The 288,358-nt window shown below is 43.7% G+C and overlaps 1 protein-coding gene across 5 annotated transcripts; it reads left to right on the top strand.

Moving 5' to 3' along the window:
- The first annotated feature begins 76,366 nt into the window (after positions 1 to 76,366).
- TPD52L1 (TPD52 like 1) lies at positions 76,367 to 280,964 on the top strand. Of its 5 annotated transcripts, XM_063443181.1 has the most exons (9): positions 76,368 to 76,486; positions 173,837 to 173,952; positions 177,691 to 177,839; positions 178,271 to 178,405; positions 231,793 to 231,894; positions 250,099 to 250,113; positions 261,610 to 261,648; positions 269,169 to 269,229; positions 278,255 to 280,964. In XM_063443181.1, the coding sequence occupies exons 1-9, from the start codon at positions 76,465 to 76,467 to the stop codon at positions 278,384 to 278,386; spliced, it is 771 nt and encodes a 256-aa protein (XP_063299251.1). In that variant the 5' UTR covers positions 76,368 to 76,464; the 3' UTR covers positions 278,387 to 280,964. The 5 variants fall into 5 exon arrangements, with proteins under 5 accessions (XP_063299253.1, XP_063299251.1, XP_063299252.1 ...); XM_063443183.1 differs by lacking the exons at positions 269,169 to 269,229; positions 278,255 to 280,964 and adding an exon at positions 268,278 to 268,651 and having other exon boundaries at positions 76,367 to 76,486; XM_063443184.1 differs by lacking the exon at positions 178,271 to 178,405 and having other exon boundaries at positions 76,369 to 76,486.
- The last annotated feature ends 7,394 nt before the right edge of the window (positions 280,965 to 288,358 follow it).

Genomic DNA, 288,358 nt, shown 5'->3' with positions numbered 1-288,358 from the left:
AAACCCACACGAGGTGGAGGGAGGCGGATCAGATATCCCAGCAGCATTGTGACCGCTGTGACTGGCTGTCACAGCGATCACATGGGCTGGGATATCGGGATTTGCTGCTGCTGCTCTGCCCCTGACTCAGAGGCACCCAGCAACAGTGTTAACCCCACGATCGCCGGCACTGCGGCGATCAGGGGTTAATTTTAACGCGTGATGGACGAGGTCCGTCACTCGTCATTAACGCTTTCCCCTGAGTGACGGACCTCATCCGTCACTCGTCGTTAAGGAGTTAAATATGGCAATCTCACAATAAGATACCTATCTACTATTAGGGACATATCTACTAAACAGTTCACTGATTTGGTATTATTAAATATTTGTAATTCCACATTAAGGTGCCAAATAAGGGAGCTATCTACTAAGCAGCTCCTTAATTTAGTTTTCCTAAATATTGGCAATTCCTCTTCAGAGTGCCAAATTAGGGAGCTATCTACTAAACAGCTGAAAGGCAAAAATTTGGAAAATGGCTTTTCTTAATTTTGATCTTACAGCTGCTTAGTAGATAGTTCCTTAATTTGGTATCCAATATTTGCTAGTGCTATTTAAGGATGTCAAATAAGGGAGCTATTTAGTAAGGCGGTCCCTAATTTGGTATCTTAAAATATGGCAATTCCAAATAATTGTATTTATTTTATTTCGGGTGTTATCTACTAAACAGCAGAAAGATTTGATACCGGAGAAACTGACGGAAGCGAAGCACAGAGAGATGGACACAGGTTTCTTCAGGAAGGAAGAGATTCTTTATTGGATCACCGATCGGGACTCAGAGGGACTAGCGTCACCAAAATACCACAAGTTCTGAGCCCCGGACAATAGTGCAGGCTCCTTATATAGGCACATAACTCCTCCCATATTAAGCTCCACCCGCACATTCTCTTAACCAATCAATACAAATAAGAATTAACTTCCTGCTTGACCGCATGGCTTGTCCAGCACAATGGAGGAGGGGGAATACTACATCCTGTATTCTTGCACATGCTCCGTACACTACTGATCGTATCTTGCCTCGTGCAACCAACTGATCGATACTGATACCGGAGAAACTGACGGAAGCCAAGCACAGAGAGATGGACACAGGTTTCTTCAGGAAGGAAGAGATTCTTTATTGGATCACCGATCGGGACTCAGAGGGACTAGCGTCACCAAAATACAGCAAATTCTGAGCCCCGGACAATAGTGCAGGCTCCTTATATAGGCATATAACTCCTCCCATATTAAGCTCCACCCGCACATTCCCTTGACCAATCAACACAAATAAGAATTAACTTCCTGTTTGACCGCATGGCTTGTCCAGCACAATGGAGGAGGGGGAATACTATATCCTGTATTCTTGCACATGCTCCGTACACTACTGATCGTATCTTGCCACGTGCAACCAACTGATCGATACGTCAGCATATGCACGTACACATGCCACGTGGTAATCTCGGCCTACTAAATTTATTTTTACCGAGATTCCACCACATTCCCCCCTTTGATGCCTCTTGATATTTTACAATTACTTGAGGCATCACATAACCTTGGTTTTGCTTACACCGCAAGTTACCTTGAACCAGACCAGACTTATCTTATGATGTGAATCTTCAACATTCATCTTCCTGCAGTGGTTCTCCCTGATCTAGAGCCCTATACTTATATATCGCCATTATCTGTGCAGCAGCCTCCCTCTCTGCTATACTTCCTATCAGGCTTTGCACAGACCTAACTACTAGGGGTATAAGACACGGTAGGAGTAGACACAACAGTAAAATCAGTAGGACTCCACCTACCACTGCCTTAAGCCCTCCAAACCACTCATACCAGCTACCAAACCAACTACTTGGATTGTACCCTTTCCATACCTGAGTAGGCACATGCGCTAGTTTAACCATATGGCTAGTAAGCTCAGCTATTGCTTGCCCTTCGTCATCTATTTGAAGACAGCAATTGCTTAGGTTAAACTTCCCACATACACCTCCCTCTACTGCCAAAAGGTAATCCAAGGCTAATCTATTCTGGTATACTGCTGTCCTCATCCTGGTATTATGTTTCACTAGGAGATTGAGCGCTTGTGATGTTTCATTAGTGATAATCTCAACCACCGCCTGTAATCTTATAATACGGTTGAGCATATAAATAGGGGTTCTATAACCAAAGGTACCATCCTCAGCCCACGTGGCTGGCCCATAATAATCTATGATACGCTGGGGAGGCAATTCATTATCTTCCCAGGTACCTATCTCTAAGGGTCCCCTTTTCTTCCTATGATTCACATCATACACTTTAACACCTAAAGTCTCACCTGTTTCAATCGGTAACAAGAAGAAGGATGGTTTGAGCATACCCAACACACATGCCCCTTCCCAGTCCTGTGGCAGCTCCGAATAGGCTTTCTTACCACAGATCCAGTACAAATTTGCTGGGGCTCTCCAGGTAGATGTGATGGATAGATCAAACCACACGTCCTTTAAATTGGCGTATCTAGCAAACGGGTTTGATGGTTCTGAGACATTTGAAGCCGACCACCAAGTTGTATTCTTTGTATCATCATCATAAGCTTTTTGCCCTAGACAAGTTAATTCTCCTACAGAAGTATTATACATTATTCCTTTCCTTGCTATGCAAACATAACCTATGATGGAGGTCTTTAATCTCCACTCAGATTTACCTCTAACACTCAAATGATAATCGGCTGGTGCAGATATTAGTTGGTCAACTGCCTCAGAACCGGACATTACCTCCTTTGCTTCCCAAGGCCATTGGTCTCCCATGTTAGTACCTCCACACACATAGCAGTTGGTAACATTAAGACTACCGGCAATACTTTCAGCTAGGTCAATGAACAGGTTCTTAGCGCTATGGGGGATCTTATTATCTATACTCATCTCTTCATAAAAGGAATGATATACTTGATGAGTCTGGGAGGATACCGTATCAGTCTCTATCCCTATAAACAATAATGTCCCAGGATCTAAACCCGTCCCGTATATCTGAAACCCAAATAAATTGCCATACTTATCTAGGAACTTGTCGGGATTATTAATAAGTATATGGACTGGGTTGCATTCCATAGACTTACAATATGGGCTAGTCGGCAACTTAGTCACTATCATGTCTTTATCTACTGTCTGTCCCCAAGTCGCCCACCCCACACAAGACCAATATGGGCAAAAGTTATAGTCTTTATTTGGGCATCTAGGACTCACATATTTATTTTTACTACTGGGACAAATATATTTATCGTTAGATCCATACGTCCTCTCCCATCTAAGATCCCCACATACATTCCACGGCTTTCTACCACTTGATATCGCCTTACATGCATCAAATAGCAGAACACCCGAAGAATATACGGATTCTAACACCGTCTTATTAATTAGGGTCCCCTGAGGATCTCCATTCCTGAGAGTCAACCAAATTGTACGAGGCTGATACTCCGGACTGAAGCACTTAGGTTCTCCTACTCCTAAATGGCATACACTATAGTCTATATTTAAGTATCTACATCTTGATACATCTCCTTTACATTCGTATTGTGAATGCCAAATTAGGGTTTGGGAAATATGGTTACCTGTTCTCGTAGTCTTAATGCATACCTCACAGCTAGGAGTGTCGGTACCTCTACCTTCCTGAATATAAAAACACATGTAAATAAACACAATCAAAAGCACATCTTTCGCCGTCATCCTCAGTCTTCGTCCGTGCGATGGAACCTCAGCTTCCAGGATGTGAGGGCTGCAGGGAATGGAGTTCTGCTCGTCTTCACAGGTGTCCCTTCGGGACTTTCCTGGCTTATACACTATGTGATGGTAAGAGGACAGGCTTTATTATGGCCTTCTCACTTACACCTGTAACAATAAAATTTGTAATCCACAATAATTCCTCGTTACTCCGACTGAGTAGTGCGTTTCAACCGGATCTTGCAGGGATTCTCTGGATCTGCTGTAACTTGCCAAGAATCGACTGCTGCTGGTTTAACCCTGGAGTGATGTATCCACGGAGTCACTTCTGCTACTTTTATCGCTGTAGGGGTAGACAAAAGAACAACATAAGGACCTCTCCACTTGGGCCCTAACGGTACATTATTCCACTCTTTAATCCACACTTGGTCTCCTGGATGATAATTATGAACAGGGGGATAAATATTCACAGGTAATCTATCTTGTACCCATTTCTGTACCTCCTCCATAGTCTTACCCAACTCTACAACCTGCTGCCGGGTAATTCCTTCTCCCAACTGACTCAAATCCCCCCTTAAGTTACCAAGTACGGGAGGTGGTCGCCCATACATAATTTCAAAAGGAGAGAGGCCCATCCTTCTGGTAGGGGTACTGCGGATTCGCAATAGAGCTATAGGTAAGAGAACGTTCCACTTAAGTTGGGTTTCCTGACACATTTTAGCCAACTGGTTCTTTATAGTTCTATTCATTCTCTCTACCTTACCAGAACTCTGGGGTCTATATGCAGTATGAAGCCTCCACTTTATACCAAGCATATGAGTCAGTTGTTGTAGGCACTGGTGAACAAAAGCTGGACCATTGTCCGATCCTATAGAACAGGGTAGTCCATATCGGGGTATTATTTCTCGTAGCAGGAATCTCACAACTTCTCCTGCTTTCTCTGTACGAGTAGGACATGCTTCTACCCAGCCTGAATAGGTGCACACAATTACCAGCAGGTAACGATGTCCACCCGATTTAGGCATCACTGTAAAGTCTATTTGTAGATCGGACATGGGGAGTCCCCCCATAAACTGGACTCCTGGTGGCTTTACTGGTCCTTGTCTTGCATTATTCTTAGCACACGTTACACATCTACGTACAATGGCCTGAGTCAAGTTGGACAATCTTGGTATGTAGAAATGTTTTCTAAGAGATTCTTCAGTACTGTCTCTCCCAGAATGTGTCCCGTTGTGATAATTTTGGACAATTTCTACCGCTAGCGATGCTGGTATAACTATTCTTCCATCTTCTAGCTGATACCACTTGTTCTCCAGATACTTTCCCGGTTCAGTCTTTAACCACTCCTCTTCTTGAGCTGTATAAACTGGAGTCCATTGAGACAGTGGGGTTGGTATTAGAGCAGCTATATGCCCCACATACTCCTGTCTTCCTGATTCAGCAGCACGCTTAGCTGCACTATCTGCCATCCGATTTCCCTTGGTTACATCACCATCTCCTCTCAGATGCGCTCGACAATGTATGATACCGACTTCTTTCGGCTCCCACACTGCTTCCAATAGTTGTAGGATTTCAGCTGCGTACTTGATTTCTTTGCCTTCTGAATTCAGTAGTCCTCTTTCTTTATACAGAGCTCCGTGGGCATGAGTGGTTAAAAACGCATACTTAGAGTCCGTATAGATATTTACTCTTAAACCTTCAGCCAATTGTAACGCTCGTGTTAGTGCTATTAATTCTGCCTTTTGTGCTGATGTTCCTTTTGCCAATGGCCGAGCTTCTATCACCTTGTCTATTGTTGTTACTGCATATCCTGCATAGCGGATCCCTTCTTTTACATAACTACTGCCGTCGGTATAATATTGAACATCGGGGTTCTGGATGGGAAAATCACGAAGATCTGGTCTACTTGAGAATACTTCATCCATTACTTCCAAACAATCATGTTGACTTTCAGTAGGTTGTGGCAAAAGGGTAGCTGGATTTAAGGTGTTTACAGTCTCTAAATGCACTCTTGGGTTTTCACACAACATTGCTTGATACTTGGTCATACGGCTGTTACTAAACCAATGATTTCCTTTGTAATCCAACAACGTCTGTACTGCATGTGGGACTCGTACATAAAGTTCTTGACCCAGAGTGAGTTTATCGGCTTCAGCTACTAGCAGGGCGGCTGCAGCTACGGCTCTTAGACAAGGTGGAAGTCCGCTGGCCACTGCATCCAGTTGCTTAGACATGTAGGCAACAGGTCTTTGCCATGATCCCAAGTACTGTGTCAATACTCCCACAGCCATTCTTCTTTGCTCGTGTACATATAAGTAGAATGGTCGTGTGTGATCAGGTAGACCTAATGCTGGGGCACTCATCAAAGCCTTCTTTACATCTTCAAATGCCGTTTGCTGTTCTTGGGTCCATAAGAAGGGGTCGTGCTCTGTACCTTTGATGGCTGCGTACAGAGGTTTTGCTAGTATCGCATAGCTGGGAATCCATATCCTACAGAAGCCTGCTGCCCCCAAGAATTCTCGCACTTGTCTTCTATTCTTGGGTATTGGTATTTGGCAGACAGCTTCTTTTCTCTCTGGCCCCATAATCCTTTGACCTTCAGAGATATGGAATCCCAGATACTTGACAGTTGGCAAACACAACTGAGCCTTCTTTCTAGACACCTTGTATCCTGCCTTCCAGAGAATGTGTAGTAGATCGTGCGTTGCTTGCTGACATTTTTCTTTTGTAACTGCTGCTATCAACAAGTCATCTACATATTGTAACAAGACACACTCTCCTGGGATGGACTCGAAATCCAATAGATCTTGACTTAGGGCTGAACCAAATAGGGTAGGTGAATTTTTAAACCCTTGGGGCAGTCTTGTCCAAGTCATTTGGCGTTTTGAGCCCGTTACAGCGTTCTCCCATTGGAAAGCGAAAATACATTGACTTTCTGCGGCAATTCGGAGGCAAAAGAAGGCATCTTTGAGATCTAAGACTGTGAAGTAAGTAGCCCCGCCCGGAATTAAAGCAAGCAGGTTATATGGATTGGGTACAACTGGATGTATACTAACAACCGCATCATTGACTGCTCTTAAGTCCTGTACAGGTCGATACTCATCTGTACCGGGCTTTTGAACAGGCAGCAATGGGGTGTTCCAGGGGGAAGTACAGAATTTTAGGATACCATACCGTATGAACTTATCCAGATAGGATTGGATGTTCTTCTTAGCCTTCTGCGGAATGTGATATTGTCTTAGGCTCACTGGATAAACCCCATGTTTCAGTTCAATTTTTATAGGTGGAATATTGCGGGCCAGTCCTGGTGGGTTGTTCTCTGCCCAAACTCCTGGTATGTTAAACAATGTCTCATCACTCCTAGGGTTTTGGCTAGTCAACACTGTATAAAGTCGCCACTCTTCTTCCTTTGGTACGGATAAAGTCATAATACCTGAAGGTCCATTAAACTTTAAAGATGTTGTTCCATTTGGTAGGAACGTAATCTGCGCTTGTAATTTTGATAGCATATCACGTCCCAGCAATTGGACTGGACATTCAGGCATATAAAGGAATTGGTGTTTTACTACGTGGCCTCCCAATGTACAGAGTCGACTTTTAAGAACCGGTCTTTCAGCACTTCTTCCAGTTGCTCCTATCACAGTAATAGTCCTTCCAGATGGAGGAGCAACTAGATTAGTCACCACTGAATGTTCGGCACCAGTGTCGATCATGAACGCACTCCTTTTCCCCCCTATTGATACATCGACCATAGGCTCCGCTCGACCAAGGGGGATGGAGCCCGGTCGGTATCAATAGTCCTCCATGACCGTGTCAGCCAATCCTACGAAGTCCCTACCTTCTCTATCGCGGGACCTTTGCGCTGCTGGAATATACCTGTCTTCCCTAACACTTCCTCTGTTCCCATTACTCCCTCTATAACCATTACTCCCTCCGGGGCCTCCTCTACCTCTCGCTCTGCCTCTAAAGTTTCCGTAACCTGACCTAGGTCTGTCTCTCTCAGACTGTTCTCTTCGCGGACACTCATTTCTCCAATGCCCTTCTTCCCTACAGTAAGCGCACTGATTTTTACCTAGAGGTTCCTCATTCCATCTACTATCGCCTCTATCTGGGCCCCGTCTATCTACGCCTGCGATCGCTACCGCTAGCATATCAGCCTTTTTACGCATCTTGCGCTCTTCCTCTTTCTTACTTTCTGTATCCCTGTTCATATAGACCTTATTTGCTACCTCCATTAGTTGGGTGATGGACATACCTGCAAACCCTTCTAACTTTTGTAGCTTGCGCTTAATATCTCCGTATGCTTGGCTGACAAAGGCGGAGTTAACCATTCGGGAATTGTCTGCGTCTTCCGGATTAAAGGGGGTGTACAAGCGGTACGCCTCCAATAATCGGTCATAAAAGACACTGGGTGCTTCATCGCTTTTCTGAATCACCTCAACTGTCTTCGACATGTTAATGGCTTTCTTTCCTCCTGCTTTCATGCCAGCAATTATAGCGTCTCTATAGGCTCTGAGTTGAACCATATCAGCACCATTTACGTTCCAATCGGGATCGGTATTGGGATAGTGTGTTGCGGCCCATGCTGCTGGATTAGCTTGGTTCAAAGCACGGGCTCTATCTTCTAATGCTTTAATGGCTGCTTGATTTATTCTTGTCCTTTCCTCATTGTTAAATAAAGTCATTAGTAACTGCTGGCAATCAGCCCATGTCGGATTATGCGTCTGTACTATTGAGGTGAACAGATCAGTCATAGCTTGTGGTTTCTCAGTATACGAGGAATTATGGGTCTTCCAGTTTAAAAGGTCGGTAGTGGTAAATGGGACATATACGAAGACTGGGTCAGCGTGTGCCATTTGTCCTGCGGCATCGATATAAGCTGACCCGGGATTTAGGCGAAGAGGCATCTGATAGTGCTTTAATTGTTGGGCACCAGTCAACTGTCGGGTTTGGATGGGGCTACGTAGGGAAGCGTCAGTCATGGGTTCCGGTCGGGGAGAGATAGGGTATGGGGATGTGGGAGGTTGGTTTTGGGAAAAGGTAGTGAATAGAACACTTCGGGCCGAGCTAGATGAAGCTTGACCGGAAGTCTGAAGTGGCGCCAAATCAGGATATTCGTTTCTAATGGGGGTGGGTTCTGGTTCCGGAAGGGGAGATTTAGTACGAGGGGGGGTGGATCCTGTACTGGAGGAGGAAGCGGAAGTGGATGAGGGTAATGAGGGGAGGGGTGCAGGACTTCCTGCGTTTGCGTCACTTCCTCTTAACGGAAAGTAAGGGGGCGGCAAAGGGATCTCGGACTCAGGGGGCGTGTCCAAAATGGGCCTAACACCAGTCCTAGTGGACGAACAAGTCCTAGCTACCATGAGGCGACACTGCTCCTCGTGGCATGTCTGGAGCCATTTTGGCGAGTCATTTACGGCCTGTCTCCAACAGTCAATATAAGGAAACTGGCCGTAAAGTTCAGGCCTACCTGATACAGCCACGTGTAAGCGCTGTACCAGAGTTAGATCCAAACTGCCACGTGGCGGCCATGCCGCAACCAAAGTAGGCCACTCCCTAGTGCACAAAGTAACTAAACGCACAGAAGACATCTTAACCCCAAAATCACAGGTTTTGAATCCCTTTTTAAAATTCTTAACCATACATCCTAAGGGATCCGGAATCGTTGACTGCGACGCACCCATTTTTAACAATGGAACGTCGTTGACAACGATTACTATACACGCGTACTATTCAACAGTCACACCCGTTTCCTTTGGCAACAGCACCACGTGGTACGGTTACCAAGTGAAACGTACACAATAACACAATAAACACTCAGGGAATTCCCGTACACACACAGCTGCTACACCAGTCACTATATAATCAATATTATGCCCTTTGGCGTAACTATACAGTCACCCACGCTATAATTCTCTATATATGAATTACCCGTCTATAACACACCCCAGTAACATCGTCTTTTACAAATAGCGGTTACAGTACGGTTAGCATAGGTCAAAGCACAAGTTAAGGTCACAATACAATTATTAGTGGTTATGGTGTTAAAACATGCAATTGACGACAATGATTAGTACTTATATACAGTGTCAGTAAATATACAGGGTTATGGTACCGTGCACTATAATACAGCAACACACTATTAACACTCTCGCTAGACGGCTGAGCTCGCGCTATCTAACAAGATATACACTTTACTAAAACAATCGTTAACACATTTACAATTCCCAACTAAACTATTGGCCAGTACCTTGAATGGACTACCTAAAAACAATCTACATACGTTTTGGTTAGCCACACTGCCCAATCACCACATATATAGCGAGCTAGAGAACCGAATTTACACAGACGCCTCTTAGTCGCACTATACAACGAGCTAGAGGACCGAATTTACACAGACGCCTCTTAGTCGTACTATCAAAAGTCTAGTGGGTTCCAAATTTACACGCCTTCCCACTTAGCCCAGATAGGATGAGAACTAGCGAACCGAATTTACACAGACGCCGCTTAGTCTCCCGGTCCCTCCGACCTAGCGAACAAAATATACACCCTAGAACGCTAGTCTAGACAAGACACCGGTGTCCGGCTAGGGCTTATTTTACACCAGAGCGCCCTGCCTGACTAACAGAATCAAACGGTCTGACTAAAGAGCGTTCGATCGAGCGGTGCGCCTTCGCTCCTTCCCTCCGACAGAGGGGGCAGATACAGATTCAAAAACCCCTTTGGGCCTACCGCACACCCCTAGCGGGTCCTGCCGTCTAAAACAGCAGTTGTCTTACCTCCTCGTTCCTGAACCTGAGTTCACACTCATCGACGGGGACACCCCAGCACTTCTCACGTAGAGGCCGATGATCTCCTGGACAACAGACCAGTGGCGCCGAGACGAAGGGAGGTCCACGCAGAAGTTCAGGGGTGCAGCCGTAGAGAACGTGGGCAAAGATAGACCGTCTCACGCCTCTGCCTCTCAGCTACCGTTGAACGATGAGCTTCCCGGCCAATGCACCAAATGATACCGGAGAAACTGACGGAAGCCAAGCACAGAGAGATGGACACAGGTTTCTTCAGGAAGGAAGAGATTCTTTATTGGATCACCGATCGGGACTCAGAGGGACTAGCGTCACCAAAATACAGCAAATTCTGAGCCCCGGACAATAGTGCAGGCTCCTTATATAGGCATATAACTCCTCCCATATTAAGCTCCACCCGCACATTCCCTTGACCAATCAACACAAATAAGAATTAACTTCCTGTTTGACCGCATGGCTTGTCCAGCACAATGGAGGAGGGGGAATACTATATCCTGTATTCTTGCACATGCTCCGTACACTACTGATCGTATCTTGCCACGTGCAACCAACTGATCGATACGTCAGCATATGCACGTACACATGCCACGTGGTAATCTCGGCCTACTAAATTTATTTTTACCGAGATTCCACCACAATACGTCAGCATATGCACGTACACATGCCACGTGGTAATCTCGGCCTACTAAATTTATTTTTACCGAGATTCCACCACATTCCCCCCCTTTGATGCCTCTTGATATTTCACAATTACTTGAGGCATCACTTAACCTTGGTTTGCATACACCGCAAGTTACCTTGAACCAGACCAGACTTATCTTATGATGTGAATCTTCAACACTCATCTTCCTGCATTGGTTCTCCCTGATCTAGAGCCTTATACTTATAAATCGCCATTATCTGTGCAGCAGCCTTCCTCTCTGCTATATTTTCTATTAGGATTTGCACAGACCTAACTACTAGGGGTATAAGACACGGCAGGAGTAGACACAACATTAAAATCAGTAGGACTCCACCTACCACTGCCTTAAGCCCTCCAAACCACTCATACCAGCTACCAAACCAACTACTTGGATTATACCCTTTCCATACCTGAGTAGGCACATGCGCTAGTTTAACCATATGGCTAGTAAGCTCAGCTATTGCTTGCCCTTCGTCATCTATTTGAAGACAGCAATTGCTCAGGTTAAACTTCCCACATACACCTCCCTCTACTGCCAAAAGGTAATCCAAGGCTAATCTATTTTGGTAGACTGCTGTCCTCATCCTGGTGTTATGCTTCGCTAGAAGATTGAGCGCTTGTGATGTCTCGTTGGTGATAATCTCAACCACCGCCTGTAATCTTATAATTCGGTTGAGCATATAAATAGGGGTTCTATAACCAAAGGTACCATCTTCTGCCCACGTGGCTGGCCCATAATAATCTATGATACGCTGGGGAGGCCATTCATCATCTTCCCAGGCGCCTATCTCTATGGGCCCCCTTTTCTTCCTATGATTCACATCATACACTTTAACATCTAAAGTCTCACCTGTTTCAATCGGTAACAAGAAGAAGGATGGTTTGAGCATACCCAACACACATGCCCCTTCCCAGTCCTGTGGCAACTCCGAATAGGCTTTCTTACCACAGATCCAGTACAAATTTGCTGGGGCTCTCCAGGTAGATGTGATGGATAGGTCAAACCACACATCCTTTAAATTGGCGTATCTAGCAAACGGGTTAGATGGTTCTGAGACATTTGAAGCCGACCACCAAGTTGTATTCTTTGTATCATCATCATAAGCTTTTTGCCCTAGACAAGTTAATTCTCCTACAGAAGTATTATACATTATTCCTTTCCTTGCTATGCAAACATAACCTATGATGGAGGTCTTTAATCTCCACTCAGATTTACCTCTAACACTCATATGATAATCGGCTTGTCTAGATATTAGTTGGTCAACTGCCTCAGAACCGGACATTACCTCCTTTGCTTCCCAAGGCCATTGGTCTCCCATGTTAGTACCTCCACACACATAGCAGTTGGTAACATTAAGACTACTGGCAATACTTTCGGCTAAATCAATAAACAGGTTTTTAGCATTATGGGGGATCTTATTATCTATACTCATCTCTTCATAAAAGGAATGGTATACTTGATGAGTTTGGGAGGATACCGTATCAGTCTCTATCCCTATAAACAATACTGTCCCAGGATCTAAACCCGTCCCGTATATCTGAAACCCAAATAAATTGCCATATTTGTCTAAGAACTTATCGGGGTTATTTATAAGTATATGGATGGGATTACATTCCATAGACTTACAATATGGGCTGGTAGGCAACTTAGTCACTATCATGTCTTTGTCTACTGTCTGTCCCCAAGTCGCCCACCCCACACAAGACCAATATGGGCAAAAGTTATAGTCTTTATTTGGGCATCTAGGACTCACATATTTATTTTTACTACTGGGACAAATATATTTATCATTAGACCCATACGTCCTCTCCCATCTAAGATCCCCACATACATTCCACGGCTTTCTACCACTTGATATCGCCTTACACGCATCAAATAGCAGAACACCCGAAGAATGTACGGATTCTAACACCGTCTTATTAATTAGGGTCCCCTGAGGATCTCCATTCCTGAGAGTCAACCAAATTGTACGAGGTTGATACTCCGGACTGAAGCACCTAGGTTCTCCTACTCCCAAATGGCACACACTATAGTCTATATTTAGGTATCTACATCTCGATACATCTCCTTTACACTCGTATTGTGAGTGCCAAATTAGGGTTTGGGAAATATGGTTACCTGTTCTCGTAGTCTTAATGCATACCTCACAGCTAGGAGTGTCGGTACCTCTACCTTCCTGAATATAAAAACACACATAAATAAACACTATCAAAAACACATCTTTCGCCGTCATCCTCAGTCTTCGTCCGTGCGAAGGCACCTCAGCTTCCAGGATGTAAGGGCTGCAGGGAATGGAGTTCTGCTCGTCTTCACAGGAGTCCCTTCGAGACTTTCCCTGGCTTATACACTATGTGCTGGTGAGCGGACAGGCTTTATTATGGCCGTCTAAAAACACTCACTTCACCAAATCCCTGTAACAATAAAATTTGTAATCCACAATAGTTCCTCGTTACTCCGACTGAGTAGTGCGTTTTAACCGGATCTTGCAGGGATTCTCTGGATCTGCTGTAACTTGCCAAGAATCGACTGCTGCTGGTTTAACCCTGGAGTGATGTATCCACGGAGTCACTTCGGCTACTTTTATTGCTGTAGGGGTAGACAAAAGAACAACATAAGGACCTCTCCACTTGGGCCCTAACGGTACATTATTCCACTCTTTAATCCACACTTGATCTCCTGGATGATAACTATGAACAGGGGGATAAATATTCACAGGTAATCTATCTTGTACCCATTTCTGTACCTCCTCCATAGTCTTACCCAACTCTACAACCTGCTGCCGGGTAATTCCTTCTCCCAACTGACTCAAATCCCCCTTAAGTTACCAAGTACGGGAGGTGGTCGCCCATACATGATTTCAAAAGGAGAGAGGCCCATCCTTCTGGTAGGGGTACTGCGGATTCGCAATAGAGCTATGGGTAAGAGAACGTTCCACTTAAGTTGGGTTTCCTGACACATTTTAGCCAACTGGTTCTTAATAGTTCTATTCATTCTCTCTACCTTACCAGAACTCTGGGGTCTATATGCTGTATGAAGCCTCCACTTTATACCAAGCATATGAGTCAGTTGTTGTAGGCACTGATGAACAAAAGCTGGACCATTGTCCGATCCTATAGAACAGGGTAGTCCATATCGGGGTATTATTTCTCGTAGCAGGAATCTCACAACTTCTCCTGCTTTCTCTGTACGAGTAGGACATGCTTCTACCCAGCCTGAATAGGTGCACACAATTACCAGCAGGTAACGATGTCCACCCGATTTAGGCATCACTGTAAAGTCAATTTGTAAATCGGACATGGGGAGTCCCCCCATAAACTGGACTCCTGGTGGCTTTACTGGTCCTTGTCTTGCATTATTTTTAGCACACGTTACACATCTTCGTACAATGGCCTGAGTCAAGTTGGACAATCTTGGTATGTAGAAATGTTTTCTGAGAGATTCTTCTGTGCTGTCTCTCCCAGAATGTGTCCCGTTATGATAATTTTGGACAATTTCTACCGCTAGTGATGCTGGTATGACTATTCTTCCATCTTCTAGCTGATACCACTTGTTCTCCAAATACTTTCCCGGTTCAGTCTTTAACCACTCCTCTTCTTGAGCTGTATAAACTGGAGTCCATTGGGACAGTGGAGTTGGTATAAGAGCAGCTATATGCCCCACATACTCCTGTCTTCCTGATTCAGCAGCACGCTTAGCTGCACTATCTGCCATCCGATTTCCCTTAGTTACATCACCATCTCCTCTCAGATGCGCTCGACAATGTATGATACCGACTTCTTTCGGCTCCCACACTGCTTCCAATAGTTGTAGGATTTCAGCTGCGTATTTGATTTCTTTGCCTTCTGAATTCAGTAGTCCTCTTTCTTTATACAAAGCTCCGTGGGCATGAGTGGTTAGAAACGCATATTTGGAGTCCGTGTAGATGTTCACTCTTAAACCTTCAGCCAATTGTAACGCTCGTGTCAGTGCTATCAATTCTGCCTTTTGTGCTGATGTTCCTTTCGCCAGTGGCCGAGCTTCTATCACCTTGTCTATTGTTGTTACTGCATATCCTGCATAGCGGATCCCTTCTTTCACATAACTACTGCCGTCGGTATAATATTGAACATCGGGGTTCTGGATGGGAAAATCACGAAGATCTGGTCTACTTGAGAATACTTCATCCATTACTTCCAAACAATCATGTTGACTTTCAGTAGGTTGTGGCAAAAGGGTAGCTGGATTTAAGGTGTTTACAGTCTCTAAATGCACTCTGGGGTTTTCACACAACATTGCTTGATACTTGGTCATACGGCTGTTACTAAACCAATGATTTCCTTTGTAATCCAACAACGTCTGTACTGCATGTGGGACTCGTACATAAAGTTCTTGACCCAGAGTGAGTTTATCGGCTTCAGCTACTAGCAGGGCGGCTGCAGCTACGGCTCTTAGACAAGGTGGAAGTCCGCTGGCCACTGCATCCAATTGCTTAGACATGTAGGCAACAGGTCTTTGCCATGATCCCAAGTACTGTGTCAATACTCCCACAGCCATTCTTCTTTGCTCATGTACATACAGGTAGAATGGTCGTGTGTGATCAGGTAGACCTAATGCTGGGGCACTCATCAAAGCCTTCTTCACATCTTCAAATGCCGTTTGCTGTTCTTGGGTCCATAAGAAGGGGTCGTGCTCTGTACCTTTGATAGCTGCGTACAGAGGTTTTGCCAGTATCGCAGTATCGCGTAGCTGGGAATCCATATCCTACAGAAGCCTGCTGCCCCCAAGAATTCTCGCACTTGTCTTCTATTCTTGGGTATTGGTATTTGGCAGACAGCTTCTTTTCTCTCTGGCCCCATAATTCTTTGACCTTCAGAGATATGGAATCCCAGATATTTGACAGTTGGCAAACACAACTGAGCCTTCTTTCTAGACACCTTGTATCCTGCCTTCCATAGAATGTGTAGTAGATCGTGCGTTGCTTGCTGACAGATTTCTTTTGTAACTGCTGCTATCAACAAGTCATCTACATATTGTAACAATACACACTCTCCTGGGATGGACTCGAAATCCAGTAGATCTTGACTTAGGGCTGAACCAAATAGGGTAGGTGAATTTTTAAACCCTTGGGGCAATCTTGTCCAAGTCATTTGGCGTTTTGAGCCCGTTACAGCGTTCTCCCATTGGAAAGCGAAAATACATTGACTTTCTGCGGCAATTCGGAGGCAAAAGAAGGCATCTTTGAGGTCTAAGACTGTAAAGTAAGTAGCCCCGCCCGGAATTAAAGCAAGCAGGTTATATGGATTGGGTACAACTGGATGTATACTAACAACCGCATCATTGACTGCTCTCAAGTCCTGCACAGGTCGATACTCATCTGTACCGGGCTTTTGAACAGGCAGCAATGGGGTGTTCCAGGGGGAAGTACAGAATTTTAGGATACCATACCGTATGAACTTATCCAGGTAGGATTGGATGTTCTTCTTAGCCTTCTGCGGGATGTGGTATTGTCTTAGGCTCACTGGATAAACCCCAAGTTTTAGTTCAATTTTTATAGGTGGAATATTGCGGGCCAGTCCTGGTGGGTTGTTCTCTGCCCAAACTCCTGGTATGTTAAATAATGTCTCATCACTCCTAGGGTTTTGGCTAGTCAACGCTGTATAAAGTCGCCACTCTTCTTCCTTTGGTACGGATAATGTCATGATACCTGAAGGTCCATTAAACTTTAAAGATGTTGTTCCATTTGGTAGGAACGTAATCTGCGCTTGTAACTTAGATAGCATATCACGTCCCAGCAATTGGACTGGACATTCAGGCATATAAAGGAATTGATGTTTTACTACGTGGCCTCCCAATGTACAGAGTCGACTTTTAAGAACCGGTTTTTCAGCACTTCTTCCAGTTGCTCCTATCACAGTAATAGTCCTTACAGATGGAGGAGCAACTAGATTAGTCACCACTGAATGTTCGGCACCAGTGTCGATCATGAACGCACTCCTTTTTCCCCCTATTGATACCTCGACCATAGGCTCCGCTCGACCAAGGGGGATGGAGCCCGGTCGGTATCAATAGTCCTCCATGACCGTGTCAGCCAATCCTACAAAGTCCCTACCTTCTCTATCGCGGGACCTTTGCGCTGCTGGAATATACCTGTCTTCCCTAACACTTCCTCTGTTCCCATTACTCCCTCTATTACCATTACTCCCTCCGGGGCCTCCTCTACCTCTCGCTCTGCCTCTAAAGTTTCCGTAACCTGCCCTGGGTTGGTCTCTCTCGTACTGCTCTCTTTGTGGACATTCGTTCCTCCAGTGCCCTTCTTCCTTGCAATACGCGCACTGATTCCTACTCAAAGGCTCCCTATTCCATCTACTATCGCCTCTATCTGGGCCCCGTCTATCTACGCCTGCGATCGCTACCGCTAGCATATCAGCCTTTCTACGCATCTTGCGCTCCTCCTCTTTCTTACTTTCTGTTTCCCTATTCATATAAACCTTATTCGCTACCTCCATTAGTTGGGTGATAGACATACCTGCAAACCCTTCTAACTTTTGTAGCTTGCGCTTAATATCTCCGTAAGCTTGGCTGACAAAGGCGGAGTTCACCATTCGGGAATTGTCTGCGTCTTCCGGATTAAAGGGGGTATACAAGCGGTATGCCTCCAATAATCGGTCATAAAATACACTGGGCGCTTCATCACTTTTCTGAATCACGTCAACTGTCTTCGACATGTTAATGGCTTTCTTTCCTCCGGCTTTCATGCCAGCAATTATAGCGTCTCTATAGGCTCTGAGTTGAACCATATCAGCACCGTTTACATTCCAGTCGGGATCGGTATTGGGATAATGTGTTGCGGCCCATGCTGCTGGATTAGCTTGGTTCAAAGTACGGGCTTTATCCTCTAGCGCTTTAATAGCCGCTTGATTTATTCTTGTCCTTTCCTCATTGTTGAATAAAGTCATTAATAACTGCTGGCAATCAGCCCATGTCGGGTTATGTGTCTGTACTATTGAGGTGAACAGATCAGTCATAGCTTGTGGTTTCTCAGTATACGAGGAATTGTGGGTCTTCCAATTTAAGAGATCGGTTGTCGTGAATGGGACATATACAAAGACTGGGTCAGCATGTGCCATTTGGCCTGCGGCATCGATATAGGCTGGCCCAGGATTCAGACGAAGAGGCATCTGATAGTGTTTTAATTGTTGGGCACCGGTCAGCTGTCGGGTCTGTATGGGGCTACGTGGAGGGGCGTCAGTCATAGGTTCCAGTCGGGGAGAAATAGGGTATGGGGATGTGGGAGCTTGGTTTTGGGAAAAGGTTGTAAATAAAACACTTCGAGCCGAGCTAGATGAAGCTTGACCGGAAGTCTGAAGTGGCGCCAAATCAGGATATTCGTTTTTAATGGGGGTTGGTTCTGATTCCGGAAGGGGAGATTTAGTACGAGGGGGGGTGGATCCTGTACTGGAGGAGGAAGCGGAAGTGGATGAGGGTAATGAGGGGAGGGTTGCAGGACTTCCTGCATTTGCGTCACTTCCTCTTAACGGAAAGTAAGGGGGCGGCAAAGGGATCTCGGACTCAGGGGGCGTGTCCAAAATGGGCCTAACACCAGTCCTAGTGGACAAACAAGCCCTAGCTACCATGAGGCGACACTGCTCCTCGTGGCATGTCTGGAGCCATTTTGGCGAGTCATTTACGGCCTGTCTCCAACAATCAATATAAGGAAACTGGCCGTAAAGTTCAGGCCTACCTGATACAGCCACGTGTAAGCGCTGTACCAGAGTTGGATCCAAACTGCCACGTGGCGGCCATGCCGCAACCAAAGTAGGCCACTCCCTAGTACACAAAGTGACCAAACGTACAGGAGACATTTTAACCCCAAAATCACAAGTTTTGAATCCCTTTTTAAAATTCTTCACCATACAACCTAAGGGATCCGGAATCGTTGACTGCGACGCACCCATACTTAACAATGGAACGTCGTCGACAACGAATACTATACACGCGTACTATTCAACAGTCACACCCGTTTCCTCTGGCAACAGCACCACGTGGTACAGTTACCAAGTGAAACGTACACAATAACACAATCAGGGAATTCCCGTACACACACAGCTGTTACACCAGTCACTAAGTAATCAATATTATGCCCTTTGGCGAAACTATACAGTCACCCACGCTATAATTCTCTATATACGAATTACCCGTCTATAACACACCCCAGTAACATCGTCTTTTACAAATAGCGGTTACAGTACGGTTAGCATAGGTCAAAGCACAAGTTAAGGTCTCAATACAATTATTAGTGGTTATGGTGTTAAACATGCAATGGACGACAATGATTAGTACTTATATACAGTGTCAGTAAATATACAGGGTTATGGTACCGTGCACTATAATACAGCAACACACTATTAACACTCTCGCTAGACGGCTGAGCTTGCGCTATCTAACAAGATATACACTTTACTAAACAATCTTTATCACATTTACAATTCCCAACTAAACTATTGGCCAGTACCTTGAATGGACGACCTAAAACTATATACACCCGTTTTGGTTAGCCACACTGCCCAATCACCACATATAGCGAGCTAGAGAACCGAATTTACACAGGCGCCTCTTAGTCGCACTATCAAAAGTCTAGTGGGTTCCAAATTTACACGCCTTCCCACTTAGCCCAGATAGGTTGAGAGCTAGCGAACCGAATTTACACAGGCGCCGCTTAGTCTCCCGGTCCCTCCGACCTAGCGAACGTAATATACACCCTAGAACGCTAGTCTAGACAAGACACCGGTGTCCGGCTAGGGCTATTTACACCAGGACCCCGCCTGACTAACAAAATCAAACGGTCTGACTAAAGAGCGTTCGATCGAGCGGTGCGCCTTCGCTCCTTCCCTCCGACAGAGGGGGCAGATACACAGATTCAAACCCCTTTGGGCCTACCGCACAATCGGTATACCCCTAGTGGGTCCTGCCGTCTAAAACAGCAGTTGTCTTACCTCCTCGTTCCTGAACCTGAGTTCACACTCATCGACGGGGACACTCCAGCACTTCTCACGTAGAGGCCGATGATCTCCTGGACAACAGACCAGTGGCGCCGAGACGAAGGGAGGTCCACGCAGAAGTTCAGGGGTGCAGCCGTAGAGAACGTGGGCAAAGATAGACCGTCTCACGCCTCTGCCTCTCAGCTACCGTTGAACGATGAGCTTCCCGGCCAATGCACCAAATGATACCGGAGAAACTGACGGAAGCGAAGCACAGAGAGATGGACACAGGTTTCTTCAGGAAGGAAGAGATTCTTTATTGGATCACCGATCGGGACTCAGAGGGACTAGCGTCACCAAAATACCACAAGTTCTGAGCCCCGGACAATAGTGCAGGCTCCTTATATAGGCACATAACTCCTCCCATATTAAGCTCCACCCGCACATTCTCTTAACCAATCAATACAAATAAGAATTAACTTCCTGCTTGACCGCATGGCTTGTCCAGCACAATGGAGGAGGGGGAATACTACATCCTGTATTCTTGCACATGCTCCGTACACTACTGATCGTATCTTGCCTCGTGCAACCAACTGATCGATACGTCAGCATATGCACGTACACATGCCACGTGGTAATCTCGGCCTACTAAATTTATTTTTACCGAGATTCCACCACAGATTAGCCTAACAGCTAAGATGGCCAGACATGCTTTCTAACGGGTCCTACACGTTTGAGCACCAAATAAGATAATTTTGCCTCAATCTGCTTTGGATGAAACTATCTATGACCAGCAACCATGCACAATCACGAGGATACCTGAATTGTGTCGTTGCACAATGAGACCACTCAGCCCAACCATGCGGCCTAGCTTGACCTGCGGCCTCGTGTCCGGGGGTTGTGGCTTATCCCCCGGCACAGGACACACTCTATATGGAGACATCTCTGAAGCCCTGCGGCCCCCCCTATGGACCTGTGGGGGATATCCCGGTCTCCACTGTGGACACTCCCCTCTCCACCACAGCGGAATCTCTTGCTGAAATGACAACTGCAAGGTGCGCCTAGAATGGCTGCCACATTGCTGCCTTCACAATCCCAGGAGGGCTAGTCTGCCCAAACATGGAGAGAGCATTTTGACGCTACATTTGATAAGATCTGCCAGGACTTCTAGGAGCGCATTCATAATCAATATTACCCGGCCATCCTGATTGACCCGTGATATCTGCAAGTAGCAGTGTCAAACTACTACCGACCCTTGTCCGAATTGGAGGTCAGAATGGAGCTACCTCCAACCAACACTTCCCCTGATTTCAGAGCACTCTCAGGCCCGAGATCTTGTGCAAAGGAGGGGAGAGGTCCCAGTGAGTGAGGTACCAGCTCCCTTAAAGGACTGGGCTCCTGGGAGTGAAGAGCCAAAGTATAGCAGTCTCAAGCTGCAAGCATGACACACGGCTAATTTCCCAAAGTCCTATGGAAACGATAGGCAAGAAGAAGGCAGATATAGTGACTAGCTGTCTATTGTGGCCCGCGTGCGGTGTCGGTTGACCTCCAATGGTGGAGATCTTGCCCATATGCAGTTACGATCTTGTCAATAAACCAGAGATGTTCGTTATGTCTCATTTGCATGTTTTATACATATATGCTACTAATGCTACTAAAATGTCTAGTTAATCCTCTCCCATAACATTGGCATTCAAGACATGTATACATAGCCTGTCCCACGTTCTGTCCTGTATATCTTTAACAATTTGTGCAGATTATGCGACTGTCACCCATCTGTTTTGCTTGTACACGACTGTGCTTATTGTTGCTGTTGTGGCACGATGAGCTTATATGTATTTTGATGCACAACAAAAATAAAGAATTATAAAAAGAACCCTTTTCTTAATTTTGGTATTTTCATGTTTAGTAGATAGCTCCCTAATTTAGTATTCTTATATGGGATGGCCATATTGAAAGAAACCAAAATTGGGTACTATCTATCTATCTATCTATCTAAATACAGCTTACCATAAATATGGCATCCCAGATAAGGGTACCAAAATAGGGACTATTACTCTAAACCACTGAAAGATTTACGAATGGAAATCTGGAACAGAAAATATTGGATGAATTTCATTCAAAAAGAATTGACTAATGGCCAAAAGTTGTTTCGGACAAAACTACAATTATTTTTGTCCACATTCATCTGGACAAACCAAAACGTTCCACCATGCATAGGTTTGATGTAGATATGGATAATGCAAAGTAAAATATTAGATTTCTTTAAAGGAACAATATAGTGTCAGGAATACAAAAATGTAATCCTGAAACTATAGTTCTGAGATCACTGTGTAGGCCCCATGCCCCCTTTTTCCCCCGTTAAAAAGGTTTTTACTCAAGTTTTTTCCCACTCCGCCTCCTTGACTAAGATCATCAACCAAGATGATCTCAGCCAATCTAACGCTTTACCATAGGAAATGCATCAGATGCCAATCAGCCAATCAGCATCTCTGAATTAATGCATCTCTATGAACGTTCAGCACCCACATGGAGGGTGTAGAGATGATGATTGTCTGTGCAGCACATTGTGCAGCACTAACACAGGAAGCACCTCCAGTGGCCATCTGAGTGACTGCCACTAGAGGTATTACTAAGTAGTAATGTAAACACTGCCTTTTCTCTAAAAAGCCTGCAGGTACAGGAAGTAGACACCAGGACAAGTCAACCACCTTAGTTAGTAGTTGATCTGGTGACTATTGTATCCCTTTATGGCTAACATTTGCTGTGGTAGGCTGTGTTACTATAATCAATAGGACTTTTTATCAAATGACTTTCAAATGCTACTTAGTGGCATGTAGCACTTCTTGGTTAAAAAGTATGCTCAAATAGGTTCTGCTAAGACAAAGAGAGTCACCATTGACTTTAATTCTGACTCACTTCTTCAGCTGACATAAGCAATCTAGGCTCCATAACTACATATTGAAAAGGGTATTGACAAAGACCCATGAGACAGCCTATTGACACTGCAACCACTTTCTCAGCATCTAATGGTTATGGTGCCTATATTCAGGCCTGGATTTGCCATGGCAAATCATAGCCAGCCAGCCCATTCTTCTGCCTAGTTTGTGGTATGTCAGAGGCAGATATGGGAGATCTCTTCGGCTAGCCCTGTTTGATCCTCATCCCTGGCCAGGATGTGTCAGAGCATTGATCCCCTGAACCGGTTGAAACGTACTGTCTGCACCTAATAGCAGTAGCAGACTACACTACAGCCCCTAGACCCTCATTATAGCCACTACCCTGCTATTATTGACCCTATTTCCCAGTGGACCCATTTTCAACCACTATCTTACCACTGCAACCCCTAAAACAACTGTCTCCTGCCCCCATCTCCTCACTATGCCCACTATCCCCCGGTGTAGCCTTTATACCTATACCTACTATGGGCACTATTCTCCTCTTATGCACACAATTTTTACCCTTATTCCTCCAACAACAGCCCCTTTCTCCCCCTTAACAAACACAACAACCCATGTCTCCCACAAACCACACAACAGTCCCTATCTCCCCCAAATACACACTAAAGATCCTATCCTCTGAACAAATATATATCCAAGTACATCCCTTATTACCCCCTCCCCTCCCCCAAAACACAAACATTATAGGCTCAATTCTCCACACACACTCTACAACCCTTATTTTTTTTCCAAATACACCCTACTGCCCCATTCACACACAAAATTCCACAACAGCCACCCTCCCACACATGCAATCATACAAGTATCCTTCCTCCCACAGCTCTACAAGCAGCCTTCCCCACATACACAACCTGTTACATCCTGTTTCTGGCTGTGAATAATTTCTGGCAATGGCTTCTGGTATCCAGTACTCTTTTTACATTTCTTGTTACATTTCTGGTGTTTCTGGTTCTCTATTCCATGTCTTGTTTTCTTCATGCTGGGTTTTCTGGGTTCATTCCTTTATTCCATTCCTTGAATTCCCAGTCTCTTGGATTCCTTTAAATGTTTGTTTTGTGTTGCCACACCCGTTCCTTTGCCATTAATCCTTTTGTTTCAGTTGGTTCCTGCAGGCAGTGGTTTCATTTCATTACCTCTGCTCCTTTCTTTGCAGGTAAACACACTTTGCTGTGTGTGTGTTATTATTGTTTATTTAGTCATGCATATCTAGGCAGTTAGGACCCATCGTAATTGGAGTACTTTGGCGCAGTGGTGGGCTGCATACACCTTAGCCATTTATGTATGTCTAAATCTCCAATGTTTATTGCACATTTTAGTACTTAGTTATGGCTCCTCTTGTTTTGCCTTGTATCTCTTGTCTTGTTTTATTTTGTCTTGTATTCCCAGTTCATGTACAGTCCTGCCCTGTCCATGTCATGTTCATGTTTTCATTATGTATTGTGTACATATTCTGCTTTCTGTCCTTCTCTGGTTCTTGGTTCTTCTAGTCTTGTCTTGCTATCTTCTTTGGTGCTGTACTAGTCTTGCCTTTTTTCTAGTACTGGATACATATCTGCTGCAGAGCATCCCTATTCAGATCCTGTGAGGTCTGCTTATTATCATCTGGCACCTGGGATCCACAGAAGCTGTATCAGGGCCCTGGTATGTGGCCGCACATACGCTGGTGCTCAACATCAGGGGGCATGTGGTTACCCAGCACCAGGCTCTGATAATCCATTTCCACACAGTGACTCCTACTATCAAGATCAGGTATACTGGGTCCCGGTCACAAGACCGCCACCCAGGACCCAGGACACAATCCCACAAGCAACATCTCCAGAAAGAAACAACACCACAAGCAGTTTACCATCAAAATGCAACACAAGCAGCTACACCACACATGCAACCCCACGAGCAGCATCCCCACAAACCTATAAGACCACAATCAGCCTATATTATCATCCGACCAGCTATCAATCATACCACAAACTAGTCGCATTAACATATCCATTTGAATACCCCAACTTTGTGTGTGTGTGTGTGTGTGTGTGTGTTTGTGTGGAGAGGAGAGGAGAGGGGTGAGCATTGAGGAAACTGGCCCTTGGCACAACAAGTATGGTAAATCTGATACTTTTTGCAACTAAACCAGACCATTGCACCTGTTTTATTTATTTTATTGTCATTACAGATATCATACCAACTAGTAGGATAAATAAGTTAATAAGGAATGTTGTGATAGTTGCCAACATGTATTGCACATGAACCCTCTATTGAAGATTTTGTTTTTATAGTGCAGTTGGTTGGCCTACAATTCATTAAAAGGATGCTCTAAGCACCCAGACAACTTTAGCTTAATGGTTTCATTTTGGTGGGCAGATTATGCGCCTACACTCATAACCAAAAAATTTTCATTTTCAATCAGATCTAATAGCACAGTGTGTTTAATTTAGGCGTTTTTAACTCCTGCTTCATGGAACTTGAACACATTATACTCCTGCAGACTCTAGCAAGCAATTAACAGAGGAAGAGGTAATACATTCTAAATTATACACACTGTGCATTAAAGGACATTTAAAAATTAGATGTCTCTTTCCAAGAAGTGTGTAGGTTGGGTGTCTAAGTCACGAACAGATAAGGCGTGGCTAAGGCTGCATAAGGGATTTAACTCCTAAATGGCAGAGGGGGAGGGGGGGTAAGAAGAGGGGGAGGGGAGAGTAAGAAGAGGGGGAGAGTAAGAAGGGGGGTACGAAGAGAGTGAGGGGGGAGTAAGAAGAGGGGGGAGTAAGAAGGGGGTAAGAAGAGGGGGAGGGGGGGTAAGAAGAGGGGGAGGGGGGGGTAAGAAGAGGGGGAGGGGGGAGTAAGAGGAGGGCAATTGCCCCCTCCCCTGTCCGCAGGCACCGTGCGGGCAGCCAGCAGGGGAGGGAGGAAGAGAGGACCCAGGAGCTCAGCCTTCAGCTCCTCTGGGTCCTTCTTGCGTGAGCACAGATCGTTGCCGTGGTTACCACGGCAACGTTACGGCTCTTGCGAGAGTAAACTCTAGCCCTGGAGCTACGGGCTAGAGTTCACTCTCAACACTGTGACCACCAGGGATTCCTGGTGGTCGCAGTGGTGAGAGTGAACTCTAGCCCATAAACACACTGCCCCCACACACCATACACATTCACACACTGCCCCCCATACACCCACACACACCATACACATTTACACACATTGCCTCACACACACACACATACACTGCCCACCCATACACACACAGCCCCCCATACTAACATTGCCACACACATACACAGCCCCCTCATACACACATTGCCCCACACACCCTACACATTCACACACTACACCCCTCACACACACTGAACCTTTAACACACACTGCACCACTGCTCCTATACCCTACTACAGCCTCATATCCCAGCAGACCACAGGTAGTTGTCAAACTGTTCTTAAATGGTTTGACTACTTACTCTGAAAGGGGGGCCCGGCCCTCCTGGCACCAAAGCGACTACACAGAGCAGTAGTGGTTATTGTGCATGGATTATTTCTTTAAATAATCTACAAGTGCCCCAGTAGCCAGCAAGCCAGCCAGCCCACAGGCCGGCCAGCCAGCCAGCCAGCCCACAGGCCGGCCAACCAGCCCACAGGCTGGCCAGTAGCCAGCCAGCCCACAGGCCACCAGTTAGGCTTACAGCCAGCAAGCCCACAGCCTGCCAACCGCAGCCAGCAAGCCACAGCCTGCCAGCCAGCAAGCCACAGCCAGCAAACCAGCCAACAGCCTGCCAGCCGCAGCCAGCAAGCCCACAGCCTGCCGGCAGTAGCCAGCAAGCCCACAGCCTGCCAGCAAGCCCACAGCCTGCCAGCCGCAGCCAGTAAGCCCACAGCCTTCCAGCAAGCCCACAGCCTTCCAGCAAGCCCACAGCCTTCCAGCAAGCCCACAGCCTGCCAGCCAGCAAGCCACAGCCAGCAAACCACAGCCTGCCAGCCAACAGCCTGCCAGCCGCAGCCAGCAAGCCCACAGCCTGCCGGCAGTAGCCAGCAAGCCCACAGCCTGCCAGCAAGCCCACAGCCTGCCAGCCGCAGCCAGTAAGCCCACAGCCTTCCAGCAAGCCCACAGCCTTCCAGCAAGCCCACAGACTGCCAGCCAGCAACAGTAATTAAGGTAAGAGGAGCCAACTTGGCCTAGGTATCAGCGAGCTATGTTGTATTGCTATATTGTGAATAGGAACCAGAGTGTTGGCGAGACCCCCCTCCAGGCCCCATTAGACTCCATTGTAGTCTCTAATGGGACTTGGAGGAAATTCTTTCTAACACTCTCTCTAAAGGACACTGAGATAGCCTCTGCTAGAATGCTCCCCCCATCCATGGCCCATTAGCCCTCAATTGTAGTCTCTACTGGGGCCTGGAGGTGACTGTTTCCAGCAGGGACACTGAGATGGCCCCTGTTAGAAAGACCCCCTTCCAAGCCTATTAGACTCCATTGTAGTCTCTAATAGGGCCTGGAGGGGATTCTTTCTAACACACTATCTAAAGGGCACTGAGATATCCTCTGCTAGAAAGACCATGGCCCATTAGCCCTCAATTGTAGTCTCTACTGGGGCCTCGAAGGGATTATTGCACTTTTGTTCCTTGTGTCTAAAGATTGTGTAGGGTGTGGCTGGAGGCGGTGCATGGAGGCGGGACATGGGTGGCGCTTGCTGCGGAGTATGGGTGGGGCCTGTAAGGGGGCCCTTGATTTATTTTGCCCGGGGGCCCTGAGGGTTCTCAGTCCGCCCCTGCACACAGCCTGACCTTGTTTTTGGATTGATTTGCAGTTTTGGCATTTAGAGGTGAATTGGTTTTGAGTTGCATTTTGTAGACTCAGACTTAAAAAGTTTTCCTTTATAGTCTAGTGGTTTGGAACTTTGGTTTTCACTCTGACAGATATGGTTCAAATCTTGTATGGTTATGAAGTATTTTTTTCTTTAGAATTTCTGCTAAATCAGGCAAACGCAAACTTCATCACACGTAGTGAATATATTATTTTATATAGACCAATACATGTTTTATATGGACCAAACTCGGTAAGTGAAATTAATGTGGTTTGTACAAATTTCAATAGGGTCATTTATTAAAAATATAATATAAATTTGATAACTACATTAGAAATGTGGAAAAATAAAGAATGAGAAGAAAATCATCACAATGAATCATAGCCCCCTGAATCTGATGTGCACAGAAGGAGCATACAAAAAAATAATAGTAAACTCATCCCAAATCTTTGCACTACAGACACAGTTCTCTACCTCTAGGATACTTTCTAAAGAAAGACCCAAGTTGTTTGACTTTGTAAGCCTTTTGAACTATTATATACTGGGCAGAGAATTCAGACATCCTAATGGAAACTAAATGGCCCATTTTAAAAAGCACCTCTAGGGGCATAGCACACATGTCAGAGGTGCTCTTAGACTGGACAGATTTCACAGACAACCCAACTGTCAAAAACTTATAAAGGCTGCCGTCATTCAATATCAGTGACTAAGCTTATGCTGTAGTAAAATAATTTGAGGGTAAATTATAGCACTGCATTACTGTGTGGTGTATGTTTACCATTTATTATGGAAATTTGTAATTTAACTTTACCCTTTCCCAAAGGGAAACCATGTCAGCGATCAATCTATTGCCACTGGAAATATATATTTTCTATGACAACAATTATCTGGCGGGTAACTGCATGCAAAGTATTCCTATATATTTGGACTTGTCTGAAAAATATCTAAAAATACCTAAATGCTGCCTGCTATTTCTGTGTATGTACATAATGGTATTATACAAATGTGTGGAAAATTCTTGCAAAGCATTCCCACTCCTCCCTCAAGCCACGACAGCGTTGCAGTGGGGACCATGGCAATACTCTGCCATGGCAACCCAGCAGCCGGGCTCTTTTGGCTTGTGAGAGGAGAGGACAGTACCTGCTGCTCCTGTAGTTGAGATTAGGGTTCTGGGACCCCTATTCACTATCTTACAACTTCACTGAGCCATCCGACCACCAGGGGATCAAATATCCCTGCCCACAAATAAGAGGTAGAGAGTGGGGAATAAACATAACTAAAAAAAAAAAAAATAATGCACACTACATGCACTACACACACATTACACTACATGCACTACACATGCACTTCACACAAACTATATGCACAACAAACACTGCATGCAATACACACCGCATGCAACACACACACACACACTGCATGCACTACACATAACACATTCCCTACACACACTGCATCTACTATACACACACACACACACACACAATACATCCACTATACACCCAAAGCATTCACTACAAACTGCATACAATACACACACTACAGGCAAAAACAGACACTGCATCCACTACACACACTGTATACACTATACACACGGTATACTCTACACACACACACGCACACAATGCGTTTACTATACACACTGCATACAATACACACAGACACTTCATCCATTACACTGCACTACACAGTCACACACTCTGTATCTACTGTATACACAATCCGTTCACTACACACACTACATACCTGAAAGGTGTTTTGGTAGATATGATTTAGGTTTTGGTGAGGTGGGCAGCATTTTACCCATGGACCCAGGCAGCAGAAAATCTTGGGCTGGCTCTGGGGACGCTGCACCCAGACCAGATGAAGTGGTCTGGGTGTCTATAGTATCCTTTTAAGTTGTCTCTATATTTAATATCTATATTTAACTTCAATTATGATATTGCTCTAGTTAGAGAATTTACTCTATCCAGTTTTGCTACTTCAAGCATTTTATTCCTTCTTCTCTGACTGCTTATTGTCTACTTTTAAAAGATTTTCAATAACATATAAGACAAAAAATATATAAATACTTTTAATTGCCAACCTCATATATGTGATTTTGCCTAAACTACTTTTGACAGTGCGCACTACACACATAATTCAAGGGCAATTTAGAAAAAAGAGCATGACATGTCTTTTAACCCCTTAAGGACCAAACTTCTGGAATAAAAGGGAATCATGACATGTCACACACGTCATGTGTCCTTAAGGGGTTAAACATGAGCATACACAATGACTATTCCTAAGGGAAATGGTTCTATTAAAACTGATTTTGATGAATTTCTGACAGAACTGAAATAAAATCTCCATTTTGTGATTTAGCAAATAGGCTTTGAAAGTATACACTACAAAAGATATGTGAAGTTTTTTTTTACAGTTAAATTTTGCTTACAGTTAAGTGTCTGCACAAATGTAAAACATAATTAGTCAGGGTGTTATGAAGTGCCTATTAGTGCCAGGTGGGCGGCCTCTCATTTTACCCGTTTATCTGTAGCACCTTCATTTAATAAACCAGATTTCAACCTACGGATTTTTTTTTTTCATTTCCTGCCATTTATTATTGTCGTGTCTCAGACATCTGCAGTCTCCATCCTTCATAAATTAATATCTATGTATTAAAAAGTACATTACTTTATAACTTGCCAAAAAAAACACAAGGAATCATGCAAATGTGTGCATGACATTTCTTTTAAACACAGGATGCCGAGCAAGCACATGAAGAAAACATTTTTATTTTTTTATATTAATTTAACATTCTTTAATAAATAAGATAAATATTGGTCGTTATTGCTTGTACAGTATCCTTTGTTTGCAATCATTCTAAAGAGTTTACAATAATTTTACCACATAAAACATATACAAAATCTCAAATTAGCTCCTATGTTAGAAAACGCAATTTCTCCAACTGTCTACATAGAGTTCACCCACTAAGCAGGTAGTTTAAAACTGCATTGCAAACTGTGTGTCACAAAAATTGATTTGGGAAGATTATTTTAGCCTGAATTTTGTAGACCTGTTTTCATTTTACTACTATTTAGTGGAAAAAAAAAGTAAAAAGCAAACAAACAACATGTAATGAGTCTGTATTTGATTACATTGCCACACAAAGTATATTCAGCATCTGTACATTACAAATCAAAAGCAATGTCAATGAAATAACCTGAAAATATATAGATAAAAGATACACATACTGGAATATCGCATACCCCGTCCAAGATGGAGTCCAGACATTTTGCAAATGCATACAGCTATTAGTGCAGCCACCCATCTCCAGATGAATTTGCACAGTAATAGTGCATGGTGCATGCATCATTTAGGGCTGAATGGTAATTCTGTTGTTGCCACCTTTACAATGGAAAAGTAGCCATAAGTACACAAGCTAAAAGGCCATCTTCAGTCAGGACCTGCATTGCATCAAGCCATTTGCCTTCCAATCCAACGAGTTGACCAAGGCAACATTTTATCTGTGAATACACAGAAGAGCAAAAAAAGCAAACAAATAAATATTTGAAGAGTAGTATTCTAGACCTTATCAAGACCAGAACAAGGTAAGGATTTTCATAAATTCTTCCAATGGTTCTGGATCTGATCATATTCAGAGAACCGAGTCTGTTCACATTTAACACAACCTTTCACCAGATATGTAATAATTTCTGATTTACCGTATATACTCGAGTATAAGCCGACCCGAATATAAGCCGAGGCCCCTAATTTTACCCCATAAAACTGAAGCCCATGGAACAGCGCAGTCAGGGGAGTGGGCCTTGACAGAGCCAGGAGTAGGCAGGGGAGTAACCAGTTAAAGGGGTGTGGTTATTGGTAAATGGGGGTTGGATAATAGGAGTATATTAAGCAGCCATTTTATGAGTAAGGGACATTTTAACTAAACTGACACTTACCTGGTAATTGTTTTTGGCAGGTCTGTGTTGGTTTTTTCTTTTGTCTTCCAGATCATGGCATCAATGGAAGAAATCCTGGAGGGAGTGAGAGCTGCTGTGCGGGATAGAGGACTGGCCTGGCTTCATGAGCAACTGGGGGCTCAGGGTCCCCCCCCTACAACCCCTGCGGCGGCTGCACGGCGTTCCATGAGGAGGGCGAGACCGCCCCAGCGGCTGAGCCCAGGCATGGAGCCCGAAGTCGGCAGACGGAGGAGCCCGTCAGCGGAGTCTGTTGGGGCCCTGGATGAGGTAGCGGGCCCCAGCGGAGTGGAGGTACCGCGGCCGGCACCGCCTGTTCGACGCGGTGCTGGCCGGGCGCGGGCAGCAGCTAGGCCGAGGCCTACCACGCGGTGTGCGCCCCGCCGGGAGGCGGCAGGCGGGACGGTTGTGGCTGGAGCCAGGACACAGAGCGGATCGGATGGAGGAAGCAGCGAGCAGATGCGGCCCGGTGAGTCAGGGAATGGCGCTGGGGCCGGGCAGCGGGCGGGGGGCAGAGCGGAGGCCTCTAGAGATCAGGCGGTCCCCCTGATGGCAGGGGGAGCCCCTGTGCAAGGGGACACAACGGGGGCGGCCTCTAGTGGGGCCAGGTGCAGCACAAGGGACACAGACGGCGGGTCCGCCCAGCCAGGTACCTTGGGGCCGGCATGGCCCGCGGCCTTAGCGGACCGGAGGCGCCAGGACAGACAAGGGGAATCCCCAGTTCACAAGGCGGCCCAAAAGGGGCCAGGTTCAGCGGGTCGGGATAGCTCCCAGGAATCAGCCCAGGGCATGGAGACAGGACGGGCTGGGAGAGAGCGGGAGGGCCACAGGGGCGGCTCCCGGGGACGGCGGGGTCTCTCGCGTAGCCCTAGGCCGCATCGCAGCAGGGAGCAGCGCGGCGTCAGTGCCAGGCATGACAGGAGGCAGGCTGACGGGTGGAGGGGCAGAGAGAGGAGCAGGTCAACAAGCAGGCTTAGCAGGAGGAGATCGGTTTCAGGGGAACGGAGGTGGAGGCAGCGGCGCAGTGCATCTGGGTCATCAGGCAGGAGCTCGCCAGGTCAGCGGCGCAGCGCTTACGGCCGGGAGGGCCAGGCAGGGAGGCGGGACATGGTGCGGAACTACAGGCAGGAGCATAAGGAGGTTGGGCGGGTATGTGATCATGTGGACACACTACCCAGGTGTCGTTCTCCTTGCAGGTCTCGCAGCACTACACCCGCGGTCCTGAGGCAGGGCCAGGCTGACAGGAGTCGGCGCCAATTGGATGCTCCAGAGCCAAGCATGGCGGACGGAAGGGAAACAAACCCACGGCCTTCTGCGGCTTCGGGCTCAGGCGGTGAGTCAACTGTTGCACCACACGCAGGAACACTATTGACTTGTTTAAAATCTTTCTTAGACTCATGGGCGGGTGGGGAAATGGCTTCACCTCAGTTTGGGAGAGTGTGGACGTGTGAGAAGGGCCAAGGGTCACCGGGTAGGGCCGTGGGTCTAGCACAGGATAGCGAGGTGGGGTTATCTGTGTCCGAAACTATTAAGGAGTCAGGGGAGAAGGTTGGTATTGGGGGCGAAATTACCGACGATGCGCGGCAAAACGTGCACGTGTCTTTCTCGGGCCCATTAGGCTGTCATCTAAAAATGGACATAAAGGAGAAAATTTGGAAGGGTGAGTTTGTGGAGGTTTTTTCCTTACTCCCGCTGGAGGAGTTCTTAGACATGAAGGAGGAGGACAAGAAGGACGCGAAGAAGGAAGAGGAGGAGAAAAAGCGTAGGTATCGGAAGATTCCCAAAACATTTGGGAACTGGCTAAGGGCTTTTTGTATCCTGGCCAGCGTGATAGGGGAAAAGTCGCCGGATAAATGCTCCCAACTGTTTTGCTACCTAGACGGGATTGGGGAAGCGTACCGGACTTATGGCGGGGTCGCCTGGTGGCGGTACGACGAACAATTTCGCCAGAGGTTAGCGGCGAATCCCAGCATGCGGTGGGATCAAATGGACCTTCCCCTCTGGATGCGGCTCATGATGGCGCAGAAGGCTGCACCCTTTCACGGGACGGCCGGTGCGGCCCCTGGGGGACCTGCATCGGCCGGGCAAAAGAAAGGCTTCTGTTGGCTCTTTAACGAGGGCCAATGCAAGTGGGGAACGTCGTGCCGGTTTAAGCACGAGTGCTCCGGTTGTGGGGGGGCCCATGGAGCCAGTCGGTGTTTTAAGCGAGGTAAGTCTGCACCAGGAGTGGGAGCCAATGGAGCGTCGGCCCCCTCCGCTGCCGCGGGGGGCAACCCCGGTGAAAGTAGGCGAGATGCTGCCGTGGCTAAAACAGTACGGTAACCATCAGGACGCCGAATTCTTGTGGCAAGGCTTTACGGAGGGTTTTCCAATACCGTTTCAGAGTAGGGATGTGGGGAGGTTATGCAGTAACCTCAAGTCGGTGGGGGAGCACCCGGGAGTTGTGCGGGACAAGTTGCTGAAGGAGGTGCAACTGGGTAGGATGGCAGGGCCGTTCGAGGCTCCGCCGTTGCCTGACTTGAGGGTGTCCCCGCTAGGGGTAGTCCCCAAGAAGGAGGCGGGTAAGTTTAGGTTGATTCATCATTTATCGTTCCCGAAAGGGGCGTCAGTAAATGATGACATCGATGAGGCCCTGTGCTCCGTATCGTATGCATCATTCGACCATGCTGTCGAGTTGGTTCGGAGAGCAGGACGAGGGGCCTTGATGGCGAAGGTGGATGTGGAGGCAGCATTCCGGCTCCTTCCTATCCACCCAGACTGTCACCATTTGTTGGGGTGCCTTTTTGAGGGTAAGTTTTTCGTGGACCTGTGCCTACCCATGGGTTGCTCCATCTCATGTGCGTATTTCGAAAAGTTTAGCACATTCTTGGAGTGGGTAGTGCGTAAGGAAACGGGCGGGGGTACGGTGGTCCATTACCTGGACGACTTTCTGTGTGTGGGCCCGGCTGGGTCCGACAGATGTGCCCAAATACTGCGGGTTTTTCAGAGGATAGCGCAACAGTTTGGGATTCCTCTGGCGGAGGACAAGACAGTGGGCCCGACCGAGTGCCTGAGTTTTCTAGGGCTGGAAATCGACTCGGTCGTGGGGGAATGTAGGCTGCCGGAGGAGAAGTTGAGGGTGCTCCGCCAGCAGGTGAACGCGATAAAGGGCGCTAGGAAAGTTACGCTTCGGGGACTGCAGTCCTTGCTCGGCAGCCTTAACTTCGCCTGTAAGGTGATCCCTATGGGTAGGGTTTTTTGTAGATTGCTGGCTAGGGCTACCTGTGGTGTTCGACTGCCAAGTCATTACATCAGGGTGTCTGTAGGCATGAGAGAGGACTTGGACATATGGGACCGCTTCCTCACTAAATTTAACGGGCGGGTGTTTTTCAGGGATGCGATGAAGGCATCTGGCGACGCCGGGCTGTTTACGGACGCCTCGGGGAGCGTTGGCTTTGGGGCTTACCTTGGGGGCAAGTGGTGTGCCGAGGTTTGGCCTAAGGCTTGGTCCGAGAGCCCCTTGATTCGGAACCTCGCCTTTTTGGAGCTTTTTCCAGTTGTGGTAGCGGTATCGCTATGGGGCAAGGAGCTCAAGGACAAGAAAGTTATCTTCCACTCTGATAATATGGCAGTGGTACAGGTAATTAATAGTCTATCGGCTTCGTCCCTTCCAGTGGTTAGGTTGTTGCGGCAGCTAGTGCTCTTGTGTATGTCTTGGAACATTGTCTTCAGGGCACGGCACGTGCCGGGTCTGCTGAATGTGGTCGCTGACGCTCTGTCTCGTTCGCAGTGGGAGCGGTTCCGGGAAGCAGCACCGGACGCGCAAGCGACAGGGCAGGCGTGCCCGGAGGAGATGTGGCGGCTCGGGACGTTTTGCTTGGGCGATATATAAGGATCTCGCTGGCACCGGGGACTTGGGCCGCTTATACAAAGGTTTGGAGTGAATGGGAGGAAATGATGTCCCAGGCGGGAGCAGGCGATTCCGCAGCCGGTAGGTTGGATATGCTGTTGTGGCTTCTTTGCAGGTTGGTGGCAGGTGGGTCGTCCCCTTCTAGGGTGGAGCGCTACATGTCTGCGTTAGCTTTCCTGTTCAAGTTTAACGGGTGGGAAGACTTGACAAAACATTTTTTGGTGAAGCAAACTTTGAAGGGTTTCAAGAAGGGCAGGAGGTCCGTGGATACGAGGAGGCCGGTGTCCTTTGCCACCCTTCAAGGGTTGGTGGGGTTGTTGAGCGAAGTGTGCAGTTCGGCATTTGAGGTAACTTTGTTCTCTGTGGCTTTCGTATGGGCTTTCTTTGGGGCCTTTCGTATTGGCGAATTGGTGAGCGCCAATAGGTCGGGGGCATCGGGCCTCCGGTATGAGGATGTGGTTATCGAACAGGACAAGGTCGTGATTTGGCTCCGGCGCTCGAAGACGGACGTCTTCGGAAAGGGTAAGAAAATTGTCCTGTCCTCGCTACCAGGGTCCCCGGTGTGCCCGGTAGTGTGTGGGGACGTGTTTTTGCAGATTCGCCCGAGGGTTGGTGGTTGCTTCCTGATTCACGAGGATGGGAAAGCGCTGTCGCGCTTTCAGTTCTTGCGAGTCTTCCGCATGGGGTTGACGAGATTGGGCTTGCAGCCCGGACAATTTGGTACGCACTCCTTCCGTATCGGGGCTGCGACGGAGGCGGCGCGTCTCGGGCTAGGGGAGGAGCGGATAAAGCAGATTGGGAGATGGGAATCCATCAGGTTCCGTGCATATGTAAGGCCGGAAAGGTTGGTGTGAATGGAATGTTGTGGATGTGGGTAAAGGGTGCTCTGCCGGTTAACTGAATTTGTTTCCTTTCAGGCTTGGTCGCTTGGCTGGTGGGTCACTCGTTTGTCTACTGGGCGGAGAAGAGGGCCGCAGTTCGGAGACAAGGCACACAACTGGGTTTTCTTCTGGACACAGTGGACCTTCGGTGGTTTGGTTTTCGGGGTTTCAGCTGGCAGAGCATAAGTGGGGAGATTTTGGGGATGTTGTCAAGGGGGTTTGCCCCGGATATACTTTTGATTCACGGTGGGGGCAATGACTTAGGTTTGGTCCCCCAGAAGGTGTTGGTCAGGAGAATGAAGAGGGACCTGGATAGGGTGAGGGCACTGGTCCCTGGAGTTACAATAGTGTGGTCTGAGATGGTGCCGCGGTTGAACTGGAGGCATGCCAGGGACCCGGCGGCTGTGGCACGTTGCCGAGGTAAAGTAAACAAGGCCATGTCTGTCTTTATTAGGAGGATAGGGGGGGTCCCAGTGAGGCACTTTGAATTGGAGGGCGGGTTGCCCGGTTATTTTAGGCGGGATGGTGTGCACCTGTCTGAGGTGGGGTGTGATCTATTAAATTTAGGTTTCCAGGAAGGTATTTCCAAAGCCCTATTTATGTGTGGTGGGGGTCGCTCAAGACATTAAGGGTTCAAGTCTCTTGCTATGGCGGGATAGGGCTTGGGTAATTGGAAGGTAGGAGGAGTATAAATTGGTTAGGCTGGATTAGACTGGAGTGTGAAATGGTTTGTGGGTTCGAGCTCATCGGTGGCTCCGAACCAGGTGGTGTAGGGGGGTCTCGGTACACCCCTACAGTTAAAAAAGTTATGGATATGGGGCCTCTTTGGTAGGCCATGTGTTATGTGTTATTTGTTATTTATAATGTTATTTATTGTTATTGGGCGGGGTCATTGCCGGGGGTAATTTATGTACGGTGGGGGGTGGAGGTAAATTTACATTTGTGGCAATGACCCCAATTTGTTACCTTGTTTATAATAATAAATAAAGCTGTGGACTTTTATATTCCAACAGAAATACGGTGTCTGTAAGTTATTGGGGGGTTGGGGTAAACAGCGCACCTGCCGAATAATCGACTGTGCGCATGTCATGAAGCCCATGGAACAGCGCAGTCAGGGGAGTGGGCCTTGACAGAGCCAGGAGTAGGCAGGGGAGTAACCAGTTAAAGGGGTGTGGTTATTGGTAAATGGGGGTTGGATAATAGGAGTATATTAAGCAGCCATTTTATGAGTAAGGGACATTTTAACTAAACTGACACTTACCTGGTAATTGTCCCTCCCACCCTCCCTGTTGTTTTGGAGTTCCCGTTTGGTCACAGCGGCGGGATAGGGCTTGGGTAATTGGAAGGTAGGAGGAGTATAAATTGGTTAGGCTGGATTAGACTGGAGTGTGAAATGGTTTGTGGGTTCGAGCTCATCGGTGGCTCCGAACCAGGTGGTGTAGGGGGGTCTCGGTACACCCCTACAGTTAAAAAAGTTATGGATATGGGGCCTCTTTGGTAGGCCATGTGTTATGTGTTATTTGTTATTTATATTGTTATTTATTGTTATTGGGCGGGGTCATTGCCGGGGGTAATTTATGTACGGGGGTGGTGGAGGTAAATTTACATTTGTGGCAATGACCCCAATTTGTTACCTTGTTTATAATAATAAATAAAGCTGTGGACTTTTATATTCCAACAGAAATACGGTGTCTGTAAGTTATTGGGGGGTTGGGGTAAACAGCGCACCTGCCGAATAATCGACTGTGCGCATGTCATGGGAAAACTTATTGACTCGAGTATAAGCCTAGGGTGGGAAATGCAGCAGCTACTGGTAAATTTCTAAATAAAATTAGATCCCAATAAAATTACATTAATTGAATATTTATTTACAGTGTGTGTATATAATGAATGCAGTGTGTGTGTGTGTGTTTGTGTGTAGTGTGTGTTTGCATTCATTATATACACACTGCATTCATACAAACACTGCATTCATTATATACACACACTGCATTCATACAAACACTGCATTCATTATATACACACACTGCATTCATACAAACACTGCATTCATTATATACACACACTGCATTCATACAAACACTGCATTCATTATATACACACACTGCATTCATACTATACACACTGCATCCATTATATACACACACTGCATCCATTATATACACACACTGCATTCATTATATACACACACTGCATTCATACTATACACACTGCATCCATTATATACACACACTGCATCCATTATATACACACACTGCATTCATACAAACACTGCATTCATTATATACACACACTGCATTCATACAAACACTGCATTCATTATATACACACACTGCATTCATTATATACACACACTGCATTCATACTATACACACTGCATCCATTATATACACACACTGCATCCATTATACACACACACTGCATTCATTATATACACACTCTGCATTCATACTATACACACTACATCCATACAGTGTGTGTTTGTGTGAATGCAATGTGTGTATATAATGCAGTGTGTGTTTGTGTGAATGCAGTGTGTGTGTTTGTGTGAATGCAGTGTGTGTATATAATGCAGTGTGTGTATATAATGCAGTGTGTGTATATAATGCAGTGTGTGTTTGTGTGAATGCAGTGTGTGTATATAATGCAGTGTGTGTATATAATGCAGTGTGTGTTTGTGTAAATGAAGTGTGTATATAATGCAGTGTGTGTTTGTGTGAATACAGTGTGTATATAATGCATAATGTGTGTTTGTGTAGTGTGTGTAAACTGGGTGAGGGGAGGGCATTTTTATTATTTTAATTGTTTAATTGTAATATAATTTTAATATTATTATATTTTAATATTATTATTATATTTTAATATTATTATTTAAATATTATTATATTATTTTAATAATATTATTTTATTTTAATTTTTGTATTTTTTTTTTAATTGTTTTTTGGCCCCCCTCCCTGCTTGTTGCCTGGCCAGGGAGGGGGGCTCTGTTAATCTCTGGTGGTCCAGTGGCATTGGCTGTTCAGTGGGGGGGCTGGCAGCGAGCTGTTACTTACCTCCCAGCAGCTCCTGTCAGCTCCTCCGTGCAGCTCCCCTGTCAGCTCCGTTCTGCTCACAGAGTAAGTCTCGCGGTCTGCGTGCCGCGCGGAGCGTTGCCACGGTAACCCGTGGCAACGTTCTGACAGCCGCGGGTGTCGCGAGACTTACTCTGTGAGCAGAACGGAGCTGACAGGGGAGCTGCACAGAGGAGCTGACAGGAGCTGCTGGGAGGTAAGTAACAGCTCGCTGCCAGCCCCCAACAGGACCGCCAGGCTTGTAATGAGCCTGGCGGTCCTGGTCTGTATTATGGCAATGTAAATTGCCATAATACAGACATTAACTCGAGTATAAGCCGAGTGGGGGTTTTTCAGCACAAAAAAAACTCGGCTTATACTCGAGTATATACGGTAAATATCCACTGTGCATGCATACTAATGATAAATCTGGATAACCATAGGAAATTCATGACCCTGAATGCAATTCAAACATGACCATGAAATAATCTAAACAGATAAGATGTTAGAGATTCAGCTGCTCGATACCACGGATGGTTTTTTTAATGGACTTAAAGGGATGCTCCAAAGATCAAAACAACTGCAGGCTAGTGTAGCGGCCCTGGTTCCTAGATGGTGCCTTGATGTCTAAATTATTCCTTTAGCTGTTTTAAGTTATTATTTTTTGTGCTCTTGAATAAACCCAAACATACTTTCTCTCACTTCTCCACTCTTAAACATGTCACTTCCCCAAACTGCCTTTTTTGTCTGTTGCTCTGCATGCCGCCATTCCAAGCCAGTCTTAGAGAAGGGGGGGGAAGTGCATGTGTTGCAAAACCGTACCAGTCTTTATCTCCTCATAGAGATGCAGCAGATCAATGCATCTAAATGGGGAGCAAATATCATCTTTAAGCAGAACATACAAGACTCCACATAGGAAGTGCCTCTAGTGGCTGTCTGATTTATAGCCACTATAGGTGTACCATAGTTATTTCAATTGTCCCAGGTACAATAACATCAACGAAATTCTGAACCAGTCTCTATGGTTTTCCATAGCGTATGGAAGTAATAGTTTACCAGAACATTCCTACATAAATTACAATGGAAACATTTCATACTAATGTACACCTTTCTGGCAGCCCTGAACACTTTAAGGCACATTTATATGACAATGTTGGTTATATATCTATTTTCAGAAATTAATTCCTTCCCTCAAGGCCTGTAGTCCCCATCCAGAAGTAGTGTAAAATGTCTGACGTTGGTTATGGCAGTTACTCTTGTATGAGTATTGTTGTTCCAAAAGCAGACTTTCAAAAACTTCTTATTGTATTTGTGGCCCACGTTGGCACCTGATGATGGACTCTTGGGGATTAAAGTCTGCTCTATAGAAACAAAGAGAATTTCAAATTTAAGACAAAAATGACAAACCTGGAATAAATTCACCAAGTCAGCTATGCTTTCAGTTTAGTTTATTTGATAATTTGAAATGCACTTTGAAATCTTGACAATTCTCATTTTAGTAAGTAACCCTGCATATGTCGACTATTGGTTGTGCTCTTCATTTAAAAAAGAAAAAAATCATTCTAACAGATACAATTTTATGGATCAGCGCTATATGATCAATTAGGAGCTAAATTAAGTGTGAGACTGCAACCTATGAATATGAGGTTCCCTCACAAACCCTCAAATCAAGAAAAGATAGTGAAAAATGAAAAATAGGTCGCGCCACAATGAACCGTGAAAAATAATAATGTAAACTGCAGTAAAAAAAACTAATATGCCACAAATGCTGTAATATAGTATAGACTGTGATACTATATTACAGTTATGTAAATACAAGAAAAGAGTCTACTTTTCTTGTATTTACATATCAAAATTTGCACCGAGAAAACTCTACTACTCCAAGACCAAAAACACACTGAGACCCACAGTGAAATCCAGTGCCTGCAAACCTACTTGATCTCCTTCCTGTCCATATTATATCAGGACTTTTTGAACTATATATTTACTTTCTCTGTCTGATATATGTAAGTACATTATCACAGTCTATACCATATTACAGTTATTTGTGGCATATTATTTTTTTTTACTGCAGTTTACATTGTTATTTTTCACGGTTCATTGTGGCGCGACCTATTTTTCATTTTTCAAAAAAAGATACATACCTGCACCTATTTCTATTGCTGCATGATTTCTCAGACAGAGAGCAGGCGGTAAGATCCAGCTTAGAGCACAAATACATACTTACGCGGGCACTTAAATTGTTTTGGGGTCGAATTGTTAAGGTTTTAGAAAAGTAGCACGTATACACATTCCCTAAAGAGCCAAGTTGAACTCCTGACAGTGTGAGCACCCTATTTGTCAAATGCCAGAGCTGAAAAAACACTTGCGCTGTGCTCCTGGACAGCAACAGCATTTCAGCCAGTTAGGTAATCAGAGCCGTGCTGAGCGCGGGAATCCTAATTACCCCAGATTTTTAAAATGGCATAATTAATGGAGGACTCCATATTTGTGTCTGCCACAGATTTAGTGGATGCCTCTCTTAGAGGTAGCCCCATCAATGTTAGAAAGCTCCAGAAGAGAGTTTTCTATGCCAGGGATCTATCCTCTTCATCTTTTGAGGAGGATATGGTCCCAGTTTTATGTAAAAAGAATAAAGAGAGGTGGCTGGTCTCTTCTGCCAGTTCTTCAAGGAACATTTTTCTGCTCCTCCTTCCCCTCATACTCATTTGAGTAAGCGAAAAATTAAAGGGACAGGATCTCAAAAGAGGAATAGTGTGTTTCCCTCGTTTGAGCACCAGAAACACCTTCCAGAGAAAAAGGACAACTATCGTTGGAGGTTAGATAGTCCTTCTCCTTCCTCTTCTAGAGTGTTTGCTCATTCTTACTCCCAAAGCCGTTTCAGTTCTAGACACGGCCCTCCAGAAATAGACTGGGAATCTGCGGAAGTGGTACATTCAGCAGCTTCCACTGAGCGAGGGGAACTTAGCAACGTTCAGATGGCTAGAGTGAGTCTCCTTGGAAAGACTCTCCCATCAAAATCATTTCACTCCAGATGGGCTATGGAGCACGATTCTGAGGTTAGAATTTTGCCACACTAGCCTTTAGATCCCCCTTGGTTAAGAAGGATGACCTTCTCCTCAGGAACCACATTGGTATCCCGAACATCCAGGCTTTAATGGTCCATAAGGTAGATCTTGCTCTTTTCGTAATATACAGTTTAAAATTGCTCATGCTGTAGGCCCACTATTACTGATGCTGGATAAAGCAGAAAAAGAAGGCAATGCTCAGAAATCTTAAGCTTCATCTCTGCTGGTGTCTAAGATGGCTTTATTGAAAGTGTCCGTCAGGGCAGTGCTAATTATTTGCCAATCCTTTAATTACATCTCAAACATTTGCAGAACACGCTGGCTCCACGCAGCATGAATGTATGACCTAGCCCCTAAATCACATGAGTTCCCAAATGTGGAGGATTCTTACCTTTTCGGTCCCTCGTTCATTCAGGAGGTTAAACACCGTTATAAGGCAAGGCGATCCTTTTCAGAGCTCAAAAAGTAATTTCCTGGCTACAAGAAGCACTTTCGGACAGAGGGTCGCCCTTATCCAGCTGCAGGAGCATCCCGAGAAGAATCTCACCAGGCCCAGTACCGCCACTAACGGGGAAAACACAAGCTCTCAGGTGATGGCAGAGGAGTTCATTCCAGAGGTGGTCCAGCTTCCAAGAGAAAACCCATGCATTCAATTAAGTGTGCCTCCTCACACGCCATTACATTGGAAGGATATTTCTTCAGACAAATGGGTGGTAAAGATTTTCTAAAGGGGTTTACAACTCCCCCTTTGAAGGTTCCTAGTTCAGAGGTTTGCACCCGGCAGAGAGGTCAACCCAGTGCTAGATGCCTCCCTTTCCCTAGCTTTAAATCAAGGTAAGATAGAGTTGGCAGACATGTCTATTACAGGATGGGTCAGCCTGTTGTTCCCAATCCCAAAATCAGACAGTTCCTGGAGACCGGTTCTAAATGTGAGGTCTCTGAGTGCTTTCATCAGAAGAAAAAGGTTCAGGATGGAGAGTTTATCAGATCTTCCAGGCTTAGTATACTACAGAAAACATTTTTCTGCATAAAGATTGACCTAAATGATGGCTTCCATTCCCTATAGCCAAGAAATACAGGTATTTCCTAAAGGAGGAGACTATATTTAAAAGAAGAAAAACTACCACAACAAGAGGACATAGTCTTAAATTAGAGGGACAAAGGTTTAAAAATAATATCAGGAAGTATTACTTTACTGAGAGGGTAGTGGATGCATGGAATAGCCTTCCAGCTGAAGTGGTAGAGGTTAACACAGTAAAGGAGTTTAAGCATGCATGGGATAGACATACGGCTATCCTAACTATAAGGCCAGGGACTAATGAAAGTATTTAGAAAATTGGGCAGACTAGATGGGCCGAATGGTTCTTATCTGCCGTCACATTCTATGTTTCTATGTTTCCTCAGGTTTCGGTGGAAAGGAAATGTGTGGCAGTGTACTGTTATGGTGTTTGGCCTATCCAATGCACCATACACATTCTCCAGAATAATTAAATCAGTGATAACCCATGTCAGACTAAAAGGTTACATGTGTCTGTACGATCTAGAAGACATCCTGCACATGCACCCAGATGGGGAAGTCCTTGCTTCTCAGAGGGATTATCTTGCTTCCCTTTTACAAGACCTAGGTTTTGTAGTGAATTTACAGAAATCAGTCCTAATTCCCACTCAAAGCATTCTCTTTCTGGGTTTTGTACTAAACACCAGGACTATGTCACTAGGAATCCCTCAGGACAAATTGGACACATTATTGGTACACCTGACTTCATCTCTAAGGCACCAGAGTTGGTCCTTGAGAGATCTGGCAAAGATTATCAGGAAATTAATAGCTTTAAAATCAGCCTATGACGATTCCCCTCTACTTTGCAGAAGAAGTCAGCTGTTTTTTTTTTTTTTTAAATTCTTTATTTTTCATGTGCACAGATTTACAACAGGCATGCAGAGCCACGACAGCTTCTGCACGCTTTTTATACCATTTTGCATTGTAGCCAGCACATTCTTTATATATATAACATGCAGATTACAGGTGTAGTAACAAAGGTAGTATATGGGTTAGCCTGAACATTCAAATACAAATAACGATTCCGTGCTTCCGTCATACTCATCGCTTATATGCATATATCAAACACAATGCTGTTATTAAACGCTATGTATATATCAATCGCTTTGTCTATATCAAACGTTACGCTTATATCAAACGCAGTGCTTATATCTAAAAGATGATTGTTACATAAGTACTGTACATTTCGTTGAGAATAGGGAGTAGGTAAACTTTAAACAGTGTGGCATAAGAAAGATAGTCAGATAAGTGACATAACAGTGGGATACATGCCGTGGACTCCATGCATATGAGAAGAGGAAACAGAAAATAAGAAGGCAAATAATATATCACGCCAACTAGGAAAAACAGGCTGAGAGTGAAAACCACTGGGGGCCGAGCGGACCGTGATGTTACATGTGTCCATGGAAGACCTAGCGGAGAGAAGTGGTTAGGGACAAGTGGCTGCAGTTTGTGTCCCAGAGTATCAGTTCTTAGGTGGCATGTGTTGAGCTGGGAGCTGCTATCTCTTGTAGAGCCCGGCTCGTGTAGGGCTGTGTATGTCTCTATGCTTGTATAAAGTGTGTAGATGATGTTGCTTGGAACTTACAGGCTGTGGCTGGGTAATACAGTAGTTTGGCATAGTGCAAGACGATGAGGAACCACAGGTTCTTCCAGGTGTCACTGGTGCCCCATTTGGTAGAGACAGAGCATCCTTTTCTTTGCTTGGTGTTCATCCGAGTTAAGCGCTTGGCAGGTATGTTACATATTTTGTACTCCCACTTGGTGGTTCTGCGTTGCGGGCAGAGAGTCCGGTGGATCTTACAAGGTGGGCCTTGGGTGTTCAGCGCCTTGTAGCCTCTCCACAGCTCGAGCTTACCCCAGAGGGGACCGGGATGAATGAGGACTCCAATTCTGGGGCTAAGGGGCTAGTCTTGACCAATAAAACTGGACAGGTCTGCTGATGGCGTGCAGAGAGCTCAGTCTGAGCCGCGGCCAGCCCATGCCGGCCTGGGGAACAGCTCAGTCCCATCCCAAGCAGTCACACTGCGTGACAGCGCCATTGATTACTCCAGCTGTGCCCTTGTGTGCACTCTCCTGAGTGACCTCCGTGGTGCCGCTGTGGGTCTGGGTGAGGGACAGTGCTGGAATCGCTGGGCGGCTTCGTTGAGCCCTCCTCGGGGCCGCCGTGTCGCAAGGCGGGTGTGGGGTGAGAACCTTGCTCTGCTGCGAAGTTGGTGGACGCTGGACGCTGGCTGAGGTGGGCTTGTGGTGGTCTATCAGCGTGGCAGTCAGTTTGGGTCCTGCCGGGCCTCCGCCGCTGCTTGCCTGAGTTTTGCCTTGTGGAGTGATCAGGTAATCGTTCGCTTGTGGGGTTGCTGTGCAGAGGGAGTTAGGCTTGGGCTTTTCGTGCCCCGTCGGTTGCTTGGTTGTTGCGTCTGGGCAATCCCTTCTGCTGGTTCCAGCGCACGTGGTCCCCGCCATCTTGGGTGGCGCGCTTCGCCTTCTAGCGGGATGCTAGTGTCCCTGGGCTCTGGTCGCTTGGCAGCTTTAGGGTGAGGACCGGGATCACCCCCCCGGTCCAGAGGGGGGGGGGGAACCGGGCCACTCGAGTTTGTCCTTCTGTCTGGCGCCTTCTGTCACTCACCGCCAGGAAAAGGTCCCGCTTGATGCTGCAGAGATCTCCCCACCGGGGGACTAAAACTCAGTGAGCAAGCCTCTCCCCGGTTCCGGTGGCCCATTTTTATAGAGGGTCGCAGTTATAATTGAGGTCGGTGAGGAAAATCGTGCTTTATAGGCATTATGGGGTCGTTGTTTGCAGGAGCTGAGCTCTCCTGCGACCGCTCTGCTCGGCGGCCCGGCCCCGCCCCCGAAGTCAGCTGTTTTTAGGGAAACGATTACGACAGGGTGGCCATTGGAAATCTAAATTTTTTTGGCTAGAGACAAGCAGATCTGTTTGCATCCCAAACGTCTGCATAAACTAACAGGTTTGTCTCCAGGATTTGGAGAAAGAGAGCTTGGAAAATGGATACACTGTCTTTCCAATGGACAGATACTCAAGACAAGGTGCTGCAGCAACTAAAGAAAGTTAATATAAACAAAGCTCCAGGGCCTGACGGTATCCATCCACGTGAACTTAAGGAACTAAGTGTAGAAATAAGTGAACCTCTGTTTTTAATCTTTCAAGATTCTTTTCTTTCAGGAAGTGTTCCGGAGGATTGGAGGAAGGCAGATGTGGTTCCTATATTCAAAAAGGGTTCAAAATCCTTGCCTGGAAATTATAGACCTGTGAGCTTAACTTCTGTGGCTGGTAAAATATTTGAAAGATTATTAAGGGATTATATTCAAGAATTCCTTGAGAAGAACATGGTTATCAGCAAAAATCAGCACGGTTTTATGAAGCACAGGTCGTGTCAAACTAACTTGATTGTATTCTACGAAGAAGTAAGTAGAAGTATAGATCAGGGTGTTGCAGTGGATGTGATCTATTTGGACTTTGCCAAGGCATTTGATACAGTTCCACATAGAAGATTAGTGTTCAAACTCAAGGAAATCGGTCTAGATGAAAATGCTTGTTCTTGGGTAGAACATTGGCTTAAAAACAGAGTACAAAGAGTTGTCGTTAATGGTAAATTTTCAAGCTGGACAGAGGTGGCAAGTGGTGTCCCTCAGGGGTCTGTTCTGGGACCCCTTCTATTTAACATGTTTATAAATGATCTTGAAGACAGCATTGAAAGTCATGTTTCAGTGTTTGCAGATGACACAAAACTTTGTAAAATAATACAATGTGAGCAAGATATCACTTTGCTGCAGAGGGATTTAGATAGACTGGAGGATTGGGCACTCAAATGGCAGATGAAATTTAATGTTGAAAAATGCAAAGTTCCGAGATTACTAACGGTTGCTTCACACACTTGCATTCACTCATCAGATTAGAGACACACACCTCAGCCACGGTTTCACAAAACACGAACATGGAACAACCCCACACAGCAAATGACCACTAAATATGACCTGACTATCACAACCGCCTTATTGGAAAAGCGAACCATAGGCGGATTGACCGAACCCGAAATACCCTACAGGCTGATATAACATTCAAACTATCAGACTACCTAATACCTACGCCACACCTTGGTCACCCATGTGCCTACTCTGACGGGTTAAACATACTCTCGCACCATTCCTTTATAATGCACATCGCGTCCCAATTGTTATCCGTACAATATTCGCTGGGAACTGCATGTCTCCAATACTATGATTACCTGTTAAATTTAAAGTTACTTGTTATTATACACAGTTCAGGACACGTTCCGAAATGTCTGTGCTGAATGAAGTCGTTTTAAACTTAAAAGCAGACGAAACTCAAGCCAGTTAAGCCACATGACGACATTTCATGCTTGTCTTGACAAAAGCTTTATATCGGACTTCATGTCAATGTCACTTGTTTATCCTAAGCTTTATGTTACTGTTATATGTGTTTCCATGAGACCTGCGTGTCTATTACGTTATATCTTGACCACCCTGCTGTAATTTGAACTGAAGACACTAATAAAGCTTGTTGAACCTTAAAAGAAAAATGCAAAGTTATGCACTTCGGCGTAAAGAATACACAAGCAACGTATACCCTTAATGGAAGCGAATTAGGGATAACAACACACGAAAAGGACTTCGGAATTGTTATAGACAACAAACTATGCAACAATGTGCAATGTCAATCAGCAGTGGCCAAGGCCAGTAGGGTATTGTCATGCATGAAAAAGGGCATTCATTCTCGGGACGAGAATATCATTTTGCCTCTTTATAAATCACTGGTAAGACCACACATTGAATATGCTGTGCAATTTTGGGCACCTGTTCTAAAGAAGGATATTATGGCACTAGAAAAAGTGCAGAGGCAGGCTACAAAATTAACAAAAGGAATGGAACAGATCAGCTATGAAGAAAGGTTAACACATTTAAACCTATTTAGTTTAGAAAAACGTCGCCTGAGAGGGGATATGATAACACTATACAAATATATTCGAGGCCAATACAAACCATTGTGTGGAAATCTATTCACAAACCGGACTTTACATAGGACACGAGGTCATGCGTTTAGACTAGAAGAGAGAAGATTTCGTCTAAGGCAAAGGAAAGGTTTTTTTACTGTAAGAACAATCAGGATGTGGAATTCTCTGCCTGAAGAAGTGGTTCTATCAGAGTCCATACAGATGTTCAGCTACTAGATGCAGCTACTAGATGCATACTTGCAAAAACAGAATATTCAAGGATATAATCTTTCAATGTAGGGTAATAACTGCTTGATCCAAGGATAAATCTGACTGCCATTCTGGGGTCAAGAAGGAATTTTTTTCCTAGCTTGTTGCAAAATTGGAAGTGCTTCAAACTGGGTTTTTGCCTTCTTTTGGATCAACAGCAAAAAACATATGTGAGGAAGGCTGAACTTGATGGACGCAAGTCTCTTTTCAGCTATGTAACTATGTAACTATGTTCCAGCCCCTTATGCCTTTCCCCTCCATCTTTACTGATGAAAGTGCTGGAGAAGATCCGCAGGGACGGGGTACAGAGTTTAGTTCTCGTTTCCCCAGTATAGAACTCCAGATACTGGTACCCCTTGATCCATCAGTTGGTCAAGGGAACCAAGATCCCATTGGGCATGACTGTGGACTGCTTTCAGGGAACTAGCGATCTTTTGCTCAAGCTTCCGGAGCTGATGTGGAATGCAGACCTGGTAGGCTGTTAATGCGTCCTCTTTTATCGGATTAGGTCCTGGACATTATTAATTCATCGTTAAGATGCAGAACTAGGGTAAGATATAGAAAAATGATTGAGGAATTCAAAGAATGGGAGGTTTATTTTCTATCTACTTCTCATGGATCTGATACCATTCCATTGGCTTTAGAATTTCTTACCCTTAGGTTCCATTCTGGTTTAGCGGTCAGTACCATCAAGACCTATGGATCTGCTTTAAATTTCCTTATCCCTAACCTTACTCAGGATGCCCTGTATTTGAGATTACTAAAAGGGTTATCAGTCTGCTGCCCATATACTCCACATTACACATCTACTTGGGATGTAGACCATAAATGTCTTTAAATCAATGCTAAAATTGATTTAAGATGAACTGCTATTAAGTTGGCTTCTCTGTTGCCTTTGGCCTTGGCAGCTAGAGGAGCTGAGTTAACTCAAATCCATATTTCAGAACCATGGTTGTCCCAGACCCCGGGAGGGTTCCATATTATACTAAAAAGGAGACAAAAAACATCCCACATTTCTCCAGGTCCGGTGGAATTAGATTTGGTTGAAGATCTTTCTGAACCAGGCTTATGTTTAGTCAGTTTGTTACAATCGTACCTTGACTTTTCTGCTACGTTTAGAAATGATATCAGTTAATTATTTATTACATCAAGGAATCTCTTTTGTCCAGCCAAGGTTAATACAATTAGAGGTTGGATGCTTTCCGCCATGTCTTCGGCTGGTTGATGACGTCACAGTCCGACAAAACTTTCGAATTAAGACCTTTTGGGGGTGTGGTCATCACTTAATGAGCCAAACTATGAAAAGTACTCACTTGCAATGAATCATGGCCCTGTCATGGTTCTAGCTTGTCTGCTCCCATAGTGCTTACTCTGGTTTGGTTTATTGGTATTTGACTTGGCTCTGATTTTGACTATTCTGTGTTCTCCTTCCCTTTGACTCGGCTTGTTTATTCGCTTACCTGTTTTCTGGCTCCCTCGACCTTGGCTTGTCCCTGACTATTCTCTGTCCTTTCAGAACAGTCTGGCCATTTTAAGGCAAGGTATACGTTCTTCTATTTTTGCATTCTGCGTATTGGATCCCTATGTCGATCCTGACAGTTGTCCAGTAAAACCTTTGTTAGATTTTACTGGAGGCCATCAGAAGTTGAACCCCTTCAGTTTCTTAGGACCACCACCAGGTGTGTGCTATTGTACCCACTAGCTTTGCTATGTGGTTATGCCTCCCGGAGGACAAATCAGAGTTTGCAGGAGTCTATGATCTGCAAACTTTCTTTGAGCGCCTAGCAATAGCGCCGGTCCCACACTCCCCTAGTGTAAGGGTTTTGCCTGCTGGTGGTAGTTTGGTTTTCTTTACATAAGGTTATATTTGTAGTTATTCAGCCTATTTCAAACTGTTTTTTTTTTTACATACTATAATCGTACTCCAAGACAAGACCAACAAACCAAGGATACACCTAAGTAGGAAGATTGAATGCTAGTAGTATCTGCAATAGGAAATCCTCATGGGCTCCCTGCATAAAGAATCTGTTTTCAGAGGCTTGTTAAGTTTCATTTTTCTTCACAGAACTTATTTTATTGCAATTTAGGATGTTCCAGCTTCAGTGTCTATTTGATACGTTCTTAAGCTTATACATTGTTGCCTTGTTATCTGTTTAGCTGTGTGCATTATACAAAAGTTTTCAAGTCCATCTCATATGTCCCCCTTTACTATTGGGTCCTTGAATTCTTTTTCGTTTAGATGTTTAAGTTTCTCTACCATTTGGGTACTATATATTCTCAGTCCTTCGTGGGATGAGCTAATCATCCACAGTTTCCCAATTTAAAAAATCTGCGGTAATCAGATTACCTGATTGGCTGAAACGCTGTTGCTGTGAGGGAGCACAGCACAAGCGTTCTTTCAGCTCTGGCATTTGACTCCGGGAGGCTTCCGCATACCTACTAGCTTTGCTGGGTGGTTATGCTCATCCCTAAGACAAAGAAAGTTTGCAGATCATAGATTCCTGCAAACTCTGATGTTTTTACTGTATACTGCATGTTTGTGGATTGTTAATGTGTTTCTACTTTTAACATCCATTGAGGAGTTCCAACAATCAAAGAAATTATTTCCAGCCGGCATCTTGTCGATTACCCCTGCACTCATGCAACTTGCTTTGTGTTATTCCTTTTATTACATTGTGTTATCTGTAGCCAGAGTTCTAGCTGATATGCTGCTGCTGACATTCTTATTGTATTATTCACTTTTATCTATTCATACTCCCATTTTCAATGCCAAATCGAATGTTTCCAATTACAATAGCTAAAGTGATAGACTTCAGGATGTTGTTTAGTTATTCTATTCCTTTATGTGACCATTTTCATTCTAATATTACAAATAGCATTATTTAGCTACAGGAATAGGCAGCCTTCGATACTACAGAGTTCTAAACTACATCTCCCATGATGCTTTGCCTGCTTTATGGTGAAAAGAGCATTATGGGAAATGTAGTCCACGATATCTAGAGAGCCGAAGGCTGTCTACTCTTGAGTTAGGACATCAGGGATCAAAATGTATTTCTGCTGACAGAGAAGGTCTCAATATCAATCAGAGTCTGTGCCCTGGTACAGAAGCACCTTGTCTCCCCATCAGGATACATTGCAGTCTGGAAGAACATATTCAAAAGATATCTAGAACTGTACATGAATAGAATAAAATATTGCTGTAGTAAAACATGTGCATATAATTACTGCTCTATATGTATTATATGCACAACGTACAGGAACAGCTTAAACAAACAAAACTTTGAAACTACGGTATAGAAAATACATTTGTGGGCGCAGCCAGCACCAGCTCCACTTAGTATTGCCATTCAGAGCAGTATTGTTGCAGGTTCCACTCAATTTAAACACTGCCTTTTCTCCGAAAAGTGTCAGAGTGCCAACATACTTATAAATATAGTTTTATCTGAAAAGGCAGTATTAATACTAAAAGCCTGCAGAGACAGGCTATAGACAACAGGACAACTACATTAAAGGATCACTATAGGGTCAGGAACACAAACATGTATTCCTGACCCTATTGTGTTAAAACCACCTGACATGCGCACAGTCGATTATTCGGCAGGTGCGCTGTGTACCCCAACCCCCCAATAACTTACAGACACCGTATTTCTGTTGGAATAAAAAAGTCCACAGCTTTATTTATTATTATAAACAAGGTAACAAATTGGGGTCATTGCCACAAATATAAATTTACCTCCACCCCCCACCGTACATAAATTACCCCCGGCAATGACCCCGCCCAATAACAATAAATAACATTATAAATAACAAATAACACATAACACATGGCCTACCAAAGAGGCCCCATATCCATAACTTTTTTAACTGTAGGGGTGTACCGAGACCCCCCTACACCACCTGGTTCGGAGCCACCGACGAGCTCGAACCCACAAACCATTTCACATTCCAGTCTAATCCAGCCTAACCAATTTATACTCCTCCTACCTTCCAATTACCCAAGCCCTATCCCGCCGCTGTGACCAAACGGGAACTACAAAACAACAGGGAGGGTGGGAGGGACAATTACCAGGTAAGTGTCAGTTTAGTTAAAATGTCCCTTACTCATAAAATGGCCGCTTAATATACTCCTATTATCCAGCCCCCATTTTCCAATAACCATGCCCCTTTAACTGGTTACTCCCCTGCCTACTCCTGGCTCTGTCAAGGCCCACTCCCCTGACTGCGCTGTTCCATGGGCTTCATGACATGCGCACAGTCGATTATTCGGCAGGTGCGCTGTGTACCCCAACCCCCCAATAACTTACAGACACCGTATTTCTGTTGGAATAAAAAAGTCCACAGCTTTATTTATTATTATAAACAAGGTAACAAATTGGGGTCATTGCCACAAATATAAATTTACCTCCACCCCCCACCGTACATAAATTACCCCCGGCAATGACCCCGCCCAATAACAATAAATAACATTATAAATAACAAATAACACATAACACATGGCCTACCAAAGAGGCCCCATATCCATAACTTTTTTAACTGTAGGGGTGTACCGAGACCCCCCTACACCACCTGGTTCGGAGCCACTGACGAGCTCGAACCCACAAACCATTTCACACTCTAGTCTAATCCAGCCTAACCAATTTATACTCCTCCTACCTTCCAATTACTCAAGCCCTATCCCGCCATAGCAAGAGACTTGAACCCTTAATGTCTTGAGCGACCCCCACCACACATAAATAGGGCTTTGGAAATACCTTCCTGGAAACCTAAATTTAATAGATCACACCCCACCTCAGACAGGTGCACACCATCCCGCCTATAATAACCGGGCAACCCGCCCTCCAATTCAAAGTGCCTCACTGGGACCCCCCCTATCCTCCTAATAAAGACAGACATGGCCTTGTTTACTTTACCCCGGCAACGTGCCACAGCCGCTGGATCCCTGGCATGCCTCCAGTTCAACCGCGGCACCATCTCAGACCACACTATTGTAACTCCAGGGACCAGTGCCCTCACCCTATCCATGTCCCTCTTCATTCTCCTGACCAACACCTTCTGGGGGACCAAACCTAAATCGTTGCCCCCACCGTGAATCAAAAGTATATCTGGGGCAAACCCCCTTGACAACATTCCAAAAATCTCCCCACTTATGCTCTGCCAGCTGAAACCCCGAAAACCAAACCACCGAAGGTCCACTGTGTCCAGAAGAAAACCCAGTTGTGTGCCTTGTCTCCGAACTGCGGCCCTCTTCTCCGCCCAGTAGACAAACGAGTGACCCACCAGCCAAGCGACCAAGCCTGAAAGGAAACAAATTCAGTTAACCGGCAGAGCACCCTTTTCCCACATCCACAACATTCCATTCACACCAACCTTTCCGGCCTTACATATGCACGGAACCTGATGGATTCCCATCTCCCAATCTGCTTTATCCGCTCCTCCCCTAGCCCGAGACGCGCCGCCTCAGTCGCAGCCCCGATACGGAAGGAGTGCGTACCAAATTGTCCGGGCTGTAAGCCCAATCTCGTCAACCCCATGCGGAAGACTCGCAAGAACTGAAAGCGCAACAGCGCTTTCCCATCCTCGTGAATCAGGAAGCAACCACCAACCTTCGGGCGAATCTGTGAAAACACGTCCCCACACGCTACCGGGCACACCGGGGACCCTGGTAGCGAGGACAGAACAATTTTCTTACCCTTTCCGAAGACGTCCGTCTTCGAGCGCCGGAGCCAAATCACGACCTTGTCCTGTTCGATAACCACATCCTCATACCGGAGGCCCGATGTCCCCGACCTATTGGCGCTTACCAATTCGCCAATACGAAAGGCCCCAAAGAAAGCCCATACGAAAGCCACAGAGAACAAATTTACCTCAAATGCCGAGCTGCACACTTCGCTCAACAACCCCACCAAGCCTTGAAGGGTGGCAAAGGACACCGGCCTCCTCGTATCCACGGACCTCCTGCCCTTCTTGAAACCCTTCAAAGTTTGCTTCACCAAAAAATGTTTTGTCAAGTCTTCCCACCCGTTAAACTTGAACAGGAAAGCTAACGCAGACATGTAGCGCTCCACCCTAGAAGGGGACGACCCACCTGCCACCAACCTGCAAAGAAGCCACAACAGCGTATCCAACCTACCGGCTGCTGAACCGCCTGCTCCCGTCTGGGACATCATTTCCTCCCATTCACTCCAAACCTTTGTATAAGCGGCCCAAGTCCCCGGTGCCAGCGAGCTCCTTATGTATCGCCCAAGCACAACGTCCCGAGCCGCCACATCTCCTCCGGGCACGCCTGCCCCGTCGCTTGCGCGTCCGGTGCTGCTTCCCGGAACCGCTCCGACTGCGAACGAGACAGAGCGTCAGCGACCACATTCAGCAGACCCGGCACGTGCCGTGCCCTGAAGACAATGTTCCACGACATACACAAGAGCACTAGCTGACGCAACAACCTAACCACTGGCAGGGACGAAGCCGACAGACTATTAATTACCTGTACCACTGCCATATTATCAGAGTGGAAGATAACTTTCTTGTCCTTGAGCTCCCTGCCCCATAGTGATACCGCCACCACAACTGGAAAAAGCTCCAAAAAGGCGAGGTTCCGAATCAAGGGGCTCTCGGACCAAGCCGTAGGCCAAACCTCGGCACACCACTTGCCCCCAAGGTAAGCCCCAAAGCCAACGCTCCCCGAGGCGTCCGTAAACAGCCCGGCGTCGCCAGATGCCTTCATCGCATCCCTGAAAAACACCCGCCCATTAAACTTAGTGAGGAAGCGGTCCCATATGTCCAAGTCCTCTCTCATGCCTACAGACACCCTGATGTAATGACTCGGCAGTCGAACACCACAGGTAGCCCTAGCCAGTAACCTACAAAAACCCTACCCATAGGGATCACCTTACAGGCGAAGTTAAGGCTGCCGAGCAAGGACTGCAGACCCCGAAGGGTAACCTTTCTAGCGCCCTTTATCGCGTTCACCTGCTGTCGGAGCACCCTCAACTTCTCCTCCGGCAGCCTACATTCCCCCACGACCGAGTCGATTTCCAGCCCTAGAAAACTCAGGCACTCGGTCGGGCCCACTGTCTTGTCCTCAGCCAGAGGAATCCCAAACTGTTGCGCTATCCCCTGAAAAACCCGTAGTATTTGGGCACATCTGTCGGACCCAGCCGGGCCCACACACAGAAAGTCGTCCAGGTAATGGACCACCGTACCCCCGCCCGTTTCCTTACGCACTACCCACTCCAAGAACGTGCTAAACTTTTCGAAATACGCACATGAAATGGAGCAACCCATGGGTAGGCACAGGTCCACGAAAAACTTACCCTCAAACAGGCACCCCAACAAATGGTGACAGTCTGGGTGGATAGGAAGGAGCCGAAATGCTGCCTCCACATCCACCTTCGCCATCAAGGCCCCTCGCCCTGCTCTCCGAACCAACTCGACAGCATGGTCGAATGATGCATACGATACGGAGCACAGGGCCTCATCGATATCATCATTTACCGACGCTCCTTTCGGGAATGATAAATGATGAATCAACCTAAACTTTACCTGCCTCCTTCTTGGGGACTACCCCTAGCGGGGACACCCTCAAGTCAGGCAACGGCGGAGCCTCGAACGGCCCTGCCATCCTACCCAGTTGCACCTCCTTCAGCAACTTGTCCCGCACAACTCCCGGGTGTTCCCCCACCGACTTGAGGTTACCGCATAACCTCCCCACATCCCTACTCTGAAACGGTATTGAAAAACCTTCCGTAAAGCCTTGCCATAAGAATTCGGCGTCCTGATGGTTACCGTACTGTTTTAGCCACGGTAGCATCTTGCCTTCTTTCACTGGGGTTGCCCCCCGCGGCAGCGGAGGGGGCCGCCGCACCATTGGCTCCCCCTCCTGGTGCAGACTTACCTCGCTTAAAACACCTACTGGCTCCATGGGCCCCCCCACAACCGGAGCACTCGTGCTTAAACCGGCACGCCGTTCCCCACTTGCATTGGCCCTCGTTAAAGAGCCAACAGAAGCCTTTCTTTTGCCCGGCCGATGCAGGTCCCCCAGGGGCCGCACCGGCCGTCCCTTGAAAGGGCGCAGCCTTCTGCGCCATCATGAGCCGCATCCAGAGGGGGAGGTCCATTTGATCCCACCGCATGCTCGGATTCGCCGCTAACCTCTGGCGAAACTGTTCGTCGTACCGCCACCAGGCGACCCCGCCATAAGTACGGTACGCTTCCCCAATCCCGTCTAAGTAGCAGAACAGTTGGGAGCATTTATCCGGCGACTTTTCCCCTATCACACTGGCCAGGATACAAAAGGCCCGTAGCCAGTTCCCAAATGTTTTAGGAATCTTCCGATACCTACGCTTTTTCTCCTCCTCCTCCTTCTTCGCGTCTTTCTTGTCCTCCTCCTTCATGTCTAAAAACTCCTCCAGCGGGAGTAAGGAAAAAACCTCCACAAACTCACCTTTCCAAATTTTCTCCTTGATGTCCATCTTTAGATGACAACCTAATGGGCCTGAAAAAGACACGTGCACGTTTTGCCGCGCAGCGTCGGTAATTTCTCCCCCAATACCAACCGTCTCCCCCGACTCCTTAATAGATTCAGACACAGATAACCCCACCTCGCTATCCTGTGTGGGACCCACGGCCCTACCCGGCAACCCTTGGCCCTTCTCACACGTCCACACTCTCCCAAACTGAGGTGAAGCCATTTCCCCACCCGCCCATGAATCTAAGAAAGATTTTAAACAAGTCAATAGTGTTCCTGCGTGTGGTGCAACAGTTGACTCACCGCCTGAGCCCGAAGCCGCAGAAGGCCGTGGGTTCGTTCCCCTTCCGTCCGCCATGCTTGGCTCTGGAGCATCCGATTGGCGCCGACTCCTGTCAGCCTGGCCCTGCCTCAGGACCGCGGGTGTAGTGCTGCGAGACCTGCAAGGAGAACGACACCTGGGTAGTGTGTCCACATGATCACATACCCGCCCAACCTCCTTATGCTCCTGCCTGTAGTTCCGCACCATGTCCCGCTTCCCTGCCTGGCCCTCCCGGCCGTAAGCGCTGCGCCGCTGACCTGGCGAGCTCCTGCCTGATGACCCAGACGCACTGCGCCTCTGCCTCCACCTCCGTTCCCTTGAAACCGATCTCCTCCTGCTAAGCCTGCTTGATGACCTGCTCCTCTCTCTACCCCTCCACCCGTCAGCCCGCCTCCTGTCATGCCTGGCACTGACGCCGCGCTGCTCCCTGCTGCGATGCGGCCTAGGGCTCCGCGAGAGACCCCGCCGTCCCTGGGAGCCGTCCCTGTGGCCCTCCCGCTCTCTCCCAGCCCGTCCTGTCACTATGCCCTGGGCTGATTCCTGGGAGCTATTCCGACCCGCTGAACCTGGCCCCTGTTGGGCCGCCTTGCGAACTGGGGATTCCACCTGTCTGTCCTGGCGCCTCCGGTCCACCAAAGCCGCGGGCCCTGCCGGCCCCAAGGTACCTGGCTGGGCGGACCCGCCGTCTGCGTCCCTCGTGCTGCACCTGGCCCCACTAGAGGCCGCCCCCGTTGTGTCCCCTTGCACAGGGGCTCCCCCTGCCATCAGGGGGACCGCCTGTCCTCTAGAGGCCTCCGCTCTGCCCCCCGCCCGCTGCCCGGCCCCAGCGCCATTCCCTGACTCACCGGGCCGCTCACTGCTTCCTCCATCCGATCCGCTCTGCTCCCTGGCTCCAGCCGCAACCGTCCCGCCTGCCGCCTCCCGGCGGGGCGCACACCGCGTGGTAGGCCGCGGCCTAGCTGCTGCCCGCGCCCGGCCAGCACGGCGTCGAACAGACGGTGCCGGCCGCGGTCTCTCCACTCCGCTGGGACCCGCTACCTCATCCAGGGCCCTAACAGACTGCCGACTTCAGGCTCCATGCCTGGGCTCAGCCGCTGGGGCGGTCTCGCCCTCCTCATGGAACGCCGTGCAGCCGCCGCAGGGGCTGCAGGGGGGGACCCTGAGCCCCCAGTTGCTCATGAAGCCAGGTCAGTCCTCTATCCCGCACAGCAGCTCTCACTCCCTCCAGGATTTCTTCCATTGATGCCATAATCTGAAAGACAAAGAAAAAACCAACCCAGACCTGCCAAAACAATTACCAGGTAAGTGTCAGTTTAGTTAAAATGTCCCTTACTCATAAAATGGCCGCTTAATATACTCCTATTATCCAGCCCCCATTTTCCAATAACCACGCCCCTTTAACTGGTTACTCCCCTGCCTACTCCTGGCTCTGTCAAGGCCCACTCCCCTGACTGCGCTGTTCCATGGGCTTCAATCTAGTCCCCCCTGGGCCCCTCATGCCTCCATAAATATAGTCAATCTTACTTGTATTCAAGCCTGAAGCTAAGGATCTGCATGCTGTTTGCCTAAAAAAAAAAAAAACAAGCTGTCTGCTGACATCATCAGAAGTGGTAGCCTGATCCAATCACAGTGCTTCCCCATAGGATTGGCTGAGAGTGACAAGGAGGCAGATCAGGGGCAGAGCCAGCATGATTCAAACACAGCCCTGGCCAATCAGCATCTCCTCATAGAGATGAATTGAATCAATGAATCTCTATGAGGAAAGTTCAGTGTCTGCATGCAGAGGGTGGAGATACTGAATGTTTGGATGCATTTTAGTCAGCCATGACCCAGGAAGGATCTCTAACAGCCATCTGAGGAGTGGCCAGTGAAGTTATCACTAAGCTGTAAGGTAAACACTGCATTTTCTCTGAAAAGACAGTGTTCACAGCAAAAAGCCTGAAGGTAATGATTCTACTCAGAACCCAGAACAAATTCAATAAGCTGTAGTTGTTCTGGTGACTATAGTGTCCCTTTAAAGGATCACTATAGTGTCAGGAAAACAAACCCGTTTTCCTGATACTATGGCATCCCTGGTGAACCCTCACCCTCAGGGTTCCCCTCCCATGGCGCCGAAGGGGTTAAAACCCTTTCAGCCACTTACCTTAATCCAGCACTGGGCTTCCTCTCCTCCCCCGCCGACGTCAGCTCTCGAGTGGAGCGGAATGCGTATGCGTGGCTGCGCGCGCATTCTAACAGTCCATAGGAAAGCATTTCTCAATGCTTTCCTATGGATGTTCTGCACGCTGGATGCTAATTTTGCATCCAGCGTTGCAGAAGCGCCTCTAGCGGCTGTCAGGAAGACAGCCACTAGAGGTTGGATTAACCCTGCAATGTAAACATAGCAGTTTCTCTGAAACTGCTATTTTTACATGTGAAGGGTTAAAACCTGAGGGACCTGGCACTATAGTGACTATAGTGTCCCTTTAAGTATATGTTATTCTTCTCATTTCCCTCCATCCTTTCTACATGTGCCTTAATTTATCTCGGGATTGTTCCCAGCACACGCTCATAGCAGATTGCCTCTTCCATTTGGATTTTGTACTTTTGTGGGAATATAGTTGGTGGCTTGTTTAGTTCGTATTGTGGTGGAATCTCGGTAAAAATAAATTTAGTAGGCCGAGATTACCACGTGGCATGTGTACGTGCATATGCTGACGTATCGATCAGTTGGTTGCACGAGGCAAGATACGATCAGTAGTGTACGGAGCATGTGCAAGAATACAGGATGTAGTATTCCCCTCCTCCATTGTGCTGGACAGGCCATGCGGTCAAGCAGGAAGTTAATTCTTATTTGTATTGATTGGTCAAGAGAATGTGCGGGTGGAGCTTAATATGGGAGGAGTTATGTGCCTATATAAGGAGCCTGCACTATTGTCCGGGGCTCAGAACTTGCTGTATTTTGGTGACATTAGTCCCTCTGAGTCCCGATCGGTGATCCAATAAAGAATCTCTTCCTTCCTGAAGAAACCTGTGTCCATCTCTCTGTGCTTGGCTTCCGTCAGTTTCTCCGGTATCATTTGGTGCATTGGCCGGGAAGCTCATCGTTCAACTGTAGCTGAGAGGCAGAGGCGTGAGACGGTCTATCTTTGCCCACGTTCTCTACGGCTGCACCCCTGAACTTCTGCGTGGACCTCCCTTCGTCTCGGCGCCACTGGTCTGTTGTCCAGGAGATCATCGGCCTCTACGTAAGAAGTGCTGGGGTGTCCCCGTTGATGAGTGTGAACTCAGGTTCAGGAATGAGGAGGTAAGACAACTGCTGTTTTAGACGGCAGACCCACTAGGGGTATACCGATTGTGCGGTAGGCCCAAAAGGGGTTTAAATCTGTGTATGGAATCTGCCCCCTCTGTTGGAGGGAAGGAGCGAAGGCGCACCGCTCAATCGAACGCTCTTTAGTAAGACCGTTTGATTTGGTTTGGAGTCAGGCGGGGTTCTGTGTAAATAGCCCGAGCCGGACACCGGTGTCTTGTCTAGACTAGCGTTCTAGGGTGTATATTTTGTTCGCTAGGTCGGAGGGACCGGGAGACTAAGCGGCGTCTGTGTAAATTCGGTTCGCTAGATCTCAACCTATCTTGGCTAAGTGGGAAGGCGTGTAAATTTGGAACCCACTAGATTTTTGATAGAGTAAATAGACTAAAAGGGTGCTGTTGTAAATTCCGCCCTCTAGTTCGCTATATGTGGTGCTTGGGCAGTGTGGCTAACCAAAACGGATGTAGATTGTTTTAGGTAGTCCATTCAAGGTACTGGCCAATAGTTTAGTTGGGATTGTAAATGTGTTAAAGATTGTTAGTAAAGTGTATATCTTGTTAGATAGCGCGAGCTCAGCCGTCTAGCGAGAGTGTTAATAGTGTGTTGCTGTATCATAGTGCACGGTACCATAACCCTGTATATTTACTGACACTGTATATAAGTACTAATCATTGTCGTCTATTGCATGTTTAACACCATAACCACTAATAATTGTATTGTGACCTTAAATTGTGCTTTGACCTATGCTAACCGTACTGTAACCGCTATTTGTAAAAGACGATGTTACTGGGGTGTGTTATAGACGGGTAATTCGTATATAGAGAATTATAGCGTGGGTGACTGTATAGTTTCGCCAAAGGGCATAATATTGATTATTTAGTGACTGGTGTAACAGCTGTGTGTGTACGGGAATTCCCTGAGTGTTTATTGTGTTATTGTGTACGTTTCACTTGGTAACCGTACCACGTGGTGCTGTTGCCAGAGGAAACGGGTGTGACTGTTGAATAGAACGCGTGCATAGTATTCGTTGTCAACGACGTTCCATTGATAATTTTGGGCGCGTCGGAGTCAACGATTTTGGATCCCTTAGGTTGTATGGTAAAGCATTTTAAAAAGGGATTTAAAACATGTGATTTTGGGGTTAAAATGTCTCCTGTACGTTTGGTCACTTTGTGCACTAGGGAGTGGCCTATTTTGGTTGCGGCATGGCCACCACGTGGTAGTTTGGATCCAACCCTGATACAGCGTGTACACGTGGCTGTGTCAGGTAGGCCTGAACTTTACGGACAGTTTCCATATATTGATTGTTGGAGACAGGCCGTAAACGACTCGCCAAAATGGATTCAGATATGCCACGAGGAGCAATGTCGCCTCATGGTGGCCAGGACTTGTTTGTCCACTAGGACTGTGGTTAGGCCCATTTTGGACACGCCCCCTGAGTCCGAGATCCCTTTGCCGCCCCCCTTACTTCCCTACAGGAAGAGGTGACGCGAGTGCAGGAAGTTCTATACCCCTCCCCTCATTGCCCTCATCCACTTCCGCTTCCTCCTCCAGTACAGAATCCACCCCCCCTCGTATTAAACCTCCCCTTCCGGAACCAGAACCAACCCCCGTTAGATCTGAATATCCTGATTTGGCGCCACTTCAAACTTCCGGTCAAGCTTCTTCTAGCTCGGCTGGGAGTATTCTATTTACTAGCTTTTCCCAAAATCAAGCTCCCACATCCTCATGCCTTATTTCCCCCTGACTGGAACCCATAACTGACGCCCCTTCACGTAGCCCTATACTAACCAGACAACTGACCGGTACCCAACAACTTAAGCATTATCAGATGCCTCTTCGTCTGAATCCTGGGTCAGCCTATCTCGATGCCGCAGGTCAAATGGCACATGCTGACCCAGTCTTCGTATATGTCCCGTTCACGACTACCGATCTCTTGAATTGGAAGACCCACAATTCCTCGTACACTGAGAAACCACAAGCTATGACCGATCTGTTCACCTCGATAGTTCAGACACATAATCCGACATGGGCTGATTGCCAGCAGTTATTAATGACATTGTTTAATAATGAGGAAAGGACAAGGATTAACCAAGCGGCCATTAAAGCGCTAGAGGATAGAGCCCGTGCTTTAAATCAAGCCAATCCGGCAGCATGGGCCGCAACACATTATCCTAACACCGATCCCGACTGGAATGTTAATGGCGCAGATATGGTCCAACTCAAAGCCTATAGAGACGCTATAATTGCTGGCATGAAAGCCGGAGGGAAGAAAGCTATTAATATGTCGAAGACAGTTGAGGTGATTCAGAAAAGTGATGAAGCGCCCAGTGTCTTTTATGACCGATTATTGGAGGCATACCGCTTGTATACCCCCTTTAATCCGGAAGACGCAGATAATTCCCGAATGGTAAACTCCGCCTTTGTCAGCCAAGCTTACGGAGATATTAAGCGCAAGCTACAAAAGTTAGAAGGGTTTGCAGGAATGTCTATCACCCAACTAATGGAGGTAGCAAATAAAGTATATATGAACAGGGAAACAGAGACAAAGAAAGAGGAAGAGCGCAAGATGCGTAGAAAGGCAGATATGCTAGCGGTAGCGATCGCAGGCGTAGATAGACGGGGCCCAGATAGAGGCGATAGTAAGTGGAATGAGGAACCTCTGAGTAGAAATCAGTGCGCATACTGTAGGGAAGAAGGGCATTGGAGAAGTGAGTGTCCACGAAGGGAACAGTATGAGAGAGACAGACCTAGGACAGGTTATGGAAACTTTAGAGGCAGAGCGAGAGGTAGAGGAGGCCCCGGAGGGAGCAATGGTAATAGAGGGAGTAATGGGAACAGAGGAAGTGTAAGGGAAGATAGGTACTATCCAGCAGCGCAAAGGTCCCGCGATAGAGAAGGTAGGGACTTTGTGGGATTGGCTGACACGGTCATGGAGGACTATTGATACCGACCGGGCTCCATCCCCCTTGGTCGAGCGGAGCCTATGGTCGATGTATCAATAGGGGGAAAAAGGAGTGCGTTCATGATCGACACTGGTGCTGAACATTCGGTGGTGACTGACCTAGTTGCTCCTCCATCTGGAAGAACTATTACTGTAATAGGAGCAACTGGAAGAAGTGCTGCAAAACCGGTTCTTAAAAGTCGACTCTGTACATTGGGAGGCCACGTAGTAAAACATCAATTCCTTTATATGCCTGAATGTCCAGTCCAATTGCTGGGACGTGATATGCTATCTAAGTTACAAGCGCAGATTACGTTCCTACCAAACGGAACAACATCCTTAAAGTTTAATGGACCTTCAGGTATTATGACATTATCCGTACCAAAGGAAGAAGAGTGGCGACTTTATACAGCGTTGACTATCCAAAACCCTAGGAGTGATGAATCCTTATTCAATATACCAGGAGTTTGGGCAGAGAACAACCCACCAGGACTGGCCCGCAATATTCCACCTATTAAAATCGAACTAAAACTTGGGGTTTATCCAGTGAGCCTAAGACAATATCACATCCCGCAGAAGGCTAAGAAGAACATCCAATCTTATCTGGATAAGTTCATACGGTATGGTATCCTAAAATTCTGTACTTCCCCCTGGAACACCCCATTGCTGCCTGTTCAAAAGCCCGGTACAGATGAGTATCGACCTGTGCAGGACTTGAGAGCAGTCAATGATGCGGTTGTTAGTATACATCCAGTTGTACCCAATCCATATAACCTGCTTGCTTTAATTCCGGGCGGGGCTACTTATTTTACAGTCTTAGACCTCAAAGATGCCTTCTTTTGCCTCCGAATTGCCGCAGAAAGTCAATGTATCTTTGCTTTCCAATGGGAAAACGCTGTAACGGGCTCAAAACGCCAAATGACCTGGACAAGACTGCCCCAAGGGTTTAAAAATTCACCTACCCTATTTGGTTCAGCTCTAAGTCAAGATCTACTGGATTTCGAGTCCATCCCAGGAGAGTGTGTATTGTTACAATATGTAGATGACTTGTTGATAGCAGCAGTTACAAAGGAAATATGTCAGCAAGCAACGCACGATCTACTACACATTCTCTGGAAGGCAGGATACAAGGTGTCTAGAAAGAAGGCTCAGTTGTGTTTGCCAACTGTCAAATATCTGGGATTCCATATCTCTGAAGGTCAAAGAATCATGGGGCCAGAGAGAAAAGAAGCTGTATGCCAAATACCGATACCCAAGAATAGAAGACAAGTGCGAGAATTCTTGGGGGCAGCAGGCTTCTGTAGGATATGGATTCCCAGCTACGCGATACTGGCAAAACCTCTGTATGCAGCTATAAAGGGTACAGAGCACGACCCCTTCTTATGGACTCAAGAACAGCAAACGGCATTTGAAGATGTGAAGAAGGCTTTGATGAGTGCCCCAGCATTAGGTCTACCTGATCACACACAACCATTCTACCTGTATGTACATGAGCAAAGAAGAATGGCTGTGGGAGTATTGACACAGTACTTGGGATCATGGCAAAGACCTGTTGCCTACATGTCTAAGCAACTGGATGCAGTGGCCAGCGGACTTCCACCTTGTCTAAGAGCCGTGGCTGCAGCCGCCCTGCTAGTAGCTGAAGCCGATAAACTCACTCTGGGTCAAGAACTTTATGTACGAGTCCCACATGCAGTACAGACGTTGTTGGATTACAAAGGAAATCATTGGTTTAGTAACAGCCGTATGACCAAGTATCAAGCAATGTTGTGTGAAAACCCAAGAGTGCATTTAGAGACTGTAAACACCTTAAATCCAGCTACCCTTTTGCCACAACCTACTGAAAGTCAACATGATTGTTTGGAAGTAATGGATGAAGTATTTTCAAGTAGACCAGATCTTCGTGATTTTCCCATCCAGAACCCCGATGTTCAATATTACACCGACGGCAGTAGTTATGTGAAAGAAGGGATTCGCTATGCAGGATATGCAGTAACAACGATAGACAAGGTGATAGAAGCTCGGCCACTGGCAAAAGGAACATCAGCACAAAAGGCAGAATTGATAGCACTGACACGAGCGTTACAATTGGCTGAAGGTTTAAGAGTGAACATCTACACGGACTCCAAGTATGCGTTTTTAACCACTCATGCCCACGGAGCTTTGTATAAAGAAAGAGGACTATTGAATTCAGAAGGCAAGGAAATCAAGTACGCAGCTGAAATCCTACAACTATTGGAAGCAGTGTGGGAGCCGAAAGAAGTCGGTATTATACATTGTCGAGCGCATCTGAGAGGAGATGGTGATGTAACCAAAGGAAATCGGATGGCAGACAGTACAGCTAAGCGTGCCGCTGAATCGGGAAGACAAGAGTATGTGGGGCATATAGCTGCTCTTATACCAACTCCTCTGTCTCAATGGACTCCAGTTTATACAGCTCAAGAAGAGGAGTGGTTAAAGACTGAACCTGGAAAGTATTTAGAGAACAAATGGTATCAGTTAGAAGATGGAAGAATAGTCATTCCAGCATCACTAGCGGTAGAAATTGTCCAAAACTATCACAACGGGACACATTCTGGGAGAGACAGCACAGAAGAATCTCTCAGAAAACATTTTTACGGGGGGGCGGGGCCTGACAGCCGAGCTGACTGGTCGCACCAAACCAGAGCTCCATGCGAGAACCGGCAAACAAACGACGTATCCATAAAACTACCACACCGAACTTACCAAGACGACATAGCGGAGTAGCGGTGTGACCCCCGAGGCTCAATTAGCCAGATCGCCGGACTCGGAGAGGCGACCTGAAGCAGACACAGGGTTGTGGCCTACCAACGGGTGCAGGCGCGGGAGAGGCGGCCGACCTCCCCGACGGCAGCTCACCGGGAAAACGCTGCAATCCTCAAGACCCCATTCACCCCCCCGGCCGGTGAGGGATATCCCGGCACAAACAAGCGACTGATGCAATCAACACCTATCTGATCCAAGCACACTAAAACTGTGAGCGACCTGTCCGGACCACACAACTCGCAATCACACGAAGCACTTGAGGCCCAGCCAAGATGGCTGCCCAGCAAGGACCAAGGAAAATGACAGAGGTCAGCCATACCCCATCCCATCCCCTGAAGGCCCTAGACCAGCTGTGCCTGAACTTCTGCACAACACTGTTGGACAGGGGGGTGACTTACCAGCGAGCAACACAACTAGTGGCCTCGTGGATTAGGCCAACCACCCGCCGACGCCACTATGAGCACCCATCTCTGGCCTTCCAGGCAGCCACGCAGACATCAAATGCCGGCAGGGCAGGCTACGAGGCTACGCGAACTGGGCGCACACACCCGCCTCCGCCCACACTGGAGCGAGACAACCAGGGAGGCCGCCCTAAGACCCAGCATAAATCCCCACACCAGCAAGAACCCAAGCGCCACTCCAAGGTCACAACGAAAAGCTACATCGATACCCAGAAAATTTTCCCACAGAACTGGGCCGGAGCTGGATCGGGGCCCAGAAAGCCACGCCACTCGGGCATAAGTGAAGGCCCACACACACACACGAGAGCGCTTGCCAAACCAAGGCCACACGCAAACAACCCACCTGAACCGTACATCCGAGCCCAACGCAGCCCAGAGCCACACCATCGAGTAGCAGCGGTCAGCCAGGGGGCCACACAGGTGCAAGCACCGGAAAAAGTCTGCAGAACAGAACCCCGGCCCACAAGCCCAGCATACAGAGCCGGCATCGGCTGATTAAAATGAAATGCACCAAAGACCTGCCACTCTCCTGAACACCCATGGGCAGACAGGACATTACTCTAACCTGGCTAAATATAAGTAATTTGCGTGTTACCTTTACTATTATGGTTTCTCTTATTGTTTCTTTTCACATACTGCTGCTTGGAATATAATGTGTACTTAATACCCCACAATATACGCAACCTTTAGCGATGTTTTCTACTACCCAACGTAATCTAACCTTTACACACGCAGTATGACCCGTTTATGCACCACATATTAACTAGTTACTACTGTAAAGCTAAACACGTCACTACATAAGTACACACCAGTCACTCTACTACTATTACCGACACTTTGCTCCAACATGTGTACCTCTTTTTATAGTTGATTTAACTACCGTTAGCCTGTTATATCTCATAATTATAAAATGTAAAACTGTTTAAGCAGAGCACAATTTGTTAACACAGTGTTTAGACCTATCAGCGTATTATATCGTCTAACATATATATAGGCTTGCTTTTACTTATTTAACTCTTTGTGTACTTAGACATGTAATTTTCTAAAAGATTGGTGTTATCTGTTTATATATTCTCTCATGTGGGATATGTTTTTTAGCTTACCAGGGGGCCCCCTGGGGGCTCTATCACACTTACAGTTACTGTATGAGCCAGCGACTTCTCATTTACAGTATACACCCTGCCTGACAACCTATAGTGATTAACCTTAAGCATTGCTAGCGAAGGCTCTGCGTCTTTCATGGGCACATAGGATAGATGTCAACTTGATAGTTAAAATAAAACGTGGACCACCCAAAACTAGGTTGCCCTCTATAACAATAAGTTATAACTTGTTTTAAAAAAACAGAGGCCCCAGGGTAATTCAGACGCACATGACCACGGTTCAATGGCGTGACCTACCACAGATGCGCGTGCGACCATCACTAGACATCCCACCCGGGGGAAGCCTGTCTATCCCTCTCTCCCTCACTGACTTAAACATGAGTCCCCCCTCAGCTAAGGTCCTTATACTAAGATTTATGAAGCTATATACATCTGTGGTCATATTAACATATACAATGCTGGACGGGCATTACTTTAGCATCTTAAGTTAATTATACATACGCTAGTTGCACCCATTCACTTTCACATTCACCTAAAGCAAGTCTATTAACATAATCTACCATTTTGAGAAAAAGTCTTACTCTCCTGACGTACACCCACGCGATTATATTGCTTTAATCTCTTACCAAACAGGTATACATTCAGTACATATGCAACGAATTGCACACCGTCTGACAGCCTGAATATAAAATTAATGCTTGTGTTAATGCTTACCAACGTTACCTTTTACCTATATATTTAAAATGTGCAGTAATATCTAATGCCACTGTTATACTAAATGTGTTTATGCTCTTGCTCCTGCTGTTGTGGCAGCGTAAGACTGATTGTTATTTAAGCACAACAAAAATAAAGAATTAAAAAAAAACAAAAAAAAAACAAAACATTTTTACATACCAAGATTGTCCAACTTGACTCAGGCCATTGTACGAAGATGTGTAACGTGTGCTAAAAATAATGCAAGGCAAGGACCAGTAAAGCCACCAGGAGTCCAGTTTATGGGGGGACTCCCCATGTCCGATTTACAAATTGACTATACAGTAATGCCTAAATCTGGTGGACATCGCTACCTGCTGGTAGTTGTGTGTACCTATTCAGGCTGGGTAGAAGCATGTCCTACTCGTACGGAGAAAGCAGGGGAAGTTGTGAGATTCCTGCTACGAGAAATAATACCCCGATATGGACTACCCTGCTCTATAGGATCGGACAATGGTCCAGCTTTTGTTCATCAGTGCCTACAACAACTGACTCATATGCTTGGTATAAAGTGGAGGCTTCATACGGCATATAGACCCCAGAGTTCTGGTAAGGTAGAGAGAATGAATAGAACTATTAAGAATCAGTTGGCTAAAATGTGTCAGGAAACCCAACTTAAGTGGAACGTTCTCTTGCCCATAGCTCTATTGCGAATCCGCAGTACACCTACCAGAAGGATGGGCCTCTCCCCTTTTGAAATCATGTATGGGCGACCACCTCCCGTACTTGGTAACTTAAGGGGGGATTTGAGTCAGTTGGGAGAAGGAATTACCCGGCAGCAGGTTGTAGAGTTGGGTAAGACTATGGAGGAGGTACAGAAATGGGTACAAGATAGATTACCTGTGAATATTTATCCCCCAGTTCATAGTTACCACCCAGGAGACCAAGTGTGGATTAAAGAGTGGAATAATGTACCGTTAGGGCCCAAGTGGAGAGGTCCTTATGTTGTTCTTTTGTCTACCCCTACAGCGATAAAAGTAGCCAAAGTGACTCCGTGGATACATCACTCCAGGGTTAAACCAGCAGCAGTCGATTCTTGGCAAGCTACAGCAGATCCAGAGAATCCCTGCAAGATCCGGTTAAAGCGCACTACTCAGTCGGAGTGACGAGGAACCTTGTGGATTACAAATTTTATTGTTTCAGAGATTTGGTGAGAAGGCCATAATAAAGCCTGTCCGCTCACCAACGAGTGTATAAGCCAGGAAAAGTCCCGAAGGGACCCCTGTGAAGACGAGCAGAACTCCATTCCCTGCAGCCCTTACATCCTGGAAGCTGAGGTGCCTTCGCACGGACGAAGACTGAGGATGACGACGAAAGATGTATTCTTAATAATGTTTTTATATGTGTATTTTTTTTTTTTTTAAATTCTTTATTTTAGTTGTGCATAGGTTAGATTTAGACATACACATTCGCAAAGCCACAACAGCTATTGCAATCTTAATCAAGAGACATAGTATAACAATTGTTTGGCATTTGATGACAATGCACATTTTTTTTTGTTTGTTAAAGTATATATCTCAAGAAAGTACAGAGTCGTCGGGAATATCTTGCAATACACATATATATTAAAATTCAACGTAAAGTATGGCTAAGCCTAGGAGCCCTGAGCGGCCACATATGTGGATCTGACACATGCTATATGCACTCTAATCTCTACTCCATGAGCCTGTAGGATATAGATAAGAGTCAAGAGTTCACATAACTAAACAGGGAGCTAAGCTTAGGCGTATGTAATCTGGACATGTATAGATATGGTTATGTATAGAACAAAAAAATTAGGAACACAATAAGCTACATCAACTGAAAAGTTGCTAGATAATAAAAAGTGGAAACCACTGGGAGTTAGAGTGCGTCTTAGAAGAACAGTTAGCCCATACCTCTATACGGGGGGAGCTGCTGTTGACTGTCAACAAGCTCATCCTGTGCCTGTCATATAATGCACAGAGCCTTGGTGGTTATGGTCGCCTGGGCCTGGTCTAACTACGAACCCCCTACCCGGGGCCAAAAGACAGTCCAAGGACCCTTTATAAATCTATTGAACTTTTTTCCGATATACAAAGATGACTATTGTTATTATAGTATTAGAGTTACACACATGAAATATATCTGTGTCAATTATATATGAGGAATAAACAGTTGAATATAAATGTAAGGCTCGGTATGATTCAACAGAGCAAAACGAAACAAAACAAAAAAAAAAAGAAAAAAAAAAGATATATAATAATATAAAATATTTAAAACATGACAATGTTGAGGGAAGCAGTGCACCGACAGTTCCTTGGGAACATTTATGGCATTCCGGAGCAGCCTCTGGCATTAGGCAGGTGTCGCTTGGTCGGACAGTTCTGTTGTTTCCCCACGGCCCTTTTCTCTTGTGAGGTATCCTCCCTGTTAGTTTCTTCTGGCTTGTTGGCGGCTGGATGGCCCAGCGTGTTAAAGAGGGTCTCAGGATCATCTGAGGAGGTTAGGGCGAATGTTTCTGTGCCTTGCGTGATGGCCAGAGAGCCATCCGCATTCCAGCGGTATTTGATAGAGCAGTCCCGCAGCCTCCTAGCCACTGGGGCTAGCCGTCTCCTTTCCGCTAGGACAATAAATGGAAGGTCACTGTAGATGGAGAGGTTATGGCCCTCAAAATTCACTTGGCCCATAGTTCTGGATTTAGTCATAACAGCAGTCCTCACCGCAATGTCTCTAGTTGTCACAATGATGTCTCTCGGTGCGTCTATTGGTGCTGTTGCCGATTTGCGTACGCGGAAGGCAGCCAGGACGCAAGGGGTGCCTGCAGGGCTCTGAACGCCCAGTGAGGTAAACAGCTTTTGGACATAACGTAGTGTGTCCCCCCCTCAACCTGTTCAGGTAGACCTCTCAGGCGTACATTCCGGCGCCTGTGTCTGGACTCCATTGTGAGCACCATGTTACGCAGTTGTTGGACTTGTGAGGTGAGACCCTCCACATTTTGCGTAGTGGCTTTGAGCTGAGTGTCTCTGGCTTGTTCCCTGCTTTCCATTGTTGACATCTCAGTCTGCAGGGTTTTAATGTCAGCTTGTGTCTCCTGGAGGTCTGACTTCCACATCGCTCTCAGATCCAGCAGTAGCTTTTTAATATCTCCCTTTGTGGAGGGGGATGAGTCCTCATCGGAGTCATTCCGCTGGTATACTCCAGCCGGGTGAGGTGAGATGAGAGATTCCTCCTCTTCGGGGGAGTCATCAGAGGCATCTTGTTCACTATTTTGCTCAGCTGCCGTCCATGAAGGTGTTGGCTGGGATGCCCTCCCAAAGGACCGCCTGATATCCTGTATGGCAGGCCTCTCTGTCTGGGTCTGCCTTTTATGCTTACGCCCCATATTTTCTGTGATATACGCGTGGAACCGGGATCTCCCTCTCCGGCAGGGGGGGGGGGGGGGGTGGTAAGTCTCTAGTGGGGTCTGCTGTGGGCGATGGGTCACCTTGTACCTTAGCAGAGGGAATGGCCACTTCCCGTCCGCCCGCGTGTGGTAGGCCGCGACTCGTGCTGCAGTCACAAGTAGGAGCCAGCGTTGCTGTTGCTTCTCCAGGTAAACTCCGGGTGACTCCCCAGCTGTGTGTGGTTTACCCCGGTTTTCGTCTCGGTTTAGCAGGAGCTCCGGTGAGGTGCGTCCGCTCTGCTCTGCTGTTAGGCTCCGCCCCCCTATATGTGTATTTTTATATTCAGGAAGGTAGAGGTACCGACACTCCTAGCTGTGAGGTATGCATTAAGACTACAAGAACAGGTAACCATATTTCCCAAACCCTAATTTGGCATTCGCAATACGAGTGTAAAGGAGATGTATCAAGATGTAGATACCTAAATATAGAATATAGTGTGTGCCATTTAGGAGTAGGAGAACCTAAGTGCTTCAATCCAGAGTATCAACCTCGTACAATTTGGTTGACTCTCAGGAATGGAGATCCTCAGGGGACCCTAATTAATACGACGGTATTAGAATCCGTACATTCTTCGGGTGTTCTGCTATTTGATGCGTGTAAGGCGATATCAAGTGGTAGAAAGCCGTGGAATGTATGTGGGGATCTTAGATGGGAGAGGACGTATGGGTCTAACGATAAATATATTTGTCCCAGTAGTAAAAATAAGTATGTGAGCCCTAGATGCCCAAAAAGAGATTATAACTTTTGCCCATATTGGTCTTGTGTGGGGTGGGCAACTTGGGGACAGACAGTAGACAAGGACATGATTGTGACTAAGTTGCCTACTAGTCCATATTGTAAGTCTATGGAATGCAATCCAGTCCATATACTTATAAATAACCCCGACAAGTTCTTAGATAAATATGGTAATTTATTTGGGTTTCAAATATATGGGACGGGTTTAGATCCTGGGACAGTATTGTTTATAGGGATAGAGACTGATACGGTATCCTCCCAGACTCATCAAGTATACCATTCCTTTTATGAAGAGATGAGCATAGATAATAAGATCCCCCATAATGCTAAAAACCTGTTCATTGATTTAGCTGAAAGTATTGCCGGTAGTCTTAATGTTACCAACTGCTATGTGTGTGGAGGTACTAACATGGGAGACCAATGGCCTTGGGAAGCAAAGGAGGTAATGTCCGGTTCTGAGGCAGTTGACCAATTAATATCTACACAAGCCGATTATCATATGAGTGTTAGAGGTAAATCTGAGTGGAGATTAAAGACCTCCATCATAGGTTATGTTTGCATAGCGAGGAAAGGAATGATGTATAATACTTCTGTAGGAGAATTAACTTGTCTAGGGCAAAAAGCTTATGATGATGATACGAAGAATACAACTTGGTGGTCGGCTTCAAATGTCTCAGAACCATCTAACCCGTTTGCTAGATACGCCAATTTAAAGGATGTGTGGTTTGATTTATCCATCACATCTAACTGGAGAGCCCCAGCAAATTTGTACTGGATCTGTGGTAAGAAAGCCTATTCGGAGTTGCCACAGGACTGGGAAGGGGCATGTGTGTTGGGTATGCTCAAACCATCCTTCTTCTTGTTACCTATTGAAACAGGTGAGACTTTAGGTGTTAAAGTGTATGATGTGAATCATAGGAAGAAAAGAGGACCCATAGAGATAGGCGCCTGGGAAGATAATGAATGGCCTCCCCAGCGTATTATAGATTACTATGGGCCAGCCACGTGGGCAGAGGACGGTACCTTTGGTTATAGAACCCCAATTTATATGCTCAACCGTATTATAAGATTACAGGCAGTGGTTGAGATCATTACTAACGAGACATCACAAGCGCTCAATCTTCTAGCGAAGCACAATACCAGGATGAGGACAGCAGTATACCAAAATAGATTAGCCTTGGATTACCTTTTGGCAGTAGAGGGAGGTGTATGTGGGAAGTTTAACCTGAGCAATTGCTGTCTTCAAATAGATGACGAAGGGCAAGCAATAGCTGAGCTTACTAGCCATATGGTTAAACTAGCGCATGTGCCTACTCAGGTATGGAAAGGGTATAATCCAAGTAGTTGGTTTGGTAGCTGGTATGAGTGGTTTGGAGGGCTTAAGGCAGTGGTAGGTGGAGTCTTACTAATTTTAATGTTGTGTCTACTCCTGTCGTGTCTTATACCCTTAGTAGTTAGGTCTGTGCAAAGCCTGATAGAAAATATAGCAGAGAGGAAGGCTGCTGCACAGATAATGGCAATTTATAAATATAAGGCTCTAGATCAGGGAGAACCAATGCAGGAAGATGAGTGTTGAAGATTCACATCATAGATAAGTCTGGTCTGGTTCAAGGTAACTTGCGGTGTATGCAAACCAAGGTTAAGTGATGCCTCAAGTAATTGTGAAATAACAAGAGGCATCAAAGGGGGGAATGTGGTGGAATCTCGGTAAAAAGAAAGTTAGTAGGCCGAGATTACCACGTGGCATGTGTACGTGCATATGCTGACGTATCGATCAGTTGGTTGCACGAGGCAAGATACGATCAGTAGTGTACGGAGCATGTGCAAGAATACAGGATGTAGTATTCCCCTCCTCCATTGTGCTGGACAGGCCATGCGGTCAAGCAGGAAGTTAATTCTTATTTGTATTGATTGGTCAAGAGAATGTGCGGGTGGAGCTTAATATGGGAGGAGTTATGGGCCTATATAAGGAGCCTGCACTATTGTCCGGGGCTCAGAACTTGCTGTATTTTGGTGACATTAGTCCCTCTGAGTCCCGATCGGTGATCCAATAAAGAATCTCTTCCTTCCTGAAGAAACCTGTGTCCATCTCTCTGTGCTTGGCTTCCGTCAGTTTCTCCGGTATCAGTATCATATATTGTCTTTACATACGACAAAGGAGGTAGTGATCAATTTTGTGCCTCTGTACCTTGAATTTGCTTTGGTCCCAATTCTCCAGTGCTTTTGCTGTAAACCTGCTACTTCCCTCAATAAAAATCTAATTAAAAAAAATAAATACATTTATAAACAGGGACACATTGGCCTTTGTCTGCTTATGTAAGGAAATAATGGGGGTTTTGTTTCCTGTGCTTAGCAAAGTGCAACAGGTGACAGTGGCTCACACAGACAACCATTGCTGCGATTGGGTGGAAATCTTCTAGCATTGCATCTTGATATAAGAGTGGTTACATGAAGTCATTTTCATAAACCGCTGAAATTTAGAAAAAAGATTTTAGCTTCCCTCCCTACCTGTTCATCTTGATATTTGACAGTTACATTCACATGCCTAGCAGAATGGGAGTAAATATATAAATTGATACATACAGGTGGGGGAGGAGGGGCAGAGAGAAAGAGATTGATTTTTACAGTTATTATATTTTTAAAAACAGAGGAAATTAGAAACATAAAATATGCAATAAGTCTATTTTTAAAGATCACATCCTCGCGCCAATATTTTTTGTACATCTATTTTCTATTTAACACTTTTTTTTACATGACACATACAGAATTCCATCAGGTGTGGTGACTAGCAACTGTCCTACACATTCTGTTCAGTTGGCATGTAGTATAGGTTAATGCCTTTGCCCCCCCCCCCCCCCCCCCCTCCTCTTATTAAAACACAACCCTGTTTCATTAATCTTTATGGCTAGAGGATTAAAACATAACCATAAGCCTTCTAGATTTCTATGAAATAATGTTCCAGGAGTGTTAGCACAGTCAGTAACACTATCATGCAGGAGGAGTGTGCAAATGATGTCAGGGCAGAGAGGTGGAGTGTGCACGCACAGGAGTAGGAGGTTTCAGTACTCAGATCCACAGATTAGAATTGAGCACTGTGATACTGTAACAAGTGACAGACTCTGATAGCACTGCTACAGCCTGAGACACACACATATACACAGCATGGAAAACAAGGAACAGCCAGGTCAGTGTATGTGTGTATGTGAAATCTTTGCCACACAGTACATGTGTCACATTCACACGGTGTGCCATTTGTCACTGGAAGTAGTACTTGTGAAATAATCTGTATCTACTGTTACTATATATTCTAGGTTTTAGGTTTGCATGTGTGAGTTAAATAGGTACACATCATTAACACCACGAGTCAGGAAATAACTTGTGTGATCTTTTAACACCCCTTTTAAAACCCCTTAACCCCTTAAGGACACATGACATGTGTGACATGTCATGATTCCCTTTTATTCCAGAAGTTTGGTCCTTAAGGGGTTAAATATATTTTTTGCACAAATTGCTACATTGCTTCCAAAGTGTGCTCCAGGGTCATGTTTGCACTGCACTGGAAAAACTAGAATAACGTAACTAGGACAGTAATACAATACACAGTCTTTTTACATGATTTACCCCCTGGAAGATTTGCTGGAGACAAGTGGTGGCTAGGCTACCCTCAACATCCCAGAACATCTATTCTACATTGTCTTGAGCACCAAGCATATGGTTCTGACACATTTGGGGTGTACAGGGTAGCCATCACTGATGAAGGGTCTGCTGGTTCATACATACTTTGAATGAGATTTATGAATATTTATGTCATAGCACGATAAGGATTTTCATGGCTGAATGATTCAAGCTGCCACAGCTAAATGTTTTGAGGGAGAAATATTTCAAATTCAAAAACATAAGTGACCTATTTTCTAGCTGATATGATATATATATATCTTGTGCTTTTTAATATTTTTTAATGAGCATAAGCAGTAATTGCAATCTAATTTATTGGCTATAAATAGTTTGGAGGAAGAGAGAGGGGGTGAATGAGTTAACTTCAGCCTTCACCATCATTCATAAACATTGTTAGTAGTGTGAGTGCTACATTTTAATTGTTTCTCCTGCATATAACTACTGCTTGTTTATTAGGTCACTGTATTGCTGCTGCATACATATGTAAAATAAATAGACTCTCAGCATGCTACTGATTGGAACAAGTCAAATATATACTTACATGTGTGTAAAAAATGTATTTTACCTAGTGATTCCATGCTTGGCACATTTGGATTAAGTCATCATTATCCTAGTCTCCCAGCTGCAACAAATGTCATTCAGACTGTCAAACACCTGTGATGAATACATGGGAAGCTATCCATTCCATGCTTTTAGATCATTTCTAGTTCATGTGTAGAATTGAATTTTCATTCTGCTCTTCAGAAATTAAAGTGATACTTACACCGTTTTTCTTTTTAGTGACATGTGTAACACGAAAGCAATGATTCGCACTGTCCTTTAGTGATGAATCATATTAGGATTTATTTACTAAACAGTGAATTTTAGTAAACTGAATATACAATTTACAAAATGTAGGATTATATAGCCATAAGAACATGAGCTGAAATTATTATTATTATTTTTTTTTTGCGACTTGACTATTCTGGGCTACATGTTGCAACGCAGTTTTCAATTAATTGGTTAGTGAATAAATGTCACTGTCTTTGTAAAAGCATTAAGTGTAATTCCCCTGGACCTAGTGAGTTGTGTTTTGCTTTTTGATAAGTGACTAGCAATATTTAGTTTGATCTGGTTTAGCTGGAATACATAATATATGTATATATATAATTTTTTATAAATTTTTAAAAATCTTTCTTTTATTGAAGCATGTGAGGAAAACATAACATAGTAAAGGTATTGGAGTTATGCAGATGATCACAAATAGACATTGTCTTATATACATTTGGTACAAGCTCCTGGTTAAACAGACCCTTTTTTCCCCTTTAAAACATAATGTAACATAAAGAGAAGAAATTAACAGGCTACGTAGGCATGTCTAGATCTTAAGCAAAGTAGTGACTTGCAAATGAAGAATATTTCCAGACGTGTAGATAGCAATAACGTAACATGTTATGCATGCTTGTCTAGATAATAAACAATGGTAAAGCAGCTAGACTGAGTCAAATGGTGCCTTGACCCGGTAAGTAATATAACGTGAGTACCACTGGGTGTGTAGTGTTAACTGAGATTGATAACCAATTTTGGCATGGTTATAAATAGGGCAATAGAAGAGTAAAATAGGGAAATCTAGTGGAAAGCTTTAGGCCCATTTGGTCATTTGAGCTGTTGTCTGTTCTCAGTATTCTTTTGCTCCTTGTTTTTTGCTCTTCTTACCATATATACTCGAGTATAAGTCTAGTTTTTCCGCACATTTTTTGTGCTGAAAAAACCCCACTCGACTTATACTTGAGTCAATGTCTGTATTATGGCAACTTACATTGCCATAATACAGACCAGGACCGCCGGGCTCATTACAAGCCCGGCGGTCCTGTTGGGGGCTGGCAGGAAGCGTTTACTTACCTTTCTTGCAGCTCCCTTCTCCTGCGTTCTGGTCAGCTCCCTTGTAAATCTCGCAAGAGCCGCGGCGTCAGAGCGTTGCCACGGGTTACCGTGGCAACGCGGCACGCAGACCGCGAGACTTACAGGGGAGCTGACCAGAACGCAGGAGAAGGGAGCTGACAGGAGCTGCAGGAAAGATAAGTAAACGCTTCCTGCCAGCCCCCCTCCTGCACAGTACACACCACTGGACAACCAGGGACAAAAAAAAATGTGAATAATAAAAAAAAAAAAATGTAATAAAAAAATATTACAATTAAAAATAATTAGAATATTAAAATAAAAAATTAGAATATTTAAATAAAAAAAATTAAAAATAATAAAAATGCCCTCCCCACACACTCTGCATTATATACACACACACACACTCATACAAACACACAGAGTATTTATATAATGCGTGTGTGTGTTTGTGTGTGTATATAATGCAGAGTGTGTGTGTATATAATTATAAAAATCACAGAATTTCATAGCCCCAAGTTTTACCCTCGACTTATCCACGAGGCATAGCATATTTCACAATTGTTGGTCACAAAACTGCACTCGACTTATACATGAGATCGACTTATACACGAGTATATACGGTAAGTTGTTATTAGTAGTATCGGTTTCTGCTTCTCCCCCTCATTGTTTAGTAGAAGCATATCTCCCAATATTGGGAGGTATGCTTTGAGAAAGGGATTGGGCAGGTAAATAGAAGGCTTGAACATGGCACAGGAGGTAGAGCGGTAGACTATCTCATGCCTGCCAGGTTCATCTGCAACCATGTTGATCAGCTGCCAATGATGAACAGGGTGCTTCTGAAGTGTTCTGTACAGGCAGAAAACAACCAGCCTCATTTTGTGAAGTGTGATTGCATATTAAAGATGAATTAAGAAGTCTTATACCATAGTTGGCAATAGTCCCATTTATGACTGGACAGTCCCATGCTTTGGGCTTCTGTTCTGACAAAAGCAGGTCAGGACATGTCCTACAGGACCTCTGCCAGGGATTTAGAGAAACAGAGAGCAGGAGGGCAGACAGGGCCTGGACCAACTGCATCCCACTCCCACCAGCTGTAGTAAGCCCCCAATATATTGTCACCTGCCCCCACTGGACACCAGGAAAGCCACTCTGCTGCACCCAAAACATTTGGAAAAATTGTGTATGTGTGTTTCTGTGGTGTGTTGTGCATCATTTTGTGTGTATCTCTTTAAATGTATCTGTGTGTGGTATGTTCATATGTAGATACATACCTGCATTTACATTCCAACACTACTTAGAAATACACTCCTGCATTCACACACACACATGTCCTATACAAAAACAATCATATACAAAAACACACATCTACACAAAATTACAGACCTCCATGCAAGAGTGGGAAAATGGTAGAGCCCCAGCTGTCAAGGCATTGGTTTTTTAGGGATGTGAGTGTGGGTGTGGCCAGAATCAGTGCTGTTCTGAGAAAATTTAAATGACTTAAATTTAAATGGTTAAATTTCTGATTCAGAATCTTGTTCTTATCAAGGCATGTGACATTGTGTAGGCCTCTTTCAGAGATTGGAATGGAATATATTGTTTTGGATCTTTTTGCTTATCTGTATAAGCATGTAAGTCCAAAAAAAACCTGTTTATGTGAAGACACACCCTCAGTATATTTGTCCACTATGTGTTAGATGCATGAAAAAAGAGAGAAGGGATTATGGAGTGGAATAAACCACCACCACTACCCCAAAGAAGGTTACAGGAGGTATAAGGGGCTTAATCCCAGAAATTACAATAATAAGAACAGAAAAAATGGGGTAGAGAATCCACTCACAAAAAGTAGGTGGAACATCCAACCCATTCAGTAATACCTCCTAACATAAAGAGACACATAAATAGGGTAAACAACCTTTATTAGAAAAATGCTAAAAAAAATAGTAATACTAATTGTACTATACACACCCAAAAATGTGTATAAACAGTGGTAGAGTGAACACCAACACCTATAAAAACCTGGTCAGGCTAGTCCTAAAAAGTCACATTACTGAATGTAAAGTTCAGGTGAGTAGAATATAAGCCTCTAAAAGATCAGAATAAAATCACCTAAATACCTTAGTATATGTGTGACAACACGGTCTAGTGTAGTCCCACTGTGGAAAAAATAGCACTAATGGGATAGTAGGTGTCAAGTAGTGGTTATGGTGTCGACAACAATCAAAGTAAATAAAGGCAGAGCTGTAGTCACCGGTATAGGCGCCCGGACTGAGTCCTGAGGTGTCTGAGTATTATCAGTACCTCCCTATAAAGGAAAAACAAACCTCCCAGTATAAAGGAAAAAAGAGACACCCTAGGACGCCCTAAACTAACTGTCTAGAAACATAGAAACATAGAAACATAGAAACATAGAATGTGACGGCAGATAAGAACCATTCGGCCCATCTAGTCTGCCCAGTTTTCGAAATACTTTCATTAGTCCCTGGCCTTATCTTATAGTTAGGATAGCCTTATGCCTATCCCACGCATGCTTAAACTCCTTTACTGTGTTAACCTCTACCACTTCAGCTGGAAGGCTATTCCATGCATCCACTACCCTCTCAGTAAAGTAATACTTCCTGATATTATTTTTAAACCTTTGTCCCTCTAATTTAAGACTATGTCCTCTTGTTGTGGTAGTTTTTCTTCTTTTAAATATAGTCTCCTCCTTTACTGTGTTGATTCCCTTTATGTATTTAAATGTTTCTATCATATCCCCCCTGTCTCGTCTTTCCTCCATGCTATACATGTTAAGATCCTTTAACCTTTCCTGGTAAGTTTTATCCTGCAATCCATGAACCAGTTTAGTAGCCCTTCTTTGAACTCTCTCTAAGGTATCAATATCCTTCTGAAGATAGGGTCTCCAGTACTGTGTACAGTACTCCAAGTGAGGTCTCACCAGTGTTCTGTACAATGGCATGAGCACTTCCCTCTTTCTACTGCTAATACCTCTCCCTATACAACCAAGCATTCTGCTAGCATTTCCTGCTGCTCTATTACATTGTCTGCCTACCTTTAAGTCCTCAGAAATAATCACCCCTAAATCCCTTTCCTCAGATGTTGAGGTTAGGACTCTATCAAATATTCTGTACTCTGCCCTTGGGTTTTTACGTCCAAGATGCATTATCTTGCACTTATCCACATTAAATGTCAGTTGCCACAACTCTGACCATTTTTCTAGTTTACCTAAATCATTTTCCATTTGGCTTATCCCTCCTGGAACATCAACCCTGTTACATATCTTAGTATCGTCCGCAAAAAGACACACCTTACCATCAAGACCTTCTGCAATATCACTAATAAAAATATTAAAGAGAATGGGTCCAAGTACAGATCCCTGAGGTACCCCACTGGTGACAAGCCCAAGCTTCGAATATACTCCATTGACTACAACCCTCTGTTGCCTGTCACTCAGCCACTGCCTTACCCATTCAACAATATTGGAATCCAAACTCAAAGATTGTAGTTTGTTGATAAGCCTTCTATGTGCAACAGTGTCAAAAGCCTTACTGAAATCGAGGTAAGCAATGTCTACTGCACCACCCTGATCTATAATTTTAGTTACCCAATCAAAAAAATCAATAAGATTAGTTTGGCATGATCTCCCTGAAGTAAACCCATGTTGTCTCTGATCTTGAAATCCATGTGTTTTTAGATGTTCAACAATCCTATCCTTTAACATGGTTTCCATCACTTTCCCCACTACTGAAGTTAGGCTTACTGGCCTATAGTTGCCCGACTCCTCCCTATTACCTTTCTTGTGAATGGGCACAACATTTGCTAACTTCCAATCTTCTGGGACTACTCCTGTTATCAATGATTGGTTAAATAAATCTGTTAATGGTTTTGCTAGTACACCACTAAGCCCAAAACGAACGGCAAAACTCACTGCTGCTTCATGGCAGCCTAACGGAATCCCTAGAAAGCTATAAAAAGTACTTCAGCGCATAACAAATGCTGTGGGAGCCCAGGTAAAATTAAAAAAGAAAAAGTGGAAACTCAATTCAGAGTAATAGCATCGGCTAATATTAGCTTGACGCGCGTTTTGGCGTTTAAGTATGCCTTTGTCAAGAGATACCTCTCTTTGATACACTACTAACCTCAACATCTGAGGAAAGGAATTTAGGAGTAATTATTTCAGATGACTTAAAGGTAGGCAGACAATGCAATATAGCAGCAGGAAATGCTAGCAGAATGCTTAGTTGTATAGGGAGAGTTATTAGCAGTAGAACAAGGGAAGTGCTCATGCCTTTGTACAGAACACTGGTGAGACCTCAGTTGGAATATTGTACGCAGTACTGGAGACCGTATCTTCAAAAGGATATTGATACCTTAGAGCAGTGATGGCGAACCTTTTTGAGCCCGAGTGCCCAAACCGCAATACATGCCAACTTTTTTTCCTTAAAGTGCCAACACGGTAATTGCGTGTGTGTGGGGGGGTGTATGAAGGGTGCTGTGTAAGTGTGTGGGGGGGTGCTGTGTAAGTGTGTGGGGTGGGTGTGTGTGTGTGTGTGTGTGTGTATGAGGGGTAATGTGTGTGTGAGAGGGGTGCTGGGCGGGGGTAAGGGTGCTGGGCGGGCGTAGGGGTACTGCTGGGGGGGTAGGGGTACTGTTGTGGGGGGGTAGGGGTACTGCTGGGGGGGAGGGGTACTGTGTGGGGGGGTAGGGGTACTGTGTGGGGGGTAGGGGTACTGCTGTGGGGGGTAGGGGTACTGTGTGTGGGGGGTAGGGGTACTACTGGGGGTAGGGGTAGGGGTACTGCTGTGGGGGGTAGGGGTACTGCTGTGGGGGTAGGTGTACTGTGTGTGGGAGGTAGGGGTACTGTGGGGGTAGGGGTACTGTGTGTGTGGGGGTAGGGGTACTGTGTGTGGGGGGTAGGGGTACTGTGTGTGGGGGGGTAGGGGTACTGCTTGGGGTGGTAGGGGTACTGCTGGGGGATAGGGGTACTGCTGGGGGGATAGGGGTACTGCTGGGGGGATGGGGTACTGCTGGGGGCATAGGGGTACTGCTGGGGGGATAGGGGTACTGCTGTGGGGGAGTAGGGGTACTGCTGTGGGGGAAGGGGTACTGCTGGGGGGGTAGGGGTACTGCTGGGGGGGATAGGGGTACTTCTGGGGGGGGCAGGGGTACTGCTGGGGGGTAGGGGTACTGCTGGGGGGATAGAGGTGCTTGGGGGGGTAGGGGTGATGTGTGTCAGTATCCCCCCCCCCCTTACCTTTAATGAAGTGGGGAGGGGGGAAGGCGGCACAGCCATCCCTGGTGGTCCGGTGGTGGTAAGCACCGCAGGGGGAGGGATCTGTGAATCAGCTCCCCTGTCGTCCCACGCGAGGCTGTGTAACGCTCGGCAACGCTCCACACAGCATCGCGCGGGAGGACAGGGGAGCTGCATCACAGATCCCTCCCCCTGCCTCTCGACCCGGAAGCAGAGTAGGTGCCTGCCGTTTCGGGCAGGCAGGTGCCTACTCTGCATTGATGGCGAACCTGTGGCCGCGTGCCCACAGAGAGGGCCCGGCGTGCCACCTGTGGCACGCGTGCCATAGGTTCGCCATCACTGCCTTAGAGAGAGTTCAGAGAAGGGTGACTAAACTGGTTCGTGGATTACAGGATAGAACTTACAAGGAAAGGTTAAATGATCTTAACATGTATAGCTTGGAGGAAAGACGAGACGGGGGATATGATAGAAACATTTAAATACATAAAGGGAATCAACACAGTAAAGGAGGAGACTATATTTAAAAGAAGAAAAGCTACCACAACAAGAGGACATAGTCTTAAATTAGAGGGGCAAAGGCTTAAAAATCATTTCAGGAAGTATTACTTTACTGAGAGGGTAGTGGATGCATGGAATAGCCTTCCAGCTGAAGTGGTAGAGGTCAACACAATGAGGGAGTTTACGCATGCGTGGGATAGGCATAAGGCTATCCTAACTATAAGATAAGGCCAGGGACTAATGAATGTATTTAGAAATTGGGCACACTAGATGGGCCAAACGGTTCTTATCTGCCGTCATGTTCTAAGTTTCTATGTAGTGATTTTGGTGCTTGAAAATCTTCCTTTAATATAGCCCTGTTGTAATCTTTAATGATGAAAATGTAAAGGGGTTTTTATAATGATTCATAGCATGGTAGAAGTAAATAAATCTTGTTAAAAAAACATGTGTATGAAAGTTTTTTTTTCCCCAAATGAAATGTAAGTGATGTGCCAAAACAAAATTGCCCCTTTATAGAAGACGTGATTAAGTCATTCTTATTGTATTGTAGCATGTTTTTATTATTATTGTATGTTGTTTTTCTGAAATTTTGATAATTTTTCCAGTACCGCACAGTAGGTGTCATTCAGTAGAGCAATATATACATGGTGCTCGAGGTTACTAAGTGGTGATTTACTATACATATTACACCTACTCTTGAACCTTTGCAAACAGCAAATTAGGTTTCAGTGTTCTCATTAATGTCTTTGCATGAATGCTGTGCACAATTTTCATATAAAAAGAATGCAACATCGTGCATTGAAACAAATAAAGGAAGGGAATTACATTTCAGAATTTCACTATAGAATTTTTACAGAAAACAACAAATAATGTACAATCGTTAACCATCCCCTAGTGATATTCGATATATGATGGCAATTTGTTATCTCACATACACAAGCTAAATATCATGGGTAATGCCCGGTTAGACACCCTGATACAATGATCTTACTATTTTTTACATATACCTTTATTTGTCCTCAGACTAGTGGAGAGTGTAACGGATCCCCTATACTCCAACTGATTATATCTGCTGTAGTTCTCCCAAATCCCAAGTGAAGCAGTGATTATAACTCAGAGCTACCCAAACATCAGCCAACGCTTGATGACGGGTACAAGAAGACTGGTTTATTATGGCTCAGTGGCCAGCTTTAATACACAGACCCCTCAGCAGCGGGTCTCCAGCAGTAATATAGGAAACCATTACAACAACATGCCCAGGACACTCCCACAACACACCCAGGAGTCTCTGTGTCTGGGGGATAATTTAGTGTACTTTGCTTAAACTAATTATCTCCCAGGCACTAGAGTTACAAAATATATAACATAAAATATTAAAAATACATACAACACATATAGGAACGCCCACAAATATTATATCCCCGGATAGCCTGGATCTGAGCGACCAAGTTGTCCAAATAGCGCTCAGATCCCACAAACACAGCCGAATCGCCTCCGGGGTAAAGATTTGACCGACCGCACATGTGGCATCTGCCCAAATTAGTTCCAGAGAAATAGTAGTTTCGGTCGGTCACTTTCGGGAGTTCCATACGAACAAACTATGGAACGGTTCCCCTGGTTCATAGGTAGTGATTGTTCGCGCAAACAATCCTACCAAACAGTGCTCTCCTGGCTTGTCGTGGAAAGAAGCAGGCTTTCGTGTGATTTTACTGGTGTTTGCGAGGTCGAGTGTCCAACTTATGGTTCCAGACACGCAACAAGATGGCTGCTGTTTTCCAGCGCACGTGTTGTTCGGTTATAAGAACATATTCAACATATTTGATGTTTAATGAGCCAGGGGGTGTCCCGAACGGGCAAAAACGTAAATGGGGTTTCAGGGAACATAATATACGAAAACTTAGCAGGGAAATGTCTTAAACACAGGGAGAATAGTGAGTTTGGAATAATGTATATGGCCCATAGTCAGAGGGCAGGAGGCCAGCTTCTACACTCCTCCAGGTGTTTGTGGCAAACATCCAGAGTAAGGAGCATTTGTCACAGAGAGTACATGTGAAATCAGACATTTGCACATATCATACCTCCCAAGTGTCCCTATTTAGGAGGGACAGCGCCTATTTTGAGTCCAAATCACTCTCCCCCCCCCCCCCCCCAATATCCCTCTTTTCAGCTCAGTATTGTTGTTGTGCCTGAGTTCCATAGTAATAATAATCACAATAATGTGTCTTCAAACTATAATTGTGTTTAGAAATCAGTCTGTGTAGATAAGATACATCACTCTTGTTCTATATTGCATTTTTGCTGCATAAATTGTTATTAGTAAGTCACCTAAAATTTATTAGACCAGCCCTGCCCCTGGCCAGACCACAACTAAATCCCCTAAAATGAAAGTGTCCCTGTTTGATATTTGAAATGTTGGCAGGTAATAATTATGTATTGCATGTGAGGATTGGACTGCATGTTGTATTTAATTTAATTAATTTAGTTGCCAGATTGACTGTAATCTACCAGACTGTCCCTTTACATTTTGTGTGTTGTATTCAAGAAGTGTATTTTCACACTCCTCACTTATGGCTAATAGTTCTATGGGGGGAAAAAAAGTTATAGCATGCCATTATGGATCTCAAGGAGGTGAACATTTTATTTGATACATTCCTGCCTGTATAGATTCATGAACTTAGAGAAAGACAAAAAGATATAGAAACTGGCTTAGTTGGATGGAGAGTAATACATTTATCAATTGGCTAGAACTTTCCAGATACTCTCCTACAATATTTACACATTTCTTATTTCTCATTGATATTCTCAGTATTGATTTTCTGTAAAGATTGTAATAAAAAAATAGGAAACCTGGGTTGAATCCTTGAGTTGCAAGTATTTGAACTAAATGATGAAGGTTGTATAGTATGATCTCGAAATCCAAAAAAAACCCAAAACTGGGAGTTTATCAGGTATTTGGATAGATAGAGAGGTGACTAATTTACAAACCGTGCCGGCGCTTCCTATAGGCGACTTAGGCAGTCGCCTAGGGCGCCCCTTAGGAAGGGGCGTGGGCCCCCTCATGCTGCAGTCGCCTGAGCTCTCAATAGAGAGCCTCATGCAGCTGCAGCAATGCCTGGGACGGCACGTTCATGAGGGTGCACCGGACAGTGCTCCCTCATGCCAGTCCCTCAGTGTAGCGTGGCCGAGCTCCGGTCTGGTCCGCGGTACAGGAGCATCTGTTTCCTGTACCCAGCCGGACTGACAGGAAGTGCTCACTGAATGAGCACTTCCGGTCAGTCCGGCTGTGTACAGGAAACAAACTTCTGTACTGCGGACCGGACTGGAGCTCGGACACGCTACACAGGGTAGGAGAATGGGGGGACCGCTATGAGGGGGGAGGGGGTAAGGAGAGACCACTATGAGAGGGAGGGGGGTGAGGAGAGACCACTATGGGGGGGTGAGGAGAGACCACTAAGGGAGGGAGGGGGGTGGAGGAGAGACCACTAGGGAAGGGTGGGGGGGGGTTTGAGGAGAGACCACTAAGGGTGAGGGGAGAGGAGAGACCACTAAGGGGAGGGGAGGAGAGGGGAGAGGAGAGACCACTAAGGGACAGGGCAGGAGAGGAAAGACCACTAAGGGACAGGGGAGAGCTCTATGGGGGGAGCGGGGAAAGGAGAGAGCACTAAGGGATGGAAGGAGCACCAAGGGATGGGGGGGGGGTAGGAGAGAGCACTAGGAGACAGGAGGGGGGAGAGCTAAGGGAAAGGGGGAGGAAGATCACTAAGGGACAGGGGAGATCACTAAGGGACAGTGGGGCAGGGGAGTGCTCTAAGGGACAGGAGGCGAGAGCAGTAAAGGAAGACAGGCTGAGGAAGGGGGGGGGAGAAGCACAAAGGGGCTAGTAGGACTCTGCTCCTATCCTACCCCACAGACTCTCTCTTTCACACTACACACACAATGCTTCCCTATACATACACAGAAACACACAATGCATCCCTACACACACAGAAACACACCATGCTTCCCTTACACACAGAGAAACATACAATGCATCCATTACACACAAAGGCAATGCATCCCTTGCACACATACACAGAAACACACAATGCATCCCTTAAACACACGAACACACACTGCTTCTCTTACACACACACAGAAACCCAATGCATCTCTTACACACACACTCAATGCACCCCTTACAGACACACACACTGCATCTCACTGCACACAGAAACATCCCTTACACACAAACACACACTGCATCACCTACACAAACTGGTATCCCTACACACTACATTCCATAAGCACACACTTTGGATCCTCTACACTAACACATCCCCTACACACTCCATGTGGAACATGTAGGTGGACTTATGGGCATACTCACCATCAGGCCCTGGGGGCCCAGACCTTAAATGGACTCTCCAGTGCCAGAAAAACAAACTGTTTTCCTGGCACTGCAGGTCCCCTCTCCCTCACACTTAAAACTCCTTCAGTGACTTACCTGTGTCCAGCGTCGATGTCCCTCGGCGCTGGGTCAGGCTCCGCCTACGCTCCTCCCCCCACCGTCAGCTGGCGTGGGAGACCTATTGCGCATGCACGGCCGGCAGCGGGGGAGACCTAATGCGCACGCGTGGCAATGCCGCGCACGCGCCTTAAACCTCCCCATAGGAAAGCACTGAATAATGCTTTCAATGCTTTCCTATGGGGATTTCGGCAACGCTGGAGGTCTTCACATAGCGTGTAGACAGCCACTAAATGAGGACTTAACCCTGCAAGGTAAATATTGCAGTTTATAAAAACTGCAATAATTACACTTGCAGGGTTAAGGGTAGTGGGAGTTGGCACCCAGATCACTCCAATAGGCAGAAGTGGTCTGGGTGCCTAGAGTGTCCCTTTAAGCTGTGCTAGTGTCAGGATCGGGACAGGGATCCAACACGCAGAGTACAAACAGGTGGTAGGTACGTATACCGGACCTTAGAATGGCCGGACTTAACGTAAGGAGTAAGTAGAGAATGGTCTAAGAACAAGCCGAGGTCGAGGGAACGAGAGGACAGGTAAGCGAGAGACAAGCCGAGTCAAAGGGTAACAGAGGTAAGCAGGGTAGTACAAACAAGCCGGGTCAGAACCAAAGAGACAACTAGAATACAAGAGCACTGAGTGACTAGACAGGCTAGAACCACGACAGGGCAATGAGCAGATGCCGAAAGCCTTACTTTATACCTTGATTCTAAAGGGTAATCACGCCCCCGACGAGTCCTGATTAGTGCTCGGGACTTGACTGACAGGTCGACCCGGGTTGGCGTCATGACGTCGACTACTGGGCGTCGCGTCATATAAGGAAGTGGATCCCTCGCGGTCGGCTTGTAAATGGCCGAGAGGACCGCGAGGAACGGAAGAAACAACCCCTCTGGAAGGATAAACGTCCAAGTCTCTCACCTCCTCTGAGGCAGAGACTACAGGTACCCTGACAGTACCCCCCCTCTCAGAAACGCCCACCGGGCGGAAGGAACCGGGACGAGATGGAAAACGGGAGTGAAAAGCCCTGCGGAGGCGGGGAGCATGTACATCCTCCTGAGGTACCCAAGTCCTCTCCTCAGGACCATATCCCTTCCAGTCAATAAGATATTGTAACTTCCCCCGGGAGATTCGAGAATCGATGATGGAGTTGATTTCATACTCCTCCTGACCCTCAACCTGAACAGAGCGAGGAGAGGATATAGTGGAGGAAAATCTGTTACAGACTAACGGTTTCAGTAAGGAAACATGAAAGGAGTTAGGAATGCGTAAGGCAGCTGGAAGAGCTAGGCGATACGCAACTGGGTTAATTCGAGTTAGAACCCTGTAAGGGCCAATGTAACGAGGAGCGAATTTCATAGAAGGAACCTTTAAACGAATGTTTCTTGTACTCAACCATACCCTATCACCTGGAACAAAAACCGGAGCCGCCCTTCTGTGCTTATCAGCGTGTTTCTTGAACAACATGGAATTATGTAGGAGAATTTGTCGAGTCTGATCCCACAACTTCCTCAAATTGGCAACATGAACATCAACCGACGGTACCCCTTGGGAAGGAGAAACCGAGGGAAGAATGGAAGGATGAAAGCCATAATTCATGAAGAAGGGGCTGGAACGAGTAGAATCACAAACGAGATTATTGTGTGCAAACTCCGCCCAAGGAATCAAACCGACCCAATCGTCCTGGTGTTCAGAAACAAAACAACGCAAATATTGTTCAATCTTTTGATTAGTACGTTCAGCAGCTCCGTTAGACTGAGGGTGATAGGCAGAAGAAAAATTCAATTTGATGCCTAGTTGAGAACAGAAGGATCTCCAAAAACGTGAAACAAATTGGGAACCTCTATCGGAAACAATTTCGGAAGGTATCCCATGTAAGCGAAAAATGTCTCTCGCGAATATCTCCGCCAATTCAGGAGAAGTCGGGAGTTTAGTTAAGGGCACGAAATGAGCCATCTTGGTAAACCTATCAACCACCGTGAGGATCACAGTCTGCTTTTTAGAAACTGGCAAATCTACAATGAAGTCCACAGCCAAACAGGACCATGGTCTCTCTGGAATGTTCAGGGGCTGTAACAAACCACATGGAAGCGTATGAGGTTGCTTAGTCTTCATACAGACCTCACATGCTCCGATGAAATCCCTAATATCCTTCCGTAAAGAAGGCCACCAGAAATCTTTAGAGATCAAGGAACATGTCTTGCGAATACCCGGATGCCCAGCCGCCTTACTGTTGTGAAAACACTGTAAGAGTTCCAGTTGGAGTTCAGGAGGAACGAAATGCCTTGCCCCAGGAGTCTGTCTAGGCGCCAGATGCTGCAACTTCATGATCTGACCAAGCAACGGAGAGTGAATCTTAAGACTCGTGTTGGCGATAATATTGCACCTGGGTACTATAGAAGACAAAACCGGCTCCGATATCGCAGAAGGTTCATATTGTCGAGACAAAGCATCGGCTTTAGAATTCTTAGAACCAGGTCTATAAGTGAGCACGTAATTGAAATGCGTGAGGAATAAAGACCAACGAGCTTGCCTGGAGGACAAGCGCTTGTAGTCCAAAACATCTGGGAGTGCCAAAGGTTGCCTGTCCTTGCTATGGGCATTGTATCAGCCTGCCCAGTTTAATTTTCTTGTCATTTTCCTCTCTCTAGTTGTAGGACAGGTTCTTGTGGTCAGGTATAGGACAGGTTCTTGTGGTCTGTCAAAATAGTAACAGGATGTAAGGTGCCCTCCAATAAATGTCTCCACTCCTTTAAAGCCATGATAACTGCTAGTAGTTCCCTGTCACCAATGTCATATCTGCTCTCAGGGCCTGATAGTTTCTTGGAAAAAAAACCACATGGATGTAAGGGCTTATCCACACCTAACCTTTGGGACAGGATAGCACCTATACCTGTCTCTGAGGCGTCTACCTCGAGTAGGAAAGGCAGAGTCGTATCAGGGTGAACTAAAATTGGTGCAGAAGCAAACAGTTCCTTGAGTGTTTTGAAGGCAAGAAGGGCTTCAGTAGACCAGTTCTTAGTGTCAGCCCCCTGTCTGGTCATATTGGTAATAGGAGCTATAATTGAAGAGTAACCCTTAATGAAGCGCCTATAATAGTTGGAGAATCCAATAAACCTCTGAATGGCCTTGAGACCCCTGGGTAAAGGCCAATCCAAAATGGACTGGAGCTTATCCGGGTCCATCTTAAACCCTTCCCCAGAAATCACATAACCAAGAAAGTTTATCTGGGATTGATCAAAGCTGCATTTCTCCAATTTGCAGTACAAGCCATGTTGAAGAAGCTTGCGCAATACCCTTCTGACTTGTCTGTGGTGAGTCTCAATCTCTCTAGAGTGTATAAGTATATCATCCAGATATACAATAACGCAGTCATGTTGAAATTCCCTAAGAACTTCATTGATCAGGTCCTGAAATACTGCCGGTGCATTACAGAGACCAAAAGGCATTACTGTGTATTCATAGTGCCCATAACGGGTATTGAACGCCGTCATCCACTCGTGTCCCTGCTGAATTCTCACCAAGTTATACGCCCCTCTGAGATCTAACTTGGTGAAAATCTTGGAGCCTTTTAGACGATCAAAGAGCTCGGTAATCAAAGGAATTGGGTAGGCATTTCTAATGGTTATTTTGTTCAAACCTCGATAATCAATGCAAGGTCTTAATGTACCATCCTTCTTTTTAACAAAAAAAAACCCAGCCCCGGCAGGAGAGGAGGATCTCCTAATGAATCCTTTTTCAAGGTTCTCACGAATATACTCCTCTAAGACTAAGTTCTCTTTAGTGGACAAAGGATATACATTACCCCTGGGGGGCATAGTACCAGGTAGTAGATTAATCTTACAATCAAAAGACCTGTGTGGAGGTAAAGTATCAGCATTCTTTTTGTCAAATACTGCCTTTAAATCCAGGTACAGGGTCGGTATTTGTGCCTCTGTAGAGTAGGTAGAATTAATCGGTGTGTTAACTGCGCAAAGCGGTGACACTGTCCGTAAGCACCTGTCCTGACAACCCTGACCCCATGAGATTATCTCCCCTAATTCCCAATCAATAATAGGGTTATGTTTTTTTAACCAAGGATACCCCAGGACTATGGGAACAGAAGGAGAAGAAATAAGCAATAAAGATATGTCTTCCTCGTGTAAGATACCAACAGTTAATTTAACGGGTATGGTTTCACGGAAAATAACAGGCTCAACTAAAGGTCTACCATCTATGGCCTCAACGGCCAAGGGTGTCTCCCTTAACTGGGATGGGATAGCGTGTTTGGTAACAAAAACTTGGTCGATAAAGCTCTCAGCAGCTCCGGAATCAATCAATGCCATAGTTTCTAGTACTCCCTTCTCCCAAGTTAAAGAAATGGGTAGCAGAAGCCTGTGATCTTTATAATTAAGATTAGAGGACAAAATAGAAACACCCAAGGCCTGTCCTCTAGAGAAACTTAGGTGCGAGCGTTTCCCGAGCGATTAGGACAATTTAGGCGTAAATGACCTCTGACTCCACAGTACATACACAACCCCTCCCTTCTCCTATACTGTCTCTCCTCTTCTGAGAGGCGAGTATTGCCTATCTGCATAGGTTCTGGAAAAAGTGAGGTTGTGGATTCAGAACTTTGAAATGAAGGAGCTAGTTTAACCCCTTAAGGACACATGACATGTGTGGCATGTCATAATTCCCTTTTATTCCAGAAGTTTGGTCCTTAAGGGGTTAAGGGAAGGTCTACGGTTTCTCTCTCGAGTGTTCTGCCTCTCTCTTAAACGTTCGTCAATGCGAGAAATAAAAGAAATTAAATCCTCCAAATTTTCAGGAAGCTCTCTAGTAGCAACCTCGTCAAGGATTAAGTCTGATAGCCCGTTTAAAAATACATCTATATAAGCCTGTTCATTCCACTTAACCTCTGCCGACAAGGACCTGAACTCTAGTGCATAATCCACAAGTGTTCGGTTATCTTGTCTAAGGCGCAACAGTAATCTAGCTGCATTGACCTTTCTACCTGGAGGGTCAAAAGTTCTTCTGAAAGCAGCTACAAAGGCATTATAATTATATACTAACGGATTATCATTTTCCCACAATGGATTGGCCCATCTCAAAGCTTTCTCAACAAGTAATGTGATAATAAATCCAACCTTCGCCCTATCTGTAGGATAGGAGCGGGGTTGTAATTCGAAATGGATACCTATTTGGTTTAAGAAACCACGACACTTCTCTGGAGAACCACCATAACGTACAGGTGGAGTGATACGGGCAGAAGCACCTACAGTGGCTACCTCTAGACCTGAACTCACAGGAGAGATAGAAGTATTACGCATCTCCTCTGGTTGATTACTAGAACGAGATAGTAACGCCTGTAGTGCTAGAGCCATCTGGTCCATTCTGTGATCCATGGCGTCGAACCTAGAGTCAGAAGGACCAACCTGAGTGTTTGTACCTGCAGGATCCATTGGCCCTGTCGTAATGTCAGGATCGGGACAGGGATCCAACATGCAGAGTACAAACAGGTGGTAGGTACGTATACCGGACCTTAGAATGGCCAGACTTAACGTAAGGAGTAAGTAGAGAATGGTCTAAGAACAAGCCGAGGTCGAGGGAACGAGAGGACAGGTAAGCGAGAGACAAGCCGAGTCAAAGGGTAACAGAGGTAAGCAGGGTAGTACAAACAAGCCGGGTCAGAACCAAAGAGACAACTAGAATACAAGAGCACTGAGTGACTAGACAGGCTAGAACCACGACAGGGCAATGAGCAGATGCCGAAAGCCTTACTTTATACCTTGATTCTAAAGGGTAATCACGCCCCCGACGAGTCCTGATTAGTGCTCGGGACTTGACTGACAGGTCGACCCGGGTTGGCGTCATGACGTCGACTACTGGGCGTCGCGTCATATAAGGAAGTGGATCCCTCGCGGTCGGCTTGTAAATGGCCGAGAGGACCGCGAGGAACGGAAGAAACAACCCCTCTGGAAGGATAAACGTCCAAGTCTCTCACCTCCTCTGAGGCAGAGACTACAGGTACCCTGACAGCTAGGGGCCTAAAAAAATTAAGCAGCTTCATGTTCCCCCAGAACATTGATTTTTGTGACCATAGTTACACACAGCCTGCAGATAGAGCCTGTTCTACACCAGACCAGTGGAGTCAAACCGCCACCAGAGTCCATAATCATCCTCATCTGGTTGTAAATAGGCAATCTAGTATATTATTTGTGGCACTAATCTCTAATTTACCTCACATTAAAGGGACACTATAGTCTCCAGAACCACTGCAGTTTAATGTAGTGGTTCCGGTGTCTATAGCCTGTCTCTGCAACGTAACCACACAATGTGTGCAGCACAGATCATATGGGTGGGGCATTGTGATGTCACATGAGGGGGACATATTTTTATTTTGACTAGGGCGGCAATAGAATGATCATAAGTTACCATATTCCAACATTGTGTTAAATTGTATTATACTGATGGTCTGAATCCTGTACTGTTGGTTTTCTGCTATGTTGTTTTGCTTAAGTAACACCTACCTACTTAGTGTGAGTAGGAGGCAAAGCTGCAGTCAGAAATTTCTGATGTACTTGTGTGTTTCCTACTGATGCGGGGCATTGGGGGGAAAAAAAGTACAAATGTCAAAGGATTATTTTTTGTAGAATAAAGTGTCGGAATGTTAAGTATAAAATTTAGTAACTAAGCAAGCACTATAATTTTCACTATGTGCAGTGGAAAAAAGTATGTAAAGAAAGATCTTGGAAAGACAATAATTAATTAGGAATATTATATTTGAAACAGACAGAAATGGGAAGATCGTGTTTTCAAACTTTATAGAAAGCGTGCCATGAATGGTATGCGAGGCTGCCAGACATAAATGAGTCAGGTAGGGAGATCAGAGGATCTTCATAGCCGACCCTCGTATGATAGTGTAAGGGAGCCTGTTATCAGCACCTCCAGCAGATGCAGACACCACAGGTAAATATTCCTTGCTTTCCAAAGCGTCTCGGTGATTCACCATGTGACTCACTGGAAATGCGCCAGATAGAGAGGGAGAGACAAGTTTTCTTCACTGACCCAAGGTGCAGAATGCAAGAGTCGTACACCAGACCACCAGGCATCAACGTGGATTAATGCCACCTACCCAGGCCACAGATGGGGAATGGCTGGTGGGGTGTATAACATACTTTAGAAACGTTTTAAAAGTTTGCTTATTAAATATATTAAAAATATTTTGTTAATGAGTTTGAAAAGAGCCCCTCACAACACTACAGATAATTCACACATAACAGCCATATCCACACAATAACCCAAACAGCTCACATTCACACACACACACACACACAAACACACACTACTGACATCGGGGGAGGGGGGAGGGGTCGTTTTGTTTGACAATCATCTAGAATTTGCCTTGGGGAGGGGGAGAAAGTACTACACATGACATGGCCAGTAAGATAACTTCAGTGATGAGCTAAAGGGAATCAGTCTTCAATCCATGGAGAAAGAATGGGATACCATTGAGGTTGCACAACTATGGCCCATTTATGTATTTAGGTTTAGGAGTGGCCTTACAGGGTTGTCTTACATTAACCCCTTAAGGACCAAACTTCTGGAATAAAAGGGGATCATGACGTGTCACACATGTCATGTGTCCTTAAGGGGTTAAAGGACCACTCTAGGCACACAGACCACTTCAGCTTAATGAAGTGGTCTGGGTGCCAGGTCCAGCTAGCTTTTACCCTTTTTTTTATAAACATAGCAGTTTCAGAGAAACTGCTATGTTTATACTGAGGGTTAAGCCAGCCTCCAGAGCCTCTAGTGGCTGTCTCATTGACAGCCGCTAGAGGCGCTTGCGTGCTTCTCACTGTGAAAATCACAGTGAGAGCACGCAAGCGTCCCTAGGAAAGCATTATGAATGCTTTCCTATGCGACCAGCTGAATGCAGCGCGGCTCCTGACGCTCATGCGCATTCAGCCGATGACGTCGCGAGGAAGAAGAGGAGGAGGAGGAAAGCTCCCCGCCCGGCGCTGGAGAAAGTGTAAGTTTAACCCCTTCCTCCCCTCAGAGCCCGGCGAGTATGTTTTCCTGGCACTAGAGTGGTCCTTTAAGCATTTTTTGGCAATTTGATTTACTCTGGTGGAGATTCTCTCAAGTCTGATTTATATACAAGTCTATACTATGCTACACACATTACAGGATACTTTAGTTAATTCCAGGCTGTACACAATGTATACTGCACATGCCAATGTATGTTTTTAGATAATACCTGTCTTAAATAAAGAATACAAATAAAAATAGGGCAGGTACCTCAAGGGACTTCAATATTTAACATTGGCACTACACATCCACAAAATGGTCCAAGCCCCTGCCATATTTTAAAGTGGGTGACTGCATCTCACATTATTCTCCTTAATGCATGTTTTGGAAAGTATCTGCTCTTTGCTGCAACATGTATGTCCTGAGCGTCCTTAAAGTGACACTCTAAGCACATACGACTTCATCTTCATGAAGTTCTTTGGTTAGTTTTTGGTCCCCTTTTCTTTCACGGTAAATAATTTATCTTAAATGGCAATGTTTACATTTGGCCACAATAACACCTGTCAGATTGACAGCTATCACAGACACAGCTTCTTGAAAACCAATGTTTGCCAAGTGCTTTTGAATTTAGTGCTTCTGTATAAGAAGTGTACCAATTGCTGAACATGTGATGTAAGCCCTCATTGCTCCTCCATGAGAAGCATTGGATAGGACCAGACCTCATTCGCCAGGCTGCAGAGAGGAGTCTGCAGGGCTGGGTTACTGGTGAGATTAACACTGTGTTTTGTTTCACAAGGGATGTTTGTATCTAAAAGTACTAAAAAACACTCTAAAACTAAATACAAATATGAAACAGAAAAAAAAAAATAATAATAATAAAAAAAAAAATATATATATATATATATATATATATATACACACACACATGCACTCAACCATCCACTAGACAGCAACTTCATAGCTCACGGATTTTATTAGTTATTATATATATATATATATATATATATATATATATATATATATATATATTTATTTATAAAACACCTTACTAAGCAAAAATAATAAGGGTTTAGTTACAGTATATGATCATACATTGCATAAGCCTGCCAAAATGTCAATGTACCCAATCTTTGGCAGGTCCTACAGCCTACAGGAATTAGGACTAGTGGAGAATTGAAGGAATAACAGCAATAGACTCTCAAATCCACGACAGGAGGCTATGCATGCATGGCAAAACGCAGCACTGCACCAATCAGCATCTCCTCATAGAGATGGATTGAATCAATACATCTCTATGTTGAATGTTTAGCGCCTCCATACAGAGCATAGAGACATTGAACACCAGTGCTGCATACTGTGCAGCATTGTACTAGGAAGCACCTCTAGTGGCCGTGTGAGTGACTGTCACTAGAGATCTTCCTAGACACCAATGTAAATTGTTTACATTAAAAAGCCTGCAGGGACATGCTATAGAAACCAGAACCACTACATTAAGATGTAGTGCTTGCGGTGACTATAGTGTCCCTTTAAGATCGGGGCAAATGGTAAGAAACTAAATGTGAAGGCAGTTAAAGAAATAGTTCTGACAGCTGTAGTACAGCTTTTCAGTTAAGCCTTGAAAAACAAGGACATCCGTGGAAAAAGATAATAACAACTTGAACAGCAGTTACTGGTACGAAGATATCATACAGTATAATACAGTTTATGCTTTAATCACTGCATTATGTTATTACTTTTTTGTTTTCAGTCGTCGATACATTGAAATTTGTCTTAATTATCGCCCACATGATATAAAAGCAGCTCTAGGGTGACTTGTTTACAAACAAACATAAAACTCTCACATAAACATGAATACATTATTTGAATCACTTCCTTTGTAAAGGGGACAACTTCCTAGAAATATGGCGTCTCTGCATTCAGTAGCAGGAGGAAAGATAAGCAAGGCAAGATGTCTTCAAAAATGGGCCTCGATTTTATCAGCAAAATAAATTATTCCAATCTGTTAGATAAAACGTTAAGTAATTTATACAAAAAATGCCATGGAGTTTAATAATGACTTAAGTAGATACATAACTTGAATCACAAAACTTTTCTTTGGAATCATATCTGATGCTGATTCAAACAAATTAAATTAAGGACATGATTGTGTACAGTTAATAAAATGGTGCCTGAGTTTCCTGGCTATTGTTGCCAGCTATCTCTTTTTCTGAGAGGACAGAGAAGGGAATATCGCCATATATTCCCAAGGACCTGGATCAATTCAAGATGTCTCTGGTAGTAGCAATAATGTCTCTGGGTACTGCAGCTGATTTGAAGGCCCATGGAGGCAATCAGTCTCTGAACAAATGGAAGTAATTATTCTCTGCCTACCTTCTCAGGTGTGCGTCGTAGGGGTATGTTCCAATGCATGTGAAGCGATTCTAGCGAGACCACCATCTTATGTAGCTGGTCTAGCGAGACCCTGCACTTGATGTCTAGTGTTTTGAAGTTGACTCTTGCGCCTTCCTCCTCTCCTCTATAGCATTCAAATTCTACCGTATTATGCCTATTTCAGCCTAAGTCTCCTGTATGTCGGTTTGCCAGGCCTGCCTCAAGTCTATCAATAATCTCTTGATGTCAGCCTTCGTTGAGGGAGATGAGTACTCATCTGAGTCGGATTTATGATACAATCCACCAGTGTACACAATTCCCTCTCCTCATGTGAGTCATCTGAGGCCTCCAGCTCACTTTGTAGTTTAGAACAAAAAATGGGTCGCAAGAGAATACTGCTCTCCACAATTTGAAAGGGTAATCCAGACGTGGACCCCTTGCTCATGGTGCCTAGAGAGATATCAGCTATGCCTCACTGATGATTCCTAACAAGGTTGAAACGATCGTCTGGGGTTGCTGTATCTCTCGTGCAGAGAGAACTTGCTGGCATTTCGGATCTGGACTGCCTGTATGGGTGGGACCAGTCTGATATGCTTCAGAGATGTTCTCTCTGTAATGGCACAAGATGAGCTAAAACCAGCTTGAGTTCTGAGCGGGGACCCACCGAAGGGCAGGCTATTTCAGCTGCTGTCCGTACTCAGTGCACTCTTGCGACTTATTTTTGCTCTCCACAATTTGAAAGGGTAATCCAGACGTGGACCCCTTGCTCACGGTGCCTAGAGAGATATCAGCTATGCCTCACTGATGATGCCTACCAAGGTTGAAACGATCGTCTGGGGTTGCTGTATCTCTCGTGCAGAGAGAACTTGCTGGCATTTCGGATCTGGACTGCCCGTATGGGTGGGACCAGTCTGATATGCTTCAGAGATGTTCTCTCTGTAATGGCAAAAGATGAGCTAAAACCAGCTTGAGTTCTGAGCGGGGACCCACCGAAGGGCAGGCTATTTCAGCTGCTGTCCGTCCTCAGTGCACTCTTGCGACTTATTTTTGCTCTCCACAATTTGAAAGGGTAATCCAGACGTGGACCCCTTGCTCACGGTGCCTAGAGAGATATCAGCTATGCCTCACTGATGATGCCTAACAAGGTTGAAACGATCGTCTGGGGTTGCTGTATCTCTCGTGCAGAGAGAACTTGCTGGCATTTTGGATCTGGACTGCCCGTATGGGTGGGACCAGTCTGATATGCTTCAGAGATGTTCTCTCTGTAATGGCACAAAATGAGCTAAAACCAGCTTGAGTTCTGAGCGGGGACCCACCGAAGGGCAGGCTACTTCAGCTGCTGTCCGTCCTCAGTGCACTCTTGCGACTTATTTTTGCTCTCCACAATTTGAAAGGGTAATCCAGACGTGGACCCCTTGCTCACGGTGCCTAGAGAGATATCAGCTTTGCCTCACTGATGATGCCTAACAAGGTTGAAACGATCGTCTGGGGTTGCTGTATCTCTCGTGCAGAGAGAACTTGCTGGCATTTCGGATCTGGACTGCCCGTATGGGTGGGACCAGTCTGATATGCTTCAGAGATGTTCTCTCTGTAATGGCACAAGATGAGCTAAAACCAGCTTGAGTTCTGAGCGGGGACCCACCGAAGGGCAGGCTATTTCAGCTGCTGCCCGTCCTCAGTGCACTCTTGCGACTTACTTTTGCTCTCCACAATTTGAAAGGGTAATCCAGACGTGGACCCCTTGCTCACGGTGCCTAGAGAGATATCAGCTATGCCTCACTGATGATGCCTAACAAGGTTGAAACGATCGTCTGGGGTTGCTGTATCTCTCGTGCAGAGAGAACTTGCTGGCATTTCGGATCTGGACTGCCCTTATGGGTGGGACCAGTCTGATATGCTTCATAGATGTTCTCTCTGTAATGGCACAAGATGAGCTAAAACCAGCTTGGGTTCCTTAACGGGGGCCCACCAAAGGGCAGGCTATTTCAGCTGCTGCCCGTCCTCAGTGCACTCTTGCGACTTATTTTTGCTCTACAGAATTTGAAAGGGTAATCCAGACGTGGACCCCTTGCTCACGGTGCCTAGAGAGATATCAGCTATGCCTCCCTGATGATGCCTAACAAGGTTGAAACGATCGTCTGGGGTTGCTGTATCTCTCGTGCAGAGAGAACTTGCTGGTATTTTGGATCTGGACTGCCCGTATGGGTGGGACCAGTCTGATATGCTTCAGAGATGTTCTCTCTGTAATGGCACAAGATGAGCTAAAACCAGCTTGAGTTCTGAGCGGGACCCACCGAAGGGCAGGCTACTTCAGCTGCTGTCCGTCCTCAGTGCACTCTTGCGACTTATTTTTGCTCTCCACAATTTGAAAGGGTAATCCAGACGTGGACCCCTTGCTCACGGTGCCTAGAGAGATATCAGCTATGCCTCACTGATGATGCCTAACAAGGTTGAAACGATCGTCTGGGGTTGCTGTATCTCTCGTGCAGAGAGAACTTGCTGGCATTTCGGATCAGGACTGCCCGTATGGGTGGGACCAGTCTGATATGCTTCAGAGATGTTCTGTCTGTAATGGCACAGGAGAAGGATAAATGCTGCTCCAAAAGCCTATAACAGAAATCTTCTAAGTAGCATCACTCTGTGCTATCTGGACAAAATTAGGTGAACCAAAACAAAATTAAATTAACCACCTAGTGTTCCCATAGTGTTAAGTGAATAAAAGGATTTAACCCGACGCGCGTTTCGGTGCTTTCTAAGGCACCTTCGTCAGGGGCTAACAATACCTTGTCCAGGGATGGCTTTTAAACCCTCTTGTTGCCGCCAAAATACCGAAGTGACCCCACAATTACCAGGTCCACCGGCAGGTGAGTCTAGGGGCGTGACGTAGGCGGAGGAGACAGGGCGGACGTCCACCAATCCCCTCTAGGTAGACGTATGACGTCTAATGCCAATGTCCAGCCCCACGTGGGTATAAAGGGGCGGGATCCGAAGGCGGAAAGGAGGAGGGTCAGAAAGAGGAGAAAAAAACCTCCTCCATTCTGATTCTCCGTCTATACGGAGTGTGTGGGGGCGTGTTATGGGCGGGGACATGAGCCGAGAGTGACGGCTAGGATGTCTCCTCGCGGCTAACTCACACACTATATCACAATGAATTAATTATTAATGGATAAATAATAAATGATGCTGTTTGGTGCAATGTGGATATTAAATATATATCTCAAGAAGAGTATGTATTGTACTAATGCCTTCCAAAACAGACATCGATTATTGAATGATTGCATGTATTAAATATTAGTTTTATAAAGAGACACTTTTAAGTTATTAAAGACCCTAGCTGTGTATCTATTCTATTCTACCTCTATATAGGGGTGTTGCATGATATTGGGGATAGCCCAATTGGCAACATGAGGCTGTATATCTGTCTTATGTATCTCAACATTTATACAGATACTTAAATGCTTAAATATTCATTCGTTGTGCCTAAGAGCTACTGCTTTGAAGTTGCATATTATTAGTAGGATGGGAATGTCCCAGTGGAATGAATAAAGCTATATACATGTCTAATATGTTTTAATACTTATAGAATCATTCATTAGTAGCAGAGATTTCTCCAACTGCTGAATATCAAAGTGAAGAGTGGCTGGAGTTAGCCTAAAAATAGAGGTGTCAATCCATCCTGGAAAAAGGTCTGTAGAGAAGCTAAATGTGAAAAATGTGAACATATAAAGAAAACACAAAAAGAGTCATTATCATAGAGTTGTAAAAAAATTTTTCAGTGTAAATCATATATATTGTATAGATGGTATTATTAGTCGTCAGAGATCACTAATAAAAGGGGAGTAGGAAAATCCTTCGTTTAGCCCACTCGGTGATAGAGTGTTCAGGCGATAAATCCAAAAGCACTCTCTTCTCCTGAGGAGCTTATCGAGGTTTCCCCTCCTTTGGTCAAGTTTGACCAATTCAATCCCTAGAAATTGGAGTACTTTATAGTCACCTTGATGAAAATTATTCACATGTCTAGAGACTGAGGTTTCAATATGTCTCTTAGTTTTAATGGAATTGATATGTTCCAAAATCCTTCTTTTGAAGGGCCTGAAGGTCTTTCCAACATAAAGTTTATTGCATTGGCATGTTATCAGATATACTAGGCCTTTAGAATTGCAATTAAAGAAGGAGTTAGGGTAAAAAGTTTCCAACTGAGTACTATTTTGGAAACTTTTGGAGTCTTTACAAATGAAATTACAGGCCTTACAGCGGCCACATTTGTAGGTCCCCAGGAGTTTGTTGGAGAGCCAATGGGTAGTGGTCTTCTTGGTCTGTTTAAAATGACTATGTACAAGGGTATCTCTAATATTCTTACCCCTACGTGCTATCAGGGAAGCATTTGGGGGGAGGATTTCTTTGAGATGATCATCTTGTTTGAGCAAAGGCCAATATCTGTTTAGAATGGTTTTCACTTGTTCCCAACCCGCATCGTAGGTGGCAATAACTCTTAGATGTTTGGGGTTTGTATTTTTATATTTGTTTTTGTTTTGAGGAGGTAAAGCATCTTTTATCAGGTCTTCTCGATCCGTTAAGAGGGCCCTGTGATATGCCCTTTTAAGGCACTTATTGGGGTATCCCTTGGCTCTAAACATTGATCGTAATTCTCTGGCCCTTATCTTGTAGTCTTGTACATCAGAACAATTTCGCCTTAAGCGTAGATATTGTCCTGTGGGGATCCCTCGTTTAAGGGGGGTTGGGTGGAAACTACCCCAGTTCAACAGACTGTTTGTTGCCGTACTCTTTCTGAATAAATCGGTTTTAATGCCGCCCTTTGCATTAGGAATAATTGTTAGATCTAAGAAGTTGAGACTGGGAGTACCCATTTCTGATGTAAATTTCAAATTTAAAGTGTTATCATTAAGTGTCTGTACAAAGAGATTGAAATTTTCTGTGGTACCTCTCCACACAATCATTATATCGTCGATATATCGCTTCCAAGAAAGGATATATCTAGTAAATGTGCTCTGGTTGGTTGAAAATACCACATTCTCTTCCCACCATCCCAGGTGCAGGTTGGCGTACGAGGGCGCGCAAGACGTCCCCATCGCCGTACCCTGCACCTGGTGGTAATAGATGTCATTAAATAGAAAAAAATTATGAGTAAGTACAAATCGTAATAATTCAATGACAAATTCGCTATGATGATACAAATGTTGCCCTCTCTGCAATAGAAAGTACTGTACATTTTTAAGCCCTATCTCGTGGGGGATGGAACTATAGAGTGCCTCCACGTCCAGGCTGCAAAGTATTGAATCCGGAGGCACATTTAGGGTATTCAAATGTGCTAATGTCTGTTTCGTATCCCTTAGATACGAAGGGAGTTTTGCTACTATGGGCCTTAGAATATGATCCAGATATACACTCACATTCTGTGTCAGGTTATTGTTTCCTGACACTATAGGTCTACCCGTCAAATCCTGATGTTTTTTATGTATTTTGGGTAGACTATAGAATGTGGGTGTACGTGGGTTAGTGTTTAACATGAAATCATATTCTTTTTTAGAGAGCAGGTTCTCTTCCATGCCTCTTTGCAAAATCTTTTTTAATTTGCACAGAAAAGGTTTTGTTGGGTCTGTACTTAGAACTTTATATGTTGATTCGTCAGAGAGGATTTTTTTAGTAATGGCAACATAGTGAGGTGTGTCTAAAACAACTATATTTCCCCCTTTATCAGAGGGTTTAATAGTTATTTCCTCCTTAGCTTGGAGATTTTTTAACGCTTTTAATTCCTCCTGAGAGAGGTTTGAGTTTGGTTTAAAAGGAAATTTTGAAGGGGACAGAGAGTCAATTTCTTTACAGACTAGTTCCAAGAATGTCTCTATATATTTTGAATCTCCTAGCCTAGGGCAAAATTCACTTTTACGGCAAAGATCCGTAAAGGGAACTGGGTTCCTTTCACAGGGATCACTCTCTTCTAGAAGTTCTGCTAAAAGTAGAGTGAGTTGGTAATCTTTAACATTAAGGCCTAATGCATTTGCCTTTTTTTCCTCATTTACGGCAAAAGTTTTGTGAAGTAACAGTTTTCTGACAAATAGGTGAATATCTTTCACCCAGACGAATTTGTCAAATCTGGGGACTGGAACAAAGGATAAACCTCTTTCCAGAACCCCAAATTCTGTCTGGGTTAAAGTATACTTAGATAAATTCACCACTTGGTCTCTTTCTAGAATCGGTTTCTCCGATACGATTGTCTCCTTGGTCTGGGTCTCAGGAAGGGACGTTCTTCGCCCATAGACTTTTCTAAAAAAGTAACTCCTTTTTTAAGGATACTTTTATTCTGATCGTCTGAAGTAGAGGGGGTGGATTGTGAATCGGTATCTGATCCACTTGTCTCATACTCTGAGGTGGAGACTTGATCTCTATCTACCTTCCTTCTTCGTTGGAATTTTTTATAAACATTACCAGTTTTAAAGTCCTTATGGTCTCTGAGGAATTTTTGATGTTTCCTCTGTTTTATAGTTTGCTGGTATCTCTCCAAGTTAGACTGCAATTTAGTTTCATTAGGTGCAAAGGTGGGATCTGTTTTAAACTGATCAATTTTATCAATCTCATTATCCACCTTTGTCCCTATATCTTGGAGTTTTTTCTTTTCGTATTTGCAAATGATTTCCATAAAACGGGTTGAGCATTGACCTGCTGCTTCCTCCCACTCCTTAATAAAATCTTCTTCTTCAATGTGGTTAGAGGGAGTTGTTGGGACCCTCAGGCCTCTAGGTATGAGACCCTGTTTGAGATAATTCTCAAGTGAGGCGATTTCCCAGCTAGTTCTTATCTGCTGTTTATAGAGATTAGAGAGGGTATTAAAACCGGCAGTTAAGGTATAGTTAGATTGTGTGGTATCTAGATGGGATTCGGAGAACACCTGATCTGCATCGAGACACCAAGTGGAGAAATCCCTTTTGTTTGATAGAAAACCAGTCATGACTAAGGGAGGAATTATAGTTAGTGATCTCTGAAATAACGCTGACCTGTGAATATTGGGTCTTGAACCCTTTTAAAATTGAATGAAATAGAGGAAGTGTGTCAGACACCTCATATAGTTATGAGAGCGTGTGACAAACTGAGGTCAGTTTGGTGGTTCCAGTTCCACCATATAGGGCTTGTACCCAAAATAAAGTATTGAACAAAAATTAAATATATTGGAGACTCACCGAGGTGAGGCTCATAAGCTGGGTTTAGTACAATACATAGTGAATAACTTAATACATATAATAATGACTGAACCAGACGCACTGTAAATAGATGCAGTATCTATATGATCTTAATTGGTAACTCCAGGTATACGGTATTGGGTTCTAATCAAAAATACTTTATAATGTTCTTAGCAGAACAGAAATCCAAGAGAACACACAAATACCAAAGGAGTACCAAAAAGATAAGATACAAACAAAGGAAGATAGAGTATTAAGGCTGGAGTGATAGTGGTGGATTCTCTAAACAGTGGAAAATCAGAGAGTCCACCAGAGTATAAATGGTACACTTACCGAAATGGTACCATATAGGGTATAAATCCTGAATCTTAAAACTCCTAAATAAGTCACCTCCAAGGGTGTGCTGGGCTATCAATGTAAATAAAGGATCTATATACAGATACAGCCTCCAAAAGCACAAAGTATAAAGAAACAAATATGTATCCCTGCAGCTCCTAAGGAAAACACCTTCAGGGGTGTTCTATACTGTCCCTAGGAGTGAAAAGCAGAAGAGGTACCATATAGAGTATACATCCTGAGTCTTAGATCTCCTAAATAAGGCACCCCCAAGGGTGTACTGGGCTATCAATGTTGAATCAAAGGATCAATCAATAAGATACATATGCGGCCACAGAGAGGACAAAGTAGGGAGAAACAACTATATGTCCCTACAACTCCTAGAAAAACACCTTCGAGGGTGTTCTATACTGTCCCTAGGAGTAGAGAGGAGAGAAGGATAAATGCTGCTCCAAAAGCCTATAACAGAAATCTTCTAAGTAGCATCACTCTGTGCTATCTGGACAAAATTAGGTGAACCAAAACAAAATTAAATTAACCACCTAGTGTTCCCATAGTGTTAAGTGAATAAAAGGATTTAACCCGACGCGCGTTTCGGTGCTTTCTAAGGCACCTTCGTCAGGGGCTAACAATACCTTGTCCAGGGATGGCTTTTAAACCCTCTTGTTGCCGCCAAAATACCGAAGTGACCCCACAATTACCAGGTCCACCGGCAGGTGAGTCTAGGGGCGTGACGTAGGCGGAGGAGACAGGGCGGACGTCCACCAATCCCCTCTAGGTAGACGTATGACGTCTAATGCCAATGTCCAGCCCCACGTGGGTATAAAGGGGCGGGATCCGAAGGCGGAAAGGAGGAGGGTCAGAAAGAGGAGAAAAAAACCTCCTCCATTCTGATTCTCCGTCTATACGGAGTGTGTGGGGGCGTGTTATGGGCGGGGACATGAGCCGAGGGTGACGGCTAGGATGTCTCCTCGCGGCTAACTCACACACTATATCACAATGAATTAATTATTAATGGATAAATAATAAATGATGCTGTTTGGTGCAATGTGGATATTAAATATATATCTCAAGAAGAGTATGTATTGTACTAATGCCTTCCAAAACAGACATCGATTATTGAATGATTGCATGTATTAAATATTAGTTTTATAAAGAGACACTTTTAAGTTATTAAAGACCCTAGCTGTGTATCTATTCTATTCTACCTCTATATAGGGGTGTTGCATGATATTGGGGATAGCCCAATTGGCAACATGAGGCTGTATATCTGTCTTATGTATCTCAACATTTATACAGATACTTAAATGCTTAAATATTCATTCGTTGTGCCTAAGAGCTACTGCTTTGAAGTTGCATATTATTAGTAGGATGGGAATGTCCCAGTGGAATGAATAAAGCTATATACATGTCTAATATGTTTTAATACTTATAGAATCATTCATTAGTAGCAGAGATTTCTCCAACTGCTGAATATCAAAGTGAAGAGTGGCTGGAGTTAGCCTAAAAATAGAGGTGTCAATCCATCCTGGAAAAAGGTCTGTAGAGAAGCTAAATGTGAAAAATGTGAACATATAAAGAAAACACAAAAAGAGTCATTATCATAGAGTTGTAAAAAATTTTTTCAGTGTAAATCATATATATTGTATAGATGGTATTATTAGTCGTCAGAGATCACTAATAAAAGGGGAGTAGGAAAATCCTTCGTTTAGCCCACTCGGTGATAGAGTGTTCAGGCGATAAATCCAAAAGCACTCTCTTCTCCTGAGGAGCTTATCGAGGTTTCCCCTCCTTTGGTCAAGTTTGACCAATTCAATCCCTAGAAATTGGAGTACTTTATAGTCACCTTGATGAAAATTCTTCACATGTCTAGAGACTGAGGTTTCAATATGTCTCTTAGTTTTAATGGAATTGATATGTTCCAAAATCCTTCTTTTGAAGGGCCTGAAGGTCTTTCCAACATAAAGTTTATTGCATTGGCATGTTATCAGATATACTAGGCCTTTAGAATTGCAATTAAAGAAGGAGTTAGGGTAAAAAGTTTCCAACTGAGTACTATTTTGGAAACTTTTGGAGTCTTTACAAATGAAATTACAGGCCTTACAGCGGCCACATTTGTAGGTCCCCAGGAGTTTGTTGGAGAGCCAATGGGTAGTGGTCTTCTTGGTCTGTTTAAAATGACTATGTACAAGGGTATCTCTAATATTCTTACCCCTACGTGCTATCAGGGAAGCATTTGGGGGGAGGATTTCTTTGAGATGATCATCTTGTTTGAGCAAAGGCCAATATCTGTTTAGAATGGTTTTCACTTGTTCCCAACCCGCATCGTAGGTGGCAATAACTCTTAGATGTTTGGGGTTTGTATTTTTATATTTGTTTTTGTTTTGAGGAGGTAAAGCATCTTTTATCAGGTCTTCTCGATCCGTTAAGAGGGCCCTGTGATATGCCCTTTTAAGGCACTTATTGGGGTATCCCTTGGCTCTAAACATTGATCGTAATTCTCTGGCCCTCTGTTATAGGCTTTTGGAGCAGCATTTATCCTTCTCTCCTCTCTACTCCTAGGGACAGTATAGAACACCCTCGAAGGTGTTTTTCTAGGAGTTGTAGGGACATATAGTTGTTTCTCCCTACTTTGTCCTCTCTGTGGCCGCATATGTATCTTATTGATTGATCCTTTGATTCAACATTGATAGCCCAGTACACCCTTGGGGGTGCCTTATTTAGGAGATCTAAGACTCAGGATGTATACTCTATATGGTACCTCTTCTGCTTTTCACTCCTAGGGACAGTATAGAACACCCCTGAAGGTGTTTTCCTTAGGAGCTGCAGGGATACATATTTGTTTCTTTATACTTTGTGCTTTTGGAGGCTGTATCTGTATATAGATCCTTTATTTACATTGATAGCCCAGCACACCCTTGGAGGTGACTTATTTAGGAGTTTTAAGATTCAGGATTTATACCCTATATGGTACCATTTCGGTAAGTGTACCATTTATACTCTGGTGGACTCTCTGATTTTCCACTGTTTAGAGAATCCACCACTATCACTCCAGCCTTAATACTCTATCTTCCTTTGTTTGTATCTTATCTTTTTGGTACTCCTTTGGTATTTGTGTGTTCTCTTGGATTTCTGTTCTGCTAAGAACATTATAAAGTATTTTTGATTAGAACCCAATACCGTATACCTGGAGTTACCAATTAAGATCATATAGATACTGCATCTATTTACAGTGCGTCTGGTTCAGTCATTATTATATGTATTAAGTTATTCACTATGTATTGTACTAAACCCAGCTTATGAGCCTCACCTCGGTGAGTCTCCAATATATTTAATTTTTGTTCAATACTTTATTTTGGGTACAAGCCCTATATGGTGGAACTGGAACCACCAAACTGACCTCAGTTTGTCACACGCTCTCATAACTATATGAGGTGTCTGACACACTTCCTCTATTTCATTCAATTTTAAAAGGGTTCAAGACCCAATATTCACAGGTCAGCGTTATTTCAGAGATCACTAACTATAATTCCTCCCTTAGTCATGACTGGTTTTCTATCAAACAAAAGGGATTTCTCCACTTGGTGTCTCGATGCAGATCAGGTGTTCTCCGAATCCCATCTAGATACCACACAATCTAACTATACCTTAACTGCCGGTTTTAATACCCTCTCTAATCTCTATAAACAGCAGATAAGAACTAGCTGGGAAATCGCCTCACTTGAGAATTATCTCAAACAGGGTCTCATACCTAGAGGCCTGAGGGTCCCAACAACTCCCTCTAACCACATTGAAGAAGAAGATTTTATTAAGGAGTGGGAGGAAGCAGCAGGTCAATGCTCAACCCGTTTTATGGAAATCATTTGCAAATACGAAAAGAAAAAACTCCAAGATATAGGGACAAAGGTGGATAATGAGATTGATAAAATTGATCAGTTTAAAACAGATCCCACCTTTGCACCTAATGAAACTAAATTGCAGTCTAACTTGGAGAGATACCAGCAAACTATAAAACAGAGGAAACATCAAAAATTCCTCAGAGACCATAAGGACTTTAAAACTGGTAATGTTTATAAAAAATTCCAACGAAGAAGGAAGGTAGATAGAGATCAAGTCTCCACCTCAGAGTATGAGACAAGTGGATCAGATACCGATTCACAATCCACCCCCTCTACTTCAGACGATCAGAATAAAAGTATCCTTAAAAAAGGAGTTACTTTTTTAGAAAAGTCTATGGGCGAAGAACGTCCCTTCCTGAGACCCAGACCAAGGAGACAATCGTATCGGAGAAACCGATTCTAGAAAGAGACCAAGTGGTGAATTTATCTAAGTATACTTTAACCCAGACAGAATTTGGGGTTCTGGAAAGAGGTTTATCCTTTGTTCCAGTCCCCAGATTTGACAAATTCGTCTGGGTGAAAGATATTCACCTATTTGTCAGAAAACTGTTACTTCACAAAACTTTTGCCGTAAATGAGGAAAAAAAGGCAAATGCATTAGGCCTTAATGTTAAAGATTACCAACTCACTCTACTTTTAGCAGAACTTCTAGAAGAGAGTGATCCCTGTGAAAGGAACCCAGTTCCCTTTACGGATCTTTGCCGTAAAAGTGAATTTTGCCCTAGGCTAGGAGATTCAAAATATATAGAGACATTCTTGGAACTAGTCTGTAAAGAAATTGACTCTCTGTCCCCTTCAAAATTTCCTTTTAAACCAAACTCAAACCTCTCTCAGGAGGAATTAAAAGCGTTAAAAAATCTCCAAGCTAAGGAGGAAATAACTATTAAACCCTCTGATAAAGGGGGAAATATAGTTGTTTTAGACACACCTCACTATGTTGCCATTACTAAAAAAATCCTCTCTGACGAATCAACATATAAAGTTCTAAGTACAGACCCAACAAAACCTTTTCTGTGCAAATTAAAAAAGATTTTGCAAAGAGGCATGGAAGAGAACCTGCTCTCTAAAAAAGAATATGATTTCATGTTAAACACTAACCCACGTACACCCACATTCTATAGTCTACCCAAAATACATAAAAAACATCAGGATTTGACGGGTAGACCTATAGTGTCAGGAAACAATAACCTGACACAGAATGTGAGTGTATATCTGGATCATATTCTAAGGCCCATAGTAGCAAAACTCCCTTCGTATCTAAGGGATACGAAACAGACATTAGCACATTTGAATACCCTAAATGTGCCTCCGGATTCAATACTTTGCAGCCTGGACGTGGAGGCACTCTATAGTTCCATCCCCCACGAGATAGGGCTTAAAAATGTACAGTACTTTCTATTGCAGAGAGGGCAACATTTGTATCATCATAGCGAATTTGTCATTGAATTATTACGATTTGTACTTACTCATAATTTTTTTCTATTTAATGACATCTATTACCACCAGGTGCAGGGTACGGCGATGGGGACGTCTTGCGCGCCCTCGTACGCCAACCTGCACCTGGGATGGTGGGAAGAGAATGTGGTATTTTCAACCAACCAGAGCACATTTACTAGATATATCCTTTCTTGGAAGCGATATATCGACGATATAATGATTGTGTGGAGAGGTACCACAGAAAATTTCAATCTCTTTGTACAGACACTTAATGATAACACTTTAAATTTGAAATTTACATCAGAAATGGGTACTCCCAGTCTCAACTTCTTAGATCTAACAATTATTCCTAATGCAAAGGGCGGCATTAAAACCGATTTATTCAGAAAGAGTACGGCAACAAACAGTCTGTTGAACTGGGGTAGTTTCCACCCAACCCCCCTTAAACGAGGGATCCCCACAGGACAATATCTACGCTTAAGGCGAAATTGTTCTGATGTACAAGACTACAAGATAAGGGCCAGAGAATTACGATCAATGTTTAGAGCCAAGGGATACCCCAATAAGTGCCTTAAAAGGGCATATCACAGGGCCCTCTTAACGGATCGAGAAGACCTGATAAAAGATGCTTTACCTCCTCAAAACAAAAACAAATATAAAAATACAAACCCCAAACATCTAAGAGTTATTGCCACCTACGATGCGGGTTGGGAACAAGTGAAAACCATTCTAAACAGATATTGGCCTTTGCTCAAACAAGATGATCATCTCAAAGAAATCCTCCCCCCAAATGCTTCCCTGATAGCACGTAGGGGTAAGAATATTAGAGATACCCTTGTACATAGTCATTTTAAACAGACCAAGAAGACCACTACCCATTGGCTCTCCAACAAACTCCTGGGGACCTACAAATGTGGCCGCTGTAAGGCCTGTAATTTCATTTGTAAAGACTCCAAAAGTTTCCAAAATAGTACTCAGTTGGAAACTTTTTACCCTAACTCCTTCTTTAATTGCAATTCTAAAGGCCTAGTATATCTGATAACATGCCAATGCAATAAACTTTATGTTGGAAAGACCTTCAGGCCCTTCAAAAGAAGGATTTTGGAACATATCAATTCCATTAAAACTAAGAGACATATTGAAACCTCAGTCTCTAGACATGTGAAGAATTTTCATCAAGGTGACTATAAAGTACTCCAATTTCTAGGGATTGAATTGGTCAAACTTGACCAAAGGAGGGGAAACCTCGATAAGCTCCTCAGGAGAAGAGAGTGCTTTTGGATTTATCGCCTGAACACTCTATCACCGAGTGGGCTAAACGAAGGATTTTCCTACTCCCCTTTTATTAGTGATCTCTGACGACTAATAATACCATCTATACAATATATATGATTTACACTGAAAAATTTTTTTACAACTCTATGATAATGACTCTTTTTGTGTTTTCTTTATATGTTCACATTTTTCACATTTAGCTTCTCTACAGACCTTTTTCCAGGATGGATTGACACCTCTATTTTTAGGCTAACTCCAGCCACTCTTCACTTTGATATTCAGCAGTTGGAGAAATCTCTGCTACTAATGAATGATTCTATAAGTATTAAAACATATTAGACATGTATATAGCTTTATTCATTCCACTGGGACATTCCCATCCTACTAATAATATGCAACTTCAAAGCAGTAGCTCTTAGGCACAACGAATGAATATTTAAGCATTTAAGTATCTGTATAAATGTTGAGATACATAAGACAGATATACAGCCTCATGTTGCCAATTGGGCTATCCCCAATATCATGCAACACCCCTATATAGAGGTAGAATAGAATAGATACACAGCTAGGGTCTTTAATAACTTAAAAGTGTCTCTTTATAAAACTAATATTTAATACATGCAATCATTCAATAATCGATGTCTGTTTTGGAAGGCATTAGTACAATACATACTCTTCTTGAGATATATATTTAATATCCACATTGCACCAAACAGCATCATTTATTATTTATCCATTAATAATTAATTCATTGTGATATAGTGTGTGAGTTAGCCGCGAGGAGACATCCTAGCCGTCACTCTCGGCTCATGTCCCCGCCCATAACACGCCCCCACACACTCCGTATAGACGGAGAATCAGAATGGAGGAGGTTTTTTTCTCCTCTTTCTGACCCTCCTCCTTTCCGCCTTCGGATCCCGCCCCTTTATACCCACGTGGGGCTGGACATTGGCATTAGACGTCATACGTCTACCTAGAGGGGATTGGTGGACGTCCGCCCTGTCTCCTCCGCCTACGTCACGCCCCTAGACTCACCTGCCGGTGGACCTGGTAATTGTGGGGTCACTTCGGTATTTTGGCGGCAACAAGAGGGTTTAAAAGCCATCCCTGGACAAGGTATTGTTAGCCCCTGACGAAGGTGCCTTAGAAAGCACCGAAACGCGCGTCGGGTTAAATCCTTTTATTCACTTAACACTATGGGAACACTAGGTGGTTAATTTAATTTTGTTTTGGTTCACCTAATTTTGTCCAGATAGCACAGAGTGATGCTACTTAGAAGATTTCTGTTATAGGCTTTTGGAGCAGCATTTATCCTTCTCTCCTCTCTACTCCTAGGGACAGTATAGAACACCCTCGAAGGTGTTTTTCTAGGAGTTGTAGGGACATATAGTTGTTTCTCCCTACTTTGTCCTCTCTGTGGCCGCATATGTATCTTATTGATTGATCCTTTGATTCAACATTGATAGCCCAGTACACCCTTGGGGGTGCCTTATTTAGGAGATCTAAGACTCAGGATGTATACTCTATATGGTACCTCTTCTGCTTTTCACTCCTAGGGACAGTATAGAACACCCCTGAAGGTGTTTTCCTTAGGAGCTGCAGGGATACATATTTGTTTCTTTATACTTTGTGCTTTTGGAGGCTGTATCTGTATATAGATCCTTTATTTACATTGATAGCCCAGCACACCCTTGGAGGTGACTTATTTAGGAGTTTTAAGATTCAGGATTTATACCCTATATGGTACCATTTCGGTAAGTGTACCATTTATACTCTGGTGGACTCTCTGATTTTCCACTGTTTAGAGAATCCACCACTATCACTCCAGCCTTAATACTCTATCTTCCTTTGTTTGTATCTTATCTTTTTGGTACTCCTTTGGTATTTGTGTGTTCTCTTGGATTTCTGTTCTGCTAAGAACATTATAAAGTATTTTTGATTAGAACCCAATACCGTATACCTGGAGTTACCAATTAAGATCATATAGATACTGCATCTATTTACAGTGCGTCTGGTTCAGTCATTATTATATGTATTAAGTTATTCACTATGTATTGTACTAAACCCAGCTTATGAGCCTCACCTCGGTGAGTCTCCAATATATTTAATTTTTATTTCAGCTGCTGTCTGTACTCAGTGCACTCTTGCGACTTACTTTTGCTCTCCACAATTTGAAAGGGTAATCCAGACGTGGACCCCTTGCTCACGGTGCCTAGAGAGATATCAGCTATGCCTCACTGATGATGCCTAACAAGGTTGAAACGATTGTCTGGGGTTGCTGTATCTCTCATGCAGAGAGAACTTGCTGGCATTTCGGATCTGGACTGCCCGTATGGGTGGGACCAGTCTGATATGCTTCAGAGATGTTCTCTCTGTAATGGCACAAGATGAGCTAAAACCAGCTTGAGTTCAGAGCGGGGATCCACCGAAGGGCAGGCTATTTCAGCTGCTGTCCGTCCTCAGTGCACTCTTGCGACTTATTTTTGCTCTCCACAATTTGAAAGGGTAATCCAGACGTGGACCCCTTGCTCACGGTGCCTAGAGAGATATCAGCTATGCCTCACTGATGATGCCTAACAAGGTTGAAACGATCGTCTGGGGTTGCTGTATCTCTCGTGCAGAGAGAACTTGCTGGCATTTCGGATCTGGACTGCCTGTATGGGTGGGACCAGTCTGATATGCTTCAGAGATGTTCTCTCTGTAATGGCACAAGATGAGCTAAAACCAGCTTGAGTTCTGAGCGGGGACCCACCGAAGGGCAGGCTACTTCAGCTGCTGTCCGTCCTCAGTGCACTCTTGCGACTTATTTTTGCTCTCCACAATTTGAAAGGGTAATCCAGACGTGGACCCCTTGCTCACGGTGCCTAGAGAGATATCAGCTTTGCCTCACTGATGATGCCTAACAAGGTTGAAACGATCGTCTGGGGTTGCTGTATCTCTCGTGCAGAGAGAACTTGCTGGCATTTCGTATCTGGACTGCCCGTATGGGTGGGACCAGTCTGATATGCTTCAGAGATGTTCTCTCTGTAATGGCACAAGATGAGCTAAAACCAGCTTGGGTTCCTTAACGGGGACCCACCAAAGGGCAGGCTATTTCAGCTGCTGCCTGTCCTCAGTGCACTCTTGCGACTTATTTTTGCTCTACAGAATTTGAAAGGGTAATCCAGACGTGGACCCCTTGCTCACGGTGCCTAGAGAGATATCAGCTATGCCTCCCTGATGATGCCTAACAAGGTTGAAACGATCGTCTGGGGTTGCTGTATCTCTCGTGCAGAGAGAACTTGCTGGTATTTTGGATCTGGACTGCCCGTATGGGTGGGACCAGTCTGATATGCTTCAGAGATGTTCTCTCTGTAATGGCACAAGATGAGCTAAAACCAGCTTGGGTTCCTTAACGGGGACCCACCAAAGGGCAGGCTATTTCAGCTGCTGCCCGTCCTCAGTGCACTCTTGCGACTTATTTTTGCTCTACAGAATTTGAAAGGGTAATCCAGACGTGGACCCCTTGCTCACAGTGCCTAGAGAGATATCAGCTTTGCCTCACTGATGATGCCTAACAAGGTTGAAACGATCATCTGGGGTTGCTGTATCTCTCGTGCAGAGAGAACTTGCTGGCATTTCGGATCTGGACTGCCCGTATGGGTGGGACCAGTCTGATATGCTTCAGAGATGTTCTCTCTGTAATGGCACAAGATGAGCTAAAACCAGCTTGGGTTCCTTAACGGGGACCCACCAAAGGGCAGGCTATTTCAGCTGCTGCCCGTCCTCAGTGCACTCTTGCGACTTATTTTTGCTCTACAGAATTTGAAAGGGTAATCCAGACGTGGACCCCTTGCTCACGGTGCCTAGAGAGATATCAGCTATGCCTCCCTGACGATGCCTAACAAGGTTGAAACGATCGTCTGGGGTTGCTGTATCTCTCGTGCAGAGAGAACTTGCTGGTATTTTGGATCTGGACTGCCCGTATGGGTGGGACCAGTCTGATATGCTTCAGAGATGTTCTCTCTGTAATGGCACAAGATGAGCTAAAACCAGCTTGAGTTCTGAGCGGGACCCACCGAAGGGCAGGCTACTTCAGCTGCTGTCCGTCCTCAGTGCACTCTTGCGACTTATTTTTGCTCTCCACAATTTGAAAGGGTAATCCAGACGTGGACCCCTTGCTCACAGTGCCTAGAGAGATATCAGCTTTGCCTCACTGATGATGCCTAACAAGGTTGAAACGATCATCTGGGGTTGCTGTATCTCTCGTGCAGAGAGAACTTGCTGGCATTTCAGATCTGGACTGCCCGTATGGGTGGGACCAGTCTGATATGCTTCAGAGATGTTCTCTCTGTAATGGCACAAGATGAGCTAAAACCAGCTTGGGTTCCTTAACGGGGACCCACCAAAGGGCAGGCTATTTCAGCTGCTGCCCGTCCTCAGTGCACTCTTGCGACTTATTTTGCTCTACAGAATTTGAAAGGGTAATCCAGACGTGGACCCCTTGCTCACGGTGCCTAGAGAGATATCAGCTATGCCTCCCTGATGATGCCTAACAAGGTTGAAACGATCGTCTGGGGTTGCTGTATCTCTCGTGCAGAGAGAACTTGCTGGTATTTTGGATCTGGACTGCCCGTATGGGTGGGACCAGTCTGATATGCTTCAGAGATGTTCTCTCTGTAATGGCACAAGATGAGCTAAAACCAGCTTGAGTTCTGAGCGGGACCCACCGAAGGGCAGGCTACTTCAGCTGCTGTCCGTCCTCAGTGCACTCTTGCGACTTATTTTTGCTCTCCACAATTTGAAAGGGTAATCCAGACGTGGACCCCTTGCTCACAGTGCCTAGAGAGATATCAGCTTTGCCTCACTGATGATGCCTAACAAGGTTGAAACGATCATCTGGGGTTGCTGTATCTCTCGTGCAGAGAGAACTTGCTGGCATTTCGGATCTGGACTGCCCGTATGGGTGGGACCAGTCTGATATGCTTCAGAGATGTTCTCTCTGTAATGGCACAAGATGAGCTAAAACCAGCTTGGGTTCTAAACGGGGACCCACCGAAGGGCAGGCTATTTCAGCTGCTGTCCGTACTCAGTGCACTATTGCGACTTATTTTTGCTCTCCACAATTTGAAAGGGTAATCCAGACGTGGACCCCTTGCTCACGGTGCCTAGAGAGATATCAGCTATGCCTCACTGATGATGCCCAACAAGGTTGAAACGATCGTCTGGGTTTGCTGTATCTCTCGTGCAGAGAGAACTTGCTGGCATTTCAGATCTGGACTGCCCGTATGGGTGGGACCAGTCTGATATGCTTCAGAGATGTTCTCTCTGTAATGGCACAAGATGAGCTAAAACCAGCTTGAGTTCTGAGCGGGGACCCACCGAAGGGCAGGAAATTTCAGCTGCTGTCCATCCTCAGTGCACTCTTGCGACTTATTTTTGCTCTTCACTTTGTAGTTTAGGCTCCATCTAAGTGGTTATCTGCAGTGGCATTCATTCAAATGCAAGCCTAATATCAGGTAGTGTAGGTCTCACTGCGTAATATATTGCTTTTTGTGTTTATGCACCATAATGTCATCTGGGGGGAGCAGTGGTGCAGGGATTAATATCATGGCAAGGGGACGGGGGAATGCTCCTAAAGGAGAGTCCTAGGGCACAGCCGCCTCCTTCCTATTCACATGTAGTATGAAACAACTCTTTCTGTGTCTGGAATGCCTAACACCAGCAAATGTGCATAAAGCTGAGGTAATCTTTAATAGCCTTGAGCTCTCAAAAGTGTTATAAGTAGTGCAATTAGTGAAAGGTTGAATTTAGTCAATAAAATCATTATTGAAATTAACTCTGCTCTTCCTGAGCTCTTCCGAGGTGCGTCTGGCCAGCCCCCTGACAAGCCCCACCCCCACCCCCCGGCTTAAAAATATTTTTTATGAAAACTTTTCCTTGCACTGTAACCACTACAAATGGCTGCTTATAAATGATGTTTTAAACAAGTACAATGTGTTTTTCTTTTATGTACTGAACAATTTAGGACATTACATCAGATCCTGGAAAATTTTCAATATATATGTTATAGATATGTTTCCACTAAACTATATTTGACACTACTTGAAAATGTGTTTGTTTGACACCCATTGAAACTTAGGTTAAACTAAAGGGGCACTCTAAGTTGAAATTAACCAATACAGCTTTTCTTTTTTTTCTGTGTAGATAGTGCATTAAATATTTCCAAAATAATAAAAATTAAAATGGTTGGGATTGTTAAACCAAGCCATTGTAGGGCAGAGGGCACCCTCAGCAGCTAGAACTTTCTACAGACTATGCATACACTTTACAGCACTGCTTGGATTCTGGGGGGAAAAAAAGATCAATAGTACATTTAACTGTAGAGGTGAGTGGGTCAGTGACACAATTGGGATCACTGGAACCTAAAGGATGCAAGCTCGCCCAAAAAGGGTCAGGTCCACCCAAAGGATTGGCAGGTCAGGCTGCCTCTCAATAATTCAGGCTGGCCCAATCAGGGCAGACAATGGAGTGAACGTTGTTTCAGTGTCCTAGTACCCTGAGCATAGCAAAATCCTACAAATACTGCATTCTCGTGGGTGCATTTGGGTGCAGGCCCTGGGGGCCCAGGCCTTGAGCTATGTAAGGGGCCCCTGATGGCAGCCCTGCATGTAGCCATGAAAGACATCCTGAAAAAAAATGCAGAAAGAAAGCTTCTGGAATAAATACAAATCTATCAAAGATAGCTGTTCGCTGGCAATTTGTGAGTCAGAGCTACTATGACTCCTGTTTAATGCAATCTGTGAGTATGGGGATCACACAGCAATATTACAAAATGCCTTATGCAGGGAAGCATCACATCCCATTCAGCCCTGTGTTCTACAATGCCCAAAAGCTTTCCTATAAAAAAAAAAAATAAACCATATCAAATACTATAGATAGACCTGGTACAGAAAACATCTTTATTTAATGCCATACATCCCACATGACAATATTGATTGACATTTATTGTATCTAGCTAATATTTTAATACCATTGCAGAAGCATGTTGTGACATCCAATTTAGTATGAATTGCTCTAAATATGTTTCTGGTATTGATTTAATTATGATCTAAGTAGATAAGTTTCGTTTTAGTTTTAGTTATCATGATGTAACATAATGGATATATGGATGTGGTCATGTTTTGCTGGCATGATTTTGGTGGGGTTCGGTGAGCAGCATTTCATCCTTGGACCCAGGCAGCACAATATTTTGGGAGAAATCTTGTGATTTTTATCCAATTGTGTAAATTCCAGAAATGTGAAATTTTTTCTTTCAATAGACTACACAGTGTGAATTTTCTCTCACTTCATGTCTTACTCAAATCTCTCTCTCTCCATTCCACCTCTCCAGAATTATATGAAGTGGAAATCAATCAATAAATCGATTATTTTGTGTATCTGCCCCTGGCCAAATTAAAGAAACAGTGCGTGCACGCTCCCTGAAGTAATTCACACCAGACACAAGTTTCAGGTTAATGAAGAACTTGAGGAATGTTTATTAGAGGGGGTGGCATGCCCCTTATAAAGCAAAATTACATCATAAGCATTGTCAGAGATAACATGAAATAATACATTAATAATTGGTTAAGTGTTAAGTGTTTTATTCAAAGCTCGTCCTATTGGGTGTGCCATCTTATGTCATTACTGTCGTCATGAAGTTCTCCCCCGGATTCCAGCACCATCTTGAAAATGAAAGTGTTTAGTCGATGGGTGGGGTACTCCTGAGTGACATCTAGTGGTCATTTTAGTAATTTATTGAATAATACTGATTATAACTAAATGGAGTAAATAGGCATTTTACTTTAGCTAATATTCTGTCCACAACAGTCCCCCCTTAAAATGACTATTTACGACTTAAAGCAACTACAGTAAGCATTCACAAATCTAAAACAAATCATAAAACAGATAAGGAGAGCAAGGAAAATGAACAATTAGAAGACAGCCACGCCTATCTGGGTCAGAGCCTTTTGCTAGCCATTCATCCATCAATCCATCTACCCCATGAATTAATGGTTCATGAAATCCTTTTAATTCTTCAGAGGGACACCCTAGCTTCTCTATTGTCAAGGTTACGTTACCATATGAACCTGTGGTATCTGGAATGTAGGTACAACATGTCATGTCATAGTATCTGGGAGTATGTTACATACTCCTCCTTTCTTCGCCAAAATCGTGTCTAGGGCCATCTGGGATGTGTCTTGTAAGAGTTAAGCCAGTTCTTGTAAGGCATCTCTAGTATAATTAACAAAGTGCTGTTGGCTATAATAGATATAATAAATGCAAATCAAAATATCATTAGCAGTGATGGTTGGGGAAATGGACTCAAACTTCGTCTTTTACTGTGAAATCATCTGGTACCCCCCTTGGCATACCTATGGCATCAATATATATATATATGTGTGGGTCAAACTTCCCTTTACAGGGGTGCTCCTTTTTGTCCTGAAGCATGAATGTGGTGTGTCAAGAGTACCCTGTCATGTATTATGTGTATGGACATAATAACCTTGGCTAGGGCACGTTTACATATTCATCATAGCATGAAACTTGTCCCATGCTACGTCAGTGTAGGTGGACTCAGATCATTTAGTCAATATTAATATCACCACAAACTCAAGATGAGCAGATAATCCTGAAGAAGCTTGGCATCTGAATCTCTTTAGCTTCACAAGGTCTCCTTTTGGGGTCCTCGGCTTTCCATTGATGGCAGGTGGTCAGGCGTTATTATGGCCATCAAAACACCTACTTGTTGAAATTTATTTTCTAACAAGTAACCTTTCCTTTAGAGTCAGAGGTTTGTCAAGATCAACAAACGTTACTTCCCATGTAGCAGAGATAGGCTTGAATCTGGAATAGTGAATCCACTGAGTGATCTCTACAACTTTCACGATGCGCTACTGGGTATATGGTCTTGGTTGTCACATTGATGACCGGCTAAGCCTCTGGCCATCCTGACAAAATGTATATTATAACTAGTGCATATTTGAACCGGCAACTCTTTGGCACCTGGATATAGTCACTTGGATTCTTGAAAGGGATAGTGAAGTTTAGCTAGATGCTTAGGACCTGAGTTGTCCTTGGCACAAATGGCACAGGATCGGCAGTAACTGTTGATCATAGGGGTAATTCTAGGTGCTTCAGAGTATTTATTGATCAAAGAGTTCATAAGGGTTTTGGATAGGTATAAAGCTCCATGGGCCCACTGGACCACTGCCCAGTACATGTTTTTGGGTAAACAGAACTTGAGAGTGTTGGAGTACAGCCCGTCTTTAAGGGTTGCCCCTTTCTGTTTCCAGCTTTGTATTTCTTCAGGGTCAGCAGCTGCTTGTTATTCCTTCAGGAGCTTGAGATCTGTGGATAGGATCTACATGGTGAATATAGAAGTTTCTTCAGCGGACATTCTTCTGTCCACTTCCCTTGGTGCACTTGCGGCTTGTTTGGCAGCTTGGTCGGCTGAGTAGTGCTTCTTCTAAATTCAGTTTTCCGTGGGCCTTCAGTATGGCCACTTATTCAGGAGGAGTAGGGCATCCGCCAACTTCTTAATAGCTGTGCTATGCTTAACTGGCGTGTCAGTCGCTGTGTGAAATCTTCTTGTCTTCCAGATTGATCCAAAATCATGTGCCACACCCAGGGCATATTTGAGTCAGTGTAGATATTAGCACATTTTCCTTCAGACATTTTGCATGCCACTGGGAAGGCTGTAAATTCAGCTTCTTGAGCAGATGTGGGTGAGGAAAGTGAAGATGCTTGACATACCTGATTCTTCTGTAGCAACAGCAAATCCAGTATGGTACCTTCCCTTTTCATCCGCAAATCTAGAGCCATCCACAAACAGAGTGGAGTCAGGATCTGGCAAAGCTACTGCATGCACTGTTGAGGTGTCTTGTTTCCTCTTTCATCTGTTCAAAGCAACCATGAGGAGCAGTACAGTCTGAATAGTTCTTTTTCGTAGTGTGGATCTGGTCCTGGACATCAGGGTTTATGTCAAGACTGTACCAATAGTGTGGTATTCCCCTCCCCGGGAAGTGGCAGAAGAGTGGCCGGAGTAACATTTCTTCGCAATATGATGTTGCCAGGTAGAGGCAGAGTAGTCTGTGGGCGGAAATGTCTTAGAGAGGTAAGGTGCTTTGGCTGGATACAATAAAGAATAGAATTAATATCATGAGGTGCAAGAATCATAAGCTTGTGTCCAAAAATAAAGTGGTATTATTCAGGAGTTTGCATGCTGTAAAGATTGCTCATAGGCAGCAGGGGCCTCCTTGTGCCACAGAGTGCAGCTGACAGGAGTAGAGTTAATAGGACGCTGGCAGGAACCAAGAGATAGTGTGAGTACCCCAGAGGCATGATTCAGTCTGTCAGGGGCAAACAGTTTAAAAGGTGTCTGGTAATTGAGGAGGCCCAGAGTAGGGGCTGAGGAGTTAACAACTTGCAAAGCACAGAAGCCGTAATAGGCTTCATGGGACAAGGAAAAAGTTCAGTCTTTTGAATAAAGGTACAGTCTTTGAGGTATTATACAGATAAAGGCCTTAGGTAACCAGGCAATTCAGTAGGAGATGAGGAGCACAAAGGCATGGAGGGCTTGTATAAATGATTGTGAATTCCCTCGCTCAGCTCTAGGTGAGGTGAGGGTGCCATGGGAAAAACAATGTCCTAAGAAGACCACTAAGGGCCGGCACCATGATAGTATCTTATTTAACAAGGTTGCTGCAAATGGCATTTTAGCAAATAAAAAAAAAAAAAAAAAAAATTTGTCACAGACACATTTCTGATACAGGGAAACAAATAGCATGATTGTTTTAGTAATTATAACTTTTGAGGGTGCCATGGGAAAAACAACATCCTAAAAAGACCACTAAGGGCCGGCACCATGGTTGTATCCTTATTTAACAAGGTTGTAGAGTGAGACAGGAGCATGTGGGCTTAAGTACAATAGAAATGTCCAGGACAGTAGCTTTATTAACAGTCTCGAAATTTTATGAGTCATCTTTGCAGAATTCCGACAGGGAACAGCTAGGTATAGCAGGGAGAAACACAGGGGCCCAGGGCACCATTTGAAACCAGAACAGGGCTTGTAGATCTCAAAGCAATGCATATGCCTTTCCATGTGGAGCAGAGGGCTGAAGTATCAGCAGCAGAGAGCGGTGCAGACTTTTCAATCTGGCCATTTGGCGTAACGGTGATAGAGGCATGCAACCGGTTGGAAGACATCTGCACCTAGTAAATTGGTTAAACAGGGAGAGGGGACCACAAAGCAAGGCTTAGTTAGCAGGCCACTCCAAAGAGTGTCATCTACAGGAGATAACGATATTAGGTAGAAATGAGGAGTCAGGTAGGATTCTCTTCCGCTATGGAAACACAGAAACATAGAATGTGACGGCAGATAAGAACCATTCGGCCCATCTAGTCTGCCCAATTTTCGAAATACTTTCATTAGTCCCTGGCCTTATCTTATAGTTAGGATAGCCTTATGCCTATCCCACGCATGCTTAAACTCCTTTACGGTGTTAACCTCTACCACTTCAGCAGGAAGGCTATTCCATGCATCCACTACCCTCTCAGTAAAGTAATACTTCCGGATATTATTTTTAAACCTTTGTCCCTTTAATTTAAGACTATGTCCTCTTGTTGTGGTAGTTTTTCTTCTTTTAAATATAGTCTCCTCCTTTACTGTGTTGATTCCCTTTATGTATTTAAATGTTTCTATCATATCCCCCCTGTCTCCTCCAAGCTATACATGTTAAGATCCTTTAACCTTTCCTGGTAAGTTTTATCCTGCAATCCATGAACCAGTTTAGTAGCCCTTCTCTGAACTCTCTCTAAGGTATCAATATCCTTCTGAAGATACGGTCTCCAGTACTGCGTACAATACTCTAAGTGAGGTCTCACCAGTGTTCTGTACAATGGCATGAGCACTTCCCTCTTTCTACTGCTAATACCTTTCCCTATACAGCCAAGCATTCTGCTAGCATTTCCTGCTGCTCTATTACATTGTCTGCCTACCTTTAAGTTATAAGAAATAATCACCCCTAAATCCCATTGCTCAGATGTTGAGGCTAGGATTCTATCAAATATTCTGTACTCTGCCCTTGGGTTTTTACGTCCAAGATGCATTATCTTGCACTTATCCACATTAAATGTCAGTTGCCACGACTCTGACCATTTTTCTAGTTTACCTAAATCATTAGCCATTTGGCTTATCCCTCTAGGAACATCAACCCTGTTACATATCTTAGTATCATCAGCAAAAAGACATACCATACCATCAAGACCTTCTGCAATATCACTAATAAAAATATTAAAGAGAATGGGTCCAAGTACAGATCCCTGAGGTACCCCACTGGTGACAAGCCCAAGATCATTTACGACAACTACTAACTGACCCTATGCTTTCCCTATAGAAAAATAATAAAAGGCTAACAAGCACATCTGTCTGAACAGGCCTCAAACGCTTCACTCGGTGGGTATCCCGCAGTGGCTAACCCACTACATCTCCCACAACAGACTTTTGCCCGTAAAGACAGACGCTATCCCTGACTCTCTCCCTTTCTATCTTGCTGACCTTAGCTTTTTGCAGTCTGAACATGTCTATCATTATAAATAATGTTTAATAGTAAGTGAAGTAAAACTCCTGTATGTCTTTGAATAAATCATTAACTAGTGAGGTACTATCACTTATATGAATTAGACCATAACAATTATACCACCCTGTAACTTAAATTAATAACCAGTAGTGTCTGGGTTAATAAAACATGTCACATATCCTTCTAATGCTAAAACATTATTTAACATTAAGGATGTTACTGTAAACATACGATCTTTAACTAGCAAATGAAGATACAATGTTAAAATAAGATAAACTGGCCACCGCATAGATATAATCTTACAGAAAATGTTGTGGTGGGAGTAAAAGAACTTGCATTAATTTCCCTTGTTGCAATACACAGGCCTTAATGCATATTCATCTGGATAATCAGCTGTTATACTCTTATATTCATGTCCAACAGATATCATTTGTAGGTCACACCGCAGCTGCAAATGACATTTTAGCAAATTAAAAAAAAAAAAGAAAACATTTTGTCACAGACACATTTCTGATACAGGGAAACAAATAGCATGATTGTTTTAGTAATTATAACTTTTCTGTTCATAATATGTAGAGTTTAAGGAAAACAGCATGTCTCAAAATAGGACGAGCAAGATAGGGGTAGGCCTCATGATGGAGGCAGCCATGACAGGGGCGGGGAAGGAAATAATGGCAAGGGAGGAAGTGAGGGGGTGACGACCATGATATGTGTGGGAAAGGAAGAGACAGGAGGTGGGGGGCATGGTAAGGGCGGAAGTGACGTTACTTTAGGAGCGAACGTGACTGTAGATAATGGTAATTGGGTGGAGGTCACGGGACTGGCAGGGCCAACCTCCTTCTGTACTAGGCGCCATCTTTAAGGGAGGTGGCTAACGTACTTTCAACATTACACTATATTATGGAGAAATTGAGACAGAGTGCAAAAAGGGGAGAGAGAGAAACGAGAGAAGCTGCAGGCATGAAGGTTAACCATGTGAGCGCCGTAAAGTAACAAGACAGAAGGACAGAGACAAACGTTACAATTATTGCAAGCAAAGAGGCACATAAACAGGTGAAGACACAATATATAGACTGCACTACACACGCACAGATGCAAATACACCACACACAATATAACTACAATTAAGCAATCATCACAATACAATATAAATAAGGTCACTGGGTGACATTTGAAAACCAGAAATCTTTGCTAACTTCTTCATTTTAAGCATAGCTTATTCTCCTGCCCTCTCTTTAACAATATCACAAGCCAAATAACCTTTGAAGGTCTAGCATGTTCTTGTCCCATTTTAACCAAACAAAGAGCCCCACGTGATAGGGACAGAGGGAGAGAGAAGAAGAAGAGTCTACAGTGCTCGACTGCCACGAGGACCTGAGTCCCGTGCGTCTTCCCTAAACGTAGACTAAACGGAGCGGCTGAGCGTGGGTGACTAACACAGCTCTGGGCAGCAAGTACAGGAGAGGTAGAGAACAAGTGAAAAGATGAACGTGGAGAGGCTAAGCAAGAGGCACTTGCAGAAATCACATACATAGAGATGAGTGTAAACTCCAGAATCTAGGGCGAACCACACAACACACACACACACACACACCTAAAGGATAGCATAAAATCTAGCCTAATAAAGGTTAGTGAGGCGAACATAGAGTCCGTTTGGGTTACGTTAGAATTTGGTAATCACACAGTAACTTGTGTAGGTGTGATTTATAGGCCCCCAGGACAAATTGAAGAGTTAGATAATCTACTAGTTGAAGAAATAGCTAAAATGACAATGAAGGGAGAAGTTATCATCATGGGTGACTTTAATCTTCCTGATGTGAATTGGAAAACAAAAATAGCTACTTGTGCCAGGAGCACACATATTCTAAACTCCCTACTGGGATTGTCTCTAAAACAAGTCGTTGAGGAGCCAACTCGTAAAGAGGCCATACTAGATTTAGTGTTAACAAATGGAGATTTGGTATCAGATATTACTGTAGGTGAAAGTTTAGGATCCAGTGATCATCAGTCAGTGTGGTTTAATAAAAGAACAGTGACTGAGTCACACCACACAAAAACAAAAGTTTTAGACTTTAGAAAAACAGACTTTTCTAAAATTAGAATATGTGTAAAGGAGTCATTAAAGGAGCAATTTAAATGGAGTCCAAAAGAAATGGGATTATTTAAAAGTTGCACTACTGAAGGCAACAGAAAATTGCATTAGGCTTGTCAGTAAAAGCAAAAAATTCAAGAAACCACTGTGGTACTCCACAGATGTGGCCAAAATAGTAAAAAACTAAAAGTTAGCATTTAGTAATTATAAAAAAACCCAGAGTGAGGAAGACAGAATGACCTATAAGATTAGGCAGAAAGAGGCTAAGCAAGTTATAAGAGCTTCCAAATCACACACAGAAGAGAAAATAGCACAGTCAGTAAAAAAGGGGGACAAAACTTTTTTTAGATACATAAATGAGAAAAGAAAAGTAAAACAAGGATTAGTTAGATTAAAAACAAAAGAAGGAAGGTATGTAGATGAGGATAAAGGTCTAGCTGACTGCCTCAATGAATATTTTTGTTCGGTATTTACAGATGAAAATGAAGGAAAGGGACGTCAGTTAAGAAAAAGGATAAATGAGTCATTTATTACACGTGAGTTTACAGAGGAAGAGGTTCTATTTCAACTGTCAAAAGTAAAGACAAATAAGTCAATGGGACCTGATGGAATACACCCAAAGCTATTAAAAGAGCTTAGTGGTGTACTAGCAAAACCATTAACAGATTTATTTAACCAATCATTGATAACAGGAGTAGTCCCAGAAGATTGGAAGTTAGCGAATGTTGTGCCCATTCACAAGAAAGGTAATAGGGGGGCGGAGCCTGACCGGGGAGCTGAGCAGACACGCTTTCTGCGAGCTCCTGAGCCTGGACCCGATTTTCGGCGACAAACAGGGGTATTCTTGCCTGAATTGGTCCTGCCAACACAGCAACCGGCACTATGCGAACTGGGGCACAGAATGACACCATGCAAGCCTACACATTCGCTGAGAAACCGGGCCGGGAACTCTGGGCCTACGACGCATGGGGTAAGGGAGAGACGGCCGCTTTCCTGACCCGCCAAGACGAGCAGCACCCGCAGCATCGGGCCTCCCAACCCCCCCCCCCAGGACCAGAGGGGGTTATCCTGGTCCACACAAGCGTACACCCGAAGCCTGAATTAATTGTCATGGGTGAGAACAGCCGAGAGCGCGAAACACGAGACCAAGCGACCGCACCTAAAATGGCGGCGACAGGCCCAATTATGGACCAAACCTCAATCCGACCTCTGCACGAGCGGCTTGACGCCCTGCTGAACCGGTTCTGGAAGATGCTGGAGGAGCGGACGACGCACCAAACCTCTGATTGCATGGAGGAGCCGAAACAGCCCCAAACTGCGAGGCAGAGTGGGCAGACCCCAGGAACGACCGCCACGCACCGACGGGCGGTACACACACCCGGGCAGGGGTACGTTTGGAGAATCCCTCCTATACACCGACCACATCGCCGGAGAGCCGCCCGCCGCTGGCGGCGGAAGACCACCAGGACCCTCCTCAGCGCCCGATATGGGAAAGACCCGGCCCCAAGAGGCAACCGAGTCTGTGGACAAAAGGTGCCAACCCCACACTTTGCCCGGGGGAAGGGAGGAGCCCCCTGCAGCAGCAATCACTTCCACTCCTCGCTGACCCACCTGCAGTCACTGCCGGCAACACTACCCAGAGGGAGCTGGCGCGACCCACGCCTACCCGGCCACGCAAGCGGAGCCACCAGAACGGGCATCGGGTGAAGCAATCCATGAACCTGCAGGTTGCGGCCCCATCCATCAATCCAGCCCGCGACGCTGAAACTGCTATTTGACCAACCGAACTATAGACTTTTAAGCATCTACTACCACACATTAACATGACGCAGTGTGTAACTTAGCTATATCTTAGCAAACATTGTGGCCATATACCCTGGCAAAGAGCGGGGAGCTTTGATCGTTTTTAATTGTGATAATAAGTGCAGTGGTATTAACAAGACGCACTAAAAGTTTACCTGAACCAACTGCATAATTATAACGTTAGGTCACGGTTATTGTGTTTCTTATTACAAGTCTATAACTGAACTGCACCGCATCATTTTAGTTTTACACTGTATCCTGCTACCCAGTAGGCGCAGCTCTAACTTAGCGACAGCTCAGAGAGTAAATTTACTGCCATATCTCTGCCCAGCCAATGCTGAGGTTGACAAGCTTGATTAGCCTATTATCCTGTACCACTCTTGGGCCCGAATAAGTCCCCTCTGGATGACCTTTAAGATCTTCCTGGTATTAAGCCTGGCGCAACTTCCCAGCGTGATTATACCCATGTTTTAGTAGACCATTTATCAGCCTGTCTCAGCCAAGAACCTGCGTTATTAAGCCGTTTATATCATCTGTACTGTTTCTCACCTTGGCATATTTTCTTTAAATTGTACATTTTACGTTAAGCTGGATCTGTTATTCTTAAATTTTGAGTTTACTTGTTAACCGACACAAAATAAGCCTGAAATTTCTATGTATTTACGTGACGAAATTTGGCAAAACACCTGTGCGCACATGTTTTCAAAATGTCGTAGCTTGTGCATAGCTTACCTTACCTGACCAGTGTCACTAATGCTGAACTAGCCAGACCTGCTTGCATATTGCAGTTAGCATGTACCTAGCATAAGTAACTAATGGTTTTTTGTTGTTTTTTTTTTTTATCTATGTGTAATCTGTCGCCTGACTAGCATGACCTAGCGAGATATTAATCCGGATCCTACGATCCTTAGCTTGTAATTTCAAATTGGAGTTTAACTACGTTACTTTAAAAAAAAAAAAAATTAGGCATTGAAAATCTGGAAATGTACTTTAACTTTGTGTATTGTTGTACCGACCCTATAATGTAACTCGCTTTAACGTTTCCTCCGTCTTCTCTTCTGTACCCCATACTATATGCCTTAATAAAAATCAGATTGACAAAAAAAAAGAAAGGTAATAGGGAGGAGTCGGGCAACTATAGGCCAGTAAGCCTTACTTCAGTAGTGGGAAAAGTGATGGAAACCATGTTAAAGGATAGGATTGTTGAACATCTAAAAACACATGGATTTCAAGATCAGAGACAACATGGGTTTACTTCAGGGAGATCATGCCAAACTAATCTTATTGATTTTTTTGATTGGGTAACTAAAATTATAGATCAGGGTGGTGCAGTAGACATTGAGGATGTAGATTTCAGTAAGGCTTTTGACACTGTTGCACATAGAAGGCTTATCAATAAACTACAATCTTTGAGTTTGGATTCCAATATTGTTGAATGGGTAAGGCAGTGGCTGAGTGACAGGCAACAGAGGGTTGTAGTCAATGGAGTATATTCGAAGCTTGGGCTTGTCACCAGTGGGGTACCTCAGGGATCTGTACTTGGACCCATTCTCTTTAATATTTTTATTAGTGATATTGCAGAAGGTCTTGATGGTAAGGTGTGTCTTTTTGCGGATGATACTAAGATATGTAACAGGGTTGATGTTCCAGGAGAGATAAGCCAAATGGAAAATGATTTAGGTAATCTAGAAAAATGGTCAGAGTTGTGGCAACTGACATTTAATGTGGATAAGTGCAAGATAATGCATCTTGGACGTAAAAACCCAAGGGCAGAGTACAGAATATTTGATAGAGTCCTAACCTCAACATCTGAGGAAAGGGATTTAGGGGTGATTATTTCTGATGACTTAAAGGTAGGCAGAGAATGTAATAGAGCAGCAGGAAATGCTAGCAGAATGCTTGGTTGTATAGGGAGAGGCATTAGCAGTAGAAAGAGGGAAGTGCTCATGCCATTGTACAGAACACTGGTGAGACCTCACTTGGAGTACTGTACACAGTACTGGAGACCCTATCTTCAGAAGGATATTGATACCTTAGAGAGAGTTCAAAGAAGGGCTACTAAACTGGTTCATGGATTGCAGGATAAAACTTACCAGGAAAGGTTAAAGGATCTTAACATGTATAGCTTGGAGGAAAGACGAGACAGGGGGGATATGATAGAAACATTTAAATACATAAAGGGAATCAACACAGTAAAGGAGGAGACTATATTTAAAAGAAGAAAAACTACCAAAACAAGAGGACATAGTCTTAAATTAGAGGGACAAAGGTTTAAAAATAATAACAGGAAGTATTACTTTACTGAGAGGGTAGTGGATGCATGGAATAGCCTTCCAGCTGAAGTAGTAGAGGTTAACACAGTAAAGGAGTTTAAGCATGCGTGGGATAGGCATAAGGCTATCCTAACTATAAGATAAAAGGCCAGGGACTAATGAAAGTATTTAGAAAACTGGGCAGACTAGATGGGCCGAATGGTTCTTATCTGCCGTCACATTCTATGTTTCTATGTACACACACTGTAACAGCAGTTGAACAGGATCCACAAAATAGCAGAAAGTAATATGGCAATGTACATATTAGAACAATGTGAATAAAACAGTGAAACACAGCAAATAACCCCTGATCCAGTCAGGTCAATACATGAATAATCCCAGCCTTTCTCTAGGCTGTCACCCAACCCTTCACCGGGTCGTCAACAATAACACAATAATAATACAATAACCCCACCCTTTACCAGGTGGTCCCCAGCCTTTACTGGCTGTCACAAAATAAAAAACTCCATCCCTCTCACTAGGGTGGTCCCCAGCCTTTACCGGCTGTCACAAAATAAAAAAAACCCAACTCTCTCACTAGGGTGGTCCCCAGCCTTTACCAGCTGTCACAAAATAAAAAAACCCAACCCTCTCACTAGGGTGGTCCCAAGCCTTTACCGGCTGTCACAAAATAAAAAATCCCCACCCTCTCACTAGGGTGGTCCCCAGCCTTTACCGGCTGTCACAAAATAAAAAAACCCAACCCTCTCACTAGGGTGGTCCCAGCCTTTACCGGCTGTCGCGTTCCCTGCCCACTAGGCAGTCAAGCTAATTTTTTTTAAAAAAGGACAAACCACATACACCGGCCGTCACACACTCACATACGAACACTCAAGAGGCAGATAGACAATCGACAGGTTGGTTTAAAGAGACACCGGATAAGAATTTACCTGTCTTGTAGCCTTCTGGAAGCCGTAAGTGGACGCGGAGACACACCGGCCCAAAACAGGAGAATACAGGCAACGTATTTTGGAGGTGATCAGGCTCCGGTTGTCCCACTTTCTGGGGGTCCGCTCCGGTCCTTGGTTTCCGGCCGTCCAAACCGGCAAATCCGGTGCCCCACGTTGGGCGCCAAATGAAGTGGAAATCAATCAATAAATTGATTATTTTGTGTATCTGCCCCTGGCCAAATTAAAGAAACAGTGCGTGCACGCTCCCTGAAGTAATTCACACTAGACACAAGTTTCAGGTTAATGAAGAACTTGAGGAATGTTTATTAGAGGGGGTGGCATGCCCCTTATAAAGCAAAATTACATCATAAGCATTGTCAGAGATAACATGAAATAATACATTAATAATTGGTTAAGTGGTAAGTGTTTTATTCAAAGCACGTGCTACTGGGTGTGCCATCTTATGTCATTACTGTCATCATGAAGTTCTCCCCCGGATTCCAGCGCTATCTTGAAAATGAGAGTGTTTAGTCGATGGGTGGGGTACTCCTGAGTGACATCTAGTGGTTATTTTAGTAATTTATTGAATAATACTGATTATAACTAAATGGAGTAAATAGGCATTTTACTTTAGCTAATATTCTGTCCACAACATTATATCTCTCATACACATAACACACTCATATATCTCCCCTTATCTCGTCCCCAACTTGTCTTCCCCTTTACTACCCTACTTGTGCTCCTTCCCTATGCCTCCCACTTATCTCTCCTCCAACCTATCTCCTTCCCTCTGCCTCCAATATTCTCCTTTCATCTGATTCCCCCACATCCTTTCTTTCATTCCATACCCTGCACATGGTCCTCTGCCTTTTCATGTTAAGCTCATGCCTCCCCTTTCACCCATGTTAACTAACTGATCTTCCTTCTCTCCTATGCCCTCACATTTCCATAATTCCATCCAATTACTTCTATTTGTTCCTTCACCCTGAAGCCCATGATGTCCACATGTCCCTCTCTTACCCATGGCACCCACATGTACTTATTTCCACATCTTGCACCTAATTCACACAATCTCTCCAATAATCTTATAGTTGTTTGCAGGTTTCTGCATGGATCCTATACGAGTGGGTGGCAATAGAATGTAAGTTCCTATCCCCTCTTCCAACCACACACAGCAATGCACCCCAGACCTCCTTACATATCCTCCTGTGTTGAAATATAATCCAAAAGTGCTCTCAATATTGATCATGTCCATTACAATAAAGTTGTTGCCCTGTCTCTTCCCCTTGAGTGTGGAGCTATGAAGTGCTAAACATGTGTATGGTGTTGTTCCTCCATTGTTGTGTGCACTTTCCTGTTTAGCCTACCCTCATTATGCAGATTCCAACAACTTGCCTAATAAATTATTACAGGTATGGGATCCTGTCATCTCAGGGCTGGTGCAAGGAATTCTGCCGCCCTAGGCAAAGATCCAGTTGGCACCCCTTTTTAGATTTTCATTGTGTCACAAGTAGATTCACTAAATGCTAAAAGAAATAATTTTACTGATTTAGTTTTCTTCACATTTTAGTAGATATACCCACAAAGAAAATATGCTTTTTTCCTGCATGCTGTCCAATCAGAGGCTTTTCATTGAGAAGCCCTAGTGCCCGGATCCATAATTATGCGCATGCACACTTGATCAGAGCTTTGCTTTGTTTCCCATTGACCTCTTGTTCAGCTCATTGAGAAACAAGAGGCCAATGGGAACAGCACATCTGTTTCTTCTGTTAGCTCTGTGGAGCTAAAGAATTGGAAAGAAAATCTTCCTAGCTTTGTGACAGACAGGGAGGTGTTTTTGCCCCAATTACAAACTCCAGACATAAAAAGCACTTCAGCAAGCTGCAATACTTAATGTGTGTGGAGTATTCCTGTCTCTCTTGGCAAACTGCCTTATACACATAAACACACATACATACACACTCAGAAAGTGCCTTATACATACATGCACCCGAACTGCCAAACACATACATACACCAACACATACAAACTGCCTCGTACTCACACACACTTTCTAATACATACACTCACACACTGGCAAATACATACACACAAACTGCCTCGCCCACACACGCACACAAGCTTTATAGATACAAACTGGGGTATGGAGTTTTTTGTTTTTGTTTTTTAAATCTACGTGTGCAATGGACTAAAGTGGACCCATACACAAACACACTGACCTATACAAAAACACTGCACACTGACTGATACACAAACACATGGACACGGACACTCCCACACAGCACAGATTACCATCAGCAGCCTGTCCCATGCTCACTTTGCTCTTTACAGCATGTTGGCTGCGGAGTATGATGTCACACTAAATCCCGGTGGCCATGAGTCCTGAGCATTGTAAGGAGCGGTTGGATGCTGTCAGGTCCATTTAGATGGACTGCAGCCAGGTCTATTTACAGCATCCATGTATGCCTGCGGGTGATACACTCCCTGCCTGGATATACAGCAACTCCCCCCAAGGCAGCCCTAAAAAAATAAAAACATCTTTCTGTCCTTCCCGAATACTCACTAATTGCCTAATACATACTTTGACATATATGAAGATTACATACCTGTAATACACACACATACCAACAGAAACACACACTGCCTGCCTAATACACACACACACACACACACACAATGTCTAACGGACACACACACTGCCTAATATATGCACACAATGTCTAACAGCCACACACACACAATGTCTAACAGACACATACATTACCTAATACACACACACAATGTCTACGGACACACACACACACTGCCTAATACACACACACAATGTCTAACAGCCACACACACACAATGTCTAACAGACACATACATTACCTAATACACACACACAATGTCTACGGACACACACACACATTGCCTAATACACACACACACACTGCCTAATACACACACACAATGTCTAACAGACACACACACTGCCTAATACACACACACACAGTGTCCAACAGACATACACCACACTGCCTAATACATACACACAATGTCTAACAGACACAAACACACACTGCGTAACAGATACACACACACAGCAAGCTGCCCTCCTCAATCCCTCACATACGCTGTTTGGTGCTGGGGGCACTGGAATCAGCCCAGTAACTCAGTGTAGTACCTGTGCTTCCATGCTTCTAGTCTGTGTATGCTTCCTCCCACAGGCTGTGCAGGATCAGGACAGGGGGCATCAAGTTCCTATCAGGACCGTAGGTAGGGTCTTGGGAGGAGGGGGCAGAGGCGGAGCGGAGTGGAGTTAACACATTTTGGGTGGGGTTAAATACGGTAGGGGGGTTCAAGTTTTCTGGGAGAGATGATGTGTTTAAAGCCTGTTATAGATTCGAGCTAGCAGGAGGCAGGAGGGCCGAGGGAGCCAGAGGCGGGTGCTGCTAGCAACTCTGTCCCAGGGAAGTGAGTATTACATTTGAGCATCACACCCCCTCTTGGAGAGCGCCCTAGGCCACTGCCTAAATGGCCTTATGAAAGCGCCGGCCCTGTGTCGTCTGCAACCATAGATACATTGGGCTGGTTGGGGATTTGTGACAATCTCTCCAAGTTAGCCCATGTCTATACAGTCTCGCTGGGCCCCTGACTTTTCAGAGCCTTCTGTACATAAGAAAAGCTCCTGACTGGTCAGTACACCCATGGTCCTAAAAAGTATGTGCAAGCACACAGGTATATAAAATAGACCAAATATGTGCTGTCATGTGCCTTTCTAAAAACAAAGACAAAAAACAAATTAAGTCATATGTGCCTGTTAAATTTTTCTAACATTTCATCATGGACTGACTAATGATTTGCCAATTATGTATGTAAAAAAAAAAAACCTAAAGGTATAGCTATTGATCTCGTTATCCTTTCCTGCAGGTGAGTATTATTCTCTACAGCCTGCTGGTGCCCATTTATTGAGATGCATGTAATGTGAAGAGGCAAAGCAGTTGGAGAGAATGTGTAGGAGGGAACACTTTAGAATTTGGGGATTTATTGCATTGCAAGAAAATTGACTATTTTAAACATCTATAGAGCAAAACACTTCTATTCTTTGATTTAGCTCAAAGTTACAGGATTACAGAAGCTATGCCGGCAGGTACTACTTTCAGCTAAAGAATGAGGAATAAATTCTGTAAAAGGCTACATAAATGCTTTCAATCAAACCTCAAACATGATTTTTTTTTAACAACTGAAATAAAGGCTGTACAATTAATTACTGTATAATTCCCTTCTATTGTTTCAGAACAGCATGTGTAACATCAATGCTCTTCCAACAATTTATTTGCTGTACTTTTCAGCATTATATAACTGCCGCTGCAATTACATTAGCAGTGGCGAGCTTCTAAATTCCTGCTTTTTTTTAATAATTGACAATTTTTTTTTCTTGTTTGCATATAAGTAAACATAAAGGTTAACGTTTGAATAATCGTTTGAGGGGTACAGAAAAAAAGAAGGGGGCGGGGGTCACATAGCATTCATTATACACGACAACTTGTCAGATTTGCTTAGATTCTATACATCATATGTACTAGGAATTTTGCTGGTGACGTTGCGTGTCTGTGTTTATTTACCTGGTCTTATTAAAGCAATCCCGTCTCTGAGTGTTGCTGGGGGTACCAGGGCTGCTGTGAAGTGACCTAAAACACATATACAAGAACTATGTACAAGAATCTATTTACACCTATTTACAACCTATGTCCGCTTCTCATTGTGTCAAGGTTCTCTGTTGGATCAAGTTCAATCCAGGCTTATCAGTTGGGTCTATTGCGCTGAAACTACGTGTCCCTTTTTCAGGGTTCCTATTTGTGTATGCGTATGTCATTTTTCCCTCTCCGCCTTCGGCTAGTGTCGATTGTTATCTTTGTCATGGTGGGTCATTAGATGCGTGTCTATTTGTTGTGTGGGTTTTTGCTTCATATTGGAGCCACATGTTGTATGCCTCTGTGGTAGTGCGGTCTGTCTGCCCTTGTGTTCCCGCAAACCTTTCATATTTCACATTAGTAGATGTTAGGTCGAGTATCTCTGTGTTGGTGGGGATCGCTGACGACTTCCAGTTTCTGGCTATTAAGGTCATTACTGCAATCGTTATGAGATAGACTAGCTTTCGTATGGGTTTTGTGAGATTCTGTGGTAAAATGTGGAGTAGGTACAATTCTATAGAAGGCTGGATCTTTATGCCTGTACTTCTTTTAATTATATCTTCTACCCCTTCCCATACCGGGCGTATATGTGGACAGGACCACTAGATATGTAGTGTGTCTCCTTGTGATTCCAGGCATCTCCAACACTTGGCATCGGTATTGTTGTACATTTTGTTCAATTTGCTAGAGGTGAGGTGCCACACCGTGTTGTATCTTTGTGGGCCGAGAAGGCCTTTCCCCACTCTTGGGGTGTCAATTCCCTCCCTATGTCTCTATGCCATTCTTTTTGAAATCCCCACAGCTGTGTTTCGGGTCCCCCCCATGAGTATATTATAGCAGAGTGATAGGGATTTGACTTGTTGTCTCCGATTGAGGCATTTATTTTCAAAATGAGTCATTTGTGCTTCCCCGTTCTCTGCTTTTTTGTGTGTGCCTTCTTTTTGTAATGTATGGTGTAGTTGCATATAGGAGAATTGGGCTCTGTTTGGTACTCTATGTTGAGTTTGTAGTTCTTTGAAGCTCCTTAGGGAACCTTCCCGTGTCAGTTGATGTAGGTGGGTTCTGCCGTGTTCTGCCCATATTTTGTAGTTGAACAAAGGGTTTAGAATGTGTAGTGTTTTTAGGGGGGTTGCGGGGGACCACTCGTGTCCCGAGCATACCCTGTGCCTGTTTTTATCCCATAGAGATATAATTAGTTTGGTGGTTGGCAACATCTTGGGGGTGCGGGGTCTTATTTCTTTTGGGGCCCACAGAAGGTGTGGTAAATGTTTCCCTCCTAGTCTACTGGTTTCAAGTTCTATCCATTGTGGGGGTTGTGAGTTAGAGTGACATCGTAGCACATTAGCTAGTTGTGTAGCTCTGTGGTATTCTCTTATATCAGGGAATCCGAGCCCTCCCTCTTTTACTGTTCGTGACAGGAGCCGCCACGTCACCCTGGGCTTTTTGTTCAGCCATCCAAATCTCTGAAGTGTTGACTGGAGTGCTTTAAGGTATTTAGAGCGGACGTTTTTTTGTAGTGTTCGAAATAGGTATAGAATTTTTGGCAGGATCATCATTTTGATAGCTGCACATCTGCCCACCCAGGATAGGTATTTACCTCCCAAGTTTTTAGTGTGTTTTCTATTTCTGTGTGGAGTTTTTGATAAATCATTGTGAATAGCGAGTTATATGTTTTTGTGATTTTGATACCCAGAAACGTGAGGTAATCCTCTCTCCAGTCGTAGTTAAATGCTGACTTTAGTCTGGTCAAGGTGCTGCCCTCTATGCCTATTCCCATCGCTTGAGTTTTGGTAATGTTTAATTTGTAGTATGAGTGTGTGCTGTAGTTTTGGAGTTCTTTTTGGAGATTTGGAAGTGAGATTAGTGGTTGGGATAACGTTATAAGGACATCATCTGCGAACAAATTTAGCTTGTACTCTTTTTCCCCCTACGTTTATGCCGTGTATATTTGGGTTGCGTTTGATGGCTTCTGCAAGGGGTTCCAGGGCTAAAACATAGAGAAGTGGTGACAGGGGGCATCACTGTCTAGTCCCATTTGTGATGGCGAATGGGTCCAATTGGAACCCTGAGGAGGATACCGCAGCGTTTGAAAGGCTGTATAGGGCTTTAACCCCTTAAGGACACATGACGTGTGTGACATGTCATGATTCCCTTTTATTCCAGAAGTTTGGTCCTTAAGGGGTTAATAGCCGTCAGGTATGTAGGGGGAAAGTCAAATGTTTTAAGGGTCGCCTCTAGAAATTGCCAATTCAGTCTGTCAAAGGCTTTTTCTGCGTCTAGAGAGATTAGAAGTCCTTGTATTCGGTCCATGTGTATCGTCTGTATGATGTCTATCACTTTTCGTGTATTGTCTGAGCCTTGCCTTCCGTGCACATAGCCCACTTGGTCATTTGAGATGAGAGACGGGAGAATGTTTTTGAGTCGGTTTGCTAGTATTTTTGCGTATATTTTAGTATCCGAGTTCAGTAATGATTTGGGGCGGAAGTTTTGACACTGTGTAGGTGGTTTTCCCGGTTTCGGTAGTGTAATTTTTCTAGCTGCAAGGTATTCCGCTGGGAAGACACCTGCCTGGAGGGCGTGGTTGAATGCCCTTTTTAGATGCGGGGTGAGATGGGGTGTAAATGTCTTATAATATTCATTTGTGAAGCCATCTGGGCCTGGTGCCTTCCCTTGGGGTAAGGATGTTATGCATTCTGAGATTTCGTGTTCTGTGATAGGGGCTTCCAGGAGTTGTTTCTGGGTTTCAGATAGGGTTGGCAGTGGAATGTCTGTTAGATAAGACTGTCTCTGTTACTGTTTGTTGTGGGGTATTCGGGTCTTTTGAGAGATTGTATAATTGGCTGTAATATTGGGCAAATTCTTTACATATGTCTGAGGGTAGATGGACTTTTTGGCCTTTCTTGTTTACTATGTGATCTATCCGTGTGTGTTGTTGTCTTTCTCGTAGGCGTTGCGCTACCAGTTTGCTGGCTTTATTGCCTTGGACGTATGTGCGAGTATTTAGTCTATTTAGCATGAGGCTGAACTTATGGAGTCTGATCTCATTAAGTTTGTTTTGGAGTGCATTGATTCGTGTTTTGTGGTCAACTGATGGATGTTTTTGGTTATCTTTATGTAGATCTTCCAATTGATGTTTGTATTGTGTTGTCTTTTTCTGTTTGTTTTTTTAGGTATGTGGCTCTGCTTATCATTGTGCCCCTTATTACTGCTTTGTGTGCAAGCCAAATCATGTGAGGGTTCAGGGCATCTGAAGCGTTGGTGGAAAAATAGTGTTTGAGTTCATTCTCTAGGGTTGTGCAGTATTTTATGTCTTTGAGAAGATACTCATTGAGACGCCATGGGTTTCTGTGTTTGTATTCATATGAGCTTGCTAATTTTAGTGTCGTTGGTGCATGGTCTGACCAATCAACAGTTAGAATGTCGCACTCTAGTATGTTGGCCATTGTGGATTCATGCATAACCATCGATTCTAGAGTACGTGTTATGTTCTTTGGAGTGGTGTGTGTAAGCCCTTTCTGATGGGTGAAGGGCTCTCCATACGTCTTTTAGTCCAAACGCGGCAAATTTCTGAGGCTTCTGCTTTATTTTTTCAGGGTTGTGGGTCTAATACGTGGTTTATGTCCCCGCCCATGACTAGGATGCCTTTCCTCACTTTTTCAATTTTGGTGAGGACCCCGTGTAGGAAGTTTCTTTGGTTTGTATTGGGTGCGTAGATATTCACTAGCGTGTAGTCTATACCATTGATTGTGCATTGCCATATAATGTATCTCCCTCCTGGGTCTATTAATTGGGCATGTGATGTTACCGTGAGGTCTTTGCTGAGGAGTATGGACACTCCTCAAGATTTTCTCGGAGTGGTGGCATGTACCTGGTGAGGGTATATGTTTGGGTTTATGTGGGGGTGAGCTTTGGTTCTAAAGTGCGTTTCTTGAAGATATACCATGTCCGCTTGTGCTTTTTTGAGTTCCCTTGCTAAGGTGTGGCATTTATATGGGATGTTTAGTCCCTGTACATTGTTAGAGTACAATTTTTGGCTGAATGTGTATGGTTTTGGGGTGAGCTGTCTCGTTCATTGTTGTCTTGGGTGGTACCTCGTGGCGGGTCGTCGCTCCTGTTTATAAAGGATTGTTTGGGGGGTTCTTGCTATGTGAAGGTGTAAAGGCATTATCTTTCTTGCTGCCATAAAGCGATTATGTTGTAGGTGTGGAGTGTTAACCCAGCCTTTTTGTGCATTGTATACAGAGATATATGCCATGTTTTGCTTCTGACCATAGGTAGATCTAAAACATTCAACATATTTACAAAAACATAAACAAAACAGTTGTTGAAACCTGAACATTGTGCCCTAAGCTTCCTTTAGGGCGCAGTTTATCACACTAGTTTCTCCCACTAGCTCGTCCTATCTGGGGGCTTGGGAAATCTGGTTCCAGTTTACAGGCCACTTCAGTGGTCGCAGCCCTAGGCCAACGGCTCTAATCTATTCTTCCTTGACGATAGTACTTTGGGGCTATAAATCTTAGTAAGTCTGTTGTGTTTGGAGAGGCAGGGATGTCGTACCTTCAGCCTTGTATTTCTAGCTTGGTGGTGGTTACATGAACCTCTGTACGTAAAAATAGAAGTCTTCTCCCCTCAAGGAGATCTAAGGATGCTTTTATATTGAACTTCTGTACTTGTCTATTTTTATGGTTTGGTTAATTTACTTGGTAAGTTGTTGGGTATGTTTCCAAGGGAGTTATCGGGGGTGAGGGTTTTTTCCTAAGGCATCACCTACAGTCCAGGCATGGACCTAGTTTCAATGTGGACTATCTCCCCTCGCCTGATGCGCATTTACGCAAAGGGTCTTTCTACGCCCCTACGCCCCTGGCCCTTTGGAATAATTGAGTAATTGTCTATAGTATTTACATAAATACATGTTCAAAAGGCATATTACCCTCTCTCGTTCTGTTTCCCTCGAGTGGAGGCAATCAGTGTCCAAAAAGTCTGTAAAAAGTTAACGTTATCTGTGGTGTATTTTTGGTTGGCCCTGCGTGTGAGTCATTATATGGATAATGCCGTCATCTCTTGGTGTCTGTCATTTAACGTTGGTATTCTTAGATGTTTTGGAGTTTCTCGCTGTCTGCCATTCTTGGTGTAGCGCCGTCCGTTTTCTGCGGCTAAGCTGTTGCCCCAGGAATGCAGCAATCGGGCTCCGTCCTCTGGAACGATTGTCTGGGGTTGCTCTGTTTCTCGTGCAGAGGGAACTTGATGGCATTTCAGATCTGGACTGCCCTTATGGGTGGGACCAGTCTTATATGTTTCAGAGATGTTCTCTCTCTTTAATGGCACAAGATGAGCTAAAACCAGCTTGAGTTCTGAGCGGGGACTATTTCAGTTGCTGTCCGTTCTCTGAATACTCTTGCGACCTGTTTTTTTGCTCTCCATTAGTTTAAAGGGTAATCCAGTCATGGACCCCTTGCTCACGGTGCCTCACTGATGATGCTTAACAAGGCTGAAATGATCGACTGGGGTTGCTCTGTCTCTCGTGCAGAGGGAACTTGATGGCATTTCAGATCTAGACTGTCCGTATGGGTGGGACCAGTCTGATATGTTTAAGAGATGTTCTTTCTGCAATGGCACAAGATGAGCTAAAACCAGCTTGAGATCTGAGCGGGGACCCACTCAAGGGCAGGCTATTTCAGTTGCTGTCCGTTCCCAGAATACTCTTGCAACCTGTTTTTTTGCTCTCCATTAGTTTAAAGGGTTATCCAGACGTGGACCCCTTGCTCACAGTTCCTAGAGAGATATCAGCTATGCCTCACTGATGATGCTTAACAAGGCTGAAACGATCGTCTGGTGTTGCTCTGTCTCTCATGCAGAGGGAACTTGATGGCATTTTGGATCTGGACTGCCCGTATGGGTGGGATCAGTCTGATATGTTTCAGAGATGTTCTCTCTGTAATGGCACAAGATGAGCTAAAACCAGCTTGAGTTCTGAGCGGGGACCCACCAAAGGGCAGGCTATTTTGTGATGTAATTCCAGTAAAATACAAGTTTAGCAGGCTAAGATTGCCACAAGGCATATGTATGTATATGTGTTTGTAGTATCAGTTGGTTAATTACACGTAGCTAAGATACTGTCATCACTGTACTGACCAGGTGCAGGAATGTAAGAACTGGAATTACGCGTCCCTCTCCTTTGTATCAGATGAGCCACGTGGTTAGACCGGATGGATGAGTTTAGACTCTATTCATTAAATAGGTTAAGGGTATGTGTGGGTGTAGTTAATTGTGGGAGGAGCTACAGTGCTATATAAGGAATGTACTCTATGTATTCAGTACTCAGACTTTGCTGTATTTTGGTGACGCTAGTCCCTCTGAGTCCCGATCGGTGATCCAATAAAGAATCTCTTCCTTCCTGAAGAAACCTGTGTCCATCTCTCTGTGCTTGGCTTCCGTCAGTTTCTCCGGTATCATTTGGTGCATTGGCCGGGAAGCTCATCGTTCAACGGTAGCTGAGAGGCAGAGGCGTGAGACGGTCTATCTTTGCCCACGTTCTCTACGGCTGCACCCCTGAACTTCTGCGTGGACCTCCCTTCGTCTCGGCGCCACTGGTCTGTTGTCCAGGAGATCATCGGCCTCTACGTGAGAAGTGCTGGGGTGTCCCCGTCGATGAGTGTGAACTCAGGTTCAGGAACGAGGAGGTAAGATAACTGCTGTTTTAGACGGCAGGACCCGCTAGGGGTATACCGATTGTGCGGTAGGCCCAAAGGGGTTTTTGAATCTGTATCTGCCCCCTCTGTCGGAGGGAAGGAGCGAAGGCGCACCGCTCGATCGAACGCTCTTTAGTCAGACCGTTTGATTTGGTTAGTCAGGCGGGGTCCTGGTGTAAGATAGCCCTAGCCGGACACCGGTGTCTTGTCTAGACTAGCGTTCTAGGGTGTATATTACGTTCGCTAGGTCGGAGGGACCGGGAGACTAAGCGGCGCCTGTGTAAATTCGGTTCGCTAGTTCTCATCCTATCTGGGCTAAGTGGGAAGGCGTGTAAATTTGGAACCCACTAGACTTTTGATAGTACGACTAAGAGGCGCCTGTGTAAATTCGGATCTCTAGCTCGTTGTATAGTGCGACTAAGAGGCGCCTGTGTAAATTCGGATCTCTAGCTCGCTATGTATATGTGGTGATTGGGCAGTGTGGCTAACCAAAACGGGTGTATATAGTTTTAGGTAGTCCATTCAAGGTACTGGCCAATAGTTTAGTTGGGAATTGTAAATGTGTTAACGATTGTTTTAGTAAAGTGTATATCTTGTTAGATAGCGCGAGCTCAGCCGTCTAGCGAGAGTGTTAATAGTGTGTTGCTGTATTATAGTGCACGGTACCATAACCCTGTATATTTACTGACATTGTATAATAAGTACTAATCATTGTCGTCCATTGCATGTTTTAACACCATAACCACTAATAATTGTATTGTGACCTTAACTTGTGCTTTGACCTATGCTAACCGTACTGTAACCGCTATTTGTAAAAGACGATGTTACTGGGTGTGTTATAGACGGGTAATTCGTATATAGAGAATTATAGCGTGGGTGACTGTGTAGTTACGCCAAAGGGCATAATATTGATTATATAGTGACTGGTGTAGCAGCTGTGTGTGTACGGGAATTCCCTGAGTGTTTATTGTTATGGTGTACGTTTCACTTGGTAACCATACCACGTGGTGCTGTTGCCAGAGGAAACGGGTGTGACTGTTGAATAGTACGCGTGTATAGTAATCGTTGTCGACGACGTTCCACTGTTAAATATGGGCGCGTCGCAGTCAACGATTCCGGATCCCTTAGGATGTATGGTTAAGAATTTTAAAAAGGGATTCAAAGTTTGTGATTTTGGGGTTAAGATGTCCCCTGTACGTTTGGTCACTTTGTGCACTAGGGAGTGGCCTACTTTGGTTGCGGCATGGCCGCCACGTGGCAGTTTGGATCCAACTCTGGTACAGCGCTTACACGTGGCTGTATCAGGTAGGCCTGAACTTTACGGCCAGTTTCCTTATATTGATTGTTGGAGACAGGCCGTAAATGACTCGCCAAAATGGCTCCGGACATGCCACGAGGAACAGTGTCGCCTCATGGTAGCTAGGACTTGTTCGTCCACTAGGGCTGGTGTTAGGCCCATTTTGGACACGCCCCCTGAGTCCGAGATCCCTTTGCCGCCCCCTTACTTTCCGGTAAGAGGAAGTGACGCAAATACAGGAAGTCCTGTAACCCTTCCCTCATTACCCTCATCCACTTCCGCTTCCTCCTCCAGTACAGGATCCACCCCCCCTCGTACTAAATCTCCCCTTCCGGAACCAGAACCCACCCCCATTAGAAACGAATATCCTGATTTGGCGCCACTTCAGACTTCCGGTCAAGCTTCATCTAGCTCGGCCCGAAGTGTTCTATTCACTACCTTTTCCCAAAACCAACCTCCCACATCCCCATACCCTATATCTCCCCGACCGGAACCCATGACTGACGCTTCCCTACGTAGCCCCATCCAAACCCGACAGTTGACTGGTGCCCAACAATTAAAGCACTATCAGATGCCTCTTCGCTTAAATCCCGGGTCAGCTTATATCGATGCCGCAGGTCAAATGGCACACGCTGACCCTGTCTTCGTATATGTCCCTTTCACCACTACCGACCTTTTAAACTGGAAGACCCATAATTCCTCGTATACTGAGAAACCACAAGCCATGACTGATCTGTTCACCTCAATAGTACAGACACATAATCCGACATGGGCTGATTGCCAGCAGTTATTAATGACTTTATTTAACAATGAGGAAAGGACAAGAATAAATCAAGCAGCCATTAAAGCATTAGAGGATAGAGCCCGTGCTTTGAACCAAGCTAATCCAGCAGCATGGGCCGCAACACATTATCCCAACACTGATCCCGATTGGAACGTAAATGGTGCTGATATGGTTCAACTCAGAGCCTATAGAGACGCTATAATTGCTGGCATGAAAGCCGGAGGAAAGAAAGCCATTAACATGTCGAAGACAGTTGAGGTGATCCAGAAAAGCGATGAAGCGCCCAGTGTCTTTTATGACCGATTATTGGAGGCGTACCGCTTGTACACCCCCTTTAATCCGGAAGACGCAGACAATTCCCGAATGGTTAACTCCGCCTTTGTCAGCCAAGCTTACGGAGATATTAAGCGCAAGCTACAAAAGTTAGAAGGGTTTGCAGGTATGTCAATCTCCCAACTAATGGAGGTAGCTAATAAGGTCTATATGAATAGGGAAACAGAAAGCAAGAAAGAGGAGGAGCGCAAGATGCGTAAAAAGGCTGATATGCTAGCGGTAGCGATCGCAGGCGTAGATAAACGGGGCCCAGATAGAGGCAATAATAGATGGAGTAGGGAGCCTTTGAGTAGGGATCAGTGTGCGTATTGCAAGGAAGAAGGGCATTGGAGGAACGAATGTCCGCAAAGAGAGCAGTACGAGAGAGACCAACCCAGGGCAGGCTACGGAAACTTTAGAGGCAGAGCGAGAGGTAGAGGAGGTCCCGGAGGGAATAATGGTTATAGAGGGAGTAATGGGAACAGAGGAAGTGTTAGGGAAGACAGGTATATTCCAGCAGCGCAAAGGTCTCGCGATAGAGAAGGTAGGGACTTTGTAGGATTGGCTGACACGGTCATGGAGGACTATTGATACCGACCGGGCTCCATCCCCCTTGGTCGAGCGGAGCCTATGGTCGATGTATCAATAGGGGGGAAAAGGAGTGCGTTCATGATCGACACTGGTGCTGAACATTCAGTGGTGACTAATCTAGTTGCTCCTCCATCTGGAAGGACTATTACTGTGATAGGAGCAACTGGAAGAAGTGCTGAAAGACCGGTTCTTAAAAGTCGACTCTGTACATTGGGAGGCCACGTAGTAAAACACCAATTCCTTTATATGCCTGAATGTCCAGTCCAATTGCTGGGACGTGATATGCTATCCAAATTACAAGCGCAGATTACGTTCCTACCAGATGGAACAACATCTTTAAAGTTTAATGGACCTTCAGGTATTATGACTTTATCCGTACCAAAGGAAGAAGAGTGGCGACTTTATACAGTGTTGACTAGCCAAAACCCTAGGAGTGATGAGACATTGTTTAACATACCAGGAGTTTGGGCAGAGAACAACCCACCAGGACTGGCCCGCAATATTCCACCAATAAAAATTGAACTGAAACATGGGGTTTATCCAGTGAGCCTAAGACAATATCACATTCCGCAGAAGGCTAAGAAGAACATCCAATCCTATCTGGATAAGTTCATACGGTATGGTATCCTAAAATTCTGTACTTCCCCCTGGAACACCCCATTGCTGCCTGTTCAAAAGCCCGGCACAGATGAGTATCGACCTGTGCAGGACTTAAGAGCAGTCAATGATGCGGTTGTTAGCATACATCCAGTTGTACCCAATCCATATAACCTGCTTGCTTTAATTCCGGGCGGGGCTACTTACTTCACAGTCTTAGATCTCAAAGATGCCTTCTTTTGCCTCCGAATTGCCGCAGAAAGTCAATGTATTTTCGCTTTCCAATGGGAGAACGCTGTAACGGGCTCAAAACGCCAAATGACTTGGACAAGACTGCCCCAAGGGTTTAAAAATTCACCTACCCTATTTGGTTCAGCCCTAAGTCAAGATCTATTGGATTTCGAGTCCATCCCAGGAGAGTGTGTATTGTTACAATATGTAGATGACTTGTTGATAGCAGCAGTTACAAAAGAAATCTGTCAGCAAGCAACGCACGATCTACTACACATTCTCTGGAAGGCAGGATACAAGGTGTCTAGAAAGAAGGCTCAGTTGTGTTTGCCAACTGTCAAGTATCTAGGATTCCATATCTCTGAAGGTCAAAGAATTATGGGGCCAGAGAGAAAAGAAGCTGTCTGCCAAATACCAATACCCAAGAATAGAAGACAAGTGCGAGAATTCTTGGGGGCAGCAGGCTTCTGTAGGATATGGATTCCCAGTTATGCGATACTAGCAAAACCTCTGTACGCAGCTATCAAAGGTACAGAGCACGACCCCTTCCTATGGACCCAAGAACAGCAAACGGCATTTGAAGATGTGAAGAAGGCTTTGATGAGTGCCCCAGCATTAGGTCTACCTGATCACACACGACCATTCTACCTGTATGTACACGAGCAAAGAAGAATGGCTGTGGGAGTATTGACACAGTACTTGGGATCATGGCAAAGACCTGTTGCCTACATGTCTAAACAATTGGATGCAGTGGCCAGCGGACTTCCACCTTGTCTAAGAGCCGTAGCTGCAGCCGCCCTGCTAGTAGCTGAAGCCGATAAACTCACTCTGGGTCAAGAACTTTATGTACGAGTCCCACATGCAGTACAGACGTTGTTGGATTACAAAGGAAATCATTGGTTTAGTAATAGCCGTATGACCAAGTATCAAGCAATGTTGTGTGAAAACCCAAGAGTGCATTTAGAGACTGTAAACACCTTAAATCCAGCTACCCTTTTGCCACAACCTACTGAAAGTCAACATGATTGTTTGGAAGTAATGGATGAAGTATTCTCAAGTAGACCAGATCTTCGTGATTTTCCCATCCAGAACCCCGATGTTCAATATTACACCGACGGCAGTAGTTATGTGAAAGAAGGGATCCGCTATGCAGGATATGCAGTGACAACAATAGACAAGGTGATAGAAGCTCGGCCACTGGCGAAAGGAACATCAGCACAAAAGGCAGAATTAATAGCACTAACACGAGCGTTACAATTGGCTGAAGGTTTAAGAGTAAATATCTATACGGACTCTAAGTATGCGTTTTTAACCACTCATGCCCACGGAGCTTTGTATAAAGAAAGAGGACTACTGAATTCAGAAGGCAAAGAAATCAAGTACGCAGCTGAAATCCTACAACTATTGGAAGCAGTGTGGGAGCCAAAAGAAGTCGGTATCATACATTGTCGAGCGCATCTGAGAGGAGATGGTGATGTAACCAAGGGAAATCGGATGGCAGATAGTGCAGCTAAGCGTGCTGCTGAATCAGGAAGACAGGAGTATGTAGGGCATATAGCTGCTCTTATACCAACTCCACTGTCCCAATGGACTCCAGTTTATACAGCTCAAGAAGAGGAGTGGTTAAAGACTGAACCGGGAAAGTATCTGGAGAACAAGTGGTATCAGCTAGAAGATGGAAGAATAGTTATACCAGCATCGCTAGCGGTAGAAATTGTCCAAAATTATCACAACGGGACACATTCTGGGAGAGACAGTACTGAAGAATCTCTTAGAAAACATTTCTACATACCAAGATTGTCCAACTTGACTCAGGCCATTGTACGCAGATGTGTAACGTGTGCTAAGAATAATGCAAGACAAGGACCAGTAAAGCCACCAGGAGTTCAGTTTATGGGGGGACTCCCCATGTCCGATCTACAAATAGACTTTACAGTGATGCCTAAATCGGGTGGACATCGTTACCTGCTGGTAATTGTGTGCACCTATTCAGGCTGGGTAGAAGCATGTCCTACTCGTACAGAGAAAGCAGGAGAAGTTGTGAGATTCCTGCTACGAGAAATAATACCCCGATATGGACTACCCTGTTCTATAGGATCGGACAATGGTCCAGCTTTTGTTCACCAGTGCCTACAACAACTGACTCATATGCTTGGTATAAAGTGGAGGCTTCATACTGCATATAGACCCCAGAGTTCTGGTAAGGTAGAGAGAATGAATAGAACTATAAAGAACCAGTTGGCTAAAATGTGTCAGGAAACCCAACTTAAGTGGAACGTTCTCTTACCCATAGCTTTATTGCGAATCCGCAGTACCCCTACCAGAAGGATGGGCCTCTCTCCTTTTGAAATCATGTATGGGCGACCACCTCCCGTACTTGGTAACTTAAGGGGGGACTTGAGTCAGTTGGGAGAAGGAATTACCCGGCAGCAGGTTGTAGAGTTGGGTAAGACTATGGAGGAGGTACAGAAATGGGTACAAGATAGATTACCTGTGAATATTTATCCCCCTGTTCATAGTTATCATCCAGGAGACCAAGTGTGGATTAAAGAGTGGAATACTGTACCGTTAGGGCCCAAGTGGAGAGGTCCTTATGTTGTTCTCTTGTCTACCCCTACAGCAATAAAAGTAGCAGAAGTGACTCCGTGGATACATCACTCCAGGGTTAAACCAGCAGCAGTCGATTCTTGGCAAGTTACAGCAGATCCAGAGAATCCCTGCAAGATCCGGTTAAAACGCACTACTCAGTCGGAGTAACGAGGAATTATTGTGGATTACAAATTTTATTGTTACAGGTGTGAGTGAGAAGGCCATAATAAAGCCTGTCCGCTTACCATCACATAGTGTATAAGCCAGGAAAGTCTCGAAGGGACACCTGTGAAGATGAGCAGAACTCCATTCCCTGCAGCCCCTCACATCCTGGAAGCTGAGGCGCCATCGCACGGACGAAGACTGAGGATGACGGCGAAAGATGTGCTTTTGATAGTGTTTATTTATATGTGTTTTTATATTCAGGAAGGTAGAGGTACCGACACTCCTAGCTGTGAGGTATGCATTAAGACTACGAGAACAGGTAACCATATTTCCCAAACCCTAATTTGGCATTCACAATACGAGTGTAAAGGAGATGTATCGAGATGTAGATACTTAAATATAGATTATAGTGTGTGCCATTTAGGAGTAGGAGAACCTAAGTGCTTCAGTCCGGAGTATCAACCTCGTACAATTTGGTTGACTCTCAGGAATGGAGATCCTCAGGGGACCCTAATTAATAAAACGGTGTTAGAATCCGTACATTCTTCGGGTGTTCTGCTATTTGATGCGTGTAAAGCGATATCGAGTGGTAGAAAGCCGTGGAATGTATGTGGGGATCTTAGATGGGAGAGGACGTATGGGTCTAACGATAAATATATTTGTCCCAGTAGCAAAAATAAATATGTAAGTCCTAGATGCCCAAATAGAGATTATAACTTTTGCCCATATTGGTCTTGTGTGGGGTGGGCAACTTGGGGACAGACAGTAGACAAAGACATGATAGTGACTAAGTTGCCGACTAGCCCTTATTGTAAGTCTATGGAATGCAACCCAGTCCATATACTCATTAATAACCCCGACAAGTTCTTAGATAAGTATGGAAATTTATTTGGGTTTCAAATATACGGGACGGGTTTAGATCCTGGGACATTATTGTTTATAGGAATAGAGACTGATACGGTATCCTCCCAGACTCATCAAGTATACCATTCCTTTTACGAAGAGATGAGTATAGATAATAAGATCCCCCATAATGCTAAAAACCTGTTCATTGATCTAGCTGAAAGTATTGCCGGTAGTCTTAATGTTACCAACTGCTATGTGTGTGGAGGTACTAACATGGGAGACCAATGGCCTTGGGAAGCAAAGGAGGTAATGTCCGGTTCTGAGGCAGTTGACCAATTAATATCTTCACAAGCCGATTATCAGATGAGTGTTAGAGGTAAATCTGAGTGGAGATTAAAGACCTCCATCATAGGTTATGTTTGCATAGCAAGGAAAGGAATGATGTATAATACTTCTGTAGGAGAATTAACTTGTCTAGGGCAAAAAGCTTATGATGATGATACAAAGAATACAACTTGGTGGTCGGCTTCAAATGTCTCAGAACCATCTAACCCGTTTGCTAGATATGCCAATTTAAAGGATGTGTGGTTTGATCTATCCATCACATCTACTTGGAGAGCCCCAGCAAATTTGTACTGGATCTGTGGTAAGAAAGCCTATTCGGAGCTGCCACAGGACTGGGAAGGGGCATGTGTGTTGGGTATGCTCAAACCATCCTTCTTCTTGTTACCGATTGAAACAGGTGAGACTTTAGGTGTTAAAGTGTATGATGTGAATCATAGGAAGAAAAGGGGACCCATAGAGATAGGCGCCTGGGAAGATGATGAATGGCCTCCCCAGCGTATCATAGATTATTATGGGCCAGCCACGTGGGCTGAGGATGGTACCTTTGGTTATAGAACCCCTATTTATATGCTCAACCGTATTATAAGATTACAGGCGGTGGTTGAGATTATCACAAATGAGACATCACAAGCGCTCAATCTTCTAGCGAAGCATAACACCAGGATGAGGACAGCAGTCTACCAAAATAGATTAGCCTTGGATTACCTTTTGGCAGTAGAGGGAGGTGTATGTGGGAAGTTTAACCTAAGTAATTGCTGTCTTCAAATAGATGACGAAGGGCAAGCAATAGCTGAGCTTACTAGCCATATGGTTAAACTAGCGCATGTGCCTACTCAGGTATGGAAAGGGTACAATCCAAGTAGTTGGTTTGGTAGCTGGTATGAGTGGTTTGGAGGGCTTAAGGCAGTGGTAGGTGGAGTCCTACTAATTTTAATGTTGTGTCTACTCCTGCCGTGTCTTATACCCTTAGTAGTTAGGTCTGTGCAAAGCCTGATAGGAACTATAGCAGAGAGGAAGGCTGCTGCACAGATAATGGCCATATATAAGTATAAGGCTTTAGATCAGGGAGAAACTATGCAGGAAGATGAGTGTTGAAAAGATTCACATCATAAGAAAAGTCTGGTCTGGTTCATGGTAACCTGAGGTATATGCAAACCAAGGTTAAGTGATGCCTCAAGTAATTGTGAAATATCAGAGGCATCAAAGGGGGGAATGTGATGTAATTCCAGTAAAATACAAGTTTAGCAGGCTAAGATTGCCACAAGGCATATGTATGTATATGTGTTTGTAGTATCAGTTGGTTAATTACACGTAGCTAAGATACTGTCATCACTGTACTGACCAGGTGCAGGAATGTAAGAACTGGAATTACGCGTCCCTCTCCTTTGTATCAGATGAGCCACGTGGTTAGACCGGATGGATGAGTTTAGACTCTATTCATTAAATAGGTTAAGGGTATGTGTGGGTGTAGTTAATTGTGGGAGGAGCTACAGTGCTATATAAGGAATGTACTCTATGTATTCAGTACTCAGACTTTGCTGTATTTTGGTGACGCTAGTCCCTCTGAGTCCCGATCGGTGATCCAATAAAGAATCTCTTCCTTCCTGAAGAAACCTGTGTCCATCTCTCTGTGCTTGGCTTCCGTCAGTTTCTCCGGTATCAATTTCAGTTGCTGTCTGTTCTCAGAATACTCTTGCGACCATTTTTTTGCTCTCCATACAGGAATGTGATATTTAAAAAAAAAATATATATAAAATGCAAACCATGTGATTCTAGCACACACATTCCTATCAACATGATAGCTTTTGGCATGTGTGGCTTAAGAATATATATTAAATATCTATCTAGAGATAGTTGGTTCAGCCTGTTGGGTATCTTTGGTGTGACTGGCTTTGTCTATGTAATCCCTCTTGAATACCTCACTGACTACTTGCAGTTTTGTGTAATGGCCAGCAGATTCCGGTTGGATGCAAAAATTAAAAAAAAAACTGCTGCTGGGGATTGAGGCCTGTTTGATCTAAGGAGGAGTGCTGGAGCAACCTGGATGAGCATTCCAGCAGACAGCTGTAACCAGCAGAAGGTACAGGGCTGTTTGTAGCAGAGATTGTTGTGAACAGGGTAGGAATCTTAGCAGCAGTTAAAGAAGGAGGTGCTCGCCTTCCTAAACCGATCCGATTGCAGACTGTGGAGTGGTAAGCTCAAAACCTCTCCCCCGTTTCACAATAGGGTACCGTGAAACAGCTTACACCAAGCATGTCACACTCAAAAGCTAAGACGGGCCAAATAAACCAGGTTTACGTTTATGTGGGCCGCAAAAAAAAACAAACTTCAGTTTTCATAGAAACGTAGGGCTCTGTGCTTGTAGGGCTTCAAAATAAACAAAATAGCAAATGTATTTTAAGGAGACGTGCATTTTCATATAACCAACCTTTCAGTCCAACTACCTTGACATATTAAGAAATGTTTGGTAATGGGACTGAAATGGTGAATGTATGCTGTTGCACAGCTGTAAAAAACAAATTACGTTATCTTGTTTATTTTGAAGTTCTATGAGTGTGTTCTTCACTTTGGCTGAGATCATCAAACTTGATGATCTCAGCCAATCCAAAGCTTTCCAATAGGAAAGCATTGGGAGGCTATTGTGCATGTGTGGCAAAACGCTGCACAGCCAATCAGCATCTCCATTGGGAGCTCACAGCTCCTCCATGCAGACCCAATCTAATACACTGCCCCCTTCCCTCCACTCTTATACACTGCCCCCTTCACCCAATCTAATACATTGCCCCTTAATCAAATACACTGCCCCTCCTCCCTCCACTCTAAATGAATAGACTGCCCCCATTCCACTTTAATACACTGCCCTACCTACCCCTAATTTAACACAATGCCCTCCCCGCCCTCCTCCAATAAATAAATACACACTGCCCCCACCCTTCAAATACATTGCCCCCTCCTCCCTCAAATACACTGCCCCTCCTTCCTTCAAATACACTGGCCCCCTGACTTCTCCAAATGAATACAGTGCCCTTCCTTCCCCCCCATTAATACACTGCCACCCCTCCCCAATGTAATACACTGGCCCCTCCCTCCCCCAAGTTAATACACTGTCTGTTCCCTCCCCCATGTCAATACACTGACCCTCCCCTCCCTCAAATTAATATACTGGCCCCCTCCCTCCCCAAATTAATATACTGGACCCCTCCCTCCCTCAAATAAATGTACTGGCCACCTCCCTCTCCAAATTAATACAGTGCCCCCTTCCTCAAATGAATACACTGCTCCCCTCCCCCAAGCCCCTCTTCTCCTACCTTACAATTTGCTGTCCATTCTCCAGTTCCAGCTCAGCTCTGCTGAAGCAGGCCAGACGCTCCTCTGGCACTGCAAGCAGGAGGGAAGGAGTGGCCGCTCTGGTCTGCTCTGCAGGCACACAGCCACACTGCTCTCTTGTGGCTGAAAGAGCAAGAATCAGGAAATATTTGTCTTGTCTTGCGGCTGGTCGCAGCCACAGCTGAAAGCGGCCCCAGGGCAGGGGGGCCGCAAAAATATTGATTGTGGGACGCATGTTTGACATGCTTGACTTACACGATTAAAAGACTTTTATCTCCAGTTTTACTGACGAAGCAGGGAGATTTCAATATAATGCAAGTTCGTATTCTATATTGCATTCTTACAATTTCACTGCATTAGATTTATTTATATGTTATTTCCTTGCATAGTGTTTTACTGTGCAATACAAAATTATATTTAAGTTAGAACTGTGCCAGTTTTTATTGCTCACCTAAATATGTACTCAGTGAGACTGGAAAGAAGATCAGCGAGGACATATGAGGAGAGCCTAGCTCCTAAACACCAGATTGGATTGGTACCGAATCTAATTAACCCATAGAGGAGTCTCCAATCAACATCAAAGACTGGTACTATTTAAATGGAACTGGGGGGATTGGGATTATACACGCTATATTTTACTCATTGCTGCTTATTTATATCTCTGAGGAAGTCCATTGAATGGACGAAATGCGTTAGATATTTTTACCTATATGATTTTTGGTTTTATCATTTCTACATATCAGGCTCTTATTGCCTAATAAAGGATTACATTTTTAATTAGATTCCTGGCTCCTTCCTTTAAAGTACCTGTGTCTGCAGAGCTATCCATCACAGTCTAAGGAGGTGAGCGGATCACTGCAGCCCTTTTGGGCTTCAAGGCGCTTCTTGAACGTCTCTCCTGTGAGTGCAATCAGTAGTTGCCGTATTCAGTTAGACCCCAGATCCATAGCCTGGATTTCCCGCTGGGTGTAGGCACTGCCACAGTCATGTGCCCCAACTCCCAGGCGGCAGAGACACAGGGTTGCACTGCAAAGCACAATGAGGTAACTGGAGTAAAGGACCACAGCAGTATAGGTGGGCCTAAGAGGCAAAACCCCATTACATCTAAACTGAAGAATTTATTTTAACCCATTAAGGACACAGGCAATTGTCCAAGTTTTGAAAAAAACAAAACCTAGAATTTAAACTACATGTTTGTTCAACAATAATTTATCTTTTTCACATTAAGTGCACCCACACTTATAATATATTACTTTGCGACATTTGCGAAATCCCACACGTACAACAATACTCCCAATGTAGGTTTGCTGGAGTTTTTCAAAGGTTAAAGCTCAAAAATGAGCCCCAGTCTTCACACATTGAAATCTGGCATATTGATTATCTGGGCCTATGTCTCATCTGAGGCAGTATGACAGCTCAGGTAAGAAAATTACTCCCATGATGGCATACCATTTGCAAAAGTAGGATATACCAAAATGGGTATGTTTTTGTTTGTGTGTGTTTTTCACAGAAATACTACACATTGATTATATCATCAGTCATATTTGTGTTGAGTGATTTCCTCTGAGTACAACAATATCCATTTACAGGTTTAAGATTTCTGGAGATAACCAAGCCAAATATTGGGCCTACCCATTTTAGACTTTGTACATATAAATTTGACAAAATAGAAAATGTATTCCATATTTACCAATATTTTCTTTTCCCAGACATAGGCCATGGCAGCACTACAGATGTATCTTGCTCCTCCCACTCCTAAATTGGTCAGGGACACCTTCTAATTAAACAGTAAATGAGACTGCATTCCCTACTTCCTCAGTCTTAGTCCCAAGTTTAAACAAGAAAACAAAGTAAGGTTGGGAGTGAAGTATTGCCATGGCCTATATCTGGGAAAAGAAAAAAATTGGTAAGTAAGGAATACATTTTCTGTTTTTCTGTCTGTAATACCCAAGCTAAAGACCTAAGGGATGGAGAACAAAGGGAGCCAAGAAACAAAACATGATGCCAAAGGAAAATTATTTATTAGAAACTTAATTAAGGGCAGCTGATCTAGCCACATCTGCATGGTAATAATTTATAAAGGTGTTAAATGAGTGTTGCCGCTGAACAAATTTGGTCAGTAGAAACATTAGCTGCAGCTGCCCTTGAAGAAGCCTAACATCTTGTAGAGTGAGCAATGGGACTGGAACTCCAAAAACCTGATAAGCCTGGGAAACTGCTGTGACGATCCATTGACCAATGGAAGTGATAGAAGCAGCCTGGCCCAACTTGGAATAATAAAAATACGAGAATCCCTCTAATGTTAGAGGTGAGGTTCAAGTAAATTGAGAGACAACTGACCAGGTCCAGACACTGCCAGTCTTCTTTCTATGTGATGAATTATGGGGACAAAATGCAGGTAAGATAATATCTTGATTGGCATAGAAGGACAAAACTACTTGGGGGCGAAATATTGGAACAGTCTGCAACATTGCCCTATCTCCTTGAAGAATCAGAAATGGAGATTCACATGTAAAAGCCTCAAGCTCTGAAATCCTTCTGTCTGAAGTAAGGGCAACCATTAGAGCTGTCTTTATAGACCATGTAAGTCCCAAGAGGGAGAGCAAGCACTTCACATGAGGGTGTAACTTCAAACCTGCTTGAAAAAATCTGCCAATATTGGGGTTAAAGGCAAGCTTCTTATCCAATAATATGGAGAGAAACGATATCTTGACTCTTAGAGAACTAAGATTCAGTCTTTGTCCATCCTGGAGGAACTGAATAGTGTTGCTAATTTCAGGATACTGAAGAAAAACATTATGAAGAACGCACCAGTAACAAAACATTCCCCAGATGCGATTATAGGCTGAAAAGGTAGATTTCTTCATTGCTCTAAGCAAAGTATCAGTGACTGAGCAGAGAAGTCTTAAGTGGCTCTGGCTTTAAATGTCCATACCATCAATTTCAAGGACTGGGGTGCAGAATGGAACACCGACCTTGATGCAATAACTGATGATAGATCGTTTAAAACCAGACCTCACTATCAATCACAGAGAAATGACTAACAAGGGATTATTACCCACGTAGGAAAGAAACTAGTCCATCAAAGGGGGCGATAAGAAAAAAAATCACATGCACAAGCTGTGGAAGATATTCCCAATAGACATAGGAGTAGGAGGGAAGAAAATTAGAATTTTTTTAAAAAGGGACAAAATCAGAAAGGGACAATGATAACGAACTACTTCCAGCCAAGGAAGGAGGGATGGGAACATAACAACAGATTTTCCACATTTCAGAGAGAATCACCAATAAAGAGAATGAGGGTCGAGCAGTGGCATACACACAATCCATGGGGCCCCGATGCGAAACTGATCCAGTTCCCCACCCCCCGACAGACACACATACATATACACAGAGACATTTACATACATACAGACACATACATACACACAGACACATATACATACAGAGACACATACATACACATAGACAGACACACACACACACACAAGACACATACATACAAAGACACAGACAGACACACATACATATAGACGAACAGGCACACATACTTACAGACACATACACACATACATACAGAGACACACATACAGGGAGTGCAGAATTATTAGGCAAATTAGTATTTTTACCACATCATCCTGTTTATGCATGTTGTCTTACTCCAAGCTGTATAGGCTCGAAAGCCTACTACCAATTAAGCATATTAGGTGATGTGCATCTCTGTAATGAGAAGGGGTGTGGTCTAATGACATCAACACCCTATATCAGGTGTGCATAATTATTAGGCAACTTCCTTTCCTTTGGCAAAATGGGTCAAAAGAAGGACTTGACAGGCTCAGAAAAGTCAAAAATAGTGAGATATCTTGCAGAGGGATGCAGCACTCTTAAAATTGCAAAGCTTCTGAAGCGTGATCATCGAACAATCAAGCGTTTCATTCAAAATAGTCAACAGGGTCGCAAGAAGCCACTTGCCACCAGTTTGGCCATATTTCAGAGCTGCAACATCACTGGAGTGCCCAAAAGCACAAGGTGTGCAATACTCAGAGACATGGCCAAGGTAAGAAAGGCTGAAAGATACCACCACTGAACAAGACACACAAGCTGAAACGTCAAGACTGGGCCAAGAAATATCTCAAGACTGATTTTTCTACGGTCTTATGGACTGATGAAATGAGAGTGAGTCTTGATGGGCCAGATGGATGGGCCCGTGGCTGGATTGGTAAAGGGCAGAGAGCTCCAGTCCGACTCAGACGCCAGCAAGGTGGAGGTGGAGTACTGGTTTGGGCTGGTATCATCAAAGATGAGCTTGTGGGGCCTTTTCGGGTTGAGGATGGAGTCAAACTCAACTCCCAGTCCTACTGCCAGTTTCTGGAAGACACCTTCTTCAAGCAGTGGTACAGGAAGAAGTCTGCATCCTTCAAGAAAAACATGATTTTCATGCAGGACAATGCTCCATCACACGTGTCCAAGTACTCCACAGCGTGGCTGGCAAGAAAGGGTATAAAAGAAGAAAATCTAATGACATGGCCTCCTTGTTCACCTGATCTGAACCCCATTGAGAACCTGTGGTCCATCATCAAATGTGAGATTTACAAGGAGGGAAAACAGTACACCTCTCTGAACAGTGTCTGGGAGGCTGTGGTTGCTTCTGCACGCAATGTTGATGGTGAACAGATCAAAACACTGACAGAATCCATGGATGGCAGGCTTTTGAGTGTCCTTGCAAAGAAAGGTGGCTATATTGGTCACTGATTTGTTTTTGTTTTGTTTTTGAATGTCAGAAATGTATATTTGTGAATGTTGAGATGTTATATTGGTTTCACTGGTAAAAATAAATAATTGAAATGGGTATATATTTGTTTTTTGTTAAGTTGCCTAATAATTATGCACAGTAATAGTCACCTGCACACACAGATATCCCCCTAAAATAGCTAAAACTAAAAACAAACTAAAAACTACTTCCAAAAATATTCAGCTTTGATATTAATGAGTTTTTTGGGTTCATTGAGAACATGGTTGTTGTTCAATAATAAAATGAATCCTCAAAAATACAACTTGCCTAATAATTCTGCACTCCCTGTATATACAGACACAGACAGACACACACAATCACATACTGGTGGGAAAGGGCAATTGGTACATGAAAATAAACATCTCAGAAGTCTATGGAAACCATCCAATCTCCTGGAAAGATGACTTTAATAATGGAACTGACTGATTCCATCTTGAAACTTCTTACAAACAATTTCTTATTGAGTTTGTGAAAATCCAGGATTGAACTCCATTCTCCTAATGCTTTTAGGGTAAAAAATAAAAATTATTGAATAATAACCCAATCCTCTTTCTCTGGGAGTTACAGTGCCAATAACTCCTTCTGCTGAGAGGGAGGTTGTGAAGAGATGAAGAGCTTTTGTATTCTCTGGTGTCTTGAGGTATTTGTGTTGTTAAAAACCAAGGATATGGGATGGTAGAGAATTCCAGGAAATATTCTTAAAACCCATTTGAACAAAGCCCAAACCTAAGAAAAGTTAAGAACCCTTGCTCCAAACTCCCAAAGACTTGGCTGGCTCCCCATCAGAATTGCTTAGACCAGTAATCCCCAATGATTACTTCTAGAAGAAGAGAAACCTCCCTTCTGTGTCTGCGATATGGAAAATTCTTTACCAGGTCTGTACGTCTGTAATCCTTCTCCCGAAAGGACCTCTTGAGAGGCTTTCATTTCTTCCACTGCCCTTTTTATGTAGTTGGCCAGATGTTTCTCAAAAAGCATACCCCCTTGAATTGGAAGGGCACATAGACTCTTCTTTGAAGAAGAAGCTGCCACCAAATTGCCTAGTCAAAGCGCACGCCTTCATAATACTGAGAGAACTTCATGAGAAGGATCAAACCAGATAAATTCTAATGAAAAATCTATTTTCATCCTGAATGTGATATGTCTTCCTCGAGGTCATCCAACTCTAGGGCTCTGTGGCATCATGGCCACAGCTGGACAAAGCCCAGAACTAGTGGCAATATACGTTTTTGACAGATTAGTGTCCGTGGGGTCTTGTAGAGCTCTAGGATTATCAATTGACAGGGTGGTTGCTTGATTTAAAAGGGTTAAGCTTAGAAAGCTGTCCCTGGATTCAGACTCTGTCTTACGCCATTCATCCTTAATTAAATCTTCAATGGCTTCATTAAAAACAAGTGTTATTCCATTTTTAAAAGTCTACAAAAAGTTCTTCCTTTATTTTATCTCGAAGATCAAGAGTGTCACAGATTGATCAAGGCTTTTTTTGTTATCCAGCAAGGCAGGAGAGGGACGTTGATCTTCATGCAGAGAAGAACAGTAATCTTTTTCAAAAACTGGTAGCATATCTTCACCTGAACTGTACTCTGGATTTCACTTAAGGATCTGCACAGTTTCCTCACTCTCTCTACTTGGTGTAAACCCTCAGAAACAGCATGACGGATGTAGGAAAGAACATCAGGATCAGGCTCTGCAGGACCAAGTATGCTTTTAAACAGGTCATCAGATAGGATGAATACAAATTATTTTGAAAAAGTATATAACCAAAAAAGAGGATGAAAACTGCAACCTATTTTTAGAAGAATGGCTGGGAGACGCCATCTTGAAGTGGGCAGCTAGAAAAATAAAAATAACATTCTCTAGCTCCCATATCCAAAAAGGAGAAAACGCTAAACCAGAAAAACAATTTAATAATAGAAAATAGTTTGGCTATTTATAATATATACCCAATGCTATATATACAATATATTTTTGATACCAGTAAGCAGAATCATGGTATTAGGAAAATTCCTGGAGAAAAATATGATAATAGTATACTTGGTAAGAGAAAGCAATACTCAATACAATACTTACCAGCAGCCAAAGCAAAGAAAGCAATAAAACAGCAGGCAACAGAATAACAGAACTCATGCAGAACAAAAACATAAGGGACACTATCCCGAGCTCCGTACCTATCTAATAACTGCAGATTTCATGGTGAATAAGTGCACATTCATGAGTAACAGACTCCTTAAATGCTGGAGGAAAAAGCCAAGGGGCAAAAAAAACAAAAAAAACAAAGGCTGACAAAGGCCCCACGAGCTGAGATATTGGAGAGCTTCTCCAGGGCTCACAGAGGTCCGCGTGGGAAAAGATGGCATTGAAGGATGGAGGTTCTTCCTACTCATTGTCACATCATGCCTTGTTCTGTGGATCAGTCTGGTGATAGCTTCTGGTATCCAGTATTCTTTTTACTATCCTAGCCTTGCCTTGTTTCTGTACTGGATACATTCTTGCTGCAGAGCCCCCTATTCAGCTCTGGGAGGTCTGCTTAATTCCTGCTCCTAGCTCCTGGGATCCGCATAAGCTGCATCAGGGTTCTGGTATGTGGCTGCACAAACGCTGGTGCTCAACACCAGGGGGCGTGTGGTTACGCTGCACCAGGCCCTGATAATCCACTTCCACGCTGAAGACTCCCAACGTCTCATCATGCACTCAGGGGTCCCGGTTTCCGTACCGCCACCCATGATAAATGGCCGTAGGCACTTGGAGTTCGTGGAGTGGACTTTGCAGCTTTCCTGTCCTTCCTGGTTCTTCTGCATGCAAGAGATCCTGTATCTGGACCAGTCTTCTGGAGATCGTTTCCTTATTTTTGTCGTGGAGGAGGTCGATCTGCTAAGCGGTACGGTGGTCGCTTCAGGTGTTATCTTGTGATGCTTGGTTCCTGGTTCCTTGTTCTAGTTCCTGTTGGTTATTCGGCATGCAAGAGTTCCTGTATCTGGACCAGTCTGCTGGAAATTGCTTCCTTATTTTTTTCATGGAGGAGGTCGATCTGCTAAACTGTACGGTGGTCGCTTCAGGTGTTCTCTTGTGATGCTTGGTTCCTGTTTCGTGGCAGTGCTCCTATTCTGGAGTGGATCTTGGTCCTGGCTGGTGGTTCCTTTGCAGGAGACATTTCCAAAGGAAGTAAAGTAGTTCGGAATGGCATTGTGAGCCGCAACCTACTTTCCTGCTGTGTCGGGGAATCCTTGCCTCCGGTAAGTCATGAGGACTTAGTTGCTGGATCCTCGCTTCTTTCATGGTCTCTGCCTGAGAGCTGCTTGTCACGCCCGGAGGTCGCTCATTAAGAGGGGAGTTATGTCACATCATTGTTCTGTGGATCAGTCTGGTGATGGCTTCTGGTATCCAGTACTCTTTTTACTATCCTAGCCTTGCCTTGTTTCTGTACTGGATACATTCTTGCTGCAGAGCCTCCCTATTCAGCTCTGGGAGGTCCGCTTAATTCCTGCTCCTAGTTCCTGGGATCCGCATAAGCTGCATCAGGGTTCTGGTATGTGGCTGCACAATCGTTGGTGCTCAACACCAGGGGGCGTGTGGTTACCCTGCACCAGGCCCTGATAATCCACTTCCACGCTGAAGACTCCCACTTATCATCAGGCACTCAGGGGTTCCGGTTTCCGTACCGTCACCTGTGACACTCATCAGATGAAATCCCCTATGACTCAGGAGTGGGGGCATTGCAGGACCTAAAGTCAGGACCCGCTCCCAAGCCACCCGGCATAGGTGAACCAGTTACAGCATTCTTGCTAAATAGCATGCAGTCAGAGCTTTGACCCAACATCGCTGCGGATATGACCTACTAGAAGGACACCATTGAATGTGCCTCCACGTGGATCACCCTCCTAAAGGCCTCAACGAGCACCCAGGCATATTGAAACAGTTAATCACTAATGATAAAATGGATGCCATTGAGGACCAGAGGAGGAGATACAACTTGAAAGGCCAAGGATTCCCAGACTCAGTAAGCCTTTCATTACTGCTGGGGGTTCCCAAAACTATTCCTCTTCACACACCGGGGCAATAACTACCGGGCGCAAAGCTACACAAAACTGGAAACCCACTTACATACAATGGGACTTACAGAGATACCGAGAGGGGAAAGAGCAGACCTGTCACGCCTGGATCCTGCTGCGATTGAGAAATTACCCCCCGTACAACTCAGCGCGCAACATCCATGAGAGGGGCTACCTTAAGTGCTGCACACTGGACCAGAGCCTTTTTCTATCTCCTAGGGATTTAGAGTTTTTTGTTCATCTATGTTCCTTATACATTTATTGCCTTTTAGTTTATGTTTGCCAATATAGTTAATTACTTTTTATATAGGAAAGCTCTTGTTTAGCTCACTAAGGACCTTCTGACTGCTTCACTATATAGTAACATCATGCAGGGGGCACATCACAACCCCCCTCCCTGCCTCCAAAACCCGATACCCCAGTCGAGATTCTTTGGGAGCTACTAGCTGTCCTGGGAGGGAGGTCAATCCCCACAAGGGTATCTTGCTCTCAGGTGTCCATAGTCGATGACTGTACAACCCACATACCCTTAGGGGAGTCACTAGTCGGCCTTCACACTGTTTTACGTTATTCTTAACACAAAATCTCATTCCACATGTGTTCTCTTCAATAATGTCTCACATTTTTTCCAGGCCCACATTTCTGTAGTTACGGCTTTCATAATTATGATTGTTCTATTCTTCTGTGGAATGGCATAAATAAAGAATATTAAAAAACAAAAAAAACATAAGGGACATGTCTGGAGCCGTTAAATGCAAATCAGAAATAGGTCAGAGCCGGAAAGCACCATGATGCATGCGCAATTTGGCATGCATTCCACATGCGTTCCAAGGTCAGGCGCATATAAAGCCAGGGTCTTGAAATCTGGAAGAGGAAGTGAATAGCTGGAAGTGTGACAATGCCAGGATAGGCTTATGCCATTAAGATTTTAAGCTGTTTTTTTTGTTGTTGTTTTTTTTTACTAAACACATTACTAGGGTTATTGCCCAAAATGTTTATATCTCTGAGACATAACATCTGCTGCGGTGCGATATTGACTGGAATACAAATTTGTCTGCGCAACCATATGCTCAACAATCTTGTCCAACAAAAAAGCTTATAATTATTTACTGGATCCCAAACCTCAATGCTGGTTATGAGGGCAGGAGTTGCCATAATTGGAGATTGTGACAGAACACCTTATTAGACTTTTCCTTTAGTTGATACCCCTGTTGAGTGTACGTTGCCTTGTTCAGTTACTGAACGAAGACCCATTTCCCCCTCTTATACCTCCCGAATACCCAGACCACCCCCTGATTCATTAACTTCAAAGAACCCATTAACTTAAATGCTCTTTTGGGTGGCCGCCATTCATATGACTGAATACACGTGTTTTGTGGAGTGGTGCCCATTTTGTCTTGGGAATGTAGGCAGCGGTACTTGGACGCAGACTGCATGGAACTAAAATCGGATATGCTACCTCACGTACACCACTGAATTCCTTCCCAAATAAGCCAAGAGATCGCTTTTTGGGAAAACAACTCATACAAACAAGAGGAACATTCGCTCCCTCGAGCCAGGGGGGAGCATTCGGTTTTATGTGCACAGGAACTCCTAAAAGTCATAACTTTACCCTGAAGGAGATTGCGTTCCACCAAACTGATCTGAGTGCTATTTGGACAACTTTGGCCCTCGGATCCGGGCTATTCGGGGATATAAGACTTGTGGCTTTGGGGTACTTTTTATGTGGTTCCCTGTAACTGAGAGATAATTCCAAGATTTTACTATTAACATGACGTAAAGTCATGATTTTATTAATGACACGGAGGCGAGTATTATGCTTCTCTTTCTTTAATTTTCCCTCAGCAGCGAAGAGAAAAAATGTATGTAAAAGAGAAAAACAATATAACATTAGCATATTCAACAGTGCTACTAATCAGTATCCACCCCCTTCAGTATATAAGGTGTAGCACTCTCTTCCTCTTCCTCTTTCTGTAGCGATCCGAAGACCAGCCAATAACCGAACGATAAACTTGAACCGGAACTGTAACATCGGATAGCAGTCATACATCCCTTCCTTATGGGAAAACGGTAGAGCCGTCCTTTAAATCTTCTTTATCACTCCGATATAAGTATTCAGACTAAAAGAGAGGAGAAATATGGTAATATCTCGATTGGCATCTGGTTGTAACATACCACAGTATATATATATGGTTACCTAGGTCTGGAGAAAAACCAAAGTCATAACATTAAGAGACATGAAATCAGACATTATCAGACATATAAAATTAGCGTGATAATCTAGTCTTTATATTCAATATCTGCTAAGAAAACAGGAAAGTTCCAACATGTAAGGTATGAGGATAGAGGCAGACTCAATCTAATCCTGACAGGCATGTGAATCCCACAAACTCCACCCAGGGAGGGAGGGAGGGAATAATACTCGCCTCCGTGTCATTAATAAAATGATTTTTTTTCCTATTATGCTCTTTTAAAGCTGAGCTATAATCTTATCTGAAAAATGTTGGATAGGTTTAAAATAAAAATTCCGGAATGTGGATTCCGTAGACCAATCTGCAGCCTTCAAGATGTCTTCCAATCGACATCCAATCGCCGATGCCTTAGAGGCGATAGCGCCCCTGACGGAGTGGGATGAGAACACGGAGACATCTATCCCGGCCGAAGCCAATAACCATTTGACCCAACGCGCGAGCGCAGGAGTAGATACAGGAAGATGAGGTTTCTTCAGTGAGATGAACAGAGGTCCGTCATTAGATGGGCGTAGAGCAGAAGTGCGAGATTCATATTCTTTTAGGCACAGCACCGGGCATAGATTGGGTAGATTTGTGATTCTTGGGTAGAAGTCCTGTTTAGTTGCTGATTTCGTTCTCCGCGAGATATCGAATGACACTCCTTCCGGAGTGAACATGCGGGCCTGCCAATCCAAAGCTCTTACGTCGGACACTCGCTTACAGGATAGAAGACAAAACAGCATAAGCAATTGTTTTAATGACAATTCTGAATTGGGGGCCTTCCATCAAGGAGCTTGAATACCACGTTGACATCCCAAAAGGATCCATGTCTAGGTGTAGGAGGACGTGAGAAACGAACACCCTTAAGCAGATGACAGACTAAGGGGTTCTGTCTGAGTGGGAGCCTGTCCACGTTATCATGGCCTGCCGAGATTGCAGAACGGTACAGGTTGACGGTGCGAAAGACTTTGCCTGATTCCAACAGATGTGTCAGGAAGTCCAACACCGATTTCACAGAGGCTGATCCAACGATCGTTCCAAGCACCAATTGACCCACTGTCTCCAGGCCGCAGTATAGGCATGTCGTGTTCCCGGTGCCCATGCGTTTGCCAGGGGTTGTGTAGTTGTGCTCGAAACCTCTGTGATTTCCCAGGGTCCCCGGAAAGGAGCCATGAGACGGAGGAGCCCTTGTTCTATCAGAGTGTGACTCTCCCCGTCTGGATTGGTTAGGAGAGATGGGTGATCTGGTAACAACCGTGGGCGATCGATCGATCGATCGATCGCCATTTCCAATAGGTGGGGAAACCAAGGTTGGGACCTCCAACATGGGGTTATCAGAACCATCGAGCCCTTGAAGCGGCGGAGGTACGCCAGGCAACGAGCAATCAGGTTGAATGGAGGGAAGGCATACGCCCGGCCTTTGGTCCAATCTTGGAGGAATGCATCGGTTGCCATGGCTTCCGGGTCCCGTCGCCATCTGAAGAACTGAGGTAGTTGCGTGTTCAGTCTGGACGCAAACAGGTCCACACTCAAAGGTCCCCATAAGTGAGCGATCTTGTGGAACACACTCGGTTGAAGTCTCCAATCTCCTGAGTCCCTCAGGTAACGGGAGTTCCAATCTGCAGTGTAATTATCCAGGCCTGGGATGTGTTCCGCGGTAACTGACACATTGTTCTGTAAACAGCAATGACAAAAGTCTTGAGCCAAGACCGCTAAGATGCGTGACTTGGTGCCTCCTAGATGGTTTATATACCGTACTGCTGAGACATTGTCCAATTTGAGTAGAATCGAGCATGAGACGCCCCTGGGTGAGAGACTGCGAATGGCGAACGAGGCCGCTAGCAGTTCCAGAGAGTTTATGTGTAGAAACGATTCGTCTGTGGACCATCTGCCTCCTGTGGATATGGAGCCGCAGCGCGGCCCCAGCCATTTAAGCTGGCGTCCGACTCTATCACTAGGTCCGGGTTGGAACCGAAGATCGCTCTTCCGTTCCACGCTTCCATGTGGGTCAACCACCAGTTCAGTTCTTCCCTGGATTCCACGTCCAGAGTAACGTGGGAGTCGTATGAGTGGCCACTTCGTAAGCAGGTAGCTTTCAGACGCTGTAGTGCCCGGTAGTGAAGCGGTCCCGGAAAAATCGCCTGGATGGAGGCCGTCAACAGTCCAATGACCCGTGCCAGTTGTCACAGGGAGATGTCCGGCCAGTGCATAAGTCGTCTTATCTCTTTTTTGATGTTGGACATCTTTTCTGCCGGGAGGCATAGAATCTGTTGAACGGAGTTGACTCGGAATCCCAGGAATTCCATTTGTTTTGAAGGTATTAGAACCGATTTCTTCCAGTTCACTAGGAAGCTGAGGTTCTGAATGAGTTGCAGGGTCCATGTTAAATGAACTAACAGTAGGGAACGTGTCCCGGATAGCAGGAGGATATCGTCCAGGTAAATAATAAGTCGGACCCCGTGTAGTCTGAGAAAGGTAACCACTGGTTTCAGTACCTTTGTGAAGCACCAGGGGGCGGAGGACAGACAAAAGGGAAGGCATGTGAAACGCCATTTCTTTGTCACCCACAGGAATTAAAGCAGATCTCTGTGCCCTGCCGCTATCGGGACTGTCAGATACGCGTCCTGCAAATCTAGTTTTACCATCCAGTCTCCGGGAAGGAGTAGGTCTCTGAGGCAATGTATGCCCTCCATCTTGAAGTGTCGATATTGGACAAAGGCATTCAAGGGTCGCAGGTTTATAGCCGGGCGAACGCCTCCTTCCTTTTTTGGCACTAAGAACAGGTTGCTCACAAAACCTTGAGTATCTAGAGGGATTTCCTCTATAGCCCTCTTGGCCCGCAGTTCTCTGATCTCTGAAGAGATGAGTTCGTGGTGTGATTCTGACATGGGGATCACCCGTGGAGGGGTGCCCTGAACGGGAAAGGCCGTCAATTCTAGGTGGTAAGACCCAACTGTCGGACGTGATCATAGCCCAAGCCTGAGAGAACAGGGCCAATCTGCCCCCCACATTTATATGGGGAAAAAGCGTACTCACCATAAGGGCGTTTTCCTGTGGATGCTCCTCGACCGCCGCGGGCATTCCAAGGTCTTCCTCGTGAAGGGAAGAATGGAGTATAGGAATGTTCTTGGTTCGGTTTCTGGGGGTTGAAGGAGCCTCTGCCCGGTCTGGAAAAACCCCGGGGGTTGCGGACGGTTAGACGGCTCCTACCTCTTCCGGCTCCACCGAAAACCTTTTGGTTGAAGACACGTTTTATGGAAGATTGGGCTTTGTCCAAGGCCATAAAGGTCTTTACGTAGGAGCCCAGGTACTTTACGAAGGACTCCCCGAACAACAAGCCTTTTGCGGAGGCACCCGGTTTATTGCGAGCCATGCTAGCTAGCTTGGGCTCGATCTTGAGCAGGATGGCCTTCCTGCGTTCAGTAGACATGTCCGTGTTGGCATTACCGATCATACAAACCAAGCGTTGGAGCCATCCAAATGCCACATCGAAGTTTAGTTGTGCCTCGCCCGACTGAGCTGCTTCAAGCAGTTCATATAACTTAGTGACCCAGAGTGTCTCGGAACTTATCATGACAGTTTCGTAGTGAGTAATTTAGGCCCTTCTTGGGCTTCCAACCGGTCTTGGCCAAAAATTGGACAATTTGTGGGTCGACTTCAGGGGTTTTTGCCACTGCATCTGGTATGAAAGGTTGGGAGCATTCTGCTCTCAGCTTATTACGACCCTCCTGGGAGAGGGATTTACGTACTCTGAGAGCTAGTTATTGAGCGATGTGCTCAGAGGGCTCCCATTCAGCGGAGCGAGGGTGTCTCAGATTCTGGGTCGAACGCAAGTGTTTCCTTTGCGTCATGGGCTGTCTCTGCCGCAGGTGTCTCCGACTGTGCCTTGGCATGAGTCGGTCTAGAAGGGAATTGTGTTCCCGGGAGGTCCTCATCTCCAGAGGTCTCGTCACTGTAGGGATCTGAGTAATGGTCATCCGACCCCTCATCCCCATCATCGTCTGACTCAGACAGTAAATCATGGGCCCGCGCCTGTTTCCAATCTCTGGCCGCCGTAGCCCGGCCAGTAGCTCTATTGCGCGGTTGTTGCGCGCCATCACAGACAGCCTGAGGCATGTCAATCAAGCCAGGCTTTACCTGGGTGTGGGGGAGGTCTTGAGCATGTTTGCGCTTGCCTAGCGCTTTTCGGCCCGTAGGTGCCCCTTCAGGGGTGGTATGCGTCTGCACAGTATCAGCCTGAGCAGGGAGGGCCTGCCTAAGGGCTTGGGAAATGGGCTGTGAGATGCTGGAGGACATAACCCCCATGGCTGAGGAAATGGCCTTACTAATAGAACTGGACATAGTGGCGTCCAGGAGGCTCTGAAATTCTTCTGAGCCCATGAGGCTAGGGTCAGCCTGGGGGTCAGGGCCAGGGGTACCCAAAGGGGGATTGGGGTGGCCAGATAGGTCCTCTCCAGCCGACTGCATGACTACAGTAAGTGAGTGCAAGAAAGAAAATAAATAAATAACTAAATAGAGTACAAAGGTGCAGGATTGCTTAATCCAAGCACAGGGTAGGGTTAATAAGAAGGTAAGTAGAAATATACAGAAAATACCCGGGTCCTGGGTGATTTGTAGGGAGCAGCTTCGTGTGCAGCTTCAAGAACCGATTAAATCTGCAGCACGAGTAATAAAATGGCCGCCGGCACAGGGCGGCGACATAAAACCAAAAAGATAGGCGTCGCGAGCATCGTGCGCATGCACGGCGCTCGTGTGCGGCGAAAACTAAAGTAAAACTAACCGCCATGCGGTTGAGCCGGCAGGTACTGTGAAAGGGAGCCGAGAACGGGGCGAGGTGGGGAAGGGAAACCTCGTAACGGTTCCCGGTCGGGAGAGGGGTCAGGGAGCAGAGTACCCACCCAGAGGGGGAAAAGACCCTGACTTGCCAGATAAGGCAGACCTGAAGAACACCACAGGACCCAGGGGACACAAACACAGTAATGCAATAAAAACACCAGTAACACAATAAAATACATATAAATAAAAGATATTACTGTCTATGACTCCTGATAATAGTGAAAGCAAACTAGTGGGAGTAAAACATAAACCCCTAAGTGAATCGGGATAACAATATACATTCCCACAGTAATTATATCACAAAGCAAGAGGAGAATAATGTACATAGCTGGTCTGAGGGAGCAGCGAAGAAAGAAGAGGGAGAGAGTGCTACACCTTATAAACTGAAGGGGGTGGATACTGATTAGTAGCACTGTTGAATATGCTAATGTTATGTTGTTTTTCTCTTTTACATACATTTTTTCTCTTCGCTGCTGAGGGAAAATTAAAGAAAGAGAAGCATAATAGGAGCCTCCGTGTCTTAAATAAAATGTAGTTACCGGTCTTTGACTCAATTATCTCCCAGACACAGGGATGCCTGAGAGGGGTTTGTACGTCTTTGTATGGAGACGCCATGCTGGGGGTCTGTGTATAAATTGAGTGTTCCTACCCGAGTGGCAATCACAGGGATATTAAAGGGGGAGTGATGTTAGGGGATACTCAATTTTCCTCTGACACAGGGTGCCTCCTTGAAGATGCTTCCTTGCTGGGTGCACCATATCTAGAAACCTAGTTTAGATGCGCTATATCGAAGGCTATTAGGGTGTCACTGTCTGCAATGTCAAATGTGTCAGTCTCTGAGAGCATTACATCGATATTACATAACCATCTGAGGAATACAAACTATATACAGAGATTTGAACTATAGTACTCTTGTACAAATGTTGACTAATACACACACATCATTCACTACACACACATACTGCATCCAGAGGCGGCTCTCTAATTAGGGGGTCAAGGCGGCCGCCTAAGGCCTCGCGCTGGCTGGGGCCTCGCGGCCTCCTAAACCGCCTGTGGGCAGACTGTGTCGGGTCCTCGGTCAGTGACCGAGGACCCGACAGTAGGAGGGGACCCGCCGGCTTGCCCGGTATGCCGCCGGGTGCGAGGCCCCTCCTGGCTGCCCGGCCAGCCATCAGACACTGGTCTGCAGCTCCACAGTGAGCAGAGCTGCAGACCATGTGTCTCGCCGAGAGCTGTCCAATCAGAGCGTTGCCGCGGGTTACCGCGGCAACGGTCTGATGGTGTTGCACGATTACATGGTCTGCAGCTCTGCAGAGCTGCAGACCGGAAACGATGGCCACCGGACCACCAGGCAGCCCACACTGGACCACCAGGGAGCCCACTTGACCACCAGGGAAGAAAGGGTATGTTGTCTCCCCATCAGACCCCCCCTCTTTTTCACATCACCCCCCTCCCTCAGCGTCACCCCCTCACTTTCACCCCCTCACCATCACCCCCCCACTATCACTCCCTCAGCATCACCCCCCCCACTATCACCCTCCCTCACCACCCTCAGCATCACCCCCTCTCACCACCCTCAGCATGACCCCCCTCACCACCCTCAGCATCACCCCCCCTCACCATCACCCCTCTCACCACCCTCAGCATCACCCCCCTTCACCATCACCCCCCTCACCATTCATTGATTCAATTCATCTCTATGAGGAGATGCTGATTGGCCAGGGCTGTGTTTGAGTCATGCTGGCTCTGCCCCTGATCTGCCTCTTTGTCAGTCTCAGCCAATCCTATGGGGAAGCAATGTGATTGGATCAGGCTGCCACTTCTGATGATGTCAGCAGACTGCTTGGTTTTTTTTTTTAGGCAAACAGCTTGCAGATCTACAGCTTCTGGCTTGAATACAGTAAGATTTTGCTATATTTATGGAGGCATGAGGGTCCCAGGGGGGCTAGATGGTGGTTTTAACACTACAGGGTCAGGAATACATGTTTGTGTTCCTGACCCTATAGTGATCCTTTAAGGTTAAAGTACTGTCATTCAAAGACTTATCAGCCCTAACAGACAATTAAGTGACCTTATACTTGCCTGTTGGTGTGTGCAATGATCAACGTGTCTTGATTTTAAAAATTACTACTGCTGATCTTGGAACTTTTTCCTTGCAGATCTCTTGGATACGCAGCCTCTTCAGGAAACAGACGATGAACTGACAGCAGAGATTGATTATTGTGAAATAATGTCTGAGGAAGAGAAGGAGGAACTGAAGAATGAATTAGTCAAGGTAAATTATGTTCAGCATGACTGCTTATGTTACTCATTCTCAAATATTTGCCTTTTCTTCCCTCATAGGAAGGTTAAACATGGACTGGCTAGGGGTGCTTAAATCAAAATAGACGTGGAGTTACATCCACGTCACTGAAAAGGTAGATCAGCAGACAGTGTTTATGCTTTAAGGGCAATCTTAAAGGAAAACATGCAGCAATTACTGCCTGATTGTCACAAACCTTAAACACCATGCTTTACTCTCTTTTTCAATACAAACTTTTTTTTTTAAAATATTATGTTCTTTTGCATTTAGCTCTCTAAAACTTGATTTATTTTTTTTATTGCTTCACAACTGATGTTTGATGCCAACTCATATTTTCAACCCTTATGACCAGTATGCCTCAAAATAGAAAAATTGAAAAAGAAAATATATTTATTTTACATTTTGTACATCAGATAATTTACAGACCCAAAGTAATGCCAAAAACAAATATGCTGAAATGGAGTTAATTGTTCTGTTATGTTCTGAAATGGAGTAAAAAAATAAATAAATCTGAAGATCTAGTAGTTATAAGATTGTTCTGTATTTTGGGCAATTTATTAGATTTTTGTACTACTTATTTTTTTAATAGTTTGGTGTGTGTGTGTGTGTATATATATATCTCCCAGGTCCCAGCACTCGACACTTCTGGTCTTTCAATAGCTCAGTTATTTTACATTTTCCTGTTGCTTTATTAAGCAATTGCAGTGATATAAATACAAAGTTGACGTTTCAGTCTATGATCTTGATAATAGTATGAATAGACTGAAACGTCGACTTTGTATTTATATCACTGCAATTGCTTAATAAAGCAACAGGAAAATTTACTAAAAAGTCTCCAAAATGCTCTCTATTTAGAATATATATATATATATATATATATATATATATATGACTCTATTTATATACATGTGTGTGTAAAATAGTAACATAACAGATTCATCTAAAAAAGGTATTACAAGATACTAATTTAGATAGTCCATTTCTCTTATTTCAAAGGGTGCATATAGAGTAAATATAGAGTAAATATTGCCACTCTTGGGTGGGCATTAGTGATGTCCCGAACAGTTAGCCGGCGAACATAGCTTGTTCGTGGCGAACGCGGCGGGCGAACATATGCGATGTTCGGTCCGCCCCCTATTCGTCATCATTGAGTAAACTTTGACCCTGTACCTCACAGTCAGCAGACACATTCCAGCCAATCAGCAGCACACCCTCCCTCCCAGACCCTCCCACCTCCATGGCGAATAGGGAGCGGACTGTGGTGAACTGTTCGGGACATCACTAGTGGGCATTAATCCAAATTAAGGAGTTGATAACACGTTGAGTTTCTTTAAGATAGCTGGCTAGTATTGATATAGAAAGGGTCCTAAATAAGTACTGGGTTTGAGCAATATTACCATTTCAGTGGCAGTTATGCATCCCCACCATGATATAAAGTTTTTGGGAATAGCCATTACCAAATCTACCTCTAACCTATATAAAGCAAACTACATTAAGCTGTTGACATAAAAGCTTTGCTGCAAGCAGTGGTGTATTTAACACAGGGATAACAAGGCATTTACCTTGGACGGCACTGTCAGGGGGGTGGAAAAAAAAGTCGTCCCCATGAGCCTGACAGATGCTTTGTTAGCCTTGTGTATTGGGGGGCCAAAGAGCTGGCCACCTTTGGGCCCCCCCATGTCATTCAGCTGCTCACATTCTAGCTAGCCTATCGGCGAGGGAGCACTTTCATTTGAGCTCTTCTTGCTCTGCAACCTTGCGCTCCCTGCTGTGATGCTGGAATCTGGAATATGACTCTGGGCCCAGCATCACTAAGTGGCGCACAAGGGAGCAGAGCAAGATTACTTCTCCCTCGCTGCCTCCATTGCGCACCCACCCGCCAGACCGCCCCTCCCGGTAGCCTAGCAAGGAGCCAGAAAGCCAGCAGGGAGGCCAGGAGCCCAGCAAGGCGGCCAGGAGTAACCCAGACCAGGCCAACAACCACAATGGTCCACACAGACAGGATCTACTCCAGCTCTCTCAAAGGTAGGGAGGCTGGTGGATTCAAATAAAAAAAAATAAAAAAATGTTTGTGTCTGTCAGTGAGAGTGTGTGTCTATCAGTGAATGTTGGTGTATCTGTCTGTTAGTGTGTGTGTCTGTCAGTGAATGAGTGTGTGTATGTGTGTCAGTGAATGTGTGTGTCTGTCACTGTGTGTGTGTGTAGCTGTCAGTATGTGTCTGTGAGTGAATGTGTGTGTCAGAGTGTGTCAGTGAGTGTGTGTCGGTGAGTCCATGTCAGTATACGTGTATTGAGTGTGTGCCTGTCATTGGGTGTGTCAGTGAAAGTGTGTGTTGGGTAAACAGTGCGTATACCACTTATCAATGACGGCATGTGTCTGTCAGTCAAATAACTGTGTGTCGCTCTTGAGGTGCAGCCTTGACAGGAAGTGCTGAGGCAAATTTAGATTAGGGGGTGCCCAAGTTTAGTCATGCCTATGGCAGCACAAATCCAAAATGAACCACCGCCTGCAAGGATGGCAGAAGAAATGTATCCTAGCCCCTTTGTGTGTCTCTTACTTCTGTTAAGCCCCTTTGTGTTAATTACTTTGCCCACCCCCTGTGTGAATGTTATTCCCCTTAGCCCCTCTGTGTGTCTTTCTCCCCCCAGCCACTCTGGGTATCTCTTTCCCCCACAGTCCCTTTTGTGTATCTTCCTCCTAGCCAATTGTGTGTGTCTCCCAATTTCCTATGTATTTATTCCCCCCCCAGCACCTTGTCTCTTTCTCCCCCCAGTCCCTCTGTGTATCACTGAGAATCAGAAATGCGGTATTGAGAATAGAAACCACAGCAGAATCTGGATAGTATTGCTGGTTGATTGGTTTGTGTTATTCCTGCATGCCCAGAACATAAGTGTGTCCCATGTTGAACTGTTGTTGAATTGATGCTGTGAAGTCTGTGTCAGAATTATATTACACCGGTATTTTGGAATAAAACGGCATGGTAAAATAGCACCCAGTGCCAGAAATTATGCCAGAATGACACAACGTAAGCAAGATGGAACCGAATGACACAAGTACTATTACACTACCCATGTGAACAGCAGCAACAACAGTTAAGAGACAATGACATTAACAAGACTCAAGATTAAGGAGTTCGGAGTTAGCACCAATATGTCAGCAATGGTGAAATGCCACTGGGTGTCTGGATTATTTTAAGGTACAGGGATGGTTTGAACATATCTAGGAACATTTTTGGATTGGTTACCTTAATGATTTAAATTTCCTCCTTCCATGGGCAAGGTAAGTGGACGTTTTAGTAAGTTGGTGTGTAGTAGATGCATGTGGCAGTCCTCCAAAAGAAGCAGAAACCTAGGCAATGACCCTAATATCTGCCAATTACATCTTAAACCTTGGGAGTTCCAACTGTTGATGTAAGTGTGAACTGTGAATAAAATTTATAACTGTGAAAATTAGGAATGCCATATTGCCCAAAGACACTCCATATCTGAAATGGAATCTGACCTCTGACATAGTCATATATTGCTTCGTATATTAATTTGATATGAAAGATCTGTTCATGTGCCATCTTCTATGTGTAGAGAGTGCAATGTGACTGAAGCCAAATATTTGCTCGTCTTTGTTGTTCCTTAATAAATAGAAAGCATACACTCCTGTCTACTCATGTTTGCCTGCCATGCACATTTTAAAATAGATCTATTTCTTATGTATAGCTGGAGGATGAAATCGTCACTCTACGTCAAGTGTTGGCTGCCAAGGAGAAGCACCTGGCAGAGATCAAGCATAAGCTGGGAGTCAGTATGATGAATGAGCTGAAGCAGAATTTCAGTCGCAGCTGGCATGATGTTCAGACTCACTCTGCGTAAGTACCTTTGGCATGCTTATATTACCCACATTTTAGACAAACATTGGTTGTTTATAAAAATGTTTACATTGTCATCCAGGGCAAGGGCATGAAATCTCAGGTACTTGACTGTCCCTGTCCAAGTTTAATATTATAACATAAGGCTTTAAAAAGAGAACAGGAATTTGAAGTAGTGAGACAGCAGTAGAAGAAGACACTTTTTATGTTAGACACAGCTAACAATAAAAAGGGCTGCTTTCTAGTGTGTAATGATATTTATAATACTCTGCTTGGGCATTGCTTGATAGTTTTTATTTTTGCATAAGATAAAACAAAGAATATGAGAACTCTGAGAACAGACAAAAGCTTAGAAAAACTCAGTAGCTTGTCCTTCCCTGAATGTCTGCTCAGGTCTTAAAATCGTTTTTTGCTCACTTGTGCCATTACAGAGAGAACATATCTGAAGCATATCAGACTGATCCCACCCGTAAGGGCAGTCCAGAAAGGAAATGCCAGCAAGTTCTCTCTGCACAAGAGATACCGCAACCCAAGACGATCTCTTCGGCCTTCTTTGGGCCTTGCCAGTGAGTTGTAGCTGATACCCCTCTAGGTACCGTGTGTACAGATTCCACGTCTGGATTACCCTTTTAACTTAGGGAGAGTCAAGTTAATGCACCTTAGCAAAAACAAAGAATATGAGAACTCTGAGAACGCACAAAAGCTTAGAGAAATCCAGTAGCTTGTCCTTCGGTAAATGCCTGCTCAGGTCGTTCTTTGCACTTTTGTGCCATAACAGAACAATATATCTGAAGTATATCAGACTGATCCCACTGTACGGGCAGTCCAGAACCAAAATGCCAGCAAGTTATCTCTACATCAGAGATACAGCAACCCCAGACAACATTTTAATTTAAAGATTGCTGTTCAGGGGTATCTAAAATCTAAACTGTGTGCATTTACAATTTAAATTTATTATTTATTCATTTATACAAGAAAATAGCAGAATGAAACATTTTAGAAATGTTATGGCTTATCATGCAATATTTCAGAAGCAAGAACATTTTGTCACAAAAGAAAACCATAGGTACTTTATAGATTGCTGTTCAGTGGTACCTAACTTGTAAATCATGTAAATGGTATGCAATTCTTTTTTTTTTTAAATCTATCTATTCAAAGAAATAGCAGATTTAAAAGTTTTAGAGAAATTGAACCTTATCTTACAATATTACAGAAGCAAGAATAACATATGTGTCCATGGGCGTCCGCAGGGGGGTAATAAATAATAGAGATTGATAATGCACGGCAATACCGGCGCCGCCCAGTAGGTAGCACTGTGTGTAGAGCGAGGCAGGGATAGGAAGCTACATCTTATCCCTGCTTCTCTCTCCTGACTGAAGCCTCAGGGGAGCAGCACAGAGTGCAGCCAGCAACTCCCAGACTGCAGACAGTCTACAGATCAGGTAAGTGATGGATGAGGGGCAGCCTACAGATCAGGTAAGTGAGGGATAGGGGGACAGCCTATAGATCAGGTAAGTGAAGGATTGGGGGGCAGCTTACAGATCCGGTAAGTGAGGGATTTGGGGGGCAGTCTACAGGTTAGGTAAGTAAAGAATAGAGGGACAACCTGCAAATTAGGTAAGTGAGGAATGGGGGGGGGGGGCAGCCTACAGATCAGGTAAGTGCAGGATTGGGGGGCAGTTTACAGATTCGGTAAGTGAGGGATTTGGGGGGCAGTCTACAGATTAGGAAAGTGAGGAGGCAGCCTACAGATCAGGTAAGTGAGGCATGGGGGGTTGCAGCCTACAGATCAGGTAAGTGAGGCATGGGGGTTGCAGCCTACAGATCAGGTAAGTGAGGCATGGGGGTTGCAGCCTACAGATCAGGTAAGTGAGGCATGGGGGTTGCAGCCTAAAGATCAGGTAAGTGAGGAGGCAGCCTACAGGGCAGGTAAGTGAAGCATGGGGGGGGGCAGCCTACAAATTAGGTAAGTGAGGGATGGGGAGACAGCCTACAGATCAGGGAAGTGAGGCATGGGGGCAGCCTACAGATCAGGTAAGGGTGGCACGGGGGGATAGGCAGCTTACAGATTAGGTAAGTGAGGCATGGGGGGCAGCCTACAGATCAGGTAAGTGAGGGATGGGGGACAGCATACAGGAAGGGACATCAAGTAGTAGGGTCTGCAAGGAGCCGGAAGGGTCTGCAAGAAGCAGGAAGGGGCAGCAAGGAGCAGGAAGGGGCAGCAAGGAGCAGGAAGGGTCTGCCAGGAGCAGGAAGGGGCAGCAAGGAGAAGGAAGGGTCTGCAAGGAGCAGAAATAGTCAGCAAGGGGCAGATAGGGACAGAAGGAGCACAAAGGTAAAGGAGCAGAAAGAATCAGAAGATAGCAAAGGTAAAGTAGGAGAAGGAGCAGAAAGGGTCAGCAGGAGCACAAAGGTAAAGTAGGAGAAGGGAACAGAAATTAGCAGGAAGGGGCAGGGAAGAGCAGGAAATGTCAGCAAGGAGCAGGAGGGGTCTGTAGGAAGGAGCAGCAAGGAACAGGAAGGGTCTGCAAGGAGCAGGAAGGGTCTGCAAGGAGAAGGAAGGGTCTGCAAGGAGCAGCAAGAGTCAGCAAGGAGCAGGAAGGTGCTGCAAGGGGCAGGAATGGGCTGCAAGGGGCCAGAAGGGACAAAAAGAACACAAAGGTAAAGGAGCAGAAAGAATCAGAAGGAGCACAAAGGTAAAGTAGAAGAAGGAGTACAAAGGGCCAGCAAGGAGCTGGAAAGGGCAGCATGGAGTACAAAGGAGCTGGAAGGGGCAGAAGGAGCGCAAATGTAAAGCAGGAGAAGGAGCAGAAAGGAATAGAAATGAACAGAAAGGGGCAGTAAGGATCAGGAAGGGTCTGCAAGGAGCCGGAAGGGTCTGCAAGAAGCAGGAAGGGGCAGCAAGAAGCAGGAAGGGGCAGCAAGAAGCAGGAAGGGGCAGCAAGAAGCAGGAAGGGACAGCAAGAAGCAGGAAGGGCAGAAAGGAGCAGGAAGGGTCTGCAAGTAGAAGAAAGGGTCAGGAAGGGACAGAAAGAGCACAAAGGTAAAGGAGCAGAAAGAATCAGAAGGAGCACAAAAGTAAAGTAAAATAAGAAGCTGGAAAGGGCAGCAAGTAGTAGAAAGGAGCTGGAAGGGGCAGAAGGAGCGCAAAGGTAAAGTAGGAAAAGGAGCAGAAAGGAATAGAAATTAGCAGAAAGGCACCCATGGCTGATGTCAATCTGCACTTTCTGACACTCCGTTTCAGAAGCCGAATACCACTGAGCGACCTGGACATCTGGAGCTGGAGCGTTAAACCATTTAAAAAAGAGGTTTAGCCCCTGAAAGGAAAGAGAGCAACCAGGGGCCTCCTGGTATCATACCATTTTCATTTAGATGAAGTTGTTATGGTGACCAGAGTGTTCATTTAATTTGATTTAAGGAACCCTATAGTGTCAGGAATACATACATGTATTCCTGACACCACTATTCACCCTGGCTTTATGTGATAATGACTATGCCCCTCCCCTTCATGACACTGTGAAAAAGGGGCCAAACATGGATGTCATTATAATTATGCCCCCCCTGAAAAAATTCCTGCGGACGCCTATGCATGTGTCCAATGTACTACTTAGAGAATCCTGCTTGATGCACTTTATTAATATGGTATAAAATGTATATATTGCACTTCATTTCTACTTTGCACTTTATATTGTATACTGATTATATGATATATTGTATTTTTCAGTAAATATTTTTGCATCCTTGTCGAGATCACATAATGTAGTACGGGATCTCGACAAGGTAACAAGATTTATTTTGTACTCTTTAGCACCCTGTTTCTGATACTGCGTGTTAAGAATACCGACTGGAGTAGAGCGCTCACTATATATTTTTTTTAATATGCATTAGTAGGGTGCTGAGGAAAAGGTGATTGTGCAAGTTGAGTATAGCTCCACAGGTTTTGTAGAATGTCCCTAGGTTCTGTAAATATAGAACACCAACATAGGGTAGTATGCTTAAACATAAAATATTAAATTGAGAAGCTTGGAAAAACTCACAATTTTTTGAGCATTTATAAGTTTGCTCTAAACTATACAGGCAGAGTGCATCAATCAGATGTACATATATCTGAGCTAGGTCTCCCATTCTGGTTCCTGGTCTTCCTGACTGAGGACTGCAAACACCTCCTGGGGGACCTAGCTCAGATATATGTACATCTGATTGATGCACTCTGCCTGTATAGTTTAGAGCAGGGATAGGCAACCTTCGGCTCTCCATATGTTGTGGACTACATCCCCCATAATGCTCTTACACACATAATGCTGGCAAAGCATCATGGGAGGTGTAGTCCAAAACATCTGCAGAGCTGAAGGTTGCCTATTCCTGGTTTAGAGCAAACTTATAAATGCTCAAAAAATTGTGAGTTTTTCCAAGCTTCTCAATTTAATATTTTATGTTTAAGCATACTACCCTATGTTGGTGTTCTAGATTTACAGAACCTAGGTACGTTCCACAAAACCTGTGGAGCTATACTCAACTTGGGCAATCACCTTTTCCTCATTTCGTTTATCTGTATATGTAAGTGTATTTAAGTGACTGTACACTTAGGTGTTTTTGCTGCATGCTGCACTATCAGCACATTTGTTAGTTAGCGCCACCCCTTTTACTTTTCATTTGTTTATATAAGTAAGGTGCTGCTGGGAGCCAATTTATAAAAAAAAAAACCAGAAAATCGAGTGCACTCCATTATCAAAAGCGTACTTGACCGGCGACCGCACACGCCCACTTATTAAAGACCGCCTTAATCGGCGGCAACGTGCCGCGAACCATTTCCGGCCACTCAAACTACAGCCCCCACAATGCCCCCTTCACTTCCTGCCGCAAGCGATATTGCTCACTCCCCCCACACACTGCCACCTATGATTACAATAGTCACGTGACTCGCGTGTACAACTACTACATTTCCCAACATGCATTGCACTTTTTTACACGCGAGTCACGTGACTCGCTTAATTTAAGCTTTTCTAAGCCCTCACACCTTGTTTTTAAGTTATTTTAACCGCTTGAGACCCTGTGTAATGTCACTATTAATGTAAAACTTTTTATTTTCATTTATGTAAAATGTAATGTATGACTCCTTTCTATTGGCTACTAACTAGATGACGTTTTTGGCGCCAATTTTTAACTTTCTATGTACCTATATATACTCTTATCAGCCAGGATTGTTATTCCATTTTGAAAAAGCCCCAGTGGCGAAACGCGTAAATGGTTTTAATATTTGTGTTTTTATATAATTAAAGATTTTATGGTCACTATTTGTGCCAACTATCTTTTTATACACATTTTTTATCTTTACCTGGCTTTTTACCAATTTTATTGCGTGCTTACAAGACTATCCGAGGTGGGGATCATACCACCAATGCTGTCATCAGAGTGCAGTTGGCCTGCACTACACTTGTAAGTACAATTTTATTTATCTTACAACTCCATACCCTGTTATAACAGAGAGCACTATCAGCTGTCTTTATATATCCCTTTCCTGAGAGCTGGACACCATTCCCTCCAGAAGACAACCACCTATATATCCCATAAGCGGGGATCATACCGCTGTACGCTTGTTATACCTGAGCTGGCTATAGCTCTTCTAAATGTGAGTTTAACATATATATTCATATTCGCACATATATTGACCCACTCAGTCTATACGATCGGTCTCTTATTTGTGTCTTCCGTATCATGAGAATAATCGAACTTCTATAAACAGTGAGGACACCCAATCACCAACAGCACCTTAAAAGACATTCATCGCTACAGTGCAACTTCAAATTATCTTGGACTGATTTATATGCACTTACTTTTTATATATATGCTCTATCTATATACTTGTTTTTATTTCCTATAGTCTACACTGATACATTTTGGCGCAGCCTTGCACTACTGTTGTTGTTGTTTTGCACTCCATTATCCCCTAAACAGCAACTTCAGTGCTGACAGATTTAGTTCGTTTTTTTTTTTTGTTTTGTTTTTTTAAAACACCTAATCCAGGCAAAAAATAATGGGGGTTTAGTTACATTATATGATCATACATTGCATAAGCCTGCCACAAAGTCAATGTGCCTAATCTTTGGCAGGTCCTACACTACCAGTCTAGTGTCTGCGTCATGAGCTACTTACTTGGGGAAAAATTCCATCTAGAGTTCTGTTTAGGGGATAATGGAGTGGATAATAATTTGGCACCCCTCTCTGTCACAGATGCCTCATCCCAGGGCCCTATTTAGCCTTGTACTGCAGAGAACTCTAGATGGAATTTTATCTGAAAACAGACAAAATTGAAACAGACAAGTAAGTAGGAAAGCAATCAATAGGAATGACACCTCCCAAGAACCGAATAATGATCAAAGAAATACAAAATAATATAAATTAATAATACAACCTTGATGAAAGATCTTGGTCTGTGTGATATCTAATGGAAACACAGACTGAACATAGTGTAATAAAGTACAATGAGACAAGACACGCAATGTGTTGAGCCTATAGGATCCCAAAAAATGCTCAAATAGCAGCCAGAAGATAAATAAAAATATAAAAACACATGAATAAAAGAGACAAGTCTTCAAGTTCAATATCCAATGCATTTCATCCTGTGGACGTCTTCAGGGTTATTAATCCTCTCCTCCTTAACCCTCATTTAAATAAACTGTCTTAATGGTGTGATGCCGTCCACCTGGGATTCATTAGCGTTGTGTGCGTTCCACCCTGGAACGTATACTGTTTTATGTCTAACATAAAAAGTGTCTTCTTCTAGTGCTGTCTCACTCCTTCCAGTTCCTGTTCTCTATAAAACCTTATGTTATAATATTAAACTTGGATTATGCGGCAAAAGATGAGAAAGTGAATAAACAGAAAAGAGGAATGAAAAGAAAAAAATGAATAAAAAATAAGTGAAAAAAATATAATAAATAAAAGAAAAAATTAAAAAATGAAAAATAAAAAATTGGTTCTTTAACTAGAAATATTAATTAGAATACTTCCAAATAAATTACAAACATATGAATATTTAAAGGATAAGAGGGAAAAAGAGAACAGCAAAACTGAACAAAAAATGTAGCTCTTTAAATAAGTCCTGTAAGATCAATATCTAAATTTAGGCCCTGTCTGAGTGTTTTTAGGTTGTATTTCTCAATTCGTCATCTTTTTTCAGTATATGCCAATGTCTTTTTAAAATATTTTAGATTTTTTGGCCAGAGAGTTATATTTCGTTATAAAAGCATACTCAAATTTTATATTATTATTATCCTTATTCTTCTGTTTTGTTCCATTATTGGTTAATAAAGATTGTCTGTCTACAAGTTTTACAGTTTCTTAATCTTTGGCCATCCTGATCAAGTCATAGCCTTTTTCATAATATCTCCTTTTTATTATGGACGCTTGCTCTTCAAAGACCCTAAGGTCCGAGCAGTTAATTTTGAGGCGCATCATTAGTCCCTTAGGAACATTTCGGAGCCACGGGCTGTGATGCAAGCTAGTTCTGTCAATGGCCGTTTTACAATCAGTACTTTTTTTTTTTTTATTCTTTTTTTTGTGGGTATTTAAGTACAGAACTTTTCAGTTGGTGTTAAAGAGATGGTGAACAAACAATTGTACATTTTCAGTATATAGTACAACAACACATGCATTATGTTAACCCTTTTTTTTTAGACTTGTTTGTTGCTAGGTTCCCTCATGTCTGCGCCATGGTAGGTGTGACTTGGGCTGGAGGGTGCTTGTTAAGAGCGGGATGCGCCCTGATCTCTGGCAATATTGGGCATGTCAATTGATTACTTAAGGCGCTTGTGCTAAAGAGATGTCGCTCGGCCAGAGGAGCAGTCGGTGACCTAAGGCATATTTTGTGGTAGCTGGTGTAAGTGCAGGCCGTATTAGGTCTGTCTCGGGGCGTGCTACTGATAGCTTGTACAAGTGTGAGTGAGAGCATTGCACGTCCCAATTAAAGTTATGGGGGGGAGTGTATTCTAGGCTAGGTGTCTGACTGTAAGCATACGGAGCCAGTTGGAAAGTATAGGTATTTACAAACTATGAAACACATAAGGTAAAAATAAACTTAAACTTAACGGACATCACGGTACAATCAGTACTTTTGAAGAATGTTTTACTTTTTAGTTGTTCCTCTTCAACATACAAAGTTACATAGTTACATAGTTACATAGTTACATAGTTACATAGCTGAAAAGAGACTTGCGTCCATCAAGTTCAGCCTTCCTCACATCTGCTTTTGCTGTTGATCCAAAAGAAGGCAAAAAAAACTGTCTGAAGCGCTTCCAAGTTGGGTCTAAAAAAATGATTTGTGTATTCTGTATCACTGATGTGAAATGTAAATTGTATTTGTTACAGTTGATCCCTTCAATAAAAGAGATAAGGCTATCGTGTCACCCTTCCCATTTGATTAAAACATCATCTATGTAGTGCTGCTATAGGACGAGACTGCCCCAAGGTGCCTTTTCCACAAAAACATTGGAGGTTTCCCAATGCGATACATAGAGGTTGGCAATATTAGGGGCAAACCTCATCCCCATGGCGACACCACACAGCTGCCAAAAGAATTTAGAATCGAACCAAAATAATTTTTTGTCAGGACAAAATTAATACACTCAATAAAAAACTCTTTTTGGCAAATATTCAACTGCCCTTTAGCCATCAAGATATTCTTTGTTGCTTCCAATCATTTCTGATGAGGAATACTGGAATATATAGAGGAAACATCTACTGTGGCCATAATGTAGGTCTTCAGTAGACACTGGTAGGGATCCTTTAAAACCGTAGGATTTAAAAAAAAAATGTATTGACAATTTTTCAGATGTACATTTCACAAGCATGAAGACTGTACAGAGATAGTAAAACGGCATCGATGGAAGTTGGGCACAGTGCGAACTCCAGTCAGTTAGAGATAACATGCAAATATATGTGCATTGCACTGTGACATTACTCCTTATCAGAGTGGACATAAGTCAACATGTCAATACAAGTACATCTGTTTTGCATTGTAGAACCAGAACAAGAACCAGGGAAACAAAGTTGGGCAAACGGGCAAGGAGGAGGGAGGGAAGGGGTAGGGGGATTATCTAAGTGCCATAGTGTAGTATAGTATAATATATTGTGGGGGGGTGTAACGAGTATATACCCCTACACGCAGGATCCAGCCTAACAGAAGACAGTACAGAGGAGAGATACGTCTACCGGACCTTAGAGTGGCCGGACTCGACGTAATAGGATAAGACAGAGTCAGGAACGATCCGAGGTCAAGGGCACAAAGAGACAGCGTAAACGAAAACTAGCCGGGGTCTGGTACACAGGAATCAGCAAGCCGGCAAACAGTACAGAATAGGATAAAGCGAAAACGAAGTCAGAATACAAAGCCAAGGTCAAATACGGAGAAACACAACTGAACACAACAAGCACTAAAGGGAACTGTAGCAGAAACCACGATAGGGCAAGGAACTAAGGGAAAAGGGTAAGTATAAGTAGCCTTCAAACTAATGTGATTGGCTCCTGTCACTTCCACTCCCCCAACAGGTAAGTGTATGGGGTGATTGGCATGACAGGAGCCAATGGGAGCCTTTTTGCAATTTAGGCTCCCACTGTCTCTTTAAGAGCGCGCCCGAGATTCGCGGCGCGCTCTTAGCTGCAGGCGGGACACGTGACCGCTTCTCGCGGTCACTGCCCGCTTTCCTGTCTGAACAGTCGGACGAGCCGCGCGCGGCTCGTGCAGCCGCAGGACCGCGCGCGGCTTGAAGAGAGGACCGCGCCGGCCCCCGGGTAAGGTAAGTACCGCTACAGTACCCCCCCCTGAGGACACGCCCTCCGGGCGGGCAGGACCAGGCCTGGCAGGAAAACGTGAATGGAAAGAACGTACAAGGCGGGGAGCATGAACAGCATCCGCAGAAATCCAACTGCGCTCCTCAGGCCCATAACCCTTCCAATGTACCAAGTACTGAAGCCGACCCCTAAGAAAACGAGAGTCAATAACAGCAGATACTTCGAACTCCTCATGACCCTCCACAGAGACAGGAGGGGGAGGGGGAGTATGCCGGGTATAGCGGTTGCGTACGTAAGGCTTCAACAACGAGGTGTGAAATACATTGGGTGTACGCAGATTCTTAGGCAGACCCAAGGCATAAGAAACGGGAATAACCTTATGTATAATGCGATAAGGACCAATGAAGCGGGGAGCCAATTTCATAGAAGGCACCCGGAGGCGAATATTCCGTGTGGAAAGCAAAACCCTGTCCCCCACAACATAGGAAGGAGCCGCTCTGCGATGCTTGTCAGCCTGAGCCTTCTGGCGGGCAGCAGAGTCCACCAAAGAACGCTGAACCTGCTCCCAGGTATTACGCAAACCAGCCAAATGCTCATCCAGAACTGGCATGCCCTGAGAGGAGAATGCAGCCGGAAGAACAACGGGATGCTGGCCATAGACAACGTAAAAAGGGCTTTTGCCGGAAGAATCATGAGTGGCATTATTCCGAGCAAATTCAGCCCAAGGAAGCAGGTCAGACCAATTGTCCTGATGGTGAGACACAAAACAACGGAGGTACTGCTCCAGAGACTGGTTGGCACGTTCAGCAGCTCCATTAGACTGGGGATGGTAAGCGGAAGAAAATGAGAGGGAAATACCCATCTCCGAACAAAAGGCTTTCCAGAACCTGGAAATAAATTGGCTACCCCTATCGGATACAATAGATAAGGGAATACCATGTAATCGAAACACTTCTCTAGCGAAGATAAGAGCCAATTCCTTGGAAGTGGGCAACTTGCGAAGAGACACAAAGTGAGCCATTTTGGAAAACCGATCTACTATCATTAGGATGACTGTGTTACCATTCGAAGGGGGTAATTCAACAATAAAATCCATTGATAGATTAGACCAAGGTCTCTCGGGAACGGGTAACGGATGCAACAGCCCACAAGGAACTCTACGAGAGGTTTTCATACATGCACAAGTAGTACAAGCACTTATATAGTCAGTAACATCCTTACGTAAGGTATCCCACCAGAAATACCGAGAAACGGCTGACACTGTTTTGGAAATACCAGGATGTCCAGCAGTCTTAGTATCGTGATAAAGTGACAGAATATCCCGTCTCTCGGGAACGTCAACGAACAATTTATCATTAGGCTTCTCGCTGGGTGCCATGCTTTGTTTCGCTTGTATGGCCTGCAAGAGGGACGAGGAAATAGACAATATAGTAGTTGCTATTATCCTGTCTGGGGGAATGACAGGAGTGACATCAATCTCCTGTTTGTCAATAGTCTCGAATTGTCTGGACAGAGCGTCCGCTTTAGTGTTCCGGTCACCTGGCCTATAGGTGATTATATAATTAAAATGAGACAAGAACAGTGACCACCTAGCCTGCCTTGAAGACAATCTTTTAGCTTCGCTAAGGTAGGATAGGTTCTTATGATCTGTAAATATGAGAATAGGATCCTTAGTTCCTTCTAGCAAATGTCTCCATTCTTTGAGTGCTAAAATGATAGCAAGGAGTTCGCGATTACCCACATCATAATTCCTCTCTGCCTTGGACATTTGTTTAGAAAAGAAGCCACAAGGATGCAATGGCTTGTCAGGAGACTCTCTTTGGGATAAGACAGCACCTACCCCTATATCGGAAGCATCAACCTCAAGTATATATGGCAATGAGGGGACAGGATGCTGTAAAATAGGGGCAGAGGCGAACGTAGTTTTAAGAAAGTCAAAAGCCTGAAGTGCCTCAGTAGACCAGACACGTGTATTGCCATCCTTTTTAGTCATACGAGTAATAGGCGCTACTATAGACGAAAAACCTTTGATAAAACGTCTATAATAATTAGAGAAACCCAGAAAACGCTGGATGGCTTTCAGACCTTGCGGCAGAGGCCATTCTATGACTGCAGCGAGCTTCTGGGGATCCATCCGAAAACCCTCAGCGGAAATCAAATACCCTAAAAACTGGACCTCGGACTGGTCGAATAGACATTTTTCTAATTTGCAATAAAGACCATTAGCAAGAAGGGTCTTCAGAACTGTTGTAACCTGTCTGTGATGAGTGTGAATGTCTGTAGAATATATTAAAATGTCATCCAAGTACACAATAACAAATGAGTGAATAAAGTCCCTTAAGACATCATTAATAAATTCTTGGAATACTGCTGGGGCATTGCAAAGCCCAAATGGCATGACGGTATACTCATAATGACCTGACCGAGTGTTAAAGGCTGTCTTCCATTCGTGGTCCTTTTTTATACGTATCAAATTGTATGCTCCTCTAAGATCTAATTTGGTGAATACCGTAGCATGTTTGAGCCTGTCAAACAATTCTGTTATTAATGGTATAGGGTAAGCATTTTTGATGGTGATCTTGTTAAGACCTCTATAATCAATGCAAGGTCTTAAATCACCTTCTTTCTTTGATACAAAGAAGAACCCCGCTCCAGCCGGAGAAGAGGATCTTCTAATAAATCCCTTGTCTAATGACTCTTTAATGTACTCCTCCATGACACGGTTTTCTTGAACCGATAGGGGGTACACCCTGCCCTTAGGAGGTATAGTACCAGGCAACAAATCAATAGCACAATCGTAGGGTCTGTGAGGCGGTAATTTGTCAGCCTCTCTTTTATCAAAGACAGTCTTTAAAGTTAAATACTGAGAGGGTATAGCCGTAGATAAAGGAGGAACAGTAGGAACGTTAATAGAATTCACAGGCGTGACTTCAATAGTACATGACTCATGGCAGGCTTCACTCCATGATTTTATCTGCCCTGTCTCCCAGTCAAAAATGGGATTGTGGGCACGTAACCATGGATACCCTAACACCAACTGTGAAGAGGGAGAGGTGATGACCTGGAACCGAATGGTTTCATAGTGTAGAACCCCTGTGTACATGTGTAGCGGTGCAGTTTCGTGAGTAACAACAGGAGATATCAATGGTCTACCATCTATGGCCTCAACGGCCAAGGGTATCTCCTTCTCCCTGATGGGAATGTTGTTTTTCTTTACAAAACCAGAGTCTATAAAATTCTCAGCTGCCCCAGAATCAACCAGGGCGTATATGTTTTCAACTATACAACTCTCTCCCATATGTAAAGAAACAGGGAGAAGCAGTCGGTTAGGAGGCAATGTAGGAGACTTAGAAATCACACCCAAGGCCAGTCCCCTATAAGGTCTTAGGTGTGAGAGTTTTCCGGGAGCAGAGGACACTCCTTTACCATATGTTCTCTCCTACCACAATATAGGCAGAGTCCCTCCCTTCTCCTATGTAATTTCTCAGTATCTGAGAGTTTGGCAACCCCTAATTGCATAGGTTCCTCTTCAGATACTTTTACATTCTCCGGTGTATTAACTCTGGGGTGAATAGGCGTAACAAAACGTCTATTCCTGTTCTTGGTATAGAGCCTGTCCCGAATCCTATTATCTATATCGATGAGGTAGTCAATAAGGTCCTCTAAGGCAACAGGAAGTTCCTTAGCTGCTACCTCATCCAATATAGAATCTGATAAGCCTTCCATGAAGGCAGTAGTTAACCCATTATTGGTCCAATTGACCTGTGAGGCAAGGGTACGAAACTGTATGGCGTAATCAGCCACAGACCTAGAACCCTGTTTAACCCTCATTAATGCTCTAGCGGCATTCTTAGACCTTTTCATAGTGTCAAAAGTTCTGCGAAAAGCCGTTAGGAAACTGTGAAAGTTATGCACCATGGGTCCATTAGCCTCCCAAATAGGGTTTGCCCATTCAAGTGCTTTGTCGGTGAGTTGGTGCATAAAGAACCCAACTTTAGACCTCTCTGTGGGAAATGAACGTGGATACATTTCAAAATGAAACTCTTTTTGGTTAATGAACCCTCTGCATGTCTTAGAATCCCCTCCATACCTAGGAGGAGGCGTTAAATGTGCTGTAGCGTTAGGCATAGTCGATACTTCAGGAAGCAGGGGTGTAGGAGGGTTAGGTGCGGTTGCTGGAATGGTTCTAGCTAAGAGCGTCTGTAGAGCCTGAGCTATTTGATCCATACGGTGATCCTGCTCTACAAATCTAGCCTCATGGGTCGCCATCTGTTGAGCTAAATCTGCGGGGTCCATGGCCCTATCGTAATGTAACGAGTATATACCCCTACACGCAGGATCCAGCCTAACAGAAGACAGTACAGAGGAGAGATACGTCTACCGGACCTTAGAGTGGCCGGACTCGACGTAATAGGATAAGACAGAGTCAGGAACGATCCGAGGTCAAGGGCACAAAGAGACAGCGTAAACGAAAACTAGCCGGGGTCTGGTACACAGGAATCAGCAAGCCGGCAAACAGTACAGAATAGGATAAAGCGAAAACGAAGTCAGAATACAAAGCCAAGGTCAAATACGGAGAAACACAACTGAACACAACAAGCACTAAAGGGAACTGTAGCAGAAACCACGATAGGGCAAGGAACTAAGGGAAAAGGGTAAGTATAAGTAGCCTTCAAACTAATGTGATTGGCTCCTGTCACTTCCACTCCCCCAACAGGTAAGTGTATGGGGTGATTGGCATGACAGGAGCCAATGGGAGCCTTTTTGCAATTTAGGCTCCCACTGTCTCTTTAAGAGCGCGCCCGAGATTCGCGGCGCGCTCTTAGCTGCAGGCGGGACACGTGACCGCTTCTCGCGGTCACTGCCCGCCTTCCTGTCTGAACAGTCGGGCGAGCCGCGCGCGGCTCGTGCAGCCGCAGGACCGCGCGCGGCTTGAAGAGAGGACCGCGGCCGGCCCCCGGGTAAGGTAAGTACCGCTACAGGGGGTGTGTGGGCATTGGGTTAGGCCACAGAATGCGCTCGTAAGACCCATAGGCGGCTCGGTCAGGTTTGATTCCCAAGACCATCTCAGCCGCTCCATCACAGCCTGTTGTGCAGTAGCTGCCTTAAGGTATGTAGTTACTCCCGTGGCATCATCCTTGGCCCGCAAGAGAGAAGGGAAACATACATAGCATGTGGGTAGGCTCACCTGTCTGATTTGGATATGTTACCATGTTAGGTTGCGCTCCCAAAACTAAACTTAAACTTAACGGACATCACGGTACAATCAGTACTTTTGAAGAATGTTTTACTTTTTAGTTGTTCCTCTTCAACATACAAAGTTACATAGTTACATAGTTACATAGTTACATAGTTACATAGCTGAAAAGAGACTTGCGTCCATCAAGTTCAGCCTTCCTCACATCTGCTTTTGCTGTTGATCCAAAAGAAGGCAAAAAAAACTGTCTGAAGCGCTTCCAAGTTGGGTCTAAAAAAATGATTTGTGTATTCTGTATCACTGATGTGAAATGTAAATTGTATTTGTTACAGTTGATCCCTTCAATAAAAGAGATAAGGCTATCGTGTCACCCTTCCCATTTGATTAAAACATCATCTATGTAGTGCTGCTATAGGACGAGACTGCCCCGAGGTGCCTTTTCCACAAAAACATTGGAGGTTTCCCAATGCGATACATAGAGGTTGGCAATATTAGGGGCAAACCTCATCCCCATGGCGACACCACACAGCTGCCAAAAGAATTTAGAATCGAACCAAAATAATTTTTTGTCAGGACAAAATTAATACACTCAATAAAAAACTATTTTTGGCAAATATTCAACTGCCCTTTAGCCATCAAGATATTCTTTGTTGCTTCCAATCATTTCTGATGAGGAATACTGGAATATATAGAGGAAACATCTACTGTGGCCATAATGTAGGTCTTCAGTAGACACTGGTAGGGATCCTTTAAAACCGTAGGATTTAAAAAAAAAATGTATTGACAATTTTTCAGATGTACATTTCACAAGCATGAAGACTGTACAGAGATAGTAAAACGGCATCGATGGAAGTTGGGCACAGTGCGAACTCCAGTCAGTTAGAGATAACATGCAAATATATGTGCATTGCACTGTGACATTACTCCTTATCAGAGTGGACATAAGTCAACATGTCAATACAAGTACATCTGTTTTGCATTGTAGAACCAGAACAAGAACCAGGGAAACAAAGTTGGGCAAACGGGCAAGGAGGAGGGAGGGAAGGGGTAGGGGGATTATCTAAGTGCCATAGTGTAGTATAGTATAATATATTGTGGGGGGGTGTAACGAGTATATACCCCTACACGCAGGATCCAGCCTAACAGAAGACAGTACAGAGGAGAGATACGTCTACCGGACCTTAGAGTGGCCGGACTCGACGTAATAGGATAAGACAGAGTCAGGAACGATCCGAGGTCAAGGGCACAAAGAGACAGCGTAAACGAAAACTAGCCGGGGTCTGGTACACAGGAATCAGCAAGCCGGCAAACAGTACAGAATAGGATAAAGCGAAAACGAAGTCAGAATACAAAGCCAAGGTCAAATACGGAGAAACACAACTGAACACAACAAGCACTAAAGGGAACTGTAGCAGAAACCACGATAGGGCAAGGAACTAAGGGAAAAGGGTAAGTATAAGTAGCCTTCAAACTAATGTGATTGGCTCCTGTCACTTCCACTCCCCCAACAGGTAAGTGTATGGGGTGATTGGCATGACAGGAGCCAATGGGAGCCTTTTTGCAATTTAGGCTCCCACTGTCTCTTTAAGAGCGCGCCCGAGATTCGCGGCGCGCTCTTAGCTGCAGGCGGGACACGTGACCGCTTCTCGCGGTCACTGCCCGCCTTCCTGTCTGAACAGTCGGGCGAGCCGCGCGCGGCTCGTGCAGCCGCAGGACCGCGCGCGGCTTGAAGAGAGGACCGCGGCCGGCCCCCGGGTAAGGTAAGTACCGCTACAGGGGGTGTGTGGGCATTGGGTTAGGCCACAGAATGCGCTCGTAAGACCCATAGGCGGCTCGGTCAGGTTTGATTCCCAAGACCATCTCAGCCGCTCCATCACAGCCTGTTGTGCAGTAGCTGCCTTAAGGTATGTAGTTACTCCCGTGGCATCATCCTTGGCCCGCAAGAGAGAAGGGAAACATACATAGCATGTGGGTAGGCTCACCTGTCTGATTTGGATATGTTACCATGTTAGGTTGCGCTAGCTGCGTCCCAAGGGCAAGGCATGGATCCCCCAGGAAGGTGGTGTTCTGAGTCTCCTTCCAGAATCATTTGGACGGGTTGGCTCTTCTGCTCATGATTTCATAGAGCTGGGTGTTGTGGATAGTCTGGGTGCATAGTTCGATCCTAGGAGTATTGATGGTGAGCCAGGCTTTGCCTATAGTGGATAGGGGTGCTATGAGAATGTGATGGGTCAGGTATTGTTTATGTTTTATTATATCTGTGGGTAGAAGGTGCAATAGGTATATTTCTGGGTTCATTGGCACAGAGGTCAGAATCAGCGATGCAGCCCTGTCCCAGAACGGTGTGAGCTTAAGGCAAGACCACCATGTATGATACATGGTTCCAGGTGCTAAGCTCCTGGTTTCATGTGTTTCAGTTTCGTGGGCACCAGATACCATTGGTAGAGGATTTTCCTGGTCAATGCAATGTGTGCTGTGCATAATGTAGATTTTCTATTTGCTATGTAAATTTGGGACCACTGTGTGCCATTTAGTGTTTTTTGGAAGTCTGTCTCCAAGGGTTTAACAAAGGGGGGTTTCCCAGTGCTTTGTCTCCGGGTGTCAACTGCACATAGTGAGAAAATGAGTTTGGTGGGGGGTTTCTGTTGAATGCAGAGGTTTTCCAAGTCTGACATCTGGTGCCCATTTACGAGGTCAGCATTTTGAGCTACCTGCCTTTTAAGCCAAGATCGTATCTGCAGGTAGGGAAAACAAGCTGCATCAGGTAGACCATATAGGGTCTGGAGATGTGCAAATGTGTGTATGCTTTGAGCATGTATCAGTTGGTTCAGGTGAGTGATTCCGTGCATGGACCACACCGCTGCCAAAAAATTAGGTAGGAGGATCATGACAGCTGTCAGTGGCATTACTATGGAAATAGAGCTGTTTGTGTGGGGTGCAGCTTAGTGCGCGTCCCACACCGATAGGGTCAGAGAAGTTGTGTGTTTGTGTCGCGGTCTGAGATGTCATAGGAGCCATGCTAAACTAGTAAGGTTCTGTCCCACCTTATACGTGGCTTCTATGTAAAACCAGACCGGTTGGCCTTTGTGATGATGGCCATAATCAGTGGGTTTAGTTGGGATGCTACGTAGTACCTAGTGAGGTTGGGAACACCCAATCCACCTCCCCTGAAAGATCTGTAAAGCATCTTGACTGCCACTCTGGGTAACTTGTTGTCCCAGATACAATCATTGAGCATTTTTTGCGTGGCTTTCAGATATGGTGGAGTAAGTTTGAAAGGCAACATGCAAAACAGATATTGCAGGAAGGAGGATCATTTTCACGGCTGCTGTGCGGCCCATCCAGGGCACATATTTCCCCTTCCAGGTCAGCATTTGATGTTTGATATCTTTGGATAATTTAGCATAAATTTAGCATAGACTTTTGGAATAAAGTCTGGGTTTGGGCCGGGAATTCTATGCCCAGAAAGGTGAGGCTATTATTGTCCTACTGGTATGCATACTCGGCTTTCAGCCCGTGCAGCAATTTGTTGGGCAAAGTTAGGTGCAGTACCTTCGTTTTGGTTATGTTTAACTTATAATATGAGCAAGCCCTATAGGTCTGCAGGAGGTTGTTGAATTGTGGTATGGACCTCCCTCGGTCTGTGAAGGACAACAGGATGTCGTCCGCAAACATCGCCTGAACCCAGCCCTGCTCACGTGAAGCCCAGGGTTAAATCATGTAGTGCTGGGAGAACAAGATTGTTCATATCGTCGCATGATCCCATAAAGACATAAAGACATCGAACCATGAGCATGTCACAAGCCATATTTTCCCCCCACATCAGACACGAGCAGTTGTTTGTACAGTCCCTAATAAACTGAGTCCAAGTGTCCGACCCGGTGGAATCATCATGGGCAGCTAAGGGGTACCCGTGTTAGGCCTTGCTGTCAGCCAGCATCTGGCAGTCGGGCTCCTCATGCCTGGCGAGATGTGCCTCTCCTGCCAGGCCCCAGAGCCACATCGCCCCCCCCACTCCCACCAGCCAAGGCACCCCCAAAGCCATGCTCCCCAGACTTCTGTCCCCCTGGGCTCAAAGAGGCGAGTTCATCCCCCCTCAGAAGTATAGGATGGCTATGTGTGCAAGAGAGAGCGTCTAGGCTGCCATCCCAGGCGGCATGGTGACCTCTGAGATTCAGCAGTGTGTCCTGTCATGAACGCACCCTACTACAAGAGTATGCATGACGTAGTTGTGGTGGTGAAAGGGTTAAAGTTCACTATTTGTTTGCACTAGACCGGAAATAATGACAAAATCCCCCTTTGAACACCACCCACACTTAAACATAATAATATAACTATTACTATTTTAACGCTGCCACCACCAAGACAATTTATAAATAGGGTGCCTTGGTCCCCCAGGTAAATCAACAATAAAGCCCAGCAAATATTAGTACAATATTTAAGGAATTACAAAAATACTAACTAGTCTCTTCAGGTAACGTGATTCTTAACCAGACAAAGGCAGAACTTAATAAATTAATTAGACTTGTGCAATTCATTTCGGTCCGAATATGTATTCGGACGACTTTCGGACAATTCGGACATTCGGGTACTGCCGAAGTTCCGAAGTTGCCGAAGTGTCGAAGTGCTGAAGTGCCGAAGTTCCGAAGTTGCCGAAGTTCCGAAGTGTCAAAGTGCCGAAGTTCCGAAGCACAGTATTGCCTAAGTAATAATAAACTTACCCAGTGAAAGAAGAAGAATGTTACATTGTAAATAATTGTAAATAAAAAGTATACAAACATAGCCAGGATTCAGCTGTAAGCATTTGCAACACGGGGGAGGACATTAGGTCCCCCCCCTTATTACAACTTAGGGCCCCCACCCACTGCTCAGGGGTGGGGGCCAGGGGGAGGAAAATAGGTCCCCCCCTTATTTCAATTTAGGGCCCCCACCCGTAGCTCAGGGGTGGGGGCCAGGGGGAGGACCTTAGGTCCCCCCCCTATTTTACTGTAGGGCCCCCACCCACCGCTGAGGGGTGGGGACCCGGGGGGAGGACATTAGGTCCCCCCCTATTCTGATTTAGGGCCCCCACCTGCCGCTCAGGGGTGGGGGCCAGGGGGGAGGACAATACGTCCCTCCCATCATTTTACGTTAGGGCCCCCACCCGCCGCTCAGGGGTGGGAGCTAGGGGGTTGCTATTTTTTTTTTTTAAACAGTGAGCAGCCATGGGCTGCTCACTGTTTACTAGACATGCCCCTACTCGCGGTATAGCTAGTAGGGGCAAAATTTACTAATACTAAGTAATTTTTACTTAGTATTAGTAAATTTGGCTGAAATACCAATTTAGGTCTTTCAGCCTTTTGGTAGATAACTCCCTAATACCGTGGGAATTAGGGAGTTATGTACCAAGCGGCTGCAAGAGAAGTCCCGAGGTGCCGAAGTCCCGAAATTCCAAAATGCCGAAGTGTCGAAGTGCTGAAGTGCCGAAGTTCCGAAGTTGCCGAATTTCCGAAGTGCCGAAGTTCCGAAGTGCTGAAGTGCCGAAGTTCCGAAGTTGCCGAAGTTCCGAAGTTGCCGAAGTTCCGAAGTTGCCGAAGTGCCAAAGTCCCGAATAGCGAAAATCCCGAATTTCGGAATGCCGAACCGAACCGAAAATTTTCCCCATGCACATGCCTAAAATTAATGTTTATTATGAGCAAAAATTAGTCACAGTGCATACAAAAATATACAAATTATATACACCAACAACAGATTAAAACAAAAAGGCTAAAATACAGAAGTCCTAATTACTCACTTAGGTTTTCAAAGTACAACTTCTGCCCAGGGGGTCCCTGGCAAGGAAGGATTGTAAATCACTTAGAATTAGATTCTGACCCCCAAGCAAGTACACCAACACCCCTCCAAATCATTGGATATATACCCTGTGGAGTATCAAGTCTTGCCCAGGGGTGGAGTTAAGGCGTACCTACAGAAATAATAAGTGACCACCTCCTTTGTTCCAGACCAACGTCAATCCAAATGGAAACATTTGGCTCTAGCTTCTCTTATGTACCCTCCACAGAAATAATTGCCTCTATTAATTTGTTAATATTTTCCCATTCTATACATATGTTGCATGCCGGCTTTGCTATCCGATAGGATGAACACCACAATTCTTTCCCCTATGGTCAAGTTAGGCCACTCATGTCTGGACTTGTTTAGAAGATGGCGCTTGCCACATTCCAAATATAACAAAGATGAGGCTTTATTATTCTGTGGGGTAAAAATTAATGTTTTTGTCTTTCCTTTGGATATGATACGGGAACAAGGCTAATGGCATTTACATATAAAAAGAGATTGACACATCATTTACAAGGTACATGCCAAATGGATGAAGAGACATTCAGACTATTTCCAAGTGTAGAACCTCAAACCTTGCAGAGCCTTGTGTCATGGAGTAACACTTCCGGGTTCGGCACTTAGCAGTGAGGAGCCGGACCCTGCACCCCTCTGACACAGCTCTGACGGTATTTAGGGAGACTGGGCCAGAGAGAGGGTGCTTGGTGATTGATTGTGTGAGCTAACATGTGAGCTTCCTCCGCGAGACCGCGGGCTCCACAGGCTCAGCTACTGGGAGCTTCTTCCACCAGACGTACCTCTCCACAAGCTCAGACAAGCCGTTCCAGCCTTTTAGCAAATGCAAGGATTGCGGCATGCCATAAAGGATTACTGGAGAATGGATACTTTGCTACTTTACCTTTACTTGACCATATCTCTGAACTATTGGAGGGCTACCCATATTAACCTTAAGTATATCTTTAAGCTATATCATTTATTAATGAACTAATGCTTGCTTACTCAAATCTTCATTGCTACAAGTTACTAAAATCATGAAGGCCAACTCCCATCATGCTTATTCACTATGAACTGTTTCTTGCTTTGCAATTACATTCAGTGCTTCAAGTTACTAATCTCATGAAGGACAACTCCCATCATGCTTATTCACTATGAACTGTTTCTTGCTTTGCAATTACATTCATTCCTTCAAGTTACTAATCTCATGAAGGACAACTCCCATCATGCTTATTCACTATGAACTGTTCTTGCTTTGCAAATATTCTTAGCTACTTGATTATTGTTCCTATTGAAGATTATTCTCATGAACTAATGTTACCTAATGCATCTCTGAAGAAATACTTAATAATGAACTTTGTGTTGTTGATTACGTGCACTTCTTCTTATTGGATTATTGCCTAAATGCAATTCATTTAAGTTTAACACTTATTAAAACTTCGGTTGAATCAAGTTACCAGAGATTCTCTCTTTTCTTAAAGCTACAGTATTGATACTTAAGGATTCTCCATTTCTTCACTATTGTAATTAGGGAGATTACAAGCTGCAGATGAGTTCCAATCCAAATCACCCTTAGTAGCGTAACACCTTGCTTACTTCACATCCATATGGTAACATCTTTTTCACATTGCTATGCCATTCATACTACCTCTTCTGTCATCTGACCTCTGTGGGGGTCCCAGCTTCAAAAGATGTAACCCCTTTTGACCTTGATAATACCATCTCTGCCATTTACTACACAAATTACATTAAAGGACAATATTCCATAGTGTATTCCATAGTGTAATAAAAAATTATGCACCCTTGCCGTGACATGTTCCACCTGTGGTATGCGTGTGGGTTGGTGGGCCTAAGGCAGTAGAATGTGGTGCATTGAGCTTTCGGGCTCAAGGTACTTGCGGCATTGTTCCCTGAGCTGTCAACGTGCTTTAATGGTTATTAGTAGTTGCCAACCACTCCAGCCAGAGTCTCCGTGCAGGTGAATTTTCTTTGTTGTCGTTGTAGTGAAGAGCTATGCCCCAGGCTCTCACGCCTTCCTCTGGGGACATAATTGGTTGGAGACAGCCGTTTTTCATAGCCAGGAGTTTCATGGGGAAACCCCACCACGCTACAGGGGAGGTGAGGAGAACAAACGGGTGAATAAGGGGAATACGGGGGGGGGGGGGGGGGTAGGGAGACTACAGAGAGGGGCGATAAGGAGGATACAGAGAGGGGGTGATAAGGAGAATACAGAGAGGGGGGATAAGGAGAATACAGAGGGGGGGGGGTAAGGAGAATACAGAGAGGGGAGATAAGGAGAATACAGAGAGGGGGGATAAGGAGAATACAGAGGGGGGATAAGGAGAATACAGAGGGGGGATAAGGAGAATACAGAGAGGGGGATAAGGAGAATACAGAGGGGGGAATAAAGAGAATACAGAGCGGGGGATAAGGAGAATACGGAGAGGGGGGAATAAGGAGAATATACGGGGGGGTAAAGAGAACACGGGGGGGAGTAAGGAGAACACAGGGAGAGGGGGGTGAGTAAGGAGGACACAGGTGTTTTTTACATTTTTATTCGGTGTGCGTTGAAAGAGGGGTAGTGTTATACCGCGAGTATATCCGAAACTCTCTATTTTAACTGGAAAAGTTGGGGGTCGTCTTATACGCCGGAAAATAACGTAATATAAATGATCACACAATTACACAATTATAACCATTTATATAACCCGTGAACAGATTTTATTACTAAAATGTAAAGTTTGCATAGAAATATATACATTTTCTGTCGCAGAAGTAAAAATTGGCACATAAGGCATTGTTGAAATTAGAGTAGGCAACTGTCCTGAAAGCAACATATCGAACAATTTGTGCCAAATTGCTTTAATAGAGAAATGGAGCATATTTTAGTGTGTTACCATGGCTACTATTTGCAGACAGGGCCCCTATCTCTGTTAGGGATCAGCAGTTGTCGGTCTTCATGATTTAATGTGATTGATGCAATGGCCGAATCACATGCTTTTAATGAAGTTAGCCAAAGCATTGCTGCTCTTTCAGTTTATGACATTATAATAGTATGTACAGGACACTACTTAGTCAATTAAATTAAGAATTCTGCAAATTTACCTAATGTGATCCCTGCTTTTCACATTATTAAAGGAAAACTATAGCCACCTAAATTACTTTAGCTAAATAAAGCAGGTTTAGTGTACAGATCATTCCCCTGCAATTGCACTGCTCAATTCACTGTCATTTAGGAGTTAAATCACTTTGTTTCTGTTTATGCAGCCCTAGCCACACCTCCCCTGGCTATGATTGACAGAGCCTGCATGAAAAAAAAAACTGGTTTTACTTTCAAACAGATGTAATTTACCGTAAATAATTGTATCTCAATCTCTAAATTGAACTTTAATCACATACAGGAGGCTCTTGCAGGGTCTAGCAAGCTATTAACATAGCAGGGCATAGGAAAATCTTAATTAAACAGAACTTGCAATAATGAAAGCCTAAATAGGGCTCTCTTTACAGGAAGTATTTATGGAAGGCTGTGCAAGTCACATGCAGGGAGGTGTGACTAGGGTTCATAAACAAAGGGATTTAACTCCTAAATGGCGGAGGATTGAGCAGTGAGGCTGCAGGGGCATGTTCTATACACCAAAACTGCTTCATTAAGCTAAAGTTGTTCAGGTGACTATAGTGTAACTTTAATTAAGGAGAGACTATCAAGGCATCCTGCAAAGTTATATAGAAAAGTAATTTGCCTACGTTTTATGGTATTTATGTAATGCCGTTTTGATTTGTGTAGTCATTTTTTTTCTTCCATGTCCCCTAGAGCAGCTTTAGATGCTCAACATTCTAACTGCCATTGTATAGATATGTTATAGAGAAAAAAGTTGGTTTTATGTGATATGTGCTTTTAATTAAAGGGGCACTAAAGGCACCCAGGCCACTTAATCTCAATGATGTCTGTGGGCAATGCCCCTATTGTTTTAATCCTGCAGTGTAAAACATTGCTGTTTTTGTAGTTTTGACAGTGTTTCCATTGCAGGGCTAAACATGCCACCAGTGGCTGTCTTCCTGAGAGCCACTAACGGTGCTTCCATTGAATAACCCCCTTGAGAAAGTGCAGGGGGCCATCAGGTAGGAAGGGTGTGAGGTCTTTACGGGAACATTAGTGTAACACCCATAAATTCACAGGATGGTGAGTATGTAAATAATTGCTTAATAGTGGAGTCTACAGGGGAAAATCTAATCTATATTATAAGTGAAATATGTCTTGTTTAAAGGTGTGGACCTGCAATGGCAAGTTCAGTTTAAAATAGCCATAAAGTTCTAAACAAAACCTGTTCTTTTTTTTTTTTTGTTCTAGAAATGGAATTGGTTCTGACACTCATGAGTGGGCTTCCATAATGGGATATAATATTTATTTATTTTTTTCAGTACTAACCACGTGTGACCAAATCACCATATCTTCCATTTAAATTTGGTTTCTTACATGGGGTTAATTTACTAAAGTCAAAAAATAACAGAATGTTGGGCGTAATGGAAATTCTCGTATTTACTGATGCAAATTCCGTCCAGATTTTGATCACCCCAACAGAATTTGCAACAATCTGGTTTGAAAGCAGTGGTTTTCACATCCTATCCCTATTCATTCAGTATGTAATAAAAAATATTTTCCATGCACCAATTTATTTTTATTCTTTTTGTTTCAGGCATTCAGACACTATATCATTAGGTTAAGACAGTGTGGGCATGGGCCTGCATTTTGTTGAAATAATCATACATTATGCAGTGATATTTTTAACAACTGCATCTTCAGTAGGTAGGTACTATTTTCTATGTGCTCAGTTGGTATTCTTGTAGATCAGACATTGATTAAACGTAACAAATACAAATAAAATAGGTTCTCAAGCCTTAAAAAAAAAGTCCTTGTGGGCTTAACCTCTGTTTGCGTCATGGACTATTATATTGCTCCCATGGACCCCAAATCTTAATGAAATATGGGTAATGTGTTCTTAACCTGCACTGTCAATTTGTCCCTTAAATAGTTGTATTTTATCTTGGAGATAATCTGTGAGTGGGACCTCTGGCTGCAGCCAAGAATGGGCCGCAGACTGGCATGCTGCTTGGTTAATCTTGTTGAGAAGCCTTTGTTCCTTAGTGGATAGCCCCTCTCTGGGTCTAGAAAGCAGACATGCCCAGGGTTCAATTTAAAATGTGTGTGTAAGGTATTCTCCAGTGTAGTCCCCTCCATCCAGAACCCAACTGCCTCTGAGCAGGACCACCTTATGTCTATGTGTGTTATCCACATGTAAAATTGCCGTAGATTTGCCCCCATGAAGAGGGACTCTGTCTATCCAACATCCTCAGTCAGTGGGGAATGCAAGTGGATCAACTGTGTCATCTATTGGCCTACTGCACCTATTATTTTTTTAGCAGCACACATATCGCTGATTTTGGTCGGTACAGTAAGCTCTGTGCCAATCTTGCGTTGCCATATAAATCCATCTATTGCATTCTGCAGATCTGCTAAATCTCTCTAGGTTAGTGTTTCCCAACCCAGTCCTCAAGGCACACCTACCAGTCCAGGATTTAAGGATTACCCAGTTTTGTCTAAGGTGTTTTTAGAAAAAAAAGAAAAAACACCTTAGACAAAACTGGGTAATCCTTAAATCCTGGACTGGTAGGTGTGCCTTGAGGACTGGGTTGGGAAACACTGCTCTAGGTAACCTAAACTGGGAGGGACTAAGAAAAGAACAAGATTGTGAGTAGTGTGGGGGTATTAGTATTAAATGCACAAAATGTTAGGATGCTAAATGGGAAAATCCTGTTACCACACCAGGAAATACCATATATAGAAAAAAAGTATTGAAAGGTTTAATTTTATTAATGTATTATGTAATGTAAAGATAGACAAAGTTAAAGTGCATATAATAATGCAAGTAAAGTGCATATAAACAAAGACCATGTACCAACATCCAGTACAAATAAAGTGCATACAAGTAAACCCACCAGTGTAATGCAAGGTATACTGACCAGAGGCTGGAGACCAGATAACCACCAACGTTTCAGCAAAGTGCCTTCCTCAAGGGATCTAGGTATGGACCTATAGTCTCTTGTCCTACTAGTTTTATCACCTTTGCCTCTAGTGGATCTCATTCGCTAAATGTTGAAGGTGAAGACGGGCCACATGGGCTTGATTGGCCACCATGCCGGGAGGCCTGGGATGCAGATTAAGCAGCAAACATATCTGTCTTTGTGTTTTCGCTATGTGAATTTTTCTTTTGGGGCTTGCGAGTGAACTCTTATCAGCACCTTTAACAGGTGGCTTTGGTGGGGCTTTTGTAGTGATAGTGCTGTATTCAGTGAGCTGCTGTAGGAGCTCTTTGACTATGTGGCCATCTTGATCGACAGTCTGATCACACACCGTTCATGCACCAATTTTAAGCAAAACTGGAACTCAATGCATCCGACAGGATGCACATTTGCAAATTATAACTTGAAGTACTATTTGACCAGTGGCAGTACAAGAAGCCCAATTGCCTTCCATACATGTTGTGGAACACCCTGTTATTTTTGAGTTTGCTGACAGTGGCTACTTCCAAATTAAGTTGATTGTATACTTAAGAATGCTACCCCCAGTGTTTTCTCCAAATTATATTGCCTCGTTAATATAACTAGCTTCAGGGTGCACAGTCTTTACCAATATCAGATTGACACACAGTGACTTTATTGCTGCTGGAGCACTATCGCTTTCAGTAGCCTGCACAGTAAATTTGCACTTACATTAAAAGTGGGGGTATCCTAGCAGCCCCTGCCTGTTTGTTCAGGGAGATAAAAAGCAGTGCTGTGTGAAGTTTGTAGTGTATGTGTGGTGGCTTTAACACCAGGAAATCCACCCTTCTGTGGCCCGTGGTTGAACTAATGGAGAGAGGGTCCAAGTGCAAAAACATTTTTGGAGTCCCCTCTAGAACTAGCCAGAAGGTAGTTCCTCATCTGTCGTACAACTCTAACAATGCTTTTCCATCTGGGGATTTACTATGTGCCTTGCAAAGCTGTATTTGTGAGCAGTGTTTGCATTTGAATGTGTTTGTATATAGAGTTGGAGTTGCTGGGATGTACGCATATATGCACATACACATTGAAACTAGATACACACAGATACACACTAAAACATGGAAACATGTACGCACACACAGAAAACACACTCACACATCGATAAAATACACACACACACACCAATTTACACACACAAATACACATGATATACACACAGAGCATAATTTACATATAAGAGTCAATTCAAAGTCCTATAGGAGTCAATTCAAAGTGCTAACCCATACCTGTAAAGCATTGACCAATTCTAGCCCCTCTCTTCACAGATCCATAGGTATGCCCCTTCTCAGTCTCTCCACTCTGCCCGTGACCTTCTCCTGTCCACTGTTCACACGCGTACGGCCAATTCACGCTTGCAGGACTTCTCGCGGACGGCTCCCTTCCTATGGAATAGCCTGCTTACCACCATCAGACTCTCCCCTAGTCTTCAATCCTTTAAGAAGTGCCTTAAAACCCATCTCTTTAGGAAAGCTTATGGTCTCTCAGAGTAATCTCTACCTCACATACCTGTCTCTTGCTCTCTCCTAAAGGGCAGCACTCTACTCTCTTCTCCAGCTCTGCTTTACTCCCACGTTATTTGATTGCTATTTCCTGTCCTATTGTGTTTTACACCCCACCTCCTATAGACTGTAAGCTCGTTTGAGCAGGGTCCTCTTCAACCTATCGTTCCTGTAAGTTTTCTTGTAATTGTCCTATTTAAAGTTAAATCCCCACTCTTATAATATTGTTAAGCGCTACGGAATCTGTTGGCGCTATAAAAATGGCAATAATAATTATAAAAATAATACATATTTTTTGGAGCAGTAGGGTGGCTTCCCTGAGGTCCAGTGGCAGTAGTCCAGTGGTCCTGTTTATTGTCCTCCTCTCAGTCCTATGGGGATCATTGGAAAGCTGAGAGTAAGTGACTTGTACTCACTTCCTGTCGGCACCACTGCTTCAGACGCACTGTTAAAGGACCACTGCACATGACCGAGCCGCTAATCAAAGATGGGTATTAGGTGGCCCTAAGTGCATGGGCAACCCAATAAGCACCCCAAGCTTGTGGACTCGGGTGCAGATGCACCGGTGGTAGTTTTGCCACTCTGACTGTGGACAAAAAGTAGACAAACAGAATGATAAATCTTGGGTGTGCATCTGAAAAAAATAATTCTGAGATAACTGTATGTTCTTACCTCTGTGCATATGATTGTAAGATAACCTCCAATACTCCCTTAAATTGTACATATTGTACCAGCATAAAATGTATTTAAAATACCTTGCACACTGTGTGATTGACAGCTATTGTGTTCTCAGCTCTAATTAGGCCTCAATTTCACCCTATTCTGAGGTTTGATGGTCTTCAACCACTGCTGGCATTCTTCAAGATTTATTTGCAGCCTTTCAAGCTTGGCTTCCATTGACATGATTATGAGCCTTTCTGGAGCTCTTTGTATTAAACACCCCCTTCCCCCCCTCCCCATCTTACCTTGAGATTCCAAGCCAAAGAGGGGCTAATAAAGGATTTTTAAAGAGATTTTAAAGTCTGTATTTTCCAAGAACACATGCTAAGGCTTAAATTGAATATTGATAGATATCAAAAGGCATGTTAGTGACTAAGCCACTTTACAACACAGTCTATAAACATGATAATGCAGAACAGTAAGAGTTATTTATAGAGAGAAATTGAAGGAGACATGTTCTGGAAGTGGGGCAATTAGCAGGATCATTTAATTTGTTACCATGGTGCTTGCTAAATGTTTCATATTTCTTCTACTGTAATTGCTCCATAGATTCCAATGCTAGAAACATTCTACGTGATAAAATTAGACCTCTTACAGTTTGGTCCCCAGGACTGCATTGTGCAAGATATGACAGTGATGAACTATGATGATACTGTTGGGACAAGTTTCATGCAGACAAAAGACATGTTAATTTTTTGTCAGTTTCTAGAGGCACATTGCTCTAAGTGACACATTTTATATGCTCCTAAGCAGTCAATCTGATGGCTTCAGACACGGGTCCAAATTTGCAGCACATAGTTGTTTTTACCCCACAGCTGAGATGATGGCAGCTGCATAATTTGCAGAGCAACCTCCTTTAGGAAATCTATTAAATTAACAATGCTATGTAATGCTTACAATTATCGATTACAATCCCATCATTTTATTACTAAATTTGTGTGGTTAGAACACTTTTCAGTAAACTTAAAATCTCCTGCTTCAAAATGATACACAATGCCTTATCGATTTGTCACAGGACATCTTATCGCTCTGTTCCTGGTGCTGTTCTTTCAGGAGATTTTCTGTACGTTTTGCTTTAATTGTGGACAGCATTGTATACATGGTTAATACTGTACAGACCTGTTGTTCAGGCTCATATTATAGTTACAAAATATCACCATAAATAGTGTTGTGCTACTTATAAAAAACAAACATTTAAAGGGGGCATGGCCGCGATACTAATGGATCAGACATATGAGTCCAGTGGCACTTTACGGCATGTTTTCACAGCTTTTACCCCCACAATTGCAGCTCTACAGATTGTAGCCAAATTAACTAATGGGTCTTTCCAGTGAAGCTTATTGTAAAGAGAAAGTGTGCAGAGAAAGTCATCCCAAAACCAGAAGAAGACCTCTGAATACTGCACCAATGGAACATCTTGATGGCCATGAAAGAATCGGCCCAGGAATCACCACCTGATGTAAATTACAACAAGAATGTCTCTTCCATCATATTGCTGGCAAGTGGTGGAAGGGGAATACTAAGTGTTGCCTCTTTGTGCTCTGTCTCAATTTGTGGGCTAATACTCACTCCCGTGACTATCTAATTGACTATCATTAATCACTGGTTTCAAAACCAAGAGAAAGGCCCCAGGGAGAGTGCGCAGCTTAGCGGACAGGGGCACATGTATGAGTGTGGGATGGATAAAGCATGATTGGCTATATGCTACATGTGGGAGTGTGAGATGTGAGGAAGTGGGTGGTGACAGATTATACTGACCTCAGTGCCACTTAGGAGCCGGGCCAGCAACAAGTTTCCCGCCCACCCTCCCTTTGCTGCTTTGGGCCCGGGGGGTTGTCACAGCGAGGCGGGGGTTTGTCCTTGCCAAATAAGGGATGGCTTGGTAGATTAGATGAAAAAGGGGGATAATGGCCGGGTCTCATCCTCCCCCTTTCTCTTATGGTGAACCTGGAGGAGGTACCAGGTTGGACGTGTCCCCACTGGGTTGTAAGTCGACCAGTGGGGAGCATTATGGTTGGGCCCCACCGAGTGGGTGGGGAGCCCTGAAAAGGAAGATGTTTTTATTATGCCGAGGGGGGGAGGTGAGAGCCTTGGGGAAGTTAGATTGGCAAGGACGGTTTCTTTGGTTACTGTATGACTATATGCAAATTGTTTATGTTAATTTATGATAATTATTACTTCGTTATATGTTAAAAGGAGTTATACAGTATTTGGTTGTGTTAATAAATGCTGTGGCCTGTTTTCTCCCAGAAGTTGTCTGTCGTTATTTGAAGGGGTAAATTATGGTTTTATGGGGGATGAAGGGAATGCTATCCAATGCCCACTACGTACATACAAGGGAGTAACAATCTTAATTATCAAGAAAGGTTGTGTTTTCCTTGATACGTAAGATTGGAGACAAAGAGGATCCATACTTACTGGTCCAATTACATATTAATAATGTAATTTATTTTAAAATATACATACCTATATGGCCATACACTGAACAGGAAAACTGTCTGCTTCGAATCCTTGCGTCCTCACACATATTTGGGGAGGTAATTGTTGGAGCTTATACTAATCGTATATTAAATCAAAATCTAGACTCCTCAGCAGCTGGTACCATTGCACCTCAAAGAACACTCACAAGAGAAAATATTACACTGCAGTTGGTTAATGTACTGCTCCAGCATGATTTTGCGAATCCCTGTAGAATATCATCCAATGGGAAAAAGACTACACAAACCATTCCTCTGTAAATAATAACTACTCCTGCATTGATAGGTTTTTAATATATATTTCCTTGCTACCGTTTATAACATCGGTACAAATTGGTTTGATCTCATGGTAATATCATGCCTCTATTTTACTGATTATTTATCTGTCTGTCTTTCTGTATGTCTGTCTGTCTGTCTATCTCTATATATTATTTATATATAAAATATTTTATTTGATTAATTATATGTTGGGGGAACCCAGGCAGACATACCAGAGAATTACATTTGCAAGCCCCATATTTGACCCTGTAACTTTCCAAAATCCCCCAAAAACCTGCACATAATGTACTGTTGTACTCGTGAGACATCACTGAACACAAATATGACTGTTTTAGAGCAGTAAAATGTATAATGACGATGATTTTCATGAAAGTGCAGTTTTTATGGGAAAAATGCATACAAAACAAAACAAATATGGACAAAAACTTTGGCCAGGGTTTGTGACTAAGTGGCTACTAAAAAGACTGGACATATACAGTTTAGAATACCCTGGATTGCCTATTTTTGCAAAACGTATGCCGTGATGACTTTACATTTTGTATTGGTCTATTTATGGTACTCCCCTAAGTGTACAGTGCCGCAGAATATGTTAGCGCTTTAAAAATGCCAGTAATAAAAAAATAAAGTATAACATGGAAAAAAAATATATATATATATATTTATTAAATTTTTTTAGATTTATTTGCGTAGTGCAGAAGATATTACAAGGAGGCAGGAAGTGCCCCAAGAGCAATCCTATAGCAACTTCCTCGCTTAACATGCGGGCACAAGGTTAACATGCAGACAGTGTATGTCGGTGGTAAGTATTCAGGACGCCTTTCAGGCTGTGTTATCATGTATAGTGAGGGGTTAGGACAGCTGTAGCTAGAGTCTCCCAGGTGCGGGTCACCCTACTCCCATTCTCATTCCATTAGTCCCATTGCAGGACCAAAGTTCAGAAGCAGTCTCCCCGGATTTATTTGCGTAGTGCAGAAGATATTACAAGGAGGCAGGAAGTGCCCCAAGAGCAATCCTATAGCAACTTCCTCGCTTAACATGCGGGCACAAGGTTAACATGCAGACAGTGTATTTGCGTAGTGCAGAAGATATTACAAGGAGGCAGGAAGTGCCCCAAGAGCAATCCTATAGCAACTTCCTTGCTTAACATGCGGGCACAAGGTTAACATGCAGACAGTGTATGTCGGTGGTAAGTATTCAGGACGCCTTTCAGGCTGTGTTATCATGTATAGTGAGGGGTTAGGACAGCTGTAGCTAGAGTCTCCCAGGTGCGGGTCACCCTACTCCCATTCTCATTCCATTAGTCCCATTGCAGGACCAAAGTTCAGAAGCAGTCTCCCCGGCAATCCGTGGATGGAATCTTTGCCTGTTTAGGCCGCCGCCCTGCCGCCCTGCTGTCTCGTGGGTCACTGCTCGGTGGGGTTTGTGTGTTCCCTTGTGCGGATTAGTGCCATGCCGGGTAGCTTTTGCTACTGGGGCCACTGAGTGGTCGGCAGATTGTGTTAGCCATGTTCTGAAGCCCAGGGACATAGATGCTGCCTCCAGGGGAGCATGGCGCCTTTTTCTGCCCCATTGATTCGCGGCTCTTTGTCTGTCGGGTTGCTCTATATACAAAAGAGAGAGTCCCCCAGAGGTAGCGCCGGGTAGCCGGGCGGATCCATGCCTCTATTTCTCCCACAGCCCACCTGAAGAGTTGTGCTTGGGCTTTCAGCTTTTCCCATAGGTAAGTGCAGAGCCTTTCATAGAATTCCGGGGTGTGCCGGGGTGGTATGATGAGTGTGTGCCTTGGTTTGGTACGTGGTGGGGCCGCCATCTTGGCTAGGCCCTGATGATCTCGAGTTGTGAAAGGTTTCGTCACTTGGGTCATCAACAGTGTTGGGGTATCCGTCCCCAGCGTGGACTGGGATGTCCCCCGCCGGTCCATGGGGGGGGGCAGCAGGGCTGATGTGTTCTCTCGTTCAGAAGCGTGTCCTGGGCCGTGGGATCGTCCGCCTCCCACGTGCCTCAGGTCCCGTTCTGATGTAGGCCGCATGGCCTGTGTCGATTTCTTTGCGGCGCTCCGGTCCGTTTTGTTGCTTGTGTCTTTTTGTGCCTGGTGCCGGTCACTGTTTGCCCATAGTTCTGTCGGGTCTCTCGATTTCGTAGCTTTTTTGCCTGTTGCTGCAAGAGCCCTCAGAGTATGCGACCGGCCATCTTGGCTAGCAGGCCCCGCCCCCATATATATATATATATATATATATATATTTTTTTTTTTTTTTTTTTTTAATTTTTTTTTTAATTATTATTTTTTCATTCTAAGGCATCTACCCTGTCGTTGGTGGCAAGTTGTCTTTGAATTTCATCAATCCTTGGATGTTATCCTGGAGTCATGGGTAATCAATGAAGCCTTTAGCAGGGTTAAAGCATGCTATATTGGCCGCGATGTTAACTCAGAGTTCGGCCAGCATGCATTCTAACTGGACAGCTATGACCACATCCCCAGTAATGGGTTGCTTAATTTTGAGACCAGATGGTGAATCATACGCAACCCCTTCCCCCGGATTAAAAAATAAATAAGTAAAAAAAAAAAATATATATATATATATATATATATATAAAAGAAATAAGAAAATCCCTTATCTCCCATCGCCATCTTGTCCCATACTGACTTTTGTAAGCACCGCAGCAGTTCCCTGATATCTCAGCTGTTAGGACCTTTGTGTGCCTATGCTTTTTTGTTCTTCCGGCAAATGGTATCCTATTGTACCATAAGTGACAAATTTCCACTTCAAAACCGCAATTTTTCTATAATAAGGCACAGAGCTCAAAAGAGTGCGTCTGCTTTGTTCTATGCTAATAATTTTTCTACTGGGTGTATGATACCTGTAAAAAAAACACTTTGGAGTGCAGAATAACCATATAATATTGCACTCCCAGTTAAACTACTCTTAAGAAATACACACTTTCACATATCCCAGAGATACATTAAACTGGCTATGGGTATAAAACAGCCTAAAGAGAGGAGAGATACCTGCAACACTTGGACAATAAAGCAGAGAGAACTGAAGTAGGCACCAATAGTGTTATACCATTCACCATTTTATTGCACATAAAATATTAAAAAGCCTTACATGGGGAGTTTTCGGACACATTTCGCGTGTCACGTGCTATTCCTCCAATGGTTGATTTTGGAACACTCTCATTCTTACAAAAGCCCTATTCTCTCCTCCTACCTTCTAGGCCAAATGGTACTTGACACTTCACATACACATTACAGATAAAGACTGGAAATATATACTTGGGCGTATAATGACGAACCCCGTTAGCCTAGGAAGGAGGGAAACTTTCTATAAAAGAGTGTCCATGTGGTATTGTACTCCAACATTTTTACATGCACAGATATTTTAGATGAGATCAGGGGTATGCTTCCCAGAATCCCCAGGCTGTCCCAAAAAAAAACTGATATGGTTCCTAGTGGGAGAGGCTAATACCTTAATCCTAGCCCTATGGAGACAAACTACACCCCCCACTCTAGAAAGTTGGGGATGTTAGAGTTATGGAAGGAATGCACTGGTCTACTACAGGTCACAAACAGAAATATTTACAAATTTGGTCTCCTTGGATAGCTCATTGGGACAGAAGGAGTGGGGATGGACCTGTTGGGAGTGAAGGAGATCGGTAGAAGGTACAGAACCCCATGAGGGTGTTTGTGAGGCCAGTGGGTGTAGCGAGGGAGGAATCTTTTTCTACCGCATGTACATTGGGCACAAATGGTACATGTTCCCATGGGAGGTACTGGAGACCACTACTATTGTACAGTTAGGGCTATGATGGGTTGCAGCCCCCACAAATTCCCACTTTTTATTTTTTTATTTTTTTTTACTTATACCAGCTTGGAGTTAGTTATTTCTTCCACCTGCTTAGTGGCTTAAGCAGGTTTTTTTTTTCGTTTAATTGTGTTTGTATGCAGTTTCGTATTGATATGCATAACCTGAATCTACAGTTGTGCAATTGTTATTGTCCTGTTTGTAAACTTTTTTTTTTGGTCTTTTATTTTTTTTGTTGATTGCATCTAATGGAAAATGTATAAAACTTTTTTTCAGACATGAAGAGTATGTTCCATAAACACAAATTAAAATTTAAAAAAAGGCCTTTGGTTTCACTATCTATACTTGTTTCCAATTCAACCATATATCTCAGCAGAAAATATAATTACTGCAAGCTGTCTGACATTTCTACTATTTCATCATATATATAGTAGTTAACATGTATTATAATGTAGCATTGAACATGAATTGGTAACGTAAAAAGGTAAATGTTGCTTATGTGTTTAACATTTCTTCAATTTATGTGTTGTAGTACAGCTTAAACATATCTTACCAATAAATCACCATACAGTGATTTTTTTTTTCAATCCATGTGTGGCAGAACCTACCACCAATTTAATTTGTTTTGCCTTTACGCATGTTGTTTCCCTTTTCCGGTCTGGAGTTATTGTGTACAAACCTCCTCCATTCGTCTCCCGAACAAGGACCACCCCTATACCCCATTAGAACGTTCACACCAGCAACTTAAGTGCGAAACCGCAAGGGAAGTAATTAATGAATGCTTCCCCTGGTTGGCCGCCATATTATATAACCGAATGCACGTGGTCGACAAAAGAATGTCTCCCGAACGTGGGTAGCGGCACTTGGTCGTCGAGTGCCTGGAACTCTTTTGGCTAGGCGCTCGCACAAACCCCGTAAAGATAAGACCGCTGCCCGTTCTACTTCCCGACCAACTAGGCGAACGACGTTCAGGAGATATGAACTACCGAACAGGGGGAGCATTCGTACCCTGAAATTAAGAGAATCTCTTGCATGGTGTTCGCACAGTAATCCCCGAACAGAGGTCAAAACGTTACCTCGATGGCATTCCTGTTTCACTAAACCAATCTGAGTGATATTATATGTTATACACTCATATATCTTTTGTGGGGTTCCTGGTTATGTTGGGGGCACTTTTGGGGTACTGTATATTTTGTGTAGATTTTCTGTATCTGAGAGATCATTAAATTAGGGGTTTTGCTCACACAATTATCTCTCAGGCACAAAGGATCCTGGGAATAAAACCCCTGTTTTTTTGTATTAGAGACCCCATGTAAGGGTCTGTGCATAAAAGCCGTGTGTGGTCGGAAATAAATCAGTTGACTCCCAGAACTATGTTTTGTCTGGTTACTGGGGGAGTGGATGTCTGCTTGTTTTAATGGTTCCAGATTGGCTGAGTGAAGGAATTAGCGGAGGTAACCAGTCGGGATACCTGTGGTCCGCTACACCATGCAAAGTTATTAAAGTTATTTTTATTATTTTATTCTACCTTAAAGGAGCACCCCTCTCCCCCTCCAAAATTAAGACAGACTTCAAATTCTACATTCAAACCCATTGACTGAGGGTTTGCATTTTAAACAGCCATCTCATTTCTTGTTGGTACAGTTTTTTTTTCCAATATATCCCCTCCTCTCAAAGCTCTATACATCCTTTCAACAGTTTATTTCTCTCAACACCTAGAACACTTCTCCAATTCAGTATCTACTCCTTATATTTCTTCTCTCGGCAGTCTCCAATAATCTTGTTCGCGTTTCATCTTAGTTCTCTCTCATTTGTACAGTTCCTTTTAATCCTAAGCAATTCAACTTTCAGGATATTTATTAACCATGGGCAATAGTTAAAGCTATGGTTATATATACAGCAGATTGATGCAACAATAAAGACGTTTTTATTTCCAAGTGCTCGAGTGCTGGCTCATTATGGAATGGCTATTTGATATACTACCAAGCACCGGACTTAAAAGCAATATGGAATAGTTTGGAGTGCAGGACTAACTTTATTGTATATGTGTATATATAGTCATAGAACAAAGAAAGTACACCCTCTTTGAATTATGTTTTTTCTATTTGGACATAATAACAATCATCTGTCCCTTAGGATGTTAGACAAAACCTCTACTGTTGCTTACTGTTTAAATCTGATAGATATGCAATTACATTTTTTTTATTGCAAACTATTGGTATTGTATGCTATCTAGAACAGTGAAAAATGTTTAATCTTTCTCAGATTTATGATGTAGAAGCGGCCTGCACATATCTACATATATGGTTGGGCGGTGAGGAGGTTCAGGAGATTTGGAAAGATGCCTATGATTGGTTATTTTTTATGATAAAAATTGAGATGTATAGATCTCCTAAACAAACTCTTTACTGTCCTGAATGACTTTAGCTGGAGTGTTTCTCCATCTGCACTGTTTTTTTTGGCAGTAAAACTAATCTGAGCTAAAAACTGGAAGTTAAACCTTCATGGATTAGTGCGTGCATACAAACAATTGCTTTTTCAGTTTAGAATGGAGAGGAACATTATGTGCACTCTATTAAATTATTATACTCTATAAACATATTAATGTTAGCCGATTCTCATGTGCAAATATATTAGGCCTTTTATGCTCTTGTGCCCAGTCGTCTTCACCCTGACTGCCATCCTGTGTTTCTGTTATTGTTTGTGTTTTGTTTTATATGGTCTTTGTACAATTTGTTTAAGTATATTATTAAAATGTTTAGGTCTTGGATTTGGTTGTAAGATGATTTGAATGAGTGATTTCTTTATGTATTGTATTTATTTGTCATTAAAGGAGCACTATAGGGTCAGGAACACAAACATGTATTCCTGACCCTATAGGGTTAAAACCACCATCCTGCTCCCCTCATGCCTCCCTAAAATAGTAAAACTTACTTGTATTCAAGTCTGCAGCTGCATATTTTGTCCCTGTTTCCTTTAGACCTGCCCACTGCCTGCTGACATCAGCAGAAGTGGTAGCCTGGTCCAATCTCATTGCTTCCCCATAGGATTGGCTAAAACTGACAAAGAGGCAGATCTAGGGCAGAGCCAGCACAATTCAAACACCGCCCTGGCCAATCAGCATCTCCTCATAGAGATGAACTGAATCAATGAATCTCTATCAGGAAAGTTCAGTGTCTGCATGCAGAAGGAGGAGACACTGAATATTTGGATGCATTTTAGGCAGCCATGACCCAGGAAGGACCTCTCTGAAAAGACAGTGTTTACATTAAAAAGCCTGAAGGTAATGATTCTACTCACCAGAATAAATTTAATAAGCTGTAGTTGTTCTGGTGACTATAGTGTCCCTTTAAGTATATTATTGTTTGCTTATGGAGTAGAATAAATGCATTTTTTTTTTTATAAAGAATTGTGTATTAGTACTTTTGGTAGTACTTTTCCTTTCAATCTGTTGTCCATGTCTCCTATCTAATCCCATGTCTGTATATATTAACTCAGTGAGCCTTTACCCAAGAAGATATATACAAAAATTACTTATTTCAATCACCCTTTAACACATAAATCAAGATAGTACAGATGCCTTTAAATAATTGTTTATTAAAGCAACCAGCTACAGTTTTTTCCTTCCAATAGGTTGCCGATGTCTCCTATCTAATCTTATGTCCGTGCGATATTGGGAAGGTTTGGAGAAATGGTAAGGAGGGTGGAGGTCATGTGTATATTATTATTATTATTTTTTATGTATTTGCACTTAGGATATCTTCCCTTTATGTTTTTTGCTGTGATTACACTTTTAGAAGTTTCATAATGCTACACTTCTGTTTTCGAGAGCAAAAATCTGAAATAGCCTGCCTTTCGGTGGGTCACCGCTCAGATCTCAAGCTGGTTTTAGCTCTCATCTTGTGCCATTACAGAGAGAGCATATCTGAAGCATATCAGACTGGTCTTGTCAGGGCACCGCAGGCGGCTGTAAGGGGAGGCTGCAATCCACTTGCAGCACTCACCCTCTGTCCCTCGCCGCCCGCGGTCTCCCCTTCCCCTACCTGTCAGCGAGCGGTGTCCTCCCTGCTCCAGGCGCCGCTCGTGTCCTCCTCCTCGCCTCCCAGCGGCAGCATGTATAACGCTGCACGCTGGGAGCCCGCGCATTTATGCAAACGCCAGGGTCGGTCACGCGACCCGGCGTTAAAGACACAGTACCATAATTACAGTGGGAGGTGTAAATATCTCCCACGTGTGATTGTTAATTCTGATTGGAAGTTATCCAATCAGAATTAACCTTAGGATATATATACTTACCTTTCCTGTCTCTCAGTGCCCTGTTGTGGTCTTGTGATACCTGTATTGCAGTCTGTTCGTGCGTCTCTCTCTGGTTACCGATTATTTGGCTTGTTATTCCAATTTTCCCGTCTTCTCCATTCCTTTGACCTCGTCTTGTTTCTCATTCTCCTGTTTTCTGGCTCCCTTTACTTGGCTTGTCTCCTGACTATTCTTAGTGTGCTTAACCCGGCCATTCTAAGGACCGGTATAGCACCATTTTCTTTCTGTGACCTGTTAGCATGTTAGGTTCCCGAATCGTGACAGGTCTCACCTGAATGGGCAGTCCAGATCCGAAATGCCAGCAAGTTCCCTCTGCATGAGAGACATAGCAACCCAAGACGATCATTTCAACTTTGTTAGGCATCATCAGTGAGGCATAGCTGATATCTCTCTTGGCACCGTGATCAAGGGGTCCACGTCTGGATTACCCTTTAAACATATGGAGTCTCCTTGACTCTTTCTGACCATTAAGAGCCTTAAGAAATGTAAGGTAAAAAGGTGGTTAAGTCATAGTAGCACTCTCAGATACATCCTTATATAGGAGATCCAGCCTGTGGTATTAGGAGGCTATATGCTTTGCAATATATCCTTTTAGCGTTAGGCATAAGTTATCCTTTTGCAAATAATTGTTCTTCTTTTTTCATTAGATAGTTGTGTTTCTTTTGTTTTTTTACCCTTTCCCCCAAATCTCCTGGTTTTATTTAGTCAAATGTATTATACCTAATCTCGATGCAAAAAAAATAGCTACTCCCCGCTTTTTTTTATCTTTAAGAGAAGAACATACTGAGTTGGGAAAATCTTTAAAAGTAAATTTCCCTTCGTCTGTTCTGCGCCAGTGGGTCTCTTGAATGCCTGCGACTTGCGCCTTTTCCCTTCTAATTTGATCAAATAGGAGTCTTCTTTTCTGTGGGGAGTTCAGACCTTGCGCATTGATTGAAACAACATTTAGCATATGGTTTTTTAGCCTACTTTTCTCCTTGTCTCCCTTTCTCTTTTTCCTTCCACTTACTCAAGGTTACGTTCCCATCAGGAAAGATATCTTTAGTTACTGTTTTCTGAAATTGAATTCTGTCTTTCGTAGTCAACTTATACCGTTCACCAAACCTCACAACATTTACACTCACTAACACATTTACAAAAATCATCCCTTCAAGGAAGTATGGATGGACCTGCGGTATACCCTCTTCCGCAGAGCCTCCAATCAGATCCAGTACAGGATCAATATTGTGATGCTATGCTGCCCCTCTTAGAGAGCATTTGGCCAGATATTTCATTTATACCCCGGACTTATGCATTTTTCAAGCTATCGAAAGGGAGAAAAAAAAAAAACAACACAGACCCTGTCTCCATTAAAGCTATCTTTATCCTCTACCTCCCCCCCCCCCTCCACTGCATCTATCCTCCTAACTCTTTATCATCGTACCGGACCTTCTTCATCCTTTGCGCTCTATTAAATATATGTTATTATATAGTTCCTTATATCCCTTGATGTTTTAAACGACCCCTATCAAGAATTAATATGTCATATCCACCAGTGTCATTCTATCCTTAATTAGTTCTAGTTATTTACATTCAGTTATCTATATATATCCTTCAATTCTTCTAACTATAGTTTATCAAATTACACCCGTTTCTTAAATGACGCCTTACATTTCTTAAGCTATATCTATAAGTGCTCAGTGCTCAAATTTCTCAGTGTTAAACTTAATTAATCCTTCCATCCTCTTAAAGCTCGTGCTTTTTTGTAACTTATTAAATCAGGGACATTTTTATCCCCTGGGCTTCATCTCCCGCTCTGTCTCTTTACAATTCAGTAGCAGAAGGCCTTTAATTCCAGTGCTTATGCATTCAAAAAAGTTTAAGTGGACCAACTTTGTGAAGAACTATTATCTTCAGGTGAGTAGTGAGAAAAAAAAATAAAAAAATTCATTCTTAAATTGTAATTCTTTGTGTATCCTAATTTTACTTGTGTCTACAGTATAGTAAATCCCTCTTGCTACATTAGTACTAATTCTCATTTTTCAAAGTCAATTTGCGCCCTAGATGAGCGGAGTTTAAAGGAGTCTCTGAAAATGGGGTCAATCCCCTATCCTTCATCATAAGCTTTGGATATTCAGTAGTTGTGGTCCTTTGAGCTTTGTGTAGTATCTATTCCTTGCCTTTGCTTGTCTGTCTCTTTGGTCGGCTGTAGATAGTGCGGGAGATGCGGAGAGAGAGAAAGGAAAAAAAAAAAACAAAATAACAAAAAAAAAAAAACCCTCTCTTCTTTCTATGTTGCAGCTTCTCTCCTCCGTCCTTTATCCTCCTCTGCTATGTTATCCGGATCAAAATTCTGCTCGGTGATCCATTTCGAAATTGCTGTAACGTCCGAAAAGGAGTATGTCTTTGCATCATGCGAAACAATGATTTTGCAGGGGTATCGCCAAGCGTATCTAATATTCTTCTGACGCAAAATCCTTGTGTAATTTGCGAACGGTTTTCTTTTAATCCTAGTATGATAGGAAATGTCCGGAAAGATCATAATTTTGCTATAGGAGTCCTTCATCCTAATGAGTCTTGATGCTTTTAGCACTTGTTCTTTCATTTTGTATGACGAGCAGCATATCATTACATCTCTAGGTTCACTTTGAGCCACGAAGTCAGGCTTCATAACTCGGTGGCATCTTTCCAGACAGTTTGATGAGCCTGTCGTTTGTATATCCAGTTGAGAAAAAATCTCCATTATATAGTCTTGCAGTTTATCGGTGTTAATGGATTCTGGAATTCCCCTAATTCTGAGATTATTGCGCCGTGAGCGATCTTCTAGCTCTGCAATTTTAAGTTCCAGCTCCTCTATTTTTTTGCTTGACTCTCTCATGGTATCTTCTATTGAAGCTTGCTGAAATTCCATCGATTCTATTTTTTCTTCGTTCTGCTTAAGTTTCTTTCCCATCTTTGTTAGCTCCATTTTGCATTCCATAAAGCCTTCATGAATCTCTTTTTTAATTTTTTCTAGTTGGCGTTCAAAGCAAGACTCGAGATGCAGGAGTAGTTCGTCCGAGCTATATTCTTTTGGACCTAGCTTTGTAAATATATTCTTTGGGGATAAATTATCTGCTTCTTTAAATGATTGGGATGAGGAGTCCGATATATTTTGTTGCTCTATTTCTTGTTTCTGTGTTTGGACCGGAGCAGAGGAGGAGAGCCTTCTGTCTGTCTTGCTTTCTAGCTTCTTATCTCTTTCTCTCTTCATCAGCTGCTTATTATCTTGCCCTTTCCTGGACGCCATTTGGACACACACAAAAAAAAAAAAAAAACACCCCCCAGAAAAAGAAACAAAAAAAAAAAATAAAATCCCCTTTAAACCAGATTCAGACGGACCTTTATAGTATTAAATCGCTTCTTTGAGGCCGTTAATATGTCAATCGTTAGCTTTCTTTTGCTGAAGCCAGTATCTTAAGTGTTATACTTTAAAAGGGCCAGCAGAAAGAGTTGTATTTTCCATGTGTCATTTTTTTTTCCTTCTCTCTTCTTTTCCCTCCTGGTGTTACAGGCCTCTAAGTTGCAAATCAATTCTTAGTTGTTTCTGATTGGCAGATTATACACTTCAGTGTCGGTTTCGCTTGTCTTAACCAGTTTTTTGCCTCACTGATTTACTTTCAGCAGCCTTCCTATCTCAGTATTCGCTGCCCACATAGAAATGTTCTCTTTTTCTTTCTTTTATGTATATGTGTTTTTTTTTTCTTCTTTTCTTCTTTTTTCTATTACCCCTTCCGTTTCTTTTCCTTTGTCTTTTATCGTTTCTCTTTTATTATAAATCTTAATCTTAATTCATCCGTCTTATGTAAATAGATATTGTATTGTTTATAGGAGAATCTCCCTTAGCTTGCTTAGTGGGGCTAAATTGCTTAATGAGGCTTAGTGAGGCTATTACCTCGTTACAATATTGCCTCAGTACCCTGGAGCCCTCTGGCTTTTTTTTTTTTTCCCACCGTGGCACTTACATTTCTTCTCTGGGTGTACTGATCGGGTCACAGACAGTAATCGCTCCCCTTGCCCCCACGGGTGACGTTAGTGCCGTTGGTGCGTCTCTCCCTCGTTCCCAGCTGTCGGCTAAGCAAGGCCCCAGCAGTCAGTACTTCCCTTCGAGTGGGTCTATGTCAGGTGACTTCACTTGTGGGCTTGCGGGCTTGCGAACCCGTTTACAGTCAGCTTTTCGGTTCGCCCCCAGCTTCAAGGCTTCAGGGCTTCAGGGCTTCAGGGCTTCACCTTCAGGTTGGTCTCGTCTCGTCCGTCCAGGCGTCTTGCGGCTCGTCTCTCTAGGGCGCCAGCATCTCCGCGAGCGAGGACACACGCACCCGTGCGTTCACGTCCTACGTCATCGCTCCTCCCCCCCCACTGATGTTTGTCGTGATTAAACACGTAAAAACTGATGCGCTGGGCAGATGGATTATTCTAGTCTGTATAATAGAAGATAAACTTTATACAATTGCTAATATATATGCCCCGAATACCTCGCAGATTCAGTTTCTATATAAATTCTTTACACAATTAAATAAAATCAAACAAGGCCATACTTTAGTCATGGGAGATTTTAATCTGGTAACAGATCCCATTATAGATAGAAAATCCGAAAAAGTCAAAACTCCTTCAAGGAATGCTTTTAACTTGGCAAAAAAATTTCGGAATATAATACAAAGAGAAGCCCTCCTCGATTGTTGGAGGACCTTCCACCCCACAGAGGTGGATTTCACTTGCTTCAGTAAGACTCATTGTTCTTACTCAAGAATAGATTTTATATTTGGTGATCGAAATTTAATAGAAAATGTGAAATCTACAAAAATAATTACGGTGACATGGTCAGATCATAACATGGTGAAAATACAATTAAAGAACAACCGCTTAAAATATAGGACAGACTGGAAATTGAATGATAAGATATTAATCCCCAAACCTAATAGGGAACAGATCGCAAAGGCGATAGACATGTACTGGTTGGACAATGACAATAACGAAGTCTCCTCAATTACAAAGTGGTGTGCATTCAAAAGCGTCATAAGGGGACACCTTATTAGTTTAGAAGCACAGGTTAGGAAAAACCGACAGGAATCCCTTTCCAGTCTATATATTGAACTAAGTGACTGTTACAAAAAAAATACTACGATACCGTCAAGAATGACCTCGAATCAAATTAGGATAATAGAAAATAAAATAAATGAAATACTGATAACTAAAATAAATAAGAATCTCCAGTATATGAAAACAAATTATTATTATAGGGGAAATAAGGCGGATAAATTACTTACCAATAAAGTTAAAAATATACAAAAAACTAAACTAATTACAAAAATAAAACAGGGAAATGAAATTATATTAGAACCCAAAAAAATTGGAGAAGCATTTAGAAATTATTATTATAAACTTTATAATTTGCCGGTCACATCTTCCCAAGAGGAGGCAGATTGTTATTTTCTAAATATTCATCTCCCTAGGCTAGATGATTCTCAATTAGAACAATTGAATACAGAGATTTCATTCCAAGAAGTTCATGACGCAATTCTCGCCATGAAAAAAAATAAAGCACCGGGCCCAGATGGGTTCACAGATTTTTTTTTCAAAACATATAAGGACAGGCTGATTCAGAGACTGGTAGACAGCTATAACTTAGCGATGAATACAGGTAAACTACCTAAAGAGATGCTGGCTGCAAATATTCTACCTATTTTAAAAAATAATAAAAATTCGGAAGAAATTAGCAATTACCGGCCAATAGCACTCTTAAATAATGACTATAAAATTTATGCCTCTATCATCGCTAAAAGGATAAAGAATATAATCTCCTCCCTGATCTCAGAAGACCAGGTAGGATTTATACCAGGAAGGATGTCCTCCAATCATATTAGGAAGATATTAAATATACTTACAAAGATTCATAAGAACAAAATCCCCTTTCTAACGATGGCCTTAGACGGAGAAAAGGCATTCGACAGAGTCGGATGGAATTTCATGCAAGCAACTCTGAAGGCTTTCGGGTTTTCTGGGCGCATTATCCCGGCAATTATGGCATGTTACTCTATGCCATCCAGTAGGATTGTTGGAGGGGGGATCAAGTCTGACTGGTTTATGGTATCAAACGGCACCCGTCAAGGATGCCCTTTATCCCCATTATTATACATCTTAACAGCTGAACCCCTGGCATATGAAATACGTAAAAACCCGGCAATAACAGGGCTAAAAAAAAGAGACAAACATTTCAAGATATGCCAATATGCGGATGACACACTGCTAATGTTAACCAACCCTCTCAAGTCTGTACCAGCTGCTATGCAGGCAATTGAAAATTACAGCCGCCTGTCAAATTATAAACTTAATGTCCAAAAAACGAAGGTTTTACCCTTCTATATGCAAGAGGAAGAGTATCAGTATTTATCTGAACATTTTGCCTTTAGGTGGGAAAAAAAGGGATTTGTTTACCTCGGGATCAATATAGTGAAAAACCCTGCAAATATAATGACGGCTAATGTAATCCCCCTGATTGAAGAATGTATTCAATCTTTAAAACACTGGAACTCCATGCAGTTATCCTGGTGGGGGAGGGTTAACTTTATTAAGGCATACATTTTTCCCAGGTTTATTTACCTCTTGAGGATGATTCCGATTCAGATACAGCCTCAACGACTTAAACTTATAAATAAGATTTTTAGAGATTATGTATGGCTACAGAAGAAACCTAGACTGGGCCAGGATCTCCTGTATATGAAACACAAACAAGGAGGCATTGGCTTTCCAAATATCTTTATATATCACCAAGCGGCTCAGCTAATGCATACCCTGCCATTAATCAAACAGGATAAAATTTCACAAAATTGGTTTGAAATAGAAGGGGAAGATATCACCACCCCTTATAATAGTGTAGATCTAATGTGGCCTATAAGGAAAAAAGGTCGAAATAATAATACAGGATGTACTACAGATAACATGATAACAAAACCCCTTGTAAAATTTTGGACACAATTCAAAAATCAATTAGATCTAAAAAACAAAATATTACCCGCTGTGCCCTTTAAAAATTTAGAGGTCTGGATAGAAAATCTGGACACAACAGAATGGATTGGAAAGGGGATTAAAAAAGTAGCGGACATATTAGAGGATGGTAGGATTATACCTTTCTCCGAGTTACGGAGAATTTATGGTCTCTCAAATGCACAGACTTTTAACTTTATTAGGATCAGGAGCTTTCTGTTAAGCTCCCTCAGTAGTAAACTGAAGTCTCCTTTAGTAGTCAAATTAAACGAATTAATTGACACAGAGAAGGACATAAAACTACTAACCAGATGTGCTGAGATCATGAAAAGTATAAAAGGATATGTTCAGCCCCTAGCAAAATGTAAATGGGAAAGAGATCTACTGATAGAAATTAATATAAGGGATTGGAACAGGGCTCTCCAAACAGTATATTCTACGATACACTGTTTAAATATTAGGGAAGCTCATTATAAGCTTTTAAATCGATGGTACCTGACCCCAAAAAAGATCCAGAAGTTTTCAAAGGGAGAGACCTCTAGCTGCTGGCGATGTGGTGGTGAGGGGGCTAACGAACTCCATATATGGTGGGATTGCCCTCCAATTAAAGCAGCATGGGTTCAATTTATGGGACACATTAACATTCTTTTAGATACTACATATAGCTGGACTCCTGATACTTTGCTCCTTCATATAAATTTACCGCATCTAACAAAGGAGAAGAAGTGTTTATTGATACACGCTTTGATGGCATTTAAATTAGCCATAGCAAAAAATTGGAAAAAAACAAGAATTGAATCTTGGCCACACATTAAGGCGATTATCTTAACCCAATGTAAAATGGAAAGGGGTATAGCATCACATTTAAATATTAATACTCGCCTATTTGAGATATGGGATGAATGGATAAGGGTGCTTGAAAACCATACCGAGGATAGTTTCCTTAACTAGGAGAGGTATAATTTACTAAATGACAGATATAGAAAAGAAATGTCAACTTTACTGTTTGTATGTTTGTATATGCATGGGTTCAGGCACAGTATGGCTGCAGAGTAAGAAGATAGGGGCGGAGCGCACTATAATTTTGGCACTCCTTCCTCTACCAAAGCTTACTTGTTAGAACTATTTTGTGGAGAATAGAGAAATGCTCAAACATTCTTATAGGGTAATACGATCTGTATTATTGAGTATATGCTTCTATAATCTTATCTATATACACAATGTACTGTACCTGTTTGATGAATGTTTTACTTGTTTGTCTTTTATATTGTTAAAAAAAAAATACCAATAAATAGAAATTTAAAAAAAAAAAAAAATGTATTATACCTAATCACTTCCACTGTAAATGTTACAGAGACTCGATTGATGTATCATTATATCAAGACATACCAATATTTTGACTCCCAGTGAGAATCTATGCTAATTAAGTAGCATTTCTTGTAACAATCTTTTTTGTTATTTTCTAAGGATCAATTGTGGTTTATATTGCCGGGCCAATTTCTTTGTGGAATTTTAAACATAAATTAGTTTTACTCCATAAATTAGGAGACTCCATATGTATATATTTTCTTCTGTTAGGTGATGGGTTTATTATTATTTTTTACTGATTATTTGAGTCCTTAAATACTTCTGATTTCAATAAAAATTTAATATATATATATATATATATATATATATATTTGTCCAATTTTGAACAAACTTTTTTTTCATTTTTATAAGGACTTTTTTTCCTCTTTTAGTAGGGATCCTTTGGCATTAGTTAATATTCTCCAATGCGCTGTGGGTTATGCCCTTGCAAGCTCCCCAACACAACCTATTGATCCTCTATAGCAGTGGATCCCAACCTTTTTTCACTTGAGTACCCATTGGCAGCACATTTCCATAAATTGTACTCCCTCATATTAGCGAAATGTTTGTTATTTCAAATTTAGAAGTTTTCTCTGCCCCATTTCCCCCCTTTCTCTACCTCAGGCTCTCACTGCTTCTCCTCTGCCCCAGGCTCCACTACCCCTTCTCTGCTTCAGGCTCTCTCTGCTTTTCCTCTGCTTCAGGCTCTCCCTCTGCCCCTAGTATCCCCTGCTTCTCCCCTTCCCCAGGTTTCCCTGCTCTTCCTCTGCCCCAGGCTCTCACTACTCCTCCCCTGCCCCAGGCTCTCTCTGCTTCTCCTCTGCCCTAGGTTCTCTCTGCTCTTCCACTGCCCCAGGATCTCCCTGCTTCTCCTCTGCCCTAGGCTCCCCTCCTCTTCCTCTCCCTGGGCTCTCCCTGTTTCTCCTCTGCCCCAAACTCTCCCTGCTTCTCTGAACAACCATGCTACTCCCTGCTCCTTCTCTTCCCCAGGTTCACCTGATTTTCCTCTGCCCCAGGCTCACCTGCTCTTCGTCTCCCCAGCTCCCTCTGCTTCGACTCTGTGCCACGCTCTCCCTGCTCTCCCTCTACCCCAGGCTCACCTGCTCTCCCTCTGCCCCAGACTCACTTGCTTTTCCTTTGCCCCAGGCTCACCTGCTCTTCCTTTGCCCCAGGCTCACCTGCTCTTTCTCTGCCACAGGTTCACCTCCTCTCCCTCTGCCACAGGCTCACCTGCTCTTCCTTTGCCACAGGCTCACCTGCTCTTCCTTTGCCACAGGCTCACCTGCTTTTCCTTGCCCATGCTCTTCCTTGCTCTTCTTTTGCCCATGCTCTTCCTTTGCCCCAGACTTGCCTGCTCTTCCTTTGCCCCAGGCTCACTTGCTCTTCCTTTGCCCCAGGCTCACTTGCTCTTCCTTTGCCCCAGGCTCACCTGCTCTTCCTTTGCCCCAGGCTCACCTGCTCTTCCTTTGCCACAGGCTCACGTGCTCCCCCTCTGCTCATAGTTACCCTGCTCCGCCTCTGTCCATAGCTCCCCTGCTTTTCTTTTGCTCAAGGCTCCTCTGCCCATATCTTCCCTACTTTTCTTCTGCCCATGGCTACCCTGCTCCTCCTCTGCCCCAGGCTCTCCCTGCTTCTCCTCGGCCCCAGGCTCTCCATGCTTCTCCTTGGCCCCAGGATCTTCATGCTTCTCCTTGGCCCCAGGATCTCCCGGCTTTTCTCCTGCCTCAGGCTCCTCTACTGTTCTCCTGCCCCAGGCTCCTCTACTTTTTTTCCTGCCTCAAGCTCCCCTACTTTTCTTTTACCCATGGCTCCCCTGCTTTTGTTTGCTCCATGCTCCCATGCACTTTCTTAGCCCCAGGCTCCCCTGCTCCTCACCTACTTTTCTTCTGCCCATGGCTCCCCTGATCCTCCTATGCCCCAGGCTCTTCCCTGATCCTCCTCTGCCCCAGGCTCTTCCCTGATCATCCTCCTCTGCCCCAGGCTCTTCCCTGATCCTCCTCCTCTGCATCCTCTGCCCCAGGCTCTTCCCTGATCCTCCTCATCTGCCTTCCTCCTCTTCCATGATCCTCCTCATCTGCCTTCCTCCTCATCCATGATCCTCCTCTGCTCCAGTCTTTTCCCTTCTCCTCCTCTGCCCCAGTCTTTTCTCTGCTGCTCCTCTGCCCCAGTCGTTTCCCTGCTGCTGCTCTGCCCCAGTCTTTTCACTGCTGCTCCTCTGTCCCAGTCTAATCCCTGCTGCTCCTCTGCCCCATTCTTCTCCCTGCTGCTCCTCTGCCCCAGTCATCTCCCTCTTGCTCCTCTGCCCCAGGCTCTCCCTGCTGCTCCTCTGCCCAACAGTTTATCTGCTCCTCTTCTCCCCAGGCTCTCCCTGCTCTGCTTCTGCCCTAGGCTCACCAGCTCATCCTCTTTCCCAGGCTCTTGCTGCTCTGCTTCTTCCCAAGGCTCTCCCTGCCCCTCTTCTAGCCAAGGCTCTCCCTGCTTTTTGTTTGCCCCAGGCTCCCCTACTTCTGCTCTGCCCAAGGTTCTCCTGATTTTCCTCTGCACAAGGCTATCTCTGCTCCTCCACTCCCTGGGTTTCTTCTGCCTCAGGCTCCCCTGCTCCCCCTCTGCCCATGGCTCCCCCTTTGCCCATAGCTCCCCTGATCTACTTTTCTTTTGCTCCAAGCTCCCCTACAAATGGCTTACCCTACTTTTCCTCTGTCAATGGCTTTCCCTGCTTCTCTTCTGCCCCAGGCTCTCCCTGCTTCTCCTCAGCCCCAGGATCCCCCTGTTTTTTTCCTGCCCTAGGTTCCTCTACTTTTCTCCTGCGCCGTCTCCTCTACTTTTCCCCTGAGGAGGATGACCATGTGGGGGCAGTGTGGGAGGGTGACAAAGTGGAGAGGGGGGCAATGTGGGATGTTGACAGAGTAGGGGTAGTGTGAAAAGGTGAGGGTCACAGAAGCAGTGTTGGGGCAGTGTGGGAGGGTGACAGAGGGTGTAGTGTGGGGGCAGTGTGGGAGGTTGACAGAGTGGGGACACAATGTGGGATGGTGACAGAGTGGGGGTAGTGTAGAAAGGTGACAGTGCGGGAGTATTGTGGGAGGGTGACAGTGAGGGGTGAGGTGTGGGAGGGTGACAGAGGGGGTAGTGTGAGTGGGTGACAGTGTGGGAGGGTGTCAGTTTGCGGGAGTGTGGGGGAAGTGTGGGAGGGTGACAGTTTGGGGGCAGTGTGGGAGGGTGACATTTTGGGGTGTTGACAGAGTGGGGGTAGTGTAGAAGAGTCACAGTGTGGGGGTAGTGTGTGGGGAGGGGGACAGTGTGGGGGGTTAAAGCGTGGGAGGGTGACAGTGTGGGAGCATTGTGGGAGGGTGACAGTGTGGAGGCAGTGTATAGGGAGGGTGACAGTGTGGGGACAGTGTGGGAGGGTGACAGTGTGGGGGCATCATGGGAGGGTGACAGTATAAGGACATCGTGGGAGGGTGAAAGAGTGGGGGGAGGGACATGTGGGATGGTGACAGAGTGTGGGTAGTGTGGAAAGGTGACGGTGTGGGGGTATTGTGGGAGGGTGCCAGTTTGTGGTAGTGTGTGGGCAGTGTGGGAGGGTAACAGTTTGCGGGTAGTGTGGATAGGTGACAGTGTGGAGGCAGTGTATAGAGAGGGGTACAGTGTGGGGGCAGGGTTACAGCGTGGAAGGGTGACAGTTTGGGGGCACCATGGGAGGGTGACAGTGTGGGGGCAGTGTTGGAGGGTGACAGAGTGGGGCAGTGAGGGAGGGTGACATTGTGGTTGGGGCAGCGTGGGAGGGTGCCAGTTTGTGGTAGTGTGGGGGCAGTGTGGGATGGTAGTGTGGATGGGTGACAGTGTGGAGGCAGTGTATAGAGAGGGGTACAGTGTGGGGGCAGTGAGGGAGGGTTACAGCGTGGAAAGGTGACAGTTTGGGTGCACTATGGGTGGGTGACAGTGTGGGGGCAGTGTTGGAGGGTGACAGAGTGGGGCAGTGAGGGATGGTGACATCGTGGTTGGGGCAGCGTGGGAGGGTGACAGTTTTGGGGTAGTGTGGAAAAGTGACAGTGTGGGGCATCATGGGTGGGTGACAGTGTGGGTACATCATGGGAGGGTGAGAGTGTGGAGGCAGTGTATAGGGAGGAGGACAGTGTGGGGGCAGCGAGGGAGGGTTACAGCGTTACAGTGGGTGACAGTGTGGGGGCAGTGTTGGAGAGTGACAGTGGGTGGGGGCAGTGTGACAGAGTAACATTGTGGGGGTAGTGTGTGGGGTGGGTGACAGTGTGGGAGAGTGACATTGTGGGGGGTAGGGTGTGGGGTTGGGTGACAGTGTGGCAGTTTTTCTATCAATACAGTATTACATATTAGAATGCTGGAAGAGAAATAGCAACTCCAATACCACAAGACTTACTTAGAGAAGAAATAGATTAGAACTAGGCATACACGGCTAAATTCTGCGCTGCTCCAATCAAATCCTTTTATTAGCAGCATTTGATTCCAGGACTAGGTTTCACTCTGTTCTGGATTAGAAAGCTGTAAGTATAGCCAATAGAGGTTTATTTAACCCTGCAATGTAAACATTGCAGTTTCTAAAAAAACAAACAAAAAAAAAACTTTATTGGCTTACATTGCAGGGTTAAGATTAAAGCACCACTGCACCCAGACCACTTCATTGAGATGAAGTGATCTGGGTGACTTTAGTGGTCCTTTAGTGATGATTAATGAAGTTGTATATAAATGATTGCCAATGCAATGTTACGTGCATTGGTAGTATATATATTTTGTTACGTGTAAATTCACTTTCTTCCAGTCTTGCTGGTTTTCTGTGTAACTGGATACAGTTATATGGCGCAGTAATAATGATCACCAGGATGCTAGTTGCCACTGTTTTGTAACATCCTGCACAGATATAGAGACTAGGGATGTGCATGGGCAAAAAATTTGGTTCAGCCCTTCCAAAATTCGGAACTTCGGGACTTCAGGATTTCGGCATTTCCCTCACCTTAAGTCCTAACCCTACTCCTAACCCTAACCCCCACAACCACTTACACCTCTAGGTTTAGGGGTAGGGTTAGGGGTAGAGTTGGGGGTAGGGTTAACCTGGGAAAGAGGATGAGCAGGTGAGCCTAGGGCAGAAGCAGAGCAGGGAGAGCCTGGGGAGAAGAGGAGCAGATAAATTCCAGTCATTATTTACGTAATTTTCTCTACCTCTCTTGTTTTGCCACTTTTCAGAAATCCAAAGCACTTCGGCACTTCTGAAATTTGGCGCGGTTTGGTTCGGCAATTCGGTTCAGTTCTGCACTTCTGCAATTCGGTTCGGCACTTCGGCAATTCTGACATTCGGAAGCATCTGAATGTCCGAATTGCCGAAATTCGGCCGAATTTACATTCGGAAAGAAATGAAATACACATGTCTAATAGAGACACATTTTAAAATGAAAAATACCACTAAAGGCTATATTAAAGGCTATATTAAAAAAAATCATCATTTATATTATACAGAATCAAGCCTTGGCCGAATTATATTTTTGTAAATGTCTTTATGTTTATTATTTATTTTTCTCTTTTTTGCTGCGTTAATACTTATTCCGCAAATGTATATATTTACAATATTTTCTCTCTTATTTATAGATATAAGAAAACACAAGAGACCCTCAGCCAGGCAGGAATGAAGGCATCTGCTGCTTTAACCAATGTGGGTAGTGCCATAGGGAAGAAACTGGGAGATATGAGGTACTATAGCTTTATTATTCCAAATGTATCAATAACTTACTTTACATGTCTAAATACGAACACTAACAAGATGCAAATTGAGCATGTCAAGGTAATATTTAACTTTATCAACACTTCAAAATATTTTAGTAAACCAATAATGAAGCCAAAGAAAAATCCATAGTGTATCGGTCTTGAAGGGAGGATGACTTGGGGAAGAAACCACACATATTAATTATTTATTTACAGTATACAGCATGTCATCAGAATAACACTTGGCGCATGTCATGACTAACTGCCAGTGTAGCCTGAAATGTGTCTATAGGTTGTTTTTCTTAGTATGATTTTCATTTCTCATTAACCCCTTAGTGACCAGACTGTTTTAAAATTCTTACCGTTAAGGACTAGGGCTGTTTTTACATTTCTGCGGTATTTGTGTCACGTATCCTATAAGTGGGGATTGTACCACTGGATGCCATTCGGACTAAAGCTAGGTCAAGCTCTATCAATTGTAAGTAGAACCATAGATGTTTTATTTACTTCTATTTTATTCTGGGATTTTCTGCACCATTAGTTCTCTCCTTCTGTTACATATATGGCTGCCAAGGATACTCTGATCTGATGACCCCATTCCAGAGGAACTACCCTGACTCTTTGAGGTTTTATCTTCCAGCAAGTTTTACCATTTGGATTCACACTTGGTCTTATATTTGAACTTTATTTTTCTTTGTTTGTTTGTATATATATATATATATATATTATAAAACATCTGTTTTTATAATTTCTGGCGCAACCTTTATCCTCCCTGTTTGACTCAAATATATAGATTTCATATTATTTTTATTTATTATATATACATAGATATATGTATAATTTAATTCTAAGTGTATTTTGATATAAAATATATATATTGGGGGGGGCGGAGCCTGACCAGCATGGCGATAGGACGCAAGGCTCATTAGCTCCGTGGCAAGAAATACTAATTAAGCCTTTCACGAGCATTATAACCCACATCCTACGATTTACACTCACCTGAAGTGAAGACGTACCTTGTGGCTCCCAGTGGTGTGAGTCCGGTTGCCGGTCCGGTTGTTTGAGGTGGATCCTGCGTGGGGCAAACCTGCAGCCTACCAGCGGTCTACTGGCAAGTGGTGTGGGAGACACGGCCGATCCCTCCACCTGCTGCCTATGCTCCTGTGCCTCTGAGGGTCTTCTCCTACTCTCCTTCCCCTCCCCCTGCCAGTGGGGGTTATCCCGGCACTCTTGCGGTCGTGATGTTATTCCGGACTGCATGGTGAAGCTTGACAAGAAACTTAAAAGGGCAGACGCCATGTGTGAGCTCGGACCAGTCACCCCCTCTAATCTTGACCTGCTCTTTTGTTGAGGAGAATCACTGAACGCCAGTACAGAAGCGAATTACAAGCCTTGCAAGCACACTTACCTCGGCAGCTTCCACTGTACTCCTGGTGAATGAAGGTAGATCCAGGCCGCAGGCAGACCCGACAACGGCGGAGACACCCAGGTCATCTTAACAGAGCAGAGGACAGACACAACCTAACATCAGGCCTGTACAAGTGATCATACCAAACTCTCCACCGAATGTGGCGAAGGGGTCTCCAGGACCAGCACACAACCCTACCCCATGCTTCAGCTTGTTGTCCCTTCAAACCCATGCCGAAGCTACTGAATTTGGCGACAGATACACCGCAGTGGGACTGTACTCTGCCCCAGAGTGGAATCGGGTGATCTGAGTTGGTGACTCTTACAAGCACATTTTTATTCCCAACTGCTGCCTCTGCAGTGCATAGAGTTAACTTGTTATAAATAGCATGTTATACAGCTCTCTCTCCTGACATGCCTAGTTTAAGTTCTACTTACACCATGCTATATGTTTACCTAATCTACTATGTCTGAAATACCTAATCTGTTTGCACACCTATATTACTAATACTATTTGGACATGTTCACTAGCCTGCTTCTTATATCTTTACAACCAAAAAAAAAAAAAACATGTGCAGCAACTCTTGACTTTCTATGTTTATATATTGTCATTATACATCTTGTCATTTGTCATTACAAAGCTTGTACTAATCCCTGCACGCCTAAAATAAAGAATGAAAAAATATATATATTAATATCAACATAGAGTTAGAATAAAATTACATATATATATATTTCCTGGCCATATCCATGGCAGCACAACAATTGGTAGCTCCTTCTTATCCCTAATTAGACAGGAACTAATTAAATGAAAGGTATACGTACCACCTCCTATCCCCTCCTCCCTCTTTTTTTTCCTGTCCTATGCCTATAGGACATGTTAGTCTTGGAACTAAGCTAATTTTCTTTTATGGCTTACTTGAGGATTGGTTCCTCTGGCCCCTTGGGAGTTCAGCCTCTCTTCCTTTGGAAGTCTCCAGTACACGGCCCTGTGCAAAGGTGTCCCCCTGGAGAAACCCCCTTAGTGACCGGGGTTCTAAACTTGCTGTGACCCGAGGGATAGCAAGATGATGTGCCATGTTTTTTTGCACTGCACTGACCTTAGGGGTTGCAATAGGCTGGCAAATATGTGGAGGATTGGGGAGAAGGATCCACTGTGGACAACCCTGGATGCCATCTCTTCCAGCTTGCTCATGGAAGTTCTCCGATTAGGTGCTCCTGTTTGTATTTCAGTCCCTCATTCCCGTTCAGGTGTTCTTGCCTTCCAGCACAAGGTCCCCGGCATCCTACTCAATGAGTGTGCACACGCGGGCATTTGGACGTTTACGCGGGTGCATCAACTAATTTCAATAGACAGTGAGCAGCCTTACCAGTAGATGATGCAGGGACTTTCAAGGATCCGATGGACAGAAAGATGGAGTACAATCTTTCCAAATTATACGTAGCTTCTGGTACTGGCCTACATCCTGCTGTAGCTCTCACATCGGTGACCAGAGCATTAAAAATATGGATGGAAGAATTGGAGGATGATATTAAGAATGGCAGAAGCCGGCCCTCCTTATTGGATAGCTTGAGACATATGAAGCTGGCTATGGCTGCTCACTTCTGCACGAGTGGGGGCTTCTAACCTGAAGGGGGACCTATTGCCCCCCCCCGGCCTGAACGGCGGGTGGGGGCCCTACAGTAAAATAAGGGGGGGACCTCCATGGTTGAAGATGGATTATTTATTTTTTTTTTTTAAATTTTCTTTTTATTTTTTTTAAGTGCGTCGGTTATTATGGATTTTTTTATTTGGCCTTTCTTGGGGCTGAAAAAAGAAGATTTTAGAAGAAAGAAAACATTGAATGGTAAGTTTTATTTTTTTACAGGTACTAAGTTAAAAGGTCCCCCCTCATTACTTTTAGGGTGAGGGGAGTAGGTAGGGGTTACTTTTTTTTGGAGGGGGGGGGGGTTAACTAGGGGCTTGGGTCCCTTAGTCACCTGGGGGGGTAACTTTTTTATTTAGGGCCCCCAACCACCGCTATGGGGTGGGGGCCAGGGGGGTGGACATTAGGTCCCCCCCTTATTAGTATTTAGGGCCCCCACCCACCACTCAGGGGTGGGGGTCGGGGGGGGGGGGCGGCAACAGGTATTTTTAATTTTTTTATTTTTAACAGTGAGCAACCACCGGCTACTCACTGTTTAATAGACATGCCCCTACTCACAATATAGCGAGTAGGGGCAAAATTTACTAATACTAAGTAATTTTTACTTAGTATTAGTAAATTTGGCTGAAAGACCAATCTAGGTCTTTCAGACTTTTGGTGGATAACTCCCTAATACCGTGGGAATTAGGGAGTTATCTACTAAGCGGCTGCAAGAGAAGTCCAAAAGTCCCCATGCACATGCCTAACGGACAATCACCACTGTATAATATAAATAATCTTTATCATACATCTTTATCATACCATGCATTCACAAAACATAACAATATCCCCAATTAACCATAAGAGAAAAAGACCCAATTCCAGGGAGGGAACGTAAAGGGAGGGAAATATTCGCCTCCTGTCTTTAATAAAATTTAGATTATTCCTTTACCGAGGCTAGAATAATCCCTAATTTTATGGCAAGACCGGAGGCTTCATATTTGCAATTTTAACGCCCAAACATAAAACCAGAATTAACATAAGATTGAGGACAGAAATAAAAGCAAAACGTAAAACCGATTCCCTAGACCAAACAGCGTTGCAGAGAAAAATCCAGAAGGGACCCAACGGCTTCTAAAGCTGCTGAAGAAGTGGCGCCCCGAAGCAAATGTGTCCCAAAGGAACTCGCAAAGCCAGCCGATGAGAGAATCCACCAAATCCAACGAGCAAACGAATGTGTAGAAAATAGTCCTAAACGGTTGTACCTAGAAGTCAACAGCTGTCCATGAGCAGAAGGGCGAAAGAGCGAGGTCCTGGATCTACACGATCATGGGCAACCTGCCATACAGAGACTTGGCCCATCTGGAGAATAGGTATACGACACAGAAGACGAATAGAAAATGGATTTGTGAGGAAGAGAAGCAGACACACCGGATGGTGAGAAGGAAAAAAATACTACGTCAACCCCACGAACATCAGAATGTGCCGAAAAAACACAAGATGTACCGGTAGAGCCGGTTACGCGGAAAAACTGGCGTAAAGACAAAACCTTGTCATCAGGCCACTTCTCAAGGAAACGGCGATACAACGTTCACCGAGGAATAGCAAGAGATAGGGCTCCCGGAAGGAGTACCCCTCGAGTTAGACTGTAGACCATTGAATCCTTACCAATGCCAGAATCTAGAGAAGGCAAATGAGCCGTTGAACTAGCTGACCTAAGACGGAAATGGTCCCATACAACTTACCCTGAAAGGGCAATTCAGTCAGGCAGTGGAGAACAGCCATGATAGAGACCGTAACAGGAATCAAAACATGCTAGGATACCCTTGTGGATCCCACATGGGACACATAGATACAGGGAGTAGTAGAGGGTCTTCCCCCAAGAACTCCAGCAAGAGAGGGAATCACGGTTGACACCTCCAAAGTGGTGTGACCAGGCGAAGCCAAACTCTCAAGAGTTCAGTCTAACGCAATGCCTGAAGTGACCTGTATAAAAAGGGGACGCATATGCCCATGAAGGATGCCAATCTTGCGGAACGCGTCCACCGCCTCGCTGAGGGTCCAGAAACCAATTGAAGAACCACACTGTTTGACGGTTTGCCCTGGATGCAAGTCCAGTCCTCGAGACCCCGGAGGGTGAAGTAACCAATCGTTGCGGTCACTCCAGTGACGGGATAACCGATCCGCTACATGATTATCTCGTCCCGCAGACATTCTGTCACAAGTGACGAATACGAGTCCAGACAGTATTGATAGAGATCCTTCATGAGGAGCGGACAGCCGGGAAAATGTCAATGCTGGGAGACAGCGAGCAGTTATTTTCCCTGCAGGTAGTTCCATACAGTTGGTATGAAGAGTTCTCTCCTCCAGAATCCGCCATTGCAAGTAACGCCCCAGTCCATACAGTCGGCATCGGAGTCCAGGACGAAGTTTGGTTGGGGTACGAAAATCCTTTTGCCGGTCCAGGTACCCATATGTCAAAGCCACCAATGAAGTTCTAGATGAGCTTCATCCGAAAGCCACCTGATTCGGTCGCACAAGGCCGAAGACCTGAGATAGTGAGCTGTCAGGCGTTGGGGTGTCTGATAGTCCTGGAGAAATGGCTTCCATGGTGGATGACAAACGGTCAATCGACCGGGTTAGGTCCCTAAGTGTGACCCGCGGGTTGCGGAGCATGCAACTGATATCTTTCTTGCAGACGGACCACCTGGACCGAATATTCCACGAAATCCAGAAGCTGTATCGACTGAGAGTGAGTCAGATCCATTAGGTCCACGTTGCTGGTGAAATCCATGCAGGTTTTCCTCAGATCCAGTTGAAAGAAACCAGTCACCCTCGCAGAACGGTGCCACGTGTCCATTAGTATGGCCCAGTAGAGGGCAGATAGATGTAGGTCTGGGACAGATCCTGCCATCCATAGAAATCTGACTAACCACATCTACAAACCACCCAGGTGTCCTAGGGCATGCTGAACTGCCTTACACGGCAACAGCTTAAACTCAGCCTTATTTGGGTACACTGATTTGAAGTGTATATATGGTGGGAAACATGAAGTTCACTGCAAGAAGGGGCAGCAAATCCTATATAGGGGAGCCGGATGCTGAAATTAGGCCATTTAATTCTTGAGGTGAAATGACTTTTTTGAGCCTGTGACCTTATGATTATGAACAAGCTCAGTAATTTAGAAGGATTTACAAACTGAGCTACCTCAGCTGATACACAGGGAGAGGGAAGGCTGGCCACATGGCCAGCAAACAGCTGGGCAGCGCGGTGTGCGAGACCGGGCTGCACGGAACGCACGGAGCCCATGCGGCTCTGAAAAAATGGCTGCCGCGGCTCCAACAAAATGGCTGCTGCAGTCATAACAATTGAGCGCTGATTGAAAACGGCCCGGTAAGCGGCCAGGGGCCGCGGGGAGCAGCTGGGGAGGGTGTGGGCGACAGAGCCCAGTAGTGAGAACCCAGGGTGGTGGAAACAGGTTATAGAAAAGATCAAAAGCCCCAGAACAGGGAGCAGGCACCTATTCCACATACAGCTCAGCAAAGGAACACAGCCAAAAACAGCATGAAGCGACCCAGCAGATAGACAGCATAAAGTAGCCCAGCAATAAGCAGTATAGAATAATACAGCAGTAAGCAGTATAAGCAATAAATGGCATAAAGTGACCCAGTAAATAAATGACTAGCATAAAGTGGTACAGCAAATAAATTGCATAAAGTGACACAGCAAATAAGCAGCATAAGGTGGCACTGCAAATACACTGCGTGAAATAATACAGCAGTAAATAGCCTAACTTAATACAGCAATAAACAGCATGAAAAATAACACATAATAACAAATAAACTGCCTAAGGAAAACACAGCAAATAAACATCTTGTAGGAGAAAAAACAACCCAGAGCAGAGACAACTCTGAAGCCTCCTGTCTTGCCATAAAATTGGGTTCTAGATATCATCTGGAGAGGATATTTTCTGGAATTTTACACAAAAAAAAACCTTGAGATCCTTTCAAGTCACAAAATGGCCAGGAGACACGGAGAAAAGAATCGCCCTTCAAGACTTAATTTCCTCATTGCAAACAGAATGAGTTATAATGAGGGTCCTGGCATCCGAAAGAACTCACGGTTTCTACTCATGCAACATGCATTCCAATCTGCTGGAACTCTTAGCGGTTTTCAAGGCACTGAGTCCCTTTTCTTCACAATTCCAAAACCAATGGGTGAGGATAAGAATGGACAATGCAACAGTAGTGTCCTATATCAACCATCAGGGTGGAACCAGGAGCTGGCCTCACAGCAATTCACCTGCTGGGGAAGCAGAACCAGCTTGCAGATTTCCTCAACAGGTCCAGAATAGACCCAAGAGAGTGGTGCCTATCGGATAAGGTGTTCCAAATAATAGTGAAGAAATGGGGCCTTCCTCAAGAAGATCTACTGGCAACTCGAAAAAACAGGATGGTGGCGGAGTTATTTACGAAGGGAAGAGACGCTCTATCCAGCCCTTGGCAATTCAGCAGGGGGAATGCATTTCCTCCTTTTTCACTGATTTTTCCCATCCTGAGAAGAATGAGAATAGAATGGTGTCTCTCATCTTGATAGCACCCTTTTGGCCTCACCGACCCTGGTTCCCTCTCCTGCAAAGCCTTTGCGTGCAAGGAACCTCCATTGCAGCTTCCGAAAGTTCCAGACCTCCTGTATCAAGGTCTCACACAGCTTCATCTCTACATAATGCTGCTCCCACCTATCTATCCTCCCTAATACACAAGTATGTCCCATCTAGGCCCTTAAGATCTGCTGAAGACTTGCGTCTATCTTTTGTCCGTACTCCCACCTCTGATGCTCGCCTTCAAGACTTCTCGAGGGCTGCACCATTCCTGTGGAACTCTCTTCCCTCCTCCATTAGATGCTCACCCAGTCTCAACTCCTTCAAAAAATCATTAAAAACCCACTTCTTCGGGGCGGAGCTAGCGGCGCAGCGGAGAGGGCGCCATTTCCAGCAGCTCTGACAATTAGGAGCGGAAAAACAGCTAAAAGGCATAAAAATAAACCTCACTGGAAAAAACAAGCAGCGGGCATGTACTCCTGACAACCCGCTGATTCCACAGATGCCATTTATGCATAAATCGGGCACGAAACGCCGCACCAAAGGTACTGGGGCCTACTATACATGCGAGCAGACCCTGAACAGGGAATTAACATCGTGGCTCGGGGCGAGCTTATACTCTGCCGAAACAGACTTTTACTCCCAGGAAGAAATGGGGCGGAGGTCCCAAAAACCAGCCCAGAACAACTCCTTACCGCACAGGGACATAAGCAGCATGCTGCAGACTCCCATGCAACAGCGGACTCGAAACACCACGGCAGCCTCACCCGAGCGGTCAGAGAATGGAGACTCTACACACAGTGCAGCCCAGGCCGCCACTGACAGCGCGAACATGCAACCCGCCGAAGAGTTAACTCCGGCCACAAAACAGGACATTCAGATCATGCTGACTGGCCTCCAGTGAAATCTCCAGCTTATGTGGCAGGCTGACTTAAAAGGACTAGCAACAGAAGTACAAGCAGTGTCGGCCCGCACCCACGCTGCAGAACAAGAGGTAAGAGATCTGCGCCAAGACCTCACCTCCCTAAAAGACACAGTCAATCAGCTGCAAAAGGCACAAGCTAATGTCAATAGATAAATAAATGTACTAGAGGACAGGGGCAAAAGAAAGAACATCAAAATACGAGGTGTACCATAAGAGGTACCACTGGACGAATTGCCCCACTACTTAAGGCGCTTGGTGGCCTCTCTCCTTCCAGATAAGCAAGCAAAACATTTTACATTTGATGGCGTATATCGCATCTCTAAACCTCGACTAGCACCACAAGCAGCCCCACGAGACATTATCCTGAGATGCCAGTCCCTCACGGACAAAATTGCTCTGATGACAGCAGTCAAAGGGAAATCACCGCATGACTTCAAAACACACCAGCTTACATTTTTCCAGGACTTAAGCAGAGATACCTTATTGTGGCGAAAGAGCCTGCAGCCAGTCACGTCCACCCTACAAACAGCCAGCATCGCATACCGATTGGCGACTCCAAGAACGCTATGGGTGACCAAAGGCGACAACCACTATAAGATATCCTCCTTGGGGGACGCTCCAGCCCTAATGGCCACACTGGGGCTACCCAATGTCGCCACGGACATTCCTGCTGAACACCCTGGGACTGTACCTTGAAACTGGTGGCGATTATACGCCCAGATTTAAGTTAACATGTCATTAGTTTAGATTGCACTCCTGTTATACCAGTTATTTTATACTACTTACAAAATAGACCTCACCTTACCGGTCAGCCAAGGCCAACACGCCCCAAACAGATGAGGCAAATGCCCCGTACATAGATTATAGACCTCTCTCCCCCCCCCCCTAACGCCCTAGGGTTAAAGGGCATAGTAACCCATGGAGCACTTATCCTAATTACAAGACCAGCTCCAAGGCATAGTAAAAACCCCTATCAGCAGACAACACAAGCTAAGACCTGGGGACACACAGACAACCAAGCTCCGATATACGACTTGATTACACAACGACGAACCATGGACACCCAGCCCATACACTAATGCCAGATCTAACGTACTCAATACCACGCAACGGGCCGGGAGCCCACAAGCTAATCTCCTATGCCAGTGTTAAATTACTGCCCACAACCGTCACTAACGGCACAGACAATGTATGCGCTATGACCAACCAGCCCAATATATCCTAAAAATGTGCAGAATATACTTCAGCACAATTTACAGGATGACTGTTATGTAGAGATTGCTTAGGCATATGTTAAGGTGGCATACTTATATATACACGTTTATATTGCATCATACAATTGAACATGTTACATGGTTCGAATATGACTATCTGTAAATTTGGAGTTAAAGCCACCAATGTTACGAAAATGTACAAAAGTGTTATTATTGTGCCTGCATAAGCCGTTGGGGCTATGGAGGCTATATTGTCGGATATTGCACAATGAAAATAAAGAATAACCCCCCCCCCCCAAAAAAAAAAACACTTCTTCATAAAATTGTATCAATTAAACTGTTAATAGCTCCCAACTAATTCCTCTTTTGCAACTGTCACTAGTCTAATACTATCCTTACCTTTTTGTGTCACTTTACCCCACTCCCTCTAGCATGTAAGCTCATTGAGCAGGGCCCTCAACCCCTCTGTTCCTGTGTGTCCAACTTGTCCGGTTACAACTACATGTCTGTTCGTCCATCCATAGTAAAGCGCTGCCGAATTTTATGGTGCTATATAAATAACATAATAATAATAATAAATAATAATAATCCCTTTGAACCTTTGGGCTCGATTTCTCTCCACTTTCTCTCCATCAAGACTGCCTTATTGGTAGCCTTGGCTTCAGGCAGGAGGGTCTCAGAGCTTCATGCTTAGTCAGCCAGAGAACCTTTCACCATTTTCCACAAAGACCGAGTCATTCTTCGTATGGTGCTGTCAGGGTACCTGTGGTCTCTACCTCCGAAAGAGGTAGAGACTTAGCTGTTCCTCCATCCAGACGGTCTGATGGCTTCCTTCCCCACGGTCTATCCGGTCATGCTAGGCCGGCCGCGAGGGAGTGACTGCCTTTTACAGCATCTAGGCAGGAAGTAGTCATCAGGACACTCCCCCGGAACGACCTGTCAGTCAATTGCTGCAGGACCAATCAGGACGCCTCGGAGGCGTGGTTACTGCTCTGAACAGGGTATTTAACAGAGCTTCTTTCATTAGCTCATTGCCCTGTCGTGGTTCTAGCTTGTTCTAGTCACTCAGTGCTTGTGTATTCTATTATCCCTTTTGGTTTTGACCCGGCTTGTTTACCTTACTCTGCTTATCTCTGTTACCCTTGATTCGGCTTGTCTCTCGCTTACCTGTCTTCTGTTACCCTCGACCTCGGCTTGTCTTTGACCATTCTATACTGTACTACTTACGTTAGTCCGGCCATTCTAAGGTCCGGTATACGTATCTGGCTACTGTTTGTACTCTGCGTGTTGGATCCCTGTCCCGATCCTGACATTACGACAGGGCCAATGGATCCTGCAAGTACAAACAGTCAGCTGGCTGCTCCTGATCCTAGGTTTGAAGCCATGGATCACAGAATGGATCAGATGGCGCTTGCGCTACAGGCTCTATTAGCTTGTGCCAATAACCCACCAGAGGAGATACGTAATACCCCTGTTTCTCCTGTCGGTTCAGGTCTAGAGGTAGCCACAGTGGGTGCTTCTTCTCACATTACCCCCCCAGTACGCTATGGTGGGGCTCCTGAGAAGTGTCGTGGTTTTTTAACCCCTTAAGGACCAAACTTCTGGAATAAAAGGGAATCATGACGTGTCACACACGTCATGTGTCCTTAAGGGGTTAAACCAAATTAGTATCCACTTTGAATTGCAACCTCGCTCTTATCCTACAGATAGGGCAAAAGTAGGATTTATTATCACCCTACTCATTGAGAAAGCTCTGAGATGGGCCAACCCACTATGGGAGAACGATAATCCATTAGTTTATAACTATAACGCATTTGTAGCTGCTTTTAGAAGAACATTTGACCCTCCAGGTAGAAAGGTTAATGCAGCCAGATTACTGTTGCGCCTGAGACAGGAGAACCAAACACTGGTGGATTATGCACTAGAGTTCAGGTCTCTGGCGGCAGAAATCAAGTGGAATGAGCAGGCGTATATGGATGTATTTTTGAATGGCCTATCTGATGTAATCCTTGATGAGGTTGCTACCAGAGAACTCCCTGAGAATTTAGAGGATTTAATTTCGTTCATCTCTCGTATAGATGAACGTCTAAGAGAGAGACAGAACACTCGAGAGAGGAACCAGAGACCTTCTTTTAGGTTAGCTTCCGCTGTTCCAAGTCCTGACTCCACAATATCTTTGCTTACTGAACCTATGCAGATAGGGTATACCCGCCTCTCTGAGGAGGAAAGACGGCACAGGAGAAGAGAGGGTTTGTGTATGTATTGTGGAGCCAAGGGTCATTTACTCTCGAACTGTTCTAACCGCCCGGGAAACGCTCGCACCTAAGTCTCTCTAGAGGACAGGCCTTGGGTGTTTCTATTTTGTCCTCTACTCCTGATTATAAAGATCACAGGCTTCTGCTACCAGTTTCCTTAACTTGGGGGAAGGAAGTAGTAAGGGCTATGGCATTGATAGATTCCGGTGCTGCTGAGAATTTTATCGACCAAGCCTTTGCTAGTAAGAACAATTTCCCATCCCAGCTAAGGGAGACACCTTTGGCCGTTGAGGCCATAGATGGTAGACCACTACTAGACCCTGTTATCTTTCGTGAGACCATACCCATTAATTTAAATGTTGGTATCCTACACGTGGAGAATTTATCTCTTCTGCTCATTTCGTCTCCTTCCGTTCCCATAGTTCTGGGGTACCCATGGTTGAAAAAACATAACCCTATTATCGATTGGGAGTTAGGAGAGATACTCTCGTGGGGCCAGGGCTGCCAGGATCGGTGTTTGTGCAAGGTTTCTCCATTAGCTAATATTAACATACCGGAGAATCCTACTCAGTCCACAGAAAGACAAATACCAGACCTTTACCTAGACTTAAGGGCAGTGTTTGACAAGAAGAATGCCGATTCTTTGCCTCCACACAGGTCATTTGACTGTAAGATTAAGCTTCTACCCGGCACTATGCCTCCGAGGGGCCATGTATATCCTTTGTCTGTTCAGGAAAACTCGGTTCAAGAGGAGTATATTCGGGAGAATTTAGAAAAGGGATTCATCAGGAGGTCTTCTTCTCCGGCCGGGGCTGGGTTCTTTTTCATTAAGAAGAAGGATGGCACGCTGAGACCTTGTATCGATTACCGAGGCTTGAATAAAATAACTGTCAGAAATGCCTATCCTATCCCACTTATTACCGAGTTATTTGATCGTCTTAAGGGCTCCAAAATCTTCACCAAGTTAGATCTCAGAGGGGCTTACAATTTGGTGAGAATCCAGCAAGGTCACGAGTGGATGACGGCATTCAATACCCGGTATGGCCATTACGAATACACTGTTATGCCATTTGGACTATGCAATGCTCCTGCAGTATTTCAAGATTTGATTAATGAGGTACTTAGGGAGTTTCAGCATGATTGTGTTATTGTTTACCTGGACGACATACTAATACACTCTAAGGAGATTGAGACTCACCATAGACAGGTCAGAAAGGTATTACACAAGCTGCTGCAACATGGTCTATATTGCAAATTGGAGAAGTGCAGTTTTGATCAGTCTCAGGTAGACTTTCTTGGATACGTGATTTCTGGGGAAGGTTTTAAAATGGATCCTGTAAAACTTCAATCTATTTTAGACTGGCCCTTGCCCAAAGGACTCAAGGCTATCCAAAGGTTTATTGGTTTTTCCAACTACTATAGGCGCTTCATTAAAGGATACTCCTCTATCATTGCGCCTATTACCAATATGACCAAACAAGGGGCTGATACTAAGTTCTGGTCTAAGGAGGCTCTGGGTGCTTTCAAGACTCTCAAGGAACTTTTTGCCTCAGCTCCCATTCTAGTCCATCCTGATACGACTCTGCCTTTCTTGCTCGAGGTCGATGCCTCTGAGACAGCAGTTGGGGCTGTTCTGTCTCAAAGGTTAGGGGTGGATAAACCGTTACACCCTTGTGGTTTCTTCTCTAAGAAATTTTCTGGGCCTGAGAGCAGATATGACATCGGGGAAAGGGAACTGTTAGCAGTCATTAAAGCCTTAAAGGAGTGGAGACATTTGTTGGAGGGGACCCTACACCCTATTACGATTTTGACGGACCACAAAAACTTGTCCTATATTGGGGAGGCTAAGCGCTTATCCTCTAGACAAGCTCGTTGGTCCTTATTCCTGACTCACTTCAATTATGTACTGACTTACAGACCTGGTTCTAAAAACTCTAAAGCCGATGCATTATCTCGCCAATATGAACCTTCTACTGTACCTGAACCAGTTCTTTCTTCTATAGTTCCGAAATGCAATATCATTGCTAATACGAATCTCAGGATTCATTCTCCATTATTGGCCGAGATCATTAAGTTGCAACATCTAGCACCTAAACAGACTCCTGCGGGCCGTCATTTCGTTCCTCCTGCTCTTCAACTGGAACTTTTACAGTGTTTACATAATAGCAAGATGGCGGGACATCCTGGTATTCGCAAGACTTACGCGTTGATCTCTAAGGACTTCTGGTGGCCTGCTTTACGGAGGGATATTGAGGAGTTCATCGCTGCATGTGAAGTTTGTACTAAAACCAAACAACCCCATACGCTTCCATGTGGATTCCTGCAACCCTTGGAGGTTCCAGAAAAACCATGGTCCTGTTTGGCCATGGACTTTATTGTCGATCTACCTATCTCTAAAAGACAGACTGTTATCCTCACCGTGGTTGACAGGTTTACTAAGATGGCACACTTCATTCCCCTGCCTAAACTCCCGTCTTCTCCCGAATTGGCAGAGATATTCGCTAAGGAGATTTTTCGCCTACATGGGATACCCTCTCAAATTGTATCGGACAGAGGCTCCCAATTTGTTTCCCGCTTTTGGAGGTCCTTCTGCTCTCAACTTGGTATTAAATTAAACTTTTCTTCTGCCTATCATCCTCAGTCTAACGGAGCTGCTGAACGTACCAACCAGAAAATTGAACAATATTTACGATGCTTTGTTTCTGAACACCAGGATGATTGGGTCGGTTTGATTCCTTGGGCGGAGTTTGCACACAACAATCTCGTTTGCGATTCTACTCATTCAAGCCCCTTCTTCATGAATTATGGTTTTCATCCGTCTATTCTTCCTTCGGATTCTCCTTCCCAGGGGGTACCGTCGGTTGATGTTCATGTTGCCAATTTGAGGAAGTTGTGGGATCAAACTCGACAAATCCTTGTGCACAACTCTATGTTGGTCAAGAAACACGCTGATAAACGTAGAAGGGCGGCTCCGGTCTTTGTTCCTGGTGATAGGGTATGGCTGAGCACGAGGAACATCCGTTTAAAAGTGCCCTCCATGAAGTTCGCTACTCGTTATATTGGACCCTACAGGGTGCTGACCCGTATCAATCCAGTTGCGTATCGTTTAGCTCTTCCTAATACCTTACGCATCCCGAACTCGTTTCACGTTTCATTGCTGAAACCACTCATATGTAACAGATTTTCCTCCACAATAGCCCCTCCTCGCTCCGTTCAGGTGGAGGGTCAGGAGGAGTATGAGGTTAACTCTATTATTGATTCTCGAATCTCCCGGGGGAGAGTACAATATCTGGTTGATTGGAAGGGATATGGTCCTGAGGAGAGGAGTTGGGTACCTCAGGAGGATGTTCATGCTCCCCGTCTCCGCAGGGCGTATCACTCTCGCTTCCCATCTCGTCCCGGTTCATTCCGCCCGGTGGGCGTATCTGAGAGGGGGGGTACTGTCAGGGTACCTGTGGTCTCTACCTCCGAAAGAGGTAGAGACTTAGCTGTTCCTCCATCCAGACGGTCTGATGGCTTCCTTCCCCACGGTCTATCCGGTCATGCTAGGCCGGCCGCGAGGGAGTGACTGCCTTTTACAGCATCTAGGCAGGAAGTAGTCATCAGGACACTCCCCCGGAACGACCTGTCAGTCAATTGCTGCAGGACCAATCAGGACGCCTCGGAGGCGTGGTTACTGCTCTGAACAGGGTATTTAACAGAGCTTCTTTCATTAGCTCATTGCCTTGTCGTGGTTCTAGCTTGTTCTAGTCACTCAGTGCTTGTGTATTCTATTATCCCTTTTGGTTTTGACCCGGCTTGTTTACCTTACTCTGCTTATCTCTGTTACCCTTGATTCGGCTTGTCTCTCGCTTACCTGTCTTCTGTTACCCTCGACCTCGGCTTGTCTTTGACCATTCTATACTGTACTACTTACGTTAGTCCGGCCATTCTAAGGTCCGGTATACGTATCTGGCTACTGTTTGTACTCTGCGTGTTGGATCCCTGTCCCGATCCTGACAGGTGCCTGAATTCAGACCAAAAGTCACCTCTGACTGTATATATATATATATATATATATATATATATATATATATATATACAGTATATGTATTTTTATATTTATATATATTTATATATATATATATATATATATATATAAATATAAAAATACACTTAGTATGACATTTTATATAAATATATATACCGTATATACTCGAGTATAAGCCGACCCGAATATAAGCCGAGGCCCCTGATTTTACCCCAAAAAACTGGGAAAACTTATTGACTCGAGTATAAGACTAGGGTGGGAAATGCAGCAGCTACTGGTAAATTTCTAAATAAAATTTGATCCTAAAATAATTATATTAATTGAATATTTATTTACAGTGTGTGTATATAATGAATGCAGTGTGTGTATGAGAATGCAGTGTGTGTGTATGAGAATGCAGTGTGTGTGTATGAGTGCAGTGTGTGTGTATGAGTGCAGTGTATGTGTATGAGTGGAGTGTGTATGAATGCAGTGTGTGTGTATGAATGCAGTGTGTGTGTGTGTGTGTGTGATGCAGAGTGTGATGCAGAGCCTTGGTGGGGGGTTATGTTTTAATTATTTTAATATTGTTTTTTGTTTCATTACTATTTATTTTATTATTATTATTTTTTATTTTATTATTATTATTATTTTTTATTGTTATTATTATTTATATATATTAATTTTTTCGTCCCCCCTCCCTGCTTCCTAGCTGGCCAAGGAGGGGGGCTCTCACTCCCTGGTGGTCCAGTGGCATTGGTAGTAAGAGGGGGGCTGGCAGGGAGCACTTACCTCTCCTGCAGCTCCTGTCAGCTCCCTTCTCCTCTGCGCCGGTCCAGTCAGCTCCCCTGTCAGCTCACAGTGTAAGTCTCGCGAGAGCCGCACTATGACCCAGCGGCTCTCACGAGACTTACACTGGGAGCTGACAGAGGTGCTGAACGGACCGGCGCAGAGGAGAAGGGAGCTGACAGGAGCTGCAGGAGAGGTAAGCGCTCGCTGCCACCCCCCTGTCTGTATTATGGCAATGTAAATTGCCATAATACAGACAGTGACTCTATTATAAGACGAGTTGGGGTTTTTCAGCACAAAAAATTATACTCGAGTATATACGGTGTGTATATATATATATATATATATATATATACATATATATATATATATATATATATGATATATAGATATATATTATATAGATATAATATATGTATGTCTATTGCAGCCATGTGACCACTCTTTCAGAGCGATCACATGGCCAGCAGGGGCCTAATTTGCCAAGGGGGTTCTGTCACCCCAGACTGGGAGGAACAACGATCGCCGGCGGGGGAACGGCAGTGATCGGGTAAGTAAGAAGGACTGCGAGGATGTACTTAACAGGGGTTTAAGGGACATATAGATAGGGTGAATAGAATAGCTAACCAAGCAGATATATAATTGAATTTCCTTAAATTTTTAAGTCAATCCTTTTTTTCAATTTAAAATGACATCCGCTACCTATTTTTCAATACAAGATGAAAAAATAAAAAATAATTACAATCAATCTTTATAAAACTCTCTCACGTCCTATTTTACATTGCTCTTCTGTGTGTATATATATATATACAATGTTGACAACTGAAATGCAAAAATGCCTTATATTACATAGCCATTAGCCTAGGCAATATTGTAACAGTTTTTGCATGTCAGCATAGTCATAGTCACAATTTTACTGCTGTTTTGGCTGCACAAATTGCCTTCTCAATTTTTTTTAGTGCCATTTACTAAATCCTGCTGACTCCATTTTTTTTTCATGCCAAAGTGGTTCAGAAGAACCAACATTTTTCATCCTGCACAAATCTAATTGACAGTCCTGGTATGTCATTCATCAAGAAGGGGTTAATAACATGCCTAAAAATTCTGTAAACAAGCCTTTTGATCTGGAAAGTTAGTGTATGTTCTATTGTGTGTGCAAACTCAATCACAAATATAACTATTTCACTGTAACTTCAACTGTTGCTGAATAACCACCTCAGTCATCATATTGATGGAGAATACATAATAATGGGTGTACGTCATCAATATATAGTCATATGACATAGATTTGTTTTCTATTTTGTTTCAATTAATGCTATGCAAGATGTTTTTCTAAAAACTTTTATATGATCCCTTTCTCTGCTGCAGATCGCATTCAATTAGGTAAGATTTTGTTTCAATGGATGATAAAATAGTTATTGTTGCTTTGTAACATAACAGTTGAAGCTGAACAACTTTTATCTGTTTGTACCTATACTATATATTATAGAAATTAGAAAAATATCCAGAATGAGAGAAGTCCCTGTAATCAATCACTTCAACATGGCAAGGATTTTTGTCCATACTCAAAGCCTGTCACGGGTGGCGGTACGGAGACCGTGACCCCAGAGTGCTTCATGATAAGTGGGAGTCTTCAGTGTGGAAGTGGATTACAGGGCCCGGTGCAGGGTAACCGCACGCCCCCTGGTGTTGAGCACCAGCGTTTGTGCGGCCACAAACCAAGACCCTGTTGCAGCTTAGTGGAAGCCAGAGCAGATGAATGCTGAGATGTATCCAGTACTAGAAACAAGGCAAGACAAGAACAGGCACCAAACAAGACAAAACTAGTAGAACCCAGAACCAGAGAAGGATACAAAGCTTAACCCAGAACATATACACAATACATAAGGGAACATTAACTAAACAGGGGCAGTACAGGACAGGACTGTACATGGACTGGGATTACAAAATAAAACAAGACAAGATATAATAGGCAAAACAAGAGGAGACATAACTAAGCACTATATATGAAAAGTATGGGGATTTAGTTACATTATATGATCATACATTGCATAAGCCTGCCACAACGCCAATGTACCCCATACTCGGCAGGTCCTACACTGCCTAATGTATGCTAAAACAACCAAAGAAGACATATATAGCACTTACCTGCAAGAAAGGGCAGAAGCCTTGAACAGCTGCCTGCAGGACACTGAAACAAAAAGGAATGATGGAAAACAAGCAGGTGTGGCAAATAAAACAAACATTTAAATGAATCCAAGAGACTGGGAAATCCAGGAACAGAATATAAGAATGAACCCAGAAATCCCAGCATAAAGAAAACCAGACATAGAATAGAGAACCAAAAAAACAAGAAAAACTAAACAAGAATTGTAAAAAGAGTACTGGATACCAAAAGCCAACACCAGACTGATCCGCAGAACAAGGCATGATGTGACAAAGCCTTTATAATGTCATTTTAAGATAGCATACAGGCTTAAGAAATATTCATATTTAAAAATAAAAGTAAAATTCAAGTCTAGTGTTGATTTGTCACCAGAATTGAGTCACCAATTTCAGGGCTTGTTGGCATTCTAGAAATGGAGATCATCATTTTGAGAACTGCAGATGCTTATTGACCCATTTTTTTGAGATGGAAATTGAATTATCCTATTTACCAGTTAGGCTTGGGGTCCCTTTAATTCCAGAAGGTTGACACATGGAAAGGAAATGTTAAAACAATTAAAGTGCTGTAATATATGTACAAGAGAAAATGCTTAATAAAGGCAGAAGCTGTATGAAGCACTGTCTCTTGCCCATATATGCTACACATTTACTTGTACATAAGAGAAATTAGCCATCAAACATTCAAAGAAACAATCGGTTAGTCCCTGCTCAAATCTCATAATTTCTTTCTCACTAGTGTGATTACACAGAGAACCTAAACCAATTGTATATCAGACTGACCCATTGTCAGGGTATTTATATCGGCAGACATTTTGTGCTATGATAGAAATTAAAATGTATATTGTCAGAGTCACTCTGAACAGAGCAGATTCCATTTTGTTATTTTCAAGCTAACAAAAGACACAAGATTTCTATCCTTTCTGTAACGCTAACTACTGAGCTGGGAGCTTAGGAATGTTTGTATATACAAATCAAGTGATGAGAAATGAGAACGGGGGATGGACAGACTGTCTAAATGCTAATGGAATAGAATAAATTCTAAACCCAGACATCTGTGACAGAGAAGATTAAATAATTTTATTTTACTTTCGATATTGTATAAGGTCCCATTGTAATTTAGAGGTCATATTTAGTTTATAACGGTCATATTAGAAATTATAGCAGAATTTGCCAGACACGTAGTCTGAAGAAAGCCCAAAGAAACTCTTTGAACTGACAGAAAACTACAATTATAATAACCATAAAGATAGCAAAAATAATGTCAGAATAGCCACCAGGAAAAGTTAACTCTTTCCTGGATAGGTATGTTTAGTGGGACGAGACTGCCCTCTATAGACCAAATACTTAAATTGCTATCTGGAAGGTAACCACACCTCCAGTTTTCTATTGGTCTATCACCTAGTGACAAACAGAGAATTTTTCCCTTTAAAAATTAAGACAAAGGGAAGCAACAGAGGAAGCAAAGGAGTGAGCAGTCGGGGGAAAAAGTCAAAGAGTCTGAAGCAGGCTAAGAAAGAAAAGTAGAGTCAGAGCGAGAAAGAAACATTCCTTGACACTTAGCTACCTGATGAGAATGTCTACTCAACTGGTAATTATACTGGTTTCATTTAATTAATCTAAATTAATTAAAATGTTCTAATAGCATGATATATGACTGGATAAATCACGATCAGATTTCGATATTTAGAAATCTTAGTTAACTAAGAAGTATATAGTTATAACCATTCCATTCTGCAGATGGAATTAGAATAATTATGCATTTATGTGATTTATCACGTTAGCATATCGTGATATTTATCCAGGTGTATTGATTTGCTCTAAAATAAGATAAAATATCTGTTTAGGCAAGTTAAAATTCTGCTTATAGAACATGGTAGATTACTCTTATTGGATGGTTCCAGGAAATGACTAATGAGCTGGTTTAAATGTTATTTTATTTAAAATTACATGAGAATAGATCTTAATTACCTAGGAGGTCTAGCCAGCATTGAAAGGGTTATTCTAACTGTTAGCTAAGTTTTATGGCCTTGAGCTGCAAGGTCTGTGAAACACCGTCATAAATCTTGTTTGACAATTGCTATGTTAACCATTGGAATGTGTATTGCCATTGTATTGCATACTCATGTTATACTAAATATTCATTGATTATTATCACGCATGTTACATATTATTATTTAAATTGTCACAATAAATTGTATCTATTTTTATAACAAATTGTGATTTTATTTATATGGAATATATTTCACTTACACGATAACGATCTTTGGGATCTGAGAATTGAAATAGTGGGCAATTCTCAACTGTTTACTATTATTATCCCATAAATATCCCCACACCATCCATAAGAGCAGACAAGATCCAAAATGCATAGAGGACCTTTTATTGTGCCTAAGGCACACCTTTGTAATAATCATGCTGTCTAATCAGCATCTTGATATGCCACACCTGTGAGGTGGATGGATTATCTTGGCAAAGGAGAAGTGCTCACTGACACAGATTTGTGAACAATGTTTGAGAGAAATAGGCTTTTGTGTACGTAGAAAATGTCATAGATCTTTGAGTTCAGCTCATTAAAAATGGGGGCAAAAACAAAAGGGTTGCTTTTATAATTTTGTTCAGTGTATATAAAAACTTAGAAAATTGGCGCACTCTCTGGACTTTATATTCCAACATGTGTATCTTCAAATGTTGAAACTGTGTCGGTGACCAACGTTTCAACTCATCCTTCGGGTTTTCTCAAGATCAAGGTAGAGTGCTAGTTTAAACCATTACTGATTTTATATATATATATATATATATATATATATATATATATATATACAATCATAAGTGTTGCATGATCAGTAGAGAAAGTACATTGCATTCTCCATAATAACAGAGTTTTACTATAATTATCCCCTGCTAATGCTTCCAGCCTATTTGACTTAACAATTGTCACTTCTTCACAATTCATAGTTTAGGGAAGAAACCTATCATCATATAAGATTCAGTGGTTCTTTCAGACAGTCAATTTTAATAATGTTAAAAATAGGAATATATTTCCTAGCACTAGTTTTAACTCAAGAGGATTTTGACAAGTACTCATAACATATTCTTTCATCTAACAATTGCACAAATTATTGAAAACTATTCAAACATGCACAGTCTGTCACTTTTTGAGAACATAGTGGGCAATACATGCATTATTCACATGCTGGGTTCTATGCTTGATACCATTAAATCTAAACTGGATTTGTGCCTAATTAGGGCAATGCTTACTGTTGTAAAAATCAGAAATTCAAAAAATGGGGTGTTTTGTAGTAAAGGGCAAATGCAAATTGCTTACAGAAATACGCAAATTACCAACACATCCATGTGTAGATCCAGAGCCCACTCTCAGGGGGGGTAATGCAAGCTCTAATCTATCTAATTGCAACGTGGCATGTTCCAGGGCAATAAACTCATAATTATAGTGCAGCGGCTATTGGAAATGCAAAATCTGGACATTCTTATGCAATTTAACAATGTTTGGATTTTGAAGACAGGGTTCTGAATAAGCCTGAATATAATCTGGAACGAAAGCTGCCAGACAGCTGAAATCTGGATCCCGGATGCTTCAAATCTTGGCCCCAATTTAAAAAATCTGAGCTATTCTCCTGGTGGCAGCACGATCAAATAGCAGGCAGATAGTAAAATAATGCTCAGTAGCACAAGCCATCTGCCACATTTATAAAGGTAAAATTAATTTTAAAAAAGCCTAGGTGTTAATACGACCCCTTTATTAGTGTAAGGAAGGCTATAGATCTCCATTATGCCTCTACTACAGATGGGGGCGAATCTTCTAAACATTAAAAGCTAACTAACTGGGCAGCCATTTCCATTGGCATTGAGCAGGGACTTTAAATGAAATAATGGTGAGGGGATAGATCACTGTCCACCCCCTTTAACCCACCCATGGCCAGCAACTAGGGCTACTTACTGAATGGGGACGGGGAAGCTAGTGTCTTCTTCAGATACACCCATAGGCAGCAGGTTGGGAGAAATAGTAATTTTCTAAGTTTTTATATACATTGAACAAAATTAAAAACACTTTTGTTTTTGCTCCATTAAAAAATTACACTGCATCCACTTTACTCATCCTTGACTTGGGGTGGGCCCTGTGGGAGGACTTGGGGGGGGGGGGGGGGGGGGGCAAGCCCTGGGGGCCCAAGCCTTGAGCTGTGTAACGGGCCCCAAAATCTCTGATGCATTCCTGCTGTCAGCTGGCTGAATATCAAGTGATTTGCCATATTACAACAGGTAGATGTATACACTTAAACAACACTGCACAATAATAATGATATGAACATGAAAGATTCCATGAGGGCCGATTGGTGGTTTCCCTTTTATGAGACAGAACATCAACCATTAACACAGGCGTTTCTCATTTTGCTTTGAGTTTGAAGGCATTGTGTTTGAAAATCATTATTCGAAGGTGTCAGGTTTGTTTCACCGTTAGTTATACTAGTAAATTCATTGCATGGATTTCTTTTGCTTTAAGAAATGTAATGCGTTTTTCTCACTTTCCTCTCATCTCAGCAGCATACTTGCAAACGTTTTCAAGCATGATTAGGTTGTTTTTTATATAATATAGAACAATGAATCCCCACCCCCCCCCCACCCTAATTATTGTTTAGAAGAAGAATTAATTTTATTAAAGACACGGAGGCTCTTATTATGCATTCTCTTTCTTTATTATACTCCCAGCAGCAAGAAAAGGGAAGTATGAGAGAATCATAGAAAAAAGAAACCATAACAATAACCTGGTAACAGTAGCACCAATCAGCATACAGTATAATCCATATAGGTGTAGTGCTGCTTGACTCCTCCTCTTTCTTGCTGCTCCTTCAGACAAGTTAAGTACCTCATCTTGCTACTCCTGTGATTTCTTATACATTTATTTGTATTTAATTCCTACACATTATTTGGATGTTCATTAGATTGTGAATTATTGTATATTATTGTCAGGTCTCAAAGCTATTTTTTTCCTTTACAGTCTACAACAATCTGTTATTAATATTGGCTAGGTGCCAAGTGTATAAGTTTATTTTACTGGGCCCAATATTTTTCACTAGTTGAACTTGGGTATATACATTCCCTGTGAAGATTTTATCTGCTAAATGCAGGATCAGAGTGACAGACCTTCAGGGTCTATGTGCCCCACACCAGGCGTTTCCCCTTCTAACAAGGGAGGTAAAGGTGACGCCAGCCTCATGGCATCGGAGGAATTTCAATCCCTCCTGGACGCTACCATGGCACAATCCATTAACAGAGCTTTAACCTCTGCGATGGGGGTCATGTCGTCCTCTATCACTCAGTCTATAACAGAGGCATTGATACAGACACAGACTAGTGGCATGCAGAACACCCGCAACCCGGGATCCACTAACATGGCACAACCGGGACGCAAGGCATTGGCAAAGAGCAGACATGTGACCTCCCCTCCAGAACTGCAGGTTCAGCCTGCATAGAATGACACGCCTCAGGCTGTAAAAGATGGCACGATACCACCGCGCACTAGAGCCCCTGGCCGGGCAAAATCAACCAGAGCTTGGAAACGGGCACGTGCCCATGGGGATTCGTCCGCTTCGGACTGGAGTGTGGAGGAGGAGTATGAGGACTCCTATATGGACCACTACAGCGCGGAATTTTCAGATTCCGGGTCTGACATTCAAACAGGCGTTGCTACCCAAAAGAGTACGGCTCAGGGCGCTGAGCCTACTGACTTGGGCGAGGGCGACCATTTGCGGGACCCACTGGGTAACCAGTTATTTGACCCAGATGACCTCCGTCATCCTCGCTCGGCGGCATGGGAGCCGCCTACTCACATCGCTAAGTATCTCGCACTTCGGGTGCGAAAGCCTTTATCTAAGGAAGGTCGCAATAAGTTACGGGCTGAATGCCCACGACCCATCCTTCTAGACTCGGTGGAAAAGACACCTGACGTGGACCCTCAGTTGGTCCAATTCTTGAACAAGTCTGGTTGGAAACCAAGGAAGGGATTAGATTTTTCCCTCCGGAATTGCCAAGACAAATTCCTTGATACTTTGGGACCCATATCTAAACTATATGAGCTAGTGGAGTCCGCCCAATCGGGCGAAAGCAAATTTGATTTCGAAGTAGCGGTAGGCTGGTTGCAGAGATTAGTCTGCATGGTAGGTAACGCCAATACTGCTATGGCTACCGAACGCCGCAAGGCGATTCTACTAAAAATAGAGCCCAAACTGGCCAGCATGGTGACCAACGAGCCGGGCACAGCTGCTAAAGGCTTACTGTTTGGTGAATCCTTTATTAAGGATCTTGGGCTGTACGTAAAGACATTTACAGCAATTGATAAAGCTCAGACATCTCTTAAGAGAGTATTTGCACCACAGGTTTTTGGATGGGCCGGCAGAGGAAGGAGCCGTCTACCCGGCCGTGGATTTCGAGGCTTAACTAGAGCCGGCAGAGGCTCCTTTAATAACCAGAGACCAGTACCAGAGCGACACTATACCCCATTCTTCCCATCTCGGGGATGGCCCTGGAATTCCCGTGGACCACGGGGGTCTATTTCAAGCAGACGACCTTATGGTGAGTACCGAATATCTCTGTTTTTCCCACGTAAAAGTGGGGGGCAGACTGGCATTGTTTCATCATGCTTGGAACATTTTAACCGCAGATGTTTGGGTATTAAATACGATACAAGGGTATCTATTGGAGTTAACCTCCCACCCGGTTCAGACACAGTTCCCTCGAGAACTAAATATGGCCAACCAACACCAGATGATGATCTCAACAGAGATCGCAGAGTTAGCGTCAAAAAACGCTATCCAACAAATCCCATGGGACACAGAAGGATTCGTGAGCAACTTGTTTCTGGTCCCCAAGAAGGGGGCGGGGTACGCCCAGTAATACATCTCCGACCTCTAAATGCGTTTGTCCAATACCACCATTTCAAATGGAGGGTATTCATTGCCTTCGGGACCTCCTCATACCATCAGATTGGATGGTCAAAATAGATTTACGGGACACTTACCTGACAATCCCGATCACAGAAGCGCACCAGAACCTACTGCAGTTTCAGTGACAGGGAACGAAATGGAGGTTTGTATGTCTGCCATTTGGCCTATCCTCCATGGTGCTTCACAAAAGTGCTAAAACCAATGATTGCCTTCCTGCGCACACGAGGGGTCAGATTAATAATTTATCTAGATGACATCCTTCTTCTGTCCCAATCTCAATCCCAACTACGCATTCACCTATCCTGGACGATCCACCTTATCCAAAACTTAGGATTCTTGGTGAATTGGGAAAAATCAATTCTACAACCCTCCAGACGCATGGAATTTCTGGGTTTCCAAGTGGACTCTGTCCAACATAGATTGTGTCTACCCAAAGACAAAATGATTTCAATCAAGAAGGAGATCAGACAGCTTATGCATCGTACGACCATTTCCCTCCGACAACTTGCAAGGATCATAGGGCTGTTGGCATCGTCCATACAGGCGATCTTCCCGGGACCGCTACACTATCGTGCCCTACAAAGACTCAAAACCTCATACCTACGCTCCGGTCACTCATACGAAACCTGTGTCGTACTGGACGAAGACTCCAGGGAAGAGCTGGACTGGTGGTTAGCCCACATGGAGGCATGGAACGGATGGGCGATATTTGGATCGACGCCGGACCTGGTCATAGAGTCAGACGCCAGCTTACACAGCTGGGGCGCGCATTGCGGGTCAGTTTCCACCGGTGGCAGATGGTCAAACAAATAGTCTCTGTTACACATCAACTGCCTAGAGCTATTAGCAGCGTCCTTTGCCATTCGCAGTATGACCCCCACAGGCATTTCATGCTCGATCTTAATCAAGATGGACAACATCTCAGCGGTACGTTATATCAACCATCTAGGGGGGACGAAATCAAAGGTTCTCGCATTGATGGCTTGAGATTTTTGGCACTATTGCCTGAAACACAGCATTTCAGTAATAGCAGAATACATTCGGGGGCAGGACAATACAATGGCAGACTGGAACTTCCGATACCTTCGGGACGCAGGGGATTGGCATCGCCACCCAATGATTTTCCAGCGCCTCTCTCGACTCTGGAGACCTTTCAATATAGACCTCTTCGCATCTCGTCTGAACACCCAGCTTCCTCGGTTCTTCAGTTGGAGACCGGATCCAGATGCTCTGGCAACAGATGCATTCCTACAGGACTGGACCTACTCTTTCCCCCCGTTCAACCTCATTTCTCGGACCCTGGCGGTTCTTCGATATTCCAAGGGGACGCTGGCGCTGGTAACCCCGTTATGGAGGTCACAACCTTGGTTTCCTCAATTATTGGAAATGTCGATAGATTTCCCACAGCTGTTGCCGGACATTCCCTACCTCTTGACCAACCGAGAGGGAATGAGTCACGACCTGGCCAACCAAGGCCTACTGCAAATGATGGCATGGCTCATTTCAGGAGATCATGGAATCTCGAGGAGGTTTCGCAGACGACACTCAGTCTCTTGGCAGAGTCATGGGCACCAGGTACCAGACGTGCCTACGGATCGGCTTGGAGAAAGTGGTCTGATTGGTGCGTGGGACAGTCAATGGATCCCTTATCAGCTCCTACAAAAGCAATCCTACAATTTCTGACTCTACTCTTTGAGGAAGGAAAAGCCTTTCGTACTATAAATCTGTACAGATCAGCTATATCAGCGAGACATATGGGGTTGGATGGCACCCCAATAGGTAAACATGCCCTGATCTGTCGTTTACTCAAAGGCATCCGTCTTACTCAACCTCCTCAAACTCGATATTCTTCCTTTTGGGATGTCAATGTGATTTTGCATTTGATCGAATCTTGGCCAATGAACCAGGAACTTTCGCTGAAGCAATTGTCGGCCAAACTGTTGATGCTGTTTTGTTTACTTTCATGTAAACGGGTCGCTGATGTCAGGGCGCTAGACTGGCATGCACGCGTTTTTGTCCCAAACGGAGTATCCTTTAATATTTCACGTAGAACGAAATACTCGACTAAGGAAGTTTTCTACCTGTCATTTCCGGACAACCCAAATTTGTGCCCTGTGCTATGTCTGAAGGAATACGAGCATCGTACGGCATCACTCCGTCCAGAACAAACCCATCCACTGTTCATCTCATTCAAAATACCTCACCTACCAGTATCTACTCCTACTTTAGCTCGTTGGATCAAATGGTTTCTGTCAATGGCAGGCATAGACGCCTCAATTTGTTCCTCACACTCCATTCGCGGAGCTATGGCCTCTAAAGCTTCCATGATAGGTTGTAAATTGGAGGATATACTACGGGCAGCCGACTGGTCGAATGAGTCTACATTTCGTAATTTCTATTTTCGCCCAGTGCAACACATTTCCAGTTCAGTGATTGCTCAGCTTTAAAACAGCATAATAAGAGCCTCCGTGTCTTTAATAAAATTACCAGATTTTACTATTAACATGACGTAAAGTCATGATTTTATTAATGACACGGAGGCGAGTATTATTCCCACCCACCCTACCCAGAGTGGTGATTAAGTTACAACCCAGACATGGAGCCTTTAGGATGACAATACGGTAGGTACAAGATCATTCATGGCACAGGTGAGTAAGTATTCAATGAATATGACTTATATGATACGTATTTCGATCTAGCAACATGGTTGACGAACTTGATATAGTTACATCGATTGATTAACATGGTTGACGAGTTGTTAATTGCGGAATAGCAGTCACGAGATTTCGATATTACCATATTTCTCCTTTCTTTTAGCTTGAATACAACTGGAGAGTTGGCGGTTGAAACGGTTCTATATTGCAGTTCCAGTTATGGTTTTGGTTCGTGGATTCGTATTTATGGTTGGAATACCTTGAATTTTGCACTAATGGTCTTCAGGATCTACGCAGAAAGAGGAGGAGTCAAGGAGCACTATACCGATATGAATTATACTGTATGCTGATTGGTGCTACTGTTACCAGGCTATTGTTATGGTTTCTCTTTTTCTATGATTCTCTCATACTTCCCTTTTCTTGCTGCTGGGAGTATAATAAAGAAAGAGAATGCATAAAACTCACCTCCGTGTCATTAATAAAATCATGACTTTACGTCATGTTAATAGTAAAATCTGGTAATTACCCTTGCTTACATTGAAAACAGTGGGACTCTACTATTGCCAGGTATAATAGTAACCAGAAGCAATCTTGCTTTGTCTGTTGCTGATTCAGTAAATAAATAAATGTCACAAGATATGTTGGTGTTGAACATTTTCATGTACATGCTGATGGTTGGCTGAGCAAATCATATTCACAAGATTAGCAGTATTGCTGAATGCTTGATATGGTATGCTAAATAAAAAATATATGGCATCTGTATTTTATAATTATTTGCCATACCTCCACTGTTACATATAACTCACATATCAGTAAAGCCAGTGGAGACCATTTTGAGGCCAAACCATTTCGTTGTCTCACCAAACACCTTCCCTTTTCTTAATAGTTTTGCACTAAACAAACTAGAATAATATTAGACTATAGTTCTATTTAATATTATGTGGTGAGGCAGCAGTTGTGATATAATTATGTTACATGACCTAATTTGTGTTTTTGCTGATGCTTCCATTGCAATGCTTAATTATGTTCTACTAATATTTTGAGTTCCATTTACATAAAGGTACATTTTCTCTCCTTTTACGCATTGCTTCACTCGGCAGCTATTCTATTCGTCACTCTATAAGTATGCCAGCCATGAGGTAATTATAGCCGTTTTCTTTGTTGTTCTTGTTGCTATAGGACCCCGCATGCACAATTATTCTTGTTTTGTAGTTTTGCTTGTGTTTTTAAGCTAATAGCCAATAGATATTTCCAGTGGGTATTTAAGATGAAATTTCTGCTTTGTCCATTTTACCCCAAATATATGTTTAATAATAATATGATATGTAATATGTAGCTGTAGTGGAGCCCTAGTCCTAGCAGGGACCCCGCTGGTTACTCCAAGATGCTATCAGGAACAAGTAGAATATTCCAAAGAAGCAGCCAAATACAGCAAAGTAATCCAAGAATCTCCCAACACCTCCCCAGCAACTGAACGACACTCTGCTTTGGGGGTATAACTGATTTTAATTGAGCCACAGCTGGCCTTTTATGAGAATCCCCATGCAAGGGGTATGCCCACATGGACCTTGTGGGGGACTGAATGACAATATTCATAGACCAATCAGACAGTATTCCAATGTATGACACTCCCACACATAGTGTACAATCCCTCCCCTCTGCCTGTGAGATAATTGAGTCAGATACTGTATTTACTCAAATATCTCCAGGCAGGAAAAAACTACCAAAAAATTACCAAACGCCAAAAGTACCCCAAAAACACACACTATCCCCACAAATACATCCCCTGATAGCCCTGATCTAGGTGACCAACATATCCAAAGATCACCCAGATCAGTTCAGGGGTTCAGAAATGTTATTGAAGTCACATTTTGACCGACCGCACGTATGGTCCCATTCCCAAAACAGTTCCAGAGAATCAGGCTATGCGATCGGTCTACTTCAGGGATTCAAAGTAACATCCAAAATAGCGAACATAGAAAGTTCGTATGGCACTTAGTCTATGTCTCTGGTTCGGGAGCTTATTCCCACGAACGCCGTTCGACTCCCGTTCGAATAGCCGAACATCCATGGAAGGTAAGAGTTTAGCGGTGAAGTAAATAAATATGCAACTACACGATGGATAAACACCAATAGATGGTAGAATATCCTTCTAGAGTTAGGTTTCGAGATTGGATGTGACTACCATAACCACTGTATCGCTTGTAAAAGATAACCACCACCAGGGGTTAAAGATATAAAAAGTGTTGGATGCTTATTGAAATAAATCAATAGTAGATACAGGACACAAATGGAAATACAAGTTGCAGATTAATTAATAAAAATGTACTCAATTCCTCTTTAAATGTGGATGTATCAGCTAGTCAGATCATTACCTCCTATAGTATAAGGTAGGTAGAGTCCAAAGGCTGCTGAAATGTTAATCTAGTATAGGTTCTATGACAAATGGAGTACAGAACCAATACACAATATATTGTTAAAATGAAATTCCTTAAATCCCACAGAGGGTTTAAATCTATTATATAGTGCAGCAGACAGAGTACTATTTTGGAAAATTTATTAGTACATATAAACTGTCGACAAAACACTTTATCCACTAGTCTTTTATATATTTATGTGTTTTGTCGACAGTTTATATGTACTAATACATTTTCCAAAATAGTACTCGGTCTGCTGCACTATATAATAGACTTAATCATAAGGATTTAAATTCTCTGTGGGATTTAAGGAATTTCATTTTAACAATATATTGTGTATTGGTTCTGTACTCTATTTGTCACAGAACCTATACTAGATTAACATTTCAGCAGCCTTTGGACTCTACCTACCTTATACTATAGGAGGTAATGATCTGACTAATTTATACATCCACATTTAACCCCTTAAGGACACGTGACATGTCATGATTCCCTTTTATTCCAGAAGTTTGGTCCTTAAGGGGTTAAAGAGGAATTGAGTACATTTTTATTAAAGGACCACTATAGGCACCCAGACCACTTCAGCTTAAGGAAGTGGTCTGGGTGCCAGGTCCAGCTAGGGCTAACCCTTTTTTCTATAAACATAGCAGTTTCAGAGAAACTGCTATGTTTATATTTGGGTTAATCCAGCCGTTAGTGGCTGTCTCATTGACAGCCGCTAGAGGCGCTTGCGTGCTTCTCACTGTGAAAATCACAGTGTGAAGACGCCAGCGTCCATAGGAAAGCATTTTAAATGCTTTCCTATGAGACTGGCTGAATGCGCGCGTGACTCTTGCCGCGCATGCGCATTCAGCCGAAGAGGCGGAGAGGAGGAGGAGAGTTCCCCGCCCGGCGCTGGAGAAAGAGGTAAGTTTAACCCCTTCCTCTCCATTTAGCCCGGCGGGAGGGGGTCCCTGAGGGTGGGGGCACCCTCAGGGCACTATAGTGCCAGGAAAACGAGTATGTTTTCCTGGCACTATAGTGGTCCTGTAATTAATCTGCAACTTGTACTTCCATTTCCACGGAGTCCTATATCTACTATTGATTTATTTCAATAAGCATTCAACAAGAGTTCAGCGGTGTTCGCGCCGGCGAGTGTCCGATTTGAGTTCCATTCACTCGACGACCAAACACCGCTGGATGCGTTCAACAAAACAAGATGGCCACCGCCAGGCGTTCGACTGCTGTTTCAAATAGCTTCGAGAGTTCGAAGAGTTACTGTCTAAGTCCACAAAAGATATAAACAGTGGTAGTAAATAGGGAGATATGTCTCACACAGAGACATCAAGCCCCAAACATAAGGACAACGGGAAAAAGGGAATATGTACAGCATGCAGTGGCATTAGGGTACTGTAGCACGGTCCATTTCGCTACAGTAGCTATGCCACAGTTGTTGCACAAACTAAGTATGAACTAAACCTCACTGTGATGGAATAAATATATCTGTAAAGATTTCTTGCCAACTTGGTGTCTTGGTGGTCTGGAAATATATCCAGGAAATTCCTAAACCCCTGAACCTATCTGGGTGATTTTTGGATATGTTTTTCACCCAGATAGGGGCTATCAGGGGATGTATGGGGCTTTATGTGTTATTAAGGTACTTTTTGGGGTGTCATACAATTGTATGTTTTTCTGTGCTTGGAGATAATTGGGTTAGATTAGTACAGTTCCTGATTCAATTATCTCCCAAGCACAGAGGAGGGATTCTATTGTTTGTGTATGTGAGTGTCTCACTGTATTACTCTGTTTTTATTGGTTTATTCACTTTGTGTCTCTGTGCCCAACAAGGTCCACCTGGGTGTCAATCTTGTTGGGAAACTTGCATAAAAGGCCAGTGTGCCTCCATTAAAATTCTGTTCCTGCTTACCCTTAACATAGAGTCTCATCTCATGTGTGGGGGAAATGGCTGTATCTATACTGGGGATTTGCTCTTGTAAGAGCTGTTCCTGCGACGCTCTCTGGGAGTAGGAGAGGTCTGCCCACTGGAAGCTGGATCCTGGCCTTGGGTCCAGGGTGGGTGAAGGACGGCGAGACCCCAACCAAGCTGCGGCGGTTCGTGGGGCTTACGGTGGTTATGGTGTTTCAGTAAAGTGCTTATGGAGCCTACAAGTACTAGGAAGCTGCAACTTATGGAGGTAGCCGGTCGGGGTGCCAGGCGGTCCGTCACAGTGATATAAAATCCGATGAACAAATAAAATAGGTACAAAACCTCAATTGGTATATGGACAAAATAGTCCTAAAACGTCCAAAATAATCCAAAACGCGTTTCGCCCCTATTATGAGGCTTCCTCAGTTGGTTGTGATGCTCATCTAAGTTCCCTTCGCTTTAAATCCGCCGCCTTCCCTTTTCTTCCAGTTCGTCGTTTTGGGTTCATCATTTCCGGCGTGTTTCTCCCTTGAAATGCATTGTGCGTTCCAAATATCACATGAGCGTAATTCTGGCATCAGGAGATGATGTATATGTGCTGATTTGAAAGTGTCCGTGTTTATTAAAGAGGGGGAAGATTTTCCATGGAACGCAATGCTAAATATTTGTGTTCCCCTTGTTAGTATATTGCATTCTTAGGATAAGTTTTAACAAAGAAATTTAATTTCTTGAAATATATATTATAAATACTTCTAAGGTAAAATTATATTCCTTATTTAAGACATATTACCAAGGTAAATAAATAAAAACAAATATATAAAAAACTATTGGTGATGACACATAATTTAAATGTAATAAAAACTTGCATTCATAGGATGAAAGAAGTCCAATTTTTGGAATATATATAATAAATCATTACTTCTAAAATAAAGGAAATAAAGTTATATACCTTATTTAAAACATATTGCCAATGTGGGTACATAAAAAACTATTGATGATGACACATAACAGGTGGTAAAAACTGGAAATAATGGTGCTCAAGATATATGGTGTATTGCTAAAAATGAATGTTTAAAAGGAGGTGGTGATAGGAACATATGGGTTTTTCAGAGTAAATGCAGTGAAGGGCTAATAAGTCTGTGGGAGGTATATAACATTTTAATGTCATTCTTGAGATTAGGGGGGTTAAATTTATGAAGCGGCACAATTCAAAATCTTGATTTCGGCCTTGGGGATCATTGTATTAAAATTAAAAATAAAGATCAGCCCACAAGCGATGCAAAAACCGACGGCACTCAACAACAGGCTCCGCACCAACAGGCTGTAAACCGCACAATGGCGACCGCAATCCTTAACACAGAGCCTGCAGAAACTCGGCCCCTCCATGAACGCCTGGATGCCCTGCTGAATAGTTTTTGGGAAAAACTGGAGCAGCGGCGTTTACAACAAACCCCCAACCAACCTGCAGTAGTGGGGAAGCGGGAGACTGCGAGCCGGAGAGGGCAGATCCCGGACATGGCCGCCACTCCTTCAATGGCGGAGTGCCCTTCCAGGCAGAGGCCCAACAGGAGATTCTCTCCAAACCACCGACCACACCGCAGGAGGGTCGCCCGCCGCCGGCGGCGGAGAACCACCAGATCCCTCCACAACGCCCATAAAGGGAAAGACCCGGCCCAGAGAGGTACCCGAGTCTGTGGACACGAGGTGGGGGCCCAATGTAAAGCCTGGAGCTGGGGAGAAGCTTCTCACCGCACTCAACCCCTCTGCACGTTTACCTCACGGACCGACGTCTATCTCACTACACTGCCGAACAACCGACCATCCATCCGTCCGACACCAGCCTTGATCCTGACCGGCATCGGCTGAATGCTTCCAAGGACTCAGACAGAATAGGCCAGCGCTACCATTCCCAACGACACAGCTACCTTGCCTCCCGACGGAATCGGTTCAGCTACCTTGATGGACTGGCACTGTGCTGGACTCTCCCACCTAACGATCTGAGCAGCTGCTCTTCACGTTATATTTTAATTTTATATTTACAGTCTGATTTGCTTTGAATTCATGTCCAGTTAATGACAATAGGTCGCTGACTGACTGCCTTGCCTACTGGGAACCGTGTTAAATAATCTCATGTTAAGCAGGATAAACCTGGGCCTAATTGCTTGCTAGAATTGAGAGCCTGCTGTAACCTAATATAGACATATCTTGCCCACTAGTCTGACCCTAGCATTTAAAGGGGATTATCCCCCATACACTTGGTCTCCAGCTTGTAACTATCCGTAACCTTGTATATGTACTGGGAATGCTTGTTTGAAGCCTGTAATTACATGCATAGCTTAGGAACACTGTGATGCTTGAAACGCCTATAAATCGCTTATAATTAATCGAAATGTTTTAATGAGTAACGATCGCAGTTTTTCCTAAATGTGAAACACAAACCAGCTTGCCAGCATTAACGTATGTTAAAACGATACCTGCTAAACTTCACTCTTTTACCTTAACTAATGATGTTTTATTTTGTGACGCTTAACCTAACTTGAAACGCTGTGATTATTCATGTTTAAAAAAAAGAAAAATATGGCAGGCTTTCTTGGGAGTGTAATGTGAACCATCTTGTTACCATTCACATGTGTTATCCCCATGTACCTCCCCTTTCTGTTCTGTACCCCATAACGCATATGCCATAATAAAACAAAGATTGACAAAAAAAAAAAAAAAAAAAAAAAATTAAAAATAAATGTAATTTCTTCCATGACTATTTTTTTTATTGTAATCTCCTCCTCTCCAGTCGTTTAGTAGAGATACCAGAGCATTAGGAATACAGATTTTTATTTCTTGCGTTATTGTGGTCCTTTAACTGGGACGAAAAAGACAATGGTTTCGCCATGCAGTACATTATCAATGAAAAAGGAAAGCCAAGCTCCACGACTGGTGTAAAAAACACCCAAACGTGTGAGAACTCCCTCATTTTACATCAATTGTGGAGCGCTGGACTTTCCTTTTTCATTCTTATTGAGTAACTTGTTTTATGATCATATACATATGTTTTGGTTCATCAAAGACCAGCTAGAAGGATTGTATTAATGACACCCAACCAGTAGACCACATAGGTTTAAGTGGAGGAAAACAATTTAATGGAATATGAAACTGGGCCTGAATGTATAAAGCATGATGGGGCACAGGAAGTGGTGAAGAGAAAGTACAACAATAATAAACACTAGGGGAATGGAGTTGCATTTATTGGAGTTCCATTAACTGTAATTTTGATGTGTTGTCATGATCAAAAAGTTTGGGAACAAATACCAGAGTTGATAAAGGAAACTAGAATATTTTGCTGGCAAATAATATATCAGCTGGAACAAATTTGCCTAAATGCTAGTAAAATTATTTGATACCTGTGTTTATTTAAGAAAATTATTACATATCTGTTCCCTTACCTAAATAGATATCTTCCACTGGTCAAGGAATGGATGACACACAACGTAAACACTTCTGAATACGAGGGAGCCAGATAAGAAGAAAAAAATCTTATTAGCAAAACACTTTTTAAAACAAATAGCGTGATAACCAAGACAAAACTATATGCTAATAACAGCATTCACCTCCGCTGTGTTAGACAACATAATTGTGATCTGTGAGTTTAATTTTCTCTGGTAACATGAAAATAAGAATAGTGAGTTTATATTTAGCTGTAAAAGAAAAGCTCTGCAGAGCACAGTTACCCGTGGGCGGCTTCTATTATTTTCCATCAATCTTTTGAAGCAACAAAAAAATTTCTTGAAAATATCCTTACCCTTCTAAAGCACTATCACTGCATTACATTCCCAGCAGCGATTTTTTTTTTTCATTTACTATTTTGGCTTTTATACCACCTTCAAAATGGGTAATAATGTATTACCGTATATTCACTGGACATGTAGTAAAAAAAATACTGCGATGTTCAAAAACTCAGTGCCATTAGCTTTCCTATGAAGGCATTATTAGCTTTGTTTTGTAGCAAATCTTTGTCTTTTTGTTCCTATCCTTTCCCTATTGAACAGATTTAGCCATCTTTAAGACAAAAAAAAAAAAAAAATTGGGGTCAAACCTAAAGGTTTTTACGCTTTGCCCCAAAGGAGTTTAGCCTCTCTTCCTTTGGAAGCTTCAGTATACGGCGTTGCGCAAAAGTGTCTCCCTGCTTGCATAATTTCCAATAAAAATGTTTGGATAATAAGTGAGTGTGTCTCATGAATTTAAAAGGACATTTTTTTTTTTTTTTTAAAGTGTTACGATAGTTCACACATATATGTAAAATGTTGGTCTTTTTACTTTTTTTCCTCCTTGTTTTCTCACACAGGAATTCTCCTACCTTCAAGTCCTTTGAAGAACGAGTTGAGAACACAGTTACCTCATTAAGAGTAAGTCCATCGTTCAAGTGTCTTGAAAAGAATGCATGAAGGAAGAGTAGATGGTGTCCTTAGTTTACACTGATTCATCAAGAAGAAGGAATCTAGTAAATCTAATGATAATCTTCATTCAAGATGGTGGAAAAAATAGTTACAGTTGTTAATTAGTAAGGATAATTGGAAATGGTCAACCCTTGGACATGAGGTAAGGTCTGGGCGTCGCCATTGTCGGAGATAACAAACCTATTTCCTTACTCTTAGTGCCCCTTAAAAATCTTAATATTGAAGGTTTACTCCAACCAAACACCAGTGTTTTCATAAAACACTGCTTTTGGTTGGCCGTAGTAATATTTTTTTGCTGGTAACCCCTAAAGGTAATAATTGACAGTAGAGTTTGATAGGAAAATAATTTGTTAATAGTTTGATTTTTTTTTGTTGCAAGTAGATATTATAACCAATTTTTGAGAGATGCATCATGGGTACTTTCACAAAGGAACAATGAGTAAAAACAGTGGCATTTTATTTTCAAAATAGCAGGTCCATTATTTTGACATATACAGATAAATCCTCCTAAAACAACTGTTTGGTGAGTGGATCGTTTCAAGAAATTCCCAGATTAATTGGTTGCCACGTTCAGTTCCTGATTACTTCCTGTGCGGATATCTGAATGAGCGTGTGTACATGAACAAACCGCATACACTTGAAAAGCTCACAGAAAATATCCGTCAAGAAATTTGAGTGCTAGATCCTCAAACATGAACTAATTCATCTTCTGTGCCTAGTCAAACGAATCTCCATATATTAAGCATGTATTGCATGTAACATCATTAAAATTGGTTAATTTATAAAAAAAAATAAAAAAAAGTTAGTAACTCCTCAATCCCTATGCTGAATTTTGGCCCACCCTGTAGTAAAAATAATAAGATAGCAATAACGTACAGATGTGGCCCTTCACTTCTATTTGGAAGTGATGTCACACAAGTTAATTACAATTTTACCAAATAACTCAAAAAACAAATCTATTGAATCCATAGCAGAATTGACATAGGAGGGACACAATTATATATCAAAGCAAGTCTTCGTTTAAAAGATGGCATGAATATACTAGCTCTGTAATGCCACATGATCAGCCGGGCCAGAAGTTGTGTTTAGCGTCATCCCCACTCTTTGCATTTAACCAAGAGAGATTTCTCTTGACTATACTTCTAACCTTGTATACCATTCCAAACTTAAGTTAATCATTCCCATACTGTTTGATTTGCCAGTGTTATTCATTATTAGCTCAGCACTAATGAATATGGAAGCCACCAATTCATATCCTTAAAGCAATTTATTTAAATAAATTCTCTAGACTTTGGTTCACATAATTTCAATTGGAGCCTTTGCTTTATGTAGATAACAAACATGTAAATAATTACACCTTCTGAATTGTCATTGTGTGCTACAAATCAGCAGCTTTTCTGGGAACTAAGAATTGGATGAGATCTCTCAGCCTATCCTGGCTTTCTGGTTGTTCTTAACAGAGGCATTGAGAATTTCCCACCAATTCCTGTTTTGTGGGACACCTAATTCAGCACTATAGTAGTTTCATCATTGAAAACACATCATTAAACAGTTGTGGAAACATACAGAAGCTACAGTAAAATGATTGTAACATTTTAAAATTGTATAGCTAGCATAACTAGATCAGCACGCAGGGCCGGACTGGCCCACCGGGGTACCGGGAAATTTCCTGGTTGGCTGTCGGCACCTGGGGCCAGACAGACAGCTGTCTCTGCTGGCGGCCGCAGGGGGGAGCTGGCTCCTGGCTGTTCTGGCGGCCGCAGGGGAGAGCTAGCTGTGCTGGCTCTGCTCCCCCGCCCTCGCGCGCTACTTAATGAGACCTCTGGGGAGCAGAGCCAGCACAGCCAGCTCCCCCTGTGGCCGCCAGAACAGCCAGGAGCCAGCTGTCTGCCCTGCACGACTCCCTGGCCGGTAGCCCACCGGTAGCTATATTACGTGTCAGTCTGTCAGTGTATGTGTGTGTGTCTGTCTATCATGGTGTGTGTGTATGTGTCATGGTGTGTGTGTGTGTGTGTGTGTCTGTCTGTCATGTATGTGTCTGTGCCATGGTGTGTGTCTGTCTGTGTCATGGTGTGTGTCTGTCATGGTTTGTGTGTGTGTGCGTGTGTGTCTGTCATGGTATGTGTCTGTCATGGTATGTGTGTGCCTGTCAAGGTGTGTGTGTCTGTCATGGGGTGTGTGTGTGTCTGTCATCTGTCATTTTCCAGGGCATCTTTGTATTCCCAGTCCAGCCCTGATCAGCAGTGTATTGAAGGAATGAGTCCGATATCAAACTGGGCCTCTTAAAGAAAGAACACATGCATTAAAGGCTCCAGGCATGGGTGTAGAAAGCAGGGTAGTGGGTATAATACATATTATATACAATTGTTTTAGATGTCAAAAAGGGCTTTAATTTGATGTGATATATATAAATTCTCATTTATTACAAAAAAAAATAATAATAATAATGGGGAAAAAACAAGTTTCCAAGTTTTGTCAATAATAAGAATGTGCATAATATGTCCAGCTTAGGAAAAGTAATTCAAAATCAATTCATTTATGTGTCTTGATTTACAGAGTACATAATATGTGTAGGATTTCAGTTTATTTTGAAAGTTACAGGTCACAAACTACAAGGTCTAAAATAAAATTTCAATGAGAAACAATTTTGGAAGTTGGTATTTTTGTCTTGGAAGTTTAATACCCATCACAGAAAACAAAATTGCCACACACAGTATATATTTATATAAAGTAGATATCAAAGGCTATTTACCTAAGGTTATTTTGATACTTTTTACATAGCCATTTCACTGCCAATCTCTGCTAAATATTGGAGTAAAACTGTATTTTTTCTCTATTTTGGCATATACACATATAACAAGGTTTTTGTAATGTGTATTTTGTAAAGCTGGTATGTGCTATCCCTGTACAAAACCCCATATTGTGTTCAGCTATATCTGCTGAGTATAACGATACCCCCATTGTATGCCTTTGACACTATTCTGTGAAGCTACAATGCCATATAGGAGACCATGCTATTTCAGTTTCTATAGTTGGAATTTTCATAGATGATTTTGTGGCATTACAGCCATTTGACTGTTCAATTAACCCCACAAAGGCCTTGCATTTGAGAAGGCAGACACTCCAATGTATCTTATTAGGCATATATTATACCTTAACTTGCCACCATTGTTTCATCAATTTATTTAAAATGTTGTGGTGAGAACATGTTTAAAACATTTTTTTTTACATACATGTTGCATTTTCGCTGGGTATTTCGTACATTTGATAAGTGCCACTGTCATAAATCCCCCCTAAGTATGCTCAGTTACCTCTTCTGAGTAAAAGAATATGCCCAATGTATTACCTAGACACTATTTTGTGTAGTTACAGTGTTGTAAAAGAGATCTGTCAATTTCAGATTTTTAAGTGTGAATTTTCATACATGGTTTTGATGGGTCCGTATTCTATTTTGAAATATTTTAGCAGGCTGCTTTTTCCAACTACCACAAAAAGGCATACCCGAGGGTATTTCAAAAAACATATTTTGAACCTTAGCGTGAAATCATTTTTCCGCTATCTTGTACCAAGTGTAGTGGCAATAAGCTTTTATTTATGCCTTTTTGACACACACAATACGTTTGTAATATATATTTTGCAAACCTTATGTGTGCTACTGCAGTATAATACATCACATGTTGCTCAGCTATGTCATCTGAGTACAGCAATACCCTCGCATATACCTTTACCAGGCATATGACAACGTTGAAGGGGCACATTTGAGACACAGCCATTTAAGTTTCATAGTTACATAGCTGAAAAGAGACTTGCGTCCATCAAGTTCAGCCTTCCTTACATATGTTTTTGCTGTTGATCCAAAAGAAGGCAAAAAACCTAGTCTGAAGCGCTTCCAATTTTGCAACAAACTAGGAAAAAATTCCTTCTTGACCCCAAAATAGCAGTCAGATGTCTCCTTGGATCAAGCAGATATTACCCCACTAATTAGAAATTATATCCCTGTATGTTATGTTTTTGCAAGTATTTATCCAATTGCAGTTTAACCCCTTAAGGACCAAACTTCTGGAATAAAAGGGAATCATGACATGTCACGTGTCCTTAAGGGGTTAAACATCTGTAGTGACTCGGACAAAACCACCTCTTCAGGCAGAGAATTCCATATCCTTATTGCTCTTACTGTAAAAAAAACTTTTCTTTGCCTTAAATGAAATCTCCTTTCTTCCAGCCTAAATGTGTGACCTCGTGTCCTATGTATAGCCCTGTTTATGAATAGATTTCCAGATAAAGGTTTATACTGGCCCCGAAAATATTTGTATAATGTTATCATATCCCCTCCCAGGTGCCGTTTTTCCAAACTAAACAGATTTTTTTTTTTTTTTAACCTTTCTTCATAACTAAAATGCTCCATTCCTTTTATCAATTTTGTAGCTCGTCTCTGCACTTTTTCTAGTGCCATGATATCTTTCTTTAGAACAGGTGCCCAAAACTAAGGTGCCCATAGGATCCTTATTAATATATACTGAAGAAAAATAGTTAGTTATTTAAAATTTCTGCTTTTTCTTGGTCTTCATTACCTAACAAACCCAACTCTGTTTCCAGTGTACCTACACTTTCATTTTTTGTTTTTTTAGAATTGATTTACTTGAAAAAAAAGTGGGGTTCGTTTTGCATTCTTTGGCTATCAATTTCTCATATTCTAGTTTAGCCACTTTAATTGCCTTTTTGCAAGCGTTATTGGCTTCCTTATATATGATGTCTCTAATTTGTCTGATTTAAATGCTTTAAATGCCCTTTTCTTATTTTTAACAAATTTTTACACTGGGTCCACGCCCCACTTTGGAATATTTTTAGTAGGTTGTGTTTTCCAATTACTTCACAAAGGCATACCATTTCCTAAAGAAGACACCCCAGGGTGTTTAAAAAGGCATATTTCAAACCTTAGCATGGTATCATTTTTTCGCTAGCCTGTATCAAGTGTAGAGGTAATGTGCATTTTTCCCTTTTTAAACATTTATTTTTAACTTTTTAAGTTTTTTTTAACTTTTAAAATCTTTTTTTTTTTTAAGCTTTTCACCCTTAACTAGCCTAATGATAAATCCCCCAATTTCCCCACTAACTTCTACCCACTCTAATATTTAAGTAACTAACTAAAAATATTTAACCCCTGAGGATTAAAAAATAAATAAAAGTTCATCCTCAGGGGTTAAAAGAAAAAAATCAGATCACAGTGAGATACCGTGATCTGTATTTTGATCAATGCAGACAGTGATCAAAGGGCAGGGAAGGGGTTCAATTTTATTTGAAAGAGGTGCGGGGGGTGTGATTTTATCACTAACACTTTTTTTTTTACATGGAGAGACAAATCAGCACGTCTCTCTGGCTTGGAGAGGATGCAGGAGAGGTGGAGGAGGAATTGAGAGGCTGCATGAGAGAGGGGAGGAGAAATTGAGGGGCTGCAGCAGGAGGAGAGGAAATTGAGGGGCTGCAGGGAAAGGGTGGGGGGGAGAGAAATGGAGGGGCTGCAGCGGAGGGAAAGGGGGAGAGAAATGAAGTGGCTGTAGGGGAGAGAAAAATTGAGTGGCTGCAGGGGAAGGGAGGGCGTATAAAGAAATGGAGGGCTGCGGGGGAGAGCGGAGAGAGAAATGGAGGGAAAGGAGCAGGGGAGAGAGACATATCTTGGGGCTGTGGGGGGATGAGACACATGGGGGAAATGAGACACATGGAGGGGCGAGATGGGAGACAGACATGGAGGTGCATGAAGGAATGATACACATGGAGGAGCTACGGGGTGGAAATGAAACAACTGGGGGCGGGGATGAGACACATGTAGGGACTGGGGGGGGGTGAGACACATGGAGGGGCTAGGTGGGAGGAAACACGACAATTAGAGGGGAAGGAGCAGGGGAGAGAGAGACATATGTTGGGGCTGTGGGGGTATGAGACACATGGAGGGGCGAGAGGGGAGACAAATATATGGAGGTGCTTGAGGGAATGATACACATGGAGGCGCTGCTGGGAGGAAATTAGACACTTGGGGGGGAATGAGACACATGTAGGAACCTGGGGGGGGGGGGGGGTGAGACACATGGGGAAAATTAGGAACATGGAGAGGTTGGGAATGAGACACATCAAGGGGCTGGGAGGGAAAGAATGAGATATCGAGGGTCTGGGGCCGGGGAGGGCGGCCCAGGGCAATTTGCGCACTGGGTCCCTGTGGTTTCTAGTAACATCTCTGTGTGTGCATGAATGAAAGTATATGGCAAAACACATTTCAACCCTTGGTGCCATGTACACTTGGTACGCTCTGACTGAGAGTTTACTACATAGGTAAAAATCCACTGAGAATGATAGTGGGTTAATGCAGTGATCTTGGCAATACCGTCCTGGTAGTTGTGATAAGATGGACAACACAGCGAGCACCTTTACCTTTGGTAAAACTAATGCTATCTCAATACATGTGCTGGGAAAATTATTTATTAAAAAGCCTAAAGTTGCACACGCAAAACATGAACGTCTAACTAAGGTACAGATCGCGAAAGGCTTTAGAGCTTGTAACAGATGGCAAATCAAAACAGACAGTGGATATAGAGGAAATATGGTGAAGGGAGGTGCAGCTGAATTTGATACACAAAGTAGTACAAAATGTGAGAAAGCTGTACTAGGGTTGCCTAGGAAACATCTTACAGGAGTTGGCAGATTCAGACTTTAACAATGCTTTGGTGCAATTTTGTCCTTCTCTTAGTGTGGCTGCTGGCTAGAATTGCATTCTGTCTTGTGAGTCAGTCCTCCTATCAGTGCAGCTTATAGAGTGAGCATGCTGGTTCAATCCAGAGCAGGCCATGCGCAGAGCACTGCTGAAGAGCTGTTGCATCAGAAAAAGGCCCTGTATTTGTTCTGTGCAGCACAAACAAATTCAATGACACGTCTGAGCTGTCTTTGCTTGTGACTGGTCTCTTGTGTCTCCAAAAGTGTGATCCCAGAGGACAATAGGCCCAGGAAATTTTATTGTGCATGTGTTTGGAAACGGCTTGTGGGATTGCGTGTATGTAGAGTGAGCTGATTGTGCTGTGGTATTCTGTTTAAATAGGTCCATTTTAGTTGTGTTGAGTTTGTGGAATAAAATGTGTGGCATGGGGCTGTAGAGTGTGATCATGTGTGTGTATATAGGGGCATAATGTGTATAGGGATGTAGCACATGTGTGCATAGGGGCTGTCGTATATGTGTGTATAGGTGATGCATCTGTGTATAGGCTGTAGTGTGTGTTTGCGTACAAGGGATCTGGTGTGGGAATGGGAATTCAGAGTGTGTATGTCAGGAATGTAGTGTGTGTAGTTGGGGCAGTGTGTTTAGGGGACCCAGTGTGAGTATAAGGGATGTAGTGTGTGTAAGTGGTAGAGTGTGTGTATAAGTGATGCAGTGTATATACGGGATCTAGTGTGTAAGGGGTGCAGCATGTGTGTAAGGGCGTGCAGAGTGTGTTTGAGGAGCGCAGCGTGAATGAGAGCTTCAATGTGTGTGTGAGGTGTTTAATGTGTGTGTGTCTGAGGGGTGCAATATGTGTTTGAGAGATGCAGTGTGTGTTTGTGGTGCAGTTTGTGAATGTGTAGGTAGGTATTGTGTGTGGGGGTGGAGGAAAGGATGGAGATGGGAGCAAAGCAATTTTTTTTAATTTAAGTTTTTAAATCAAAAATTAACTTTATATTCTTCTTTCCCTTCTTATCTTAGCATAGGAAGGAGGGATATAAAGTTTATAAATTGTTTAATTAAAAAAAAATATTGTTTTGTTCCCATCTGTCCTCCACCCCAAACATACACATTCACAAACTGCACCACACACACACCCAAACACACATTGCACCCCACCATAAGACCATCTGATCTGAGTTTTCCTCTGCTTTTTTTGGTTGGTAGTGCTGCTGAGCAGATATGTTTTAAACTACAGGGATATATCAACCAGACCACTTCATTGAGATGAAGTGGTCTGGGTGTCTACAGTGTTCCTTTAAGGATAACATTGCATGCATGCATTCCACTTTCCCCCCCAAAATAGCTGTTATATTGTTCTTTTAAATCTGGTTTATTTTAAGTAAGTTGACCTAAAAATAATTATATGGTCTTCAAATTATATATTAGTAATACTACTTTGCATTCCTTTTACCTGTCACTCCCATCGTTATTACTTTTTCATTAGAAAAGAACACTAAGCACCATACCATTACATTTCATTGTATATATGCGAGGGCCTTCCCCAGTTTCCTGTCAAAGCATTTTGGAGAGGTTTGACAAAAAATAAGGTCTCTGTAGCCTTTAGTAACGGGGAAGATCTTTTGTACAATTTTTTCTTGAGCATTGGAAAAAGTGTATTTCTGCATATATATGTGCTTACGGGGATGGATGCAAGGAGGCAAACTATTTTTGTCAAACTGCTTGCCAGAAAACCGAAGGTCAATTACCATACACTCAAATGGGCCCTGCTTAAACAAGCTTACAATCTAGTAGAAATAGGTATAAAGGAATATGAAGAGGAAGAACAACATTTCAGAGTAGAATAGATGCTAGAGCTATGATCACCTTGTCTAGTTAAGCTTGTGAGAGAGGTGAATGTAGGAACCATTAAGTGCAAGGTGAGAGAGTGATATGAACTGAGGCTGCAAAAGCTACATGTGGAGTGATGGAAGGGCAAGAGAAGTTACCCAGGAAATGATATGCTTTCAAAAAGTTAAGTTTTAATGAGCTTCTTAAAGGAAGAAAAGCTCACTACAATGACCTGCTGTAGTATTGGTGCTGAGAATTCTCATTTAAGCATAGGTAGACCTGGCACAAATTGTTTATCAAATATCATGTATATTTTTAACATTTCTAATATACCCTACATAGTACTTTCCATAAATTTAAAAACCAAATACATTAATAAATGAGTAATTGAAAACACAATTACAAAATAAACATTGTTCCTTCCATGTCATGATATTGTAGGCCAAAGTTGGTGCCCCCAATCAAACCCAAGGAAGTTTTGAAGAAGTCTTAAGTTCCACTGCTCATGCAAGTGCTCACAGTTCATTGGCTGGAACCTTGCTGCCTGAAGCTGAAGAGGATCTACAGTGCTAAGCAAAATTGATACAAGTGATTGACCAAGCAAGACTTTCAAAAACCCACCTATCTGTATGTCTTTAGAATGCACGTTACCATAAAGATCTTATCCTTTCATGATTAGGCTATATTATTTTACCATTATCAAAAACACTTATTTTCTAAAGTTAATAATGGTTACTTGAGGGTTATTTTAGTTTTGTCGTTAAAAAATGATTGGCCAATCAGTTATATTAATGTTCACAATAATATATGTAATAAGTTTAGCCACTAACTGGGCAGTCATTTTACCAGTTTTCAACCCATCTTTGCTAAAATTGGAATGTATTTTGGCTTTTGCTGGTAAGTACAGATTAATGCTATAATTACAAAACTTGATATTAGATTTATCACAAGGATTTTTTAAATAAACTAATTTACTAGAGGAAAAATTAAATATGCACTTTACGTTTTTACCTCGGCATACATTATTAATACATGTCCAGCTTTAAGTCTACATCAGACACTTCTCTATTGCAGTCTCTGAAACCATAGATAAATAATAACACAGATATTTGATGGGGAAGTTACTCACGTATTTCAAAAGGCAGCGTTTTCAGTCAATGTTTATAAAACTTGGCAATATGATATAGATCAGAGGCCCTCCTGATGTTGTGGACTAACTCTTCCCGATACTTTGCCAGCATTATGGCTGTAAGAACATCATCTCGAATACTGAAGGTTGCCCAACCCGATAGATATTTATCAGGAGAGGAGTATGTTAGGATAACTGTAGTAGGATAACTTAGTTAAATCAGCACTGCTACTTGTGGGGTCTTTGCATTTTCAAAAAATAAAATAAAAAAATATTGTGTGCAATCGCATGGTGGTCCCCATGAGAAGGTACATATACTTGCTTGAAATGTTCACGCCTCAGTTTTACCATCTTCTGGTTCAAGTATCTCTGCAGCTCTTGGCATTGTCATCAGATAGGAGTTATGTGCTTTTACAAAGCTTCAGGATATTTAAAAGAACTTCTCGTGTGACATATTATCTGACAGGAAGTGGCAATATGTGCCATGTGGAAGCTGTCAGCTGTGTGAAGATTAGCATATTAGTTTGCCAAAATCCTGTTTTTGTCCATAAAACAAAGTAGTCCATACTGGGTCTTATCCTTTGATTGCTTTGTAATTTTACTTCTAACTTAGTGAGAAACTCACATTTAACAGGGAGGCCTAAATTGTTTGTGAATACTTTGTGCTTTTTTTGTACCCCACAAATCAGGTTTGTATTTTGTATTTTTGTTTCTAAACGTCTGGGCAAAAACAGCCAATGTATATATCTAGTGAACATCTGCATGAACGTATTTTACTGTTGGCTGAACAAAGTTTAGTTTCAAACTTGTATTTTTCTACTGAAAAGCTTTATAATTCCTTTGTGCAAATTAATTTTTATTGGTTGTCAGACTTACTCTATAATGATTTTAGGAGATAGAATAGGAACCAAGTAACATTGGCATAAAAAATGATTTAAAAGATTGGGTTTATAAAAGGACACCTCAGCACAAAGTAGATTTATTTGTAATAAGAGGAGTTATAGGTCATCTAAAAACCACAGCGCTGTATGGACTTGTGTTCTCCAGGCCTGAACTGGCTTATGGGGATGCTCCACAAAAGTCAGAAGAATTTGGGTAGATGGAGCTGCTGTTGTAGAGTGTAGAGGTATTTCCAAGATATTATAGGGTACGATGAGTCTGCCTCTAAGACACTTAACCACAAGAGTAGGTTGCCATTGGAATGGTGGAGTCAAAGGAAGCAGAATCTGCATAAACTTTCACAGATATCTGTGAATATTTCCTTGTGCTCCATAGGTCATACCAACAGAAATGACATGGGTATATGATGTGACAGCTCCATTTGTGAAATCAATATTTAACATGTGCCATGTGAGTAGGACTGACTGCTAGCCAGTACATATTTCCTCCCATGGCCCAACCTATGGGATTTATAGTTAAGAAATCTAAAGTAAGTGATAAAGTATATGACTTAAGATAGCAAAATTAAGAAAACATATATAATAATTTCACATCCAGAAAACACAAGGTTTACTTATATCATGTTGAGGGGGAAAAAAATCCTATCACTGTGAAACAGGATTCACCAAGTGTTTGATCGTTCACCCACTAAAAGGGCACATAAGCTAGATTTAGACAGTGGTGAGGCAAATTAGGGTTACACTACCAATGGTTGTGTTCTCACTTTAGCATCAGTAGGGTAAAACTAGCCTGCCTGACAATGGTCTAAACTCAGCCAAGCAACAATTTTATTTGGAGACCATGACTTTATGGCTCCTGCTGGTTTTTCAAACTCTGGATTAGGCTTTGATAGTATGTTATGTACATCTGGTGCAGTATTTATAAAGCTTTGGAAACCTTTACTGCTGTAAAATTTACCATGCAAAATGTGTTTGCATATTGTGAACTGTGCACTAAAAATAAAAGTTCAATGAATGTATCAATCTTAATGGTTGTAACTGTACATAACCTGCAGATGTGATTAAAAAATTATAACATTGTTCTGAAAGACAGTCTTAAAAATAAATGCAACTTCACTGTGAACAGTGGTAATTTCATTTGTATATGACATCAGTTCTTACAGATGTGCTTTTTGTTTTTAAGCTTTTCTCATCTCAATTTTCAGTTTATACTCACTTAATATCAGTCCCACTGAGTAATTTACTATTTATAATAATGTATTTTGTAATATTGACTAGGAACTCTGATATAGCAGACCATGAAACTTACTGTTACTGTAAAACCCAGGCTTGTGTATGCTAGTAGGTTGACTGGTCCTTTTTTTGAAATCTGTCATTGCTTGAGTTTTTAAAGAAGGGGGTGGGTAAAGAGTGGGGGCATCAGATGTTTGCCCAGGGAAGCAGATATATTTGGACATGACTTGCATACATACAAACAGCAAAACCAAGAAATAAACTACTCCATAGGCTTACACTTTGTTAGCAAAAGTTAATTAAGACTTCAGTGAGCTGTGCAGAACTTGGTCAGGTGGATTGAGATAAACAGTTCAGGAAAATATGAGTGATTTATATTCTTAAAGGGATTTTTTTTTTTTTTTTTATAAACTATAGCTCCCCCCACTCGGTGCAGAAGGGGTGAAAAAGCCCTATTGTCACTTTCTTGGGTCTATCGCTGATGTCCCTCTGCGCTGGCTTGAGTCCACCTTAGCTCCTGGTGAGGGAGACCTATTGCAATCGCATTAGGATGTCCACATAAGAAAGCATTATACAATGCTTTCCTACGGTGTTTTGGGTGACGCTGGACATCCCCATGCATAGCAAAAGTCGCCTAACAGCCTGTAAGTCCCTCTAGTGGCTGTCTGGTAGAATGCCACTAGAGGTGGAGTTAACCCTGAAAGGTAATTATTGCAGTTTCTTAAAAACGGCAATGATTACCTTTGCAGGGTTAAGAGACCTGGGTCAGTGCATCCAGACCACTTCAATGAGCTGAAGTGGTCTGGGTGCTTTTAGTGTCCCTTTAAAAAAAAAAAAATACAACACATTACAGGGGAATTGTGTTGGGGTTGCTCTAGCCTTGGTTGTGCTCTCACTGTACAACTCACCCCAGTGAGCACTTTAATAGCATTTAAAGAAGTAGGGGAATTAGAAACTGTCACTTTCAGAAACATGATATTCCTTCTTTAAATGTACTTCAAAACCATTCAAATCTTCATAGATCAGTAATGACTCGCTTTGGAACCCCAGGTGTTTGTGAGCAAAACAGCTCAGCCAGCTTGAAAAGTAAAGTCGTTTGCAAACATCTTTGTGACAAGGAAAGTGATTAAGGCACAAGAACCTAGATGATGTGCAAATATACCTTTCTAGATTATGTAAAATATAGAAACTGTGGTGGTGGATGGTCTATGTGTGCCAATGCAGATATGTAATAAACTTGTCTTAAAATCCTCCTTCAATGAGCACAAATACCTTTAACCTTTAGCTTCTGAGTGTTTTTATTTGTATTATATGAATTTAGGCGGGGGATGTGTAAACAGCCTTTACAAATGTGTGTTGTGACCAAACTGAGCTACTTGAAAACATATGAAATGTTTTGCTTTACCCATTATGTGATATTCGGTAAGCTTATGTTAATGTTATCAGTGTGAAGAAAAAAAGTTTTATAAAATAAAAGTTTAAAAAAAAAACCAAATCATTAGATTAATAGTTTTATGTAAGATGAACATTCTTAATAAATTTACTGCCAAATTTCAAAATTGTCTGATATTTTATTTTTACTTGTTTGCCTTTTCTATCACAGCATTTAAAATTATATACTGTTCATTACGGTTTATGATGCTGAGTGGGCTTTCAATAACTAATGCTTATTGTGCTGGGAGTGCCCTGACTCCCTTCTGTTGTAGGAAATCAGGCTGCTTGCGAGCAGTTTGACAACTTACCTGGGGTCCACCAGTCGCCTACTCCCTTGCTGCCCAGTACCACTGAGATAGCCAATTGGTGCAGGGCTTAGTTCATAGGCTGAGAGCACTTAACAGATACTCTCAGCTAATGAGCTGTCCCTGTACTGCAAAAACTTTGGGCTCCAGAGGAGGAAGTGTCTGGCAGTCTTTAGGTAACTTGTCATACCATTAACAAATTGTCTACTTATGAAAACATATGATACCGCACTCAATTATAGATATAAAGCAAAAGTATATATTTATTATTCTGCCTATTATAAGCCACATATCTCTTAAACTTTGTGAAAAGACAAATGTGGCAAAAACAAACAAACAAATTGTCACACAAAGCCATTTTCTATATAGTCACAACAATGCAATACCTTAGGTGATATGCCTTAACAAAAATTGAATAAAATATCCCTGAGTGATATGCTGACTCAATAAACAATGTTGTAGTGTGATTGGCCACTATGCACATAAGAGCCCTGCTTGCAACAAATAATTGTTGTCTGTATAGAAAAAATGCAACAAAAAAGAAAAAGTGAAAAAAACAAGGAAAAAAAAAACGTATATACAGTCCCAGCAAATACATGCATCCATTGGTGGATGCTCTTGGATAGATCTCACCACTCCTGATGTTGTAGAACGTCCTGAGTGTAAGTGAACTGCTGAAGCTTAAACAGGTGTGTTCAGATGAGCGTTCCAATGTGTATCAGGGTGATTGCAGATGCGTGGCTGTCAAAGTCAGTCTCAAGTTGCCAGGAATCTCAGCTATCAATGGGGTACCGGTTTAAGGTATTTGATGTGGGCTACCTTGATACCCAGCACGGATAAAAGAGTGCCTGTACATATTGAACTTTCTAAATGGTCTACTTACACTGGGAGGATACCAGGGCACTCCTGTCAACATAACCACTACAGTGGGCCATTGTTGTTATGGTTCTTGGAGTATTCTTTCTAAAGAAATATACCCGAGCCTCTCAAATATTAAACTCTAACCAAATACACCACATGATTATTTCACTCAATTACAAGTGCGACCTACAGCGGAAGGTAGATGAAATTCAGGGGATGTCAGATGTGTATCTCGAGTGTACTCGACTCCAGCTTTAGACTTAGTTTAGCACATTTACAAATATTCAGTAAGCAGTAGAGCTTCACTATTGATTAAAACCATAAACATTACCTATTAAGTTGTATTGATGCTATTTTGTCATGTGAAACTACTTTTTCCTTTGAAATTAGATTAAATATTTGGCAAATGACATCACGAAATCCAATTGAGTTTAGTACTAACACTGTATTAATTTATCCTCTTCTCTGCAACTGGCAGTCAGCATATAGAAAACATGCAAAGGTCAGAGATTATAAAAAATGTTAACATCAAACCAAGATAAAGGCCCCTAGGTGAAGTATTAAGAGGTATGGATTTCTTAATTTAATTTTGTTTTTTTAGAACTAATACAGGGAGTGCAGAATTATTAGGCAAATGAGTATTTTGACCACATCATCCTCTTTATGCATGTTGTCTTACTCCAAGCTGTATAGGCTCGAAAGCCTACTACCAATTAAGCATATTAGGTGATGTGCATCTCTGTAATGAGAAGGGGTGTGGTCTAATGACATCAACACCCTATATCAGGTGTGCATAATTATTAGGCAACTTCCTTTCCTTTGGCAAAATGGGTCAAAAGAAGGACTTGACAGGCTCAGAAAAGTAAAAAATAGTGAGATATCTTACAGAGGGATGCAGCACTCTTAAAATTGCAAAGCTTCTGAAGCGTGATCATCGAACAATCAAGCGTTTCATTCAAAATAGTCAACAGGGTCGCAAGAAGCGTGTGGGAAAAACCAAAGCGCAAAATAACTGCCCATGAACTGAGAAAAGTCAAGCGTACAGCTGCCAAGATGCCACTTGCCACCAGTTTGGCCATATTTCAGAGCTGCAACATCACTAGAGTGCCCAAAAGCACAAGGTGTGCAATACTCAGACATGGCCAAGGTAAGAAAGGCTGAAAGACGACCACCACTGAACAAGACACACAAGCTGAAACGTCAAGACTGGGCCAAGAAATATCTCAAGACTGATTTTTCTAAGGTTTTATGGACTGATGAAATGAGAGTGAGTCTTGATGGGCCAGATGGATGGATTGGTAAAGGGCAGAGAGCTCCAGTCCGACTCAGACGCCAGCAAGGTGGAGGTGGAGTACTGGTTTGAGCTGGTATCATCAAAGATGAGCTTGTGGGGCCTTTTCGGGTTGAGGATGGAGTCAAGCTCAACTCCCAGTCCTACTGCCAGTTTCTGGAAGACACCTTCTTCAAGCAGTGGTACAGGAAGAAGTCTGCATCCTTCAAGAAAAACATGATTTTCATGCAGGACAATGCTCTATCACACGCGTCCAAGTACTCCACAGCGTGGCTGGCAAGAAAGGGTATAAAAGAAGAAAATCTAATGACATGGCCTCCTTGTTCACCTGATCTGAACCCCATTGAGAACCTGTGGTCCATCATCAAATGTGAGATTTACAAGGAGGGAAAACAGTACACCTCTCTGAACAGTGTCTGGGAGGCTGTGGTTGCTGCTGCACGCAATGTTGATGGTGAACAGATCAAAACACTGACAGAATCCATGGATGGCAGGCTTTTGAGTGTCCTTGCAAAGAAAGGTGGCTATATTGGTCACTGATTTGTTTTTGTTTTGTTTTTGAATGTCAGAAATGTATATTTGTGAATGTTGAGATGTTATATTGGTTTCACTGGTAAAAATAAATAATTGAAATGGGTATATATTTGTTTTTTGTTAAGTTGCCTAATAATTATGCACAGTAATAGTCACCTGCACACACAGATATCCCCCCTAAAATAGCTATAACTAAAAACAAACTAAAAACTACTTCCAAAAATATTCAGCTTTGATATTAATGAGTTTTTTGGGTTCATTGAGAACATGGTTGTTGTTCAATAATAAAATTAATCCTCAAAAATACAACTTGCCTAATAATTCTGCACTCCCTGTAATGTTAAATATAGTGGATATGTAAGTATATTAAAAATCCTGGGAAGTGTGAGTTCCCCTTTGAGAGGGCCAATCTCCAGAAAAACACTACGGCTAGGTACTATATTATGTGCAAATGTCTTCAAAAGCTTTAAATGCTACACAAAAAGGGAGAAAACCCTCCCCACAATCCACTTACCTTAAGAATTAACGGGAAATGTTTATCCATCCCAGTAGCACAATGTGACATAATTCTGCAGCGGCTGCTGATGCAACGTAGGCAATGTGCCTCAGGCCTACTACGGATTAGCTCTCAAGCGTACTTCTGTTGTCTTTCTACGGACTGAAATTACTTAAAAAGCTCACAGACACATACAAAACCCATCAAAAAACAATGTTTAAAAGAATGCAATTAAAGTGATCATTGAGAGCATTTTCCCTCCAGGGCCTTGTTCATGAAAGAAACATAGATAGGACTGGAATGATTTTTTACAATAGAGGTTCTTTCCAATAAACACTATTATCATTAAGCAGAGCAAATTTTTGTATAACATATATTGCCTACAGACATCATTAATTAGATTTTCATTGTGAACTGGAGTTCTCCTTCATACTGTCTGCCAGCGGTGACTTTAATGAGTACAATATGCACTGAGTGTCAGGCTAATAGAGCCATTATTATATACAGTGGCTAATAGAATTTACAAGTCTAAACTAATCTAGTGCTCCAGAGCAAACTCTTGCAATGCTAAGAATATTGTTATCCATCTGATCCTGGTTTTGTTTATTTTGCATCTTAGCCAACTATTTTTTTTTTTTTTACCACTTATTCAAGTACTTTCTGGAATGTAGATCTTATTATTACACATTTCAGGGACACTTCTTTTATTGAATATGGAAGATTGACCTACAAACACAAATATTATAACAAGTTCTGTAGTTGGTGCATTAACAAACAGAATTAACGTGCCATTATTTTTTTGGTTATTCCAAAAAGTTACCTGCACTCAATTACAAACCCCAATATACATATTTTAAATGGCTGATTTTCATTTTTTTTTAAAAATTTTCATATCAAGTTGAAGTTGGTTATATCAAGTCTGACAAATCCAAGATTTTTTTTTTTTTTAATATGTTTATTAGAGACGCAAGAATGTGTAGGCATTTGGTTGCCTGCGCAGAGGCATAGAAGTCAGAATAAACAAGCAATACAGAGACAGGTGAATGCACTGTTAGGCTAAGTGGTCTTACTACATTACGCAGGCTATTGCTAAGGGATACATAAACAGACTCTTTACATAGAGATCGGTATTAGCACCTCGTAGGTTATGGTTCTAACATGCGAGTTTCAGCTATCATCAAACATAGCGCAGTACATCTATAAAAGCAAAACCCTATACTTGATTGCATAGTCTGATTATGTCTATCTGAGCATGCGATTAAGTTTCCAGTATAAGGAACCGGTTTTGTATTTGAGCTAGCACTATCTTCCTATTGTTCTCTTACGATATGTCAAAGAGCGAGCGGCTATTTATCACAGTGTGACAGCCTTTAGATTCATCCGTGCATCTATATACATAAAACAAATAAACATATAAACAAACAAATTATATGGAATGCAGACGGGCTCCCCCAATAAGGAGAGGTGGCATGTTTAATACATTTAACATGCTGTACTCAGTATAGTTAACATGAGTGCTTTAATTCTTTTGTGGCCAAAGCTGTGCATTTGTCTGGCATCGTGTGGTAGTGTTCATTACGCTAACTGTGATCCCCCACTGTCATGCCAGGTGAGAATCTCGTGTGGTTGCCTGCGCAGGGTTGTGTAAGTCTGAGTCGTTAAGCAATGGCAGGTTTAGGTGTGTATGGGTTTCGCAAGGTTTAGCATATCTTTGATAGTGGGTAGGCTTAGTAATGCAGTGGGCAGGCTGTATGGTTGGGTATGTATAGCTGCGCTTACTCAAAGCGCCTTTTGGTGCGTGGAAGGTGTATGTTTACGAGTCATCTTGTAGCGTATTAGTCTGGTGTTCACAATTTTTAAATGCGCAGTATAGGAATAAGAACAGGTAGAGAGTAAACATTATTAATAATATGTTGTCTGTGTAAAAAGCTGAGGGAGGCCTCACATGTCTCTGCTGCAGTGCAGTCCTCAGGTTGCCGAGCCTTTGTCCGTCCTCCCCGCGCTGGCCCCAGTTCACCGGCCGGGTCCTCCGCGGCACAGTGGGCACTCAGGAGCAATGATTGGACCCCACCATAAAGTCCTCAGCTCTCCTGCCCCCTGCACCTCCCCAGCGTCACATTGTCCCCCTGAAGCGAGCATTCCCAAGTCTCTCCCAGTGCCAGACTCACACTTAAGGCTGGTACTCCGCCCCCCCGGCCACCGGTCCGCCGGCAGGGCAGTGCACTCCCGCCTCACAGGGCTCGCGGCAGTGGGGACATGATTCTCTGGGGACCCCCCATACACAGAGACTGGGGTACTCACTGCTCTAGCCAGCCTGTGTGCCGCGCGGATTGTCCGTCTAGTGTCCAGCATCATCTGGGTCT

This window comes from Pelobates fuscus, chromosome 2, assembly GCF_036172605.1.
Source record: "Pelobates fuscus isolate aPelFus1 chromosome 2, aPelFus1.pri, whole genome shotgun sequence".
NCBI classification, from domain to species: Eukaryota; Metazoa; Chordata; class Amphibia; order Anura; family Pelobatidae; genus Pelobates; species Pelobates fuscus.
The sequence above is the reverse complement of the archived record's forward strand: the minus strand, read 5'-3'. Positions and strand labels throughout refer to the sequence as shown.

Bases quoted from the DNA above. Each gene is read 5' to 3' on its own strand.
- TPD52L1 (XM_063443181.1), top strand. From the start codon at position 76,465: ATGGAAAACAAGGAACAGCCAG. The intron at 76,487-173,836 runs GTCAGTGTATGT...TTTTCCTTGCAG, and splicing joins GGAAAACAAGGAACAGCCAG to ATCTCTTGGATACGCAGCCT. The intron at 269,230-278,254 runs GTAAGTCCATCG...ATGATATTGTAG, and splicing joins ACACAGTTACCTCATTAAGA to GCCAAAGTTGGTGCCCCCAA.